General features: G+C 39.1%; 16 protein-coding genes, 1 long non-coding RNA gene and 4 gene segments (V, D, J or C); 12 read left to right on the top strand and 9 right to left on the bottom strand.

Annotated features, from left to right (window-relative positions):
* The first annotated feature begins 1,101 nt into the window (after positions 1-1,101).
* LOC144031171 (uncharacterized) lies at positions 1,102-11,421 on the top strand. Of its 7 annotated transcripts, none has more exons than XM_077537992.1 (10): positions 1,102-1,468; positions 2,058-2,219; positions 4,263-4,639; positions 6,452-6,522; positions 8,055-8,129; positions 8,222-8,381; positions 8,457-8,564; positions 9,951-10,001; positions 10,086-10,283; positions 11,102-11,421. In XM_077537992.1, exons 2-9 carry the CDS (start codon positions 2,084-2,086, stop codon positions 10,233-10,235), a joined length of 1,128 nt encoding a protein of 375 aa, XP_077394118.1. In that variant the 5' UTR covers positions 1,102-1,468; positions 2,058-2,083; the 3' UTR covers positions 10,236-10,283; positions 11,102-11,421. The 7 variants fall into 7 exon arrangements, with proteins under 7 accessions (XP_077394118.1, XP_077394115.1, XP_077394117.1 ...); XM_077537989.1 differs by having other exon boundaries at positions 1,103-1,468; positions 8,216-8,381; XM_077537991.1 differs by having other exon boundaries at positions 1,103-1,478; positions 8,216-8,381.
* Positions 11,422-12,417: 996 nt separating this feature from the next.
* LOC144031803 (uncharacterized) lies at positions 12,418-12,976 on the top strand. The gene is made up of 2 exons (XM_077539229.1): positions 12,418-12,527; positions 12,597-12,976. The coding sequence occupies exons 1-2, from the start codon at positions 12,476-12,478 to the stop codon at positions 12,974-12,976; spliced, it is 432 nt and encodes a 143-aa protein (XP_077395355.1). The 5' UTR covers positions 12,418-12,475.
* A 22,006-nt stretch (positions 12,977-34,982) lies between these two features.
* LOC144031175 (T-cell receptor beta chain V region C5-like) lies at positions 34,983-35,921 on the top strand. The segment is given in 2 exon segments: positions 34,983-35,044; positions 35,408-35,921. Coding segments are annotated over 2 exon segments (360 nt in total).
* A 733-nt stretch (positions 35,922-36,654) lies between these two features.
* Positions 36,655-37,783, top strand: LOC144031177 (Ig kappa chain V region 3381-like). The segment is given in 2 exon segments: positions 36,655-36,727; positions 37,276-37,783. Coding segments are annotated over 2 exon segments (357 nt in total).
* Positions 37,784-38,522: 739 nt separating this feature from the next.
* Positions 38,523-39,624, top strand: LOC144031176 (T cell receptor beta variable 6-6-like). The segment is given in 2 exon segments: positions 38,523-38,595; positions 39,144-39,624. Coding segments are annotated over 2 exon segments (357 nt in total).
* A 345-nt stretch (positions 39,625-39,969) lies between these two features.
* Positions 39,970-41,538, top strand: LOC144031174 (Ig kappa chain V region 3381-like). The segment is given in 3 exon segments: positions 39,970-40,043; positions 40,425-40,523; positions 41,071-41,538. Coding segments are annotated over 2 exon segments (372 nt in total).
* A 936-nt stretch (positions 41,539-42,474) lies between these two features.
* LOC144031802 (immunoglobulin lambda-1 light chain-like) lies at positions 42,475-53,280 on the top strand. The gene is made up of 7 exons (XM_077539228.1): positions 42,475-42,557; positions 43,080-43,395; positions 47,589-47,698; positions 51,042-51,389; positions 52,781-52,807; positions 52,899-53,005; positions 53,174-53,280. Exons 1-7 carry the CDS (start codon positions 42,509-42,511, stop codon positions 53,195-53,197), a joined length of 981 nt encoding a protein of 326 aa, XP_077395354.1. The 5' UTR covers positions 42,475-42,508; the 3' UTR covers positions 53,198-53,280.
* On the top strand, positions 43,467-44,565 carry LOC144031173 (uncharacterized). The gene is made up of 2 exons (XM_077537997.1): positions 43,467-43,806; positions 43,876-44,565. Exons 1-2 carry the CDS (start codon positions 43,752-43,754, stop codon positions 44,244-44,246), a joined length of 426 nt encoding a protein of 141 aa, XP_077394123.1. The 5' UTR covers positions 43,467-43,751; the 3' UTR covers positions 44,247-44,565.
* Positions 53,281-56,116: 2,836 nt separating the features above from the next.
* Positions 56,117-77,434, bottom strand: paplna (papilin a, proteoglycan-like sulfated glycoprotein). Of its 2 annotated transcripts, XM_077539366.1 has the most exons (23): positions 77,291-77,434; positions 72,798-72,888; positions 71,322-71,392; positions 71,146-71,249; positions 69,113-69,173; positions 68,912-69,014; positions 67,714-67,844; positions 67,476-67,599; positions 67,320-67,400; positions 66,186-66,358; positions 65,973-66,096; positions 65,763-65,889; positions 64,235-64,430; positions 62,972-63,098; positions 61,161-62,898; positions 59,911-60,087; positions 59,703-59,830; positions 59,571-59,625; positions 59,350-59,496; positions 58,095-58,222; positions 57,851-57,959; positions 56,738-56,913; positions 56,117-56,434 (listed from the first exon to the last, which is right to left on the bottom strand). In XM_077539366.1, the coding sequence occupies exons 3-23, from the start codon at positions 71,370-71,372 to the stop codon at positions 56,268-56,270; spliced, it is 4,227 nt and encodes a 1,408-aa protein (XP_077395492.1). In that variant the 5' UTR covers positions 71,373-71,392; positions 72,798-72,888; positions 77,291-77,434; the 3' UTR covers positions 56,117-56,267. The 2 variants fall into 2 exon arrangements, with proteins under 2 accessions (XP_077395492.1, XP_077395493.1); XM_077539367.1 differs by lacking the exon at positions 72,798-72,888 and having other exon boundaries at positions 77,291-77,407.
* Positions 77,435-80,774: 3,340 nt separating this feature from the next.
* psen1 (presenilin 1) lies at positions 80,775-91,723 on the bottom strand. The gene is made up of 11 exons (XM_077540053.1): positions 91,560-91,723; positions 90,170-90,267; positions 89,424-89,719; positions 88,419-88,560; positions 87,227-87,294; positions 86,917-87,137; positions 86,736-86,834; positions 84,039-84,134; positions 83,809-83,976; positions 82,330-82,448; positions 80,775-82,195 (listed from the first exon to the last, which is right to left on the bottom strand). Exons 2-11 carry the CDS (start codon positions 90,203-90,205, stop codon positions 82,040-82,042), a joined length of 1,401 nt encoding a protein of 466 aa, XP_077396179.1. The 5' UTR covers positions 90,206-90,267; positions 91,560-91,723; the 3' UTR covers positions 80,775-82,039.
* A 1,293-nt stretch (positions 91,724-93,016) lies between these two features.
* LOC144032295 (enhancer of rudimentary homolog) lies at positions 93,017-94,614 on the top strand. The gene is made up of 4 exons (XM_077540054.1): positions 93,017-93,140; positions 93,638-93,725; positions 93,929-94,049; positions 94,366-94,614. The coding sequence occupies exons 1-4, from the start codon at positions 93,138-93,140 to the stop codon at positions 94,466-94,468; spliced, it is 315 nt and encodes a 104-aa protein (XP_077396180.1). The 5' UTR covers positions 93,017-93,137; the 3' UTR covers positions 94,469-94,614.
* A 161-nt stretch (positions 94,615-94,775) lies between these two features.
* Positions 94,776-118,563, bottom strand: exd2 (exonuclease 3'-5' domain containing 2). 17 transcript variants are annotated; one of them, XR_013287748.1, is made up of 15 exons: positions 118,471-118,556; positions 117,751-117,827; positions 117,158-117,531; positions 115,655-115,905; positions 115,450-115,576; positions 114,581-114,918; positions 113,870-113,976; positions 113,369-113,504; positions 112,424-112,792; positions 111,046-111,298; positions 105,387-106,269; positions 99,044-103,179; positions 98,555-98,641; positions 97,985-98,081; positions 94,776-95,456 (listed from the first exon to the last, which is right to left on the bottom strand). XR_013287748.1 is itself a non-coding variant. In XM_077540052.1 (10 exons), exons 3-10 carry the CDS (start codon positions 117,509-117,511, stop codon positions 111,082-111,084), a joined length of 1,899 nt encoding a protein of 632 aa, XP_077396178.1. In that variant the 5' UTR covers positions 117,512-117,531; positions 117,751-117,827; positions 118,471-118,556; the 3' UTR covers positions 109,853-111,081. The 17 variants fall into 17 exon arrangements, 1 of the variants encoding a protein (XP_077396178.1); XR_013287750.1 differs by lacking the exon at positions 94,776-95,456 and having other exon boundaries at positions 97,199-98,081; positions 99,044-99,241; positions 99,922-103,179; XR_013287749.1 differs by lacking the exon at positions 94,776-95,456 and having other exon boundaries at positions 97,199-98,081; positions 99,044-100,911; positions 102,246-103,179.
* On the top strand, positions 96,035-108,837 carry LOC144032290 (BRD4-interacting chromatin-remodeling complex-associated protein). The gene is made up of 15 exons (XM_077540050.1): positions 96,035-96,182; positions 96,575-96,782; positions 98,024-98,069; positions 98,435-98,477; positions 98,561-98,626; positions 99,094-99,276; positions 99,807-100,952; positions 102,271-102,453; positions 102,801-103,203; positions 103,302-103,438; positions 103,515-103,573; positions 104,213-104,361; positions 105,461-105,555; positions 105,644-105,746; positions 105,854-108,837. Coding segments are annotated over exons 2-15 (3,174 nt in total). The 5' UTR covers positions 96,035-96,182; positions 96,575-96,781; the 3' UTR covers positions 106,414-108,837.
* A 594-nt stretch (positions 118,564-119,157) lies between the features above and the next one.
* On the bottom strand, positions 119,158-155,366 carry numb (NUMB endocytic adaptor protein). Of its 4 annotated transcripts, none has more exons than XM_077538714.1 (11): positions 155,185-155,366; positions 138,086-138,225; positions 132,592-132,666; positions 128,744-128,776; positions 128,233-128,307; positions 126,447-126,587; positions 126,170-126,374; positions 124,818-125,120; positions 124,583-124,726; positions 123,107-123,307; positions 119,158-121,128 (listed from the first exon to the last, which is right to left on the bottom strand). In XM_077538714.1, exons 2-11 carry the CDS (start codon positions 138,209-138,211, stop codon positions 120,467-120,469), a joined length of 1,965 nt encoding a protein of 654 aa, XP_077394840.1. In that variant the 5' UTR covers positions 138,212-138,225; positions 155,185-155,366; the 3' UTR covers positions 119,158-120,466. The 4 variants fall into 4 exon arrangements, with proteins under 4 accessions (XP_077394840.1, XP_077394841.1, XP_077394843.1 ...); XM_077538715.1 differs by having other exon boundaries at positions 138,086-138,222; XM_077538717.1 differs by lacking the exon at positions 123,107-123,307.
* A 1,118-nt stretch (positions 155,367-156,484) lies between these two features.
* Positions 156,485-182,786, bottom strand: galnt16 (UDP-N-acetyl-alpha-D-galactosamine:polypeptide N-acetylgalactosaminyltransferase 16). Its single transcript, XM_077538404.1, has 15 exons — positions 182,343-182,786; positions 177,508-177,689; positions 176,192-176,290; positions 176,043-176,110; positions 170,599-170,664; positions 168,463-168,584; positions 166,418-166,505; positions 166,177-166,261; positions 164,787-164,890; positions 164,226-164,352; positions 163,950-164,042; positions 162,304-162,387; positions 160,103-160,229; positions 159,812-159,928; positions 156,485-157,474 (listed from the first exon to the last, which is right to left on the bottom strand). Exons 1-15 carry the CDS (start codon positions 182,544-182,546, stop codon positions 157,331-157,333), a joined length of 1,710 nt encoding a protein of 569 aa, XP_077394530.1. The 5' UTR covers positions 182,547-182,786; the 3' UTR covers positions 156,485-157,330.
* A 6,281-nt stretch (positions 182,787-189,067) lies between these two features.
* Positions 189,068-203,345, bottom strand: vps39 (VPS39 subunit of HOPS complex). Of its 2 annotated transcripts, XM_077538402.1 has the most exons (25): positions 203,088-203,345; positions 202,612-202,780; positions 202,065-202,130; positions 201,608-201,672; positions 201,484-201,526; positions 201,289-201,383; positions 201,078-201,176; positions 200,898-200,990; positions 200,044-200,227; positions 199,637-199,757; positions 199,203-199,323; positions 198,338-198,467; positions 197,750-197,892; positions 196,608-196,748; positions 195,561-195,702; positions 195,029-195,115; positions 193,981-194,054; positions 193,679-193,895; positions 193,413-193,541; positions 192,358-192,460; positions 192,235-192,280; positions 191,997-192,146; positions 190,650-190,784; positions 190,300-190,391; positions 189,068-189,314 (listed from the first exon to the last, which is right to left on the bottom strand). In XM_077538402.1, exons 2-25 carry the CDS (start codon positions 202,682-202,684, stop codon positions 189,236-189,238), a joined length of 2,628 nt encoding a protein of 875 aa, XP_077394528.1. In that variant the 5' UTR covers positions 202,685-202,780; positions 203,088-203,345; the 3' UTR covers positions 189,068-189,235. The 2 variants fall into 2 exon arrangements, with proteins under 2 accessions (XP_077394528.1, XP_077394529.1); XM_077538403.1 differs by having other exon boundaries at positions 198,338-198,464; positions 202,612-203,345.
* A 546-nt stretch (positions 203,346-203,891) lies between these two features.
* On the bottom strand, positions 203,892-216,119 carry LOC144032274 (transmembrane protein 87A-like). The gene is made up of 20 exons (XM_077540020.1): positions 215,136-216,119; positions 214,533-214,590; positions 214,283-214,380; positions 214,102-214,218; positions 213,357-213,404; positions 213,236-213,277; positions 213,047-213,173; positions 212,915-212,976; positions 212,638-212,821; positions 211,203-211,302; positions 210,758-210,851; positions 209,691-209,762; positions 209,481-209,589; positions 209,122-209,180; positions 207,862-207,965; positions 207,693-207,772; positions 206,746-206,813; positions 206,606-206,658; positions 205,340-205,370; positions 203,892-205,258 (listed from the first exon to the last, which is right to left on the bottom strand). Exons 1-20 carry the CDS (start codon positions 215,328-215,330, stop codon positions 205,217-205,219), a joined length of 1,743 nt encoding a protein of 580 aa, XP_077396146.1. The 5' UTR covers positions 215,331-216,119; the 3' UTR covers positions 203,892-205,216.
* ganc (glucosidase, alpha; neutral C) lies at positions 215,721-236,402 on the top strand. 2 transcript variants are annotated; one of them, XM_077540018.1, is made up of 23 exons: positions 215,721-215,847; positions 216,011-216,073; positions 224,932-225,034; positions 226,077-226,204; positions 227,526-227,705; positions 227,788-227,806; positions 227,881-227,941; positions 228,180-228,276; positions 228,869-229,040; positions 229,553-229,670; positions 230,154-230,389; positions 230,687-230,893; positions 231,135-231,278; positions 232,159-232,255; positions 232,322-232,423; positions 232,505-232,679; positions 232,758-232,826; positions 233,901-233,965; positions 234,289-234,365; positions 234,428-234,502; positions 235,736-235,849; positions 235,944-236,056; positions 236,121-236,402. In XM_077540018.1, exons 1-23 carry the CDS (start codon positions 215,819-215,821, stop codon positions 236,335-236,337), a joined length of 2,661 nt encoding a protein of 886 aa, XP_077396144.1. In that variant the 5' UTR covers positions 215,721-215,818; the 3' UTR covers positions 236,338-236,402. The 2 variants fall into 2 exon arrangements, with proteins under 2 accessions (XP_077396144.1, XP_077396145.1); XM_077540019.1 differs by lacking the exons at positions 215,721-215,847; positions 216,011-216,073; positions 224,932-225,034; positions 226,077-226,204 and adding an exon at positions 227,333-227,379.
* Positions 236,403-237,630: 1,228 nt separating this feature from the next.
* Positions 237,631-248,189, top strand: capn3a (calpain 3a, (p94)). Of its 2 annotated transcripts, XM_077540022.1 has the most exons (21): positions 237,631-238,132; positions 239,245-239,314; positions 239,904-240,022; positions 240,117-240,250; positions 240,476-240,644; positions 240,940-241,023; positions 241,094-241,188; positions 241,269-241,346; positions 241,472-241,632; positions 242,422-242,591; positions 242,944-242,955; positions 243,055-243,263; positions 244,027-244,063; positions 244,349-244,426; positions 245,327-245,384; positions 245,708-245,772; positions 247,237-247,305; positions 247,384-247,462; positions 247,599-247,715; positions 247,819-247,877; positions 248,016-248,189. In XM_077540022.1, exons 1-21 carry the CDS (start codon positions 237,881-237,883, stop codon positions 248,040-248,042), a joined length of 2,142 nt encoding a protein of 713 aa, XP_077396148.1. In that variant the 5' UTR covers positions 237,631-237,880; the 3' UTR covers positions 248,043-248,189. The 2 variants fall into 2 exon arrangements, with proteins under 2 accessions (XP_077396148.1, XP_077396147.1); XM_077540021.1 differs by lacking the exons at positions 237,631-238,132; positions 239,245-239,314; positions 239,904-240,022 and having other exon boundaries at positions 240,172-240,250; positions 242,419-242,591.
* On the bottom strand, positions 243,981-248,196 carry LOC144032276 (uncharacterized). The gene is made up of 4 exons (XR_013287743.1): positions 247,361-248,196; positions 247,224-247,278; positions 244,511-244,590; positions 243,981-244,418 (listed from the first exon to the last, which is right to left on the bottom strand). It is a non-coding gene; the product is annotated as an uncharacterized LOC144032276 (long non-coding RNA).
* Positions 248,197-250,256: 2,060 nt separating this feature from the next.
* Positions 250,257-262,836, bottom strand: part of znf106a (zinc finger protein 106a) — a 17,811-nt gene continuing 5,231 nt past the window's right edge. The window contains exons 5-21 of one of the 2 annotated variants that reach the window (XM_077539328.1): positions 260,767-262,422; positions 259,464-259,866; positions 259,300-259,369; positions 258,281-258,438; positions 258,108-258,168; positions 256,379-257,279; positions 255,246-255,283; positions 255,032-255,147; positions 254,826-254,960; positions 254,279-254,395; positions 254,016-254,207; positions 253,868-253,930; positions 253,628-253,747; positions 253,461-253,532; positions 253,303-253,374; positions 251,780-251,923; positions 250,257-251,704 (exon numbers count right to left, since the gene is read on the bottom strand). In XM_077539328.1, coding sequence (XP_077395454.1) covers positions 251,651-251,704; positions 251,780-251,923; positions 253,303-253,374; positions 253,461-253,532; positions 253,628-253,747; positions 253,868-253,930; positions 254,016-254,207; positions 254,279-254,395; positions 254,826-254,960; positions 255,032-255,147; positions 255,246-255,283; positions 256,379-257,279; positions 258,108-258,168; positions 258,281-258,438; positions 259,300-259,369; positions 259,464-259,866; positions 260,767-262,422 — 4,372 coding nt within the window. In that variant the 3' untranslated portion in view covers positions 250,257-251,650. Of the gene's footprint in view, positions 251,924-253,302; positions 253,375-253,460; positions 253,533-253,627; positions 253,748-253,867; positions 253,931-254,015; positions 254,208-254,278; positions 254,396-254,825; positions 254,961-255,031; positions 255,148-255,245; positions 255,284-256,378; positions 257,280-258,107; positions 258,169-258,280; positions 258,439-259,299; positions 259,370-259,463; positions 259,867-260,766; positions 262,423-262,836 lie in introns of both variants that reach the window. The other variant, XM_077539327.1, reaches the window with a different exon arrangement.

The following is a 262,836-nucleotide window of genomic DNA, read 5'->3' as shown; positions in this document are numbered from 1 at the left end:
ATGTCACTATATCGATTATAAAATGATCTCATTCTCATCCGAAAAGGTTGGGGGGAAAAAAAACTTTGGTGAAATTATAGCTGTTATGCAAACTGGATGTATGTCCAATTGTCAGTTCAGTTCACACATGACTTCATTTGATTGACTACTTTAACAACGTCATGCTAAAGTTTTTCTTGATTTTTTTTTGTTTTTTTTTGTTTTTGTTTAAGCCTTCAATGCAGTAGAATATCAGTCTCTATTAAGGCGCTGCAAACTTTTGGTTTTGGCCATAACATCATGTGTTACGCTATCGAAACGTTTTATAAAGGTATGACAGTTGTGTTACATTGTATCCAAGAGTTTTTGTATGTTGAGAAAATGTGGCTTTGTTTAAAAAAAACAAAAAACAAAACACGGGATCAGAACTTCCAAAACCAATCGCACATCTGTGAAAGTACCAACACTGGGGCTAACCCACCTCCAGTCCAGTTACACCGACAGACAAACAAATGTTCAAATGCTTCTGGATTATAATTAAATTTAAAAATGTATAAACAGTATGATATTTTCATTTAATAAATGATATATTGGTGTCAAAGTCTGTAAGAAGGCCAAAGAACAATTTAACTTTTCCCCCAGATTGAGAGAGAAAAAAAAAATATTTTGAACCTATGACTTCAAAGTGATTTACCAGTTCTTAGGAGAGTTCTTTTGTTAAAGATTGATCATTTTCTTCATTTTCTAAACTTGGTTTGGCAAAATAAGCACCACCATCATTTGGGAAAAAAAAAAAAGGAGGGGAGCATTAATGGATACTTATTCAGAGGTTTTTAAACAATATTTGTCAAGGAAATTAACGCCCCCAAACAAACACATTTATTTATTTATTTTTAGTTTTATTTTCCTTTGTATTTTGAATAAACGAACTGGAATAACCATGACTTTTTATACAACATTTCAGCGTACAAATGACGGTCATTACAAATGACGGTCATTACGATACCGAGTACGAGACGTCAACAATTGTGCAGCTTTTTTACGCCTGGTTTACTGCACGTCATAAAAGAGCAACGAATAATCACAAACCGACCTTCATTTGTGCAAATTGACCAAGCGTGATGTAACATCAGCACTATAATCTAAAAAGAAACCATGATATTGAAATACTGTATGCAAAAGTGTGTTTGTTTTTTTTTTAAACCGAGTTACGGAATCGTCGCGTCACGTTTCTACGCAACACCGGACCAACGTATCCGCCATTACGGCTCATAGCGTAGCCGAGGGCAGAAGGTGAAACTGGACCACATTATGGCAGCTGTCAAACTGGACCAACATGGCCGCCATGACGGGTCATTTGTAAACGGGCAAGCAGTGAAACTGGATCATCGTGGGCTCCAGGTGGAGGAGTGGAACCGTCACTTGCCTTCGGCGCAGGTTGACGTGGGTTCACTTCTCCGACTGGGAGACCATGTGTGGCTTACCTGATGTAAGCTTGTGTGAGTGATTAGAAACTGTATCAACGTGTCTGCCATTATGGCTCATCAGTGTGGATCAGCAGCGGTGGTTGCCAACTATAATGATAGTAATACATTATTTGATTAAACACATTTGTTTAATGAACGGTACCACTTTAAAACTCAACTTTTTGTTTATTAAAAGATGTTTAGGAAATGACAGTACGAACTGGAGGCGAATATGCTAATTACTATATGGTGACATGTTTCCGGTGATTGACGAGACAGAATCAGTACGCAAATGTGATCATTACTATAATGTGACATGTTTCAGAAGAATGACGACATGAATATAGACGTTTAAGTTGAATATATTGTCACTTAAGTTGCTAAAAAGCCAAAGAGGCTAACGGTGCGTTAGCAGCTAGCACCCAAGCCACCAGCTAACTGTCGCTTCAAACTTATTAAAGTCGTTTCTAATTTTGCTTTCTGTCAACAAAATTAAGACAATGCCATCCTTTAACGGGGGCTTAATGGCGTGTTTTGGCGCACTGGCAGCCCAGTGTTTCGGTTGGAGCTATAATCCGACAAAATTCAAATGGGAAATCTTTACACCTAAAGGTTGGATGACATAACAAAGAGCTTTGATGGCTTTTAAGAAGTTTCTCGGGCGCTGCCTGTCCTACCACGTCTGTGGGTGGGCGTCCCACGCCTCGCAAGCAAGTCCAGCAGGAGATCCTAACACTCCACAGGGTCGAGGTGGAGGAACCTTGATGACAGCTGGTGAGTACCACAGCAGGTATGAGTCCACTGACATATTATAATTTGTACTACAAGTAGGGCCTACCCATTTATAATGCATGTACTGTACAATATTTTCCTACAGCTCGTGTTTTGGAACTTAGAAGTACTTTGAGTGGGAATTTATAATGTACGGGTTCATATTTCTGATTTTAATACAGCTGGCGTGGGATCAATTCTTGTTGACATATTGGATACAAATCTGTATTCTATGTGTGCCATTGGTAGTGAAGTAGGAAAATCAAATCCAGCTTTTCTTTTGGATCACATGATTAGTGATAATGTAGTAGTTCACATACCTGTGTGGGCTCAATCCCATTGGCATTACATTTATTTAGTTTTTAAATATAGCTAGTGTGTATATTACATGTGCATGGAATTGATAATGTAGTGGATCTCAGAATTTTCTGGAGTGTTAGGGCGTAGTGAAATTAATTGGCAAATTTCAACACACTATTGTTGATCTTATCATTTTTTTTGTCAAATAACTGGAACATTCAGCAACAAATAATAAAACTCACTTTATTCATCCCAAAATCAATGTTTAAAAAGTTAGTGAGGGATACTGATACTGTCTTAAGGCTGTTATGAACCTTTTATTCACTATATCCTATGATGTAATATATTTCATAAAAAATTAGGGATGGGCGAGTACCGATACCAGGTATCGGTATCGGACCGATACCAGCCTTTTTTCAAGTACTCGTGACGCGACTGATGGCAGAGGGGGAAGAGATTAAGTGAGTCCTCCTTGCGTGTAACTGGCGCTAGCTTGGCAGCAGTTTTTCACCAAAACTTCAGCGGTTTGGAAATACTTCAAAATTGTGAACCTTAAACTAAAAGAGCATTTTTGTGTTTTATTTTGAGTGTTAAGACTATTGAAGATTGACTGTGCTGTTTTTTTTTGTCAAAATTAAAGGAAATATATTTGTTTAAAAATATCTTTTGGTGATTTTTTTTTTTATTTGTCAAAATGTACTACTGGTATCGGTGAGTACTGAGGGTCTGAGTATCGGTATCGGTATCGGTCTGAAAAAAAAAGTGGTATCGAACATCCCTATAAAAAAAATCATTCAAATGCCCCTGTAAAAGTAAATTCAAACTGACATTGTAATGTAGCAGAATACAAATATTATAATAATCGCAATGGCTGCGACCTCTGCTTCATTTTAATCTGTTGGAAGGCTTGATTTTTTTTTTTTTTTTTTACATATTTAGTAAATGTATATTTTATTAGTGCCTGGATAAGTTGAGGGCTTAAATGCAGTCCACATAGTCACATAATCATTGCTTCATGAAACAAGAAAAGTTGAAGTGAAGTAGAAATATAGATTTCCTTTAAAAAGAGTTGTGACTTACTGATTTGATTTTTGTTTGGCAGAATTTGAAGTTGTCGAAGTGGATGATTAAGTTAAAAACTACATTTTCATGTCTTTCCTATTAAGTCACTTATAAGACTAAAACATTTCTATATAATAAATCGGTTAGTTTACTGTAATACTGATTTATTTATTTATTGCTTGTGTTAAAAAAAATACATGGGAAGAAGAACTTGGGAAACAACTTTGATATTGCCATCACAATATTGAAGGGTGGGGGGTGGGAGATTGCAATATGATTATTTTTTTCCTATAGCTGAGCCATAGTATAGTCTTTCATGTAACTACTAGAATGGACTCTATTCTGGTATAAAAAGTGGCATTTTCATGAATTGTATTAAATCTTATGAGTATATCCAAGGCTGGACTGGCCATCTGGCACACAGGGCAGATGCCCGGTGGGCCTCTTTTGGGGCCAAATATAGATAGGAATCTGAAACATCAATAAACATCAGTGGCAGAACTACATGTTAGGCAAAGGGCTGAGCGAAAATCCAAAAAAGCCAAGCCAAAAAAAAAAAAAGCCAGAAAAGCCAGGGAAGTTTTTTTTAGTTATATTTTGTGCCAGTCCAAAATATAAGTGAGTGTATCACAAGCATCGCGCCGTGTTTCATGGTTGTTTTTTTGCTGTGCGAGGAGATTTTAGGCGCCAGGCAGTCAGGAGTGCACAGCATGGCTCATCGTCAGACGCTGCCCAACGACGAGGAAGTCAAGTGGGACAAGTTGCTGGACAACATCATGAAGTCGGCCGACGCCATCCTGTGGGGCGCCACGCCTGCCAGCGCCCCCTTGGCGGCGGTGCCGCCGCTGTCCCCTAAAGAAGAACCCCAACCCGTGCCCGTTACATCCGCGGCCATCGAGCCCAACGGCCTGACAGACTTGGCAAGCGGTCAAGACCACCTGACGCTTGTGATGGAGGGGCAGCCCCCGATTGTAGACGATGAATTCTCCAACGTGCTGGATGACTTTTGGTTGCCCGACTACCTGGGCGGCCAACCGGGCCTTATCGGCATCCAAAGCCAGGTAACCAGATCCTTTTCACGCTGTTCTGCACTTTGTTATGGCTCTGATAATGCACAAAAAAAATGAGGGAAAAAAAACCCCGCCACAGTCTTCAGGTACCGATAATACACTAAAAACAGTGGAGTCAAAAATTAAATCAAATGGGTCAAAGAGGGACTGACAACTTTTTGGGGTTGTGGAGTTAAGTCACCCCAAAAACAACCTTTTGAATTATTCATTTAACCCCAAAAAGTTGGAGCAAATGAATAACCCACAAAATAACCCAAAAATTGGGGTTTCTTTAATGTAAAAAAAAAAGATTATTTTGTGGGTCTGCGATTGGTTGGCAACTGGTTCAGGGTGTCCCCCACCTACTGCCCAGAGCCAGCTGAGATAGGCTCCAGCACCCCTCGTGACCCTTGTGAGGAATAAGCGGTCAAGAAAATGGATAGATGGATGGATATTTTGTGGGTTATTCATTTGGGTTATTTAATGAACCAAAAAAGTTAAATAAATAACCCAAAACCACAACTTTTAGGGATTATAATAAATATAATTTTTTTTATTGGGTCAAATGAAAAACCCACTAAACAAAAAAAACAAAAACAAAAAAAATTGTGGGTTCTTAATTTGACCCAACTTTTTGGGTTATTTATGTAACCCAAAAAGTTAAATAAATCCAACTTTTGGGGTTTTAAATAAAAATCCCAAGTTATTGGGTTTTAATATACCAACTTTTTGGGTTCCAAAATGTTGAGGCAAGTAAAGAAAAAGAGAAATTGTAGTTTATACAAAAACTAAACTATATATCTCAAAAAGTTAAATAAACCTAACTCAGTAAATACATCAACCAAAAAGTTGTTGTTTTTTTAACCTGTTTTTTTTTAAAGAGTGTGATAGTGGAAAATATAAGTAATTGGAAAAAAACGCAATCGCTAAAACAAAAAAGCATTTCAAACTCATTTGACAACATTTTTAAACAAATAAAATGTCTTACATTTGATGTTTCTTATCCAAAACTTGTCTCTCAGTTGAAATGTGTCATGTCACTTCAACATAGTTCCTTGGAACCAAAGTCCTTTCCCATGAGACAGGACCTCGGTGTCATCTTGCGTAATCTTACATTGCATTTCAGAAGGGGTGCAAACAAAACGCACCATAAACGTTTTAAAAGTAGTTTTACCCCTCCCACGCCTATTAACTCATTCACTCCCAGCCATTTTCATGTTCTATTGCTATAAAAACATGGAACCTACCAAAATAAAGATTAGAGTCTCTTTTTTTTCATCAGGGGGAAAAAAAAAAAGAAAAAAAAAGTATATTTGTATGTTTTTATGTTTTGCAGCAATTAGCATTATAATTAATTAAGTTTCATCATTAATCACAAACCTGTTGAAAAACACTGGGAAAAAGAGCTTGTTGCAACATGGCCCTGGTTGTTCTCTTATACTCTGCTGCCACCTGCTGGCCTTTTCTTTTTTTTTTTGTAATAACTGCCATGGTTTAAGCAACCTCATTAGGTCAGAAATTGCATCAAAGCCTTCATACAAAAACTCTAGCATACAAAAAACCTTAAAAAAACGTATAAATATGTTTTTGGGAATGAATGAGTTAATAAACACATTTACATCAAATAATAAACATATTCAAACATACTCCAAGCATAAAATGTAGACTAGATGTGCCAGGGCCTGTGTGCTCATTGTCTTTTATTATGTTTCACCGTTGTACGGCGGATGGTTAATGTAGTGCAAAAGGGGCTTAGGCGCCATCTGCCTGGCATGGTTCCCTTGCAAAGTTTCTGGTGCGTGTGCGCGTGTGTTTTCTCCCCAGGATGACGACGACGACGACGACATGGTGATGCCGATGCACGACGGCGCGGACCAGCCTCTTCTCGGAAGAGCGTAAGTGACAAAGACACACTTGCGTTAAAGAGAAGTTTGAAAGGGTCGCAAGCGAGGTCACGAAGCACGTTGGTAGTGCAGCGCTTCACATAGCTGACTCTGATTCAGCTGGCACGAGCTTGATTTCCATTCGGCGGAGCAGGCGTATGTCGACTAGTTGGTGTAAGCTGCTAATAGTGTAGTGATTCACATAACTTATTTTCATGTAACTGGTGCGGGTTTGACTGACATTCCATTGGATACTTGTCGTATGGTGGACCACATTGCTATCGGTACTATATATATATATATATATATATATATATATATATATATATATATATATATATATATATATATATATATATATAACCGATAACAAAAGTAAAGATGTGAATTTTTAAAATGCATTTTCCTTTACTTACCATCAAAGAATTTTTTTTTTTTTTTTGGTGTGCTTGATTATGTGACTATGATCATTATCTTTGTTGTAGTGTGTTCCTGTGGGAGAGAAAATAATTTAATTTTCCTCTGTAAAGCTCACAAATTGTAAAAAAAAAAAAAAAAAAAAAATAGCAAGTATAAAAACAAGTCAAACGCTCTAATGGTGTATTTGCAGGCCTGCCAATTAATCAGTTGTTTTTCAAAATGGGATTTAACCCTATAAACCCTGAACCATGAAATATGTATATGATTTTTTTTTTTTTTGTAAATAGAGTATTTATTGGTCCTTTTGAATTTTAAAATGCATTTTCCTTTACTTACCATCAAAGAATTTTTTATTTTTTTTTGGTGTGCTTGATTATGTGACTATGATCATTATCTTTGTTGTAGTGTGTTCCTGTGGGGGAGAAAATAATTTACTTCTCCTCTGTAAAGCTCACAAATTGTAAAAAAAAAATAAAAAATAAAAAATAGCAAGTATAAAAACAAGTAAAACGCTCTAATGGTGTATTTGCAGGCCTGCCAATTAATCAGTTGTTTTTCAAAATGGGATTTAACCCTATAAACCCTGAACCATGAAATATGTATATGATTTTTTTTTTTTTTGTAAATAGAGTATTGGTCCTTTTGAGAGGGAAAAAAAAATAAACTTCCACATATGACTTTTGATTTGGTTCATATTTGATACATTTGGCCACAATGTTTTAAATTCGTACATTTCTAACTGTCCAAGATATAATAATTAATAAATAGACATATCCAACATATTAATGTTTCCAAAAATCAGAACATTTCCCACTATTTAGGTGTCTCTCCTTTCTCAATTGGGGTGATCTTGCAAGATGGCTGAAAAAGCCATTTAGCTGGGCGATACTGCCCTCTAATGGATTATCCCTGCAATGCATGTGTCAGATTATATATGTCATGGTTTTAATGAGGGGAAAAAAATACTCATGAAATAGAGGGCTCAAATTGTCTTGTGTTTAATATAACATGTTTAGCTTTATAGGATTAAGTCTTGATATTCCAATGAGCTAACTTGACTTTATTTGTGACGCAGTGTCTGTTTAAAGTATATAGCGTGTATGTGTGTGCGCGCGTGCGTTTAGTAATGGCGAGATGATGTGTGGGACGTCCTCGTCATCGGACTCCATGGAACCTCCCACTGATGACACTCAGCCCATGTAAGTATTAAAAAATAAATAAATTTAAAAAAAAAAGCAAAATAAAACTCAGCTCCTGCAGTTCTCGTAATCACGTTTGTGTGTAGTAACAGCGGCAAAAGCCAAAGTTACGGGCAGCCGGAAGGCGCGCGGCCGTACATCAAGAAGCCGCCCAACGCCTTCATGCTGTTCCGCAAGGAGCAGAGTCCCAACGTCGTCGCCCAGTTCAACATCACCAACTCCGCGGCGGTCAATAAAATCCTAGGAAGGATGGTAAAAATAAAAAAAGTAGTGCGTAAATGAGTTCTATTTTCATGTCATGGGGTTGACTTGTTTTGGCTCACGCAGTGGAAGTCGCTGCCAAAAAAGCTGCAAGCCAGGTACTACCAGCAAGCCGAAGAGCACAAAATCCTCCACAGCCTGCAGTATCCCGACTGGTCCTGCACAGAAAACTACGTAAGACTTCTTTCTCAGAATCTAAGATTGTTTTGTTGTTGAAAATACAGCACTAGTATTTTTTTCCCTACGAACTTGAATGTTGAGGAAAAGCAAATCCAATATTTAACCTTTGTTCGTGCGAGAGATGCATTTAACTTTTGTCTGAAGATGGCTGCGAGGAAGAATATGTGGCCAAGAATATTTGACCAAATTTGCGTTTGAACGTCAGCGCACGTCATTAGCTTGTAGTTATAGCGCACAACATAGAGCAGCACAATGTCCATTGAATTACTCTAACATTTTTTTATTTTTTTTTTACTGTATAGTATTATGCTATAGAGTGCTATGTTTCCTATTAAAAAAAGAATAAAAAAAATAAAAAAACTAGGAACTGATCAAAAGTTTCGCCATTGATTTTAATGGGGAAAGCTGATTTGGTTACAAAATTAAACTTCAACTTCAGGTAGCACTGTTATACTTGACAATATAATTAAAAAATGTTCTTGTAAGGTGATAATTCTAGGAAATACCTATATTTATTTTTAATAATTGAAAAAATATTCTAGGAACTGATTTAATTCTTTTCCATTCATTTTAATGGAGAAAGCTGATTTGGTTATGAAACAAAATCAACTTCAGGTAGTATTATGACTTTATAATTGACACTAAAATAAAAAAATGTTCTTGTAAGGTGATAATTCTAGGAATTATTTTTTTTTTTGATAAAAGGCTAACGATCAAAGGCTTTTCCATTCATTTTAATGGAGAAAGCTGTTTTGGTTACAAAACAAAATAAGCTCAACTTCAGGTAGTATTATGACTTTTTCTTAACACTATAATAATAATAATAAAAAACAAATCTTGTAAGGTGATAATTGTAGGAAATATTTTTATTTGAAAATATTTGACTTTCTGAAGAAAGAAGATTTGCCAGAAATGATACCATTTTTTAAATCATAAATATGACTGACTTTTATATACATTTTCTTGGTGTTAAACTTTTTAAAACAAAAATAATGCAACTTTTTCTCCTCAGACTGCAGCATTATTCAAGGTATCAAAAAAATTAACAATGCACATCTGTCCAGATTGCTCAGTATTATTATTGTGTGGCACATTTGCCTTTTTAAAGTTATGGATGATTACACATTTTATTGATGTCTTTACTATTAAATCCCACAAATAAATAAATATATAAAACATTGAGGTGGGGGGGCTTAATAGGAAAAGAAAAATGTTAATGTTTATATGAACAAGAGGTGGTAAGGTTTTTATTTTTATTTTTTGGGTATGGGGGAGTCATCACATATATGGGTGCGTATTACACAGGATTTTGACGGTACTCATTTAATGACAACTGTTTGAAACAAAATATGGCTCTAACGAGTCATATTTGTGCGTTAGGGCAAAAAGAGGAAGCGCAATCGCACCAGGCACAGCACCAGCGTCCCAAGTAAGTCATGTGATGCACATCCGCCGTAACATGTGAACAAGCAACAACGCTGGACAAACGTGTGTTGTCATCTGCACCCCCAATGTCCCCATGCGAAAGAGTCCGTAGAGGACGTGGCCCCGGTGGTGGAACACTGCTGCGTGGGCAGCGGCCCCGGCGACGACGCGCTGTGCCAACACTACCACAAGAGCATCGTGGGGGAGACTCACACGTACGCGTACATGCGTGGCTGCTGACAACCACCTCGGATCAAGTTCGCGCTCCACCCCCGGACGGATCAACAGGTACCCCTGCACACAGTAGATTTTTTTTTTTTCTTTTTTTTTTTTCTTTTTTATGTGAAGATTTCAGGAAATTAACAAGCCTTTAAATTTCCTTTAAAACTTAAAAAAATAAATAAAATAAATACATAATTTTTTTGCAAATTATTTTTTAAATCATCTCATGATGCAAATAGTTCAATTTTTTGTGTTTCCCGAAAAAATCTGAAAAAATAACATGCAATTGTACCTGTACTTTCAGGTTATGAATGGCGATAGTCAATAGAGGGCGCCAGTACACATTCTTGTCACCGTAATATATTCCTTGGAAACAAAAAAAATATAGCTGAACAAAAGTATTTCAAAATATAAGTACAGTAAACCACCTCCATCATGAGTTCACAGTCCAATTTCACTGTTAATGTGTAAGTGTAATACTACTGACGACCACTAGATGGTGTAACAGTTACACAATGACATTGCAAGTTTGAATGAAGAACCAAAAAAAAGGAAGTATTTCCACCAGCTTAGTTTTTATTGAAAGTAATTGAACGTTATTCACTGTAATCCTGCATTTTAGGCCTACAGAAAGCAACGGGTTTAGGTTAATTATATCTTGTACACAGACGTGATTACTCATGTATATTGTATGTTTAATGTGTTGGTTTGTTAAAAAAAAAAAAAGATTTATTGTCATCACAAACTGTTGCACTATTAACTAATCTGTTTGATCAAAAATAGTGATGACATTTATTCCAAAAACTTGCAAAGACTTTGTTTTGTTTAATTTTATGTTTGTCCACTTGATGGCGCTAATTTTCGCTCTCCATGTGTATGTGAAGGACGCGGTGGAGGTCAGGAGGAGGACACTTTAATCCGAGACACATTCACGTGTGGTGCTGGTGATGGACACTCACTGCTGTTCTCTGTCAGAAGATAAACATGGCGGCATCTGCGGGAACAAAAAGGAAGAAATGAATAAAAAAAATTCCATAGGACACTCATATTTGTTCGTTACATTAAGCACACTTAGTCATAGCAGTGTCATGACCCGAAGTTTCAAACCCACAACCTTTTGAATTGCAAGACAGATATTTTTGAGGGGGGCCAAAACAAAACATTTTTTGTCAAAAGAATATACTAATAAACTTTTTTTCCCTCATTCACATAACTTTTCTTTCTTCAGACAACTCTTACTCAGAATAAACGTTTTTGATAAAAAGCCTTGATATTGTCATTCCACCCCCCCCCCCCCCCCCCCAAACCCCCACCCCGTACTGTTCTCAACTTTTTTTTAAGTTGAGGAAAAAATCTTATTAATTTAAAGGTGCACTGTGCCGTTTAAAAAGGTAATGTTAAACTTTTTCTAGACCCCCCCCCCCCCCCCCCCCCACACTCCACAGTTTCTTTGGTGAGGGGAGGGGCGGAGTTTTTCTTACCTCATTCGAAGTCATGTCTTCATTTGTCAACCGTGGCTGTCACTTTAAGATGGTGCATGTACTCGCACAATAAACGAGCCTAACACATGCTGCAGTTACACTTTGGGCTCGAGGTGCCAGTCGTGTGTAAAAAAGTGACAAACTGCACAATGGTCATTTAATAAAATAAAAAATCCTCATTATATATTTTTACTCCCAAAATTTAGAACAACGTTTTGAGAACGTTCTTGTGATTTTCTATTTTAATTTTTTTAAAGTATGCATACATAAATTTACAATTTACTAGTCTATGTATTTGATGAAATCACCTTTCTGGAAAGTATAAAAAAAAATTCTCAAAAATAAACTATCAAAATTTTCTTGAAATTATGGCACTTTAAAAAAAAGTATTTTTAAAAAGTTATATTTGAGCTTAAAAAATACGACTTTCCTCAAAAAAGTAACTTTTTGATAGAAAATACTTGTATGAGAAGTATTTTTGTGAATTTTTTTTCTTCATAAATGCACAAATTTTGCACCAAAAGAACACTGAAAATACTACAAAATAAAAATAAAAAATCTAAATTGACGAAGTTGTTTCTCTGAAATATCAAGACGGTCAACTTTTTACTCATAAATATTTTAAACATGTTCTCTATTTTTTTTCTTTTTTCTCTAGAAAATATGAACCTTTTCACGTTATCGCACCGCATCATGCTTTCGCCGCCCACTTTTCAGATGCCACCTTTTCAGGATGTGGCAGAGGGTTTCACTTGTCACTCAACTCTCCCCTTAATAATGTCGCCAGTCGTCATCCTCTTTGTCGCCTGTCTGCTCCGCAGCGTTGCTGGTGAGAATCCGCATCATGTTTTACTGTCAAATACATAAGTACACATTCATTGGCTGGATTGCTTTCCAGGAGACGGCAAAGGGGTCCGCCAGATGTCGGACTTGCTGGTCCGGTTAGGCCATCCCGCCCGCCTGCACTGTAGCCACAACCTGGGCGGCGCCTTCTTGCTCATGTTCTGGTACCGCAAGACTGCGGCAGACGGCTTGAAACACGTCCTCAGCACGGCGCCCTTCAAGAGCCAACCAGAATTCGGAAACGCCGGCCCCGGCGACTTCTGGGCCGAGCAGGCGGAGGCCGAGAGGGGGTTCTTGGCGGTGAGGAAGGCGCGGGCGAATGATGCCGGAGTCTACTGGTGTGCCGTTGGCACGCTTCACGGTGATGTGCGGCTTTGTGAGGGCGCGCCAAAAATGAGTGACACACTTTTACATGATGCCAACCGCACATGCTGATAACACATCCGCAACCTGAGGGCAGCCCTACCTCAATGGTTTGAAATCCCCGACTTTGTTTTGTCATTAAACAGCTAATTTAAAAAAAAAAAAAAAAAGGGAATCCTTAAAAAAAAAAAATACATTAGGAAAAAGTCAAGCCCTGGCTAACGTGTGGTAAACTACACTACACTTTTTTTTTTTATTTTTTTATTTATATATATATATATATATATATATTTTTTTTTTAAGCCTTACTATACATGGTCGTTTAAAAAAAAAGCTTTACGATAGCTTGTGTTTTTTTTTTTTTTTTGTATTTTTAAACACGTCTTACTATACATGGTTGTTTTTTGAAAGAAAAAAAAACGCCTTACTATACATGGTCGTTGAAAAAAAAAACCTTAATGTAGCTTGTGTGGTTTTTTTTAACACGTCTTACTATACATGGTCATTTAAAAAAAAAAAGCCTTACTATAGCTTGTGTTGTTTTTGTTTTGTTTTTTGTTTTTTAAACATGTCCTACTACATGTTTTGTTTTTGTTTTTTTGTTTTTTTGTTTTTTTAAGCCTTACTATACATGGTCGTTTACAAATAAAAAGCCTTACTATAGCTTGTGTTTTTTTTTTTTTTAACACGTCTCACTATACATGGTTGTTTTTTGAAAGAAAAAAAAACGCCTTACTATACATGGTCATTTAAAAAAAAAAAAGCCTTACAATAGCTTGTGTTTATTTTGGGGGGGATTTTTGTATTTTTAAACACGTCTTACTATACATGGTTGTTTTTTGAAAGAAAAAAAAACGCCTTACGAAACATGGTCATTTAAAAAAAAAAAAAAAAAGCCTTACGAAAGCTTGTGGTTTTTTTTTGTTTTTGTTTTTTTAAACACGTCCTACTATACATGGTTGTTTTTTGAAATAAAAAAATAAAAACGTCTTACTATACATGGTCATTTAAAAAAAAAAAAAAGCCTTACTATAGCTTGTGTTTTTTTTTTTGTTTTGTTTTTTTTTTTAAACACGTCCTACTATACATGGTTGTTTTTTGAAATAAAAAAATAAAAACGTCTTACTATACATGGTCATTTAAAAAAAAAAAAAAGCCTTACTATAGCTTGTGTTTTTTTTTTGTGTGTTTTTTTTTTTAACACGTCCTACTATACATGGCTGTTTTTTGAAAGAAAAAAAAAAAACGCCTTACTATACATGGTCGTTTAAAAAAAAAACCTTAATGTAGCTTGTGTGTTTTTTTTTGTTTTTTTTGTGTTTTTTTTATTTATTTTTTTTAAACACGTCTTACTATACATGGTTGTTTTTTGAAAGAAAAAAAAAAACGCCTTACTATACATGGTCGTTTAAAAAAAAACCTTAATGTAGCTTGTGTGTTTTTTTTGTTTTTTTTTGTTTTTTTTATTTATTTTTTTTAAACACGTCTTACTATACATGGTTGTTTTTTGAAAGAAAAAAAAAACGCCTTACTATACATGGTCGTTTAAAAAAAAAAACCTTAATGTAGCTTGTGTTTTTTTTTTTAACACGTCTTACTATACATGGTTGTTTTTTGAAAGAAAAAAAATGCCTTACTATACATGGTCATTCAAAAAAAAATCCTTACTATAGCTTGTCTGTTTGTTTTTTGTTTTTTGTTTGTTTTGTTTTTTAAACACGTCCTACTCTATGTGGTTTTCTTTTTAAATAAAAAAAAAACTTCTTACGATACATGGTCATTTAAAAAAAAAGCCTTATGATAGCTTGTCTGTTTTTTTATTTTTTATTTTTTTTATTTATTTTTTTTTTTTTAAACACGTCCTACTATACATGGTTGTTTTTTGGAAAAAAAAAAAACAAAAACAAAAAAAACCGCCTTACTATACATGGTCATTTAAAAAAAAAAGCCTATAGCTTGTGTTTTGTTTTGTTTTTTTCTTTTTTTAAACACGTCCTACTATACATGGTTGTTTTTTGGAAAAAAAAAACAAAAACAAAAAAAAACGCCTTACTATACATGGTCATTTAAAAAAAAAAGCCTTACTATAGCTTGTGTGTTTTTTTGTGGGGTTTTTTAACACGTCCTACTATACATGGGTTTTTTTTTAAAGAAAAAAAAAACGCCTTACTATACATGGTCATTTAAAAAAAAAAAAAAGCCTTACTATAGCTTGTGTGTTTTTTGTTGTTGTTTTTTTTAAAACACGTCCTATGGTTGTTTTTTGAAATAAAAAAATAAAAACGTCTTACTATACATGGTCATTTAAAAAAAAAAAGCCTTACTATAGCTTGTGTGTTTTTTTTTGTTTTTTGTTTTTAACACGTCCTACTATACATGGTTGTTTTTTGAAAGGAAAAAAAAACGCCTTACTATACATGGTCGTTTAAAAAAAAAAGCCTTTCTATAGCTTGTGTTTTGGTTTTTTTTGTTTTGTTTTGTTTTTTAACACATCCTACTATACATGGTTGTTTTTTGAAAGAAAAAAAAAAACGCCTTACGATACATGGTCGTTTAAAAAAAAAAACCTTAATGTAGCTTGTGTGTTTTTTTTGTTTTTTTTTGTTTTTTTTATTTATTTTTTTTAAACACGTCTTACTATACATGGTTGTTTTTTGAAAGAAAAAAAAAACGCCTTACTATAGCTTGTGTTTTTTTGTTTTGTTTTTTGTTTCTTTTTTTTTTTTTTTAAAACACGTCCTACTATACATGGTTGTTTTTTGAAATAAAAAAACCACACCTTACTATACATGGTCGTTTAAAAAAAAACACCTTAATGTAGCTTGTGTTTTTTTTTTTAACACGTCTTACTATACATGGTTGTTTTTTGAAAGAAAAAAAATGCCTTACTATACATGGTCATTCAAAAAAAAATCCTTACTATAGCTTGTCTGTTTGTTTTTTAGTTTTTTTTTGTTTTGTTTTTTAAACACGTCCACTATGTGGTTTTCTTTTTAAATAAAAAAAAAACTTCTTACGATACATGGTCATTTAAAAAAAAGCCTTACGATAGCTTGTCTGTTTTTTTTAATTTTTTTTATTTATTTTTTATTTTTTAAACACGTCCATGGTTGTTTTTTGGAAGAAAAAAAACAAAAACAAAAAAAAACGCCTTACTATACATGGTCATTTAAAAAAAAAGCCTATAGCTTGTGTTTTGTTTTGTTTTTTTCTTTTTTTTAAACACATCCTACTATACATGGTTGTTTTTTGAAATAATAAAAAAAAACGTCTTACTATACATGGTCGTTTTAAAAAAAAAAGCCTTTCTATAGCTTGTGTTTTGTTTTTTTTGTTTTGTTTTGTTTTTTAACACATCCTACTATACATGGTTGTTTTTTGAAAGAAAAAAAAAACGCCTTACGATACATCCATCCATTTTCTTGACCGCTTATTCCTCACAAGAGTCGCGGGGGCTGCTGGCGCCTATCTCAGTGGTCTCTGGGCAGTAGGCGGGGGACACCCTCGACTGGTTGCCAACCAATCGCAGGGCACACAGAGACGAACAACCATCCACACTCACACGCACACCTAAGGACAATTCGGAGCGCCCAATTAGCCTGCCATGCATGTCTTTGGAATGTGGGAGGAGACCGGAGAAGACCCACACGGGCACGGGGAGAACATGCAAACTCCACCCAGGAAGGTCCGAGCCTGGACTCGAACCGGAGACCTCAGAACTGGGAAGCGGACGTGCTAACCACTCGACTACCGTGCCGCCCCTTACTATACATGGTCATTTAAAAAAAAAAAAAAAGCCTCACTATAGCTTGGTTTTTTGTTTTTTTTTAACATGTCCTACTATACATGGTTGTTTTTTGAAATAAAAAAAAAACCACGCCTTATTATACATGGTCATTTAAAAAAAAAAAAAAATAGCCTTACTATAGCCTTACTATATGTATGTTTTTTTTTTTTTTTTTTTTTTTTTTTACACGTCCTACTATAAATGGTTGTTTTTTGAAAGAAAAAACCCCCGCCTTACTATACATGGTCGTTTAAAAAAAAAAACCTTAATGTAGCTTGTGTTTTTTTTTAACACGTCTTACTATACATGGTTGTTTTTTGAAAGAAAAAAAATGCCTTACTATACATGGTCATTCAAAAAAAAAATCCTTACTATAGCTTGTCTGTTTTTTTTTTTTTGTTTTTTTTTTTTTTAAAACATGTCCTACTATACATGGTTGTTTTTAAAAACAAAACAAAACAAAAAACGCCTTACTATACATGGTCATTAAAAAAAAAAAAGCCTTACTATAGCTTGTGTTTTTTTTTTTGTTTTTTTTTAAACACGTCTTACTTACGTAGTTCTTTTGGGAAAAAAAAGCCTTACTATAACATGTTCTCTTTTTTTTTTAAGCCTTACTATACATGGTCATTTAAAAAAAAAAACCTTAATGTAGCTTGTGTTTTTTTTTAACACGTCTTACTATACATGGTTGTTTTTTGAAAGAAAAAAAATGCCTTACTATACATGGTCATTCAAAAAAAAAATCCTTACTATAGCTTGTCTGTTTTTTTTTTTTTGTTTTTGTTTTTTTTAAAACATGTCCTACTATACATGGTTGTTTTTAAAAACAAAACAAAACAAAAAACGCCTTACTATACATGGTCATTAAAAAAAAAAAAGCCTTACTATAGCTTGTGTTTTTTTTTTTTTTTTTTTTTAAACACGTCTTACTTACGTAGTTCTTTTGGGAAAAAAAAGCCTTACTATAACATGTTCTCTTTTTTTTTAAGCCTTACTATACATGGTCATTTAAAAAAAAAAGCTTTACGATAGCTTGTGTTTTTATTTTTTATTTATTTTTTTTTATTTTTAAACACGTCTTACTATACATGGTTGTTTTTTGAAAGAAAAAAAAACGCCTTACTATACATGGTCGTTGAAAAAAAAAACCTTAATGTAGCTTGTGTGTTTTTTTTAACACGTCTTACTATACGTGGTTGTTTTTTGAAAGAAAAAAAATGCCTTACTATACATGGTCATTTAAAAAAAAAAAAGCCTTACTATAGCTTGTGGGTTTTTTTTGTTTTTCTTTTTTTAAACATGTCCTACTACATGTTTTTTTTAGTTGTTTTTTTTAATTTATTTATTTTTAAGCCTTACTATACATGGTCGTTTACAAATAAAAAGCCTTACTATAGCTTGTGTGTGTTTTTTAACACGTCCTACTATACATGGTTGTTTTTTGAAAGGGGAAAAAAAACGCCTTACGAAACATGGTCGTTAAAAAAAAAAACAACCTTAATGTAGCTTGTGTTTTTTTTTTAACACGTCTTACGTGGTTGTTTTTTGAAAGAAAAAAAATGCCTTACTATACATGGTCATTCAAAAAAAAATCCTTACTATAGCTTGTCTGTTTTTTTTTGTTTGTTTTTCTTTAAACATGTCCTACTATACATGGTTGTTTTTTGAAAGAAAAAAAAACAAAAACGTCTTACTATACATGGTCGTTTTAAAAAAAAAGCCTTACTATAGCTTGTGTTTTTTTTTTTTTTTTTTTTTTAAACACGTCCTACTCTATGTGGTTTTCTTTTTAAATAAAAAAAAAAAAAACTTCTTACGATACATGGTCATTTAAAAAAAAAGCCTTACGATAGCTTGTCTGGTTTTTTTTGTTTTTTTTAAGCTATTTTTTTATTTTTTAAACACGTCCTACTATACATGGTTGTTGAAAAAAAAAAAACCTTAATGTAGCTTGTGTGTGTTTTTTTTAACACGTCTTACTATACATGGTTGTTTTTTGAAAGAAAAAAAATGCCTTACTATAGCTTGTCTGTTTGTTTTTTGTTTTTGTTTTTTTAAACATGTCCTACTATACATGGTTGTTTTTTGAAAAAAAACAACAACAAAAAACGCCTTACTATACATGGTCATTTAAAAAAAAAAAAGCCTTACTATAGCTTGTTTTTTTTTTAACACGTCCTACTATACATGGTTGTTGAAAAAAAAAAAACTTAATGTAGCTTGTGTGTGTTTTTTTTAACACGTCTTACTATACATGGTTGTTTTTTGAAAGAAAAAAAATGCCTTACTATACATGGTCATTAAAAAAACAACAACCTTACTATAGCTTGTGTTTTTTTTTTTTAACACGTCCTACTATACATGGTTGTTTTTTGAAAGAAAAAAAACCGGCTTACTATACATGGTCATTTAAAAAAAAATAGCCTTACAATAGCTTGTGTTTTTTTGGGGGGGGATTTTTGGATTTTTAAACACGTCTTACTATACATGGTTGTTTTTTGAAAGGGAAAGAAAATCGCCTTACGAAACATGGTCATTTAAAAAAAAAAAGCCTTACTATAGCTTCTGTTTTTTTGTTTTTTTTGTTTTTTTTAAACACGTCCTACTATACATGGTTGTTTTTTGAAATAAAAAAATAAAAATGCCTTACTATACATGGTCATTTAAAAAAAATGCCTATAGCTTGTGTTTTTTTTTTTTTTTTTTTTTTTAAACACATCCTACTATACATGGTTGTTTTTTGAAATAATAAAAAAAAACGTCTTACTATACATGGTTGTTTTTTGAAAGAAAAAAAAAACGCCTTAATATACATGGTCATTTAAAAAAAAGCCTTACTATAGCTTGTGTGTTTTTTTGTTTTTTTTTGTTTTTTTTTAACACGTCCTACTATACATGGTTGTTGAAAAAAAAATACCTTAATGTAGCTTGTGTTTTTTTTTTGTTTTTTGTTTTTTAAACACGTCCGACTATACATGGTTGTTTTTTGAAATAATAAAAAAAAAAACGTCTTACTATACACGGTCGTTTAAAAAAAAAAGCCTTACTATAGCTTGTGTTGTTTTTTTTTGGGGGGGGGGGGGTTAAACACGTCCTACTATACATGGTTGTTGAAAAAAAAAAAACCTTAATGTAGCTTGTGTTTTTTTTTTTAACACGTCTTACTATACATGATTGTTTTTTGAAAGAAAAAAAAAACGCCTTACTATACATGGTCATTTAAAAAAAAAAAGCCTTACTATAGCTTGTGGTTTTTTTGTTTTTTTGTTTTTTAAACACGTCCTACTATATGTGGTTTTCTTTTTAAATAAAAAAAAAACTTCTTACGATACATGGTCATTTAAAAAAAAAGCCTTACGATAGCTTGTCTGTTTTTTTGTTTTTTTTTAATGTATTTTTTATTTTTTAAACACGTCCTACTATACATGGTTGTTTTTTGGAAAAAAACAAAAAAACCAAAAAAAAACGCCTTACTATACATGGTCATTTAAAAAAAAAGCCTATAGCTTGTGTTTTTTTTTTTTTTCTTTTTTTAAACACATCCTACTATACATGGTTGTTTTTTGAAATAATTAAAAAGAACGTCTTACTATACATGGTCGTTTTAAAAAAAAAAAGCCTTACTATAGCTTGTGTTTTTTTTTGTTTTTTTTTTAACACGTCCTACTATACATGGTCGTTTTAAAAAAAAGCCTTACTATAGCTTGTGGTTTTTTTTTTTCGGTGTTTAAACACGTCTACTATACATGGTTGTAGAAAAAAAAACAACCTTAATGTAGCTTGTGTGTTCTTTTTTTTAACATGTCTTACTATACATGATTGTTTTTTGAAAGAAAAATAAAACGCCTTACTATATATGGTCATTTAAAAAAAAAAAAAAAGCCTTACTATAGCTTGTGTTTTTTTTTTTTTTAACACGTCCTACTATACATGGTTGTTTTTTTAAATAAAAAAAAACACGCCTTACTATACATGGTCATTTTTTAAAAAAAAAAGCCTCACTATAGCTTGTGTTGTTTTTTTTTTTTTAACACGTCCTACTATACATGGTTGTTTTTTGAAATAAAAAAAAAACACGCCTTACTATATATGGTCTTTTTTTTTTTTTAAAAAGCCTTTTTTTTATTTTATTTTATTTTTTTATTTATTTTTTTTACACGTCCTACTATACATGGTTGTTTTTTGAAAGAAAAAAAATGCCTTACTATACATGGTCATTCAAAAAAAAAAACCCTTACTATAGCTTGTCTGTTTGTTTGTTTGTTTGTTTGTTTTTAAACACGTCCTACTCTATGTGGTTTTCTTTTTAAATAAAAAAAACAAAACTTCTTATTATACGTGGTCATTTAAAAAAAAAGCCTTACGATAGCTTGTCTGTTTTTTTTTTTTTTAACACATCCTACTATACATGGTTGTTGAAAAAAAAAAACCTTAATGTAGCTTGTGTGTATTTTTTTTTTAACACGTCTTACTATACATGGTTGTTTCTTGAAAGAAAAAAAAACGCCTTACTATAGCTTGTGTGTTATTTTTTTATTTTTTAAACACGTCCTACTATACATGGTTGTTTTTTGGGAAAAAAAAAAAAAAAAACGCCTTACTATACATGGTCATTTAAAAAAAAAAGCCTATAGCTTGTTTTTTTTTCTTTTCTTTTTTTAAACACATCATACATGGTTGTTTTTTTAAATAAAAAAATAAAAAAACGTCTTACTATACATGGTCGTTTTAAAAAAAAGCCTTACTATAGCTTGTTTTTTTTTTTTTAACACGTCCTACTATACATGGTTGTTGAAAAAAAAAAACCTTAATGTAGCTTGTGTGTGTTTTTTTTAACACGTCTTACTATACATGGTTGTTTTTTGAAAGAAAAAACCCCCCGCCTTACTATACATGGTCGTTAAAAAAAAAAACAACCTTAATGTAGCTTGTGGTTTTTTTTTAACACGTCTTACGTGGTTGTTTTTTGAAAGAAAAAAAATGCCTTACTATACATGGTCATTCAAAAAAAAATCCTTACTATAGCTTGTCTGTTTTTTTGGGGTTTTTTTTTCTTTAAACATGTCCTACTATACATGGTTGTTTTTTGAAAGAAAAAAAAAAAAACGTCTTTACTATACATGGTCGTTTTAAAAAAAAGCCTTACTATAGCTTGTGGTTTTTTTTTTTTTGTTTTTTTTAACACGTCCTACTCTATGTGGTTTTCTTTTTAAATAAAAAAAAAAAAACTTCTTACGATACATGGTCATTTAAAAAAAAAGCCTTACGATAGCTTCTCTGTTTTTTTTTGTTTTTTGTAAGTTATTTTTTTATTTTTTAAACACGTCCTACTATACATGGTTGTTTTTTGGGGAAAAAAAAAAAAAAACGCCTTACTATACATGGTCATTTAAAAAAAAACAACCTTACTATAGCTTGTCTGTTTTTTTTTCTTTTCTTTTTTTAAACACATCATACATGGTTGTTTTTTGGAAAAAAAAAAAAAAAAACGTCTTACTATACATGGTCGTTTTAAAAAAAAGCCTTACTATAGCTTGTTTTTTTTTTAACACGTCCTACTATACATGGTTGTTGAAAAAAAAAAACCTTAATGTAGCTTGTGTGTGTTTTTTTTAACACGTCTTACTATACATGGTTGTTTTTTGAAAGAAAAAAAATGCCTTACTATACATGGTCATTCAAAAAAAAAACCACCTTACTATAGCTTGTGTTTTTTTTTTTAACACGTCCTACTATACATGGTCGTAAAAAAAAAAAAAACAACCTTAATGTAGCTTGTGTGTTTTTTTTGTTTTTTGTTTTTTAAACACGTCCGACTATACATGGTTGTTTTTTGAAATAAAAAAAAAAAAAACGTCTTACTATACATGGTCGTTTAAAAAAAAAAAGCCTTACTATAGCTTGTGTTTTTTTTTTTGGGGGGGGGGGGGGTTAAACACGTCCTACTATACATGGTTGTTGAAAAAAAAAACCCTTAATGTAGCTTGTGGTTTTTTTTTTAACACGTCTTACTATACATGATTGTTTTTTGAAAGAAAAAAAATGCCTTACTATACATGGTCATTCAAAAAAAAAATCCTTACTATAGCTTGTCTGTTTTTTTTTTGTTTTTTTTCCTTTAAACATGTCCTACTATACATGGTTGTTTTTTGAAAGAAAAAAAAAAAAAAACGTCTTACTATACATGGTCGTTTTAAAAAAAAGCCTTACTATAGCTTGTGGTTTTTTTTTGTTTTTTTTTTAAACACGTCCTACTCTATGTGGTTTTCTTTTTAAATAAATAAAAAAAAACTTCTTACGATACATGGTCATTTAAAAAAAAAGCCTTACGATAGCTTGTCTGTTTTTTTTTGTTTTTTTTAAGTTATTTTTTTATTTTTTAAACACGTCCTACTATACATGGTTGTTTTTTTGAAAAAAAACCAAAAAAAAACGTCTTACTATACATGGTCGTTTTAAAAAAAAGCCTTACTATAGCTTGTTTTTTTTTTAACACGTCCTACTATACATGGTTGTTGAAAAAAAAAAAACCTTAATGTAGCTTGTGTGTGTTTTTTTTAACACGTCTTACTATACATGGTTGTTTTTTGAAAGAAAAAAAATGCCTTACTATACATGGTCATTCAAAAAAAAAGCCTTACTATAGCTTGTGTGTTTTTTTGTTTGTTTTTTTAAACACGTCCTACTATATGTGGTTTTCTTTTTAAATTAAAAAAAAAACTTCTTACGATACATGGTCATTTAAAAAAAAAGCCTTACGATAGCTTGTCTGTTTTTTTTATTTATTTATTTATTTTTTCTTTTTTAAACACGTCCTACTATACATGGTTGTTTTTTGAAATAATAAAAAAAAAACGTTTTAGTATACATGGTCGTTTTAAAAAGAAGCCTTAGTATAGCTTGTTTTTTTTTAACACGTCCTACTATACATGGTTGTTGAAAAAAAAAAACTTAATGTAGCTTGTGTGTGTTTTTTTTTAACACGTCTTACTATACATGACTGTTTTTTGAAAGAAAAAAAATGCCTTACTATACATGGTCATTTAAAAAAAAACAACCTTACTATAGCTTGTCTGTTTTTTTTTGTTTTTTTGTTTTTTAAACATGTCTTACATAGCTTGTGTTTTTTGTTTTTTTTCTTTTTTTAAACACATCCTACTATACATGGTTGTTTTTTGAAAGAAAAAAAAAACGCCTTAATATACATGGTCATTTAAAAAAAAGCCTTACTATAGCTTGTGTGTTTTTTTGTTTGTTTTTTAAACACGTCCTACTATATGTGGTTTTCTTTTTAAAAAAAACAAAACTTCTTATTATACATGGTCATTTAAAAAAAAGCCTTACGATAGCTTGTCTGTTTTTTTGTTTTTTTTTAATGTATTTTTTATTTTTTAAACACGTCCTACTATACATGGTTGTTTTTTGAAAGAAAAAAAAAAACGCCTTACTATACATGGTCATTTAAAAAAAAAAAGCTTTACTATAGCTTGTGTGTTTTTTTTGTTTTTGTTTTTTTTTTAAACGCATCCTACTATACCTGGTTGTTTTTTGAAATAAAAAATACGATAGCTTGTCTGTTTTTTTTTGTTTTTTTTAAAAAAAGCCTCACTATACCTTGTGTTGTTGTTTTTTTTTTAACACGTCCTACTATACATGGTTGTTTTTTGAAAGAAAAAAAACCTCGCCTAACTATACATGGTCATTTAAAAAAAAAAAAAAAGCCTTTTTTTATTTTATTTTATTTATTTTTTACACGTCCTACTATACATGGTTGTTTTTTGAAAGAAAAAAAAAAAAACGCCTTACTATACATGGCCGTTTAAAAAAAACAACCTTAATGTAGCTTGTGGTTTTTTTTTAACACGTCTTACTATACATGGTTGTTTTTTGAAAGAAAAAAAATGCCTTACTATAGCTTGTCTGTTTGTTTTTTGTTTTTGTTTTTTTAAACATGTCCTACTATACATGGTTGTTTTTTGAAAAAAAACAACAACAAAAAACGCCTTACTATACATGGTCATTTAAAAAAAAAAAAGCCTTACTATAGCTTGTGGTTTTTTTGTTTTTTTGTTTTTTAAACACGTCCTACTATATGTGGTTTTCTTTTTAAATAAAAAAAAAACTTCTTACGATACATGGTCATTTAAAAAAAAAGCCTTACGATAGCTTGTCTGTTTTTTTGTTTTTTTTTAATGTATTTTTTATTTTTTAAACACGTCCTACTATACATGGTTGTTTTTTGGAAAAAAACAAAAAAAACAAAAAAAAACGCCTTACTATACATGGTCATTTAAAAAAAAAGCCTATAGCTTGTGTTTTTTTTTTTTTCTTTTTTTAAACACATCCTACTATACATGGTTGTTTTTTGAAATAATTAAAAAGAACGTCTTACTATACATGGTCGTTTTAAAAAAAAAAAGCCTTACTATAGCTTGTGTTTTTTTTTGTTTTTTTTTTAACACGTCCTACTATACATGGTTGTTGAAAAAAAAAAAAACTTAATGTAGCTTGTGTGTGTGTTTTTTTTTTAACACGTCTTACTATACATGGTCGTTTTAAAAAAAAGCCTTACTATAGCTTGTGTTTTTTTTTTTTCGGTGTTTAAACACGTCCTACTATACATGGTTGTAGAAAAAAAAAAAACCTTAATGTAGCTTGTGTGTTCTTTTTTTTAACACGTCTTACTATACATGATTGTTTTTTTAAAGAAAAAAAAAACGCCTTACTATATATGGTCATTTAAAAAAAAAAAAAAAGCCTTACTATAGCTTGTGTTTTTTTTTTTTTTAACACGTCCTACTATACATGGTTGTTTTTTTAAATAAAAAAAAACACGCCTTACTATACATGGTCTTTTTTTTTTTTTAAAAAGCCTTTTTTTTATTTTATTTTATTTTTTTATTTATTTTTTTACACGTCCTACTATACATGGTTGTTTTTTGAAAGAAAAAAAATGCCTTACTATACATGGTCATTCAAAAAAAAAAACCCTTACTATAGCTTGTCTGTTTGTTTGTTTGTTTGTTTGTTTTTAAACACGTCCTACTCTATGTGGTTTTCTTTTTAAATAAAAAAAACAAAACTTCTTATTATACATGGTCATTTAAAAAAAAAGCCTTACGATAGCTTGTCTGTTTTTTTTTTTTTTTTAACACATCCTACTATACATGGTTGTTGAAAAAAAAAAACCTTAATGTAGCTTGTGTGTATTTTTTTTTTTTAACACGTCTTACTATACATGGTTGTTTCTTGAAAGAAAAAAAAAACGCCTTACTATAGCTTGTGTGTTATTTTTTTATTTTTTAAACACGTCCTACTATACATGGTTGTTTTTTGGGAAAAAAAAAAAAAAAAAACGCCTTACTATACATGGCCATTTAAAAAAAAAAGCCTATAGCTTGTTTTTTTTTCTTTTCTTTTTTTAAACACATCATACATGGTTGTTTTTTTAAATAAAAAAATAAAAAAACGTCTTACTATACATGGTCGTTTTAAAAAAAAGCCTTACTATAGCTTGTTTTTTTTTTTTTAACACGTCCTACTATACATGGTTGTTGAAAAAAAAAAACCTTAATGTAGCTTGTGTGTGTTTTTTTTAACACGTCTTACTATACATGGTTGTTTTTTGAAAGAAAAAACCCCCCGCCTTACTATACGTGGTCGTTAAAAAAAAAAAAAACCTTAATGTAGCTTGTGGTTTTTTTTTAACACGTCTTACGTGGTTGTTTTTTGAAAGAAAAAAAATGCCTTACTATACATGGTCATTCAAAAAAAAATCCTTACTATAGCTTGTCTGTTTTTTTGGGGGTTTTTTTTCTTTAAACATGTCCTACTATACATGGTTGTTTTTTGAAAGAAAAAAAAAAAAACGTCTTTACTATACATGGTCGTTTTAAAAAAAAGCCTTACTATAGCTTGTGGTTTTTTTTTTTTGTTTTTTTTTAACACGTCCTACTCTATGTGGTTTTCTTTTTAAATAAAAAAAAAAAAACTTCTTACGATACATGGTCATTTAAAAAAAAAGCCTTACGATAGCTTCTCTGTTTTTTTTTGTTTTTTGTAAGTTATTTTTTTATTTTTTAAACACGTCCTACTATACATGGTTGTTTTTTGGGAAAAAAAAAAAAAAAACGCCTTACTATACATGGTCATTTAAAAAAAAACAACCTTACTATAGCTTGTCTGTTTTTTTTTCTTTTCTTTTTTTAAACACATCATACATGGTTGTTTTTTGAAAAAAAAAAAAAAAAACGTCTTACTATACATGGTCGTTTTAAAAAAAAGCCTTACTATAGCTTGTTTTTTTTTTAACACGTCCTACTATACATGGTCATTTTTTTAAAAAAAAAGCCTCACTATAGCTTGTGTTGTTTGTTTTTTTTTAACACGTCCTACTATACATGGTTGTTTTTTGAAATAAAAAAAAAACACGCCTTACTATATATGGTCTTTTTTTTTTTTAAAAAAGCCTTTTTTTTATTTTATTTTATTTTTTTATTTTTTTTTTTACACGTCCTACTATACATGGTTGTTTTTTGAAAGAAAAAAAATGCCTTACTATACATGGTCATTCAAAAAAAAAAACCCTTACTATAGCTTGTCTGTTTGTTTGTTTGTTTGTTTGTTTTTAAACACGTCCTACTCTATGTGGTTTTCTTTTTAAATAAAAAAAACAAAACTTCTTATTATACATGGTCATTTAAAAAAAAAGCCTTACGATAGCTTGTCTGTTTTTTGTTTTTTTTTTAACACATCCTACTATACATGGTTGTTGAAAAAAAAAAACCTTAATGTAGCTTGTGTGTATTTTTTTTTTTAACACGTCTTACTATACATGGTTGTTTCTTGAAAGAAAAAAAAACGCCTTACTATAGCTTGTGTGTTATTTTTTTATTTTTTAAACACGTCCTACTATACATGGTTGTTTTTTGGGAAAAAAAAAAAAAAAACGCCTTACTATACATGGTCATTTAAAAAAAAAAGCCTATAGCTTGTTTTTTTTTCTTTTCTTTTTTTAAACACATCATACATGGTTGTTTTTTTAAATAAAAAAATAAAAAAACGTCTTACTATACATGGTCGTTTTAAAAAAAAGCCTTACTATAGCTTGTTTTTTTTTTTTAACACGTCCTACTATACATGGTTGTTGAAAAAAAAAAACCTTAATGTAGCTTGTGTGTGTTTTTTTTAACACGTCTTACTATACATGGTTGTTTTTTGAAAGAAAAAAAATGCCTTACTATACATGGTCATTCAAAAAAAAACCCACCTTACTATAGCTTGTGTTTTTTTTTTTAACACGTCCTACTATACATGGTCGTAAAAAAAAAAAAAACAACCTTAATGTAGCTTGTGTGTTTTTTTTGTTTTTTGTTTTTTAAACACGTCCGACTATACATGGTTGTTTTTTGAAATAAAAAAAAAAAAAACGTCTTACTATACATGGTCGTTTTAAAAAAAAAAGCCTTACTATAGCTTGTGTTTTTTTTTGGGGGGGGGGGGGGGTTAAACACGTCCTACTATACATGGTTGTTGAAAAAAAAAAACCTTAATGTAGCTTGTGGTTTTTTTTTTAACACGTCTTACTATACATGATTGTTTTTTGAAAGAAAAAAAATGCCTTACTATACATGGTCATTCAAAAAAAAAATCCTTACTATAGCTTGTCTGTTTTTTTTTTTGTTTTTTTTCCTTTAAACATGTCCTACTATACATGGTTGTTTTTTGAAAGAAAAAAAAAAAAAAACGTCTTACTATACATGGTCGTTTTAAAAAAAAGCCTTACTATAGCTTGTGTTTTTTTTTTTGTTTTTTTTTTAAACACGTCCTACTCTATGTGGTTTTCTTTTTAAATAAATAAAAAAAAACTTCTTACGATACATGGTCATTTAAAAAAAAAGCCTTACGATAGCTTGTCTGTTTTTTTTTGTTTTTTTTAAGTTATTTTTTTATTTTTTAAACACGTCCTACTATACATGGTTGTTTTTTTGAAAAAAAAACAAAAAAAAACGTCTTACTATACATGGTCGTTTTAAAAAAAAGCCTTACTATAGCTTGTTTTTTTTTTAACACGTCCTACTATACATGGTTGTTGAAAAAAAAAAAACCTTAATGTAGCTTGTGTGTGTTTTTTTTAACACGTCTTACTATACATGGTTGTTTTTTGAAAGAAAAAAAATGCCTTACTATACATGGTCATTCAAAAAAAAAGCCTTACTATAGCTTGTGTGTTTTTTTGTTTGTTTTTTTAAACACGTCCTACTATATGTGGTTTTCTTTTTAAATTAAAAAAAAAACTTCTTACGATACATGGTCATTTAAAAAAAAAGCCTTACGATAGCTTGTCTGTTTTTTTTATTTATTTATTTATTTTTTCTTTTTTAAACACGTCCTACTATACATGGTTGTTTTTTGAAATAATAAAAAAAAAACGTTTTAGTATACATGGTCGTTTTAAAAAGAAGCCTTAGTATAGCTTGTTTTTTTTTAACACGTCCTACTATACATGGTTGTTGAAAAAAAAAAAACTTAATGTAGCTTGTGTGTGTTTTTTTTTAACACGTCTTACTATACATGATTGTTTTTTGAAAGAAAAAAAATGCCTTACTATACATGGTCATTTAAAAAAAAACAACCTTACTATAGCTTGTCTGTTTTTTTTTGTTTTTTTGTTTTTTAAACATGTCTTACATAGCTTGTGTTTTTTGTTTTTTTTCTTTTTTTAAACACATCCTACTATACATGGTTGTTTTTTGAAAGAAAAAAAAAACGCCTTAATATACATGGTCATTTAAAAAAAAGCCTTACTATAGCTTGTGTGTTTTTTTGTTTGTTTTTTAAACACGTCCTACTATATGTGGTTTTCTTTTTTAAAAAAACAAAACTTCTTATTATACATGGTCATTTAAAAAAAAGCCTTACGATAGCTTGTCTGTTTTTTTGTTTTTTTTTAATGTATTTTTTATTTTTTAAACACGTCCTACTATACATGGTTGTTTTTTGAAAGAAAAAAAAAAACGCCTTACTATACATGGTCGTTTAAAAAAAAAAGCCTTACTATAGCTTGTGTTTTTTATTTTATTATTATTATTTTTTTTTAAACACGTCCTACTATACATGGTTGTTTTTTGAAAAAAAAAAAAAAAAAACGTCTTACTATACATGGTCGTTTTTTGAAATAAAAAAAAACGCCTTTCTATACATGGTCATTTAAAAAAAAAAATCCTTACTATAGCTTGTCTGTTTGTTTGTTTGTTTGTTTGTTTGTTTATTTTTGTTGTGTTTTTTTTTTTTTTTAAACATGTCCTACTATATGTGGTTTTCTTTTTAAATAAAAAAAAAACTTCTTACGATACATGGTCATTTAAAAAAAAAAGCCTTACGATAGCTTGTCTGTTTTTTTTTTTTTTAATGTATTTTTTATTTTTTAAACACGTCCTACTATACATGGTTGTTTTTTGGAAAAAAAAACAACAACAACAAAAACGGCTTACTATACATGGTCATTTAAAAAAAAAGGCCTATAGCTTGTGTTTTTTGTTTTTTTTTTCTTTTTTTAAACACATCCTACTATACATGGTTGTTTTTTGAAATAATAAAAAAAAAAACGTCTTACTATACATGGTCGTTTTAAAAAAAAGCCTTACTATAGCTTGTGTTTTTTTTTTTTGTTTTTTTTTAACACATCCTACTATACATGGTTGTTGAAAAAAAAAACCTTAATGTAGCTTGTGTGTATTTTTTTTTTTAACACGTCTTACTATACATGGTTGTTTCTTGAAAGAAAAAAAAACGCCTTACTATAGCTTGTGTGGTTTTTTTTGTTTGTTTTTTGTTTCTTTTTTTTTTTTTTAAACACATCCTACTATATGTAGTTTTCTTTTTAAATAAAAAAAAACTTCTTACGATACATGGTCATTTTTAAAAAAAGCCTTACGATTGCTTGTCTGTTTTTTGTTTTTTTAATGTATTTTTTATTTTTTAAACACGTCCTACTATACATGGTTGTTTTTTTTTTGAAAAAAAAAACCACACAAAAAAAACGCCTTACTATACATGGTCATTTAAAAAAAAAAAAGCCTATAGCTTGTGTTTTGTTTTGTTTTTTTCTTTTTTTAAACACATCCTACTATCCATGGTTGTTTTTTGAAATAATAAAAAAAAAACGTCTTACTATACATGGTTGTTTCTTGAAAGAAAAAAAAACGCCTTACTATACATGGTCATTTAAAAAAAAAGCCTATAGCTTGTGTCTTTTGTTTTTTTTCTTTTTTTAAACACATCCTACTATACATGGTTGTTTTTTGAAATAATAAAAAAAAAACGTCTTACTATACATGGTTGTTTCTTGAAAAAAAAAAAAAAACGCCTTACTATACATCAATCAATCAATCAATCAACTTTATTTATATAGCACCTTTCATACATTTAAAATGCAACTCAAAGTGCTGGACATCCATAATGCAATAAAATAAAAGAAAGAAAAAGCCCCCCCATCCCCATGGTCGTACCCACAGACACACCCAAAACCCAACAAACACATGAAAACCACAACATGGCGGGGCACAGATGTACCCTGTAAGGAAAGGCACCCAGGAGGAGTTCATCCACAGTGAGATGGATGAAGACCAAGCATCCCTCTCACTGTGGAGGCTCCCCCATGAGAAAACACTGGAGCTAAAAATTTTATAACTACCAAATAAAAACATTTAAACACTAAAAGAAAACGGTTAAACACGATAGAAAAAATAAATAAATAAAAACAAAGCTACAAGACAATATAGATTACAAGTTAAATAAATAAAAGGGGATAAAAAAGTAAAAATAATAATAAGTAAAATAAAATAAAATAAAAATAAAAAAGGTCAATCAAATGCCAAACTAAAAAAGTAAGTCTTAAGCCTCCTCTTAAAAACATAAATATTCTCTGCAGACCTGATGCTCTCTGGCATGCCATTCCATAGGTGAGGACCATAGTGGCTAAAGGCAGCTTCACCATGTGTCTTGGTCCTCACCTTTGGAATAGTTAAAAGGCCGCTGCCAGAAGACCTCAGAGGCCGCGAGGGGTAATAGGGTAAAAGCAAGTCAGATAAATAAGATGGGCCAAGACCGTTAAGACATTTAAAAACTAATAAAAGCACCTTAAAATCATGGTCGTTTAAAAAAAAAAGCCTTACTATAGCTTGTGTGTTTTTTTTTGTTTCTTTTTTGTTTCTTTTTCTTTTTTTTAAACACGTCCTACTATACATGGTTGTTTTTTTGAGAAAAAAAAAAAAAACGCCTTACTATACATGGTCATTTAAAAAAAAAGCCTATAGCTTGTGTTTTGTTTTTTTCTTTTTTCTTTTTTTAAACACATCCTACTATACATGGTTGTTTTTTGAAATAATTAAAAAAAACGTCTTACTATACATGGTCGTTTAAAAAAAAAAAGCCTTACTATAGCTTGTGTTTTTTATTTTATTATTATTATTTTTGTTTGTTTTTTGTTTGTTTGTTTGTTTGTTTTATTAAACACGTCCTACTATACATGGTTGTTTTTTGAAATAATAAAAAAAAAAACGTCTTACTATACATGGTCGTTTAAAAAAAAAAACCTTACTATAGCTTGTGTGTTTTTTGTTGTTGTTTTTTTAACACGTCTTACTATACATGGTTGTTTTTTTGAAAGAAAAAAAAACGTTGTTTTTTTTGTTTTTTTTTAAACCTTACTATACATGGTCGTAAAAATAAAAAGCCTTATTATGGTCTTATTTTTTGAAAGAAAAAAAACAAAAACGCCTGACTACAGGTATACATGGTCATTTAAAAAAAAAGCCTTACTATAGCTTGTGTTTTTTTGTTTTTTGTTTTTTTTTTAAACACGTCCTACTATACATGGTTGTTTTTTTAAATAAAAAAATACGTCTTACTATACATGGTCATTTAAAAAAAAAAGCCTTACTATAGCTTGTTTTTTTTTTTGTTTTTTTGTTTTTATTAAACACGTCCTACTATACATGGTTGTTTTTTTAAATTAAAAAAAAAGACACCTAACTATACATGGTCGTTTAAAAAAAAACTTTAATATAGCTTGTGTGTTTTTTTTTTTTTTTTTAACACGTCTTACTATACATGGTTGTTTTTTGAAAGAAAAAAAAATGCCTTACTATACATGGTCATTTAAAAAAAAGCCTTACTATAGTGTGTTTTGTTTTGTTTTAAACACGCCTTACGGTCACAAATACAGGTGCATGAGCAGGAGTGTAACAAGAGAGAAAAGTGAGAATATGTTCATGCCTGCTGAGAAAAGGGTATATATAGTGTGGTGGGGTTTTTTACAGCCATAAAACATATTATAAAGGTAAAACATTAAGTTGGAGGCACGGTGGGAGAGTGGTTAGCACGTCCGCCTCCCAGTTCTGAACTCCGGTTCGAGTCCAGGCTCCGGCCTTCCTGGGTGGAGTTTGCATGTTCTCCCCGTGCCCGCGTGGGTCTTCTCCGGGTACTCCGGTCTCCTCCCACATTCCAAAGACATGCATGGCAGGTTAATTGGGCGCTCCGAATTGTCCCTAGGTGTGCTTGTGCGTATGGATGGTTGTTCGTCTCTGTGTGCCCTGCGATTGGCTGGCAACCAGTCCAGGGTGTCCCCTGCCTACTGCCCAGAGCCAGCTGAGATAGGTGCCAGCACCCCCCGCAACCCGGTCAAGAGAATGGATGGATGGATAAAACATTAAGTTAATGACCTCGTGGCTTTCACTTATTGCGCGTAATTGTTGAGTTGTAACCTCAGCAATAAAGGAGGGAACACTGTTTCACTGTAGGTTATCACCATGTCTGTTGCCCCCAGAGCTCGCTAGGAGGCAATAGAGGCATAAGTTTTCCCCCATTGCACAGATGTTAAACGCATGCTGATGATAAAGATATGTGTATGGTTTTAAAAAACTAATAATCATTTTGATCACTCATTTTAAACCCTTTTTAAATTAAACGATAAAGTAAATAAAAAAAACACACATTTAGAGGAAAGCTTTCATTTTAAAGATAAATAATCGATCAAGAAGGCATTATTTATTTATGTATTTATTTATCTATTTAGGTTTAAAAAAACAAAACAAAAACGACTGTACATATTCTTTTGCTTACCACCAAAAAATGACCATGTATAATCAGGCTTTCATTATGTAAAAAAAATAAAAGACCATGTACATAGTAAGGCTTTATTATAAAAAACAAACAAAACAAAAACATATATACCATGTAAAACATTTATTTTAAAAAATACATATAAATAAATAAATAAAAATGGAAAAATAAATAAAAAATAAATAAATACATTAATAAAATTTAAAATAAAAAAATAAAGGGATTTTTTTTTTTTAATTGACCATGTATATTAAGGCATTATGTGTTTATTTATTTAGGTTAAAAAAAAAACTAAAAAAAAACAAAAAAAAACGACCGTGCATATTCTTTTGCTTCCTGCCAAAAAATGACCATGTATAATCAGGGTTTTATTATGTAAAGAAAAATAAAAATAAAAGACCATGTATATATAGTAAGGCTTTATTATATATATATATATATATATATATATATATATATATATATATATATATATATATATATATATATATATATATATATATATATATATATAAATAACAACAAAAAAACATATATACCATGTAAGGCCTTTATATAAAAAAATACAAATAAATAAATAAATAAATAAATAAAATAGAAGAATAAATACCAAATAAATAAATATATAACATTTCAAATAAAAAAATCAAGAAAGAGATTTTTTTTTAAATGACCATGTATAGTAAGGCGTTTTTTTTTTAACTTTATTTATTTACTTATTTATTTATGTATTTATTTTGTTTTATTTATTTATTTTATTTTATTTTTGCAAAAAAAATGACCATGGCTGGTAAGTTATGGCTGATTTTTTTTCTTTTTTGGGTAAATAACCATGTAAGGCTTTTTTTTTTTTTTTTTTTTTTTTAAACGACAATGTGTAGTAAGTTAAAACTAGTTCAACAAAAAAGGTTGTTTGAAAGCGCTATATAAATAAATATGACTCGACTTGACTTGATTTGAATGAAGCAATTAATGGCGATTTTTTATTGAGGATGCAGATGTGTAATTTTAAAATGAAACATGTATAGTACGAATGGCCACTGGGGCACCCAATCCCTTCTTGTTTGGGGCCCATTGCTACGCCACTAGCAGCCAATCAGCTCATGTCAGCTGCTGCTCTTCATCTGATGAGTAGTAAGCGCACGCCATAGTAACCTAATGTGACCCAGGTGACATGATGTTCCTCTTGTTGCTGAGCGTTGCTGCCAGTTTTACTCTGCTCTCAGGTAACATTGAATGTCATTTACACTATGCTAAGCTAATGTTTTTCATTCCCTCCTTCAGGACTGAAAACTGCATGTTTTATCATCCGAAGATTAGAAATATTTTTTTGTTTTCTTTCGGAAACAGCTCCTTCAAAGAGAAAATCGTCTTTGATATTTACTACAATGTTGATATTCGGTTCACCGAAGACTTCAAATGGTCTTAGTAGAATACCAAAATGTATACATTAGGTCTGTCCAAGACTCAGTTCAGTAGTGTTTGATATTTACATAGCCGAAATTTTAAAAAGTGTTTGTTAGTTTCCTTGCCTTTGGAATTTATAAAAACATGCCCATTTAAGTGAATTTTCGTTTCTTTTCTTTCAGGGCAGGATGTCACGCAGACTCCCGCCGAAATTATCAAGGCAACGGACCGCTCGGTCACGATTCAGTGTTCTCACAACATACCGAACTATGACCAGATGCTGTGGTACCGGCAGCGCGGCATGGGCATGCAGCTCATCGGGTACATGTACTACAACGATGCCAAGATGGAGCCTGGCGAAGAGGACGTGAAGCTGGATGGGAGCGGCCAGTCGGGCGAAACGTGCAAAATGATCATCCCCAAGTTGCGCTTGAACAGCAGTGCCATTTATTACTGTGCAGCTAGCTACCACAGTGTAGTGTCATGCTAAATCATTAAGTCATAAACCTTATCGCTCACATGGAGCCCCCCCACCCCATCCCATCATTTTTTGATAAGCCCCCACATGTATCCGCGATACCACCGTGCACCTGGGTCCAACCCTTCCATGGACTCTTATTAGAGTGGGAGGTTCTTCTTTTGGTTGCTAGCATGCTGCTAGACATGTACCTGTTGTTGAGGTTGATAAAAAAAGAAATAAAAATCATCATTGTCTGCTTAAAAAAACAAAACAAAAAAAACCATTAGGTTTATTGGGGACTAAATTGTCTTTAACAAACCAAAACATTTGTGTTTTTGTTAGCGTCAAAGTCTTTGCAAAGTGAAATCACAGCTTGGTTTGTAAATACATCGTATGTATTTCAAGAAAATGCGGCAAGACTGAGAAAGCACTACAGTACGAAATTGAAGCGCAATAGCGTTAAACTGTTTATCAGTTTTCCTGATTTTGCTTGCAGTTAGCTCCCGCCTTTTCGTGCCAGCTAGCTAGCTAAATTCCTTAGCTATAGCAGGCTAGGTCTTGTCATCTTATTGACCAATCATTAGTTATCTTGGGTGTCACTGTTAACAACAAGAAGCATATCAGGTTCGACGAAGATTCAAAATCATCTTTTCAAAAATCAGTTTGCTTAATTTAAGACTTAAATAGTCTCTGATGTTTTACGGAATAACAAAAACATTAATTGAGGATAGCTAGCTAGCTAGCTAGCTAGCTAGCTAGCTAGATAGATAGGTAGATAAACAGACAGACAGATAGACACACACACAGACAGACAGATAGAATTAGATAGAAAGAGCTTTAAAAATAGTCAACATTGCAGCATTTCCCAGAGTGCGCGTTAAAGGGTTAAATGAGGTCGTGAGCTACTGGCCAATCAGCTTGCCTGTCTGCTGCTCTTTATCAGATACGTTGTAAGCACGGATCATAGCAATCTCAAGTGAACCAGACGACGCGATGTTCCTCTTGTTCTTGAGCATTGCTGCCAGCTTTACTCAACCCGCAGGTAACATAAGATGCTATCAATGCGGCAATACAATGCTAATATTTTTTTAATTCTCTCCTTCAAGGACTGGAAAGACATAATGTTTGATCAACTGAAGACTTACTGTTCTTTTTTTTTTTTGTTAGATTTTTTACGAAAATGTAAACGTTATGCCCGTCAAAATCCAAATTGTCTTTGATGTTTATGATTTTACTACATTAGGTCATTTGAAGGTTATAAATGGTTCTTCATCTTAAATGTGTACATTTATACATCAAAGACTAAATCCATGTTGAAGTTAAAAAAAATCACATATCAAGAGTTAGCAAAAATCATTTTGTTGTTTCGACAGACAATGTAAGCTTGACTGTAGACTAAATAGCCTTCAAAGTTGACCAATATATCAGTATTGTCATTAGATTCACATAAACCTCTAATTCATCATCAATGTTTCCCAAAAACGTACAAAAGATTCATCGTAGACTAAACGAAAAACGTTGGTTAGTTCCACTGACTTGGAAGTTTACAAAAAGCATACATTTGGTAATTCTTTTCTTTTGTCTTTTCAGCGTTGGATGTCACACAGACCCCCGCCGATATCATCGATTCAGTGGGCCGCTCAGCCACGGTTGACTGTACTCATGATATCAACGGCTCCAACTTGATACTGTGGTACCGGCAGCGCGGCATGGACATGCAGCTCATCGGGTACATGTACTACAACGATGCCAAGATGGAGCCTGGCGAAGAGGACGTGAAGCTGGATGGGAGCGGCCAGTCGGGCGAAACGTGCAAAATGATCATCCCCAAGTTGCGCTTGAACAGCAGTGCCATTTATTACTGTGCAGCTAGCTACCACAGTGTAGTGTCATGCTAAATCATTAAGTCATAAACCTTATCACTCACACGGAGCCCCCCCACCCCATCCCATCATTTTTTGATAAGCCCCCACATGTATCCGCGATACCACCGTGCACCTGGGTCCAACCCTTCCATGGACTCTTATTAGAGTGGGAGGTTCTTCTTTTGGTTGCTAGCATGCTGCTAGACATGTACCTGTTGTTGAGGTTGATAAAAAAAGAAATAAAAATCATCATTGTCTGCTTAAAAAAACAAAACAAAAAAAACCATTAGGTTTATTGGGGACTAAATTGTCTTTAACAAACCAAAACATTTGTGTTTTTGTTAGCGTCAAAGTCTTTGCAAAGTGAAATCACAGCTTGGTTTGTAAATACATCGTATGTATTTCAAGAAAATGCGGCAAGACTGAGAAAGCACTACAGTACGAAATTGAAGCGCAATAGCGTTAAACTGTTTATCAGTTTTCCTGATTTTGCTTGCAGTTAGCTCCCGCCTTTTCGTGCCAGCTAGCTAGCTAAATTCCTTAGCTATAGCAGGCTAGGTCTTGTCATCTTATTGACCAATCATTAGTTATCTTGGGTGTCACTGTTAACAACAAGAAGCATATCAGGTTCGACGAAGATTCAAAATCATCTTTTCAAAAATCAGTTTGCTTAATTTAAGACTTAAATAGTCTCTGATGTTTTACGGAATAACAAAAACATTAATTGAGGATAGCTAGCTAGCTAGCTAGCTAGCTAGCTAGCTAGATAGATAGGTAGATAAACAGACAGACAGATAGACACACACACAGACAGACAGATAGAATTAGATAGAAAGAGCTTTAAAAATAGTCAACATTGCAGCATTTCCCAGAGTGCGCGTTAAAGGGTTAAATGAGGTCGTGAGCTACTGGCCAATCAGCTTGCCTGTCTGCTGCTCTTTATCAGATACGTTGTAAGCACGGATCATAGCAATCTCAAGTGAACCAGACGACGCGATGTTCCTCTTGTTCTTGAGCATTGCTGCCAGCTTTACTCAACCCGCAGGTAACATAAGATGCTATCAATGCGGCAATACAATGCTAATATTTTTTTAATTCTCTCCTTCAAGGACTGGAAAGACATAATGTTTGATCAACTGAAGACTTACTGTTCTTTTTTTTTTTTGTTAGATTTTTTACGAAAATGTAAACGTTATGCCCGTCAAAATCCAAATTGTCTTTGATGTTTATGATTTTACTACATTAGGTCATTTGAAGGTTATAAATGGTTCTTCATCTTAAATGTGTACATTTATACATCAAAGACTAAATCCATGTTGAAGTTAAAAAAAATCACATATCAAGAGTTAGCAAAAATCATTTTGTTGTTTCGACAGACAATGTAAGCTTGACTGTAGACTAAATAGCCTTCAAAGTTGACCAATATATCAGTATTGTCATTAGATTCACATAAACCTCTAATTCATCATCAATGTTTCCCAAAAACGTACAAAAGATTCATCGTAGACTAAACGAAAAACGTTGGTTAGTTCCACTGACTTGGAAGTTTACAAAAAGCATACATTTGGTAATTCTTTTCTTTTGTCTTTTCAGCGTTGGATGTCACACAGACCCCCGCCGATATCATCGATTCAGTGGGCCGCTCAGCCACGGTTGACTGTACTCATGATATCAACGGCTCCAACTTGATACTGTGGTACCGGCAGCGCGGCATGGACATGCAGCTCATCGGGTACATGTACTACAACGATGCCAAGATGGAGCCTGGCGAAGAGGACGTGAAGCTGGATGGGAGCAGCCAGACGGGCGAAACGTGCAAAATGATCATCCCCAAGTTGCGCTTGAACAGCAGTGCCATTTATTACTGTGCAGCTAGCTACCACAGTGTAGTGTCATGCTAAATCATTAAGTCATAAACCTTATCACTCACACGGAGCCCCCCCACCCCATCCCATCATTTTTTGATAAGCCCCCACATGTATCCGCGATACCACCGTGCACCTGGGTCCAACCCTTCCATGGACTCTTATTAGAGTGGGAGGTTCTTCTTTTGGTTGCTAGCATGCTGCTAGACATGTACCTGTTGTTGAGGTTGATAAAAAAAGAAATAAAAATCATCATTGTCTCCTTAAAAAAAACCTATTAGGTTTATTGGGGACTAAATTGTCTTTAACAAATCGAAACATTTGTGTTTTTATTAGCGTCAAAGTCTTTGTAAAGTGAAATCACATCTTGGTTTCTAAATACATCATATGTATTTCAAGGTCATTGCTGAAAATGCGGCAAGACTGAGAAAGCACTACAGTACGAAATTGAAGCGCAATAGCGTTAAACTGTTTATCAGTTTTCCTGATTTTGCTTGCAGTTAGCTCCCGCCTTTTCGTGCCAGCTAGCTAGCTAAATTCCTTAGCTATAGCAGGCTAGGTCTTGTCATCTTATTGACCAATCATTAGTTATCTTGGGTGTCACTGTTAACAACAAGAAGCATATCAGGTTCGACGAAGATTCAAAATCATCTTTTCAAAAATCAGTTTGCTTAATTTAAGACTTAAATAGTCTCTGATGTTTTACGGAATAACAAAAACACGTTAGGTTAATTGAGGATAGCTAGCTAGCTAGCTAGCTAGCTAGCTAGCTAGATAGATAGATAGATAGATAGATAGATAGATAGATAGATAGATAGATAGATAGATAGATAGATAGATAGATAAACAGACAGACAGACAGATAGACAGACAGATAGAATTAGATAAAAAGAGTTTTAAAAATATTCAACATTGTAGCATTTCCCAGAGTGCCCGTTAAAGGGTTAAATGAGGTCGTGAGCTACTGGCTCGCAGCCAATCAGCTTGCCTGTCTGCTGCTCTTTATCAGATACCTTGCAAGCACGGATCATAGCAACCTCAAGTGAACCAGACGACGCGATGTTCCTCTTGTTCTTGAGCATTGCTGCCAGCTTTACTCAACCCGCAGGTAACATCAGATGCTATCAATGCGGCAATACAATGCTAATATTTTTTTAATTCTCTCCTTCAGGACTGGAAAGACATAATGTTTGATCAACTGAAGACTTACTGTTTTTTTTTTTTTTTTGGTTTGTTTTACGAAAATGTAAACGTTATGCCCGTCAAAATCCAAATTGTCTTTGATGTTTATGATTTTACTACATTAGGTCATTTGAAGGTTATAAATGGCTCTTCATCTGAAATGTGTACATTTATACATCGAAGACGAAATCCATGTTGAAGTTAAAAAAAAATCACATATCAAGAGTTAGCAAAAATCAATTTGTTGTTTCGACGGACAATGTAAGCTTGACTGTAGACTAAATAGCCTTCAAAGTCGACCAATATATCAGTATTGTCATTAGATTCACATAAGCCTCTAATTCATCTTCAATGTTTCCCAAAAACGTACAAAAGATTCATCGTAGACTAAACGAAAAACGTTTGTTAGTTCCATTGACTTGGAAGTTTACAAAAAGCATACATATGGTAATTCTTTTCTTTTGTCTTTTCAGCGTTGGACGTCACACAGACCCCCGCCGATATCATCGATTCAGTGGGCCGCTCAGTCACGGTTGACTGTTCTCATGATATCAACAGCTACAACCTGATACTGTGGTACCGGCAGCGCGGCATGGACATGCAGCTCATCGGGTACCTGTACTACAAAACTGTCACGATGGAGCTTGGCCAGGAGGACGTGGAGATCAAGGGCGGTGCCCAAGCCCACGAAACGTGCAAGATGATCATCCCCAAGCTGCGCCTGAACAGCAGTGCCATTTATTACTGTTTAGCTAGCGCCCACGGTGCGGCGTGGTATGAAATCATCAAGTCATAAACCTTATCACTCACACAGAGCCCCCCGCCCCATCCCATCATTTTTTGATAAGCCCCACATATATCCACGATACCACCGTGCACCTGGGTCCAACCATTCCATGCACTCTTATTAGAGTGGGAGGTTCATCCGTTGGTTGTTAGCATACCGCCAGGCATGTATGTGTCGTTGATAAAAAAAAATAAAAAAATAAATAAAAAAAAAATCATCTTGGTTGCTTGTTTTTAACAAAACAAAAAAATAAAACTATCAGGTTTATTGGGGACTAAATTGACTTTAATCAAACTTTAACAAACGCAAACATTCATGTTTTTGTTAACGTCAAAGTCTCTGCAAAGTGAAATCGCAGCTTGGTTTGTAAATATGTCATATGTATTTCAAGATCATTGCTGAAAATGTGGCTGAGACTGAGAACTATGTGTATGAAATTGTGTTAAACTGTTTATCAGTTTTCCTGATTTTGCTTACGGTTAGCTCCCGCCTTTTCGTGCCAGCTAGCTAGCTAAATTCCTTAGCTAGCAGGGTAGGTGTTGTCATCTTATTGACCAATCATTAACGCAAGACGTCATGTTATCTCTGCGTCGGCATGAGCATTTTGCTACGGCCAAGCAAAGCAATCCAGCACCCGGTGGTGAAAAGCCCAAAGTCCAAAGCCAAGAAAAAAATAAATCAATCAATAAAAATGGTTAAACGCTGTAGTCACGGCTTGTGTAAGAGTGATAATTGTTATCCCGATCAACTAGCCGGCATCCTGCTAATATACGTATGTACATGTAGATAGATTTATGGATGGATGGATGGATGGATGGATGGATGGATGGATGGATGGATGGATGGATGGATGGATGGATGGATAGATAGATAGATAGATAGATAGATAGATAGATAGACAGACAGACAGACAGACAGACAGACAGACAGACAGACAGATAGAATTAGATGAAAGGAGCTTTAAAAATATTAAACATCGCAGCATTTCCCAGAGTTCCTGTTAAAGGGTTAAAGGAGGTCGTGATCCACTGGCTCGCAGCCAATCAACTTGCTTCTTCTGTTGCTCTTTATCAGATACGTTGCAAGAACGGATCATAGCAACCTCGAGTGAACCAGACGACGCAATGTTCCTCTTGTTGTTGAGCATTGCTGCCAGCTTTACTCGACTCTCAGGTAACATCGGATGCTATCAACGCGGCAATACGATGTTAATATTTTTTTATTCTCTCCTTCAGGACTGAAAGGACAATGTTTGATCAATTGAAGACTTACTGTTTTGCTTTTTTGTTTTTTTATGAAATTGTAAACTTTAGGCCCGTAAAAGTCCAAATTGTCTTTGACGTATATGATTTTACTACATTAGGTCATTTGAAGGTTATAAATGGTTCTGCATCTTAAATGTGTACATTACATCAAAGACGAAATCCATGTTGTAGTTTGCAAAATCACGTATCATGAGTTAGGAAAAATAATTCTGTTGTTTCAATGTAAGCTTGACTGTCGACTAAATAGCCTTCAAAGCTGACCAATACATCAATATTGTCATTAGATTCACGTAAGCCTCTAATTCATTTTCAGTGTTTCCCAAAAACGATTCGTCGTAGACTAAACGAAAAATGTTTGTTAGTTCCGTTGATTGGGAAGTTTACAAAAGCATATGTTTGGTGATTCTTTTCTTTTTCTTTTGTCTTTCAGGGTTGGACGTCACACAGACCCCCGCCGATATCATCGATTCAGTGGGCCGCTCGGCCACGGTTGACTGTTCTCACAATATCGACGTCTACAACCTGATACTGTGGTACCGGCAGCGCGGCATGGACATGCAGCTCATCGGGTACCTGCACTACAAAACCGTCACGATGGAGCTTGGCCAGGAGGACGTGGAGATCAAGGGCGGTGCCCAAGCCCACGAAACGTGCAAGATGATCATCCCCAAGCTGCGCCTGAACAGCAGTGCCATTTACTACTGTGTAGCTAGCCCCCACGGTGCGGCGTGGTATGAAATCATCAAGTCATAAACCCTATCACACATAAAGCCCAATTTTTGCATCATTCTCTGATAATGCATCTCCGGTGCCACTGTGCACCTGGATTCAACCATTCTGAGGACTGTTATTAGAATGGGAGGTTGATTTGGCGGTTTGCTAACCTGCCGCCAGAAATGGAAGATAAGCTTGTTGAATCGTCTTGGCTGCGCTTTGGTTCATCAGTTGAACTGAGTCGTAACGTTTTGACCAAGTCATTACTGCCGCTTATGAAAATGTTGAGTCATAATTGTGGAATTGTTCCACCTTGCTGCATCGCAACCGTGTCACTTCCTGTTTGACTTCCTGCAAGACAGCGCCTCTGCTCTGTCACATATCGAGTATGAAGCCTCATCATCGCCTCATTGTCTTTGTGGCCAACGTGGTCTGGATGACAGGTAGCCTACGACTCCCCATCGCCATTTAACGAGCTTTCGTTTTAAGCATTCGAGCTCATTTCTTTTCAGGGGTACAGCTGAGTGAAGACGAGAGGGTCTCCCAGACCCCCCGCGACGTTTTAGGGAAAGCGGACGATAGCGACGTCACGTTGAGCTTCACGCACACGCTCGCCAACTACGACACCATCCAGTGGTACAGGCGGGGGTCCGGCGCTGCTCGATCCTTGGAACTGGTGGCCGTCGTCAATTACGAGAAGACTTTGGTGGAGACGACGTTCAGGGACCGCGTCAATGTGAGCGGCGACGGCAGGAAGGCGGCTCACCTCCGCATTCTGGTGCAGAGGCGGCCTGACGACGGCGGCCATTTTCTTGCTGCTGCAAGTACACACGGCAATGAAGGGGCCCGACGGTGCCCCACAAAAACCCTCCCCGAAAGATAGGAGAACAGACGACGAAAGGCACTTGACACACTTTCTTACGGATGTCACTTTAAAAAGTCAAAATGCACTACAAAAAAAAAAAAATTGCTATTTGCGGGGTTATCAATCATAGATTTTTATCATTGTCAATGACACAAGAAGGAATGTCACCAAAAATATTGATTAAAAATGACAAGGCATTGTTGGGAGGACCTGAAGGTAGGCAATTAGCTGATTGGCTGCCGTGCATAAGCGAGCACAATAGTGACGACAAAAGTGGGAGGGATTCCACGAGAGATGTAAATATGCTGACAAAGAACAATAAAGGAATATAAAACTATTGCTTTCTATGACTATTCTTAGCTATTATGTTATGTTATTGACAAAATATTTATTAGCATCTCGTTTGGACTGTGTCAGTGTCAATTTTTTTTACGTTATACTACATTTGACTTTATTGTAATGTATATTTGATTATTGGAATTAATACTATTTAGATTTTGCATGTTATATGTACATATGTATATATATATATATATATATATATATATATATATATATATATATATATATATATATATATTTTTTTTTTTTTTTCAGTTAAATATAAGGAAGATAAAATTTTGAGGAATAAGAAGTCCAGCTTTTGTAATACACAAAACTTTTATTTATTATGTTTAATTATTTGACAGCTTTGTGTTTTGGATAATACTAAAAATCAATGACGATAAAATGTATATTTGTTTGTTTTTTTTGTTTTTTTTCAAACATGCATTATTTTTCCAGAACAATATAAAAATAACTATTATGTTTTTATTATCATGCTTTAAATATTGTTGCTGGCTGCTCTACAAAAAGCATGTACCGCCAAATGTTTAAATTCACATGTATGCGTATGTGTGGTTTGATACATGTTTTTTTTTTTTTTTTTTTTTTAATGTGTTTTTAGGTTTAAATATTTAAAAAAAACTCATAGGACAGAAATGTGTGAGTTTTTTTTTTTTTTTTGTATTAATCTGAAAACAAACTATAAGCTTTTATGGATTAGCAACACTATTTAAATCCCATTATATATATATATATATATATATATATATATATATATATATATATATATATATATATATATATATACATATATATATATATATATATATATATATATATATATATATATATATATATATACATATATATATTGCCTTTTGATTGAGTGGGAGGGATTGAGTGCTTACGTGTGCATCTCCTCCTCAGCTACTTTTCTTGGCTACACACAAATAGCAACAGCAACCTTGGAGAGGAGAGATGCGGGTTGAGATATGAGCAGCAGGTGAGGACGGCGAGGGTGATGAGCGGAGTGGTTGTAGGGGGGGGGGGGGGGGGGGGGGTACCAAAAACCATGAAAAACTGCCATGCAGGTTTTTGAACAAAGCGTACACACTGTGTATACAGGGGGCCACGGTGATACAAGCCCATAGAAGGGCTGTACAAAAACCTCCCTCACAAACATTGGCGCCATTATAGATGATAACATGGAAAGTCTCGTCCTGCTTTAACCTTTCAAGGTCATTTGTGTCCACCTCCCCTTCGTTCTTTGTGTATATGCAAATTTCATGAATATTCCTTGGGGTGGTAATTTTGTCTGATTTTGTAATTTCCTATGTCAGCGCTTTGACTTTTATTTGGGTACATTATTTTGACCCAACGGATTAGGTTGAAGATTGGATTTGGGCGGACTGAAGAGCTGTCACCAATTTTGGGTGGGTTTTATGCCCTAAAGTTGAGGCCAATTTCATGTAACATTCATAGAAAAATGTTGGTAATAAAAGCTGTATTGGTAACCTGGTAACCCATTCATTGATAGCTTTAACTCAACAGTATGGGTAGTTTTTACTCGGGGGTGTGCGTGAATTGATGGTGACTTGAATTGAGTAGCGAATTTACTGTTAAAAACGAATGCCAAACTGTAATTTCGTTTTTGGGTTTTACTTTTATTTTTTGGGCATACACACTCATCTATGTGTGACGCATGTATGTGGGAGTAGCACATATGCGTCATGTGATGGCTAGCGAGCATTAAAGTCAACTTTTCAGCAGTCAAGAGCGGAAACAAAAATACCCAGGTTAGCTTAGTAGTGCTAGCAGCTAGCTAGCAGCAGGTACGACACAAGCGGATTGATTTCAAATGTATCCAAAAAGGATAAGTGGTTCATAAAATGGATGGATGAATGATTGGAAGATCACGCTGGGTTCTGCCGGAGTTGAAATGTTATTTTAAACTAAAAAAGAAAACTTGCTTATAGGCTGAGGCGGCTGCATTGGTTTTGCTGTTCTAGATCAGACCAAGTCAATAGCAGGAATACTGCAAAACTGGTTTTACATTTATGCAAAGTCGGGGTAAAGGTGTTCAACTGCTCTATGACTCTTGAATTACAATATGTTTGATGCTGGCTTTGGCGCAGGAACAAAGGTTAACCATTCTAGGCAATGTCAGCAATCCTGGTTTTATACAAACGTTACTACCGGTACATACCAGACGGATGCACTGTGACTCTTCTGCAGATAAGCCTTTCTTTGGCGCAGGAACATGATCGACAGTTCTAGGGTAAGACACAGGAACAATTCATTACTTGGAAATGAAAAGCTTGCTTAATTTCCCAGAAAAAAAAGATTTTATGTGGAACTATAGTAGAAGAAAATGAGTGTCTGCGGGTGGTTTCATGTACAAGACAGCTACAGTGTGTCACTTATGCGGCTCATGGAGCTGTCTTTGGCGCAGGAACAAGGTTGACAGTTCTAGGTAAGATGTGGGAACAATTCATCAAAGGAATTTAAAAGCTTTTTAGAATTTTCCCAGAAAAAAAAAAGGTTTTACATTAAATCATAATAGTCGTTACGGGTGGTTTTGTCATCGGCCAGCTGTACTGTGATACTTCTCCGGCTTTTTTTGGTGCAGGAACAAGGATGACTGTTCTAGGTAAGACAGAAGAAGAAAGCAATGCCAGGGTAGCACGTTTCATATAGAATGAAAGTCTGTGAAAATCTGTCGTTGCGGGTTGTTTTATGCATTGGACGGCTGCGCTGTGACAATGCTGACAAAGCTTTGTTTGGTGCAGGAACAAGGTTGACCGTTCTCGGTAAGACACAGGAACAACTCAATGTCCAACATTTTAAGTCTTCCCACGGACATTTAATGAAAATCGTGAAAATGCGTACAGTTGTTGCGGATTGCTTTTGTGTACTAGACCGCTACAATGTGACCTGGCTGAAGTGTATTTTGGCACAGGAACAAGGATAACAGTTCAAGGTAAAACAGCAGAAAAAGCCAATGTCGGGAATACTGCAATTTATATGAAACTAAAGTGGAGGTAAAATAATCATTGCTGGTGGCGTTCACGTACCAGACAGCTGCACTTGTGGCTCTACTTTTGATAAGGCTTTCTTTGGCGCAGGAACAAGGTTGACCGTTCTCGGTAAGACACAGGAACAGTAAAACGTGTTTTATATGAAAACGTAGAATACAATGCGTTGTTGCGGGTTGTTTCGCATACCGGGCAGCTGCATGGTGACATTTCTACTTTTAGCCTTTCTTTGTCGCAAGATCAAGGAACAATACAGTATAAGGAAATTAAAAGTTTTCAAAACCTCCCAGAAAGAAAAAAAAATGTTTTAGTTGAAACTTGAGTGGTGGAAAATTTGTCGCTACGGGTGGTTTGACGTACAAGACAGCTACAGTGTTCGCATCTTCTGACGTTTTCTTTGGCGCAGAAACAAGTTTGACAGTTCGAGGTAAGATGCTTGGAACAAGTCATCAAAGGAATTAAAAAGCTATTTTGAATTTCCTAGAAAGAAATTGTTTTATATGAAACCAAAGTGGCGGAAAATGCGTCGTTATGGGTGGTTTTGTGTACCGGCCAGCTGCACTGTGATACTTCTGTTTATAAGGCTCTTTTTGGCGCAGGAACAAGGTTAACAGTTCAAGGTAAGAAACCAGAACAAGACATTGTGAGGAAAACTGCTTTGATATAACCTAAAATGGCGGAAAAATGAGCAGTTGTGGTTTGTTTTGTTGAGAAAGAGTTGGATTTGATTGACACAAAGTAATGTAAATTCATCGTGAAAATCCTCATTATGCTTACACGTGCATGCTTGTTCAAAAAAAAAAAATGTTAACACCGACGTGAGTTCATGAAAGATAAAATATTTAACGAAAACACTACGATGAAGGACGAATGACTCAAACTTGTCAACAATGTTCATAAAAAACAAGTACATTAGGTGTGTTCAAGACTTGCCTGATGTTTACAAAAATTGTATGTTTACGTGTATCTGAAATCCTAAATTGTCTTTCCTTGACAAAAACCTGCATCTTAGACTTACTCTTGATTAAACGTTCCGAAAACGAGTACGTTAGGTTAGGTCAGCCAGCCTGTTTTCCATGCCTCCCAATTCCCAATGCAGCTGATTCCAATGACAGCTAATCAGCCAGCTCTGGAGAAGCCTGATAACGATCCTCACCTGCGTTGCAATTGGGAGACATGGAAAACAGGCTCGCTAGGGGGGCCTGAGGACCGGAATTGAGAAACACTGGGTTAGGTGAAGACTCGAAATGTACGTTAGGTTCGTTCAAAATGTTCACGTTTGCAAAAAAAAATAATGAAAATGTATGCTAAGTCAACAAAGGCTGGATCACATAATTCAAGACCGAATTGTCTGTTGACTAAGAAAAAGAAAAAAAAAATGCATGTACAGTTTGTTAAACACTAAATTATCTTTGGTATTTACAAAAAACATAGGCTAGTTTATTTATTTATTTTTCACTCTTTTATTGCTCTTCTTTTGAAGACTGTAGATTGACTGTTTATGAACATTGTCTTTGACGCTTCCGGAAAAAAAACAACAACAACATAAATTAGGCTTATCGACTTTGATTAAGGCTCAATTCTCATCCTGGTTCGAAAAAAATCGACTTTGGTTTCATGAAGATTAGATCATCTTCGATGTTTACGAACAAACATTAGGCTCGCTGAATGTTTATAAATTCCTGTGACGCATATCGAAGACTTTAACTCATCCCTGGTAGTCACGAAAACCCATAACCATCGTGTTCATTTGATAGCTAATTCGTCATTAAATGCACATTGACATACTTTGACGAACATCAAAGATGACTTCAAGGATGGTTGAGCACATTTACGTCAGTGTAGCTTTAAGGCCTCTTCAGACAAAAGGTGGCTGCTGCGTGCGTTAAGTGACGAGATAAGAGCTCGAGAGGTTTCTGTGGTAGCTCGGCGTCTCTGTGCTCGTACGATCGAGCTTTTTTCGGCGCAGGAACCAAACTCTCTGTTTTAGGTAAGTAAAACGCAGACTTACGGATCTTTTACTGATGTGTTGCGAGCCCTCCAGGGTTTTTGCTTGACCGAATGGTGACAAGTGTTGATTTAAATTAAATCGAGACATGTTGATTCGGGGAAAGTTAGTACTGAAGTAGTTAAATGGGTCTGACGTGGAGGTTTTTCCACTTTGTAGCTGCAAGAAAACACGTTTTTTCTTTAAGTAAATCATAAATTGATTTTTTGACTTCGAATGTGATGAAATTTTGAGAGGAAAAAAATGTAGAACATACTCGTGTATTTTACTGTATTCAACAAAAAAAACAAAACTCTTTATCAGTTTAGAGTTCATGTCTATGTCTAATTTTGGTTCATTGAGGTAAGTAAGTTTGTCTTTGTTGCTTATTAAAAATGTGCATTTGGTTTGATGAAAACTCAAATCATCTCCGATGGTCATGAAAAAAAAACATACGTTAGGTTCATTGAAGAATTTCAAATGTCTTTGATGGTAACAAAACTATAGTCAATACTCAACTTATTTTCAAAAGCACTTAAAAAAAGTTAGTGGAAATCACCTTTGCTGTTTACATGAAAATTTTTATGATCAAGGACTCCATAACAGCTTTGTTGTTTCCAGAATGTGTGCGTAACGAGTACTAAACCTGCAAATCCCCATTGATTAACTTTAAGCGTGTCTTTGATGTTCACAAAAGGTCAGTGATATTAGAAGAAAAGCACGTTAAAGATGAAATCATCATCCATGTTTACATAAACTTGTACGTAAGTTCACCAAAAACTAAGTCGTCTTTGATATTATCAAAAACACAGACTCAAAATCAGCTTTGCTGTTAACGGCAGACGTACGTTAGGGCATTTGGAGACTAAATCATCTTTGAAGTTAGCGTAAAACATAATTTCGTTCTTGAAGACTCTAGTGTCTTTGATGTTAGCAAAACATGTGCGTTACTTTAATTCTGGAAACATCCAAACTATGGCCCGGGGGCTATTTGCGGCCCACCATCCATTTTGTCACAGCCCGCTATATATGTACTAAATTTTAATTTTGACATAGCCAGCAATGCAATAAAAAAAAACACAAGGTGGTAATAATAATAATAATAATAATAATAATAATAATAATAATAAATTATATAATAAGTAATATATAATATGTATATAATATGTAATATAATAAAAAATTATGGTGAGCGGTGTTAGAAGTGAAGATGTCGAAAAAGTGGCGCGGCATGGAGTAATGGGGACAAACAATACTCGTGACAACTAAGTAGTCTTTGATGTTATCAAAAACACGGTGAATAAAATAAAGACTCTAAATCATCCTTGATATTAACATAAATATCCTGCTTATTTTGTTGAAGACTACAATACTCATATTGGATGTGCACAAAAACACACATTGCTGCTGAAGACTCGTGTCTTTGATGCTAATCATACTGATGATATGTTTGTCGGCTCCGCACAGAACCCGGCGCCAAAATCACGCCGCCCAAGGTGACGTTGTTCCCGCCTTCGGATCACGAGTGCACCAACGACAAGGACAAGACCAAGAAGAAGACGCTGGTCTGCGCCGCCACCGACTTCTACCCGGACCACGTCCGCGTGGCCTGGACGGTGGACGGCGAGAAGAGGGAAAGGGGCGTGGCAACGGACCCCGAGGCCCGGCGGCGAGGGGCCACCTACAGCATCACCAGCAGGCTCAGGGTCCCGGCGCGCGAATGGAGCAGCGGGAGCCGGAAGTTCACCTGCATCGTGACCTTTTTCGACGGGGAAACATATGGCGACTATCCGCATGACATCCACGGCCAAGATGGTGACTTAAGCAAGCATGTTTACTCAAAATTGTCTTTGATGTTTACAAAAACACGTACATTCGGATCATTGAAGACTGCATGGTCTTTGGTATTAACAAAATCATGTATGTTCGGTTTTCGAATGCCTAAATCGACTTTGATTGCTACAAAAACATAAGCTTGCTCAGTTTTTTCAAGAATAAAAAAACACATCCGAAAACCTACATCATGTTCATCAAAGACACTAAATTGTCGAAACTAACCAAAAAAAGCGCATTACTATAAATCATCTTAAATGGTTACAAAAATAAATTTAACTTAAAGATACTAAATTTCTCTTGGTGTTAAAAAATATGTAATTAGGTTAATCAAAGACTGCGATGTTTAAAAAAAAAAAGTTACAAAAATGCATACGCTAAGGTTCTTTGTAGGCTAAAGTGTCTTTGATATTTACAAAGCCCTGCACATGGTCAAAAATGTTCATAAAATATTTTGTAGTCTTTGATGTTAAAAATTGGTGTGTTGTTGATGAAATTGCTTTTGATATTGACGAAAACACGTGTTAGGCTTATTTTTTTTTTAATTGTCTGGTTGCTAAAAAAAACCCAACATACGCTTGGCTCAGTTTGTTCAAAATTGTTTTTACTGTTTACGAACACACACATCCAAAAACCTACATCATGTTCATCAAAGACACTAAATTGTCGAAACTAACCAAAAAAAGCGCACTACTATAAATCATCTTAAAGGGTTACAAAGATACATTCACTTAAAGATTCTAAATTTCTCTTGTATGTAATTAGGTTAAACAAAGACTGCGAATCATCTTTGATTGAATGTTTAAAAAAAGTTACAAAAATGTATAGTATGCTTGGGATTCATTGAAGGCTAAAGTGTCTTTGATATTCACAAAGACCTCATGGTAAAAAATGTTTGTAAAATACTAGTCTTTGATGTAAAAAATATGTGTTAGGTCCATTGTTGATGAAATTGCTTTTGATATTGACGAAAACATATGTTAGGCTTACTGTTTTTTAAATCGTCTTTGATGTTTGAAGCCTCACATTCATCAGATGCTAAATTTTCTTTGACCAACAAAAATCAGTTGACGTAAGATCAACATCGTCTTTGATGTTTAACATGCTGGACTTATTGAAAACTATATTATGATTGATGAGAACAAAAATGTTGCCTCATCAAAGACTGCAAATCATCTTTTATGTTTACACAGACTAAAATTGGTTTATTAGGAAAACACGTATTTGACAAAAACAAAATCCTAGATGTTGATGAACTTATTTTCCCGAAATCATTTGAATTGTCTTTGATGATAACAAAAAATGCCGACTGTTGTCTTTGATGATGATGATGACAATTTTGACTGACGACTGTACTCTGATCTTCTCTTTAGGCTCAGGTGAAGACGGACAAAGCCGAGGTGATTTTGTGTTTTTGACATTTCATGGAAGCGTCTTACCAGCAACCGTGGCGAGGTTGTCAACTGTGTCCCGTCTTTTGTCTTCCTGCAGAGAGCTTCCTGAGGTTGGCGCAGAGCGGCAAACTGTCATACGGCGTCCTCATCGTCAAGAGCTGCGTCTACGCCGCTTTCGTGGCCTTCCTGCTGTGGCGGCTCAGGGTTGGTTGTGCTCAGAGATGCCTTGAGAAAAAAAAAAAAACAGAATTGAACAAATTAGACTAAATTGTTTACAAAAATGCATTTTGTTAGGTTCAATAAAGGCTACAAATGTTTTCCAGATTTCCATAGACGCGATTTGCTGAATTTTTCCTCATTGTTTTATTGCAGGTGTCGCCTGGGAAAAACCACTAAAGGAGAGGAATGTCTGTCTTGTATTTTTCCTCATTTTTTGTTTCTTCACTTTGTTCAATAAAAGTTTTATTCAGTACGAATAATGGTGTGCTTTGTTTGCCTTTCATTTCAAGTCAACTGTTTAATTATGTACTCCTGTAGAGGAAATTTATTTTTACAATCATTCACTTGCCGTATTTTCTTCTTAGTTATAATGTGCATTATATTTCACATGCATACATACATATATGTATACACAGCACATACATATACACATGCATATACAACACATGGTTATATAAAAAAAATAAAAAAAAACTTTCAAAAAGATTCTGATATGTAACTTCATCTTTACTGTAAAATACATATATTATTTTTTATTAAGAATAAATTATAGTATTTAAAAATATGTATATTTATTTTATTTTACTTTTAATTATATACATCATGAGGGAAGTTATATATTTGTATTTATTCAATTTTTATGTATTTTTTTCCTTTCGGACATATAACAACAGATCATTTGCAACATCAACAACATCCTCTTGAAGCCATGATTTTTATTTTTATTTTTTTACTGCATTAATATTTATATATTATATATTATAAAAAACTTATTTAGACATAATATGGTTAAATAATTTTTTTTAAAGTAATTTTGCATCTTGCATCTCTCTCTCAAACATATTCCGACAAAGTATCCATGTTAAACATAAATTTTACTATTATATTATATACTGCATGAAGTAGTTTATATATTTCAATTTTCAAAACTTATTTTCTTGAATATTTTTTTTATGGGGATTGTTTCTCTCTATAAAAATAAAAACAAACAAACATATGTAAGTTTTTGTTAAAGTTAATTTCTGTGTAATAAAGTTAGCTTGTTTTTCTGAGTCACGAATGATTTAAAACAAATGTATTTTATTTTCTATTTTTAATATATGCAGTACGTCGAATTTGATTTGTGCTGTTCCTGACTTGTGCTTTTGTGTGCAAATATATTTTGTGTTGACACACTTTGCATAAAAAAATAAATAATAAATGCAAAGGAAATTGGTAAAACAAGTATGCAAAGTATTGATGCAAAAAAATGTATTGCCACCAATAACATTCGAAATGTGCTGTTGAGTGAAATGAGGTCACGCAGCAAGAGAGGATGTGGTCACGGTGCTCAGAAACTCGCCAACACATGCGCGCACAACTTTCCACATCGCCGCAACCGCCATCTTGCACCTGCACACATGCGGGATGTGAGACGTGCGTGGGCAGGAAGTCAGAAAGGTGCAGTAAAGCAATGACACTTTTCAAAAACAACATCCATGTTTGTCATTTGGAACTTAAGTACAGAAAAGAAAAGAGAACATGTACATCTGAATTGCACAGATGGTCTAATTCCAGATTTAATTGCAATTTCGACATTACAGGGGACAGCCCAACGACTTGATGAACTCCCGTTTCCAAGATGGCCGCACCCATTTCGTATAAAACGAAAATCAGGACAGTCGTTAAACTGACCGCACGCTCTGTCATTAGTTAAAGCGGCGTCACATGGTTTATGGACGCCATGTTGTCAACATCTGGCTCCATTACCGCAATCTTACAGTGCGAGGCCAAACATTTTGTATAGACTTGACTCATTCAGCCATTTTCAGCAGTGAAAATGTAATATTTTGTCCAGAATTCCTTTGATAAATTCGTTATTTTTCATGTACAATTAACACATTTAAAAAATCATGTTTCTACTTGCTGTCGACTGATGACATCACCTGTGCCGAGGAAGTAGGTAACGACCAATCACGTCTCACCTGTTTTCTGGGTTTGGTCAGCAAACTGAGCCATGATTGGTCGTTACCTACTTCCTCAGCACTTGTGATGTCATCTTCAGTTGACAGCAAGTGGAAAATTTTGTTTTTAAAGGTATTATGCCTTCTTTGCAGGTGGCGTGAGTTCGCTTTTCCACTCGGGAGACCATGTTTGTGCGCGTGCGTGTTTGCGTGAGTGAGTTTTAAAAAAAAAAAGAAAAGTTTTTAAAGGTATTTTTTAATTATAGACAAAATATCTTCTTACTGTTGAAAATGGCTCAGTGAGCCAACTATCCCTAAAAGTATTTAGGGCGTATTCACATCATTCAAACAAAATCTAGCACCATAATTTACTCCAAACAGATGAATAATTTATTTTGATTCAAAAGTGATTTTTACTACTGCTATTTAGTACACATACCACTTTATAGTTCATTTATATTTATTATTATTATTATTATCATCCATCCATTTTCTGAACCGCTTAATCCTCACAAGGGTTGCGGGGGGTGCTGGAGCCTATCTCAGCTGGCAATGGGCAGTAGGCAGGGTACACCCCGAACTGGTTGCCAGCCAATCGCAGGGCACAATTATTATTATTAATAATAATTTATATTTTCTTTTTTATGTACAAATGTAACGAAAGTTGTGTGTACTTTGCTTGACTGTCCCCTTTTTGAATATATTACTGTACTTATAGTTACCTCTTTTTTTTTTTTTTTTTTACTACAATATATACACCACAAAAGCCTCTTTAAAAAAAAAAAAAAGTCTCATTACATTTTTATATTTATTTTTATTTATTTAAAAATTCAAACACATTTACATGTAAAGTTGTTTGTATTATTTATTTAAACAATACATATTTTTAAAATGTTACCTTTTTTAATTTAATTGATGCACAAGTAAATTATAAAAATGATTGAAATAATCTAAGAAAACAAATAAATGTATTTAGGTGTATCATTACATAAATATACAGGTACTCTCAATAAATCTCTTTAATATTTTTAATATATATATTTTAAAATATTTAAACAAATTCATCTTTTACCAGTATATTTTTTTGTGTATTTTCATTTTCACTCATAACTCCTTCGAATGGCAAGCAGCACACTCACACTCGTGATATTGTGAACGTATAGTTTTTATTGTGATCATACAAAAATAAAACAATATGACAAAATGGCAATAAAGCATCTTCTACATGATGATACAACATTGAAGGGGCAGCACAGTGACATTTTTTTGGTACCCACCAAAACACGGAGCTCAGCACCATCGTGTCACCGAGCTAAGCTGCCACCGCTCCGCGCTTGGCGGGCACAGCTGGCACAGCAGAAGGCGGCGTAGTACGGGTTGCCGCACAGACGGGCGTAGACCACCAGCTCGCAGTTGGCCAGCTCGGGCTGATCCGAGCACGGTGATGATGACGATGATGTCATGACCGAGCCTGAAATGAACGTCCAGCTTTTTAAAAATCCAACAGTGACAAGCCAAAAGTCACAATAACTTTAAAATGTAACGGACACAACATTAAGTACGCCCTATCAGTTGTTCCTACTATGTTATAGAATGAGATGTATTGACACCATCATAATAAATACAGAAATAAATAATACAATATATCTAAAAATAATAATCTGTAGGGTTTTTTTTTAATAATTAAAATATTTACTTGACTTGACTTTGGAAGTTTTGATGGTGGGTGTACCTACTGTAATGAAGCGACCAGTCGTGCGTTGGGCTCGCATACCTGTTTGGGCGTCTTTGGCGATGTGCACGTCGGCCGAAGCGCTGGCCGAGTACACGCCGGCGTAGGCGTTGCATGTGTAGGTACCCTCATCGGTCGTCTGCACATTGTTCAGGATCAGGGTCCCGTCGGGTGACACCTGGACCTTTCGCCCATCCGGACGCACCGGGACGCCGTTCCTACACCCCGAGGAAAAGCCATGTTGATGATGATGATGATGATGTTGATGTAATGCGTTTTAGACATATAGTGATCGGCTGACATACGAGTTCCCACGTTTACAAAGTTTTCAAGTTATTTAGAGTCACCTAAACTCTTCCTTATTGTTTTATGGTGTCCCACAGGGTTCAATTTAAGGGCCCCTAATGTTTTTGTTGTCTCTATGGTTCAACATAATTGCAGTATTTTTTTTTTAAACTATGGTTTGTTTAACTGCTGCATACAGTCGTGGTTCATGTAAGCTGATGCTTTCTGACCCCTCTTTGATTTGCCGCCACCTTGTGGCATCTATAGAAATTACACTTTTTTGACGTGTAACAATTCCCACATAATACTTCCAATTTACATTGTTCAAATTTCAACTAGCTTAAAAAATTCACGCCTCCCGGGATACATATCATCTGATTGCACATTACTTACAGTATTTGCACAATTTAACACTTAATATAAACTTTTCCCCCCATTAATTTTCAATGGGAAAGTCATTGAACTTTTTCTAAGTATCACTTTCCACGCCCACTTCCATACATATAACTTGTCATCATTACCAGGTGTCTGATACTGCTTGGTGGCACAGTTGGTAAAGTGCATTGTCCAGTAACCAGGAGGTCTTAATTTCAAAATTTATCTTGCAATGTGCTTTCAGCATTCCCACGCAATTTCTCCAGAAATTGCACTTAGTCTAGTTGTGGGAATGCCGAAGCATTTTTTGTGCAGCTATTTTGACAGATGTGCTTTTACTAATTATGGTATTGAGAAAGAGATGAAAAGAAGTGGATGTTCACTGAATTAAATATATATTATGTTATTACTGTTTGCTTCTTTTGAAGTACAATACCATAAGGTGCCATTTTTCAGGATTTAAAAAAAAGGTTTTAAAGGTGAGAGTAAAATTACCTGGACCAGCCGATGCTTACGTTGTCTCCCGTCGCCACGCAGGGCAGCTGGGCCGTGCTGCCTGCAGGGACCTGGATGTTGTCGGGAGCTTTGGTGATCCGCAGGGCGGCTGAAGGCCAACAACAAAGAGAAAGAAAAAGATACAGTCAAAACACTTGCATCTGAAGTCATTTTTTCTAATTGAAATGAATGGAAATGTCCTTGCAGTGCTAAAGTAGTAGTTTTCAATACACAACGTGGTCACCTTGCACTCTAAGCTGTACGTTTCTCTGCTCCAGCTGACGCTGCGTGGAGGCGGAGCAAGTGTACACGCCGGCGTCCTCCGTCCGGAGCGACTCGATGAGCAGCGCGCCATCTGACTGCTGGACAAACCTTTTAGAAAACACCATTCATTTTTAGATTTATATTTCACATGCAATTTTACTCATTTTTAAGGCAATGCATCTAAAATATGTCAATATGAGGACTTTTTAAAGGCTTTTCATGGAGACTGCGTGTTTTCATGACTTTCTGGAGCAGTTTTAGGGATAAAATCTACATTTTCAAGAGACATTCTGTGTATATTAAATAAACTTGAATTGAGTTGAGTTTAATATGACTTTTTGACGCCACATTATACTGAATGTTTATTATTAAAAGGACTTTTGGAAGGAATTGTGTTTATAATAAATACATTGAAGGCGTATTTAAAGTCATTTTATATATAATAAATCAGTGAAAGTCCTAAAATTTAACATAATGTCCGTAAAATATCTTCCATGACCCTTGAAATTTTAGGCCTTTTATGCAAATCCTTTAACAAGTCTTGAAATCGACATATCCAACATGGCACACGTTAAGATAATGTTGAAAATTGACTACCTAAAATGCTTTTCAGAAAATCGACATTCTATATAAATACACTCCGAACGTATTTTACGGACTTATTCATGAAATGCCTCCAAATAGCTTGAAAATTGAGTTACTCAACAAAATAATCCTTTAGAAGTCTTGAAAAATGAAGCATTCTACATAAAAATACCTTCGAAAAGCCTTGAAAACTGACATAATTACTTAAAAAAAAATCTTAAAAATTGAATTGAGGTATTATATATTTAAGGCTTCAAGGAGCCTTGACAAAAACAAAAGCATTGAAAACTGATGAAAATCCTTCAGAAGTACTGAAAATTGAGGTATTCTAAGATTCTTCAAGTATGTTTAAAAGTTTATCACATAAAATGCCTTGAACAGGTTTAGAATATGTGTTCCTCATAAAATCACTTCCAGATGTCTTGAAAATTGACACATTCTACAAAAAATTGTCCTGTCTTTTTAAATTGATATACTGTATTCAACATAAAATTCCTTGAAAAAAAAAAAAAAGTCTTGAAAATTGACAGTCTACATGAAATCCCTTGAAAATTGCCTATAGCTTTGTAAAATACCTTCAAAAAGACCTGAAAATTAACATAAAACATTCTTCATTTTTAAAATCAAATCCATATAAATGTGGACAATACCTGGTGTCGCTAAGCGCCCGCCCGTCCCGCGTCCACTGTATGCTGACGTATCGTAGCGCTGCTGCGGGTACGACGGTGCACGGCAGTCGGGCCGCTTGCCCTGCTCTCATCTCCAGCAAAGACGAGGCCGAGCGCTCCAGGGTGAACCTGACAGGAAGTAGAACACGCCAATTCCTCCACTGCAAATCTTCAAAATAAAAGAGAAGGGATTTTGCTCTCACCCCAGCGTAGGTTCGTCCGTCGCCAAGAGGGTGGGCTGCAGCTGAGACGGTCCCTCTATATATGTATGTATATATATATATATATCATTAGGAACATATTATGGGATGGCAGACCTCCGCCAAGGCATCTACCTGAGACGGTCAGGTAAACGTAGCGATGGTCTCTCTCCTGCCCCCTGGTGGCCACGCACAAGAACCAGCCGGCGTCCGACTTGCTGACGGGACCGAGCAGCAGCGAACCGTTAGGCTGCTGCTGATGTCTGAAGCAAAGACACAAACAGAGCCAATACATTGGTAAAATTGATGGGTCAAATGTAATGTTAGTGATTCAAATTCTTACCTGCGCGACGTCAACGCGGTTCCGTCCTTCCTCCACTCGACCGCCACCGTGGCACTGGACGACCACGACGACGGCAGCGGGCTGACTCTGCAGGGCAGCACCACCGTCTGGCCCGCCAGGGCCTCCACAGAGGACGGGTCCGATTGGTCGATCCTCACCTGGGCTGGCAAAGTCAAACTGGAGCGAGCAAGGAAAAATCACTTTACGCTGCACTTAGACGCAGGTCGAAGTCGGCATAAAGAGCGCCACACAAGCGGGTGACGAAAGATGCATGCAGACGCAAGACGACAACACAAAAAAAATACAGTGCAACCTTGACTTATGATTTCAGTTCGTTTCTTGTAACTTGAATCGCTTGTTTCTGAAGTCAACTTTTCCCATTTAAATGAATGTAAATGCCGTTAATCTGTTCCTTAAAAAAATAAAACCCATTTTTACAATGGGTTTTTAATAAGTTTTACTTCTTTCTGTCCCTTTTCCTTTCTCTTTTTTTTAAGGAATGAAATAAAGATTGAATTAAGTTGAATAAGAAAAATGTCACTGTATTGTACTGTAAAAAAAAAGTGTAATAACATTTAAAAAGAATGTAGACTAAGCGGCAATGTTTTTTTTGTTTTGTTTTGCAGAACAGAAAGAATATATGTGTATAATATTCCTATATTGTCTGTATGTCTAGAATATTTTTTTACGGCGTTTATAAATACCGAGATATTAATGCTACGTTCGTTAGCTAGCTACGACATTGACATTATGTGTTAGCATTAAGCTAGCAGACCTTTGCAAGACAAATGTATGTGGTTTCATGTTACTGTTTAGTTAGTTGTATTTACAGTCAATTTCAACGGGTAGTGGCATTAAACAGCTTGAAGAAACTGCATACTTGTTACTTGTACAACTCAAATCGGGTCACTCGTAAGTCAAGGTAGCACTGTACTGATTCCCTTGAGGTTTTTAGTGACCACACTTGGACGAGGACGTGTGAGCATCACAGCGCGTTTTTATTAGTTTGATGGTGACAATGAACATAGAGTGAGACGACACACAAACAAGTGTAGGCGGGGCTGGTGAGCTCATGTCGGTGGATTATGGGAACACAAAGCGGGGTAGGAAAGGGCATTTATTCAATCTGGTTTTCATTTCAGGGGGGTTCGAAAGGGTTCGTTAAAAGTGGTGACTGATGGGGGGCGTTGGTTGTGGTACGGGGGAATTGGGTTAATTTAGGGGCGCACCCCCCCTCTCAAGGTCCTTACCTGGCCGCGGGGATGAGGTGCTTTTTCACGGTGACAAAGTAAGGCTTGCGGGCCTTCATGTAGACTCGGGCCTTGTGGGCAGTTTGGGCCACGCTGGAGGCTACCTTGCCTTTGTAGCCTTTGTAGCCATTTCCGTTTCCGTTCTCACCGTTTCCATTCTCACCGTTGCCGTTACCATTTCCGTTTCCGTTGTGGCCATTGCCGTTTTCGGCGCCGTTTCCGTTGCCGTTGGAGCGCTGTCCATATCCGTTTCCGTTACCGTTTCCATTTGAGTAACCGTTTCCGTTGGAGCGGCCGTTTCCGTTACCGTTTGAGTGGCCATTTCCGTTTCCATTGGAGCGGCCATTTCCGTTACCGTTGGAGTAACCATTTCCGTTTCCGTTACCATTTCCATTGTCATGCTCCCCGTTTCCATTTCCGTTGCCGTTTCCATTCCCATTTGAGTAACCATTTCCGTTGGAGCGGCCGTTTCCGTTACCGTTACCGTTTGAGTAACCATTTCCATTACCATTTCCATTGTCGTGCTCCCCGTTTCCATTTCCATTGGCGTGACCGTTACCGTTTCCATTGGTATAGCCGTTACCATTTCCATTTCCATTTCCGTTTGAGTAACCGTTTCCATTACGGCCATTACCGTTTCCGTTTGAGTAACCGTTACCGTTGGTGCGGCCGTTACCATTACCGTTTCCATTTCCGTTTGAGTAACCATTACCGTTTTCATGGCCGTTACCATTTCCATTTCCGTTTCCATTGGTGCGGCCGTTACCGTTTCCATTTCCATTGGCGTTACCGTTTCCGTGGCCGTTACCATTTCCGTTTCCGTTGCGGCCGTTACCATTACCGTTGCCATTGGTGTGGCCGTTACCGTTTCCATTTCCGTTGGTGTGGCCGTTACCGTTTCCATTTCCGTTGGTGTGGCCGTTACCGTTACCGTTGCCGTTTCCGTTGGTGCGGCCGTTACCGTTTCCATTTCCGTTGGAGTAACCGTTACCGTTGCCGTTTCCGTTGGTGCGGCCGTTACCGTTTCCATTTCCGTTGGAGTAACCGTTACCATTTCCATTGGTGCGGCCATTACCGTTGCCGTTTCCATTAGTGCGGCCGTTACCATTTCCATTTCCGTTTGAGTGACCATTACCATTACCGTTGCCATTACCATTTCCATTGGTGCGGCCGTTACCATTTCCATTTCCGTTTGAGTAACCATTGCCATTACCATTGCCATTGCCATTTCCATTGGTGCGGCCGTTACCATTTCCATTTCCGTTTGCGTAACCATTACCATTACCATTACCGTTGCCATTACCATTTCCATTGGCACGGCCATTACCGTTTCCATTGGTGCGTCCGTTACCATTACCGTTTCCATAACCGTTACCGTTTCCATTGCTGCGGCCGTTACCATTTCCATTTCCGTTTCCGTAGCCGTTGCCATTTCCGTTTCCATTGGCACGGCCGTTACCATTTCCGTTTCCGTTGGCGCGGCCATTACCGTTTCCATTACCATTTCCGTTTCCGTTTCCATTTCCGTTTCCATTGTTGCCATTTCCGTTTGCTCTGCCATTGGGCTCGTGGCAGACATAGTCGCACTCCTCCTGCGTTGCAAAGTGGTTGCTGTTGCCGTGGCATCCTCCGTACCAGAACTCGGCACACTTGCCAGTTAGAATGTTAAAGAAGTAGCGCGGTGTCCAGCTGGCGCAGGATCCGGCAGCCTTAGGCAGTGAGCAGATGGAGCGCTCGTCTGGAGAAAACAAAGACATTTTTCCTCAAATCACTATCGCGTGTGTGGTCGGGTTTTCGTTGTTGACACTCACAAGGTGCAGCTGGGTCGCGGCAGCCCTCTCCGTTGGGTCCGGCTGCGGGGGTGGTACGGTCGTAGCAACACCCGTAGGTGGTGGTGCGGCACTGGACGGCGTTCTCAGAGGGGATGTAGGAAATGATCTGAGTACACACATGCGTGCCATAGCAGTCATCAATATCAATAATTAACACAATATCTACCAATATTGTCGCCGATGACATATCACATCATTGATATCTGATACAGCTGTGTCAATACAGTAGCCTATCATACAGCACTGTATTGATATTCAATGTAGAGGATCTATGAAAAAATTTTATTAATAAAAAAAATGAAATTTATTCATGAAAAACTAATTGTTTTTTCATACTGAAGTTCTCGTTTTCATTTTTTTATAAGTGTACTTTTATTTTGGTGATGATATTTGCCTTTTTTTTAATTAACAAAAAAAATTAAATATGTATAAACAAAAACCTTAATAGCAGCAATAGGGATTGGTCGGATCACAAATAAAATAAAATAAAATAAAATAAAATAAAATAAAATAAAATAAAATAAAAATAAAATTAACAATTTAGTATAAAATCCAAAAATATGTAAAAGCAACAATAACTATTTTAAAATATAGATTTAAGTAATCATGGAGTTTTCAAAATTAAAATACTCCATGATATCCAACTAATTATTATCATGTTGCTACATTTATTTATTTTTAACTTTTGTATTATTATTTTTTTAAACAATGGAAAAAGTACAAACGATTCTAGGAGAGTCAGCGATTATAATTGTTATAATCAGTTATTATGAATTAAAGTAAAATGCAATTCATTTAATTCTGCAGTGGGTGATTATTACTCTTTTGTTGGTCCTCCAATTAAGCCCTACCTGGACCATCATTGGCTGACGTTTTTCAAGGATTGTCACTGTATCGTTGGATCAAGACAGTAATACTAATATTACTTGTAATTTATAAAAGCACTTTACATAAAAAAAATAAATACATGGTTGGAAAAATTCAGCTATTTTCACCAATAGTGGTTTGATTTAGTTGAAAGAAAAAAATACAGAGATCAAAGAAAAGTTAGCCTATAAGTATTATTAAGCTTTGCGAAAGTCATACTTCAAATGGCAGTAACTGTAAACCCATAATACAGTATAGTACAGTAAATACAATAAAGTAGTAGAGTAAATTCCGCCTAGCAACAATTGACTGTGCAAAACATTTTTTTTTTTTTAAATGAGCAATTTCATAATACATGAAACATGCTTCTCTCACCGCTCTTCCGGGGTAGTCGGTACAGGTCTGCATGTTGCATTTCTGCTGGTCGGTGGGTGCCTGATGGTACTGGGCGCAGTAAGCGTCCTCGACCACACGGGGGCCTGACTCGTCATTGTAGAGACAGTCCACGCCGCGATACTGGAGGCCACCTCCACATGGGACGTTGCAGTCATTCCACTCGCCGGTTCTCCAGCTGTGGGACAAGGGCAGGGAAAAGGAAATGTACCGTAAAGCAAAAGGCTTATTTATGGATTCATGAGCGAAAATGGCAATTTCAAACCAAAATTGCTGATTTGTTTTGTTTTGTTTTTTTCAGGCATGGCTGCTATTTTGGATGTCTGCCCATGATAGCAACATGACATTTTATAGATCGGAAAAAGTAATACTGGCTTTGGTGACTGAATGCTTTCAAATATTTAGTTAAAATATTTAGAAAGACAAAGGCAGCCTCAAACCAAAATGGCCGACTTCCTGTGCAGTTTTGGACACTTTTCAGTGAGTCTACTTATGATAGACATGCCTACTAAATGTAACATTTCCAAGTGAAACTGGCTTTGGAAACTGAATTTTAAAAAGAATTCCAGAGCAGTGGTTCCCCAACTGTGGCACCCGCATTTTCTTTTTTGTTTCATTTTCGCAACCCTCTTTTATAGATGTCACAAACAATCAATAACATGCAGCTTTATTTAAAAACAGCTTCTGAAAACACGTGTAGTATCATACATAAAATGTGTTTAACATACCGGTGCTAACAGTAGCTACATCATGCTAGCTAGAGTAAATTAGCGGCTAAAGCGCTAGGCGGCTACACTTCCTGTCGCTTACCAACTTGGTACCCCTCAGCAGTGTAACAGAAAAATCAAAGTACGACTACATATTTTTTACTAGCTGTCCACAATACACCCAAAATGGGCCCGAGACCCACCAGTTGAGAAATTCTATTCTGGAAGGCATTAACGAGCCAATATGGCTGCTTCATAGCGAAATAGCAGACTTCAGGTGTTTTTTTGTTTTTTTTTGGCCACGGCTCCTTCTTGACACTTTTTTTGGTATGTCTACCAGTACTTAGACAACATGTATACCACATAACACATTGCTGAAACTGGCTTTGTGGGTCGATTTAAGGGTACTAGCCAAAATGGCCACGTCAAACCAAAATGGCCGACTTCCTGTGTGTTCTCAGAATAGGGTTTTATCGACTTTTTTTTTTTTTTGTCAGTCTGCTCATGATAAACTTTCATGCTGTTTAATTAGACTATCACAAGGGGCAGAATTTTTTTTTAAATAAAAAATTATTATTATTATTATTATTATTATTATTATTATTATTTAGGTATTTATTTTTTTCCTACTGTAAAAGTGTCAACAAGCCAAAATGGCCACTTCAAATCAAGATGGCTGATTTCTTCTTTTGAGGCATGACTTTTTGAGCCTACTAAATGTCATGTTAGTAAGTGAAACTATCTCAAGGGGCTTAATTCTAAAATAAAACATTGTGGAGGAAGTTTGTTGGGTTTTCACTCACGCATAGGTGACAGGGCAGGCCTGAGTGTTGCAGGCTCTGTTGCTCTCGGGACGGGTGTAGTACGCACACAGGTAGTCGGGCACAGCCTCGTTGTCGATGGAGCAGTAGACGGTTCTGGACTGGGAGCCTGGCGGCAAACAAAGCAGCGGATATTTTCTAACACAAGAACAAAATGAATGCCAAGGAGAAATCTGTCCCTGGATTTCCCACCTGATCCGCACTCTTGGCTGCAGGCGGACCAAGAACCGAAGCTCCAGGTGTATCCCTCTCTGGGGTGCCCCACGGGAAGGTAGTACTCGTAGTCAACACCCTGGTTGGGCTCCTGGCTGATCAGCTGCGGCGATCACATTCAACAAATTCAACGTTTTGCACTTTTTTGCAGACAACGGGCAGCGTGTTCCCCCATTGGAGAAGCGTTCTCACCTCCACGACAAGGGGCTCGGTGGTGGGTCCGCGGCCGATGATGGACTCGGGAGTGTTGTCGCCCTCGATGCCTCGCTGGTAATAAAGCTTGGTGCCGGCGATGTGGGTGGCGCGGGTGGACTCGAGTGCCCAGTGGCCGTTCAGGTAGTAATCTCCTTGAAGGTTCTTGACGGCTAATCACGCAGACACACAACGGGACTTTGCTAGGACCATTAATTAGTTTTTTTTTTTTTTATTATTATTAAAAAAGAAAGTTTATTAATTAATTAATTTATTTATTTGTATTTATTTTAGTGGTGTCAAAATTATTTTTATTATTACTATTATTATTATTATTATATAATTGTCATAATTTTGAGTTAAATTAAAGTTCCTTTAATGCCATTAATTTTTTTAACGCATGGGAACCCTGTACTGCGGAGATTCCAGTCGCAATGCAGCACGTCCATGTCAAAATTCTGCAGTAATAAATTGAATAATAATGCATATATTTGAGGAGACTGGGGCCAAGTTGTAGTTTACAATTATTAAAATGTGCAGAATCTCACAAGTTACTTCATGTTAAAGATTAGATAGCTCTTAATATGAAAGAAATGCACTGAGCTGTCACGAACATCTTACACATGCAATCATGCCATCTAGTGGCAGAAAAATGACCTCAACACAAATCAATATCACACTCGTTTTTTGCAGTACATCTTTTTAAATTTCAACTCAGTTTTCTGAATTATTAGGAAATTACTAAATTAATGACTAAAAGATGCAGCCATATTTCAATTAGATTAACATTTTCTCCCCTTTTATGTTAACTAGATTAGGGAAACAAAAAAAAAAAATGCACATTTTATTGTACATTTAGAACAGATATAAAAATTTGCGATTAATAGTGAGTTAACTATTGAACTCATGCAATTATGATTAAAAATGTAATAGCCTGGTTTATTTATATTTATTTATTTATTCAGTTAGTTTTAATTTATTTTTATTTATTCAGCTAGTGTGAATTTGTTTTATTCAGTTAGTTTTAATTTATTTTTAAAGCAAGTTTATTATCATTTATTTATTTAGCCCGAAAATGCCGATAACTTATGAGGGCCAAAAGCAGGCATTCAAGACATCCATGAAGAGTTTTACCGAGGTAATTGCGTGAGGGTTGTTTCTCTCTGATGCTGATGGAGGTGGCTCCAGCGGGGATGGTGAAAATCTGGTGGTAACCTGCAGATGTGGAAAGGGGGCTTCAGACTTTGCACGTGTTATTCTGGAGTGGGGTGGTTGTCACGACTAACGTACCGTGGTCTAGACGCTGCGCGGTGAAGGTGTTCCTGACCAGTGAGCAGGTCTGTCCGTGGCCCCCGCACTGCAGGCAAGGGTCCTCCTGCATGTGGGAGTCCAGGTTGTTGTCGCAGCCCATGCGCTGGAAGACACAAAACGTACCACCATGTCAAATCAATGTCAATATGCAAATGGGGTTTGCTTGGCTTTTATTTCCTGATGTAATAACAACAATCTGGCTTGTTTGCTGTCCTACCCTGCAGACTCCCTCCACACAAATGTCAGAGCGTCCAGGGTGGCAAGGAGTTCCATCCTTAACGGTGGCACTGTGGCGGTAGACGAAGTTCTCTCCCTTGGGCACGCAGTTCAGCTCACAGGGGTTCTCGGCTGTCACGAGGAAAATAGCATCACTTCTTCTAAAACGTCCACATTTCTCAAACTAACGTCACAATATTCAACTCATTCGCACATTTTTTTTTTTTTTTTACATCCCCCAAAATTCCTACCTTTCCCAAAATTCAATTTTTTTCATGACAATCATCAAATTGAAAGGAATGGAAACATTGACACATGCAACTACTCTTGACTACTTTGTCAATTGTTATTCCAACTATTCACAAGTATTTTCCTCCTCGTTCCACATTTCCCAAATAATTTGATTGACCATTCCAACCTCAAAATTGTTCTAGTTTGGGACAATTGCTTTGCATTTTCTGTTTTGCTCATGTTAAAATCAGTGTTGCCAACTCCCCAGTAAGGAAAGTAGCTAGTGGCTGTCCTAAAAGTCACTAAAATGATGTCATTGCCTCATTTGCATAATCTCCAATTTGCATGTAATTGTGGGAGAGGCAAAAAGTGGGTTAAAAAAAAACCATACGCATGTTTAGAAGTACAGTACCAATTAACTTCTTTTTTTTATTTATTTTTTTTTTTTATTTTGCCTTTGAGATAGGCCATCACTTCTCAAAAATAATTTCATGATTTAAATGCATTGTCAAGACCCACATTGTATAAATCAAGCTTGTCTGGTATTGTAAAATGCTGGAATATCAAATGTAATCAAAAGAATGTTATGTGCAGTCTCCAGAACATCAGAAAAAGTAAACAGATTTGTTGCTAGTCGCCTTTAAGAAGGAAAAAAAAAAGTTGCCGAGAGGCTTTGAAAAGTCGCTAGATTTAGCGAGAAAGTTGCCAAGTTGGCATCACTGGTTAAAATGCTTAATTAGCATGCTAGCGTTTTAGCAATTGTCATCAGAAAAAGCACATAAATACAGAGTAAGATATAAAATAGTTAGCAATCACTCTGCTTAGAGCAATTCTCAAATTAGAAGTACAATTGAGTATTTTTTTTAAACTAATTTAACTTGTTTCTATGCATTCACACGTGATTTCGACAGAAATTACCCTGTTCTTATTATTTGTGTTATTAATAAAATGATTGATGGTAAACTTACCTCCGTAATAGGGCACCCATGTGTGACGGGACCCCTTGAAGTCAGTGCCATCGAACTGGGAGCACTGCTCCTCGCGGTAATCCTTGGTTCCCGCGGGACATTCCTGGATGCGCAAGTTAATATTGTTAATGTATCAGTAATATTAGACGCACCATTATTTTATTGGGTATGGCTGTGTTGGTTAAATATGCATTTGTTTACCTGAGTGTTACAGGCCAGGTAAGACTTGTCAGGTCCAACACAGTTGTAGCCTCCATCGTTCCTGTTTCAAGTGGGGGAAAAAAGGCAATTAGCATGCTAGTTAGCGCACTAGCTGCTAGTAGCTGTTCCACACATATGCTTAAAAAATGATTATTTAAGAATACAATTGAGATTTTTTTTCTCCAAATATATATATATATATATATATATATATATATATATATATATATATATATATATATATATATATAAAAGCAGTATTGTTAGAAATTAAAGTAAAGAAAATATATATTTTTTTTAAACTGAAAAAGAAATGTCCTCAAAATTAGAGATGATTATTGGATGTATAGGGCATATGAGTTCATGAGCCATAAATAAAGTAATTTAAGAGCACAAACCAAAATGATGACGTGCGACTTTTTAATATACCCCTCTCTGAGGTTTTTATCCCAGCCAAAATTGAAGAGATAGAAATAAAATGTACGCACACATTTCATCTACTCACAGACGACGCCCCAAAAAAGATGTATCTTGTTTGACTTGGACATTTTTCCTGCCAAGTGCGCGGCCGACGCCCGTGCCAACTCTACACGTACATACAGTGTGTGAGTGTAGGTGCAGCAAACTATTAATAACAAGAAAACTAAATGCATCAATTTAGGCATGGGTTCTTGAGACTTTTTTTGTGGGTTTACTCGTCTACCAAATTTCATGATGCTAAGTGAACCTGACTTTGCGGGCTGAATGGAAAAAGAAAAGAAAAAAATCTGTGCGCTACCGAGTTAAAAAGGCTGCTTTAAACCAAAATGGCAGGCTTCCTGTTTCTTTTCGGCCGTGACGTCATTCGACTTTTTTGTGTGTCTAGTCATGATAGACAAGCCTACTAAATTTCATGTTGCCAAATTCATCTGACTTAAGGGACAGATTTTTTTTTTTTTTTTAATCTAGTGTGCGTTTCAGAGTCAAACCAAAATGGCAGACTTCCTGTGTCTTTTTGGGCATGATTTCTTGAGACTTTTTGTGTATCTCATGATAAATATGCCTACCAAATTTTGCATTGCTAAGTGAAATTCGTTTTGGGGGCTTTTTATTTTTGTGTATATATATATATATTTTATTCAGAGTATCCTACCAACTTCTTCAAAGCAAAATGTCAGACTTCATGTATCTTTTTGGTCATGCCTTCTTAAGACTTTTTGGTTGGCTTCTTCATAATTAACATGCCTACAAAATTTTATGTAGATAAGTGAAATGACTTTGGGTGCCGACTTTTTAAAATGTTTTCATTAACTCATTCAATCCCAAAAACATGTAAACATGTTTTTTAATATTTTGTCCTTCCCTCCCAAAACGTGTTTACATATTTGTTTGTTTTTTTGTATGCAAGAGCACATCGAAGGCTTCGATGCAGCTTCTGACATGAAGAAGTGACTTACAGCAATGCTAGTTATCTTAGAAAACAGTCAGCAGGGGGCAGCAGAGTATAAGAAATCAGCCAGGGCCATGTTGCAACAAGCTCTTTTTGTCAATGTTTTTACCAGGAATGTGAATTTTGATGAAACCTATCTATATTCTAATGCTAATTGCTGCAAAACGGAAACAGATACATATTTTTTGATGATGAAAGAAGAGATACTAGTCTTTCTTTTGGTAGGTTCCATGTTTTATATTATTTATATATATGTTTTAATATTCTGTGGGCCTTGCAAAATCAGTCAAAATCCAGTAAAACAGCTGGGATCAAAGGAGGCTGCTTCAGTAAAAATGGCTGGGAGTGAATGAGTTACGTAAGCAAGCTACCTACTAAATAGCAGCTTCAAACAAAAACAAAAAATGCTCATTTTTCTGTGTATTTTTGGGCACGGCATATTGACACTTATTTTGTGGGTCTACTCATGATCCACAAAAGGTTCTACAGAAAGTTCACATGGCAAAGTGAAGCTGAATGTCCGATTCATTATTTATTTTAACCCAGAATGCGCTCTATAGAACCCAAACGACCACTTGAAACCAACGTGCCAGACTTGCCGTACCTGTGGGTGACGCAGCGTCTGCTCCTGATCATCACGCCACCGCCGCATGTCCGACTGCATGGTCCGTATGCACCCCATCCCTCCCAGTAGTCCTCAGCGGACACCTACGCACATACACACACACTTTTAAGACACTAGTCTCACACTTGATATGGGAGTTGTCGTATAAGTGTTACCAAAAGGGCTGGAGCCAAGACCAGCTGGAGGAGTAACAGAGGCAGCATCATCGTCGTAAATTAAGTCTTCCCTGGATGAGGTAAAAGTATGCACAGTATATATATGAAGGTCAATTCAACAGCCACAGTTTGAACATTAAAGAGTGTGATTCAAATGTAAGGGCGAAAAAAACTGTGGGCTACTTAGATAATGATTCACTTCACATGTATTTCACCTAAAAATGTAATCAAAATTGTACCAAAATAAAAACTGTAAAGCAAATAGTTCTACACGACAAAATGCAAAAGCAATGCACTAACAATTTAAATACAACTGAACTGTACTTCACAAATGAACGGTGCTGGAAAAAAAAAAAAAAGTTCAAGTTACTGCAACATTATGCACAATTCAGTGATTCTTTCATGTACTACTAGAGGTAAACATACCACACTTGGAAAACAATTCAATTTCTAGAGCATCAACAACCAAAGCTCTAAGACTTGGAACGTTGAATGTTTTACCAAAATAAAATTCACTTACATTAAAATATTTGTCATTTTTCACAGTCATGTCATACATGAAATATAAGATGACAGGAGGAAAAAGAACCTTTTCTTAGTTTTTTATTTTATTTATTTATTTTTTTATTAATGTTTCTGATTTAGTTTTAAACATATTTTACTTCCTTGACTGTTTTTATTTTTTCAAAGTTACATAAATCTTATTTTTGATCCTTAAATATCTCTTTTAAACTTCTTTTACTAACTATAAATTTCTTTTAAACCTTCACTTTATTTTACTAAATAATGTTTTAACCTTAAAACTTACATTTTGACTTAAACCTTCTCTCTATTTCATTCGGAACCCTTGAATTTATTCATTTTTAACCTTAAACATTTATTTAACCTCTTTTACTTTAATATATTCATATTATTTTACTTTCTTTCACTTCTATTGTATTTTTTTTTACCTGAATTTCTTTTTGCTATTTAATCTCAAATTTCTTTTATATGATCCTTTTTAACTTTCATATTTATTAAATTTGTTTCACTTTGCACTTTTGAAACTTTAAATTCTTTTACCTCCACAATATTTTATTTTTTCAACCTTGATTTGTCTTTTTAAACTTAAGTTTATTTTATTTACCTTAAATGTCTTATTTAACCTCTTTTACAGCATCAAATGTTACACTTTGAACGAGTTATTTGATCTTCTACTCACCCTCGCCTTTTTTTTTTTTTTAATCATGACTTTGAAATTTCTTTTACGTCTTCAAACATTTCGATGACTATTTTATTTTTGCAAATTTTAACGACCTAACACACACTTCCGGTTAACGTTGGTTCTTTTACTTTGTTTACATGTTTTACTTCCGTTCGTTTTCGTCGCTTCTACTTGACGTTAAATTCCTCCTCCTCCTCCTCCTCCTCCTCCCTTTTGCAACTTTCCGAAAAAGCGTTCCACGAACAGAACGTGTAGACTCGGTCAGTACTCACCGGGCTCGGTGCAGTCGAACTCTGTCTGGTTCCGAAGGTTTCTCGCTGCTGGACTCAGTCCGACAGATGAGTCCAAAAAGAGCCGCGGTGCCTTCATATATGCGGGGGGGGGTGGGATGAAGAGGTGTTGAGGAGGGAGTGGGGGGTTCGGGTGGGAGGACGAGGAGGGGTTTGATTTAGATTCGGGGCGGCGGGGGGCAGAGTTCGCACATGCGCATTGGATGCGCATTTAATTCCGCGGCCTTTTTTTTTTTTTTTTTTGGCAGAGGTGGCAAAAGTAATAAAGAGTGTTGATGCACACGATACAACTGAGTACAAATACTTCATTATTGTGAAATTTCAGCTATCTGTACTTGGCTTGCGTATCCTTTTGCTTTTACTCCCTATATTTATTAGCGATAACTGGACTTTCTACACATTTCGTCAAACAATATGTGAGTTGTGGCAATTATTAGCATATATATTGTATATAACTCGGGCCAAAAAACACACACTAAAAAGTCAGTATTTGAACACGAGTGAGTACACTCTTTATAGCATAAAAACATGAGGGGGAAAATAAAAATACAGTTACAAATAGTGTATATATAAACTCTACACACCATTATTCATTCAATTGTGACATGAAAAAAAAATGAGACCAATATATAAGTTCCCAAGAAATGTAACCATGAACCTGTACAACACAATTGACAAAAATATTTTTGGGGGTTGTGTAAAACCAAACAACTGTGATGTGGTTGCAGAAGTGCACACCCCCTCTTATAAGTGGGGATGTGGCTGTGTTCGGATTTAACCAGCCACGTTCAAACTCATGTAAAATACACCCGCCACCATTTAAACTATATGCCATATAAAACATATGCATGCATTTTAACCCGAAATAAAGCTCAGTTGTTCTAGTATGCTTTTCCTGATGTTTTTTTAAATCACATAAAAAACATCATTTGAAATTGTATTGGTCAATGACATCTTAAATGTGTGTATTATTTAAAACGAAAAGTGCTGGTCACCTCTGATTAACCGTAAATAAATATGTGCATTATTAAAAAAATAATAATTGCTGGTCACCTCCGATTAACCATAAATAAAGTTCAGATGTTATTGACTTTTTCTTGATTTTTTTTTTTTTCCACAAAAATGTTGGAATTTTTTTTGGAAGTAATTTTACTTGGTTTCATTTTTTTTTTTAAATCACCAAAACGTGATTTGAGCAGGGGTGTGTACACTTTTTATATGCACAACACGTAACAGCCCTCTGAGGGAAATCAGAACGCCGATGCGGTTACACTGGCTACTCAACTTAAGTATTTTGTACTTAGTTGCCACCGCTGTTCTTGGGTGCTTATTATGGCGCACGCGTAATAGCAGGCTGACACGCCAGCCCCACGACAACTTGGGACTGAGCCGGGATGATGAGCACATCTTCATCATCATATACAAGTACTGCATGTACTGTACTATCATTTATTCACGCCCACTTTGTCATTTGATTACAAGTTGACCAAAAGCCTCACTTTATATTTAAACGCCTCGCTTTTTATATTTCAAATAGCCGGCTTCTTTATGTTTAAACGGAGCGCAAACTACTAATTGGGTCGAGGCTCTCAAGGCCCAGGGGAGAATTTATTTTCAGACGCGAGGCGAACAAAAAGAGAACTTTTGAAATTGATATGTATCCATTTTCATGAGAGCCTGTTATGTAAAATAGATGGGATGCTGCTTTCTTTATATATAGTGTATTGACTAACTTAAATATTTTTTTTACCTTATTCATGGCTGACCTGGCCCATCTGGGTTTATTAAAAAAAATAAAAAAATTCAAAGCGCATCATGTTTGCGCTAAATGGTAGCCGATGCGTTGATTTACAACGGGAAAAGTCTAACTATGTCGAGGGCAAACTTTTATTTATGATGCTTCGATGGTGAGAAAATGCGCCATAACATAAAAAAGTCACAAAAATGCCTTTGTAAATTAATGACATGAAACAAACAAGTTCATAAATAAAACGCCAAACGTCCACTTTCAACGACGTAATGCACTCATATAATAACGGCATCGTTAATGAGGATGATTTCTAATATTGTGATGAGCTCATTTAGCAACATGAGAGGCTCGTAAGTGTTGCTAGACTACCAAAAACGCATCCCACCCAAAATATCGCAGACAATATTAATTTCTGTGTACTGTCTTACTGATTCAACATTCTTAAAACTCTTTAAAAAAAAAAAAATTCTGTGGACTGTTTTTGGTACCTTTTTCAGTGTAGATAAATTCTACAGTTATTAACTGCATCTTGACACTTAAAATTTCAATTTAAAAAAACATAAGAACTGTACGGTTCCAATTTCTCCTGAGACCAAGATGAACCTCTACCAAAGTGATGGAAAGTATGGACAGAAAAAAAGGACCTACTGATGATCCAAAACACGCAAAATCATGAGTGGCTGCTTCTGGAACGGGCTCACTATAGTCTTGATTGATGATGCAACTCATCCAAACTAATTGAGATCTTCATAATGCAATAAGACAATGATTACCCAAAACATATGCATGCATTTTACCTCCTGAAGAGAAGACTGAAAGGAGAAACATCAGAAACAAAGAACAACTGAAAGAGGCTGCAGTAAAGGCCTGGAAAAAAAAAACTTTCCAAAATGAAGAATGCAACAGTCTGGTGAAGTCAACAGGTGGCAGGCTTGAGCAGTTATTGCAATTATTCACTTTAAAATTAAGTTTATTTAATAATTTACATTTCAATACTTTTGCTCACTTTAAATATGTTCAAACAAAATGTGTTTCTATTTATTATTATTATTTATTTATTTATTTATTCATTTAGCTTGCCGTTCCAATACTTTTGGAGGGGACTGTACATATTCATCCATCTATTCATTCTATGTACCGCTTATCCTCATGTAAACTTATAAATATATAGCCTACAGTATATTTTCCCAGTTATGAATTTTCTCATGTCCCAATTTGTAACAACGAAGTGTTTGTGCGTGTCTCGATGAAAAGCTTAGAATGTATTTTATGGGCTTGTTGGTGTTTTTAAAAGGGCTTCCCAAAGTGACAATTTGGCTTTGCTTTTCACGATTAAGCAACATTAAACCTTCAACCAAGCCCTTTAATTAGCAGTTTTCCATCAAAATCAAAAGGGGCGGCACATCGAAGAGATTTTCGCTGTCGACTTTTGGTCCAAACGCGCACAAAAATAACGAAACGGGATTATTTGAGAATTTTAAAGAGGAAACGGCGAGTGTACACCCATTACTCTTAAAAAGAAGTCACCGAAAAAGAGACGCAATGAGCTGTTGTGTATAAATAAACATTGGCTGTAAAGCATAATTGTCACATTTTGTTGTGGATGCCGTTCAGAGAGGAGGAATGAGACCTCTCTTGACAGGATCATTACCAGTGTACCAGTCCAAACCACGTGTGTGTGCGCGTTTGTGTGTTTACGCCATGCACTTCTCAGCAGAATGGTTGAAAACCACGTTCCCCTCAAAAAAAATAAAAAAATAAAAAATCTTTTTCTCAAGGGCGGTGACTTGGAGCCAACATTTGCGAGTGTTAAAGCCTCCCACGCAGCAGCCAGTGGTGACGCGTGATTATAGCACACAATGTCAAGCAGGCTTTTTATAACACCGCTGATTGTATAGCGCAATATTCCCCCATCAGCGACTTTGGTTACGTTGCATTCGTGTGGAATTTTTTTTTGGAAAGAGTTGACCTTGGATCCTTCGAAAGAGAGAGAGAGAAAAAAAAAAGATTTCCATCCGTGCGTTGAACAGTGGCGATGCAAAACACGATCCAGTCACGGCTTGGAGTTGGCAGTTTACTGATTTATCACAAAATTCAGAAGATGTGAAAACGGCCAAGTTGTCGGCCATGTTTGACGGTTTGTACCGGCTGCTCAACACTCAAGACTCGGATGACAATTTAATCGCAGGTTGAATGATATTTTTGAGGCACTTTGCATTTTGGGATTCCAACGTGGAGAAGTTGACAACCCTGTCTCGAAGACGTGATCGCTAATTCGGCCAGTTGACAATTCCGAAATGGCGTCACAAGTTCACAACTCAAAATGGCGGTCTTACGATACATTCGAGGAGGGTTTGAAAGTCGGATTAATACTGCACTCGAGCATGGACGGAAGTCGGATATACTTTAGTTGTTTTTTCCCCCAGTTCCGACCTGAAAGCGTTGGAGGCGAAAGTATACAACCAAAATGGCGGATAGTGATAAATAGTTTTTTATTTTGGTCCTCAAAACTCATTTTGGCCTCCAGCAAACTTACCTTCTTGCAATTTTGCTTCATTTTTTTTTTACATCTTTTTTCCTAACCATACAGTTCAGTAGTTCAGTTTAATTTCATGCAAGGAGAAAGCGGCATACTGTCACCTACGTTGTGTCACGTGAAGTTATGTCGCATATTTATGAATGAAGAAAGCTATCTCGTTTTATACTCGAGTAAATCGTGTTTTACCATTCATGGTCCGTGGTCGCCATTGTAAAGTGACGTCGCTTGTAGTTCTTCGGTGAAGTCGGGGTCTTTCCCCCCCGACTACCCAAGTGGAATTTTCGAGTTCAAGGGAGCGTTGCAGTACACACTTCCTGGTTTGAACTCTCGACTTCCGACTATTCTCGAATGCAGCATTATTCCTCTCGGAGTGAACCAGTTTCGCCCAGTACAGCGTTTGAGGCAAATGTAAACATCAAAGATGAATTATTATTATTATTATCGACAAATTATTTTTTCTTCTGGTTAAAGCATCCATGATTCCAAATCACATTATGTCACGTGAACATATGCATTTGCCTCGAGCCTTGAGCTCGGAACTGACACAATCCGAGTGGGATAACTCTGATTTCCCATTTCCCTCGAATACAGCATTTTTTCTAGGTGAAACGCCGCTCTCCGCTTATTAAAAAGCATTGGATTTTGAATCGTTGTAATTTCATTTGTGAGGATTATTTTAATTTGAAAATGTGATAAAACATTTGACTACTGCAGTGTTTCTCAATTCTGGCCCTCAGGCCCCCCTAGCCAGCCTGTTTTCCATGTCTCCCAATTCCCAATGCAGCTGATTCCAATGACAGCTAATCAGCCAGCTCTGGAGAAGCCTGATAATGATCCTCACCTGCGTTGCAATTGGGAGACATGGAAAACAGGCTGGCTAGGGGGGCCTGAGGACCGGAATTGAAAAACACTGGACTACTGTAACAATTTGTATGCAAATTCTCAACCTCCAAGATGCAGTGACATTATGCTGTACCATGTCACAATCTTGCGCTATTTTTGGTGTAAAATGTCATTCAAGATGTTGTATTTTTGTGTCAAATCTCATGGGTACAGTGTGTAACGTATCATGATACCGCCATATTTTGGTGTGGAGTTTCACCATTTGGGAGGTAACGCGATAATCTACCGCACTACGATGAAATATTTTTTTATTGTAAAAAAAACAAAACAGTAATTGTGTGTTGCAAACACCAAAGAGGAAAAACAACCTTTGAAATTCAACAAGTTTATTGTGTTTTGCTTTCTTAAAGATTCTACACATTTTCCTTCAGTCCAATCCGCTCAGTTTGTGTGTGCGCTGCGATGGTGGTGCGGGATCACAGAGTATTTTTAGTTCTGTGCCCCAAAATAGCTGACCATCCACTTCCTTCGCCGGACGGCTACAAATAAAACCTTTCACAAGGCCTGGCGCAGCTTCTGCCATGTTGTTATATTCTCTCGAGTTTCCGCACCTTCTCTTTCCGTTCTCAGACGAGCGTCACGGACGTCCGCCTGGCTCGTCTGCGTTCAGAGCTGTCGCCTGAGCTTGTGGGCCTGGCGCTCCTTGGCATTGAAGGCGTACTTGGTGTCCTGGAGCTGTTCGATGAGTTCGCGGGCCTCGCGCATGTCTGCGGCCAGCTGTCCATACTTTTCCACCAGCTCCTGGTTCTCCCGCCGGAGTTCCACCACCAGCTGGCTCAGCTCGTCGTTCTGCCGGCCGCAGTGTGCCTTCAGTTGCTCCATCTCGGAGAGAGTGTCCTCCATGCGGCGAACCAGACCCTCCAGTTTGTCCTGGGACATCTTCGTATAGGCGACGTCCGCTCCGTTTTTTTTCCGGCTTCTGTCTCTTGAGACTGCGGTCGCCCACACAGGCGATTATTCTCACCTAATATCCTCTTCGTTCTTCCCAACACGCTAATCCCATTAGTGGATCTATCCTGGGTGATGTCGAGGCCTTAAGATGCCGCTTGCGATTATCCCCGACAGCTTGGGACATAGTCTACGTAAATTGCCTTGAAAGTCCCAAAAACTGACCAATTCTTGAAGAAATGCTGATATTACGCATTAATTGACACGATACACAAAATGATGAACTTTAACCCTATAATACCAAACATATATTAAATAGACGAACCCTGACATATATGAGCTGACACATGCATTGTACGAATAATCCATTAGAGGGCAGTATCACCCAGCAACCGTGCAAGATCGCCCAAATAAGAAAGGAGAGAACATGTACTTAATATTCGGAAATGTTCTTTCTGATTTTTAGAAATACTAATATGTTTGATATGTCTGTTTATTATTATTATATTTTTGACAGTTATAAATGTACAAATTTAAAGCATTATGACCCGGTGTATCAAATATGACACAAATAAAGTTATAAGTGGAAGTTGACTTTCAAAAAAATAAAAATATAAATTGTTTGTTCAAAAGGACCAATAAATACTCTCATTTATAAAGAATCAGAATTTTCTCTCAGATATTTCATGGATCAAGCTTTATAGGGTTAAAGCAACGGAAATTTAGCCATAAATGTCCTAAAAATTTATCTTTTTACAAAAAAAAAAAAGGGTTAACGATATTAAAAACGGACATAATAAATTTAAGACGGCTTCCAAAAGTCATAAAAATAGAGGTTCTTCAAAAGAAAAGGAAAAAAGTGTCTTCAAAACTGACTTGATGCCTTCCAAAACTCCTGAAAATGGATGCATTTTTGGAGGGCTTGAAATAGTGCTGAAAATTAAGGCTCCTACTGAACTTCTGCAAAAAAACAAGTCCCCAAAATGGATTTATCAACAAAACGCTTTTAAAGTGTCCTAAAAATTATCCTCCAAAAAACATGAACATTGAGCGTTCGACAAAAATATCTTCAAAGTTTTGAAAATTGACTGCCTCCAAAAAGTCCCAATAAAGGGCATATTTGAATAAAATGCCTTAAAAAAAATACTGAAAAATCAACATATTCAATTTAAAATGACTTCCAAAAGACCAGAGAATTCGGGTTTTTACAAAATAGACATATGACATTTTACTAAAATTTCCAAAAGTCCTCAAAATGGACATGTACGACAAAATGCATTAAGGAACACCTAAAAATGTACTTAAAATAAATAAATAAATAATATACTTACATATTAAAACTTCAAAAGCTCCTGAAAATTAATACATTTTCAATTGGTTTCCCAAAAGTCCTGATAATTCCGCTTGTTTGACATAAAAAGCCTTCCAAAAGTCTCAAAAATTGACTGATTAGACAAAAAAAAAAATAATAATTTAAAAAAAGCCATTAAAAGCATTTTATTTTATTTTTTTTAAACTAAGAGTGGCTTACAAATCCTAAACATTGAGGTGTCTACAGAATACCTTGAACGTTATGGAAATTAAAATATTCTACACAAAACGCCTTCAAAACCTCCTGAAAATAGACTTATTTAACAGCCAAAAGTTTCTACAAAAATGACTTAAGTTCTATATTCATGGACAGATTGTACTTTAAATGCCACCAATCAGTCTTGTCTTTTAAAAAGTCCCCCCCCCCCAAAAAGCTGTTGCCTTTAAATGCCTTCAAAAAGTCCAGAACAAGGAGATATTGTACAAATAATGCCTCAAAGTTTTCTTAAATTGCGGTATTCAACTAAAATGCTGTTTCGTAAAGTCCCATATTGATTGGAAGGTGAAAACAAAATAATTTCATTGATTTCAGTGATTGTTTATTAAAAAAACAAAAAACAAAAAAAAAACAAGTGAACACATTTGAACTTGCAAAAAGACATAACACGTTAAACGACACAAAATAAAGCCAAGTCAGCCCAAACTGTCCATCAAACAAAAACACATGTATGAGAAGAAAAAAGATGACATGGCGTCGTACGCATCACTAGTTATTATTATTCATATTCAAGCTGTTCAAAACTTCTGCGGCTCTTGGACTGGATGTGTGATGTAGTGCGTAAGGGGACTACTGTCCCAGCACTGTCACATTCACTGATACAAGCTGCCAAAAAAAAATCCGTCTCGGCATCACCTGTCAGACTTTTCACATCCAAATCCCGCAAAATTGCCGCAAGAGAAAACGCGGAATTTATTCGCCTTAGATTTTTACATCAAGCACACATTTTTACCCCCCAAACCTCCATTCCATGTTGGTTGACACAAACACAGAAAAGCTGCGGAAAACTTGGTTGCACAGTGGCACCCTTTACACCGCGATACCCTTACACGCAGATATTCCCTGGTCGACTGCGATATACCCTTTCATGCAGTACGGCTCTGGTACTACCAACAAAGTTGGAATATTCCCGTGCCAACTGGAGCTGGCAGTGACAAACTTTACATGTTGCTTCTGACATTGCAGAATACCCTTACATGCCGTTACGGCTCTCTGAAGCTGGGTTGATTTTGTTCACCCCCATTCTTTTTACACTGTAATGTGGAAAGAAAAGGTGACATTTTACACCCCTTTTCCAATGCGGGATACTGCCTCAGTTGACAGAAAAAAAAGGGGAAAAAAAAGAAAGAAAAAAAAAGACAGCTTTTGTGTGAAAGGGGCCATGAGATTTGGACTCTTCTCTCGAAGACCCTGTCGTTTGCTGGGAGGGAGCGAGTTGGACAGCTTGGCAGTCGCGGTGCTGAAAAGCGACTTCCTGGTGTCCCTGAGCAAGGCACCTGCTGCCCCGGCACCAGAAGAACCGGGAAGGCTCCGTCTCGGCATCAATTTTTAAAAAAAAGCTGGAAAAACAAACAAACATTCTCGCTGGGAGTCAATGAGAGTTTTGTGTTGCTAGCCTGAGACAGGAGTTGGATTAAAAATAATAATAATAATGTTTAAAAACCAAAACAAAAAAACAAAAAACAAAAAAAAAAACAGCGAGGAATGCCTTCCCTTCCTCTCAGCTGGAACAAACTAGTCATGTTATTTCCATCAGGAAAAAGTTTTTTTCCCTGCTAAATGTAGAACTGGTGAAGCGCCAGCTCGTCCATGAAGGGGCGCACCAGGTTGTCGGTGGCAAAGTAGAAGACCAAGCCGAAGAAGATGGAGATGGGCAGCGCCGGCAGCGCTTTCTTGAAGATGGCCAGCAGCAGCAGCGTCAGACACAAGCCCTGCGGGGAGGGAGAAAACCACACGCCACACGAGGGCGGGGGTGGGAGTGAGGGGGGGGCAGTTACGTCAAAAGCGGCGGCTTATTTACGACGGCGCCGCCGGGGGTGGAGCGCGGCTTTTGCGGCCCACTCACAATGAGGATGGCGACGAAGCAGGCCAGCGTGGTGTTCCAGTCGCCGCTGGCGGCGGCCGAGGCTTTTCCCACCAGCATGCTGTAGAAGATGAAGTCTCCCAGGCCCAGCTTGACGCCCCCTGGGGACGCAGCGGGGGCGTAGACATGACCGTGTGCGGGATATGATGACGGGACCCGCGTTCGCGCCACCCCGAGTCATTAAGCGTCCCTAGTTGCCCTCATCACGACTGCCCTTCATCCTGAATGTTGCCCCCCCCTCCATTTCGCCAACGCACATTTTTCACCGGACTAAAACTTGACTAGACTTAAACTCTCATTAAAGCAATACTTTAACTTACCGTACCTAGCCATTTTTGGCAGTCAAACATTAATATTTTGCCTATAATAAATTTGATATTTTCATTATTTTTCATATACAGTTAGTACCTTTAAATACACATTTTTCAACTTGCTGTCGACTGAAAATGACATCACAAGGGCTCAGGCAACCAATCACAGCTCAGCTTGTGAATGTCACATGACCAAACCTAGAAAACAGGTGAGGCTGTGATTTGTTACCTGAGCCCTTGTGATGTCATTCTCAGTCGACAGCAAGTTGCAAAATGTGTTTTTAAAGGTACTAATTGTACGTAAAAAATAATGATAGTATCAAATTAATTATAGACAAAATAGCCCACTATAATGGGCTAAATAAGTGAAGTATACCTTTAATAAACAATAACTGGAACTAAATCAGTATGCATTTTCGGCAAGATGAAAATGCTTAATAAAAACTGGACTGAAATTTTTGGGCATTTTAGTTCATGAACAAAAATGAGACGGAAATTACAATATATGATTTTGTAAAATGTGTCACTGTCACATGACCAGATTACAGTTTTGGAATTTTTCATTTTAGTTAGTTTTTATTTTGTTTTGAGTTTTCTTTTTTTAATTTAGTTAGTTTTAATTAGTTTTCATGGTGGTTCTGTTAGTTTTTATTAGTTTTAGTTGTTTAATAAATGCTTAGTTTTAGTTAGTTTCAGTATTAGTTTTAATTTTTTTTTTAAAACAAAATGTGCATTACTTGTGTGCAATATTTAATGGGATACTTCACTTATTTATAGCCCATTATAACAATAAAAAGTTATTATTTTGTCTAGAATTAATTTGATACTTTCATTATTTTTCAAGTACAATTAGTACATTTAAAAACACATTTTGTAACTTGCTGTTGACTGAAAAAAGCTCAGCTTGTGAATGTCACATGACCAATCCTAGAAAACAGGTGAGCTGTGAAATTATTATTTTTGATCATGATTAATCGTTTACATACCTGTTTTAAAATTTCAAATTGCCCCAAATCAGGAATTTCAGCTTCTCAACAAGACATTTCTGTAGCAGCCCGATTATTTGCGTTGTTCACTTTGGACAACAATGACCAATACTTTTGACCAAAGCCAATTCCTATGTTTGCAGTATTAAACGGTTTCCACTCACGCTCTTCGTCGTCATCGTCGACGGGCGGCCGGTCCGAGGGCATCTGCTGGATCTCCTGCCGGGTGTCCTCGGTGGACTGTATGTGCCCCAGCTGGTGCTCCTGGTGGCTCACCCAGGACGGCGTGAAGCCTCCGTTGTCACCCGACGGACTGGCTGGCGCCGCCAAGGCTGCGCACGGGCGTTTCGTTAGAGACGACGACGCGTGCAATCGGACGGGAGGCGGCGCTCACCTGCTTGCGGCTCGGGCTGAGGCGCCATCGTGTCGTCGGGGGTCCCCTTGGGCCACGCGTCCGTGTCGGCCATGTTGACGAGCCACACCATGGTTGCTGCGGGGAGGAGGAAAAAGTTCACATTCTTCCTGCGTTATTTCTATAAGACGCCAGCCTGGCTGCCGGCGTGAAATGTTCTAATCTGGGCTTTTGCGTGTTCTTCCTGTGTTGATGTGGCTTCCACCCACATGCCAAAAACACGCATGATATGTACCCCGAGGTTACTACACTGAAACATATGTCCACATGTGTTATCATGAACCCTAAATGGTTGTTAACTACGTGAACACGTCTGAGGTTATGGCTCGAAAGCAAGTGTGGGGAAAATGCGGCATGTGGGTCACGTATGACCCCCACGACTCCTTATTCAATGTGGAAAAAGGAAACGTGCAACATTGTCATAGTTTTTCATACATTTAGCATGGCCATCAGAGAATGGAGTCCAATTAGAACAAAACACAACATCATCATCATCATCATCATCATCGTGCCGTTTTACTCCAGACCAGATCCAGATTGCACATTTTTTTTTGTAAACGCAACAAGGAAGATCTGGTTACTGATGTTCACATGCTTCTATTTCTGTCTAATCTTACCCAATTTGAACAAAAGCTGCTAAGTGAAGTCACAACGTGGTTAATCTGGATCTGAACCGGATTGGCCATTTTGCAGCAGTGTAAACGCAACATATCAAAAACCATTTAACATGTTCAGTATCTTATTGTTCTGCCACATTACAGTGACATGTTTTTTTGTTTTTTTGTTAATCCAGATTTGATCCAGATTGCACTTTTTGTACCGGTGTAAATCCCGTTTACTGTAACTTGTTTGCCATCCATCAGATCATGTGATTTTTGCACTTGTGAATGAGTTATAGTTATCCCTCATTTCTACAAAGGTGACAAATGATGTGAAGTAATTTCCAAATTTGTATTGTATTATTTATTAAAACTTTCATACTTATACTGTAATACCGTATACAATGTACACATGTGAAGTGCAAATATCCTTTTTGTACACTTGGGCTCATCATTATCACATTCTCCACTACGGTCATGTGACACTGGAGATGTCCCTGCCTTTCAAAAGCAAGCCTGGCCTGCTGAATAACATTGAAGTGACCATATGAGGAGGTACTGATAGTCGTCTGTTTACGGGCTTTAGCTTTAGCCATGACGTCATCTGTCGAGGCCGTCTGCAGGTTGGCAAAATTGTGTGTTGTGTTTACTGTATTTTTGTTAGCTTTAGCTCAAGGAGAAGATTGAAAGAGCACCAGCAGCTGTTTCCGTTCTCCATCTTAACCTTAACCACATGTTATGGATTACAATTTTTTTTCTCACTAGTGGTGGCTAAAATGAAGATTATATAGATATTTGTATCTTTTTCCGTTCTGCAGCAATTAGCTACGCTGTATGTAGCTTCGCTTCATCATTATTCACAAATCTATTTAGTAAGGGTGTCACGATTTCGATTTTTTATCGAAATCGATCGAAATTACGTCACGATTTCGAGCATCGAAATAGAAGAGAGGACACACGATTCAATGCCCCGTACCCCCCCCGTAACTATTTCATCCTCATTTACAGTGAAACTTCCACACACTTCAGCTCGCGCGAAACGCCAGATCCATAGGTCTATTTATAGCAGCAGACCTGCAGCCTTGGAAAACGCTGGATTCAAACATTTAATTAGTGTACTTGAACCACGCTACAGTATGCCCAGCAACTGTAAATGTTGGGATATAGTTTGTTCAGGCTGTATTTGTTCCATGACTTTGGATACAATATATTTTTTGTTGTTGTTGCACATTATTTTAAGAGGAACGCACAGCACACTGTTGTAACCAAAAACAGTCAATAGATGGCAGGCACCCACTGTGACTTTTTGTTTTTGTTTTTTTATTTTTTATTTTACACTTCAGTAAGAACAAGACGGTTAACTTTATATTGTAAATAAATTCTTTGAATTTGATCATTCCTGCCTAATGTCAATTATCATATATTACATAAATTTACACAAAAATAATATGGAAATTGCATCACCTATATGTAGCCGATCTTTTGAAATAAGATTTACTGTACAATGAATAGAACCAATGATCATAGACTAGCCTTAGCCTACAGAAGCATATGCCTCTGTGTTATAAAGTGGGGGAGCGGAAAAAAAAAAAAAAAAAAAAAAAAAAATCGAAAAAAAAAATCGAATCGTGACCCCAAAATCGAAATTTAAATCGAATCGTGGAGTTGGCGAATCGTGACACCCCTACTATTTAGAATTCTAAGCAATTGAGCTTTTTTTTCAACATGTCCCTGGTTGATATCCTTTGCTCTGCTGCCACCTGCTGGCCGTTTGTGTAATGACTACTATTTCTTCAACCGTTCTTTACAGTTGAGACTTCATCAAAGACTTCTGTATGCTATAGCATAAAAAAAAATGTATAAATCTTTGTGACACTTAAAACATTTAAAATACAATGTATTTATATGTTTTTTGGGAACAAATTAGTTAATTATGATTTCAATATCAATAAAAACAGCTATGGTTATTTTTTTTCCGTAATCACCCAGCCATAGTGTCATGATATGTACTTTAGGTGTATAAAAAAAATAAAAATAAAAAGTAAAAAAAAATAAAAATAAAAATAAAAAAAGGCCTTACATGAGTAGATGAGGGCAGGAAAAATGGGCTCATTCCTCTCCTGAGCCGTCTCCACCAAGATCCTCAGAGGGCCTTTGGGACACAGCACCGCCAACAGATCTGAAAACAGAAATGGTCATGAAACGGATGGTGGGTAAAAATTTCATGCCAGGTGGGTTGACTCAAGGTAGGTCATACACACCGTAGACGGATATAACGGCGAGTATGAGCCAGGCGGTCCATTCGGGCAGGTACTTGATGAAGACCAGCGCCATGAGAGCACTGATCATGATGAGGTAGGCCTGCTGGAGGCGCAGCGGCCCCTTCCAGTGGATGCACATCATGCCCACCACGCCGAAGTTCCACACGATGACCGCCAGCGTCATGTAGTCCATGGCCACGTTGTAGGTTTTGAACACCTCCCTGGCGGCGGCGTGCAGAGGGCAGGGACGTAAGATGATGTTGGATAGAGGAAGAGTGAAATGAGAGGGGGGAGAGGGGAGGGGGCTTACTTGAGGTAGATGTAGGAGAAGAAGAAGAGCAGGAGCAAGGAGGAGATGAAGAGCCAGCCTTGGATCACCTAAGGAAAAACAAGTCAAGTTTTAATATTGCCAGCCGAAAAGTTTTTTCTGCTTCTGCTGTTTTGAAGTTAAAAGCCCCTTTCACACTGCCTGGAATCGATACGGGATAATTTTGAGATCATTTCACAAATTCTTAATTTAAGGAGACTATAGCTGGAATTTCATGATTTAAAAAAAAAAATACTTTCATGGCAGAAAAGGTTCATTAGTATTACTTTACAATATTCTTTTTTTTTTTTTTTTGTAGGAGAATAAAATTGTACTATTACAAGAAAGTCATAATTTGACAAGGAAAAAAGTTCCAATTTAAAGGAGAAACAAGACACTATTTTATGGGGGGGGAAATATTGTAGAACAATAAAATTGCACTATTATGGGGAAAAGGCATGACTTTAGCCAAATAGGAATGAAGTTTTACTTTAAATTTTATTTTAGGTGCAGAAAAAAAAACTGTTTTATGACAGAGGAAAATGTACCCGTCGAGGAATACAATTTTATTATTATTATTACTAAAACATTTTTTTGGGGCTGAAAAAAGTAAACACTTTACTAGAACAGAAAAGTTGTACATTTACAAGGGACTTTTTTTAATGAGTTAAAAAAGAAGAAGTCAGCTTTACTCAGAAATTCTAATTTTACATAAACTTGTGGTTTTACAAGAATTCTACAGAAGCCATTTTACGAGATTTTTAATTTTAAGACTACAATTGTACTATTAATACAACACAAGTCTAATTTCAGCTAAAAAAAAAAATCAATTTTTAGTAATTTTAAGAGACTAAAATCACTGTTGTTACAAGAGAGAAATAGCCATAATTTCAGACAAAAAGGGGAAAAAAAGCCCATATCATACATTTATGAGAAAAATATAGTCCAAATGAAGCAGAAAAAATATATATTGATGAAAGAAATATGATTTTAGGAAAAGAAGCTGTACTTTTACAACGAGACAATTTAAAAAAAATATTTTTTGTTGAAATGGTCTTAATTTTACAAGAATGGTTGGTTTATATTACAAGGTGTATTTTTTTAATCAAAACCACATTTTAGTAGGTATAAAGAAACCAATGCTTTTTTTTTTTTTTTGCTGCGTCTCAGCGTGAATGTGTCGGGCGTGACGTACCCTGTAGCAACGGTACTTGTAGAGCAGCACCAGCACCAGCGTCATGACGATGATGACGGTGATCATGATGGTGGCGTTGAGGATGGAGTTCAGCGCCCGCTGGCCCACCGTGTCCGTATCCTCCGGGAACGGCGTGTAGATCCTGGCGGGTAGTTTATTTTAGTTTAGTTTATTCATTTTTTCCTTTCGGACACATTACAGTTTACATCAATCACATCACATCATTTGCAACATTGACATCCGAAAGAAGGGCTGACGGGTGGAAGCCGAAGCTTATTCGAGACCCGTCCCCATCGACCCATTACTATAACACATCAATCATATACATTAAACATCATCGTGATAATATAGTCACTAAAAAATGGCCAAATTGAGCTGAAAATGTTTGGTGAGTGCAGTGGTTCTCAAACTGTGAGGGTCAGCAAAATAATAGTAACATAACATTCTTTAACAAGAAAACACCTCATAAATCAATTACTCTTCCCCACTTTAAGTTTAGGCCAATTAAAACTCTGATATGATTGTGGCGAATTACATAAATACGACATCATCATGAATTAAGCATTCTTTTACAAGTATTATTACAAAATTAGAGTAATATATATTTCTAGAACTAAGAGCGTATTATTACAGGAGGAAAATATTTTTTTCCCAGAAAAAAAAAAAGATAATATATTATTGCCTTTGTTCTTGAACATTCGTTTTTGTTCTTGAACACAAAACCATTGATAATCAAATATAAGTTTGTTATTGGAGCATTTTTACTTCTTCTGGTCAACAGGTACGTTTTTAATGGCTATTTTTTTAATTATTTAATGCTATTTAATTGCTTTTTATTGCTATTTGGGGGTACAAATAATAATTATGTTTACTTAGCATTAGGATTATGAGGGGGTCCTTATTTTTTTCCCCCCTACACTGGAAAAGTTTGAGAACCCATGGGATAGAGCATGAAATGTTGCAATGGCGCCACCAAGTGGCCGCACCAGTTCTGTGTCCACTCACAGCCTCTGCCCGTCGTTCTGCGTGTAGAAGCTGACCGACTTGATGGTCGCCACGACGACTACCATGCATAGCGTCACGGGGACGAAGAGCATGATGACGTGCTTGGCGCCGTACTTGAGCGTCAACTCCTCGTCATCCTCCTCATCGGCCTCCGCCACGCGGGGCGGCCTGGCGGAGGGGGGCTGGCCGTTCTGCTCCGGACCCCCAGACCCTCCCCCTGAGCCCCCCCTGGACCGAACTCTGGTGGTCCCGTCGTCTTGGTGCTGCTCGGTGCTACCGTTGTGCTCTTGTTGGTCCTGGAAACGATGCAATAAATCCATGGAAAGCAAGTCACAAGTTTGCCAGGTTTATTACCAAATCTGGCCACATGCAAAAGAAGCGCAAGAGTAACGGTTACAAGAGCAACTATTGCTAAAATGGGTGTCTTGTTGTGCGAGGGACGTAACATTTGCTGAAGTACAAGACAGACGTGTCTGAACTCGACGATGCCTACAAATAAACATGAAGCGAGCGTTTATGTCTAACTGTGTTTGTGAGAGAGAGAGAGAGCAAGTGATTATGTTCAAGCATTGCTACTGTAAATCAAATTACTCCAGAACGGTGCTTATAAAATTGGACTTTGACTGTGCATGCACGGCCACACCTTTATATGTACGAGATACACAAACATTGTGACATACACACACCCGGTCGCACATGTTGCAAGTCTGTATGAAGCAATCCTTTTCCTTCCGTTTGACACTCACCACGTTGTTTTCCACGTCTTGAGTATCGCTGGCCATGTTGAGACGCGCCGCCGCTGGTCCTCACATGCACGGCTAATGATGACGAAGTCGTCGTTGCCCTGATGGGAGACGAAAAGGCGCAGGATTGTGTCAACAGTGACGACAGTTTCACGGATCATTAACAGCGAACACATCCATTAAATAGTGGCAAGCATGAGGAAGTGAATAAAAGGAAGTATTTGGGTCACATAAGACTAAATAATAACAATTCAAGGAAAACACAGTCACAGCTAAAACAAGTAACAAGATGACAATAAAGTCATAATTTTACCTTGAACAGTCACAATTTTAGTATGAAGAGACTTTTTTTTAAACAGAAAAAATACCTACAATTACATATAACATTTGGAAGATTAAATTAGATTTTTTTTTTTTTTTTTTTTGGTGACTACTAAACAGTTTTTGACAATGAAACCATGGAAGTGTACTATTTTTACAAGGTCATGTCAAAATTTCTGTCTTAAATATTGCCTAGTTTGATGGCTCATGCTACGTTGTAAAATTCTTATTTTAAGGATTGTGATTTAACTGACCTGATCAGGCCTATCGCGTCACTATATGGGGCCCACATAAGCAAATAATGTGCGTCATCGTCTACTGGCTAATATCTGTGACTTTGAGTGTGTGTGGCTTTAAATTGAGGGTCATGCCCTGGTGAGTTATGTGGGAGTCAACAAATAAAAGTTGGCTGTTGTGAGCTAAGATTAGTGGTTGGCTATTAGGCCTAGCTGACTAAACGTTAGCCAGTCTTTGTGTTGTTGAGTGCCCGCCTGGGCATCAGTTGTGGATGTAGCAGCTCAATGCATGAATGTGTTATTACGTGTTTATTTTGCCATTTGTTCAATGAAATGTTACTAATGAGCAGTGGTAAGCTATATAAAAAAAATTGTTGACATATAATGCTATGAAACTATACAGTAACTTTTTTTCTGTGTTTATACTCTATAGTGCCATTTTACTTGATTGAAAATACACCAAATATATTTTTTATATTGCAAATCGAAGGAGAAAAAAAAAAAATCTATTGTATTTTATGTCCAGACCAGTTTGGCTACAATAACAAATGTTCAGTTAGCGTATGTAAATATTTGGTCCCTTCTGAGCACCACATCACCATGGGGACGAAATGCTTGCCACAAACAACAAACATTGGACAAGTTAGGACGTCTGCAAGCATCTACTATGTTGTTATCGTTTAGCCGAGCCGCTAATGCCAGTCAGTTAGCAACAATGACATAGCGGCACTACAAGCAGCAGCGGCCGCCCGCGCCAGCTAGTGAATATTTACACGTATAACGTCTCAGTGTGAATGCCGTTCCCCAAGAAAAGGCTTCAAATAATTGAAACTTACCGTCAACAAACGGAGAAGGACGAATTGGGCGTTGTGGACAAACTGAGTAGGTAAATAAATATGGGCACTGAACCGGGGTACTTTCCCTTCTTTGTTCTTCCTGTTCTCTGTCAGCCTACTTCCGGGATGTGCTGTCGAAATCCGCCTCCCCTGCATTTTGGCTTACGGGTTTAGTTCCGCCTTAAAACAAACGATCAATAAACAATTACTTAAAAAAAAAAACTATTCAATATAAATATAGTAAAAATTCAAACGTTGTATCGGACTTCTGTATAAAAGGTCGATTCGTCGGTTCTGACTACTGTACTCACACCCCCCAAAAACAAAAGACATGCTAATAATGCTATGCATATTTTCACGTTATATCAGAATTAAATATGTTATTATACAAATATTGTTAGAAACTTGGTTTTACGAAAAGAAAAACTGTTTTTTTGTTTTTTTTTAAATTGTATTTATTTATGCGTGAGTTCAGAGGACAACTTTTCATTGATGGCTACTTCCGAAAAATAAAATAAAATAAAATAAAATAAAATAAAATAAAATAAAATAAAATAAAATAAAATAAAATAAAATAAAATAAAATAAAATAAAATAAAGACTACTTCCTGGGTCCTGCACATACCCCCAGCAACCGTCTTAATAATCTTGACAGGATAAAGACGTGGGGTTTACCTGCAAACTATTTGATTCAGAATGGGGTATATAACACGGAAGAAGCGGGACTGTTTTTTGGACAACAGTTTGTTTCCGGTTCGTTTTGCGACGTGAGGCTGCGTCAAAAATACTTGTGCTTCTGACTTTGTGCCCTGGGTTGCGCGTTCGCAACGCGGACTGGAAATAAACTGATATGCAAAAATCACGTCCCGCCTCTTCCTTGGCATATACCCCATAAAGGGTCATTTAAAATTATTCACGTGAGTGCAAAGTTGTGGCTATTGCCAGATTAAAGATCTTCTGCAGCGGTTTAAAAAAAAAAAAGACATCGATACTGATTGTTGTTTTTGTTCAAGTTTTGATTTCGAATTGCCCATTTTATGCAAAATTACATATTGACAGTTTTATTTTCATTTTTACAGGACCACACCTTTCCCTTTTATGGAAGCGTGCTCTGAAAATGTATTGTCTCATTTGTTTGGCTTCACCAACTATAGCACTAATTTAAAAAAATAAAATAAAAAATAAAAAACAACTTTTGCATATTTGAAAATGAAGACAAACAATATATTGGGACTACGGAACACTCCACAAATTTGAACGCACATAAACTGTAAATTTGCGCCCCCTGGCGATTGTATTTGTTCGAAATACAATTTAAAACGCCCATGAAACGTTAACAACTTAACAATTCTGAACACATTCATTGATGATTAAACATAAAAAAAATCTAATTTACATAAAGTTACATTTAAAACAGAGCTGGGTTCTTCAAACAGTTGTGTCGGTTTTTTTTTTTTTTTTTTCCTTCTTAAACATTGTGCTTCCGGTTCAGAGGTCAACTCGTCCGAGCAACTGCGGCAGAGACGCGACGCGGATCGACAAACCTTTACAAAACCGACCCCAAACCACATTCAAAGCATGGTATGTGGGATGCTCAATAAATGAATTTTCGTTTCAAGTGGTAGCCGTGAACGTTTTACCCGGTCCTATATTTTTATTGCGTATTTTTAAATCAGTATAATGGGCGCCGCTTGCTAGCTTTTGGCTAAAAGTTAGCATCAACATGGGCATGTGAATCATGTGAAACCTTTGATGAATTAACAGCAGGCGACTGCACTTTCATGTTTTGGAATAAATAAATAACCATTCTCACAAAAAGTCATTTTATCACTGAAGTTGAGAATGTTTGCCAAGTTATTCATTTTCTCCATTGTGTACTTAAGGTTAATCTCAACTTGTACCATTTTCTTGGAATTTATAAGCATCACGCGTCCATTTCTGATTTAATTTCAGTATTACTGTACCAAGACACCGAATTGCACTCAGCCGAACATTATTGTAGCTGCAACTTTGTTTCCCTTTTTTAAAAAAATTATTATCATCAAATGTGTATGACACTTGGTTACTGCTTTCTATAGTCTCACACCATCCTGCTGGTGCAACCTACCAAGCGGCCCGAGGGAAGAACGTATGCCGACTACGAGTCTGTCAACGAGTGCATGGAAGGTAAAGTGATCATTGTTATACTATGGTGAAACAAGTTGCGGTCACATTTCTGTAATTGTATACAGTGTTGGTGTTTTTTGCGCGAACATGTTTAAAGGGACGCTTTTAATAAGCGTAAATGTGTAAAAGTATGCAGCTGTAGTAATAGTAGTAGAAAAAAAATGTGCCAATTGCAGTAAAACCCCTCTGTCTTGTATAAAAAGGTGTGTGCAAGATGTACGAGGAGCATCTGAAGAGGATGAACCCCAACAGTCCGTCCATCACGTATGACATCAGCCAGCTTTTTGACTTCATCGATGACCTGGCGGATCTCAGCTGTCTGGTGTAAGCATGGCAAAAAGGCTCACAATTCATGAATTCACATTTGTTTGTCAGTGCTAAAGTGTTCGTCTCATGAGACGACAAAAAGTTTCTATTTTAGGAGAATTCAGTCGCAATTTAAGAGTACTAAAGGAATGAAAATGAAGTTAGAAAGAGTGGTAATTATGGTACAGTTTGTTCAAATATGACCTAACCCAATTCGATTGGACATTCAAATACTCAAAGCGCACTACTTACTTTACATTTTAAGGTTTATGTCTAAAATTTTGTGTTACTGACTCCCATATAACATGAGAGCCCACTGAACTTTGTTGGTCAGGTACCGCGCCGACACGCAGACGTACCAGCCCAACAACAAGGACTGGATCAAGGAGAAGATCTACGTGCTACTGCGACGTCAGGCCCAGCAGGCCGCCAACTGAAAGGGGCGGGGGCTGGCCACGCGTCCTCTTGTCGCTTCTTTTCATATACCCCAGTGTTCGTTGTTGACTTTTGTTTCCCCACTTGAACGAAGGCATATTTTGTATTTTAAAGGTTTGCGTTACAAATAAAGATTTCAATTACATTATGAACAAAACTGTCATACATTCACATTGGTTTGTTTAGTGTGAGAAATTATGCAAAAAGAAGTCATTAGTTCCACAAAAGAATCAGAGAAATACTGCAGTGCTACAAGAGAAAATATATTTTTTTTTACGACGTTACAATTTGTCAATTTTTATTTATTTATGGAGCTGTAGCTTTTGAGCAGATTGGGTTACTATTATGCAAGAATCTGTTTTCTGGATCCAGCAGATTGGGTTGAAGATTCGATTTAGGTGGCTGAAGCCAAAAATCTCATCCAAATGACTTGCTGTTAGGAAAGTTGCTTCTTCTGACAAAATTGTGATTTTCAACAATACTAATCGCCCAGTAAACTATTTCCTAGTAGCATTAACTCATCAATATGGGACATTTTTTTACCTCCTGTTGGATCAAAATCTTGACCCAAGATGCTGGGTCAAATTCTCAACCCAATGGTCATGCGTAAAAATAACCCAGCTTTGACTCTGTCCCTTTTGGGCTATATTTTCATCCAATTTGTGTTACTTGGCAGTGGATGACGAGTTAGAATGTCCGCCTCCCAGTTCTGAGGACTCTGGTTCGAGTCCAGGCTCCGGCCTTCCTGGGTGGAGTTTGCATATTCTCCCCGTGCCTGCGTGGGTTTTCTCCGGGTACTCTGGTCTCCTCCCACATGCCAAAGAATGCATGGCAGGTTAATTGGGCTCTCCGAATTGTCCCTCGGTGTGCTTGTGAGCGTGAGTGGTTGTTCGTCTCTGTGTGCCCTGCAATTGGCTGGCAACCGGTTCAGGGTGTACCCCGCCTACTGCCCGAAGACGGCTAGGATAGGCTCCAGCACCCCACTCGACCCTTGTGAGGAATAAGCGATTAAGAAAATGGATGGATGACACCTGGCAATTTTAAATAGTGTGCATGCAACAAAACAAAAAAAAAAAGGTTTTTGGACCCAGTGCTACTTTTCACCTGGCAGTTGGTGTACATGACAATAACTTAAAAAAAAAAGTATTCTAATTTATGACAATCGCTGCAATTTAAGAAGTAATTCGCAAGTTGTAATTTTACGGGAATAAAGTTGGAATTTTACTGAAAAAATAACAGCAGTCATTTATGAGAGTAAAGTCAAAGTGTCTAAAGTGATTTCTGGAAATTTTTTGGGAGAATAAAGTTGAAAAGTACTAGTTGTAAATACGTTTTTACGTGTTTTTTAAGTAGTTGTTGCGGTCGAACAATATTTGAAATCTGTGGTTATGGAATGGAGCCCGTCGGTGAAGAGCGGGGCTCGCCTCCAGCGCTCATCCGACTGAAGGTGCTCAGGAAACGGCCGCCCTTCGCCTTGCCATCCGCTAATACTCACGGCGGATCCGTGTTTTTTTTTTTTTTCCTCCCCTCTCTCTCCCTGCACCTTTGTGTCGTGCGATCGACTCTTGCCGTCTGTTTCTCACACCCACCCCTCACACGCACGCACACACCACGTCCCCCCCCCCCCCCTCCTGCGTTTAGCATCTGAAAGGAGCCCTGAGTGAGAATCGATGGCGCAGAGGCCCGCTTGACAGGACAATAAAGCACAAAGAAGGGGTGAGTCTTCTCCTTTTGCCCTTTTTTTCCCCTCCCCATCTTCACTCACTTCTTCGTCAGAAGACGACGAGCGAGGGAGCGCGCGTGTCTCGCTGCTCCGCGGGGGCCGCGACGCTTCCACGCGCCGCATCTTTTGTCAGCATCAGCCCCTTTTTCTCACATCACAACATCCTCATCACCACCCCGCCCCCTCCCCACGAAAATTATTTGATAACATTTTTACTGTAAACATTATTTGAGGGGTGGTTTGCGAAGGGGGTTGGGGGCGTGATGTAGCTACTAATGCGGTTGTCGGTGGGGTAAACAACCCCTCGTATGCGCCCCCATTTTATTTTTTCATTTTATTTTTTTTTTGGAATGAGGGGGTACACTGAACTATGTTGTATTTCCAGAGCCTCCGCAGCAGCCATGCTCCAGCAGCCGCCGTCTCCCCGCATCCCTCACATCCTCCTCGACCAGGAGTGCCCCACCTCCTCCTCCACCACCACCACCTCCAGCAGCCACAGACTCCTTCAGATGACCGAACCCGGCCGACACTCCCCATGAGGCGGCCACCAGCGCTCACACCGACCGCTCTGTATGGAGCCTCTCGCCAGTGAAGTAGGTGCAGTTATGCTAAGGGAGCTCCCTAAACCCATTGAGCGGTGGGGGGCGGCGACTTTAATAATGAATATTACTATAATGCCTTAACTTTTAAGCGATGTTGGTCGATGACGTCACTGGCAGGAGTTCTCATATCAAATGAAACGATAATCGATTTTTTTTAACTTCATTTTTTTGGTACAATTTTTACATAATTAAAACAAAAATGTTTAAAAAAAAAGTATAAACAAAATAACTGAATTTGGAACATTTTGATCATAAATACTAATTATATTTTTTAAGTTAATTTTTACATAATTAAAAAATATTAAGGTACATTAAACAAAGATTTTTTTTTTTCAAAAAACAGTTACTACTTTTTCTTTCACATCATTGAAGTAAGACAATCAAAACATTTCAATCATAAGAACAAGTCATATTGTGAAATTTAATTGAAATAAATGTTTTAATATACTTAAAACAGTTTTTAAAAATGGTCACAATATAAAGAAGCTACTGACCTGTGTGCATTTTTTTTTAATCACACAATATAAATGCAACCATTTAAGTTAAATGTTATGGAAAATAATTATTTAGCACGTATTAACATATGTTTACACCTTATTGTACACACCTGTATTTTCTTTAACAATGGGCTTTTCATTTCTTGTTACATGAAGCAATAGCAAAGTGACCTTGACTGATAAGCCTGCTCGGAACAAACTTAAGCTTGCCTTTCTGCCTATAGCTGACCCTCCATTTCTCCTCCAAAAACCTAACCAGGCATCATAAAGAATTTTCGCATGATTCTTACTGTGTTAGACTTGTGTATTGGTATATTTGAAGCTTCAAATATAAAGAAACCCAAAAGACAAATTGTTTTCCAGACCATTTCATTCATCTCACCTAACTGCGGAAAATTTCACAACAATAACTCAATACACATTTAGAATTTCTTATATATAAGCATTTATGTAAGTAAATAAAGCATTTTTAAAATATACATAATTTAAAAAGCACATTTTTACTGACCTTTTGTTTTTCAATCAGAAAATTTAAAGTCGTTGGTTGTGACATTTTAAATCTGAACTTTTAAGTTTAAAAAATGTGCAAAAACATAAAAAATATCTGATTAAAAATATACAATTGACTGACATTTTGTTCTTGTTAGATCTTAATTTACACACGTATACATAATGACAGAAGACATTTTCACAGACCTGTTTATTTGTTTAATATGCGGCATCTTCCTCCCGCAGTGGACATGGAGGATGAAGACGGGACTTGTCTTCTTGATGTTTTGTGGTGAGTTTTGTCCTGAAATGGGCCAGAAAAAATAGCACAGCACTGTATAAAGGCATAATTGCTCCAGATAAAAAATAAAATAATTACTCTTAGTATGAAATACAGTTGTAACTTGATGTATGAGTTAATTTGTGCCATGCATGATCGTGCTTTGAACTCAAAACAGTCACACAATAAAGGAAAATAGAACTCTTAAAATGTTGTTCTTTATACAATCAGCATGCAGAACAATTAAATTGAAGGTAAAGCACTTGTGCCACATGGAATCAACTTAGATGTATTTGTGATGACAAACAGAAAAGATGTGATGATGCCGATGAAAAGTTCGTTTTCTCAGATGGAATTGTGACTCCTTTGTGTTTTAGTGACCCCCAAGCCCTGAATGACTTCCTTCATGGGACGGCTGAGGTGACTAAAGAACGAAAATCTTCCGCCACTAGTTGATTGCTTCCATTTTAGCTCTCAAATGTTTCCTCATTTCCTACCGCCAGCTGCAGACCGAAGACCTGCTTATTAGCGCCTCCTCTGGGGAGACGTCCCTCTTCGCAGATGCCCCGGTGAGTGTCGACCAGCTGGCAAGTGACAAAGTACAAATAATTGGTTTCTACTTAAGAAGATTTTTCAGGCATCTGTGCTTTATTTGGGTGTTTATTTTACTATAGCAATGTATTGTATTTATAGTTTTTTCTTTCTTACGGTGAAAAAAATCTGTCAAAAATTAACCTTAAATTCAAGTTGAAACTCTGAGAATTTAAATTTAAGCAATTTTTTTGATACTGAGAGTATCATTTTAGAAATTTGTTGGGTTAAAAAAAAAAAAGAAGTGATAAATTCAAACTCAGATGGCACAGATACATAAAGCTTGTGGTATTTTTGTGCCATACAAGTTTGAACTTCTAACAATGATTTGGCACTGAATTTGATGGTTTAAAAAAAAAAAAAAAAAAAAAAAAAACAACAACAAAAAATGCTACCTTATGTACAACAGTGTGAATGCGTCTTCCTGTCTCTGTGCGGCCTCTAGAGTCCCGTCTCACTGCTGGGGGATGACGGATGCTCCCCGAGTACGCCGCCAACAGGCTGCGTGGATCTCTCCTTCCTGGAGGAGGCCCTCCTCTCCTCACCGGAGGGCGCAGACGACCCCGAGCGGGGGGAGGTGTCGCAAGGGGAGTCTCCATTTGCACCCGGATGCCAGTCGAAGGAGGAGGTAAGAATTAGTCAAGGAATATTTTACACTAGCAAGACTTCCAGAGAAATTGTGTGTGAATGCTGAAATACTGAATGAAAAAAAATATTGATGCATTTGGAATTATCCTGAATGCTATTAAATAACGTGGATGGGGAATTTTTTGTGGGCTGTGCAAATTTTAGGCATGTTGAAAATCGTTACCGAGGTGAGCAAAAATGTGTTGAATGTTTTGAATTTCAAATGGGAACAATGTGATTCTGTTGTGTTGATTGTCCCATTGGGAATGAATGAGGAATTTATGGCGGAAAATTGTGAATCTGGGGGAAACTGAATTTTTGGAATGGGTACGATAATAGCCTGCAAGGTGTGAATTTTGGGAATATGTTGAAATTGGAATGATGTGAATAGAAAGAATTATGTGGAAGTAGATGCATGTCAAAATAAGTGCCAGAAGAAAAATTCTTTCAGCATTCACACAGTGCATTAAAACAATGAAAAATGAAGGCAAAAACACAAATAAATAAATGTTAACGGTGTTGGTTTTCCAGGTGGCGGCGAAGGAGGAAGAGGAAGTGGCTTGCTGCGACATCCTGCAGCAGAGCCTGAAGGAGGCCGACATTACGGAGCAGACAGTCACCCAAACGGGGGACTCACTTTACCCACCTGTCCTAATGCCTCCCACGGTGCCGTTTGTAGCAAAGACTGGGGCGACGGCCTTGCCCAGAGACACTCAGGCGGCCGTGGAGCCGCCGCAGCCCTCCTTGCTGGCCGTGGGGCCGGGGTGCCCTTCTCTAAAACCCGTCCCACCTCCTCAGCTGATGGGGCTCCTACCTGGGAACGTTTTCCCCGCCCCCTCGCCGGAGACTTCCTTGGTTCAGAGTTCTGGTATGATTGTCAATAAAGCCGTGAGCACCCGACCTCTCATCACCGCGGCCCCGGGGATCGTCCTGCAGCGTGCCCCTCACCCCATCCAACCCAAGCTGCCCATCAGCATCCAGCCCAGACTGGTCCAGATTAGCCCAAAGCCTTTAGGGCAAAAACCGGCTCCGGGTCTCACGCTCGTTCCTGGGACCGCCTCTCCAAATATTCTCCTTTCCCAGAAGCCTCCCGCCGCGGCGCCCTCCGAGCCCCTCCCCAAACCCGTCAGCCTGCAGCTGCTCAACCAGGGCGGCTCCTTCATGCTCCAGCCTCAGGGACTCTTCCAAGGCCAAAACCAGTTCCTTCTCCCAGCCCAGCCTGCTGCCGGACCTCTACTGACCGCCGCCCCTCCGGGCCCGCGGGGGACTCCCTTCAGCGGGCAGATCGTGGACGGCTCGCAGATCCTAACCGTGCCCCAGAGACAGCTCAACTTCAGCCCCGTGTTCACCACCACGGGGCAGCTCACCCTCGGCCAGGCCGCCATCTTCTCCCCTACCGTCTTCCAGATGCCGGCGCAGCTCGCCGGGAGCTACGTGAACGGCGGCGGGCAGGGGCAGAGGGCCGCCCTGGTGCACGGACCGGCTCTGGGAAACCACATCACTTTGATCAATGTCAACACCCCCTCGGTGGTGCAGGGTTTGCCTTTCGCGGCTCCGCCCACGCAGGCGGCCGTCACCGACGCCCAGCTGGGCCTCCAGACGGCCTCGGTGGTGCTTCTACCTGAGGGAGGTATCCCTGAGGAGAGGAGTGGCACGGAGGAAAGTTTCCATCAACAGGTGACGTACCCAATCACAATGGAGGTTTACAACTTGAGCATTTTGGTCATGTTGGAATTTGGTGTGAGTAAAGTCGTTATTGTAGTTTGAGAAGAAGAAAAAAAAAAAAGTTACCTTTTATTACTAATTATGTTACAATGACTTAACATTAATCTATAGGTTATAGGGTGTAATGGTAATTTAACTCTTTGACTGCCAAAAACGTTTAATGACGTATTTTAAAATCCTAATGAATGCTGCCATAAACGTAAATTTACGTTTATTACATTTTTTTTTTCTCTCAATGGGCAGCGCAACGTCTTGTGCAGCGCTGCCTTGTCACTAAACAAAAAATATTAGTGTCAAAGTCCCTGTTGTACAAAAAAATTTATCATTTTACAAAAAGCTTGTTTTCTCGTTATATTATTGTATTTTCGCTTATGTCACAAATGACCTAATTTCAAATGGTGATTACTAGAAAATGTAATAAGGTAGAAAGTACATACTTTTTCTTTTCTCCTGAAAGAATGGAATCCAATCTTTCATATGGTATCCACCATGTTTATGTCGTCATACCGAACAATATTCTGTTTGCTTTGAAATATGCAGTGGAAATACTCGAAATCGGCTGCCACTGTCAGGGTTGGTGTTGGGATAACGTTTGGCAGTCAAAGAGTTAAGGTGAAGAAATAATTTACCACTTGCGAATTTTTTATGAGTAACGCTGCAGTACAAAATTTTACATGAAAACAAACGTAAGTTACTGTACAATAACATTAAAATATGAGTCATTTTGCAAAAGAAAATTGGGGAGATTTATGAAAATTATGTAATTTATATATCCATATTCATATGTAATATGTATTTGTAATATTTATGTGAAAAAGGCCATAATTTTAGGATAACAAATAATTTTTAAACAAGAATTTTTTTTTGAACAAAGATGTAATATTACCGGTAGATTAAAAAAATACAAATTAACAAGTTGTAATCTTACATGGTAAAAATCATCATTTAAGATGAGTAATTTACAAGTTATAATTTTACAATAAAAAAATATGGGAATTTGGGGGGAATTACAAGGATAAAATATCAATTTATGAGAATTAATATCTATTTTTTATTTTAGCAGAATAAAGTAGTAAGTTTAGGTGGAAAAAGCAGTATTTTACAAAAAATATTTTTACAAAAAAAAAGGTGTAATTCAGAAAAATTAAATACAAAATTTGCAAAGAAAAAAAATGTAATTGTATGAGGAAAAAAAACAAAAAGTAACCAATGAGAAGTTGTAATTTTCCACTCAAGAAATATTACAAGTTGTAATTTTCCACCCATGCAGCGCGTGGGTCAGGTGACCCAGCAGCAGGTGCCGGTGCAACCCATTGCCCCCTCGCCGCCACCCGTGGAGACCGTCCTGCCGACCCCAACGGAACCTTGTCCCGCCCCCGATGTGGTCCAAGTGGTGGATGATGTGGCCCAGTCCCTGAGTCAGAACCATGACTTTATGCAACAACTAAAACAGGTCACAACCTAAGGACAAAACTATATTTATAATTACATTTGTAATATTTAAGGTTAATAAAAGTCATTTACAAGCTGTAATTGGTTTAGTTTTAATTTTACGATAATACATTTTCGGTTGTTTTATGAGAGTAAGTCATAATTATGCCATTTTTTGGTTCAGAAAAAATGGTTTTGTCTGAAAATATTACTTTTTTTGCGAAAACAGTCACAAAAGTCATAATAAGAAAGAAAATACAGAAAGAACTCAGTAATAAAGTCGTAATTTTAGAAGAATTTTAGTTATGGGAGCTGCTTCAACTAAACTAACTAAAAACTGCCGTTTTTCATCGAATGTTTGTACCTCAGCAAGCACTTGGCTCTCCCATCCCATCTGACCTGTTGGTTGGGGCAGCACCGGTGGACTCTCCCACCCCGCCGGCGACCACTACATCGGACCCTTCCGACTCTGATGACACGTCCCCGCTGGGCTCGTCCGCTTCGCTCCAGGACTCGGCCACGTTCCCCGATCCGAACCCCCTTCCCGGACTAGAGGGCTCTTCCCCACGGCAGCAAGTCCCGTACCGGGTTTCGCATCAGTTCCGGGGCTCGCAGGCTTTGTTTGTCCACAGCGGGGGGACGCTTTCTTCACCTTCCCAGGCGACGTCCTCTGAGCCTTCTTTGCCCCCCAGCATCCCAGTGCCTCAACAGCAGCCGGACCCCTCAGCTGGAGGGTGGGTGGGCACCCCTGTCCGACAGCACATACAAAACAGTGAGTTACTCTTCTCAACATATCAATCCATTTTCCAGACTTAAAACAACAGCAGTAAATAACACAAATGAAAACAACGCTTGTGTCTTTTGCGTCAGCACCGACAGCTGCCTTGGTCGTCGAGAGCGACGTACAAACTCCTGACGTCCGGTCGCCCTCTCCCATCGCCCAGGAGCGCCACCGGGGCGGGCTCCCGGCTCCCAGGGAGGGTGGGTCCGTGCCAGGAAACCAGCAGGTGGGAAAATGGAAACCGCGTGACATTTTAACTTTGCTCCAGTAATCAATCATCTTTTGTCATCGGTGCGACACAGCTGGCAGGCGTGGAGCTGCAGCAGGAGGAAATCCTAACACCAGCAACCCGACATCACAGGTGGGATTGTTTTGATGGGTAGGTCCAAAGAGACCTCCTCACAAGTACATTACAAGTACTGCAATTACAATATGTACAAAAACTAACACACAAATTTAAAGCGGAAGTAAACCTTAAACTTTTCTGACAATAATATGTGACCTCACTAGTCTATACATGACATTCTGATTAATATTACATTTGTGGAATATGAAGCAAAAACCAACTGGAGGCAGCCATTTTACCACTTGCTGTCGATTGAAGATGACATCACAGTTGCTCAGGCAACAACCAATCAGAGCTCACCTGTTTTCTGAAGCTGTGCTGTGATTGGTTGTTACCTGAGCAACAATGATGTCATCTTCAGTCGACAGCAAGTGGCAAAATGGCTGCTTCCCGAGATGGATAATAACACCTGGACTTTGCCACGTAACTCATATTCCATTAAGCCAATATTAACCAGAATACCATATTTAGACTAGTGGGGCTACATAGAACAAAGTAAAAAACAAAATGGGGTTGACTTCCCCTTTACAAAATAAAAACAAAAATGCTTTTATAAAAATAAAGGCTAACTGAAACTACATCATACTGAACTTAAATATTCCCGACCCGCCTCTGATGTTGTATTTTGAGACAAAAATGTCTACTGTTGGTCAGGTTCCAGCAACTGCTTTGTTCAGACCACCTGGCGGTCCAGCACCCGCGCACCGGTCCGGCCTTCTGCACCCTGACGGATGCCGCCCGCCGCCTGTTGCCGTACCACGTCTGCGCCGGACACCCGCCCTCTCAGGAGGATTTAGCTTTAGGTTGGTTGACAACTCTCTTTTGTGCATGTTGATGCATTAGCTGCTTTTCCACCAACAAGCCAAGGATCTTTAAGTTCTGGGTTAAGGGAATTCTTGGTTGTAAAAGTTCAGCAGGAAATTTATAATTGTGTTTCCACAGCATCTTAAGAGTTCTCGGTAATTCATTCAAATGAGTTTGATGACGTACGAGTTTGATGAGCCCACTCCCCCTTCAAAGTTCCTGCCTGACTCAGCAAGACTCTGCTCCTGAAATAGTACTTGGATGACCCCTGGGGAATTTAATTACCCTGGAAATTGTTGGTGGAAAAACGTGCAAACTGAATTTGACCACGGTAAACTGAAAAGTCCTCCAAAAGTTCCGGCGGTGAAAAACAGACCCTAATTGGGAGGAATCTCTTGCCGATTTGCAAATTGATCTTAATTTGTAATTTTTATTTGTCATTGATTGTTCGCTGTAATCTCAACTAATTTGATTTTGTACTCTAGCACTTTCTAAGATACCACAAGATGGCACCAAAGCCCTCCGTTTATAGTGATTCTACATTTACAGTATGCTTTTAAAGAAAATAGGGGAAGTCAGCCCCCCCAAAAAATTATAGACAATATGTTTATGCAGCCCCACTAGTCTGAATAAGGCTTCTGGTTAATATTACGTTAGTGGAATACGCAGCAAAAATCGCTGGATTTTGCAGCCATTTTGTCACTTGCTGTTAAGTGAAAATGACGACATAGTTTCTCAGATCTCAGGTAACAACCAATCACAGCTCAGCTTCAGAAAACAGGTGAGCTGTGATTGGTCGTTGCCTGAGCCAACTGTGATGTCATCTTCAGTCGACAGCAAGTGGCAAAATGGCCGCCCCAGATGGATTAAAAACGACTGGATTTTGTTGCATCATTCATATTCCACAAATGTAATATTAATAAAAATGTCATGTTTAGATTAGTGTGTCATATATAACATACTATTATCATGAAAAGTTTAAGGTGGACTTTCCCCTTTAAGTCGATTAGGTCAAATTACTTACCTTTAATTTTGTGTCTAGCAGTATGATTCGGTTTGTATCACCCACAAATGTCACTGATGTGGTTCCTCCTATAGTGGACCAGGAGTTTGACACGGTATCACGGTTCCTGCTGCAGCGCACCAAGGACATGGTGAACAAATACAGGCAGCTACTGGTCAGGGAAGCATGGGTAAACAAAAAAAAAAAAAAAAAAAGATTATTTGTTAGTGTGTCCTGATGGAAGGAAAAAAACAAACAAATTGAACCCTTTCCTGCAGCAGGAGAGTCCGTCCGCTGAGATGGTGATGCTGGAGCGTCTCTTCCTACAGGCGGAGCGTTTTTCCCTGGGAGAGGACAGGCGACAGGCACACAGAGACCCAGGTTAGCCACTCGTAAACATGACCGGTGTACGGCATTTTCACTTCAGTTTGTCTTCAAGTGAATCGCTTTCACATTGTGTTGCCAAACATCTCAAATTCCTATTTCAGAGTCTTTCCTGATGTCCTTGACCTCATCATCAGCATCTTCCTCGGGGACCTCGCAGCCTCCACCATCATCCCAGGCCCCGCTCGCAGCCTGGACCAGACAGTCAGACCGCCCGCCCGGACTGAAGACGTACCGCTCCAGCTCGCGGGGGGCTCTCAGGCTCACCATCAAGCAGGAGTGCGGCTCTCGCAAAGTGGTGCACAGTTCCATCGACGACTCGGCGGCGGAGAGGAAGGAAGGCGCGGGGCGGTTGTCCAACGGAGCGTCGCGGCATACCCGGCGCGATGACAAGATCCCCAATGGAGCGGAATCCAAAAAGAAAAACCTTCAAGCGCCAGATCCACAGGACACCCCCAGGGTGAAATGCCTCAGGCTGGACGTGCCGCCACCGCCGCCCTGTAGCCCGCCAATCGGCTCTCTGCAGGAAGACAGCATGCTTAGTGAACATCTACAAAGCGCCATTGACAGCATCCTGGAGCTACAGCGGCTGCAGGGACAGTCGGCGGGCCCCCTTAGGGCCCCAGACCAACCCGTCACCAGCGCCTTAGGGGGTCACCTGTGAGGCTCCGCTAGAACTCCCAGCTGAGCCAACCCAAAGCTTGACTTTTGTCTGTTGCAAGGAAGATTTTCATTTATTCTTTTCATTTTTAAATGGCAAATGAAAACGTGACTATTTTTTTTGTTTTTGACTTTAAGTCAAACATAAAATTGAAAATTTCCAAATTTTTCAGTGTAAAATTTTGGCTTGGATCAAAAATACAAAGGGGAAAATCAAGTGTATTTATATCTAAATACGTCGTGTTTATGTGACCTGGAAGTTGGAAAGGCGCATTGGTTCACTTTGTTCAGAGCATTTTTGTAAACGTGGTTCAACATTCGCAGATCATTTTGGGAACCAATTTTCTTATTTACCATTTTTGGGCTCATGCACGCACTTAAATAGTATTTTGAAACGAATTGAGATGCACATATTTCGGCATATGCATGGCTTTGCCGCCATCTGTTGGCTTCTTGCGGCAATTACAACAACCTGGCTCTGGTTAATTTAAAATTAAATTTAAAAACAGTGCAAGGAAGGAATGAAACTGAAAGGGCTTGTACAAAATTCCACTCCTTCAGAAAATCATGTCAAATGCACATTTCTGGATGCACAGTTAAAAAACAGAACAAAACAAAAAAAAACATTGACAGAAAGAGACAAATACATGAAGGCAGAATTGAGATTTCATTACAGTGATGAAGGGAGCTAAATATGAAGACAGGAGATTAAATGTTCACTGTATTTATTATTTCAGCTCAATGGTTAAAATGAAAAACGTCGATGCATCTGTTTATTGTGTGGATATTAGGTGAAAACGCTTCGATTGGACATAAACAGCAGTGAAAGCAATTTTCATGTGTTTGTTAAGAGTCCCACGTTTTGCTTCTCTGTAATTTGGAGAAGCAAAACATCTTTAAACTCTAAAACAACACATAACTGTCCATTTTGACTTTTTGCTTTGTGCCAAAAATTGAAATATAAAGTGGGAGGGTTCAATCAGACATTTTAATTTTTTTTTTTGTTCTTCGATTCAAAAACAAAAATGCAATAAAATGAGTCACGTTTTCAGGGTTTTTCTTTGGATTGCCAATTGAAAATGGAAGGCATTATGATACACGGCTTGGTTTTGATTGCTTGTTTGGAAAAAATTGAGGAAATATGACAAAGAAAAAGCACTAAATAGTTCCTATGTGTTAGATACGACATTTTGGTGTACCTTTGTGCTGAAAAAAAAAAAAAAAAAAAAAAAAAAAGTCTATTTGAATAGGAGCGCTATGGTTTCCGTAGTATTTGATTTTTTTTCTTTTTTTACAAATTATTTTCCAGCAGTGCCAAGTTTCCAGGGTATTTATTTTGATAACATGTGCCAATGTTTCAAGTCCAAACTAACTCCAAAGAACTGGTTACCCCGGCCCCCCCACAAACACACCAGCAACTTTTGGGTCCTTTTGGGAAACCCGCACCACTGCTAGACACACCGTAGCTCAAGCTGTGAAAAACAAAAGTTCCCCGTCTTTTGTCCCAGAGAGAGAGAGAGAGAGACGAGAACAATGTTGGATGTTTTTGTAAAGCAATAATGTCTCCAGAACGAAGGAGAAGGCAGAGAGGTTGGGAGATGATGTCACTTCAGTTTTGAACAAGTAACCTGGGAATTATAAACTTGGACCAGAAGGACTTCACACTTGCATGAGAGTTCGATCAAACGAGTTAACTGGCTTAAAAAAACAAAACAAAACAAAAACTACAGGTAGGTCTCTCGAGACTTAATGACTTTGGTGTTACTAGCAACTTTGTGACTAATTTGGTACTTTGGTTAAGTTGTGTGGTCCAAGTGACTAAAGACACAGAACTGAAATGACACTCCAATCAAAACAATTTGCGACCTGCATAGAACTTGCATAAGATCAAATAGCTAAAACTATTTACAACTTGATTAAGGCCAGGACTAAATCAAAAAGGACTACTTCATCTAAGACTTGGACCAAATGAAGTGAAATATTCATGAAACGTCCATTTTACAAACTTGTGGAAGAGTTGAACCAAGAGACTTTTGAGACAAAGACTATTTGCTTGATATTTGGACCACGTTTCACATCATTTAGTAGCTTGGAACTTGTGGTGGTGACTCATCGTCCCTATGCTAGAACTGAACTAAACCCTTCAGAACTCCCCAGGACTTGGACCAAAAGATTCACATGAGACTCGATCTAAATGACTTAAGACTTTTGAGCGACTGCACTGGACTTGGGTTAAGACGCCAGCATTTGCTTTGAGACCTGGACCAAGTTTCATGCAAGCTTTACGTGGTTCATAACTCGGAACTGCAATTAGACTCGACCAATAAAGGGGAAGTCGACCCAAAAATATTTGTTGACAATAATATGCTCCAAGGAACAAAATCCAGCAGTTTTTATCCAGTATCAGAAGGTGGCCATTTTGCCACTTGCTGTCAAGTGAAAATGACATCACAGTTGCTCAAGAAACAACCAATTACAGCTCAGCTTCAGAAAAGGTGAGCTGCGATTGGTCGTTACCTGAGCAACTGTGATGTCATCTTCAGTCGACAGCAAGTGGCAAAATGGCCGCCCCCTGAGATGTATAAAAATGGCTGGATTTTGCTGCTTAACTCGATCATATTCCACAAATGTAATATTAATCAGAATGCCATATTTAGACTAGTGAGGTCACATATAACATATTATTGTCCAGAAATGTTGAAGGTTGACTTCCCCTTTAGGGCCAGGAACCAAATGACTCCACGCACCTGTTGGTCACTAGTGAGCGTTTGTTAACGTGACAATCTTTTTTTTCCCTTCCATAAAACTTCACCCAAATTTGTGTTTTATTGGAGAGGGGAAAAAAAAAAAAAAAGTGATGGTGAAACTTTAAAGACTAAGAAAAAAAAAGTGACTGAAGAACTTTCTCAAGTTGTCTCTGTTTAAGACTTGGACTAAAAACCTTTCAGGACTCCCTGTGACTTCCCACATGTTCACTTTTTGAAATGGTCGCAGTAAGGATATGCAGTACTTTAGCACGCAAAACCTTGGGCAGAAACATTTCTACTGGAGGCTTTCATGGACATGCAGTTTAAAAAAAAAAAAAAAAAAAGGATGTCGGAGTGACTTTTCACTCCTTGCCACCGCCACTTTTTAAAAAGAAAATGGCACCAGTGGAGTGCAAGCCCTTCTGGAATGAGCAGACTCGTGTGCCACCGTTGCCGTTGTCCGTAGTGTCTGACACTGACCGTTGAGAAACGATCTGTTCAGTCCTCTTTGGGACTGATTGTTCTCATGCCAAAATCTAGAGGCCTTAACCCAGCATAGCTTGGATTGTAAACGATGAAAAATGTGATCGTTCAAGCGATTCATACCACTTTTCTTTTTTTACCGCTTTTACAGACTATTTATGAAAACTGTGATTTTGTATGAAAGAATAAAAAAGTGAATGTGGCAGCTTGTCATTTTGTCTCTCAATTTCATTACAAACTTTATTAACAGTATTTCATTCACATTTACAAAGACAACATTTTCTGTCCGCTTCGGAGGGTCGTCTTAAATCACGCTCAACGGGCTAGTGGTGCGTTTGGGCTATATCGGGACTAGGAGACCCACTAGAACATGGACCTCAGAAGGCGTCCCGCTCCTGGGAAAGAGAGCATTTTACGCACGAGCTAGCTGTTAGCGTCACTTCCCCCACCCCTGAGTAAGATGCTCAAAATCTCATCTTGAAATTGATCAAAGGAACCAAAAAAAAAAATTACGTTTTTAAAGCGCACTACTTGATCTATTGACTGAAAAGGACAATATTCCGGACTAAGGACTTAGCATTACCGTTGCTACATCCCCAATGCGAGCGCTTGCCAAAACCTCGGCTTGAAAATAAATTAAAGGGGATCAAATAGCTCACATAAATCAAGAGTGGAACTTCATCTATTGATTGAATAAGACAATCGTCAGGAAAATAAGTGGATGGGAGAGACGAGAAATATTAAGTAGCATTAGTGGCAACTCCCACACAAACATACTTCACGAGCTGGTCAAAATTTCATCTTGGAAGAAGTTGAAAGGGATTTGGAAAAAAGCTGATATTTAAAAGTGCAACGTGATCTATTGACTGAAAGGACAATAGTTGAGAGAAGTAGGCAGAAGGCACAAAAAAATTACTACATCTTCAATTAAATTAAAGGGGGGATCCAAAAAGATGAAATGCTCACAAGCACAACCGAATCTATTGACTGAAAAGGTCAATAGTCCAGCGGGAAAAAAAGCAGGCAGGAGCAATAAGAAACGTAAGCATTTAGCATTAGCGTCACTCCCGTCACTGTGAACGCTGGTCAAAATCTCATCTTCAAATAAATTCAAGGGGATCAAAAAAGATGACATTTTCAAAAGAGCACAACATGATCTATTGAGCGAGGCTGACAATAGAAAAAAAGTGGGCGAGAGCGACAAGAAACAAAAGGAAGAGCCTCGTTAGCATTAGCCGCTAACCTGCAATGTGTAAAGATTAAGAGCAGGAAGCTGCATGTCTAGTTTAAAAAAAAAAAAAAAAAATCTCTAAATTTCACAAAGTTTGTCGCTTCTATCTTTTTTTTCCATTTCTTTCTCTTTTTTTTTTTTTTTTTTTTTTTTTTTTTAAAAAGCAAAATCCTACCACGGCGTGGTGATTGCAAAGCTCGGTGGCCACCATTTAGTTGTCTTTGACGGGCACGTCGTCACTGTACTTGCGGAGCAGCTTGTTGTGCTTGTGCTGGACGCACCAGAGCGGCGGCAGGTGTTTGGGGCGCATGGTGGACAGGAAGTGCTGCCTCCAGCGCCGCTCCAGCTCCATCAGACCATGCGGGCCTCGCTCGGCGTAGGCGCGCACCACCTTCTGGCCGTGGCACACGTACGCCTCGTTTGAAATCCTGGGGACAGAGTCACAACTTTAATTTGTTAAAAAAAAATTCAAAACCTGGCATAAAAGTTACCCTACATTGAAATCTTCAAAACTAAACATTTTACATAAAACCCGGTCTTAAACTTTAACCCTAGACTTGATTGATGATTAGGATATTTATGTCCAAAAGCTTCAATTGAAACAATTTTTAAACCCCACATGGAAACAAATCCAGGCTTAGAATCCTAATTTGAATCCTTAACCCAGTCTTTAAACAACTTCAAATAGTAAACCAGGTTTGGAAACCTACGTAAAAATAGCCAAACTATTTTGAAACCCTAACTGTCGCTTGAAACTATCCTTTGCTTCAAGCCCTAAATTGAAACTCTGGCTTTAAACTCCAAATTTAAACTAATCCAGCATCATGGATTCCCAATTTGAAACCTTAACCATGTCTTCAAACAAAATTTGGAACCTTAATCTTTTGCTAAAAATCATAAACTCAGGCTTGGAATCTTAATTCAATAATGTAGTCGTGTTGAAACCCTCACACCTAAGATTAGGATCCTAATTTAAAACCATAATCATGTCTTGAAAGCCAAACTATTTTGAAACCTTATCCTTGGCTTCAATCTCTAAATTGAAACCTTATCCATGTCTTCGAACCCAAAATTTGGAACAGTACCCCATGCTTGAAACCTTAATCTTTGCTTTAATTAAGAAAAAAAAAAACAAAAAAAAACAAAAAAAAAACATAAAATCAGGTTTGGAATCCTAATTCAATAATAGTCGTGTTGAAATCCTCATACCTAAGACTGGGATCCTAATTTGAAACCTTAAACGTGTTTTGAAGCCCAAATTAAAACTAAAATCTTAGTTTGAAAATCCAACCCAGGATTGGGTTAAGTTAGGTTATGTGAACCCTGAGTTAAAATATAAATTTCAAAACCTAACCTGGGCTGTCCCAAAACCCAAACCTTGGCTGGAAACTCAAATGTTTGAAACCCTAATCATTGCTTTGAACTTGCAGCCTTAATTGGGTCTTGAAGTGAAATTGGAAACCCAAACCATCACTTGAAACCCTAACTCGAAATGGTAACGCCAGCTTTAAACCAAGGACACCAATACACAGCGAGTGTGAAAGCGTGTTCACCTGGTCTCCAAGGAAGCGGCCTGGCGAAGCTCGTCCTCAGTTAGCTCTCGCTCGTCGGCCACGTCCAGGAAGTTCCTGATGAGCGCCTGCAGCTCGACCCGTCGCCACCAGGGCAGCCCCCCGCCGGCGGTGAGGAGGGCGCGGGCCGCCGAGCGCACCCGACGCCTGTCCGGGTCCTCCATGGGTCGCATGCTCTCCTCGCAGCCCTGCGGAGCAGCAAAGTCATCGGCCAGCTGCTGCTTGAGGGAGGCGTCGTGCACGTTGGAGGCGGCGTGGCAGCTGGTGCACAGCAGCAGGATGTCGTGAGAGTTGTGATCCTTCATCTCGCTGGGGAAGTGCCGCCGGTACTCGTGAGGGACGATGTTCTTCCTGAGAAGCGTGGGGGAATCCAAAGTCATTCTTTCAAACTAATGTTACTCAACATCTACAAAAAAACAAAACAAACTTTTTTTTAAACCCTAATACTTGCTCGAAACCCCAACTCTGTCTTAAAGCCTGGTTTGAAACAGCCATTTAAAACCCTAACGCTGGGATGAAACACCCCTTGTAAACCCTAACACTGGAATGAAAACCTAATGTTGCGTAACTTCAACCCGAACACCGTCTTAAAGCCCTAGCTTGAAAACGTCAACTCTGGCTTTAAAACACCATTTTTAAAAACACCAACAATGGTTTGGAAGCCTAATTTTAAAAAGTCACTTAAACCCAGAACACCCACTTGAAACCCTATTTTTTTTCCCCCAATACTAAAACTTGCTTGTAGCCCTAACTCTGTCTTAAAGTCTTATTTTAAACCCCAACACTGGCTTGACAGTCAATTGAAATCCTAATTCCAATCCATTCGCATTTTACCATAATGGGTCAGCCAAATTGGCTGCTAGAATTTATTTATTTTTTTTTGTGTGTTTTTTTTAAATGGAAAAGATTTAAAGGTGAAAATCAAACCTAATGTAGGAGTCTTCTCTCCCGCAGACCACGCAGCGGTTCTGCTTAGCGGTGAGGTAATAATCCTGCTGGGAATCCGGACGTCCCGATGGCTCGAACAGAAGCCTCACCACAAATGGATCCTCACTGTGGAGCACTGGAACCCAAGCATCACAAGGTGTAAAAAAAATTAAATAAATATAATTTTCCCTGGCATTTCGGGACAAATCGCTTGCACGCAGGAGTTGTCCCGCATCTATACCACACTTAGACAGTCAATCAACTTAAGGCTACTACCCGAGATGCTAAGTTTATCTCAGGCAAGTTGTATCACGTCAACGTACTTCCTTGAGGACAATTACCATTATTAAGACAGGGCTTGGGTGCCATTTGTCACATCTTTGAGTAGTGTTGAAAGAGCATAAAAACTTAAAAAAAATAAAATAAATACTGGATAGGGTCTTTAAAAACAAAAACAAAAAACAAATAGCAAACTGCAAATATACAGTATGAACAGCGTACCTCCGATTCCTTTGTCCAGGTACCATTTGGCTTTTTTCTTGTCGCACGTGCAAAGCGGCTGACCGTCGGGGGCATGCAGGTAGCAGTTGTCATACAGCGGAGACTTCCTGACACACAACAGGAAAACTTTTCGTTTACTATAATAGACCTCTTCATAATGTTAGTAAAAACTAAACACACTGGGGTACTTCCAAGATTATTTTAGTTAACGAAAAAAACTAAAACTAAAACTCAAAAAAACAATTTTGTTAACAAAATAAAAAAAACGAAAATGCTTTTTAAAAAAAACAAAAACTAACTGAAACTACATTTTATGTTCACAAAACTAAAATTATAATTACAGCAAAAATGTCAGTTTTAGACTGTGGTAATTTAAGGCATGAGCCTTTGGGCGGGCGGTCTGACTGTCTGGTCCAGGCTGTGAGCGGGGCCTGGGATGATGGTGGAGGCGGCAAAACAAAATAAAAACTAACTCAAATGGAAAAATCCAAAACTATAATAACCCTGGGTACTTGAGATGGCAGAATGAAAATGATCACCGCTGACTTCAAGTGAATCAGTTCTTCCAACAGAAACTGTCGGTGAGGATAATAAATCAAGCGGATGTTGGAATTGTGCAGAGAAGATGGAAAGGCTGCCTTGGTTGGCAACACGGCGAAAAAATTCATTTGCACAACATCTGAAAACGGGCCTGACTGGAATCCAGCTCACCTTGCCGAGTAGCCCACGCCCAGTGGCTTCCTTTTGTTGTTCTTCCTGGGGTCTGGGACTCGCTGATCTCCAGACTCGGGGCTCTCGGGGCTGGAGGACATGGCCTTCAGGGGCCCGCGCGCTCGCCTTGTCCTCTCTGTGCCGGCGCAGCCCCGGCGCTCGTCCGCCTTGTTGGCCCGCCGTCCCTTGAAGGGCACGTCCACAAACCCCTCACAGCGGGCAGCCAACGTGGCGTAGGAAAGCCCGTTGGCAGAAGCGGGGAGGGCTTCGGGGCCCAGGCCGAGCAGGTGGAAAAAGATGGCGACGGACACTTGGGCGTCCTTGGCGGCGTATGCCATCTACAAAACAAATATTTATTGGCATTAACAAATTTGTGAATTTTCTTGCGGATCAGTAAAGTATCATTGGACACCAGTGATAAAAATTGTGGCGAAAAATTTGTCACAATTTTCTTTTTTCCCCCGCCTCCCGTTTCCTGTCTCAACAATGACTAAAACGAAAATGAATACAAAACAGCGACTAAAATTGACCCAATCCAATCAGGAACAAAATGCAGGTGGGAGAAAATAACCACTCAAACTGTTCAGTGTTCACTGTACTTTAACTCATTTGCTCCCAAAAACGTAAAAATACGTTCTATTTGAAATGTTTTAGGTTTCCCAAAGACGTATTGATACGTTTTGGGTTTTTTTTATGCTAGAGCATACATAAGGCTTTGATGCAGCCTCTCAAATCCAAAGATGGGTTGACACTATGCAATTATGAATCTAAATTCGAAACAATTTTTTAAAATAGAGTCATGAATAAAACATTTTCGACCCAAAAAAAGCCAGATTCCTTGGTGGAGGTAAAAATGAGTATGCAAGAACCTGCTCCGGCGTCAGCTCATCCGCCTCCCAGTCGCTACAGCGCACTTCCAGTGACTTATCCAGCGAAACGTTCAAAACATCCGCTGCCAGCGACTTCAGGCCGAGCCCGTTACTCACCGGCGCCTCTCTGAGGAAAAAAATAAAAAGCCACAAATTGCTTGAGCGGAAAAAGCAAAACTGCGACAAACGGTAGGGGAAAACTCACTTTTGTCTCAGAGCGAGGTGGCGCAGGTCCACCGTGCAGTTGAGCGACAGACCGTAGTCGCGCACCAGCCGTTTGGCATCGTCGTGGCAACCGACGCCCGCCTTCAGGATGTGCGGGTCACGCAGGACTTCCACCAGCTCCGGTGGGAGCTGCGCGCCGCAGAACGCCGAAAGCCGTACCAACACGCACCGCCCCGAATAGGATGCCAGCTGGAGCAGGGAGACCACCTGGGGGCAGTCATTCACTGATACCTGCGCAAAGAACGACTGGTCGGCGTTTCTAGTCTAAACTTGCGTTTGTGGAATGAGTTGCAGCAAAACTCATTTGGTTATCTCTATCTCAGGGGGCGGCCATTTTGCTACTTGCTGTCGACTGAAAATGACATCACAGTTGCTCAGGTAACGACCAATCACAGCTCACCTGATGCTGAAGCTGAGCCATGTTTGGTCATTCTGAGGAAAGTGATGTCATTTTTACAGTCAACAAGTGACAAAATGGATGCCTTCTGAGATGGATGGACGGATGCTGCTTAACTCATATTCCACAAACACAAAATTAATCAGGATACTGTGTTTAGGCTGCAGAGAACAGAGTATTGTAAAGAAAAATCTGGCGTTAACTTCCTCTTTAAAATAAAAGTTCTCACTTTTCTTCCCTTCGTTTATAGGAAAAGCAACTAGTATTGGCATTTTTCTTGTGAAACATTGCAAAATTGTGACTTTTTCTTCAATAGTTGGTGCCAAACCAACATGGAGATATAAATTTTTTCAACTAAGCTGCAACATTTCTTTCTCATTTTTGAAAATTGTGCTTATCCTCCCTAAGTTTTTATTTTTATTAACTAATATTTTGACATTTTTTTTGTAAAATGCCATTGTAAAATTACAATTTCATTCCAAAAACTGACTTTATTCAACTAAGAGACCCCCAAAGTTTTGGCTAAAATTTCAACATTTTCCTAAAAAAAATTAATAAAATTGATTTTTCTCTCATGGAATGATGAATTTTTCCACTTAAAGTTGCAACTTTTTTCAGTAAAAAATCTCAAAACTAATCTCCTTAAATTGTAACATTTTTCAAAATAGCATAATTGCTGTAACATTAAGAATAGACTGCACTTAGAATTACAGAGGCAGTTATACATTAGGGTTGCAACTTGCAATTATGAATTCATCGATTATCTGACAAAAAAATAAAAAATAAAATAAACTCCTTTAATTTCCACCCCAAACAGGCCATTATTTCAAATTAATAGCGGGGAAAATCAGAGGTGGACAATTCAAGTCCAAAAAGTAAAAACCCTGTCACAGATTGGCTTTAGTTGTAGGTTTTTCCCCTCAACCAGGTAACGAGCTCATTTACCTCCATTTGCTTCAACACAAAGATAAGTCTGCTTTCATTGAGAATTCCAGAAATCTATGAGTTAATTAGCTAATTGAGCCAACTGATTAATCCCCTAGTCCTAGTCCGATGTGACCTTTCCTAAAATTCTTTGATGTTTACCCATTCGCAGTCGAGTCCCAGTACCGGGACCGCCGCCAGGTCCTCCTGCATCGAGGGCCACAGCTGCTGCCATTCCTCCTGGGAGCTCACCATCACCGGCGTCACCGCCAGTAGCTTCTCAGAGGACGGGAGGCAGACAGGAGGGGCCGCCTGGGTCCTATCATACTCCGCCACCTCCATTTCCTCGTGTGGGGCGCGCCGATCGGCTTCTGAGGCGACAGGAAGCGTCGTTTCCCTCTGGACGGAAGGTGGCCGCTTCTTTCTGGTGCTAAACGCTCGCCACACGAGAAGACCGCCGAAGGTGGCACCAAGGAGCGTTGTGATGATGGCGATGAGTGGCCTTTGGTGAGCCATCACCAACTGATGAGTCTCAACTTAAAAACACAAAATGGCTTTCTTGAGCATGACATCTATTTCTATGAAAAGTTTAATCAAGTAAATCTAACTTTTTAGTTGCAATGTACAGTAAGCACAGTCACAAATTCAGCTATTTATGTCAATTCTGCCAAGTCCTGGCTGCGTCCTAACACGTGACAATCTGCCGTTATCATAACATGTCTCAATTATAGTCCTACTAAATTTACTGAACATACCATACACGGTGCCTGCCCTTTGTCAGTGGACTTTCAGCTGGATACGCTTTGAGAATGTGGAGCCACACTGCATCTCCCTGCAAACATTACAGGCGATAAAATTTAAAGAGTGACAAGAAAAGTTTCATGCTGTAGCTAATGGGAAAAAAAAAAAAAAAAACATTTCCAAATTCAAGAGTTGTGTTTCCTCTGTAAATGTGAACATTGCTGATTTAAAAAGAAAATCGGTAAGGAAAGAAATTGATAATTGATGAAAAACTGTCGACTTGTGTTTGAGTGTAAAAACTGGACAGACCAGCCATTTGAGCACATAATTACACTTAATTGTGATTTGTACGTTGTTCTAAATGTGGCTCAACAAAAGGTATTGTTTTATTAATCAAACAAACTGTGTGCTGTACTGACTTTTGCACCCCTCGGTATATTTGAGAAAAATCACACAAAACATCTGACGAGATAAGATTATTAAAGGCAAAAAACAATTGAAACAGGAGCACAATTTAGTCATTTTTATATTACGATACAAACGCAGTTTTAAAGGTTAAATGTACTTGGAAAAACATGTTTGGTGAGCTATGTTAGCGGCTAGCTAATCAGGTAGCCTCGTATTCGCTGGCATTTTTCGACATAGCAGCTCGGTGTCACAACAAACTAACATGGCGTCATTTCTAAATGTAAACAACCTTACCTCGGTGAGTTCTGTTTAAAAAAATACTCTACCTGCTCAAGACACACGTACATTTATCTTCTTTTTTTTTTTTACATTTCTTTAAATGAACTTGTCGGTTCGCATCCGGGAACTATTTATATCGGTGCTAGTGGTGCAGCACCGCGGCACCGGGGGTCACTTGGCGCCACCACGAGGACAGGAGGACTACAAACAACAGCAGACAGACGAGTACAGTACTTTTTTTTTTTTTTTTTTTGGTATTACTATAAAAAGAAAAAAAAAAACTTTTCAGACCGACACCAGTTAGAGTACTCAACTCTTAAGTGCTCACCAATCCCAGAGTATTAGTAAATAACCCCCGCCCCAAACAATAACAGATCATTTTAAATAAATACATATTTCCAGTATCCATTAGTCGCGTTTTCCCTTAAAATTACTTGAAATTAATGGTAGTTTTTCTATACTTCTCATTTATAATATCTAGTTCCTGATTTAAACATGGCCTCAAGAGGGCGGTTTATAATTGGCCACCATCGATATCTGAAAAATAAGGCTGGTCTTCGCGCATCCCTTTAAAAAAAAATAAAAAAAATAAATAATAATAATAATAATAACAATTCTGTCATATCCATCCAAATTCTACCGTGAGGTTGATGTGGTAAAGATTCGCGTTACCCATTATTGATCACAATTAGACATTTAACACAGATGCAAATCCATGGAGACACCTTACACAGTTTTTCCTTTTACCACCATCATTTATTCAACCTTTTAACTTCAATTTCCCCAAACGAGTGGAATAAAGTCGTGAAATAATTACAAAATGGGAAAATAGATCAGAGAAAAGATTATATTCACAGGTTTTGATTTCAAAATAATAAGAAACACAACAGACAGCAAGGAACAAACCAACAGAAGACAGCGAGAAATGGAAAGCATTTGTTTCAGTTTGTCGTCATCTCCCTGTCACTCTAGCAGCGAGCTGATGGAGGAGGTCAAATCATCTCATGTCATAAGTGCTTGTGCAAAAACAAAACATGAGGAATCCACTTTTTTTTTATTATTATTATTTAAAGGTAGATACGTGGGAGACACCTCCCAAAATTATAAAAAAAAAAAAAAAAAAAGTGAACAAAATCATTAAAAAGTAAGCTCGTTGTTGCTAGGTCCTGGTTGATTGTTGCGGCAACAAATTAGGTCTTATTTACAGTCGAACACCAAGACTTAAAAAAACAAAAACAAAAAAAACAAAAAACAAAAAAAACACCAAAAAGTAAAGCATCTGTCCCTTCACAAAATCTCTTTACATTAAAAATTAGCACTGCTGTGTGAGATTCTTTATAGATATATTTATATATTTAGGTAAAATATACATATTTATAATATAACATATGCAATATATGTAAAATATATTACATATATATTAGGGGTGCGACAAAAAACAATGCTTTTAATTTAAAAGATGTGAGTACATGGAATCAAACTGAATTGTTCCAGTAGAATATCTAGCGCGAACAGAATCTGCCTAAAAATGAGCGATACACCTCTGAAGGAAATGCCACATATATAATAATCTACAGACAAGTTCATTCATATTATAAAATGATAAGACACTCATTGCATCATACCTTCTCAAGCTCAGCAGTACCATATCAAATCAGTATGTTATTGGAGTTGCACACACCCCTAATATATATATGGTGATCCTGTGCCTTTGGCAAGATGGAATCCGTAGCTATTTAAAATATACTAAATGCATAAAAATAAACATTTTGGCATTGTCTTGCTTTATTCTTCCAGTTAGGTGAGGCTGGTGGGCATAATGGGGGTTGAAAGTTGAGCGGGTAAGAGGAGGCTTACAAGGAGGGTGGTGGGAGTAATCGTGGAGTTCCACAGGACGATCAAACGAGCACAGAGAACGCTGATGAGACTCATGAAGAACAGCAGCATGGGTTCTTTTGGGGTGTCCTCTGACACCACCCGTTTTTCCACCACCCCCCTCAAAATGGAGACCGCCCCTTCCTCCACCTTCCTCAGGCACAGTCATCAGAGCTGGATCTCAAAAGTCTTGTGCAGCTCTGTGGAGAAGGGGTTGGTGGGCGACGGTGTGGTGCGCTGGTGCGAGCGCCCCTCCAGCGCCGCCCACTGGGCCTCGAAGGCATCTTCCTGTGGCTGCTGTGCGGCGGAGGCGACGGAAGCGGGTGAAGAGGTGGCGGGCGGGTGGGGCGGAGCAGCCCAACTGTTCGCCCCGTTGAAGCTCCCGCCGCCGTTGGGAGGGTGCGCGCGGGCGGGGCTGGCGGCGGCGGCGGCGGGCGACGGGGGAGGCTTGATGAAGGGGGCCGGGGCGACGACGCCCGAGGCCGGGACGGGAAAGGGCTGGGGCTGCGCGGCCGAGCCGAAGACGTTGGCCACCATCTGCGAGGGGGTGATGCCCACCACGGGCACGCTGGGCTGCGGGAAGGACAAGCCGTTGGACATGGGGTGGAAAGCAGTCTGGCGCGGGGGAAGCAGGGGTGCGTACGCCGCGGGGGCGGCGAACGGCGGGGCGACCGCCGCCAGGATGGGTTTGGGCGGAGGGGCCCGGACAGACTTGGAAACCTCCTCGAGCCATTTTTCCGCTTCGGATGGGGTACGCTTGTGCGAGGGCAACACCGGAGATGACGTCGGCGGGACGATAATGACGGGCGTGGGCGACGACCAATCACCTCCTGTTTGGATTAAAAAATAATAAATACACATTTGCGACTTTTATACTGTCACAGTTCTGTGTTAAAAGGTACAATGTGGAATGGGGGTGGCTGCATGAAAGGGGATAGATAGTTCAAGAGTGATCGATGGAATAATCAATAGTAAATGACAGCTGTACTGTACACTAGCGCTAATTTTGTCTACCATTTTGAAATTTAGTTTCATTCTTAGTCCAATTTCAGTTACGCTTGTTAGTTTTTATCATAATTAGTAGGGGTGTTAAAAAAAATCGATTCGGCGATATATCGCGATACTACATCGCGCGATTCTCGAATCGATTCAAGAAAAAAAAAATCGATTTTTTTTTGTTTGTTTGTTTATTTTTTTTTAAGAACTCAGAATTGTTCATTCGGTAGTCTTACCGATTCAACGTCTTATCATTGCCTTTTTTTTTTTTTTTTTTTTTGTGTGTGTGTGAATCGATTTTTAAACTTCCATTTTTAATCGAAAAATATTCAACAAAACGTCTGACTTCGGGTTAGGATTCACACCTTGAGCATGGAAGAATGTTATATGAACGGAACATTAAGCCTTAATATTTTATTTTAATGCTGTTCAAACATGAAACAGGTTACAACCTGTTTGAAATATATATATATATATATATATATATATATATATATATATATATATATATGTACGTATATATGTACGTATATATATGTATGTATATATATGTATATGAAAAAAAATCGCAACAATCGACTTATAAATTCGTATCGGGATTAATCGGTATCGAATCGAATCGTGACCTGTGAATCGTGATACGAATCGAATCGTCAGGTACTAGGCAATTCACACCCCTAATAATTAGTCAACCTCATCTCATTTTTATTTCGGCCATTTTTAGTCAACTTTTAAATCTAGCATTTTAGTCCAAGAAAACGTAATTTTGCTTTGAGTGAGTGAGTGGAAAAAAAAAATAATCCGTGCGTGCTGTCAAGTTGCCGCGGGAGTGACGTCACGGCTCCGTCTGCGACACGCCCCCTGCCACCCCCCGCTCTCCTGAGTGAAGACCGTGCCTTTAACTAGCAGTCGCATTAACATTATCGTTGGATCGTTATAGCCGTTTGATTAATGTTACGTTATAACTATAATTTACTTTTTTTTTTTATTCTGTGTGTCACATGACAGTGTCACAATGACAGATTAGCACTGACAAGATCTTACAAAATCATGTCATTTTCATCTCGATTTTGTTCATGAAGTAAAATGTCCATAGATTTTCGGCCAGTTATTAAGTGAAGTACATTTTCGTCTCTTCCTCATTAGTTGGCGAAAATGCATACTGATTTAGTCTCACTTATGCTTATTAATGAGGCTTTTTAGTCTAGTCTAGTCTGGTGAAAAATGTATGTTGATGAAATTATTTTTGTTTAGATTGTGTTGATGAAATTAACACTACTGTACACCCAATTACCCCCATTGTTTACTGGGGATGTAACGATAACTGCAATATCGTGATATTGTGATATTAAAACAATATTGTCGTCGGCATGTCACGATATTAGAGGCAGCACATCTGTTAAAAAAAAAAAAAGTCTGGTTGATTTCCATTTGTACAGTTCTAGCACCTTCTGGTGGCTATTTTTTTTAGTGCAGTTTAATTTTCTTAAGGCATGTTTTGGCCTTTGTTTAAAATCCACGCAAATGGTCAGATGAAGGGGAACGTAATATGCTTGTGAAGCGAGTCAAGTATGTGCAGGAACTCAGTGTGTTGCGTGCATTAGCAAGTGCCTCAATATTAAGTCTTATTAGAGATTGTAGGTTGTTTATATGCATTGTTGTTATGTACAAAAGCACAATGTTTTTTTTTTTTTTTTTTTTTTTTTTTAAATATATCGCCAAACTCCCCACAATACCATGATAATAACGTATCCTGATGTTTGGATATCATTACATCCCCATTGTTTACCACATTTTTTTTGGTCCTCTTACCCGCCGCCGCAGGGGCTGGCACCCCAGCGGGGGTCTTGGCCCAGGGGTTAGTGTCTCGAGCAGGCAGAGCGGGGGCCAACGATGCTGAGCTTGTAGCTGGAGGATTAACAGCAGCAGCGGCGGTAGGAAGGGGTGGATGAGGAAGATGATGAGGATGATGAGCGGAAAAGGAAGTGGTAGCAGCGGCAGAAGAGCCGTTAACTACAGCCGAGGAGCAAGAGGACGAAGAGGAGGAAGAGAAGGATGGTTCGTTGTTAGACATGCAAGGTGGCACATTTCAATGAAGTGTAGAAGAAACAAGCACATACACTAAATGTCCAAACTGTTTGTGTAACAGATCAGGAGCAAACGCTTTAACAATAAGAGACGTCAGATGCGTGTTACGACACTACGAAATAGAGCGGAAGGAAAGCACAGCTCATGCAGATATTTTATCTGACTTTTTTTTTTTTTTTTTGCATTTTACTTCTATAGTTCTGTATTTGTACGATTTATAAGTTTGAAAGGAGCCAATTTATATTTTTTATGTAATGTTTGTCTAATATTTGTGTATTTTCGTCTAATATTTTTGTATCACTTTAAAAATATTTTTTGTCCAATATTTTGAAACATGTTCTTATACTTGTTATATTGTCTATTTTTCTAACTTATTTCCCATCTACATTTGGGTATTTTTAATAATATTAGGGTGTATTTAATATTTAGTTTTCATATTTGGCATAATTTTTTGAATAATTTCGTCATTTCCATCTAAATGTGTATTTTTCATCTAATATCTTGGTATTTTACATCTTTATATTTACGTATTTTTTTTATTTAATAGTTTTGGTATAATTTGTATTTTTTAATAGCATATTATTTGTGTATTTTTCATTTATACTATTTAATAATTTCTCTAAATATTTAATTTGTGTCTAATCTATCTTTTTGAAATCTGTTGTATTTTTTTCAACTATGTTGGTATTTTTATTCTAATATCTTTCCACCAATGTTTTCATTTTTATATTCATATTTAAGAGGAGTGCAGGTCCTTTATTTGCATATTTGAATGTTAAAATATTTTGCTTTCTTTTCTTTTCTTTTGCAGTAATATTTTGGAGATTTTTTTTCCCCCAATGTCCTACTTTTTGTAACATTATGTTCATAATTTTTCTCATATTTATGTATTTTTCTTCTAATGTATTAGTTTAATATATGTGTCGACTTACTTTTTTTGTAAGATTTAAAGTATTCATTTGATTCTCCTTAGACGCCTTTAAATCCTGATCTGCGCTTTGTTTCCCAATAACTTTGATTATGGTCTTCTATTAATTTTAAAAATCTATTTGACTGTACAGTCTTTTTGTAATTTTAGAAAGCATTTTTTTTTTTATTTCTTTGCTTTTGTCTTTAAATCTGCCTTGCCCAGACTGTGCAAATTGATGCATTTCTTTGAGCACTATGAGGGACAATGCTGGTAGGTTTGCCGATGGTTACCTGGTACTACAGGCGACTGCGGCGAGGCGAGCGCTTTGGGCATGGGTGCCGAGGAGAAGGGATCCTCAGGTGGTCCGCTGAACGCCGTGGTAATCTGACTGCAGAGCGAGCTTATGCTGTCGTTCTCTCCTTCCACTTCAGGCACTGCACGTGGGTGTGGAGAAGAAACACCGATTAGATTAACAGTCAAGTGTGTGTACGTGTCAATGTGTGTAGCCTTAGCTCCCCGTCTTACCTGCATTCCTGATGGGAAAGTCCGACTTGCGCTGCACAGTGGAGGGGAGCTCGTTCATACGCAGCGACAGCTGGCGCTTGAAGGGCGACGTCTTCTGGCTGAGGGCCGGGAAGCCGCGGAAGGAGCCCTGCCTGGCCAGTGCCTCGGCGGGGGCGTGCCGGCGGGGTATGGCCTGCGGGCCCAGGGTGCCCAGTGAGAGGGGCGGTGAAGACGAGGGCGACGGCGAGCTCCCCGACTGAATGGCCGAGACGTTGATCACGCCGCCGCCGGACGAGTTCCCAGCCTCCTTTGCGTCGTTCTCGGCTGTCGGGGAACAACACGGATGACTAGATTTTTGACATTTCATTTCATGACTTGACAGTAATGACAGCCTCAAGTTTTTTTTTGTTTTTTGTTTTGCTTGTGATACCACAAGCTAGTCAGACCTCTCTTTCGACAGTTTCACCCATTCAATTTTTCATTTTCTCTTTCCGGGTGGGGTGTTATTTAGAAGCGTGCTGTGAATACTTTCTGGATGCTTAATATAATCATTTTTTGGCTTATTTTGTCATTATGGTATAATGGTGGCAGTATTTGGACAATGACACCGTGTTTCACAAAAATATGTATTTTACCATTCAACTTTTTCAGCCATGATTTGCAGGTATTTACAGAACGATTGCATTTGCTGATAGTAAGAAAAAAAAAATCAAAAATAAATTTACGGACTATATAAGTACTAATATAGAAAATAAATAAATAAATGTTTCAAATGTAAACGTAAAAGTCAAAATACAACATAAACATTAAAAATAAGGCATCAAATTAAAAAGTATACAAAATATATAATATAAACTATAATCAACAGCAATAAAAAAATAAACACAAAGTAAGACTAAAATAGAAAAAAAATAAAATAAAAAACTCATTTTATTTAATTATAAATGAAAACCAGCAAATAAATAAATGAATAAAATGGTAAAAAAAAAACAAAAAAAAAACGTATATGTATACTGGTAATGTTTTATATTATTCTAAACACGTACAATTAAAGCCTCCCTCTAATAGACACTTCCATATTACTACAGTTGACTAAAATCTCACGGCTGCCATCAATATGGTAAATTTTTAAATGTTTCCCTTCCAGCAAACGCTACCACCATCTGCGTAAACAGAAAAGGCCCTCCAGTTGCATTTAAAAGGAAAAAAAAAAACAAAAAAACGTGTGTTCTGGAAAATCATCACCAAGTTAGCTATGTGATCACGTGAGAGCTTAAAATGGAATATTCCCTTAGAAGAACGACTTCCGTAGCCAAACACAAGTAACAAGCCAAAAACAATCCCGGGAAGTGTGCGAGTTTCTAGACAGGCACCTTTTTTAGCATCCTGCAGCTGCCTCATGACTTCCTCCCGCTCGGCCGCCTCCGTGGCCGTGGTGACCCGGAAGGACCCCTCGCGGGTGAAGGTGGTCCGGTTGGCGTCAAATGTGGCCGTGACGCCGCACTCCTTCTCCCGCTTCTGCTTGCGCTCCAGACAGGCGGCGAAGGCGCAGCCCACGGCGTGACTGAGCCGCTCTCCCTACAGGCACGGCATTGCGTGGTCACGTTTGCATCCATTGCTCAGTTTTTCTTCCTCGTGCGGCATTCTCACCGAGTCTTTGACGGCCATGAAGCAATGGCAGATCCAGCGGCGTGTCGTCCCGTCCCGGCAGATGTACGAAAATGCTCTCTCGAAGTTCCGGTCCGGCGCGCAGAATGACACCTTTTCGATCGTCTGGTCAAGGATCAGGTCCTGTGGAAGAGAACAGTCAGCTCTATCATCACGATAAAAAGATTTCATAATAATAATTGCTGTTTTTTTTTTCAGTTATACTTAAAACCCCTTCAGAACTGGAGACGGAAATGACATAAAACGCATAATTTCTGGTTCATGATTGGATCCTAGCTCACCAACCACAATCGAAAGTTGATTTGCATGATATTCATGTTAAAAATGTTGCATAAAAGTTTGGCAAGTTCACAACACGTTCTGGTCATATTATCCTGGCGTCCACTATAACAACTATACACATGAGATAGCGCCCACCCTAAAAAAATAAAATAAAAATAAAAATAAAAATAAAAATAAAAATAAAAAATAAAAAATAAAAAATAAAAAAAAGTCCATGTTGATCTTAGATGGGAAAAGAGACAAAATCAGCAGAAAAAAAAAATTTGGACAGAAGAAAAAATGCGGGTATGAAGGGGCTTTAAAAAAAAAAAAAGAAAAAAAAAATTCTATCATACATCTTCTCCCTGACTAAACTCAACTCAAAATGAACTCAAAACACTTTTTGGTAAATATCTTTGTCAGTACAAATCTCAACAAGTTCATAAATCTCTGTAATTTGCACGCGTTATGTAATTAATTACAACTGAAATAAATAAACATTGACTGTTGCTATATGATATTTTATATTTCACATATGCAGTATTGATATTTTTCTTTAGCATCAGTTGACAAAAGATAAGAATATATTATTGTAATTTTCATAGTATGCCATCGACTTATTTAGGTTTTTGTTTTTTTGTTTTTTATTAGCTTTTCATTAGTTACCTTCATAGCTGAAAAATCATTCATCATCAGGTAGTAGGAAGTAGTTCCACCATTTTCCAGCAGATGTCAGCCTAACCTTATGTGAATAATATGATCCTGTTCCTGCATGCACACTGACTATAGTGCAGAGCCTATTTCCATAAGTAATGGCGCCTGGACATTTATTTACTCAACTGCAGATTACGCGAGGCCTTTATGTGTACAATAAGAAAGCAAATACAGTGGTGCCTTGTGCTCCAAGTTTCACTTGCTGTGTGACCAAGCTCGTAACTCAAATCAATTGCATCTCAAATCATCTTTCTGCATTTAAATGAATGGAAATGCTAAAGACAATTATTTGTAATGCATTAAAAACAGCACTCTACAATATTGCACAGTAGTGACATAAATAGAATGTAAAGAAATAGTTTGTCTTTTTTTTTTTTTTGCTCCAATTGAATGGACATTGTTACAGCTCCTTATGGTCCGTTCTTAACCTACTTGGGGGCAATATATTTCAGACATAAGGACATACTGTTCATGTAAAGGATGACAGCTCAGTAAGCCACATTATTATTCGTAATTTTTCACACAGGACAATAATATAAGCCTCGATATGTGTGTGTGCTGCGCTACGATTTGTGTTTAAATATCGTTACCTGCCAGCATTTGCAATGTTTGTTAGCATTAAGCTAAATAGTAATTCCTAGAGTAAAGTTATGTGATTGATATACACGCTTATGTCTTATTTTATTTTTTTGGTTAAAAGTGTAATATGCAACTGTTTTTGCATTAGTTGTTAAAGATTAATCGCTAAAATCAATTCAATGGGTTAGGCCCATCATCCAGTGAGTTTTCTCACCTTAGTTTTGTCGTCGACCACGCGGAGACCATCCGCTGACACCCACAACACGGCACGCACTGCCTTCTTGCCTGCCTGTGTACAGTAAAAAAAAAAAAAAAGAGAAAAAAAAAAAAAAACAACAACAAGATAATTCAGTCAACAGTAAAAACAGCTACTGATCCAAAAAGTTGCTGTGCCATTCAAGCCAAACGGAAGGAGAGGAACGAGAAGGTCGGTGCTCAGGTGACGCCTGTTGGTTAGGACTGCGTGACTGTGCACGTGTGTAGTCGACGCTCATTCAAGCAATTATTCCACTTTTGTCTTACTGACGAGTAAAGAGCTGTTAACACCATTCGCACTCAAACAATAAAGTGCCCCACCCGGATCTAAATCCCTATCCACTCAGACACATGCATCTGTGTGTTTAGTGTGCGCGTGTGCATGATCTGGACTTCAAAAAGGGTGACTTGTTATGTGAGAGAAAGGAAAAGTGAAAGGCACTCGAACTGGGTACAAATCTGCAACTTACTTTGGAAAAGAATCCTTTGAAGAATTTCCTGTCCTGGATGGTTGTTTAAAAAACAAAACAAAACAAAACAAAAACGGGGCAGGTGAGAGGGATGGGGGTGGACAAAGTATGACAGTGTTCATTGGAAGAAACCTATGACGAGGAATGGGGTTGATTTGGTTGTTTTATTCTTGATTGACTGTTTATGAGTGCCACTGATTGTACACTAATTGTGGTCAGAGTTAGTATCACCACACACACCACAAACACACACAGAAGATACACATGTTAACGCCCAAAAAAAAAAAAAAAAAACGAGCAAGAAGTGTCACAACCTCGACAGACCGTTCAAAAGAATGAAACCAACCCAACCAGTTCTGATAACGTATTCCATGTCATTGTATTTGAGAGAAAAAAAATACACAGTGGAACCCCAGGCTCGACGATACGGCCTTTAAGTTAAATCACCCTTTTCCCCCCATAAAAATCTGATTTTTAATCTTTCCGTGATTGGTCAGTAAATGAACTCTGAGCAGCTGCGATGACACTTTCAGTTGACAACCAAGTGCCAAAATGGCCGCCCTCCAAGATGGAGATATGCGGGTGGATTTAGTTGCTTCAAGAGGAAGTCACCCCCCCCCCCCAAAAAAAGACAAAAATATGTTGTATGCAGCCAACTAGTCTAAATATGATATTCTGGTTAATATTGCGTTTGCGTAAGAATATGAGTTAAGCAGTAAAATCAAGCAGTTATGCTCCATTTCAGAAGGCGGCCATTTTGCCACTTGCTGACGAGTGAAAATGACATCCATGTTGCCCAGGCAACAACCAAATCACAACACAGCTTCAGAAAACAGGTGCGCTGTGATTGGTTGTTGCCTGAGCAACTCTGATGTCATCATCAGTCGACAGCAAGTAGCAAAATGGCCACTCCCTGAGATGGACAAAAACGGCTGGATTAGCATCATAACTCTTATTTCACAAATGTAATATGAATCAGATTGTCATGTTTAGACTAGTGAGGTCACATATAACACATACTTTATAGTTTTTTACTGACACCCCCTCCCCCTCCCCCCACCACCACTAAAACACACACACACACACAAAAATAATTTTGAAAACTCAACGTTATTGTAGTGGGAAGTCTTTAAATAGAACGACTATTGCTTAGTTTTGCTGCTTCTGTAAACTTAAGAGGTTCCACTGTGTTCCCCGAGTCACGCTTTCACATGTGACAAAAGTAGTGTGAATCTGATGTCTGCGTGTTGAACAGTCAGGTGGGGGGGAGGTCAAGTTGAGGCCGCTAAAAAGAAACCAGATGCAGGCTAGTCTTTACTCTTAATCCCCTCCTCCCTCCCTCCTTGTGCCGCACCGGTAAGCCGTGGAAAGGCGTGCCACTCTGCTCCTGTTACATGCCGGCCGGGTTGGAGACGTTTGAATGCATGATCTCTAGCATGTTAACCAGTAAGTCATGTTAGTGGCACATGCAGATGATGACGGTGGCGGCTATTGGTTAGCTGTAGTTAGCCAAGGTGAGGGTCGGGGTGGGAAAAAGATTAAAAGGCTGGGAATTGGATGGGGTGGCTTTGGGGGGTTGAATTGAAGCATTTCTGGGCAACAGCACAATTTAAACCTGCTTAAAAAGACAAAAAAATATAACACCAACAACAAGTAATACAATTTCTGTGCTTTCTTTAAGATATGAGAGTGGGAAGGATCACTGGGTCAGAAAAAAAGTGGATGTTTGAGAGTTAAAGTAAGTAAAAGGACTTTATTATATTATACCACTTACTGTATAAAACAGGGGTGTCAAACTCATATTAGCTCAGGGGCCACATGGAGGAAAATATATTCGCAATTGGGCCGGATCGGTAAAATTGTAAAATAATTTGTAAAACATTGCCGTCAATTACATGCAGATTTTCGGTATTTGTGGGCCAGCCCTAAATTGTGGGGCGCATCTGTACAAATATTGTCCTAAATTTTTTTTTGCATAAACCTGTATAATGTTCACTGATTGTGTGCCGGGTGCCGTTAATGAAGTTATAAGGACGTTAATCCTTGTCATATGTGTAGTTGAATGTGTCTTATTCAGCATGTTTGTGTTTGATTCATGTTTTTATTTTTTAAACAAACTAACTTTAAATTGTGTTTAAAATAACGACATTCAGAGCAATTCCATGTACAAGATGCATTGCTCAACTGAGACTTACTTGTGTAATTATGAATTTATAAGCTTTGATTGTGGCCGGCTGATTAATTGGGCCGACAGTCTTTTTTTTTCTTTTTTTTTTAACTTTACAAAACCATCTCGCGGGCCGGATTAAACCCCATTGCGGGCCTGATCCGGCCCCCGGGCCTTATGTTTGACACCCCTGGTATAAAATGTAGTGATTGTGTGAATTATTCAATTAACTGTTTCAGCACTAGATTTTTTTTGCAATATTTGCTATGTATATAAAAACAACGTAAAAGGAGCTTTGGTGCCAGAGAATTCCAGATGCGACAATTTTCTGCCTTTGCTGGGTTCTGTGTAAATGGCATATATACAGTGGATCTTTTGTGTTTAGAAGATTCTGTCGAACCCACTACAAGAGAAAGCTAATCTGTTAAAACTAAACTGGGAATTTTATGAGCTTTGTTGGCATCAAATCCCAATTGCAGCAACATGCGGCCTTCACTGGGTTCTGTGTAAAATGTGTTAAAACAGCAGTGGCTTTTACCAAACTTAGAGCCAAGTACAGGAAGTGACATCACAGCAGGGGCAGCGTGGAGGTTGATTAGTCACAGAACGAGTCGTGAGAACAAAAAATAAAAAAAGCGCGACTCCCAGGAATACAATGGACTCATTGGAAGGCCAGCAAGCATAAGTAACAACGTAATGACAACTGTTAGCATATTAAAGCATCAATGAGGATGAGCCAGAATTATATAACCTCGCATTAGCCACTTGAAAACACCGCCTTCAACGAGACCTCTTATTTTTAAACTCGGGTGGGGGGCAAAAAAAAAAGGTAATAACTGTAAACAGTTACAAACACACTCATGCGCGCGCACATAATACAATTGTCATGTACTGCCCATCCACCAACGGGCTTCCGGGCCTCAGCGCAGGCCAGAGAAATGTCATTAGGTTGAGGGCAAAGAGACGGTCAGTGCCCGCCGGAGGATGGCAGCAGGCTCCATGTTGTCCGACGATGGCCAAAGCCGTAAAAGAGTGCGTGGCCTCGGGCTCCACGTGACCTTATCAAGCGCCGTGTCGTGTGTATGCTCGCGGGGGATATTTGTGTAGGAATCATACATATGAGAGTGTGTGTCTAATTTATTTTTTATTTTTTGTTCATCAGATGCATTGTGAATGTGTGGACGTTCCATCTCTCTTGAACGCTCCCTTCAGGCCACACGACTGCGTCTGTGTTCTGATTGATACGGACGTTTATGTCCACCGCTGTCCTTTTCAATACATGCAAAGAGTTGCCAACGTTCCGCCGTTGGAGGCAGTATCAGAACCGTAACTGAGGCAGGACGATGCAACATACAAGCCTATTTCATGCTAACCGGATATTTCCACTTTGACTAAGTTCTGCGTGAAAGGTGAATAAATGGCAAGTCTTCTACGTTCCAATCACAGTGAGAAAGACCCCGAAGCTGCGCCTTGGCCTTCACTCCTGGGTGAGTTCACGACCGGGTCGGGGATCTCGACCGACAACAATCCCCCGCCCTTCCCCCGTATCGAACTTAGTAGAATTAATGCAGCGGACAGAGTGAGAGGGAGGGATGGGAATGTTGGAGCGGGAAACACCAGGAAAGAAAACCTGAAGCGCGCAGACAAGATGGAGGAGGGGCTTCTTCCAGGGAAAACTTACCATCTTCAGCCGCTTGACCGCGTCCTCGCAGATGTGCATGCCCCGCGACTCTTCCACCTCCACGTGTCCCAAGTACTGCAGGAAGAGAGACACACATACACGTACACAAACCAAAGTGAGTAATGGCGCGTAAAAGGCTTCCCAAGGCATGCGGAGTGAAATTAAATAAGGTCGTGATAATAAAAGTGCACACTGAGGTTGGTTATTTCAGTGAGACTTGTACGCCCCTGGCATCTTAGCACCACTGATTTATACACATAATTAAATACAATCACGAGGTCAGTGGTAGTTCAGGCGATCCCTTGCCATTTCTGGAGGACAAAGCTGAATAGCTACATCTCGCGAGAGCGCATGCGAGTGTGCTTACGTGAAATATGAAAAGAGTGAGGGCTTGTAATGAGAGCGTCTGAATTAAGCAGACTGGCCTTAGCACAATAAGCAAAGAACACGGTGTCTTCATCTTGTGTCCTCTACCAAAGATATGATTAATCCTAATCCCAGATTAAAACACAACAGTCTCTTTCACGCAGCACTTGGGAAGCAGACGCATCATGGCGAGGAAATCTCCACAGTGCACGTCAGAGGAAAAACGTAACGTTTCAAACTAGAACGGCAGTCGGCAGACAACCCTAATCCGTCATGACGTGCACTGTCTGTTTCACTCCAGTCGTAAAAGTTGCAGTAGTGCATGGTACAGTTTTTTTCACTGCAGCTCCATCTGCGTGATCTTGGGTCACTGCCCCACTTTGTCCCAATGCAAGCAGATTCTGACAACCAAAAGTGAAAATATATTCCTACATAGGCACAAATGTGTGTGAAAATTCTGAACACCGTGTCACCCTTCTACAATGTTTATGCTGGATTATTATATATATTTTTTTTTATTTTACCTTCAAAACTTCTGCATAACCACCAAACTAACAAACTAAATGACTAAAATTGACAACCTACCAACTAACAACAAAATAGCCACTTTACCAAACCAACAACTTACCAATGGACTTTGTAAATTGCCAACAAAAAAAACAAACAAACACTAAACTGTCAAAATAACAAATTCTAAACTAAACAACCAAATAACCTACTAACATAGTAACCAACAAAATAACCAACCAGCCAACCACCTAAGAAACTCATTTTAAAAACTACTTTGCAAACAAACTAATCAGACTATCTAACCACTTGCTAACCAACTAGCTAACATACAAATTAACTAACCAACCAACAAACTACCTATCCCAAAAAATAAGAGCACGTAATAACTGACATACTAACTAAAGACCAAAATAACCAACTAATATCTAACAAACTGACTTAAATATAGCCAGCAACCAATTTACCACGCACCAAACAACTAACTAACCAATGACACACTTACCAACCAACAAGCCAGCTAACAATCCTGACTGAAGAATCAACCAAAACCAAACCAAATGTCTTAGTTAGTAACCAACAAACTAACATGAAACTAACTAAACCTTACTAACCAACCCACTAGCATACCGTACAATTAGCTGATAATCCAACAATTTATATAGGCAACTAACAAACTGACAAGGTGAAAATGAATCTACAAATGGAGAGACGTCAACAGGCTGTTGTAATTTTTTTCCCCCCTGTAAAATTAGCATTCATGTCATCCACTAACACAGAGGATGTGAAAACGAAATTCCACTTTTCAGGATGTGACTCATTAATTCATCCTTATCTAAAGGTGACCTGACTCTGCTCTTTTGCACTAAACACGAGACGGAGTCAACCCCTCAAGACTGTTCCTGCCTCGTTTCCTCTGGCTGTGCTGCACCGCAGGCACGGAGCACCAAGAACGAGCTCTCCCCTCTGCCGGCCTTTCGGCAGCATCCCATCCTTGTGCGTGCGACTCGGGAACGCCAGAAGCCATTGTGCGGACCGAGAGGAAGTCCTTACCCTTTCCTCGTAGATACACGGCGAATGACGCCAACCCTCGCCAGGCCACCCTGCCCTCGGAGGGCCGGCCGCGTTATTTCCAGAGCGTGACGCCGCGGCCGTGAGTCACCATGTATTTCAATGCTCACAATCTGCACGTGTGCACATAAGGATGCACAGTCGCTGTGGCAAAGGTGTTCGAATGCCGGTCTGGCATGTCGGCCTGGTGGACTTGTGACAGACGTTACGCTCCAATGTCTCTCATGGGCCAACGCGCTCATATTGAACACATGCATGAATTTCTGGAAAGTACAAACAAAGTACAAACGAACCAACAAAACAATAACCATACATATTCACTGACGACTAACCAACTGACTATAATGCGCTGAATATATTGAACAATCCAACTGACCGACTAACCAAAGACAACAAATCAATGAATTATCTTACTAAAAAAGAGCTACTAAACTAACCAAAAGCCAACAAAATCAACCAACAAATGGCGTAGGATTGCATGACGTATCAAAACGCTTTCCAAACCTTGAAAAGTAAGTATTACAAGTTAACATGTTTTCACATTTTCAAGAATGTTAAGCAGTCATAGAAAGCCTGATAAAAACAACACAAATGTGGACTGTGTCCAGTATCGGTTCCACTTGGCAGTCATCCTAGGGCAGGTAGTTATCCAATTTAGATCAGATTTGTACAAAGCTGCTGTGCAGTATGAAATCATCAAGAATGGAATCATGTTTCTTTCTGTCTGACGAACACCAGTTGATTTTACCAGATAAGAGATTAAAAGGAATTAATTTTGAAAGAATAATTAAAAGAGGCTAGAGCTCGTATATAATGACAATTCCTTGCCTGACTATCCCACCTCCACAACGCCCCCCCAAAAAAGCAGTAGAACAATTTAATCAAACATTGTGTTATTTATTGTTCTACATTTTTAAGATTTTTTTTACAACCATTTCTCAGGTCATGATGTTTTTCGTTTCGTTTTAAAAAGCAACTCCATATATTGAACTAGTAATCTCTAGTTAGCGGTACCTTTATTTTCAATACAGATGATTTAAAACTACCTAGTGGGCAACCAACAAACTAACCAACTCAGAATAAAAACGTCGTTACGAGCTCACTTCCTTTTTCTGATCCTATCCTGCACTGCAGCATGATTAATAAACTCTGCGAGCACGTTACCCTGCGATTCCCACTGCATCTGTCTCCATCACTTGGCAGCCTGGCAACGCATTTTTAATAAAACCACCATTTCTAAATGGCCTCGAACAATTGAGTAAGATGTCTACGAAATGTCACGGTGACTCTGACGCACAAACTGCGGCTCATTGAAACACAGCGGACCGTACGCCGAGCTCCCACTTGAACCGCAAGCAGCCAAGATCAGACCTCATCCCTCCTCCCTGCCGAGCGGTCAACCCTCGGTGCAGCAGTCGGGAGATAATTCCATTGCAACTATTGCGATCCCACACACCACTCCGCTCACTGGAGGCACCTAGAGGAGGCGCGTGGGGAGGGGTCGGGTTGGCGGAGGGGGGGTTAGCATGCTAGTTTGAAGGGAACAACAACGAGGCAGCAGTAGAAAAAAACGAGAAGGATGAGGAGAAAGAGAAGGAGAAGGAGGAGAAAGAGAAGGAAAAGGAGAAGGAGGAGAAGGAGAAGAAGACAAAGAGGAGGAGGAGAAGGAGAAGAAGAAGAAGAAGAAGAAAAGAAGGACGAAGAAAAGAAGAGGAAGACGAAGAAGATGAAGACGAAGAAGTAAGTGTCAAAATGTGACCGCAAAAGCACAAATCATTTGCACCACATTCAGACATGTTGATTTATGTTAGGTGTGGTAAGTGTGGGGAAAAAAATTATAATCACAGCACGTTGTCCCAATGTGCTATGTAAAAACAAAAATTGGTACATTTTTACAAATATTTGTATTTATCTGTGTGTATCTTTTCAATTGTTAGTTGTATATAATTATTACAATTATTTGCAATTTTATTTTTATTTGTCATTTTACTGTTAATATTTGCAATTGCATATATATGTAAATATTATGCATATGACTATAAATTATGTAGATAGTATTTTGCTTGATTTTGTATATCCTTTTCATTTGCTATGTTTTATCATTATTTTGGTTATATTAATAAAATTACTTTTTTTATTTAAAAAAAACAAAAACTTGTAACACATAAGCTCATCATACAACATGGGTAAGTGTGCACTGCATACAATTTGGCTGATTGGAAACTTGACATTTTCATTCAACCTGCTCACTTCCATATTGTGTGTCACGAATTTTATTATCTGTTTTGTCATTCTTGACATTCCAGTTTTCATTTCTATAGAAATGAGAGGAAGCGAGTTGTTGCGCTTCTGTTTGCATAAGACAACTTTTGTTGCCAAAATAGTCGACTCTTGCCACCCAAGCCCGTCCGTTCACCTGCAGAGGCTACGAGACTAATGAGGCGTGCTTGTAGGGGGATTTTTTTTTTTTTAATGTTATAAATGAAGGGTTTTATATTCTATCTTAAGTTGCCATGTGCAAAAGGGATCATCAAGAATAAATTAAACACAAACATTCAAAAACAAAACTACAAATTAATTCTAATTTAAAGAGATTACAATAAAAGAATAGGTAGAAAGAAAAATGACTGTTACAAAGTTTTACATATAGACTGTCAGCAGTTAATCACTGTATTAAAAAATAAACTAAACGTAAAAATAAAATAATAATGAATAATAAAGTTAATATTGCCATGTCAGCAAGGCTCAGTGATGAAATAAGTTGATTTTACCGCCAAAAAATAAATAAAAATTACAATTAAAAAAAAAAAAAAAAAAGTGTCAGAATTTTATATTAAATCTTATATTGCCGTGTCAGCAAGGGGACAGTTAAGTTTACCGCCCAAAAAATACATAAATAAATACAATTCAAATTGCTAATGTTGTAAATTTTGATATTTTATGTATATTATATATTTTATGTCATATCCGCAACACGGCTAGTTCATGGAAATAAGTCAAGCTTTCTTGAAAACTACATACAATTAAAATAAAATGTAAAAATAAACACAATAATAATACAAATTAAATAAAAAAAAATACTAAAGATTAAAATAAAATATTTCCGCAAATAGCCTGACCTAAGGAAATATTTTTTTATTTTATTATTATTATTTTTTTATAGTAGAATACCAACAAGCACCAAAATAACAGGTGAAATCCTCATCCACTGAGGCAACGGCAGCAACACCACCACCACCACCACCACCACCACCACAAGATATGCATGGCCAGAGACAACCCCACAGCATCCTCCGTTACTATATAAAACAAAATTAATAAAAAAAAAATCCTCCCCAGGGTTGCCGGCCTGTATTCAAAAAGTAAAACGAGAGCAGGACAATCACAATATTGTTGTGCACTTAGACAACACAATATTTTAGCTAGACTGCAAAGACTTTGTGAATGCTTGTGATTAATCACACGTTACGTCCTAGAGTTACAAAGCGTCGCTCTCTAAGTGACACAATAAGGTTGGCGCTGTAGGAATTTGTATGAGAGCGAGTGTCACCTTGACAGCAAAGCTGCATTTCCCACTGCGGACCGCCTCCTCATCCGTCTGCCACTGGTGCGGCCGGCTGGACTCGGGCACGTAGATGTCCTTCTTCCGCCGGAAGCTCTGCCGTAGCTTGTTCATCGCGGAGCTCCCTGCTGGAGGTCATAGCAGGCGCAACGTCAGTGGGGTAAATATGAAATTGTACGGTGAGCATAGAAATGAGTCTGCTCGGTGTGTTTGTGCTAGGGTTGGACGTTGCCATTTTATTGTATTATTTTAATAATTTAAATTAATTATTAATTTATCTGTATTAAAATAAAATATAAGATTTATTACACACAAATGTTTTAGTCATACTTTAGGCTTACGGGTAAAAAAAAAAAAAACAAGCAACTGTGAAGCTGAGAGTTGAGAGAAAATCAATCAGAGCCACAGCACATTATGTCCAGATGTGGAGCTAAACAACGACAACATGTTTACAAAAAGCAACTGTGTTTCAAACAACAACATGGTGTACACATTTTGAGAATCGTTTGTTTCGGTATGACACACAGGACAGCGATGTGACGCACTATTGTGTCATTTATTACCCCTGATCAATCGATAATGATATTGGAGCAGCCAAGTCAAACTTTAGACTCACTGAATGAGCGGCAGACGTGATCAATAATAGCTTCTCGCAGTTAATGATCAAACGTGAGCATTGATGTGGGACTTGAGTGTTATTCTCGTGCAGTATACAACAGTAATTCGCAGCCTCTCATCAGTTGTACTGCCGGAAATTATCAAATTTTGCCGAATTGGTCGGAAATTAATCAAATCACGACATAATGGATCTTTGTTCATCTATCTGTGCCAGCGACATTTGCCTGAGTATCGTTTTATTATCTGTTTACATGTGTTGCAATCGAAATGAAAACTAAAATTAAAAAAAACATTTTCGGTAACTATATAATAAAAATGAAAATGCTTTTTAAAAAAAAAAAAAACAGAAACTACATTTTATGTTTACAAAACTAACAATAACTAATTATAGCAAAAATGTCCTTTGTTTTAGTCTTTGGAAATTAATTTAATGCATGAGCCTTTGGGGATGATTTTAAATGTGATTTTAACTAATGAAAGTGTGTCACACGGAAGTGATGTCATCTCGCAGCAGCCAATAGAAAAGTACCTTCAGATGATGTCGCTCCCATGATATTTTTTAAATATTGCGCACAAGTAATACACAAAAAAAAAAACTAAAACTAAAACTAAGCACTTATTAAATAACTAAAACTAATAAAAACTAACAAAACCACCTTGAAAACTAATTAAAACTAACTCAATTCAAAAAACAAAACTCAAAACAAAATCAAAACTAACTAAAATGAAAAAATCCAAAACTATAATAACCCTGGTTGCGATACACTGATGTACAATCAAATTATACATTTTATTTTATAATCACAAATTATTTTTTGATGAACACTTGTACCACAGTAATGCTACTGTATTTTATAATTGAACATGGTGGAACTTGTAGAGCTTTGTACTTTTTAGGCGGTTTTTGGTGCAAACGTTTGAGAACCGCCGCTCTCCTAAACGATTGTCTTCTCGACTTTGCAGGGAGATTAGTAGGCCCCAAAGAGACCCAATTAAAAAGCCGCTGATCCAAACGAGAAGTGAGAGGTGCGGCCATCTTTGAAGGACCGGCTCACGTCTGGCTCGGCGACTCGTAACCGGAGGAGCAGAAGTCAGTGAGCCGTAGCATTCCGGCGTCTTGAGGCCGCGAACTTTTTTGAGCGGACGGGGATCCGATGGGATTAAGAGATCTTTTAATCCAGGAGATCTGACTGTCTGCACACACACTCACCTAGTAGTAAACTACACACACCTAAAGAGTGTCTTGTGTATAATAAAACCCGTTCTACAAGATGGGGCTGTGGTCGTCGGGGGTTGGAGAGCGCTTGAGGTGAGGCGCTCGCGCTTATCTGCCCTGGCCAGATTGGAGCTCTGCACAATGGAGCATTCGGCCCTGACACACAAACACATCAAACGTTATACTCAGGGTGGGGCGAGTGCGACCAAGAGTTGACTGTGGTCTAACCGGATGTTTCAAGAGCCTCGACATGGCATAGTCACTAATTTTTCATTGGTGTCTTCTGCTATTTTTGGAGCCTTTAAAAAAGAAAAAAGAAATAAATAAAATACTCTGCCCCGCCCCCCAATTCATATCTATTATCTATTATCTGTGGAATTTCGTTGTTTGCCAGCCCGGTCCCTCTCCACCACTGTACAACTATTAAAAACAGGCTACCTAAAAAAATAAATAAATAAATAAATAAATAAAATAAAATAAAACTGCAGCGAGTTCATCAGCAAGGTAGCGGCTACAACACATCAGCTAGCAGGCGCCAATGCTTGGCCTGAGGCCTCTATAAACAAAAAGTTTATCCGTGCATTTTTCACGGCAATCATGGTTGATTTTCTCATGTTGAGAACTCACAACATTCACAAAGCAAAATTTTGATTCGCTAAAAAGCATAGGCCATTCTGTTAGTTTCTTGACATTCCATTTTTTAAAATTATGGATTTCTACAAAAAACGGTAACAACTTTTTTAATTAACACCAGAAAGGAATATCTATTAAAACATTCAAACCCAAAAACATATAAATACGTTTAATACTTTTTCCTTCACTTCCAAAAACATTTATTCGGTTTTTCTCTTTTTAATGCTAGAGCACAGAGAAGGCTTTGATGCAGCTTCTGACCTGAAGAGGTCGCTAAGTTACAGCAATGGATGTTTTTACATAAAAACGGCCAGCAGATGGCAGCAGAGTATAAGAGATCAGCCAGGGCCATGTTGCAACAAGCTCTTTTGCCCCAGTGTTTTTAACAGATTTATGGATATAATGATTAAACGTAGCTATATTCTCATGCTAATTGCTACAAAACGGAAATAGATAAATATGCTTTTTTTTCCTGATGAAAGAAGAGAGAATCTAATTATTATAATTTTTTTATTTTGAGGTTCCATGTTTTTATAGCAATAAAACCCAATATTCTGTGGGCCTTGCAAAATCAGTCAAAATTCAGTAAAACAGCCGGGAGCGAAGGTGTTTGCTTCAGTGAAAATGGCTGGGAGGGAATGAGTTAACAGTCCTCACTGTATGCTCTACTTTCAACAGCGAGTGTCCGAGTATCTGCTTGTCTACGAAACACAAGCACCCACTCCTCCCTCCCACAGACACAGACATTATTAGGGATGCACGGATAACAATACCAGTATCAGCACTGGCACCAATTGATACTGATACTGATACTGTCTCATACTCAGACACATGAAAATGCTATGCTAATGCATTAATCTAACATAGTGTCCCATCATCCCTGAGGGAGAAGTGCAGAGCAGAGCTGAACAATTTATCATTTTTGGATCTAAATCATGACCTCAGACAAAACACAGTTTTGTGCCTATTAAATTTGTTTTTGTTTTTTAACACTCTTATCCACCCCTAAGCCCACCAGTCAGAAGTGCATGCTACGCAAACCAATCAGCTAAAAGCTGATCAAAAAAGAAAAAAAGTGTCACATCAATGTCACACATCCTCCCTGAGTTCCCACTTTACCGGCTGGCCAAGAATGCTAGGCGCTACGCTAACTTGCCCTGCATAATACTTATGGGGCAGATAGGCAAGATGCCTCTCCTCAAAGTAACATGGTGACAAATAATCCACACTTCTAACAAGTTGCACTACCACGAAAGGTGGACGAGGAGTCGCTAAGCCTGCAACGAGCAAGAAGAAAAAAACATAAGCTGGAAAAGCAAGTGCTTATCACTAATGTGAAATGAGATAAGTCAGAGAAGTCTAGCAAGAACTCTGTTGGAGAGAGCAACTAGCTCGTACAATAATTGACCATTTTTGCATCACAGTTTGATCCCTAACCCCAACGAATAGCCAGGGTTCAAGACTGTACAGGGCTTTCAAAAAGGCGAGCAATTGTAAGTCATGCGGCGGCGGCAAGAGCACATTTTACAGTCCAGTGTTTGCAAACAAGACATTCACATGTCGCCTTGCACCTCCCTCGTAACACGTTTATTTAGGTCACATTATATTAGAGCTCAGCACAGAGTTGCTGACAAACTGCCAACATGCGGAGCGCGTTTGTACGGCGTCGGAGTTATATATACACTACACTACACGGCGACACTGCCCTGGTGGCGTCATAGTGCTTATAAGTACATCTGCTACTGACAGGATGATGGTGCGCACCGCGTGCGCTTCCTTCCTGTGCAAAAATGAAGATTCACAGCGAGACAAAAAACAAACCAAACAGATCTAGCCGCAGGGGTGGGGGGGTGAACGTCGGGCTTGGCAGGTGGATCGGAATGAATCATGTGAGGCGCTTTGGCCGTCGGCCATGTAGCGAGAGGACCTGTTTAGTCACACCTGGTAAAAAACAAAAAAACAAAAAAAAAGAAGCAAAGAAGTGAGATAAGGCGTGATAAAAGGTTTCAGCTAAGGCTGTTTTTCAGTTTATTTTGCCCTTTTGTTTACACCACAAGTGTCAAATGAAAAGCCGGGATGAAGATCTTGCAGAGCACAATCGTTTTACAGTAATAGAGTGCTTCTCAAATAGTGGGGCGGGACCCCCAGGGGGGCGCGAGGGTCCATCAAGTTTGACCTCGGGGAACATGCTTTTTTATTTTTTATTTTTTTATTTTATTTTATTTCTTTTACCATCCTAGAATAAAGTGCAATTGCACCTCCACTACATTAGGGGGCAGTGGCGCTCTCATTATTGGCAGAGTGTGCGCAGGGAGCATTCGCTCGGTGGTGTAGGGGTTTTGTTTGCACTGAGCATGCGCGTTTTGCACACAGCAAAAAAAATCAGCACAAATTATTTTATATATTTTTGTTTTGCAGGTTAAAGTTTTTTTTTTTTAAATATTGTGCTCCTGAATTAATGTTGGTGATCAGTTTGAATGCATTATTATTTATTGATTTTATGTAATTTTATTTTTCCGTGTCATATGGTTTGACATGGTCAGTCAAAAAATATTTATATTTTAATTAAGGATTTTATTTTTGAATTTCAGATGCACTTTAAATCTTTTCTGTTACAGTTAACAAAACTATTCTTTGTTGTAAGTTGGTCCATATTTCTTTATTCTCTTATACGTTAATACGGATACAGTGTTATGCAGAGGTGTGCTTATAACAATTTTATAGACAAATGATACTATTTATAGTCGCGGGGGCGTGGGGGGTATGACAGAAAATAATTGAGAAGCACTGCAGTAATATAAGGTGAGCATTTTTTTTTTTTTTTTTTTACTGCATAACAGCATTCCTTTTCGCACCAAATCCCTTTAACAAATTGGACAATATTTGTATACTAAAATATTTGTTTGCCACTACTTTCCAGCAATTCGTTATTAGAAATACTGAATACTGTACAACATACTGTACCAACCAACCACACAAGACTGATTAGAAGAATTCAATAAAATGAGAAAAACAAAGGATATTTCCCTGCGTTCTGTAGAACGTGGCAAGTAGGCTGGGATGACATTTCCGATTCTAGATGCAACACTATTTGAATAATCTCTCCAGGAATGGAAGGCTGATTAATCCTTGCGTAAGAATGCTGGGGATGAGTAGTGTGGCGCTTGGCTTATGAGCGGCTAGATGGATCGAGATCAGGAGGTTACAGTCGCTGTTTGCGGCTGGCTGACTTGTTTATTTTTTACACCCAATAAAGGGCATGCGACAGACAGACAATCCATATATTGACATCAGTCCTCTTGTCAACCAATGTTGTTGTGCCTTTATTAGCTCTATGTTCTGCATTGGCGCACTTAAGTTAATTTCGGTTTCACGCAGCGACAATCAAGGCAAGGGCCAGTCGGGTATTTGGACAAATGCTGACAGTCCGGAAAAAAAAAAAGCACATACAGTATAACTAAGGAATGCGGTTTCTGGACGTTTTTGAACGGCCACTTGAACTGTCAGCTAAAATAATCCTTACATCGTGTGTTTTTTGTCATTTGCCAGCAATAAAAATTCCCTCACTGTCATTGTTGCACCTTGGAATTTGATGACTTAACCCAAAATACACACACAAAAAAATGAAAATATTTTAAATATCATCCTTTAGTACAAGTACCACAAAATGTGTGTCGACTGAAGATGATCCAGGTCAAATCTGAGCCGTGTCTACTAAAATGACTTTAGATTTGCTGCCAGTGTGCTTAATAGTGCTGTCAAAGGTTAAGCGTTAACTCATTAATCCCAAAACAACAATTATCGTATTAATCATGTATTAACGCTGATTAATCACACTATTAAATTGGACCGCAGATGATCCTTTAGCTGACAGCGGATGGTTACGTTAAAAGTAGCACAGGTTGTATATGAGCAATAAACGTACCTACATGCGTTAAAGTAAAGCATTTAATAAATGTTTGTGTATGACATTTCAGAATATTTGTTTAAGTCAAAAGATTGGGGTAATTTTTTCCCCCCATTTTAAATTATGCAATTAAAAGAGGAAGATGAGTGTATGCAGCAAAAAAAAAAAAAAAAATGTTGAAGACGTCCTCATAACATTAAATGTTGAAATACAACAGGTACTCGTCAAATTTGGCGGGGGAAAAAAGTTGATAAAAAGGCCTTTTTAATTATCGATTAATCAACATTGTAAAATGTGATTGAAAAATATAATCTTTTGACAGATCTAGTGCTAAATCAAGGTAATAGTGTTAATCTTGGAAATGTGGAACTGTACATACCACAAACATACGGATTTTTTTAATGGGACTGTTGTAAAACGTTCAACAGGGACCTCGAAAAGGTTCGAGAATGGTCTGTTATTTCCCCCCAGACTTTTGCACAGCTTAAGTCTTTAAAGTGCCCCGTGAGTATCGAAACAGTGAAAGAGTCCAAGTCATGTACAGTATTTTTAGGAGATGGTATCCACGGGGGAAGTTTGAAACAGTCCTGAGAAATGACTGTTTGAGCCACATATGCAAAGGTTACCACAAAAAGAAAAAAAAATTATATTGAGTCATGTTCAAATCTTGAAAGTGTAAAACTGCACAGGGACGATCACACATACAAAATATAAGGACTATGAGAAGGTACCGTTAGACAGTGCCTTGACACTTGTGCAAAATCTGCAAAACTAGTACCTGCAGTCTAGCAAGTAAAAACACACTTGACCTTTTCTCACAAAAATTAAGGGTAAGTCATCCGTTTATCAATGCGGTATATTTTGACCCCGAACATACTTATGTGTGCACGTACAATGAACAGGATTGTAGGACTGAATATGGTTCCAAAGTGGGTGGGTGGTAGGCGGAGGAAGGAAGCGATGCAAGCTACTGTTTGGAAGACTCCCCAGTCACCCCTGAACCTTTCAAAATGGTTGCATGGTCCACAGAGAGAACAGGTGACCCCCACCTTCCTGAACAGGACATGACTGACTGCGATAACGGCTGACACAAAAAAAAAAAACAAAAAAAAAAGCCCCTTTTACATGGCCCAGAAAACCCTAATTTTTTAAAAAGGTGCTGCTGACCTGGGATTGAAGCTTTCCAAATTTTGAAGTACAGTGAACCATCTCAAATATTCACATCTCCTTGATTTGATTACATTTTTGACTTTGTGAGCAATCGATACTGTTTATTTTCTATGCTCACATCAAAACTTACACAGCTCATAAGGTAATAATTTTCTAGGTCATAGAAAAAGCACTTATTTTTAAAGCGTATTAACAGCCTGACTGACATTGATAAATGGATGATCAATGTTTCAAAGAGAAGGCAAAATGTGACCCTTTAAAGACCAACAGGTGAATATTAGTAGTTAATATACAGCCACTATAACAGCTCCATTGTTCATTACTTCTTGAGCAAATACTTGGTGGCCCGCTAGGGGGAGCACCTCAAAAGAGTGGCGGGGAAATGTACAGAATTCTTCAGGCGTAGAAGACTCATACTTATGTTTATCTGTCCAGCAAATGACTCAGTTTTGCACACATTTCTATGAAAAATGTTTATTATATCTTCAATTTTAAAGTTTGAAAACATATTTTGTTTCAACTTTTTGAGGCACACAATATCTGAGGAATATTAATTGAATTGGATTTAATTGTTAAGTCATTTTATTTATTTACTTTTGCAATGTTACACAAAAAAAATTGTCAGTTTATAAAATGAAACAATTGACTATGTAACTGACATGATGCATGACAATAAAGACGCAAATGAATTCAAAGAAAGCGGTCTCTGTTAAGAAGACATTTGTATTTGTTAAAAAAATATACACTTAAGTACTCTCTGTGAAGAAGACACCAGTTTTAATATTATCTTTCAGTGATGGTACAAAAAGAAACTATTTCCTCATTGAAAAACATCAGTTTATATCTCGAGTAGTTTTATCGTTGATTATTGTGGATTTATTACCTGGCCAATATATCGATAATTGCGGTATTGTCATATCGTGATTTAATCGTTATCGTGAGCCTTGTATCGCATATCGTAAGGTACCCAGAGGTTCCCACCCCTATTTATAAATGTAATATAATATAATCCATTTTACTCGGCTAGGCTAGATTTAAACTCGAGAAGAAAGAGATTCAGTGAACCAAAATTTTGCATTTCAAAAGATTTTTATTCGTATTTATTTTGGGGCACTTTAGGAATTAACTTTCAAGAATTTCAGGATTTTTTTATTTTTTTTGCTGTCAAATGTCAAAACAGACCAAATTCAACGCAAACAACGGCATGTAATGTATGCAGTACATAAAGTCTTCTTTGTCATTAAACTCCTACTGTCGATCCAATCACCAACTGGAGGAACAGTCCAACTGGTAATATCAGATAGGCGTAACAGATCAATGGGACAGATATGCGGGAGTCGGTTTATTGTGCAATACGGGGACTTAGGTGTAAAGTTTTGGCATGACGATCGCATTTCCTGTCCCGCCCCGTCCTGTTTAAAGCCACTTTGCTGTCATACCCTTGAAACCGATGTCGTCACAACTCGTGCAGGTGTGTAAAAAATGCATGCAATTATCCTACCTTTGTCGGGTTCTGTTATTAAAAAGTAAATAAACGATTAATGGTGTCTTCTGTATGGGTGACAATTTTGCAGGATCTCTGCGTCAAAGAGGCAATTTAGGGAAAATAAATTGAGATCTAGACGGTCAGTTTAGGTAAACAGCTGAGGTTCAAATAAAATGTGGAGGGTGCGTGTGGGTGTGGCCGCCACATCATCATCAACATCATCATCATCACCATTTGTATTATCAACCCCCCCAAGGCCGTGACGTACGTACTCAGCCAACTCAGCCAATGCTTCTCGCCAGGGACAGGGATTCAAGGTCTCCAAAATTTATGTTCCGAATGACCCAAATGATCTGCCTCAAGGTAAGAGAGTGGTACCTTGACTGTAGACTTACAAGCACCCCAACTTACACAAGTTTTTCAAGTTACAAGCCATCACTTGGTCAATATTTTTGCCTTCGATGTGTCCCCGTTCGCAGATTCACTTTCAGCCGTTTATTGAAAAGGGACAAACAGTCAGATGCACAAATACAAAATGAAAGCACTCGCAAGGAGCATGGAGCAGCCACTCACAGTCACACTCAACTAACCGCATGCAAATTGTCAACCGGTGCTCAAGTCACATCTTGCGTCACTTGCTTGGCCACACACACATCAACACACAAATACTATAGTACAAGTACACTTTTTAAGGCCAGTCTTTTTATTATGTTTATTTGACAATATAGTCAAGTCTATTCTTCTTTATTCTGAACATCATTGGAATTTATTTCAATGGGGAAAAGTGAATTGATTTTGGGTAAATTGATTTACGACAGAACAAGTGATTCTTTGTGAGCAAAGAAAAGGCCACTGTGCTTTATTCTCACGTAGGGTGATAAGGCCTCAAAAAATATTTTTTTTTTCCCCATTATTTCCCCCCTTCACCTATGGAAAACGCAAATAAAGATTTTGTTTTATGTTTTTTTTTTTCTGGTATTTGCTCAATTTCTATGTCTGCTGCTTAAAAAAAAAATCCTGATAAATAACATCTAATTAATCAATACAATCAATCGTTCAGCACTACTATGTTAACTAAAAGCCAGCTCCAACTGATAACCTTGAAAAACATCCCCCTTTTTATTACTCCAGAAATCCACTTTAGCTTCTACAAAAGACAAAGCACTCATGCTTCTCAAGGCCTCCAGCCAAAAAACTCTCCCCGTCATTAAAACTTCGAGCGAAAGCAGCACACCGGCTATGCTCCGTTAGCGTAGCATTGACCCAGAGGAAGCGCAGCCACCGTTACATATTGACCAGGCCAGCGTGGTAAAGTGCGGTTAATACGTGATCTATTACACCCACACAAGCGTGAGCGCGTTTTATGGAATCTCCCGGAACCGACGCTGACGCGAGACAAAAGGTTTACAATCCGGGTTAGCTCGCTGGCTTGCACCGGGGGCTAATAAAATGTCAAAGTAACTCATGACGCTGACACAATATGGTTCAAATTCCATGTGCCAACTAGCACTGTCACTATCGAATCATCGAATATTTTTAGAATAAATTAATACATAGATTATTCAATCAATTAATCGACTAATCTGATTCAATTTAATTTTGCATTAAAGTGTATTACAAAAAGCATTTTTTCCCTGATTACTGTTTAACCAAAAAAATCGATTTGGCAATATATCGCAATATTAGAGTGCACAATTCTCGTATCGATTCAATATGTGGCCGAATCGATATATGATGGAAATTTTTGTGCCCTACAGGCGATCTTGTCGATCTTTCAGCTTTATGAGATCGTCAACACTTAATGATCCTTAACGATCTAATATCGTCATATGGCACACCCCTACTCAGGAATGACAAATGCTAGAGAGAAACGTTTTGGAGTTTTTTTCCTGATGAAAGATGAGGGTTTAATTCTGTTGGCCGTCAAAAATGGGTTAAAATCTTGTAAAATGGCCGGCATTCAATGAGTTAATGGAACATTAAGCCTTGAGATTTTATTTCAATGCTGTTCAAACATGAAACAGATTGCAACCTGTTAAATACAGTGGCTCACAGTTATAAGCCTAAAGTCTAAGATAAATAAATACATTTCATTCAAATCTTACAGTGCACATGTACATGTTTACTGATTAGTATTTTCTAAATTTGATGCTGTACTGAATGATGTATTGATGTTACCGGCTCGGTCATTGTTTTCCAAAGTTAAAAACATGTCTTACTTTGATTTAACAGAAGATAAATCAGTCTTCTTTCATGAAAGACTACAGAAACCAGTCAACAATTATTGTTGATATGCTGACATCAGAGGATTCGGACAATTTTAAATTAAAAAATGACTACAAACGAACACTCGATTATTAAAATAGTTGTTGATTAATTTGATAAATCGATTACTTGACTAATTTTGACAGCTCTAGCGCCAACATGGTGAAAGACTACCTTACTCTTCTGTTTCAGCTCTGATAAAGCAATTTTGCGGGATCTCTGTATGGAAGACGCTATTGGAGAGAGTGTCAAAGTCCGACGTGACGAGGCGGAAAACAAGGCCTGTGTGTGTGCGCTCGCGTGTGTGTATTATCTATCTAAGCAGCAGGAGTGATGAGAGGATGGTAGAAGAGGAAATTCACGCTGAGCGAACATACTTGCAATCTTGCCGTCGTCATGACCTGGCCAAGAAGATGAATACACACATTTGACCATCACCGCACAACCATTTAAGAAAAAAAAAATAAAAATACAACAAAACAGAAACATCAAGACGTGGAAAATTTTAAGTGTGGTACGGACTGCAGCTGTTGTGCCGCTCATGTATGTGAGGAATGCCGTTCACGTACTTGTGCTCTGCTCTCATCATCCCACCCGGCCGGGCTATTTGTCAAGAGGTGGACGTCTGTGGAATTTAAATACTTCCAGCAGATTTACGCCAGGCCGCCGGCGCTACCTGGCCGAGCGACGTTTGTTGTATATACATTAAAAAAAAAAATAAAATGTGATTTTAACCCATCTTACAGGAGCTATTAAAATATCTGTTGATTAAATCAGATGGATAATTGTCCAGGTTAAAAAAAAAAAAAATAAAAAAGATAAGTAAACTGTTTTGGCATCATAATTTGCAGTGCTAAAACATATGCATGCAATTATAAAACGTGCTTTTTGGCAGAGCGGTCAATTACTTGCACGTTTTTATTTATTTATTTATTTTTTAATCTCCCAGTGCATCGCTGCAGACTGATCATTTATACTTTTCGTTAGATTTCCCAACACGTCCAAACATGGAGGAATTACCCTGAGCACAAATCTGCCTTATCTTCCCTCATAAGCACAATCAAAAAAAATAAAATAAAATAAAATAAAAAATACGGCCCACATCTTAGGATCGGACAGTTTGGAAAACTACCAGGGCGGCACAATCTGTCAGGGCACCTTTGATCTACCGCAGCCTGGCTGGCCAATTAATGGGGAATAATGGCCGCCCCCGGGGACCCGGTACTGTGGGCAGGAACGGGTCCGGAGACCGGCAGGCACCGACCCGGTCATCGACACGCCTCGCCGAGCAAAAAAAAGCTGCCGATGCCCCTTGCTGAAATGTGGCACGAAGGCGGCCAATTGGACAGTGGGCACAAGCGGGGCCATTGTTCAACACTCTCACGGGCCAGACGGGCCTCTTCTCTGCTCTGCTGGAATGTAAAGTACCTGCTGGTGAACATCTTCCACACGGGCCTTGCTTGTACGCCGGCCGATTCATCCATTTGATCGATTCATTTGAGCTCACGGATGAAACTGCGCGCTTATTGCCATGTATACGTTCCAGACTCACCAACAACTGGTCAGCGAGAAATGTTATTCATTACTTTGGGATTTTTCAATATATGTCTTTTGGTTATGACTTCTGTTTTTCAAATTAAGTCACTTTTAATTAGTTTTTTGTTTTTTTTTAACTCATTCACTGCCAGTCATTATAGAAAATGTTTACATTTCCAATACTCACGTGATATTACATTCAATAATTATATATAAACCGAATCTACCAAATAACAGAATAGACTCCCTACTTTTTGTCCCGTCCCGTTCTTTTATAATTGACAGCAGAAAAATGTAGGTTTGCCAAAATACAGCCATTTCTCCCATGGACTCTGAAACTGTGTTTATTTCCTATAAAATGGGGCAATGATGTCATCTACCGGTGGTTGGGCATCAGTAAAGTTGTTTCCAAGTTTGATATTTACAGTGGAGCATGCTCAGATTCGCCCCCATTTAGCACCGCTCTAAAAAATACAATTGACAAGTATACTTGTCAAAGGCAGTGAATGAGTTTTAAGGGTACGTTTGTGTTTATTTTTTTTTAAAAATGCTTTGATTTAGTTTAGATTTTATTAGTTTTAGTGTTAGCTTTATTTTGTTTATTTAATGTATGGAGCGTTTATTGAGTCCAAGATTTAAAATAATAATAATAATAATAAAATAATAATAATAAAAAATAAAAAAAAGTCACCGTAAGTATTTTTGTAAGAACGTAAATTGAAATTCCCAAATGACCTTCCTTTTTCCGTACATTTGTGAAGTAATAAGTTGAACTAAGTATGTGAACACAGACCCTTGAAGGGAGGGAGAAAAAAAACGGAAAGGAAAAACAGCCATTAATCCACTAATTGAACAGCCATTTGACTAACGAAACCGACGTCCCCTTGTGAGATGACGGAGTGGTCATCATGCGCACGCCGCCTCGCCAAGTCGTCTTAATTACAGATGGGCGGGTATGAATAAAGCATGAGGGGGGGCTCAGGTATCACTCAATAGGGCCTGCCCAGGGGGGAAAAAAAGGAGATGCCTCAGCCTCCTTCTGCACACACCCTGAAAAAGCGTACGTACACCCCCCCCCCCCCCCCCCCCCCCCCCCCCCCCCACACACACACACACACAGGCCTCACAGATTTAACAGGCGGCGACATAAGAAGAGCTCAAAGCCCCTTGGACCTAATTAGGAGCTAAAGATAAAAGTCCCAAACGGGCGCATTCAGAAAAAAGATGCACCCGCTTCTGTTGATTCGCTTTCTTGTAACAAGCACGGCCAAACAAAAAACAAGAACAGCCCCCCCCCCCCCCACGCAAACAAGTTTTGCCGATCAAGTTAGAATATGACGTAATATGGCGGGATGGGGCCCCTTTTCGACTTGGACCTGCTTGATGAACTCGTATTTGAAAGCTCATCGGAAAGAAGAGAAGTCTTCCTGGTGACCTTTTCTGAGCTGGTCAGGAGCGCCGCCAACACAGTTTTACAATCAAGATGACCCTGATTGGATGCCGCTGGACCAAAATAGGCTCCCGCTCAGCTGCAGTTTCAATGCGCTTGTGTTTGTGTGCAACAGATGGAATGCTGTGTAAATTCAACATGGCAGCTAGAGTGACCACAACAACACTATGGATGTAACGATAATGGCAATATCGTGATATTGCTATATTAAAACTGCCACAATATATCGTCGTCGTCATGTCACGATAAAGCAGCACATCTGCAGCAAAAGTTCAGGTTGATTTCCATTTGTGCAGTTCTAGCACCCTCTGGTCGCTAGTTCTTTAGTGCAGTTTAATTTTCACAAGCCATGTTTTGGCCCTTCAATGCTTAAAATCCAGGATAATGGTCAGATGAAGGGGAACCTAATGTGATTGTGAACATTGTCAATATGTGTAGGAACTCAATGTGCGCTTGAAACTCACCAGCAGCTATTATCAAAAAATTACGCAAGAGGACAGAAAAGTCATAAAATGACGACTAGTGTGCAAGACTTAAATAAATAATGGCAAACCTCTGGAGGAGATTGTCGCTGTGCATCCTACTATTGTCTGCAGGACTTTTGTCGCCGCATGATTCATTTATCTGACTTTCTGAGACAATAGACGTCGAAAATGGGACTCGAGTCGAATTCATGGCCAGAAATAACTTGATTACAAGTCTCTTTCATGCAGAGATCCAAGAAAAATTGCCCGGCATTTATCAGCCTTTGACTTATTATACATAAGCCAGTGGAGGCGGGATTTTGCTGCAATGTCTGTGTGAGTTTTCCATTAAGGTTGTAGCTATTAATGCATATAGCTTAATACAAAGACATGCAATAAGTTTGATATGGAATTTTATGCTTTTATCTGAATTTGACCAGTCAGACTGTCAGGTTTACTTGTTTGACATTTATTAAACATGACAAAAAAAGGAGAGAAGACAGTTCAAAGCTTGTGAGGAGAGAGAAGAGGAACTGACTGATACAATTCACTACTGCACTATCTGAAAAAAAATCCCCTCCTCACCCTCTCTTTTTATTTGGTTTCCACGCCCCTAGTTACATGGGTGTTCTAACCCTGATATTGTAAATGCAAAAACATAGTTGGAACACAGTGTACTTAACGAAAATGTGCACGGTCACCGAATAGTTGAACATTAACGATAGGTAAGTACAATTAATTAAGAATACATTGAGTTTGATTATTTTGCCGCATAATTTTTTTTTTTTATTCTTTCATTAGATAATAAAAATTTCATTTCTTTAGGTACATGTTAAATATCACAAAATATCGATAGCTATATTCGGCGACTATACCACGTTTTTCCAATATCGTGCAACCCTAGTAGCTATCCACTTTTAAAATTTGATTATGCCACCATTACCGCGCTACCAACTAATCGAGCAATCAGTTAGTCTAACTTTGAGTGTGTGTGGCTTTGAAAGTTGGAATCCGACCTGGTGAGTGACATGGGTGAATGAAAGCGCTGAGTTGGCTGTTGTGAGTTCAAACTAAATTTCAATTTTATACATTTGTAACCTGTGTATTAAACCCTCCCCTGGTAGATTTAGAAAATCTAGGGGGAAAAAAAACCCAAATAGATTGCATTTTGTCTGCTGAACTTTTTTTCCCATTTTCATTTCTTCTAATATTAAAACAAAAAAAGTGCTTTTGCAGTGGGCTATTTTTCGATGATTAAACATTCTAGCGGGTCACCGTGACATATGAACATTGCAGAAAGGCACAGAAAAGAGTTCATTTTACTTTGCTGCGCAGGGATGACTAAAGCATAAAAATAAAGTATTGAGAGTATTGAGAGTCGATGACATTTTGAACACTGTTGATCACCACACCACTTCATGCTAAAATTGTGAACAGATCGCTGATCAGTTTATTTAAAGTCACTGATTAGTCTCAAAATTGCTGATATATGTAACTGTTAAACTTTTTTTTTTTAGGGGATGAGAGTGTACGTTCGTCGCAAATTTAATTTTTACTATTCACGTTAGAGTTTGGTCCCTAACTCATGCGAGTAAAGTCAGTTCGCTGTATCTTGCTGCTATCAGTAATTCAAAAAAAAAAAAAAAGTGAGGCCCTCTGATTGCTTCACCGGTTGCACAGCGAGTTTATCAACCTGTGTTGCATCACGTCACGGGCAGCATTCAACATGTGCTACCAACCAGTCAGCCTCTCCCTTTTATGCTGCTTTAGTTCGCCAATTCATGTGACACTGGCTCACTATCAACCACATAAATAGATGTCGTATTTCGAAACGTCACCATCCACACACAGTACAGTTTACATTTTTTGGCACGCACACACAAGGATATTTATATACACATACAGACATTCATACACATACACACTTATACACACGAAAACATAAAGTTTATATACACACTAGTAACACATTAGCATTACTTGTGCACACACTAGTAATGACGTCACGCAACCCGGAAATCAGGTGATAAGTGAAGCATTTATACCCCATTGAAAGCTCACCTCATCCAGGTAGACGACTTGAGGCAACTGCGCGGCACGACAGTATCGCCCCTCTTCTTTGGTCGTTTAAAACGAACTCCTTAGGCATTTTTAAAAAGCAAAAGCAGCTGGACATATGTGTCGACAGTGCGCCAGTCTGTCATATGGACGTGTTTTAAAGCGTTTAATGGAGGTCCCGAGTGGAGGTAACGTAGCCACATCGGGAAAACACAAGCTTAGCTCGACATGCTAGCGAGCTAATTGAAGAGGCAAGAGAGAGAGAGCGTATCAATACACCTTACCTGTGACCACCAGGCCGAGCCAGACGGTATGCCGTCACGTATTCCGCCCCCCTCCCCGCCGCGGAGCCGCGCGCGTCGGCCCCCTCCGAGGAAAAAATAATTCAAATTCCACAGAAGGCGCTGCGAAAGACTCACGCAGTCCAATCGCTTCGGCCACCGCCGCTGAATGGCTGCGAGCGAGCGACTCAACCAAACTTCCGTCCTTGTGACGGACCGCCCCCTCGCCATCTCATTGGTCGACGGCGGAGGTTGGCAGGGTGATGGACAGGTGAGGGAGCAAACCTGGAGCAGACGTTGATGTTCCTCTAAAAACAGCACACGCACGTGTATGAAAACTTATAGCGCCCCCTGGTGCATTTGACGCGCAACTCCAACGCCGCATGGCGCAGTCATGGCAAGGGACCAAAGTTCACTCAGGAACCACCTGATTTATCCGAACCAATCAGCAATGAGGGATAATGACTATGGAGAAGAAAAAAAAAAGTATGTCCTTTGTGTCGCGATTATTCACCAAACTATCTTACGTAAATAACGTAATCACAACAAATTACATAACATTTCACTACAATTAAACGTAATTAAAATAAAATGAAATGATAATATACTACGGTAGTATTTTTGATTTTTCACACTTTAAAATCTTAAAGTGGTAAAGTTAAAAGTAATTTAGAACGAAATATGTGAAATAAATATTTAATGAAATGGTGTGTTATAAATGTAAATTATGCTGTGGCAGATTTTTTTTAAATTAAAAAATAAATCAAAAACATGTTATGTAATCATTTTAATATTCAAAAGTATTATTTTGTTTCTAATTTTAAATTATCTTTCTGTTTAATTCCATTACATATTTTTGTATGTGTTCATCTTACACATTTTAGGTATGCTGTATAGAAAATCTACAAATGTAAATAAAAAAGTATATGAAAGATAAATATATGAAATAAATATGTAACATACTGGAATAATATTATTTTAAAGTGATTGTTTTACATATTTATTATGTTATTATTATTACTTTTTTATTATTGCTTGTTTTTTTGTTTTTTGTTTTTTTTACATTTTTTTAAGTGGTAAAAGGTAAAAATTCATAATGAAAAAAAAAATTACTTGGAAAAATAAATAAACTGTTCAAATGGAATGTAGTAGAAAATGTAATATACTGATCAAGGACACGATTATTATCTGAATAAAATCAATAATATAAAAAAAATACTTGGAAATAAGTCAAATGAAAAGGTCACAATTAAAAGGTGAAAAGGAAAAGGTGCAAAAAGTATTAAAAATAAACGAGACAACCTTTGTTGTTACTATATTTTATTTGTCAAGTGTACTTTATACACACGCACCCCCGCGCACACACGCACACACACACAGACACTCACACAGACGCGCACACACCAAGAAAATATCAAGCAAATATAAGCTTTAAGTATTTCCATGACATGTTTATGACAGAACAGGAAGAAGGAAACAACATTCTTTGGGTGGGTGCAACCATGCAGAACAATAAATAAAAAACATCACCTGACCACAGCTTTATGCCCATCAGTCCTTTTACATTTTTTTAAAGGAGACATATTATCTTTTTCTTTTTTTTTTCACAATTGAGCCATTGAGTTAGTGTGGCCCAACACGATTTTTGTCATTTTACAGGAGAATGATTTGAAGTCTTATGGTTGCAATGAAATCTGGCGGCTTTAGATCTTGCTGAATATGACTTTTTAGTTGCCTATAAATGCCACAAGATGGCACCAAAGTGCTTTTCCGAACAAACAAGGCGACGGACTGACGAAATTAAGCACCTCCCCTCAGTTCAACGGTTACTTGGCTCCAAGATGCCACCAGATGGCGCCAAAGCCATATTTCTATATCAGACATGGCTTTGGCCTGTACACAAAAACATTGGGTAACTGGATTCCCGCCAAAATACACAAATATGCAGGGGTTCACTGTACAAACATTAAAAAGTCAAATTTCTATAATATGTCCCCTTTAAGGAATGAACACATAGATGTAAAAAAAAAAAAAAAACAAATTTAGTTTAGAAGAGCTGCAGCCTCCTTTAAAGATGGAGCATCCTACACTGCTCTAGAAGCAAGGCCAAGGCAATCCTTTTATTTCCGGAAACCTTTCTTTGGGTCCTTCAACTGATGATCTGAGGCTCCCAGGACTGGCTCGCCACCAGGGGGCGACACTGGGCGATGACAGGTGGGCCTGGCGGGCTCTGACTGTCCAGACATAGACCGCTGACCGTGTGCTGCAGGGCCGAGCCTTTGGGCTTCCATTTCTGCACAGAAAAACATGAAATGCCATGAATTTGTTCCAGCACCCCGAAAAACTTTATTAAAAACAGACAGTAGAACATAATTTAACTCATCTGCTCCCAATAACGTATAAATACGTTCTATTTTAAATGTTTTGTCTCCCAAAGACGTTTTTACACGTTTTTTTATTTATTGTTTTATTTTTTTTTATGCTAGAGCTTACAAAAGGCTCTGATGCAGCCTCTCAACTGCAAAGAACGGTTGAAGAAATGGTAGTTATTACACAAACGGCCAGCAGGTGGCAGCAGAGTATAAGAGATCAACCAGGGTCATGTTGCAAAAACGCTCTTTCCCTCACTGTTTTAAACGGATTTGTGAATAATGATGAAACTTAGCTATATTCCAATGCCAATTGCTGCAAAACGGAAACAGATAGAAATGTACTTTTTTACCCAATGAAAGAAGAGACTTTAATCTTTCTTTTTTAATGTTTTTATAGCAATAGAACACAATATTCTGTGGGCCTTGCAAAATCCGTCAAAATCCAGGAAAACAGCCAAAAATGGCTGGGAGTGAACATTTGCAAACCCTGAACAAAAAAAAACAAAAAAACAAAAAAAGAAGTGTTTTCCAGATAGTTACACATGAGAAACTGTTATTGAAATACAAAAACAAGTCAATGAAATCCAATATTGTTCATTCCCCTGTGGGACAAACATCCCGAGCGGAGCCAAAATGGCCTCCAGCGGATAAAAGGAGGACGTGCGCGGCGGCTCATGTACATGTGCTTCCACTTAATCGTGACTCGTTCCCCGACGTCGTAAATCACCGGGAGGACACGGGTCCGCAGTGGAAAAACGAGGCCGAGGAGGGTGGCGCGAGGTCACGGCCGGCGTCGACAGATCGCCGATGACCGAGCTGCTCTGATGGCCGCCATTTTGTGTTCATTCCGCATTGACGTGAGAGGCCCATTAAGATGATCGACAGGATGAGATGAAAGCCAGCGTTCCTTTCGAAGTCTTTGAAATCTTGTCCTCAGCGCATTTTCTTTTCAAAGGGAATCCAACTTTGATTGTGTGTTATTTTCCATTTAACATCCTTGTCACTTTCAAGTGAACGCATATGTGTGATGAGAGCGTTAGGTGCCAGGCATCGACATCGGTCTGATACCGGCCTTATTTTAAGGTATCGGGTACTCATGGAGGCTGCCGATACCAGTCGTCGATACTTAAGGCAAAAACAAAAAAGTCTGACATTGAGTAAATCCTCCCTGGCATTAGTTGGTGCCATATGTGGCACACACTGGTGAATCACAATCTGTGCAAGAAAGATCGGTGTTTGTCCACAATTTTTTAAACTAAATTTTTAGAGCAGGCTTGAAACCCTACAATAGCTAAAAACCCCTAACCTCCAGTTTAAAACCCTGAATTTGAATCCCTACAACTGTCTTCAAATCTGAGTTAAAAACCCTAACTTTGGCATGAAACAGCATGAAACCCTCATTTTAAAACGTTAATGTTGTCTTGAGATTCTAATTTGGAACCCTAATCTTGTCATCAACTCATTCATTCCCAGCCATTTTCACAGAAGCAATCCCCTTCGCACACGGCTGTTTTACTGGATTTTCACTCATTTATGAAGGCCCCCAGAATAATGTGTTCTATTGCTATAAAAACATGGAACCTACCAAAAGAAAGATTAAAGTCTCTTATTTCATCAGGACAAAAAAAAAGCACATTTCTATCTGTTTCTGTTTAGCATTAGCATTAGAATATAGCTAAGTTTCATCATTATTTACAAATCTATTTAGAATTGTGAGTAATTGAGCTTTTTATCAACATGGCCCTGGTTGATCTTCTTTGCTCTGCTGCCACCTGCTGACAGTTTGTGTAAAAACTACCATTTATTCAACTATTCTTTGCAGTTGAGAGGCTGCGTCAAAGCCTTATGTATGCTCTAGCATAAAAATAAATAAATAAATAAAATAAAAAAAACATAAAAAGGCGAATAAATACGTCTTTGGGACACTTAAAACAGTTACAATAGAACGTATTTATACGTTTTTGGGAGTAAAAGAGTTAAACGCTAACCCTATTTTAAAAGAAACTTTAAACATAGGCTTGAAACATTCATTTGGAACCCTAACCTTGGCTTGAAACTCCAATTTCAAATTGTGATCATATCTTAAAGCCATAAATCGGAACCTTAACTCTGTTGTCAAAGAAACCCTGAACCTTTAGACCGAAAAAAATACTCTAACCCTGGCTTAAAAGAAAACTCAATTTGTGCTTGAAATCCTAAATCGAACTTGAAACCTTAATGCTTTGTTCTAAACCCTAACCTCGGGTTGATCCACTGACCTGTCGAGGCTCTTTGGCGTTGCAGGGCTCCATGGTGACCTTAGACCCCGCGGTGAAGAGCGTGATGGCCAAGCAGAGGTCGCGCTGCCGGATCAGTGGCTCAATTAACTCCCACCTCTGAAAAATAAAAACAAACGTCAACCGGAAGCAACTGTGGTTGTGGATTTGAACAAATCCTTTTTTGACCCTCAAAAGCCCAACCTGGGCTTAAAACCCTAATTTAAAACCCTCAACCCTACCTAAATTTAGGCTGAAAAAGTACCAATGGCCACTCAGCGCCCGAGCCCTGACCTGCGCCTGCGGCCTGCTGCCTCTGACCACCTTGCACTCCGCCAGGCCGAGTCCGTCCGTCCCGCGGGTCTCCAGGCACAGCGTTCCCTGTCGCAGGACGCTGGCCACGGCCTCTTGCTCGGGAACCCTTGAAGGAGGAATTGAGGCCATTCAGCATTCGTATTTAAAGCGCTAATCGAGCGCCATCGCGTCAACTGATCATTGAATGTCGGATTTAATTGAATTCACAATTTAATTTAGGATTGTATTTATTATTCATACATAACATATTGTTCAGTCAACCGGCACTGTGTTCTATTTATGTTATTTATCATTTTATTCATAATTATCCATCTAGCGCTCCATTTTCTGAACAGCTTATTGTATTTCATTTACCTGACTTAAAAGGTATAATTGCAGTATTATTTTATTTTTAGGATATTTCTAATTTTACTCAAATTTATTTAAAATTCAACTTAAAAATTAAAGTAATTCAGAATTTTATAGTTAATGCATAATATGTGTAATTTCATTTAGAATGCCATTTACACAATTCATATATTTTTTAATTGAACGTACAATTTAATGTACAATTTATTTGCATCATTGCATTAAGCAAATTGCATGCGGTTTAATGTAGAATTTCATGTATGATTAGATTAATTTAATTTACTCTTTTATTTATAATCATATTTAACTTACTGGTATTCAAAATGCATATCTATGGTATTATTCGATTTATAATCATATTCATAACTTTAGTACTCTTTTTCAAGGAATACTTGGCTCATTGAGCAATTTTCAGCAGTAAAAAGTTAATATTTTCTCTATAATTAACGTGGTAACTTCATTATTTTTCATGTATAATTAGTACCGTTAAAAAGTAATTTTTCTACTTGCTGTCGACTGATGATGACATCACCTGTCCTGATGAAGTGTTATGCTCTGAGGTTGGATCCCAAAAGCGCAGACACTAATAAGAGACGCCAAGCCCCCTTGGGCTGTGGAGATGCACAGAGGAACCGAAGTAATAATCTGACAAACACACACTTCTCGGTTTGGCTTGAATAGACAGTGAATTGATCGGATTGGCTGTGGCTAGACATGTGGGTAGCAGGACTGACATGGAACTATCTGATTGGCTATTGACCAGATAAAGAGATTAAAGATTCTTGACATCACATAGCTTCTGACATCATATAGCGTGTTACCAGTTAAAACTAGATGCCGGTTACATCAGTTCAAAACAGACACTTGACCTCACGGTCATGACCCAAACATGACCCTTGCAAGACCTAAACTTAACCCTGGCGTGACCCAGTCATGACAGGAAGTAGGTAACGACCGATCATGGCTCACCTGATTTCTGGGCTTGGTCAAGTAGAAAAAGTACTTTTTAAAGGTATTCATTGTGCATGAAAAATAATGAAGTTATCAAATTCATTCTGGAGAAAATATTAACTTTTCACTGCTGAAAATTGTTCAACGAGTCAAGTATCCCTTTACTGTAGTGCATGATTTTTTTTATAATGTCGTGTATAATGCAATGCACATACTGTAATTGAATTTATAACTGTGTATTTTTTAACTGCCCTGCGATTGGCTGGCAACCAGTCCAGGGTGTCCCCCGCCTACTGCCCAGAGCCAGCTGAGAAAGGCTCCAGTGCCCCCCGCGACCCTTGTGAGGAATAAGCGGTCATGAAAATGGATGGATGGATGGATATTTTTTAACTGTGCATGTTAAGAAAATGGATAGCTGGATATAATTTACCCTTAATAAAATTTGCGAAATTAATTCAATTTGTGAATAAAAGCTGAGCTGCTGAAAGAATCCAGCATGAATCATTGACTTAATTTGTGATTCAGGGTGTCATGACACCGAGTGTGTGTTTACTCTGGCTTGACATGCCAGGGGGGGGAAAAAAAAAAAAAAAAAAGAAACAAAGGGAAACCTAAATTTATAACCCGGCGCCCCCTAAGTTTATCTTTCGGTGATTCACCATTTTGGCCCGTGGACTTAATTGATCCAATGTGTGAGTACGCGAGAGACTTGCGCGACCGGGATTTAATGCAGCGTAATGGTGGTGCGTCCCAGCATGTGGTACAGCTAAATGCACTCATAAAAAGCAACTCGCATCTATTTGTCACACGGTTGGATGAAGCTAACAATGTGGCAAGGATTTGGTATCGAGGAAATATGAATTAATGGCATATAAGGGCACCTGAGCTCAGGGTAAACATTCTCCATGTACCAGCGGAAAGGTTTGCAGTTCAGCTTCCGTCGCAGCGTCACACGATCGGTTATGCTGCACAGAGACAATAAAACATTATTCATAACATAAATAAATGTATAGCACAAAGTAAGACATTGAAATATGAAGTGAAAAAAAATAATCTTTTTTTAATTTTGTAAGATTTGCCCTTAAAGGTGCATTGTGCCGTTTAAAATGGTAATGTTAAAGCTTTTTCTACATCATACATGCTCCACCAATGCCCCGATGAGTACGAAGAGCGCTGACTTGTTTTACTCTGACTGCATCGATCAGCTTTTATCTTCCCTTTATAGTAGATTGTGCGGACCCCCGCACATTCCACAGTTTCTTTGGTGAGGGGAGGGGCGGAGTTTTTCTCACCTCATTTGAAGTCACGTCTTCGTTTGACAACTGTGGCTGTCACTTTAAGACCGTGCACGTACTCGCATGCGCACAATGAACGAACTTAACAGGGATCTGCAGTTACACTTTGGACCAGAGGTGGCAGTCGTGAGTAAAAAAAAAGTGACAAATTGCACAATGATCCTTTAAGAATTGTTTTAGGGTTGTTACCAAAATATTAATGCATTTTTTTAATCATAGATATAAACACATTTTGAAGGATAAGCATTTTGCTTTGGAAAAAAAAAGTATTTTGTCTCTAACAAAGTGGATATCGTGTTTTCTTGAGAACAAATTTTCTTCCAAAATCAGTTACATTTTTTTTTTTTTTTACTTTAAATAAAGAAAAGCATTTTTTTCTGACATAGTGAGCTTTATGCTTCCTGAAGTTACCATTTTCCTACTTTGTTTTTATTTCTTAAAGAAAATTAGCATTTTTTTGAGTCTGCCGTTCTCTTGTAAACTAATTTTTTAATGATAGTTAGTATTTATTTCTGACAACCAACAACGTGCAGACTTTATTTCCTTGTGATCTAATAGTTTCTGACAAGGAAAACATTTTTATTACAGAAAAGTTTGCGTTTTGTTAAAACAAAACAAAAAAACAACAAAAGAAACATTTTGTTTCCAGCAAAGGTAAATATTTTGTTTCTGAGAAAGCTAGCATTTTCTTCCCTTGTGATCAAATTTTGAAGAACTGAGTTAACATTTTTACGACAAATTCAGCAAAATTTTATTTATTTATATTTTCCTCCAAAAGCATTCTGTTGTCAATAATATTTCGTTTTTGATCAACAATTGTATTTTTTCCCCAAAAAAGAAAATTTCCTGAATTTATAAAAAAAAACAACAACTTCTGAAATAGTTAGTTTTTTTATTTTAAATTTTCATTATTTATAAATAAGAAATAATAATTTAATTATTTTAAATATAATTTATTTGTATGTTTTTTGTTTCAGACAAATGCCATTTAAAAATTTTTTAACTTAATTTCTGCAAAAGTAAGCATTTTTGTTTCTGACAAATTAAGTTTCAACAGGTTTAAAATGGCACGTTGTCAATGCTGTCTAAAAAAAACAAAAAAAACATGCAAGCTTGCTTGACAGAATCTTTTTTCCAACCAATTTCAAACAAATCAGATAAAACTATTGCAAAATAAAGTCAAGGTTCTTGTTTTGTGAGATGACAAAAGTCGACCTAATGTACATACAAACCTGCCGAAAGCTTTGCCTTGTGCTGAAGGTCTGGCCGAGTAGTAGTATTGCTTGTACTCGTCCATCCACACCTCGGCGGCTCGCCGTGTGTTCCTACGCACATACATGTCACAGTAATCTCACATGTGAAGCGCATCTGGAAAGTATTCACAAGCGCTTCATTTTATTTCCCAAAGTTTATGTTAAAACCATTCACGCTTGGTTTGCGCTCTGACAGCCTGTGAAAACGTTTCATTTCAAACAATGACAGCAATGGGGATTCTGACACGGACTCACTTGATGTAGGTGAGAGCGTTGCCTTCTGGGAAGTCGTACGGGTGTCGCTTGCGGAACACGTGCCCCACGCGACTGCACGGCAAGATCTCCAGACTGCCGCCGCACATCCATACGCGGAACGACAGCTCTGGAAAATGATGATAATAAGAATGTTCATCCTCGTCTTCATCATCATCATCATACATTTGAGATTTGAGTGTGAAACGTGTCACTGAGCATCGTTGAATGCTTCAGTGCTGCACAAATGGCAAAGACAGGATTTTTTTTTTCTTTTTTTTTATAGCTTGGGATGCCGACGCATCCAAGAGTGTCGGGAACGCGTCCAGCATGCATCACCCGATTACATCATTTGTAAAATTTGTCATGTTGGTCATGTTACGCTTTCAAATGTCAGCTTGTTGGCGGGAAATCAAGAACTTGGCTGCAAAGCTAATGGGAACAAATTAACTCCTTGGTGAATTCATTTTTTATTATACATTCCAATAAAAAATGTGAAAGCAAATAATAATTAGAGAAAGAATTAATCTCTTGATGAATTAAGTTTTTTTTTAAGCCTCTCACCAAAGTTCTCCCCACCCCAGATGTCCATGTGGGTGTCGTACTGTCCAAGATGGTTGAACCAACTCTTGTCCATAGCAAAGATACCACCCGCAATCACCGGGGTTCTAAAAAAACAAACAAACAAAAAAACACATATTTACAATTACCATCATTACCATGACAGCCACTGCATGAAAGCTGGAAGCCATTTCTTAGCATTTTGTTTCAGTGAAAGATAGCATTCTGTTTCCTTGTGAATGATTGATGAATGACACACTGTATCTTACTGACAAAATTAGCATATTCCGACAAAAACTTCAGATTTTTACTTCATACAAAATTAGCATTTTGTTTCCAGCAAAGTTAGCATTTAGCATTTTGTGAATGAATTTTGAAGTAGACGTTTCATTTTTGACAGTCGCTTTTTTTTTTAATCAAATTTGAACAACAGCGTTAGCATTTTGATTCTGACAAAGTTAGCATTTTGTTTCCGATAATGTTAACATTTAGTTTCCTGGCGAATTAATTTTGAACTGAAGAATTAACAAGTTTCACATTTTGTTGACTTGTGAACACATTTTAGAAAAGAAGAGTTGGCATTTTGTTTTTGACAAAATTAGCAAGTTAGCATTTTGTTTCTCGCAAAGTTAACATTTAGTTTTCTGCCAAATTAATTTTGAAAAGGAGAGTTGGCATTTTGTGTTGAACAAGTTAGGATTTTGTTTACTTATGAATGAATTTTAGGGGAAAAAAATGTTGGCATTTTGTTTTGACAAAGTTAGCAAGTTAATATTTGGCATTTTGTTTCTGACAAAGTTAGCATTTTGTTTCCGATAATGTTAACATTTAGTTTCCTGGCGAATTAATTTTGAACTGAAGAGTTAACATTTTGTGTCTTAACAAATTTCACATTTTATTGACTTGTGAACACATTTTAGAAAAGAAGAGTTGGAATTTTGTTTTTGACAAAATTAGCAAGTTAGTATTTTGTTTCCCGCAAAATAAACATTTAGTTTCCGAGTGAATGAATTTTGAAAAGGAGAGTTGTCATTTTGCATTGAACAAAGTTAGCAATTTGTTTACTTATGAATGAAAAAAAAAGTGTTGACATTTTGTTTAGACAAAGTTAGCAAGTTAGCATTTGCCATTTTGTTTCTAACAATGTTAGCATTTTAGCATTATATTTAGGAATGAGTTAAAATTTGTGACAAAGTTTAGCATTTTCTTTGAGCAACATAGCTATTTCCCCAACAGTTAGCATTCTGTTTCCAAGTGAAGAACGTTTGAATGTTAGCATTTGCTTCCGACTGTATCATCATTAATTGTTTCCTCGTGGAAAAAATTACATATGATAGTTAACAAATGAGCATTTTTTGTTTCCACCCCCGACTCAGCCCACCGTCATTCGAACCTGATTGGCTGCGTGGGGTCACTCCTGGCCATTTTCTGCTCAATGGGAATCTGCTCCCATTTAAAGTGGAGACTCCAGTCAAATCCTTGTGAGAACCAACAAGAGACATCCGTCACGCAAACGTTATGTTATCGTTTTGGCTGATCATTTCAGTGTAACGAGGGGGAACTTCCTCCTCCTCGCCAGCTGTGCTCGCAGCTGTTGTGTTACCACGCTGGGGGATTTCAGCGTATCCCCTCACCTCCTCTCAAGTCGGCCGAGGCGGCCAAGTAAGCGAAGTTGTCCAGGCTGATGACATCGATGATGGGGCTCACCACTCGCGTATGGTCCTGCAACAACGTGGGCATCAACACTTAGTAGCTGTTCCTAATATTTTGAAACTGCGGTAAGGGTTGCTTGGCTGTGGTTCCGTGCCCAGCTGTCCCCACTTACGCCTGTTGTTGTATTGTTTGTATGAAACCACAATCCGATTGCTCTCAAGGCAAGCGCACTCAGGACACTCATAAACACGATGCGGATGACATGTTGCACTCTGCTTCTCGTTAACATTCAAAAGCGTGATAGATTTCGAGTCAAGGGGAATATATTGACATGGGAAAGTACTGCATCTACGCCATCATGATTTGGTACCTGGCCCGGGAGAAAGCATTTCTAAATCATTATTCACAGTTAAATCATCATTTCATTCTGAGGGTTTTTCATGACACAAGATAAGCAGCACCGATAGTGGACCCCAAAAAAAATAAAATAAATAATAATAATAATAATAATAATAAAAAAATCTCAAGAAGCCATACAAGGAAAGAAACATGGTGGTTGCCATTTTGGATCCAAGTACCTTGGAACATTTTATTTTTTTATTTTTTTTAATTCAGCCTCCTACGCTAATTTCACTTTGAAACGTTAAATTTGTCCAACTTATCTAGATCCACAAAAAAGTGTGGAGAAGCCATCACTGAAAGGACACAGGAAGGCTGCCATTTTAGTTCCGTTCGGCCATTTTAGAGTAATTTCGACCAGTTTGACGGGTCGTAGCCTATCCTGCCTTCACGTGCTATCGGAAACTCCTAATTACGACCGAGTTCAGTTAATGTGATTTTGTTGTTATAGCAAATTTATGTATGCTACATAATTGTGTAGATTCTAAAACAGCCTGTTGTGCTAGCGGACGTTAATGCCTTTATAAGTGTTAATATTTCTTGCCATTCACAAATCATTGTGCTCTCTCCGCCATGTTGAAACTTGAAAAGTTCAATCAACTCGGAAACTCGGGGATCAAAATAAATTCCCAGTTGTCTAGTAGAAAATACAACATGAGAGGGCGTTCACGTGCAATTTTCTACTCGAAATGTGGTATTTACCATAATTACGATATCACATGAAGACAGCATTAATGCTGCATTCAAGGATGGTCGGAAGTTGGATATATCGGAGTTGGTTTTTTCCAGTTCCGACCTAAAAGAGGCGAAAGTAAACAACCAAAATGGCGGATAGTGGTAAATTGTTTTTTATTTTGGTTCTTAAACTCGTTTTTTGACCTCCAGCAAATTTACCTTCTTGTAATTTTGCTCCATTTATTGTTTGTATCTTATTTCATGAGCATTCCATACAGTTCAGTAGTTTACCGTATAATTTCATGCCGGGAGATAACGTGAAGTTATGTCGAATATTTATGAATGAAGAAAGCGATCTAGTTTTATACTCGAGTAAATTGTGTTTTATCATTCACGGTCTGTGTTTTCAAAGGGGAAACCATTGTAGAGTCTGTCTGTGAAGTCGGGGTCCTTCTTTTTTTCCGACTTCGCAAGTGGAATTTCCGAGTTCAAAGGGGCGACCCTGTACACACTTCCTGGTTTGAACTCGGAAAAGTCCGACTTTTGACCATCCTCGAATGCAGCATAAGAATCGATGAATTTGTCCCTGGGATTTCCAGCCAGTGGAATGTGCTGTACAGTCACACGTGAACTACACAAAAATTCTCCCCCAGGAAGTTTTCTACCAACAATCCATTCAAGAACCAACTTAAGCTGCTTCTCCATTTGTTTTGTGTGCATGGTGGACTGTATGTGTGCATTTGTGCATGCGTGTGTGAACGTGCTGGGGGGAAATGCCGTTCCCTGGCAGTTTGCCTAATCCTATTGGTGGGAATCTTTCTGCTGCATTACAGAAAGACGGAAAATTAAAATAACATGCAGCCTGCAGGGATGTGAACTCTACATCACTACGGAACACAAATCACGACAACGGAAGACACTGTAGCCTACGTGTGTGCGTGCGTGCGTGTACCTCTTTGACGCGCTGGATCATTGGCTGCAGCCAATCAGTGTTCACCTCACAGTGGCTGTCCAAGAAAGTCAAGATGGGCGCCGAGGCGGAGTTGGCACCTCGAACTCGGGACCGGATAAGCCCTAAGCGGGATGGAGATGTAAGTGTTTTATTTAGAAAATTTTGTATTGTTTCTGATAAAGTTAGCATTTTGCTTTAGAAAATGAAATGTCACTTCTTTTACGTGCTTATATCACTTGTCCAAACAAGTTAGCAATTTGTTTGTCTATTGAACATATAAACAAGCTGGAATCGAACACTGATCTTCCACGTGCCAGGCCATTGCTTTAACCACTTGAAGATCAGCTGTGGGTTGTGACCGAAGGAACAAGATCCCGGATACAAGCAGCCGAAATGAGTTTCCTCCGCAGGGTGTCCGGGCTCTCCCTTAGAGATAGGGTGAGAAGCTCGGTCATCCGGGAGGGACTCAGAGTCGAGCCGCTGCTCCTCCGCGTTGAGAGGAGCCAGCTGAGGTGGCTCGAGCATCTGGTTCGGATGCCTCCTGGACGCCTCCCTGGGGATGTGTTCTGGGCATGTCCCAACGGCAGGTGGCCCCGGGGACGACCCAGGACACGCTGGAGAGACTACGTCTCTCGGCTGGCCTGGGAACGCCTTGGGATCCCGCCGGTGGAGCTGGTTGAAGTGGCTGGGGAGAGGGAAGTCTGGGTTTCCCTTCTAAAGCTGCTGCTCCCGCGACCCGACCTCGGATAAGCGGTAGAAGATGGATGGATGGATGGATGGATGGATGGATGGATGGATGGATGGATGGATGGATGGATGGATGGACGGACGGACGAGCGGATGGATGGATGGATGGATGGATGGATGGATGGATGGATGGATGGATGGATGGATGGATGGATGGACGGACAGACGGACGGATGAGCGGATGGATGGATGGATGGATGGACGGACGGACGGACGGATGAGCGGATGGATGGATGGATGGATGGACGGACAGACGGGCGGATGAGCGGATGGATGGATGGATGGATGGATGGATGGACGGACGGACAGACGGACGGATGAGCGGATGGATGGATGGATGGATGGATGGACGGACAGACGGACGGATGAGCGGATGGATGGCTGGATGGATGGATGGATGGATGGACGGACGGACAGACGGACGGATGAGCGGATGGATGGATGGATGGATGGATGGATGGATGGACGGACAGACGGACAGATGAGCAGATGGATGGATGGATGGATGGATGGATGGATGGATGGATGGACAGACAGACGAACGGATGAGCGGATGGATGGATGGATGGATGGATGGATGGATGGATGGACGGACGGACAGACGGACGGATGAGCGGATAGATGGATGGATGGATGGATGGATGGATGGATGGATGGATGGATGGATGGATGGATGGATGGATGGATGGATGGACATATAAACAAGCAACAGTAGATATTTTTGCTCGAGTGTCTGGTTGGTGCTGGATTTCACTTTGTTTCATCATTCTTACTTTTGATCCTTCCTCTGGTCTCCTAACAACTTCACAACCATGGCAAGACTCTGAAGTGTCCGGTTAAGGTGAAGGTTTTGGAATTTTTAATAGGTTTCAGGTGAATTAATGAGCACAAACTCACACACATCCATGCAAAAAAAAAAAAAAAAGATATTTTGCTCAATAAGTAAAAAGAAAGATTTACAGTTATTGTTTTTCCTGAAAGAATTTTGGATCTCAAATGATGAAATGCCTTTTGGGGAAAAAAAGTAAGAGAACAAAAACGGTGTCTCTTACTCCACATTCCGCTCACGAGCGCCTTGAGAGGTTTGGGGTGGGGGTGTGACAACTCTGTGGAGATGTCGAAGGGGCTTGCGTGTCTTAAAAAGCTCAGGGAAAATTTGCTGTCTAGTTGCGAATATTTGGTCCATGATGTGCTTGTGTGCGTGTGTGTGTGTGTGTGTGTGAGCGTACAGCACCGAGGCCTCCGGCAGCGCTAACACGTGCTGACATGCCGTCGCCTCTTGTTTGTTCTGCGTTACAGCAGGACAAATTTTGCCACCTTTTTCGCATCATCAGTGACACAGCGTTGCCAAAGCTGCTTTCCATTAATTACGCACACACATTCACTTACCCTCTCTCCTGCCATTCCTCAAGCAGCGCACTTTGGGGATCTGAGCAAGCAGCTGGCAGTCGTCGGCTGAGGAAGACAAACAGATTGTGTCAAGGCGGAAGATAAACACACGCACCCGCACACAGAAAACTGGATTGAATAGAACAACACTTAAATGTATACAAAAAGTCTGCCATTTTGGTTTGAAGCGGACATTTTTGCACTCTAGAACAGGGGCTTGCAGAGGGCGGGGCCAATGGGGAGCATCCACATCCCACACCAACACCCCCATATCCACCATCGGTTGACGAAAATGTTCAATGATGTTCAGCCAACGGGGAGGGGCGTAAAGCTAAAAAAATAAATAAATAAATAAATAAATAAAATCTTCCGTTCGCACAGTCAGCATTTTGTGCACATTAGACTTTTGTTCATTCCAAAATTAGCATTTTGCTTCCTTGTGTACACATTTTGAATGACAAAGTTAGCATTTGTTTCCCGGCAAAGTTAAAGGGATACTTCACTTATTTAGCCCATTATAGTGATTAAAAAGTTAATAGTTTGTCTATAATTAATTTGATACTTTCATTATTTTCCATGTACAATTAGTACATTTAAAAACACATTTTGCAACTTGCTGTCGACTGAAAATGACATCACAAGGGCTCGGGTAACCAATCACAGCTCTCCTGTTTTCTAGGTTTGGTCATGTGACATTCACAAGCTGAGCTGTGATTGGTTACATGAGCCCTTGTGATGTCATTTTCAGTCGACAGCAAGTTGCAAAATGTGTTTTTAAAGGTACTAATTGTACATGAAAAATAATTAAAATATCAAATTTATAATGGGCAAAATATTAATGTTTGATGGCCAAAAATGGCAAAATAAGTAACGTATCCCTTTCACAATTTTCTCCCAACAAAGTCAGCTTTTTGTTTTGGCAGCAGTTAGCATTTTGCTAAGAGTGAGACTTTTGTTCATACAAAGTTGGCATATTGTTTCTTTGTGCACGCATTTCGAAAGACAAAGTTAGCATTTTGTTTTTGACAAAATTAGCATTAGTTAACATTTTTCTCCCGACAAAGTCACCTTTTTGCTTGGGCAATAGTTAGCATTTTGTTAAAAACTAGGTTAGACCTTTGTTTTTGACAAAATTAGCATTTTTGATTCCTTGTGTACACATTTTGAATGGCAATGTTAGCATTTCGTTTCCTTGTGAACCTTGTGTGTTTTGATTGACAAAGTTAGCATTTTGTTTTTCACAAAGTTAACAATTTTCTCTCGACAAAGTAAACTTTTTGTTTGGGCAGCAGTTAGCATATTGCTAACGACAAAGTTGGACTTTTGTTCATACAAATTGTTTCTTTGTGTCACATTTCAAAAGACAAAGTTAACATTTTGTTTTTGACAAAGTTAGCATTTTGTTTCCCGACAAAGTTAACAATTTCATCCCGATAAAGTAAGCTTTTTGTTTGAGCAGCAGCATTTAGCTAACAACAAAGTTAGACCTTTTTTTCATACAAATGTTTTCTTTGTGTACACATTTCGAAAAAAAAAAGTTAGCATTTTGTTTTTGACAAATTTAGCATTTTGTTTCCCGAAAAAGTTAACAATTTTCTCCCGACAAAGTCAGCTTTATATTTGGGTTAGCATTTTGAACCATGAACACATTTTTATCAGTAGCATTAGGCTATTTTGTTTACAGTAAATTTAGCATTTTGTTTCCTTGTGAACACAGTCTGAACAGCACCGTTAGCATTTTGTTTACAACAAAGTTAGCTTTTTCTTTTTGGACCAAGTTAGCATTTTGTTTCCTCGTGAACATATTAAAAACGACAAATTTAGCATTTTGTTTATGACCAGTGTTTCGTGAAACTTTGTTGCGGCAATTCCCGGAATACGTAAAAAGAAAGAAAGAAAAAAAAAAAGGTTCACTTTCTTCATGAGACTTTTGTTCAGGCATAAGAACAGTCACGCACACACACGGATGAGCAGCTTATCTTAAAGAGGGAACCGTCTGATGCATTGTGGGTATGTCCTCGCCTCCTCGTCCTCCCTGCTAGCGATACATCCTTCCACACTTGTAATCCTCGCTGATTGAATGAGATGTACGCACACTACTGTTTTTTTCAAATGCGGCTTATATCACGCAGTGTGCACCGGCGCACGTGTGTGCGCGCATGAGACAGGAATGGAAGCGTGCTCGCGTTGCAGCGATACTCATAAGTTTGTGTGACAGCTGGTGCCGTGTGTGTCTGTTCTTGTACACTGCTTCTACACACAGCCTCATCACATTCTTACTCTATCGTGTCACTTCATAAATAGTACATAGCTTGCAAATACTGAAAAACCACAAGTAATTGACAATGTGCTTTTAAAAAAAGTTATAATTGACTATATTAATAAATTAAAACTGTAACACACCACAAATTCAGATCTGTAATGAAAACGGTTCTATCCCCAGCTTAATAGCATTTCAAACTCATCTTGCAACATTATCCTGAACAATAAAATTGTTGTAGATGATTTTGGAAAAAAATACATACCATATGCACGCATTCAAACCCAAAAAGGTGTCAATATGTTTTTAAAACGTTGTCCTTCACTCCCAAAAACGTATTTACACGTTTTTTGAATGAGTTAACAAACCAGGCTAGACTTAACTCCTCGAATTTAGTTATCTGTCCCTTCAATTGAATGGAATTCCCATTAATCCATTTCACTCCCACATAAACACCAAAAAAGTAGTGTTTTTTTAAGACGAAAATTAGCACTCATTGTATAAAAGAATACAGACATAACCTAACTAAACAGAATGTGGAAAATTGGCCATTGACATTGTGCTCCTTCAGGTGTATGGACCTTGGCCACCAGGGGGCAGTATAAAACAGACATACATAATACACAAAGAAGAGTTTCACAACTACGGGACTCAGTAAGCTGAAGCAGTACTAGTCATTTTTCACAGAGGATTGCCTTTGAGTATTATGTTGTCTATCTACCAAAACACAAAAACTATTCTAAAATATTTCGCAAATGCCAACGGGTGAAGCATTACGGCAACAACATTAAAAAGTGCATTTTTCATGAACTGTCTCCTTAAATACGAGAATTCTAAGAATTGGATGATAAAAAGTTGTGATCGTTTTTACACTAGCATTAAATTGTTAAAGTGTTGCTGGTGTTAATCATCATCAGCTAACGGCGTGAGGAGCCCGCGGCGTGCCAATCTCGTTGCCGGTGGACGGATCACGACGCTGCGCTAATTAGTCCTCTCTGCATTAGTTGAACATGAGCTAATGGTTCACACGCCCTGTAATGGCCTCTGCACGCATGCTGAGTGCGCAGCTGAGTTACAAGCACACACGCTGAGAGGTAACAGCCAAACACACGTTTAAGCACAATTGTGTATTTGGAGCTCCGATTACTGCCGGGTTTAAATGGCAGTAACAACCTCGCCAAAATACCAGGAGGCTAGCAATACAATACTCACTACTGTTACTACTGTTGTTGTTTTTGTTTTGTTTTTTACTTCCAATTTGCATACCAAGGAATATTACAGCCAACCTTTTTCAAGAAGAAACACTCAATAGTACAACAATGAAGTCGTAATTCAGGGACCAAAAACTAACTTTCTGCATTTTTGTTAATTTTTTAAGTTAAGTGCAGAAATCAATATATATTTTTTTAATGCATCGGTCTTAGATGAATGTTGCTCTGAATCAAAGTTTAGTTCCAATTTAAACATAAGGGGGACAGTCGAAAATCGATTCGATATCGATTATTCGATTTTTAAACACAGCACTAGTTTTGACAAATGTTTGGACTTGGACCACTATTGCACGAAATAACTTTTGCAACCTACTGTACATGATGCCGACTGAAATCCAAAAATCTGAAGCATACAAAATTAGTAATTATTGCCAGATAAATCACTAAGATATAAATGCCCCAGATTTGAATTTACAAGAATAAAGTTGTCATTTTAATGTGAAGTGTTGCACCATATGGCGTATATAATGTGCACTCCAATTTACCATATCAAACAAGTCTAAATTTACAACAACAATAATATTATATATTAATACTTTATCATAAACATGAAAATAAATTCGTTTTTTATATAAACTACACCAACTGCAATTTCTGGAGAAATTGTGTGGGAATGCTGGAAGATGAATGCTAATAGCTGTTCAGTGAAATTATAATCCATTTCCTGATCTGATAGTCAGTTGCTATACATTTATATCACTAAGCATAATTGCCATGGATATATTTGGAATGTACAGTTGGAAGTGGGATTTGAACCCGAGACTTCCTGGTTACTGGACAACGCACTGAACCAAGTGCGCCACTGAGCAGTATCAGAGAGCCGGTAATGATAATCAGTTGTATGTATGGAAGTGGGCGTGGAAAGTGGGACTTAGAAAAAGTTCAATGTCAGTCCCATTGAAAATGAATGGGGAAAGGGAATTTTCATCCCATATTTAACAGCCTTAAGAGTCCACAGTGCCTTTAGCCTTTGCGTGTCTTGCCTCAGGGGTGGCCGGCCTTCCTTTATATCGAAAAGACAGGGAGAGTTGGTCGCTGAGCTGATGTTGATGAGATGTGAGCAGTGGAAGGAAAAAAAGATGAGGCAATTGGGGAGAGCGCGTAATCCTGTTAAGTCTCCACTTAATCACCAGGCCTCCATCCAGGACGCACGCCTTGCCCTCACGGTGCACACATGAAGCACTACATGCTAACTTTCTTAAATAGTGCCGGAGTACAAATTGAACAAGTGCTATATGTTTCTGTTTTTCACAAATAAATAAAGACAATAAAATATCAAACATAATCCATAACTAGACTGAGTGCAATTTCTTGGAGAAATTGCGTGGGAATGCTGAAAGCTGAATGCTAATAGATGAATGCTAAGATTTGAATGCATGTGGAATGCTTATGAAGTAAATTGAGAGATAGATTATGAAATTATGACCTCCTGGTTACTGGACAATGCACTTTACCAACTGTGCCACCGAGCAGTATCAGACACCTGGTAATGATGATAAGTTATACATATGGAAGTGGGTGTGGAAAGTGATAATTAGAAAAAATTCAATGACGGTCCCATTGAAAATGAATGGGGAAAAGTTTATATTAAACTTTAAATTGTGCAAATACTGGAAGTAATGTGGAATCAGACGATATATACCCCAGGAGGTGTCAATGTTTTAAGCTAGTTGAATTTTGATCAATGTAAATTGGAAGTATTATGTGGGAGTTGTTACGCGGCAAAATGTGTGGAGAATAAAAATCACAATAACATGTGGGAATGCTTCAGCATTCCCACAATTATGCCACTCCAGGCTTGCACTTTGCATGAATAACGAGCCTTTTCTTTTCTACGGTTATCAGACACGACCCCCCCCCTTTGCCCCCATGCTCACTGAGCTGAAGTCTGACGGGATTTGCTTCAAACTCACCGTCGGCGCTGAAGTCGTCGATCAGGATGATTTCGTGAATGAGCTGCGAGGGACTCCGCATGAGGACGCTGCCGGAAAACGAGGAGTAAACGTTGGCTATGCAAACGGATGAGGTGGCTAACGCTAAATGCTAACTGAGGCGCTATTACCTCTTGACGGTGCGCAGCAGAGTGGAGCGGGCCTCGTTGTGGAAGGTGATGATGACGCTGGTGGCCGGCAGGTCGACGTCATAGTTTAGAGAAGCGCACCTGAGGACGAGAAATTAATTAATCATTCTCAATGTCTATTGTACATCAAACCTAACTTGCAATATGAGGAGTTTCATCTATAATAGATTGTCCTGCGATTGTTGTCATCTAATTGGAGTCTTGAATTAGCATCACTGTTGCCTGGGCTTCTGTCGCCATGGCGATGAGAAAATGTCTGCAAGGGCAGCGGACGACAAAATGTCACCTGCTTCCATAAAAATATGGAAAAACCTTCTACTATCATGCAAATGTACATAAAGAATAGAACTATTGCGTCATTGCGTCAGTTTTACACATTATACAAGTGTTTATTTTATTCTTTACAACTGTTATTTAATAACATAATTATTATAATAATAATAATTAGACTATAAAAATAAATAAATAACTAAATAATATAAAGTAATAATTATTTAATAACAATTAAATAAGTACAAATTGTTAAATGTACCATATTTATATGAAATGTTTGTGTTTACAACAAATTAATTAATCAAATGGTAAATGAGATAAATTAATATAAAATAAAAACATAAATAAATACATTTTATTTTATTTAAATCATTTTAGGAGAAAAAACATTTAATAAATTACATTATTGCATTTTTTAAATATATGAATACGATTATTTATTTTAATAAATCTGTTATTTTTTTTAAAAATGAAATAAAAGAAAATGCAATTAATTTAATTTCAACTTTTTCTCCAATTACTTAATAATTGTTCAATATATGTGTAAAATTGCTTACTTTACTAATTCCATGCACTATTTAATATAAATCAGACCAATTAATAAATGAGCTAAATGGATTAACAATTAATTTTAAAAAATTATAAATTTGAATGTTGTCAAACCAATTGTAGGGAAAATATAAAGCAATTGATTTAATTTCAATTATTTACCCCTTGTACTGTCCATCTTTCATTTGACTAATTACATGCTATCATTTACAATAAATTCGCTAACCAATCAAATGATGGATGAATAAAATACATATTAATCATAATAAATATCCATGTAAGCAACAACAAAAAACAAATACGACAGCACTCCTGCAAATGAAAATGCTCGGTGGCCAGATTACAACAATGCAGCGGGCCATGCTTGTGCTTCCCCCCCACAACGGCACAACCCTCCCATGCAACCACCCTGTTCTTTTGACACCGATTGAGCTGAAGCGTGATGAGCAGGTGCAGCGCGGCGTGTGGCGAACGACCTGTAGTGTCTGGTGTCCCGGAGCGGTCGCTGCGCGCCCAGCCGGTGGCTCTCGATGAGGTTGAAGGCGTGCTCCCTGTACGGGTCGTCTCCGGGCTTCAGCTGCTTGGCGTCCAGGTATTTGTTCTCGTCCAGGCCCCCCAGCAGAAGGTCCTGATGTTCGCCACGTGGGGGTTGGCTCACCTGACCGCAGCACGTACGCAGACACACGCATGGAAATAAAAGCTTTTAATAAACTGACCACAGCCTGAATGGAAAGTAGAAACGTGTGCAAGGCAGGCAGACGGCCGCAGTGGATCCTAGCGGGAATCCGCCGACTGTTTACAAGCTAAACTAAAAAAAAATGAAGACATTTGATACAAGTGCATGTGTCATTAATGGAACCTTATGCGTGGACCACCTGACACATTTTTCCTCCTTGATTGATGGAATTCAGCTTCCAGAATAAACCAACGCTAACTAAAGAACTAACACATTAACTACTAAACTAATAAATGTATAAACATACTCACTAAATAATAAATTATGTAAATCCAAATTTACTGACATAACTAGCAGCTGACAAACCAACTTAACAAGCAAGAAACTCACAAATTAAACAAAATAATTATCTAACTAACAAATTCACAAATCATTTACAAACAGCTTAATGAACCAACTAATTAGTTATTTTACAGATCAATTGATCCAAAAACTCCCTATGTAATGAAATAAATCAGAAATGGATTAACAAACAAACAAATGCACGTATTAATTATTTAACTCACAAGGTATCACAAATATCTAATTCATGCACATCTATTAACAAATTAAGTAACCAACTAAACTAACATGATTTAGCTAACTATCTGACTGACTGACTGACTGACTAATAAATAGAAAATTAACGGATATACAAACGAACAACTCACTAACTAGCTGGCTGGCTATTCAAGTCATAAATGGACAAACAGGCAAAGAAATTGATACACTAGCTAACTAACTGGCTGGCTGGCTAGCTGACCTATTAACTGGCTAATTATTCTGGCTAATTATCTAATATCTAATAGATGAACGGACAAAGTGATGAATACACTAACTAACAAAGTAACTAACTAACTAACTGGATGGCTGACTGACTGACTAATTGGCTAAATCAATAACAAATGGATGAACAGGCAATGTAATGGATACACTAACTAACTAACTAACTAACTAGAGAAGTGTATGTGATAATAATTGGCATCTTTCACGATATCACAATAAAAATAAAAGAATACTATGTGGACAGATACAACTTCCTACCTACCTAAACTAACTAACTAACTAACTAACTAACTAACTAACTAACTAACTAACTAACTAACTAACTAACTAACTAGAGAAGTATCTGTGATAGTGATTGTCATCTTTCACAATATTACAGCAAAAATAAAAGAATACTGGATGGACAGATACAACTACCTACCTACCTAAATTAACTAAGTAACTAACTAACGAACTAGAGAAGTATCTGTGATAGTGATTGTCATCTTTCACAATATTACAACAAAAATAAAAGAATACTGTATGGACAGATACAACTACCTACCTATCTAAACTAACTAACTAACTAACTAACTAACTAACTAACTAACTAGAGAAGTATCTGTGATAACGATTGTCATCTTTCACGATATTACAACAAAAATAAAAGAATACTGTATGGACAGATACAACTACCTACCTACCTACCTAGTTACCTACCGAACTAACCAACTAACCAACTAACTAACTAGCTAACTAGAGAAGTATCCGTGATAATGATTGTTATCTTTCACGATATTACAACAAAAATAAAAGAATACTGTATGGACAGATACAACTACCTACCTACCTACCTACCTAACTAGCTAACTAGTCAACCAACAAAATAACTCATAATACAACAAACTCAGTAGCTAATTAGCCAGTTAAATAACTCACTCGACTGTCTAACAAGGTACATGTAATGAATTAACGAATAGACGGACAAATAAACTGAACTAGTAACTCACAAATTAACCAACCAACTGCCTGCTTAACTCACCCACTCACAGGCAAACTAATGTAAAACAAACTAAATAGGTAGAGGTGGAGGTGGAAAATGTATGGCTGGATTTTATTCATACTGCCTACATTTCTGAATTTTTGATTGATTTTCACATGATTTGCATGGAGATGGTTTGTGATAATGACTTTTTTGCAGCAAAAATAGAATAAAAGAATCAAAGTTGTAGCATAAAGAGAATACCAATGTCACAACTTCAACGACATCAAATTACCCGAAAACCGTTGAAATCTTCTTTTGCACCAAAATGTGTGAACTGTGTCGTGTAACGACTCGGTGCACCAAATAAAAGAACATTGTGTGCATTACGTGACTTTACCCGCCAGTTTATGAGTTCAGCGAAGACACAAAGTGATAGACTTTCAGTGTGAATCCCAACTGACTGAACGCCATTTGTCTTTTTTAGCCCACTTGAAAGCAGACAGCGTCTTCATGTTTCATTCATGCCAACTGAAAAGTGCCCGACAGCCTCGCCTAGATGTTGTTTTTTTTTTGGAGGATGAGTGACGGTTTTCTCGGGGTAGCGACAAAGGTGAAGGACCTTGCGGTGGAGAGTAAAGCGAGCGCTCGCCTTCCAAAGGGCAGCTGTGGTTGCATAAGGTTTTGCACACATTCCAAGCAACATTGTGAACGGGAATATTTTTGGAGGTGGTTCGGTTTTTGTGGGATTTTTTTTCCCTCTCCATTTCCGTCCCGTCTTTCATGGCAAACGTAAATTGGGTGTCAATTATATGCAGATTTTCGATATTCGTAGGCCGGCTCGGTCTCTTGCCCTCGCGAATAATGAGAGTTGACTCTATCCAACCAGCCATCCATTTTCTGTAGTCTTATCCACATTAGGGAAGCAAAAAGTGCCGATTAGAATTCAATTTCACAGTAAAATGGTGCCTTAAGATAAACCAGACAATGAAACATTGTTTTATTTTTAAACAAGCAAACTATATTGATTAAAAAAACAGATCTTGCTGGCTTAATGCTAACATAAATACAAAATGCCATTGATATGCTAACGGTAAACACATACCGGTACTTACAGTTTTACCATCTTATATTTGAAAATAAATAGTATAAGGACACATGTAAGCAGATAATTTACCAGTACTAACAGGCATATATTCCTTATCTGAAAAAATGAATAATATTACAGCAAGTTACTGAGTATAGTCTTCTTCTATTACTGATAGCATGACTGTATTAAACACTACTGCCTCCCAGTGGCCACGGTGATCCCACACTGAATTGGATCACAGAATTAAATTGTGATGCACAAACGTTTTAATGTTATACAGTCAATTAAATTATAATACTATTCTTTTTCTTTATTTTTTATTTTTTAATAAGGTACAAAATTATAGAGAATCGTGGCGAGGCTGGAACGGATTAAAAGCATTTCTATTCATTTCAATGGGGAAAGATGATTTGAGATTTGCGCTTCATAGAGTTTTTACCAATTAAAATCACATCTTAAGGTACCACTGGAGTGCTGCCTAAATGTTAGGGCCCGAGTGATTAATCAGCCGATATTAGCGCTTTGAAAATCTGCAAAAATTGGCCAATTTTTTTTCAAATGCTTGCCAATTTATTTATTTTTTCTCGGGATGTCCCAATCACATTTTTTTTGCACTCGAGTCCGAGTCACCTGATTTTGAGGATCTGCCGATACCGAGTCCCGACCCCATTCTTCGGCAAAGTATTAAGGAGGGAGCAAAAAGTACTTCCATTTTTATTTTATTTTTTTTTAAACAAAACCATCGCAATAATTTCGGGGGGGGGGCATCAGAAGTGCAAAAAAGTTAAAAATACAAATAAATAAAACGTTTTGTTTGGCAATATGTTTGTTTACCTCTGATTTTGTTGCTTTGTAGCCCCTATAATAATAATAATAATAATAATAATAATAATAATAATAATAATAATAACAAAATTACCAAAAATGAAAATGCTAATTTTCTCCCGATACCGATCAGCTGAAAATGATGTGATCGGACCCGGTTTCCGATCACGTGATCGGGACATATGTAATATGTAATTTACATATTACAGCATATAAGACAATATTCAAACATTCCCCTGCAACCCCCCCAAAAAATGACAAAAAAGGCCGATTTTTGACGATTTTTCTCTCTCTGTTGTAAAGTTAAAGGACAAACTACTGTAAAACAGTCAAATATTATGCCGTGCAATTCATATTTTTATTTATTGCAATAATTCCATCCATCCATTTTCTTCACCGCTTATTCCTCACAAGGGTCGCGGGGGTGCTGGAGCCTATCTCAGCTGGCTTTGGGCAGTAGGCAGGGTATACATTGGTTGCCAGACAATCGCAGTATTGCAATATTTTTTTTTTTTTATAAATTAATCTGCAGTTTAATTGGTTATGGGAATTGTGTTCCGCCAAATATCTTTTCTTTTTTTTTTAAATCCAGCCCTTAAATATGATGTGATCTGTGCATTTTTGGGCGTGCACTACGTCCCCCCGCTACAGCGCTTTGGCTTGTTTTACCGGGGCCGAAGGTGCGTTCACGGACACCTGACTGCAACGCGACACGGGGCCAAACAATCCACCAGCTGGCCCTGCGTGCAACCCGAGAAGCGCCCACCAACAACAGCACCATGCAGGCAGGTAAAGGTGCTCCAAGACTTAAGGGAAAGCCTCTTATACAGGTGCCATGCGGGCGCCGCAAAAAAAAAATAAAAAAACATCATCACCATCATGCATGCAGCACACACCTTCCCCGCAGCACAACCCCGACAACGCACTGACTCACTATTAGCGGGATGGTCCTGTCGTCCCGGTGGATCTCCAGACGCCCACCTCCCTGGTGGTGGTGGTTCCCCGCTGACGAGGGCGCAGACGCCGCCGCCGCCGCCGCCGCCGCCGCCGGCTTGCTGTCCTGCCACAGGTAGTAGAAGGTGCCCAGGATCCAGGCGACGGTCAGGATCGCGATGGCGTTGGCCCGAATCCTGCGCATGGTGAGCCCATAAAGGCAGCCAGGAGCGGACCTGGGCGAAGGGGGCGCGGCGGGGAGGGTGGGGAGGGCGCTCCGGAGCCCTGGCGGGCGTACCTCGAGCTACTATTTAGTCCAACTCGACAAAAGAGGGAAGGAGAGAGGAGCGTCGATGGCGATGAAGAGGAAGAATGGAGAAGGAGAAGAAGAAGAGGAGGAGGAGGAGGTAGGACGCTCGCTGCCTCCCTGCCTGGATGGAAGGCGGCTGGATGGAGGTTACGCGGTCCTAGCGCCGACCCGTCATCATAGTAGTCTGAGCGACTATGACGTAAGTAGAAAGCCTCCACATCCTTGTTCAAACGCCAGATTTTTGCGGTGCTAAAAAACAATTCAAGATTGACTTTCAAGGCAAGGCAAGTTAGCTTTTCCAAATTTTACAATAAGTTTACAAAACTGTTCACATGCCAAGTTATTATGACGTGAAAAAATAGACCACGATAAAGCATGTGAATGTGACTACATTAGTGTCAAGACGTGAGCTTTATTTGGGGTTAAACACAACCACTTCGGGATTGTTTTTCCTCAGCTTGTGAGACTCAATGTGGAGGGAATTATGAACAGTTCCAAATACCAGTCAGTATAGTAGCGAGTCACAATATCATTTGATCCAGCAGTATTGGTATCTATAATGCATAGCAAGATATAACTATCAATATCGCTCCAGTTGAATCTCTGTAATGTATTGCAAGAAATAGCGATTGAATTACAACATCAACATTTGATCGAAATGTATTGCAGGCGAACCTTTCCTTTTGCGCAACTAATGAAGTGTCTGGTGACTGTATTACATCTTTCCACACAACAGATGAACTCATGTCAGAAGAACACTTTATCTACTGACTTATCACTTGCATTTATTTAAAAAGAAAAAAAAAACTGTTGATTTATCTGTGACTTGGCAGCCAACTGCAGAGCTCGCAAAGGTCCTCAGTGCACGTGCAGCTTAAAATCGCATATTTTAGACGGACAGATTTAAGCTCTGCGAGGAATTGAGCCACTGAGAACTACAGCAGAGTTGGCGAACTCCATTTTGTGTCATTTTGCAGGAGATTATTTTAAATGGAGAGTCATTTGAATAGCAATGATGACTTGTTTGGGATGTTTATTTTACATTTTTTTGCGGTTTTCCTCAGATTTGGGCATTTTGAGTTAATTTAAAGTTCCTTTAACGCCACTATTTTTTTATTTTTTTTTAAATGCACAATTAATGACCGCCCCTTACTTGGAAAGCCTGTACTGTGGGACATAAAGTTGCAACGCAGCACTTCATGTTCAAAATTAGCTCTTAATATGAAAAGAAAAATGCACTGAGCTGTCCCCAACATCTTACAAATGCAATTATGCCATCTAGTGGCAGAAAAATGCCCTCAACACAAATAAATATCACACTTGTCCTTCACAGTAATTTTAACTCAATTTTATGAATTTTTAGGAAATTACTGTATAAATGATTAAAAGGTGCAGCCATATTTCTATTTGTTATAACAAGTTAATATGTTATGTTAATAACAAGACTATGAAAACATTAAAAAAAATTGTAGTACATTTCGAACATATAAAATTTGCGATTAATCATGACTTAACTATTGAATACGAGTGTGACAATATATCGATATCACAATAAATCGTGATACTTTGTCTCCCAATAGATTATCGATACATTTACGCAAGTATCGCGATATTTATAGTTAATATGCAGCCACTATAACGGCTCCATTGTTCATGACTTATTGAGCAATTATTTGGCAGGCCACTAGGGGGAGCACCTCATAAGAGTGGCGGGGAAATGGACACAAGTGTTCAGGCGAAGATGTATGAGCTTAGTTTTTTTTTTAATTATATGATTTATTTTTATTTATTATTATTATTTTATTTATAGTTTCATATATGTTATAAATATTTATATTATATTATGTATTTATATTATATTTTAAAATTCTTAATTTTAATTTTTGAATTTGTATTATTTATTTATAGTTATTATTATCATTATTTTATGATTAGTTTTATCGTAGATCATCGTGAATTTATTACCTGAGCAATATATCGATAACCGTAGTATCGCAATATCGGGAGATAATCGTTATCGTGAGCCTTGTATCGTATATCGTATCGTATCGTGAGGTAGCCGTTCCCACCCCTACTATTGAAGTAATGCAATTAATTACGATTATAAAATTTTAATCGCCTGACAGCCCTAATAACCTATATAGATCAGGAGTGTTAAAAAAAACAACCAAAAAAAAACAAACAATCGAACCGTCCTTGAATCACATCACAGCCCATGAATCGAGATACTTATCAGGAAATTCATATATAAACACATTACATTTTGTTTTTTTGTTTTTGTTTTAAGCTAAATGAAGTTTTCAAAACAGTCCGTCAAGAAAACACGTACAACAGGGTTGCATGTAGCATTTCGACACGTCGCATGTGTCAGTGTTGCGGCGCTGCTCGAAATCTCCCAATTCAAACTCTGAAAGAAGAAGAAGAAAAAAACGAGAAAAGACAATAAAATCAGCAGCAGGCAGCGAGGGCGGGACAGGAAGGAAAACCCAAGACGTCCCGCCGCTGAAGATTACTGGGTGCACACTTGTGCGGTTTGCGGCGAGGTCAAAGATATAACCCCAGTCCACCGTCAACGTCTCACAACATTCTCGTCTCCACTCTGCCGACGATGCATCGGTGCGCAAGAAAAAAGAAAATATGTATTTGAAAAGAATGCTGGCGAAAGAGTGGCTCGGATGCTTACCACACTTCCTCCAATTTGTCGCTGGGCAGAACTTTTGTTTGCTAGCAAAAACGTAACCGCTAACAACAAAAAGCTGATTTAAAAAGTGACCATTAACAACGACAGCAGCAGTGAAAAATTGGCACAGGCTGACATGGAATTCCTGCTTGATAAAAGTGCAAAGACAGCTTAGCAATATTTACAAGTTCAGTCTTGTGTTTATGTGTGTTACGCTAACAACAGTGTTGTCAAAGAGCTAGCACTGAATATTTGCACACACAGGATTGTGTTTTTGTTTTGGGGGATACCATGCTGTGATGATTTCACAGGGTCGGCACAGAGAAGAAATTTCTTTAGCGAGTCCACTTGAACTGACAACAAAGTGTGACATTTGAAGGCACACTACAAACAAAAAACACACGCACGCTCTTTTCTCCATTGGAAACAATGGAAATGGAAATCATTTGTACTGACAAGCAATAAAAACAACAAAGAAAAAAATGTGGCCAATTCAAAACTAAAATATGGGCAACAAAAAAAAATGAAAGAAAAAAGAAACATGGCCAAATTAATCCAAAACAAAAATGTGGACTATTAAAAAAAAAAAACGTTTAAACAATTTAATGACTGCACACACACCCTCCTGGAAAATAAATAAATAAATAAATAATCTTATTAAAAATACTTCAATACTTCACACACAAGGACGCTGTTAAAAGCCTGCTGGGACACATCAGATGTTAAAATTGCAAGACCTGGATTAGTGGATATAAAAACACGACACTCCCCTGATCAAATGCCAACTTTTTGTGATTTGAAAAGAAAAAAAAATAGGCCACGATAAAGCACGTGAATACAGGAAAAGTCTACTGAACTTTATTTGGGGTTTAACAGAGCCACTTTGGGGCTGTTTTTCTTAGCTGGAACTTGGGCTTGCTCTTTGTGACAATTTGGACAAAAAAATATCTTTACAATAGCGTTTATCCCTGAAACATCTTCGAATTAGTAGATTAACGCCAAATTCGCCATTAGGAGGACCCAGCCAAATTTGGACAAGGCATTGTGTACGTGAAGAAATGTTTGTGCAGTTTCATTTTTCGGCCACAGGTGGCAGTAGCGATTCAAAAATTGAATTTTCTGCGTTCAGTAGCTTTAAAGGGATACTTGTTTCATTGAGCCATTTTAAACAGTAAGAAGATAATATTTTGTCTATAATTATGTGTTAATGTCGTTATTTTTCATAAACAATACCTTAAAAAAAACTAATTTTGCTACTTCTTGTCGACTGAAGATGACATCACCTGCGCTGAGGAAGTAGGTAACGACCAATCATGGCTCAGTTTGGTGACCAACCCAGAAAACAGGTGAGCCACGATTGGTTGTTAACTATTTCCTCAGGATAGGTGATGTCATCTTCAGTCGACAGCAAGTGGGAAAATTTGTTTTTCAAGTTATTAATTGTACATGAAATATAATGAAGTTATTAAATTACGTCTGGACAAAAATATTAACTTTTTACTGCTGAAAATGACTCAATGAGTTAAGTATCCCTTGAATGAGGAGCAGTTCAAAATAGCAGTAAAAAAAATATTGAAGCTTGCTCGAAAACTAAATATCAGGAAAGGCCTACTAAAACAGATTAAATTCATTTTTTCGACCATTATCCCATTTGGAAACCATTCACATTCAAAAAGTTTTTTTTTTCTTCTACCTGCCACACTTTCGCTCATTTTGTTCTTATTCCAAATTTATGGCAAGCTCGAAAGCAGACATGGCCGTGTCAAAATCTTGCTTCTTTGCTGGGCTGTATGTGAAAAACACAGGCGGAAAAATCCTGGTATGGAAAGTGTGTGAACACATTTGTTGAGGGAACGACTATCAAGGCAATCCGGTGAAAGACGGGCCGGTTTTAACACGCGTGGAAACAAAATTCCTGTCTAGACACGCACACTTTTTCCCCCCACTAGTGAAGCATCTGAAGGGCACCTGCTGCTTTTTACAGGACAGACGGCAAGACGTCAGATTCCACACGGAGGCACCAGTCGGCAGGAAGTGACATCATCGGTTGCCGGGGAGCACAGTGGTGTTGTTGCGAGTGCGGTCCAGCTAGGCCGCCTCGGTGACAGCTGCGTGTTTTCCTTTGAAACCGCCACACCAAGATGATGATGATGATAGCAGACTGTTTGAGGAAGGTGCTGAGTCATGGGAACCACGTTGCTTTTGAAGGGTCGCGTATGGATTTAAAAAAAAGAAAAAAAAGAAAAAAGAAAAAGATGTTTTAGTAGTTGGTAAATTGAGCAGGAAGGAACAAAAACAGATTAGTGGGGGAAAAAACACTGAATTATTTAAAGTTTAATAAAAGTGATAAAAATGTTTAAGTTTTCAGTCTAAATGTTTTATTCAAAATAAATTAGCATTAATAACATACACAAATTTGCATATAAAAACATGCTGTAGCTAGCTAGCGGGAACGCTAGCTAGCTGCCAGATTTTATCGGGGTTGCCTGCAAATAACGTCACGCACAGGATTGTCCGGAAACTGTTTGTTTACAATTGTTCAAAATGAAAAGTATGGAATAAAATTGTGAAAACATGAATAAACCTAAAAATATAAAAGCATGATACTTTAAGAGTGGGGAAAAAAAAAATAGATTGAAGCGCCTTGCTGGTGACGTCAGTACAGCAGCGCTAACAACATTAGCTTCGGTTTGGTTTCTTTTTTTAGCTGTTAACAAATCATAATAAAATAACAGTCTTAATGATAATAGGAACACATTAACAATCTAAACTGACAATATTTGTCACATCTGAGAGAATTATTTTGTGTATTTATCATTTATTCAATCTATTTGATCATTTATTCAATATATTTAGCGTTTATATTCTTAGGTTTATTTACGTTGTTACAATTTCAGTCCGTACATTTTGTTACTTAAATTACATCTAATATTTTCTTTCCGGACATGTTAGTTTGGCGACCCCGATACGATCTGGCAGCCCGATCACATCTTACACCGACACAGGACAATTTCCTTCTAAAATCGTCCACATATCACTCGAGCGAAACTCAAATTTTTTTTTAGGTATATTTGTACATGAACAACATGCTGTATTTGCAATCGATTTGCTCTGTTACTTTATTGAGTCTGGAGGATAACAGTCAAACATCCTGCATCCTGCTGCAAAATGTTTATTAGAAATTAAAGGCAGACAAACACGCTTGAAAAGAAGTTACAAAAGTAGAGCCGGACGTGTGCAAACATTTACCGTAGGCGTGTCGAATGCGGTTCAAAACAATTCAGAGACATTCAGTGCTTGTAACAGTGTTTTTTTGTTTTAAATAATCACACATAAATGCTCAAATTAAACAGTCAGTCATTCAAATTCCGAGTACCTCTCTCCAAGCAATAAATAAACCTTGTAAAGTGCTGGACTTGAATGACCCCGCCGTTGAGTTTTCCTTTGCTGACGTTCCAGGGGAGAAATGTACAATTGTCTTGAGGGTGGAACATGATGAGCGAAAACTGTTCATTAAAATTAAAACGCGTCAAAGGTGATTCTTCATGCTAGCAGAAAACAAACTGCTTTGCATACGATCTCGAGTTAGAAAAAGGCGTTAACAGTCGAGCGTCCTTGTTCATGTCCGTGGCGTCCATTTTAAGTCACCATCCTTCCTTCCTTCCTTCCTTCCTCTTGTTGTACCGTTACAAATATCCACTTTAAAAAAAAAAAAAAAAAAAAAAAAAAAAAAAAAAAGGGGGCAACACTTTCTAAAAAAAAAAAAAAAATTCTTGTTCTGACGTATTCTGAGCATTTGTAACGTTCTCGTGTAATTCCAGGAGTGTTGCCAGATGGGTGGGTGTTGGCAACTGAATTTTTATTCCATTTCTAAGTTGTTGTGTAATGGGAGAGTGTTTGGATGTTACTCGGTGGGACATGCGTTGCGGTCTTTACAGCAGAAGTAGTGCACCACCACGCCGTTGGGATATCTGGCAAATGCACTACGAGACACAAAGGCAGTCGTTGGGCAATGTTGGTTGCAGAGAAATTGATGCGTCGTTACATTGGACGCTGATGAAAAATTTACTTTTTCATGTTTGCATACAAATAGTTGGCGCAAAGGAGTGACCGCCCACCCATCAAGTGTGAAATTAAAATATCAAGTAAACCTTTATGTGCTTCCTGGGTTAGAATAGTTTTGGACTTTTCATTATAGTTTTTTTTTTTCTCATTTTTGACTTTTGTTTTTTAAATTTAGTTTTGGACTTTTCATTATAGTTTTTTTTTTTCTTCATTTTTGACTTTTTTGAAATTTACTTTTCATTCTAGTTTTTTTTTTTTTTTCCTCCCATTTTTGACTTAAGTTTTTTAAATTTAGTTTTGGACTTTTCATTATAGTTTTATTTCCCCCCATAATTGAATTTTGTTTTTTTAAATTTAGTTAGTTTTAATTACTTTTTAGAATCGGTTTGCTTGTTTTGTTTTGTTTTTCCAAAAATATTTATTTAGATTTTAGTTTTCAGAGAAGCAAGATAGAAAAAAGGTCACAAAATATTGCGCAATTAAGTAAACTGCAATTTTGACACGACCGACCTTCCTTCTACTATATGACAATTCACTAATACCAAAATTTTAAATTAACAATAAAAGCTTACATATGGAAAGAATTAACAAAACTAAAACAAAGTACATTTTTGCTATAATTACAGTTTTAGTTTTATGTACAACGTAACTTCAGTTCGTTTTTTTTTTTTTTTTTTAACAGCACTCGTTTTTATTTTAATTCATGAAAATGATTTTTCAAATTTTAATTTTAGCATTTTTTAGTTAACTATGAACATGTTAACTATGAACATGTTAACTATGAAGCACATTTAGCTAACTTGGTTGTTTATCGTAATTTAAACTTGATAGGTAGGCAAGCACTCTAGCGACAAAAAAAAGTCACAATTACTAGTCCCTAAAGATCTGATTTGAAAAGTTTACCTATTTCCTATCTTCTTTTTGCACACTCTGCACGTCTTTTCCTCCGTGATGACACATTTGACCTGCTGGTGGAAGATGCGCTCCTCCTGCACCTGAAAAACACAAAAACCAAAATTGTCACGATCAGTTCTTAGTTGAAAGGCAGTGACAAGAACTGTCAGGTAAACATAAAGGTCATATATAATATTACAAAAGCAAAATAAAAAAATACGTAATGGAGAGAAAACAATATATTAACTTTGATATTAAGTTTGTCAGCGTAAAAAAAATATTAAGTAATTTGATTTTAAGGCCGTAACGCACAAAAGACTTGAGAAGATCGTCAACGCTAGAAGCTGGTGCACGTTTACCCTGAGGAACTCCGCCTGCAGGAGACTCTTGAGCACCTGGTTGCAGCGTTTCCTCTGAGCCTTCTCCTCAAGGACACTCTCCAGGAAGCTTCGGATCTCGAGGATCTGTGTGTTGGCTGGCAGCAGGTTGATGGCCTGGACAAGAACAAATCAAATGGGAATCTGGAATCTGGGAAAATGTACATTTATATCTATTTCTGTTTTGCAGTAGTTAGCATTAGAATACAGTATATAGCTAAGTTTAATCATTATTCACAAATAGGTTGAAAACACTGGCAGAAAGAGCTTGCTGCAACATGGACTTGGCTGATCTCTCATCCGCTGCCACCTGTTGGCCATATTTTGTAATAACTACCATTGTTTTAATCGACCTCTTCAGGTCAGAAGTTGCATCAAAGCCTTCAGTATGCACGAGCATAAAAAAAAAGCCATACTTTAATGTTTTATGTATTTTTATTAGTTATTTTGTGTTTTTATGAAATTCTTTTCATATTTTGTAGCATTTCAATGAAATAACTGAAAATAACATGAAAATAAATTAACTCAAACTTTGTCCTGCAGGACAAAGTTTTAAAAAGTTTTTATATGTTTTTGGGATTGAATGAATTAATTTATTTTCAGCTAATTCTTTCATTTAAATTGAAATGATACAAAATATGAAAAGAATTTCATAAAAACACAAAATAACTAAAATACACAAGTGTAACTTAAAGTACATTTGAATTTTAAAAAATATAGAAACAAAAACAATTGTTTAAATGGAATCAAAATAAAATTACATTTAAACCTAATAAACAAAAATATATACAATGGAATAAATGAAAAAATATTATAAAACAAACAATACAGGACAAAACTAAAAAGAAAAAACAGTATTGAAAAATAATTTGGGAAAAAATCTAAACAATTACTTCTTCCACAAAAAGACTCAATTCAGCGTGAAAGATGAACAAATTTCATTGTATTATTATTATTATTTTTTTAAACTCAAAATGGCTTCTGTACCCTGAGCAACACTGCTAAACACGAATGAATTTTTCGGGCAGTGTGTGGGGTTCGGCAACTACTTTTCCTAAGATTGCTCTCTGTCGCTGAACTACAGAAGGAAGTCAGTAAATGGTGATCAGTCATTGCCAACAGCCTCTCAAAATATCCACAATCATTCTCCGCCCTTTCCGCTTCTTTGTTGCCATCTGTTTATTACTTGACAACTGCACCATGTTTTTGCGGTTCAATCAAAACAAATCCAGCGCCGTATATCCTATACAGAGCCTCAAAAAGCAAAGTCCGATGTCGACACCCGAATTAAATCAACAAAAGTTTAACATAGGTTTCCACATGTTGTACCTTGGTGGTGTTGAGCTTGCTGTGGTGCAGTTCCAGGACCTGCAAGGCGGCCTGGAGGTTGGCCTGTGGCTCCGACAGCTCCATCTTGATGGGCCCCAGGCAGTGCGCGTCCGGAGGGGACAGATACATCCTCAGCAGGGACAGATACACCTGCAAGGCGCCAAGTGCACCAACTCTCTTTTGTCATAACGGATCTTTTTTTTTCGTACAACCCAGTAGTACTCATTAAACAACTCACGTCTTTATCGGCTTCCACTGAGCTGTTGTAATGGCTGTGACAGTATCTGTGGAGAAGAGAGCAAAGTCTCTCATTATTTTCGACAATATCAGCATGTGTGTGTGTGTGTGTGTGTGCACTGACTCCTCAGCCATGCGCGTGTCCTTCAGGATGTGCACGTAGATGAAGAGCGCCTGCTCGTGCTTTCCCATGCGGCCCAGCAGCAGGGCGCGTTCCTCCAGAAGGCCTTGGGAGAAATCATACCTATTGTCGAGGTCGGGCGGAATCCTTGCATCTTCAAAATGACTACTCTTCAAATAATAATTAAAAACAAACGCTGCATTGTTCAAGTTGGTATTATATCTTACTGTATATAGCTCTCATATCCAGTTGTGCATCAACATCAACAAAGCCACCCCAATCGCTAATTTAACTCTATGACCACCAAAAACGTTTAATAATGATTAGTAAAATCACAATGTATGCCGCCATAAATGTTAAATGACGTCAACTATGTTTCTTTCTTCTTAATGGGCAGTGCAACGTCTAAGTGCAGCGCTGCCTGGTCAATGGGTTGTGGAATCAAAAGCACACATTATGGACAGCAGATGGCAGCATTGTATCTCCTTTCAATTGGCTGCCAGTGTATGGAATTACAATGAAACATGATGGAAATAAAACGTTTTCAAGGATGATGTGAATGGTCAAAGCCTTTGTCACATTAAACCTAATTCACAGAGCGTCACTCAACAAAAAATATTAGTGTCAAAGTCACTGTTGTGGAGAAAATGTATCTTTTCATTAAAAGCTTGTTTTCTCCTTATCTTTGCAATTTTCTCTCAATGTCACTCAAATTACCTATTTTCAAAAGGTGATTACTGAAGAATGGAATAAGGTAGAAACATACTTTTTCTTTTTTCCTAATGAAAGAATGGAATGTGATCTTTCATTTGGTACCCAACTTGTATATGTAGTAAAAGAACACAATAGTCTGTTTGCCTTGAAAGATGAGTTAAAATGCTTCAAATCGACTTTACATTTGTTAATTATGTGTAAAAATTACAGGCAACGTGGATAATTTTGATTTGTGGAAAAATATGAACCATATTTGGGCATATGTTTCTGACCAACAGTTTTCCAATACTTTTGTCCATGTTTCTTACTGTGACACAAACTCCTGTTTTGTTCCTTTTGCTTACCATCAAAGGGGAAGTCACTGATGAGTTGCGCCGGCTCGTAACTGCTGGAAATATCCAGAAAGGACAGCAGCTTGTTCCGGAACTCTCCTAGCTCACCTTTCTCCATCCCGGCCGCGACAGCTGCAACTCCTGACATTCAATTATATTCAAATAAAAAAAAAGTTTAAACTTATTGACTGTGTATCAAGTACATTATCCTATTTTAAGTATGAGCTGTTGCCTAAATTTATTATGATAATTTATGAAGTCGCGATTTCAACAGAGACCTTCCGGCAACGAGTTGAGGTACTGCTTCATCAGGCCTTGAACCCTCTCCAGGTAGAGCTGGATGAGGGTGTTGTGAAACTCGGGGCCCTTATCGTCCCACATGTAGATGATGTGCTCCAAGTACGGGATGGCCAGCTCCTTGAAGCCCTCCTTCAGGAATTTAAGCACCTTATCCCGGGGCAGCGTCTCCACCTCGGTCAGGTCCTCCGTGAAGATCTGGGGCAGAGAAAATGCTTGTTTGTTTACAATAGCAGGGCTTAACACATGGCAATAAAAGTCACTGTGGGGTTACGAATGGTACCTTCAGCCCGTCTTCAGGACAGATCTTCAGCACCCAGGGAGCAAACTCAAAGATCATGGTCAGATTCTCAACTCCTGTGTGACAGGAATCACAGGGAAAAAAAAATATTCCGGCTGTCTTTCAAACACAAATTTGTCTCATAGATTTTAATCCTTTCAAAATTACATTTGATCCACGTCTTCAAAAACGACAGACAGACTAGGTTAAATTGCAAAAATATTGACATCTTGTATTTGTGTATTTTGCATGGCAGCAAAATTTGATGACTCAGCACAAGTTGAACTTGTGTAGCTATAGGAAAGTGATCCAAGTCAAAAACATGCCAGCTGAATTATGTACCATGACAGCATGCAACATATTAGGGAATTAAACAGTTCCAACCCATTGAAGTGCTCTTGCCAAACTGCAAGAAAAAAAAAAAAATCCCCACTCAATGACTGCTAACGCTTTCAATTCTGCCAATAACTTGAACGCATGCAGCAGAAATAACAAGCTGGACATGATGGAAACCAATGGAATGGAAAATGTTACATTTATTAATGGTAAAACTGTGAGATTACCACACTTGCGTTAATTCAATCATTAAAAGTAAGACGGAACATTTACTATTAAATATAAACCTCAAAAGGTAAGTTTAAGAATGTACACCATTTGTGCAAAACGCTAGTGCACATATTTGTTTAAGGCTGGGAAAAAACATTCGCTAACTTGGCTAAGTCGACCACAAAAATTAGTAGGTACAAAATTCTTTCCTTGAAACTGGAAGGTGAAGATGGTTTGTTTTGTTGTGTCATTTATTTAACATACATGCTGGACGCATCATGTTGATGCTTTGCAGATTATTCTGATTTTTTTTTTCTATGGACAAGATGAAATAAATCAATTCAAACGGAACACCAATCTGCATTTTTATGGGGGATTTATTTATTGGTCTGAGTCATTTTCATATTAAAAATCGATCTTCAAAATCTCCGTATGTTGATTGCTGCCTGTCACCATATTGATTTCTTTGCGAGTCAAGTCTTTTATTATTTTTTTTTACACTTACCCAATCTCTGGAGGTACTGCACGGTGCGCTCGTGCCCCTTCAGAGGCGAGTTGGCCTTGGTGGACTGGTCCAACAGAACCTGCAGAGCTGAAGAAGAAGAGGACGATGAGAAGTGACATTTGTCCAAAGGGAAGCGATGCGTCATCTGCTCCCATTACACGACTAACTGTGTAATTGGTGCAGATGGTTCGAATCAGTGGGCAGGGTGTGGAGAAGCGGGTCTCCAGGGGAATGACGTCACATGACTACAGGCAGGACAACAAAAAAAAGAAACCGAGGAGAGTAAACGGATCCTGATGGCTTCCTTTCTAAACAAAACTGTGTCTATTAAATGTAGTTAACTGAAATTTCAGATTAAGGGTCACTGTGCTCAGTTTAAAAAAAAAAAAAGAAAAAAGTTTGGAGTCCTGGCAACCACTGTTACCTTTAAACAGAGACTTTGGTTACACTTCTGTACCATAGCGAAAAATGACAATCCAAATCCACATACCATTACACACTTAATGTGTTGTCGCGTGCTGGAGTTTGGTACCTTTCTGGTGCAGGCCTTTCTTCTCGTAGAGAATAATGAGCTCGCTGTACTTGTGCGCCTTCTTCAGGACATACTCGCTCTCTTCGATGTGGCAGTGGTTGTTCTCCAAGCGCAGGAGGGGCGAAACCAAGGCTACGTTGGTCTAAAACACAAAAACAAAAACGTCTTTTTCTGAACTTTTTTTTTTTTTTATCCTAGATGAGCAGAGTGCAAAATAAAAAAAATCGTACACGAGGCACATTGGCATCCTTCACCTTTGACTTAACTAGAAATAGACGTAGATTAGATTATCATATTATTAGTAGTCAAGGAGAACGATAACAGATACTTGGCGCCAGTATTTATTTGCAGTAGAACATAAAATAGTGTCATAAAAAATTTAATTGTACAAATTCCAAGACTTAACATGGTTTAAATAGCTGTAAAGTTCCAGGTTTATTTCTGCCCATTACACTCCTTGCTCAGCTCATTATTTTATTTTTTTGCATCACTCATGACTAAGACCTTTCGGGTGTTGTAAAGATAATGAACCACAGTTGTAGTCTAGGAAATGAAAACAGCCGGCGGGCCAGCGGTTCGGACACCCTCGCCTTCGAGTGCTCCACCTCCCAGAGTGGAAGCAGGTGACTTCTATGATTGCCTCACACAGTGTGCTGCTTGTTGTCGACATAATCAGATACAGACTCCTGATGTAAGACTCCAGTAGCCTCCGGCCCGTCCCCTCTGATTAGATCAGACTTTGTGAGTATTTTAATGGGAATCAACTGGGCCATCTTAACAAAAGACACTGGGAGGGCGCTCATTCAACTTGGATTCCATTGCGTATCGACCTCCAGCAGAACGCCGCATTTGCTTGCTTAATAACTAACACGCAAACGTAAGCCCCCCCCCGAAGAAAATATTGACCTTGGTCAACAACTGGTTAAAGTTCACTGTATCCAATGTCCTACCACAATACAGATGATTGGAAATCAACGGAAATAGATCAGCCGTTCAGGGAAACTCCCGCAAATCCCGATGGCCAACGCGTACCCCCGGTATACTTACGTGCAGGTAGCACTTGAGCAGCGTGGTGTCGATGATCTGCAGCAGTTTCTTGCGGCTCTTGATGGTGGGCGTGCCCTCCATGAGCGGCGACGTGGTGGACGGGTCCGAGTCGTTGAGCTGTTTCACCAGGTGGCTACGTTTCTAGTGGGGGGATGACGCCACCAGATTGGATGACAACTCGTTAGAACTGGCAGATTTTTTTCTTCATCTAATTTTAAGAAAATCCCCCCCCCCCCCACCTTTACTTATTGAAAAAAATGATACTACAGTGAACCCCTGCATACTTTCACATTTTTTTTTCAATATTCTATTTATTTTTTTGCCATTTCCCCACAATTTTAATGGAAAACACATATTGACTGAATATATTGAAGTTTTGCCTCCCCAATACATTTCAATGGTCATTAATTATACAAAGATTTCTGCTATTCTCAGGCCCTCTCCCACAACTAGCGGGGCTCCAATATACTCTAGGAGTGAGACGATATATAGATATCACAATAAATCGTGATACTTTTTCTCCCGATAAATTATCGATACATCTACGCAAGTATCACGATATTTGTAGTTAATAGACAGCCACTATAACTGCTCCATTGTTCATGACTTATTGAGCAATTATTTGGTGGGCCACTAGGGGGAGCGCCTCATAAGGGTGGCCGGGAAATGGACACAAGTCTTGAGGCGAAGAAGACGCATGAAATTATTATTATTAATATTATTATTATTACTATTATTATTACTATTATTATTATTATTATTATTATATATATTTTTATTTATTATTATTTATACATTTAGATATATTTATATTATATTTTGTATTTATATTTATTTACATTATTTAATTATATGAATTACTTTATTTTTTAAATTTGTATTTATTTATTATTTATTTTTTATTGTTATTGATTGATATGTATTTTTTATTATTATTGTTGTTGTTGTTATTATACGATAAGTTTTAGGATAGATTATCGTGGATTTATTACCTGAGCAATATATCGATAATCACGGTATCGTCCTATCGTAGATAATTGTTATCGTGAGCCTTGTATCGCATATCGTATCATGACGTAGCCAGAGGTTCCTACCCCTAACATACTCAAGTTTTGCTTTCTGTTTTCGTCCCCCGTTCACACCTGGGTGAGGTAATCGATGAGCGCCAGGTGAGCCTTCTCCAGCTCCGCCCCAGACAGCGCCGGCAGAGGGTTGGGGTAGTGCAGCTGCCTGCGGTAATCGGACGGCAGCAAGTCCGGGTAGAGGCCGATGACGTGAGTGGGATCTACACAACAAAGATGGAAGAGAAAACATTTGGAGTGGTTTGCCCTTCGGCAAGCTTTAAATGAAACCAACATTGTCCAAAGTAAGGCCTGGAGGACATGCAGCCCTGTTTTTATAATGATCTGCCATATACTGTATTGTTATGATGAAATTTAAATAGGGCTCTCATCGAAAGGCTAAAAATAAATAAATAAAATCAACCTATATATTAAATTGTAAACACAATTTAATATCACAAGATCATGCCATTCTTAAATTAAATAATGTAGATATTGCATCAATACTTTGGGGCCTCAAATACAGCAAAAACACAAGTGCTATGCGTGATCATCTGAAAAGATAAGCTTTTTTTTCCCACCTTAAAAACTAGTTAGCTCTCTTTTCCTTCTATTTTTCTGCATGTGACCCTCAGTCGGAAATTGAGTTCAATAGCAAGTCCCACCCACCTGTGCCCAGTTTGGCAAAAACCTGCATGGAGTCGTCAAATCGCTTCTGGCAAAATAGATTGAAGGCGTACAAGTTTTGGATGTGATGGATCTGCTGCTTCTTGTCACCGTCCGAGTCGTCTTTCATCTTCTGGCGGGAAGGAAAAGGATCGAACTGAATTCAAGCTGGTAGCGGCGATCAACGGGCCATAGCACCCCCTTTTAACTCATTCAAGCCAAAAAAATGTGTAAAAACGTTTAGAATACTTTGTCATTCACTCCCAAAAACATGTTTTTTTTAATGCAAGCGCATACAGGCGGCTTTGATGCAGCTTCTGGCATGAAGAGGTGGCTTAAAGCAATGGTAGCTATTAAAAACATGGCCAGCAGGTGGCAGCAGAGTATGGGACCAGCCAGGGCCACGTGGCAACAAGCTCTGTCGGTGTTTTCACCAGGAATGTGAATATTGATTTAACTTAGCTATATTCTAATGCTAATGGCTGCAAAATGGAAACAGATACAAATACTTGTTTTTTTTTAGGTTCCATGTTTTTACAGCAATATAACACAATATTGAAAAGAAAATGAAAATGAAAATGGCTGGAAGTCAATGAGTTAATGGCCAATCCTCTTCTTTCTAGGATATTTGCTTGCTTTGTTTGGGGCATACATACATCCTTGAGAATTTTCCGTGCTTCCTATTATGACAGACATGTTTGCCTAATTTTGACTCAATCAACTTTCTAGTGGCCCTCAGAACTCCTTGTAAGATATTTCTTAAATTTCAGTCACAGGATGACTTTTCTGTCTAGCAATATACGTAAACCTACATCATCAGATTGGATCCGATGAATGAGTTTGAAGACAAATGGATTTGTTCACTCACCGCCAGCTGAAGAGCCAGTTCAAACTGCTTGTCCTCCAGCAGCTGCCGGATCTGCGTGGCGATGGACACAGGCACCAGGCGCCACACAAAATGGTTGCTGGCCACGTACACAACGTTTGGACTAAGAAAGGAGCAAGAAACAATTAGGGCAGAATGATAAGGTCCTCTTTCCCGTGTTTTTTTTTTTTTTTTTTACAAACACAAGCAATATATGATTCTGTATTATAATAAACAATATCAGACTTATTGTACATAAATGATCTTATGGGTTACTAGAACGTCACAAAATACCACCAGGTTTTCTCCCAGCATTGTATTAGCCTGGCAGCCCGTCAGCCTATGCCCCACCCACTCCAACTGACCTGGAAAGTTAACTTGAAGCTTGAATTTCTTTTTTCTTTTTTTCGAATGTTATTTTCTGAGATGCAACTTACCCGGCGGACGTGATGAAACGAGGCCTCTGCAGCTCCACGCTCTGCACCAGCAGCCGGGGCTCCAAGGTCCGGATCTCCACGTAGCGGGGCAGCACCGCGATGATGTACGGAGGCTGGTGCTCTGGAGTCGTGGGTGTGTGAATACATATTTAGTCAGCCACTAACAGACACTAGTCCAACATGATAGCGTGGACTGTATATTATTGATCCTCTGCGAATATGACGACTGTATTACCACGTGGTCACAGAGTAAATTAAGCTCATCTCAAGGCACTCCTGTACATGAAAGTGATACTTGAACTTCACTCATTGCGCTTTTAACGTTTCGCATAAGCTCATTTGCATGATCCATTTGGCAGAACCCCACACTGAGTCTATGGGCTGCAAGTGTACTGATGTCTTCTTACCCATAGCTATGGGGATATCGGTCCAATTCAGGGCGCACTTCTGGGTGCAAATGCCCTCCTCGTTCAGCACCACGGTGAGGTGGTCTTGCCCAACGGCGACCTTGCCGTCGGCTAGTGGGGTGACCAGCGGCTCCAGTTGCTTGCCGGTAGGAAAGAGCTCCTTGATGGTCCCGCGCCCGTCCATCTGGAGAGCAACCACAGCACTGAATTACAAGAATGACCACGAGGGCTCGGCAAGTCGATTAATTGGAGTTTAATTTGTTAAAATTATTTTTGAAAATCAATTGTTTAGCGCCTTCTGTATGTTGCTAACAACATTCAGTGACTTTTATAACATAGGCATTTTTTTTTAATGCTGAATGTTATTATGTTTATATTGAAATGTGTAAAAGCAAATAAATAAAAGAGCTAATAGGTCGGGACTCGGGCCCTAATATTAAACAGTCAAGCAATACATTTTGAACTAATTTTAAGATAAGACTTTAAAAGTTAATTTATTAAGTTTTAATGAATAAATGTCTTGATAAAGGGGACAATTTTCCAAGATGAACAACTTCACATTGGAAAAAAAACCAAACACCTTTTTCTGTGGAAGTCAATGCTGATGTTAAAGAAAAAAGAAAAAAAAAATTGAAAGCATTTTGGCATCAGAATTTATTATAATAATAATTATTATTATTATCTATTTTATTTTTATTTTTTTAAGAGGCTAAAATTGTTTTTGAATAATATGATTGCTTTTAATTAAGCAAAGGGGATTTTTTTTTTTTAAATAAAAAAAATATAAAATGAGGTTTTATTGGATTTTGCCCAGCCCCAATGTACACAATTGAAGCAACTCTATATATGCATACCCGGATGAGGTAATAGTCTCTTTTGAAGCCAACGCAGATCGAGTTCTCACACCAGGCCATAGATTTTGGAATATCTGGAGCACCAAAGTCACCCTGATGACCAAAAAAGAAAGAAAAAAGAGAGAGCTGTTTAGTCGGAAAAGAATCTTAAAACAACCACTAACATGTTTAACTTTCTACCTGCAGCTCGTGGAACTCTCGATCCTTCCAGTAGTACATTTGCAGCCTCTTCTTCACGGCAACACACATTCTCAGCGTCTCCTCTCCAGAGCTACTTTGCTGGAAACAAACAAAAAAACAAAACAAAACAACAACAAAAAAAAACACATTGTGAAGTGAGGTTTCATAATTGCACCCACCCCCCCCTTTTTTTATTGATAATGTAACTAACCTGCAGGTCACATACAAACAGCGTGGCTCCCTTTGCTTTGGACACCACGGTTATCTGCTGGAAAGTCAAAAGGTCGTGGACGTGGATGTTGTTCTCTGCGGGAAAACATCGACAGAGAAATACAAAGAGGCATCTATCAATAATCAAACCTACACAACAATAAATTCAAAATGGAAGGTGGGGTTAGTGTCTTACCCAGAAGACTGACAAGTATTTTATACTGTGACACGACGTAGAGCTACGAAATGCAAAATAGCAAAATGCCAAATGAAGATCAGATAAAACCGGGCTACAATATTGAGGCTTCAATATCACTCACCTGTTGGATCTTCTTGGAAAAGTTTTTGTTGGATTTCTCAAGTGTGACTTCGAAGAGGTTGGTTGCTAAGAAGAGACATTTTTACAATTGGTTAAGCATTAGTTGAAGGAGAAATTGACTTTTTTTTTTGTCTTGTATAAGAGTAGTCCCTAACCGCCATTTTGGTCTGTGAACGGTAGGCCCACAAAAAGCATGTACTTGCATTCATGTAAAAAAAAAAAAAAAAAAAAGGTTAGGCACCACTGTTCCATACAAACAGTTGGGTCTCAGAAGTTTTAAAATTAAACAACAAAGTACATCTTTTGTTAGGACACAATGGAAGTGACTTAAGTTAGAAAGATAACGATGCTCCATGACAACCAGAGGTAATGAAGATACTTGGGAACAGTTCCCAATATGGAAAAGAAAAAAAAAATCCCAAGATTATACATATTTAATAAAACGCTTGTATTCCTACCTGGATCCTTTTTAATCCGGTACAAAAGGAGATGCCCTGGTTTGGTACCGACTAACAGCCAGTCTTCTGTGAAAAGAAAGCAATACCACTTTGGTCATTTCACTTGCGTTGTACACCACTTTGCAGGAAAATTCAAGCAATTTTTGAGCAAAATTTCCAAACTTTAACACACAGTGTTATTAGACATTTTAAACTCTCGTGGTGTCTTCAGATATGAGTGGCTGACTTTTACACAAGTTTTTATAAACAAAAGGATCTGGAATTTGCATGTTCTCTCTTGCTTGTGTGGGTTTTCTCCATGGTTGCTTGTCTTGAAGTGCCTGTGACTGACAACCAGTCCAGGGTCGCCTGGAGTCTGTTGGGATAGGTTCCTGCTCACTCAAGAGTCAAAACCCCGGATAAGGGATAATACGCACTTTAAAACACTGAATCTCAAAAGGTACAATATATATATATATATATATATATATATATATATATATATATATATATATATATCCCAGCACCATTCGACTTTACAAGCGTGTTTATGTAGTTGAAAACTCACCCCAGGCCGCCATACAGTCGATCTGGAGAGGAAGCTTCTCCAAAATCGGCACCGCCTCATAAGCGTCGTGCATCTTGACTGACAGCGGGGCACCCCGACGACTCCAAGCCGGGAGTAAGGCGAGGCTCGACGGGCGAGTGCACCACTGAGTGGCCGCTGGTCACGGTGCCTTCATGAAACAACCGGAGTAGTTTAGCGTTCACTAACACACCGGAATAGTTTGAACGTTCACAAAAGCACGCAAAAAAAAAAAAAAAAAAAAAAAAAAAAGACAAGAAAGGAAGACAGGATTCTTGGCTGTCAATGTAGGACCAAAACAACTGTTAGCTCCCAAGCTAAGAAGTTGCAAAAATACTAGCGCTTTGTTCCAACACCTGCAACAACATTAACTATTTAACTCCGTCCACGAACGTATGTCCAAAACTACGACCACGAGTGAAAAACATAACTTGTTAATAAAAACGAGCAAGACTAACGTTGGTATTAGCTGGCTACTTAGCCATGTTAGCTCGGAGCTACTTCCTCCTGGCTTCAGCTGGCTGGAAGCTGCACGTGACTCGCGTCACATCTCGCTCACGAGGAGGGAATTAAAGGCGCAGATTATGCACACGAACTGGTTTTGACGTTAGTATGTCAGTTTTACAATTACATTGTTTTACGAAACACCGATAAAGCAGAAAATATGTTCATTCCTTGTTTAACATATCTTCTTTAGTTGTGTCTCAAAGCAAGCCTGTTTTTTAAATCTCGCGATATAAGCGACGGAAACACATTTAATACAGTGGCCCTGAAGTGCAGAACGCCAATAATAAAAACAAACAAACAAACTAATAACTACAGCAAACTAAAACAACAACAACAACAAAACGCCACTACAGCGAATCAAAATTTCAGAAAAACAAATACGGTAACTACTTTAAAATAAAATAAATAAATAAATTAAAAAAAAAAATGTAATACCAAACACAATTCAATTGACAAAAACAAAAAATGAAGAGCAAATAAAAAATATATCATTGTGCATTGTCGTCTGAGCATTATATTCAGTGATGTATTTTAATCAAAAAAATAATAATTTAATTAAAAGAAAAGAAGAAAAAAAAACAACTATCTACCCAGACAGACATCTCTCAAATGTTGTAATAGGTTATGGATAGCCATTTAGTCCAAAAATACTGGATTCTTCTTTTTTTTTTCTTCTATTCTTTTTAAAGATTCCCAGTTTGCTAGCACTACAATTCGGTCTTGGAAGTGCAGACTACAAAAAATAGAAAACACTATTTAAGTCTTTCAATAAAAACTTTATTTGCTGGATATTTACTGCTTGACATTACACATTGCAGACCGGCATCCAGAAAGTTAGATTTTAGACAAAAATAAATGATTGGAACAAGATAAATAGGCATAAATTAAGTCATTTGTGACACCTACGCATACTCACGTCAGTAGATTGCACAGGAGTGTGATTGGTTCAGACACAGAACAGAAAACCCCAATGTCATACCTTATGACAATGCTGATGTGAGAAATTTAAAAATGTAACAACATGTGCAGTACATCTGTATTTGAGTAACCAAAAATAAATAAATCCTTTAGTAAGATATATTAACATGTGAAACACATTTGACTTCCGTTTCAGTTCATTTTATGGGGGGGGTTGTGAGACAGTGAGTACGGGGAGTGTAGAGGGTGGAGCTTATCGGTACTATGTTACGGAAAGCCATTAGAGCCGTTCATTCAGTATCCTTGACATCAATTTTAAGGTCCATGTACTAGTATGCTTTTTTATTTATTTATTTTTGCTTGTAGGATATTGGGGGGGGGGATTATGCTATATCCTACTAGAGCATTGTGAATGAATGTATCCGTTAGATTTGATATCCAACACCTATGAAAACAACTCTGTTACTAATAAGGCAAAACTGTGCACTAGTCAACAACTGCATGCTACTAGTTTTAGAAGGGATGCCAAAAAAATTCTACTAGTTAACATCCAGTGTTTCAATATTAGCACGTAGCTGTCAACTAGTGCAGTTTTTCCTCACTAGAAACATTTAAGATGGATAGCAAGAATATCGAATACTCTTACAAGTAACATTTTTTCCCCACACTTGCCTTACACTGTTGTATGATATTTCTGCACACTAGTAGGGCAACTTTGGGTGACTATCAAGGATATGGATTAAATATTCAAATGGCTTTCCATACCATGTTAACATTCCCTGGAGGGAACATTAAGTAGCAAGATCCGTCACTCATTTCAGTGATATGCTTCAAGTATGGAAATACAGTAGCTGATAACTTGTGGGTAATGTAGTGCATTTATTTACTTATTTAAACATGGCTTCCTTCAGTTTGACCATCTGAAATATCTATAAAATGGTTGGAAACACTGGCTCATTTGTACTGGATGATACATAATCTAATCTTGAGTGTTTCCCCTCCACCTGATTTTTGTATTTTTTTGGGGGGGTAGGGGGTGAAGGTGGAAGAGTTGGAACGTGGCTGACGACTGTAGAGCAAAGTCATGTACGCACGGACACATTCCAGATGGCTTTCCAACCACTTTGGGTCACTTTGGAGAGTTTGTCATATCCTCCTGTAGTCACTCCATTTTGGATCGCTCCATTTTAGTTTTCAGGATTTCCTGCAAAAGCAACTCGGGTTGGTAAGGGATGTCAATGAAGGGAAACATTATAGAGGGAACACTGGGGTGTGCGTGCATTACCTCCTCTTCATCCAGCATGGCAGGGAGAGCTCTGCCGAAAGAACAAGCGGCGATAAATCAAAGGTAGAAAGGTAACACTATTTAGACACTGACTTCTATCAAAAATAAAAGCGATATTGTACTACAGTGTTCCTCGTTTTCCGCTGGGGTTAGGTTCCAAAAAATACCCGCAATAAGTGAAATCCGCGTAGTACTTAGCTTTATGTTTTATAGTGCAATGAACAGCGCCATATTGGCTCTATACCTAAATCGCTTTGTGCTGAAAAAGACTTGTTATCCCCTCAGGAGACATTTCCGACACAAAAGCGAGTGGCCCCATACTTCCTACTTCATGTAACCCCAGAATGTTGTTGTTGTTCCCGGAGGCTGGGTAAAAGGCGGGTTACAAATTACTTTCTGATGTTTTCTGGCGTCTTCCTTGCTAAATTTACCAGACATGGCAGGACAGGATTTCAAGCTCCTCTGCTTTTATTTAACTCCCTGAACAAGGCTCACTCGGTTACACCTCTTTCTCTTTTCATGTAAAACTAAAATACAATGCAGAAATTAATAATTCTCAAAACAAATATTAGTCAATTACAAGTAAATAAAAATACACATTGGCAACATGTTACATTCCTTTCCTCCGTGACCGGGCGGTTGTCACATGACTACAGGGAATGTGCAAACAGTGTTTACATTATACTTTTGCGAAATGTTTCTATTTCAACAACCTCATGAGAGTGTAAATTTTTTTTTTGGGTGATATTTGAGCGATTTTTTTTGGGGGGAAAATCCAGTGTTTCCATTACCAGCTTGCTTTTGTGCAACTTGTCTTTTGCACAAAACTGAGGTTAATGGAAACACACCCACTGACTCTCTTGCCTTGCTGAAATTTTCACGTTTTTTGAGGTGTGTTCACAGAACACACCTCTACTGCATGGCCAACGGCGCACGGTAGGACTTCTCACTATGAGGTTGTGACGACTAGCCCATGAGTGTGGGAAATAAGCAACTCAGTCAAAGCCGGGGTTGTATTTTCCCTTGTGTATGCAGCACTTCATCACCAACTAGACACTTGAAGTCAGTTATTGTCATGAATCCAAAGAGGACACGTTGCCAGAGATGTCATTTTCGTTACAGAAGTGTCTTTTGATAGTGAGGGCCCCGGCAAATATGATACATGCTAATAGGAAAGTAGTAATTGTTAAGTTGACAAACAAGCCGCCAAGGCCTTGCACTTTCGGTATATGTTTTTTAAGTACTTGCATGATGCAGTTAACTTACACATCAGCAACTGTTGTTGGAATGTTCTCCTCGACCCATTTCAGGTCTTCATCCTAGTAATGTTAAAAACAAACAAAAGTTAAAAAAAAATAAAAAATAAAAAAAAAAACATCTAAATGAAACACGAGCTATGACAGTACCTCTTTACTCAAGAGCTTCTGAGAGCCGTTCGTATCTGGTGGCTTGGCTCCTCTCATCTTCATCCCCTCTTTGAACAGTCAGAAAAAAAAAGCAGAGTGAGATCTAAAGCATGGTATATTTAACATCATCTGGTGGCCACGTTTCAACGTTGTCGGTAGCGTTGAGATACGCAACGTGACAAAACTGTTGCGGTCCAGAATGTCTGATTGCTCTCAGGCGGGAACATCATTTTCAATTCGCGACTCCAGTCTCTGGAGGACACCGTTGGCGCTGTTGCAAAGCAAAACGGCGACAGCGAGGACTGCGGGATTAACTTGACGAATCCTAGGTACAGTTAATCCATAAATGATTCATAACTTGGCAATATGTTGATATTATAGAGACTTATTATGTGTCTTCTAGCTCGAAATGACACATTAAAGAAGGGGGAAAAGGGCAAGATGATGAAAAGTTCCACTTCCGAAATGATTCTCAATACAGGGATATCCATATTGGCAAAACGTGATTAGCTTTACTATTTTATTCAGTTTTCTTTAGAAGGGGAAGTCAAGCCCCCAAAATATGTGACCTCATGAGTCTAAAAATGACCTTCTGATTAATATTACATTTGTGGAATATGAGTTAAGCAGCAAGATCCAGCAGTTTTGAATCAATATCAAAAGGCGGCCATTTTGCCACTTGCTGTTGACTGAAAATGACATCACAGTTGCTCAGGGCTCAGGTAACAACCGATCACAGCACAGCTCCAGAAAACACTTGAGCTGTGATTGGTTGTTGCCTGAGCCTTGAGCAACTGTGATGTCATCTTTAGCCGACAGCAAGTGGCAAAATGGACGCCCTCTGAGATGGACAAAAACGGCTGAATTTTGCTTCATAACTCATATTCCACAAACTATTAAGAGCTTCTACATGGTGCAGTATTAAAAACAAACATCATAAGTCTTACCAAAAGCTTCATTCAACATGGGCTCTTTGGCTTCCTCCTCCTCTTCATCCTCTTCATCGATCAGAGGCGAGTGGGAGAACCTGCGAGGACAGAAGAGGAAAAAAGAGACACGATTATGAAATTTCATCCAACTACGAGGAATAAAGATTTCGACCGTGCCGACTCGGACCTCTGGTTGTTGGCGGAGGGCCGCAGCAGCACCATGATGACTAGCAGGATAGTGGAGAAGAGCAGCCGCCAGAAGGCGTCGTCTACCCATAAATCCCTCCAGCTCTGGAAGGCGACAGATTATTACCAATACTCGGTTACTTATTAAAACAAAAACAATAAAACAGTTGTGGTAACTACTAGGGCCCGGTTGTTCAGTTCTCGATTATTTTAACCACTGTTTAACCCCTAACCGCCGGTTAAATTCTTAACCTGCTGTTAACTAACCGGCCGTTAAATATGCCTTGTTCAAAACATGGTTAGTCACGCTGTTTGTTAACGGCACCGTCAAATGTCACTGGTTAGCACCGATATATCCCACAATTTCTCTTTTTGTTTACTTCCGGGTCAGAGAAAGAAAGTGGAATGGATACTATCCAAACGACCCCTGGCACTGGCTGGGAAAAAAAACAACAACAAAAAAAACAGGAAGTTTTCTGCTGATGAAGAAAACGTTATTCAAACAGTGGTTGAAGCAATTTAGGAGTTTTTGTGAAATAATTTATTTTTATTATTTTTTTAATTCATTATAATGTATTTTTTTTCTACTGTGTTTATTTTCAGTGAATATTTTGTGTAATATTTTTGTCAATATTTGTGTAGCATATATTGTATGCTTGTCTGATTTTATCATATTTTTGTCTAACATATTTGTATTTTTGACTGATTTGTATTTTTTGTGTAATATTTTGATAGAATAGCTTTGAAATATGTGTCTTGTTTTTGTATTTACACTTTGTATTAATCTATTTTTAATTATTATTAACATTTGTAATTAGTTTTAAATTAAAATTAATTAAAAAAATATTACCGTATTATATTTAAATTAAATTAAGATTAATTAAAATTAAATAATTAGCAGCAATTTCGTGTTGTTTGATTATTGACGTGAACGCAAAAAAGAAACATCACAGGTAACCTCTCTTTGAAATCACCTCCCACTAAATGTTGGGCAAGCAGCGTCTCTGTCCATTTTTAAAACTAATCTTTAAAAAACACATTTTTATTATTTCTCTTTAGACTCAGTATGAGGCTTAGCATTGTATTACTGCTAATCGGTACAGCGTGTGCGTAACTTTTCATCAGAATAATCACCAATGTCAAAGTCAAGCCCTCAAGACTTTTTTTGTTTTGTTTTTTTTCTTGCACTCAACGGGCATCATTAGCCAAGAATGCAGAGTCAACCACCGAGTTTTGAACAAACTGGTCCAGTAATACAAACCTTCTGGCAGTCCACCAGCTTGAAGACTTTGGTGGTCCAGATGATGAAAATAATGGAAGCTGGGGACACATTTGGACAAGTAACAGTTCAACAACTTTAATTTTTAAATACTGTGCATTTTCCATGGACACATACATATTCTGGACCAATTTACCCAAGCCAAGAATAAACCTCCTAATTTGTCTCTAAGAAATTATGAACTACAGATGTTTTCAGACTATATTAATTAACTGAATTGTTGAATGGATTATTAATCCTCGCACAATTACAGACGATTTAGTGTATTTTTATTGCTAGCAAATGTCAAAACAGGTTAAATATGACCCGAACAGTATGTAAGTGTTAAAGGTGTGCCTCACCCAGCATTGAGAAGATGAGCGTGTTGGTGAAGTGCTGGTACAAGGAGAGCTTGACCACATTCCGGCGCAGCTTCAGCAGACGAGTGGTCTGCGACAGGCTGATGAAGATGTGGATGGACGCAAGTTATGGAGAACATAACAAAAAAATGAAACAGCATAAATATTCATCTAGAGCGAGGACCCGCTCTTGGGGCTTGTCTGAGAGGATATCCACCACATGACACAGGAGTCAATGAGGGAGAGACTGAGGTTGGCCACCAGAGCCACCGTGCCATAGAAACCCTGGAGAGAAAAGATAAGATTGTGACAATAACTTAAAATATACATGAAAGGAGACATATAATTAGGGATGTAACGATAATGGCAATACCGTGATATCATAATATTAAAACCACCATAACATCATCATCGTCATGTCACGAGATTAAAAGCAGCACATCTGTTAATAAAAAAGGCAGGTTGATTTGCATTTCTGCAGTTCTCGCACCCTCTGGTGGCTAGTTTTTTTAGTGTATTTAATTTTCAGAAGGGATGTTTTGGCCTTTCTAAGTTTAAAATCCACGCTAATGATCATGTGAAGGGGAACGTAATATGCAAGTGTTATTATGTAGGTCATTAGATATGTATTGCTGTTATGTATAAAAGCACAGTATGTGTGTGTTTTTTTTTGACAATATTGGGACTTTTTTTTTTTTTTTTTTTTAAATATTGCCAGCCTCCCCACAATATCATAATGATCATCGTATCGTGAGCTTCATATCGTGATGTTTGAATATCATTACATCCCTACATATATAATACATTCAAGTAATTTAAAAAGTCACATTACCATATTATCTTCATTAAATACATTTAAAAAATATATAACAAAACAAACACAAAAAAATCCCGACAGAGAAAACTAAATGGACCTTAAACGTTACCCTGAGGAACTCCACCAAAATGATGTACCCAGAAGCAAAGCGGGAAATTACACAAATGACGCATACTATACTAAATGTACATAGTATATTGCATTACGTGGACCAAAAAACAAACAAACAAGGACTAAAAAAAGCCGAAGCAAAATCTCTGATTCTTGAAACTTTTTTTTGGTGGTTCTCTGATGATAGACAAGCCTACCAAGATTTCATGCATTTCAAATAAAACTGGCTATGAAGGCCAAATTTTCAAGAAAGGGCACCAAACATCGATTTTCGACAAAGAAATAAGACAATTTGAAAACAGTGAAGTCAATTATTAACTATTATGTACACAAATGGAGTTTGGACACTTACACCAGTCACCCTGAGCACACCTTCCACTGATGAGAAGAGCAGGTAAAGTAACCCGACGGCAGCCAGCCGGTGCACCGTGGTACCCAACCTGGGCCTGACCGAGAGACAAATATGCAAATTATGAGACATGCTTGTTAGATGCATTCAAACTGAAAATGAAAATGGCAATTTGCTTCATGCCTGTGTAGATTTTCAGTCCTCCAACATAATGAGAATAAGCTTGGATAATAATCCTTCATCAAGTCTAAAGAAATTATCTAATCCACAATTGTTTATTATGACTGGAAATAAGCGTTAAAATTTGGGTAATGAGCTTTCTGCTTCACTATGTCCGAAAACACCATCATCAGTTTTGGTAGTTTTCCATTACATAGATAAATTTTTTTTGTGCCACAAATAAGCAAATTAGTGTGCGTTTGTTACATTATTTTTGTTCGCCTCTTACTTGACGATGCCGTAACCCAGGCTGACGATGAGGACCAGAATGCGAGCCAGAGATCGCTTCAGCGCAGACAGCAGCTCGGCAAAAATCACGGCACCCTCAACTGGAAGAGGAACAAAAAAAAACATTACAACACCAGGCAGGAGTGAATGGAGCTTTGCACCCCTTTGTTTCCAAGATAAATTCTCCAAATGATGATCAAACTCTAATGCCATCTTCATTTGGGTAAATTACTAAATTCCCTAGCACAGAGGTTAGCAACCTTTGCTGTAAATCAAATACTGTCATCTTCTACCTTTCCTCTTCCCTTTTGGATTTTTGTTTTTGGTAATTTTTCATGTTTTCTTACACTTTTAGACTTGTATGCCTTTCTGTCAAATTTCTAACTTTTTGGGGCAATTTAATGGACATATTGTGGTCACTTTCTGCATTTCTTCCTTTTTTTGGACATTATATGGCTATTTTTTTTATTAATTTTTTTACTTTTTTTCCTTACGTTTTTTGCTATCAATTTTCAAACATTTTTGGCAATTTTGTGAATATTTTATGGTAATTTTGTGGATTTGTTCTTTTGTTTTTGGACATTTTATTGTTATTTTTTGAATGTTTTCTTTTCTGCCTTTTTTAAAGTCAATTTTCTGACATTTTGGCAATTTGGTGGATATTTTATGGTAATTTTGGGGGTTTCTTCTTTTGTTTTTGGACATTTTATTGTTATTTTTTTTAATGTTTTCTTTTCTGCCTTTTTCTAATGTTACGTTTGGCAATTGCAAAAACATTTTATGGTCATTTTCTACCTTTATTGTTTTGTTTTTGGACATTTTTTTTTTTTTGCAATTTCATGGAAATTTCATGTCAAATTTCTACTTTTGTCTTCATTTTTAAATCTTTTTCATCTACATTTCATCTCTCATTTTCTGACAACTTAAAAATTTGGATGACATTTTTTGAACATTCTTTTTTTATCTAAATAATTTAAATATTTTATCTAAAAAAAATACAAATATGTAAAAAAGTTAATACAATCTACAATTATTTATTTATTTATTTATTTATTTTTAGAAATCCACAGCAAGCCACGAGCCCAAGCAGGAGGAGACCTCGAATTTGCCCCAAAATGGCTGTTTCAAACCAAAATGACCGACTTCCTGTTCAAATTCAGGCATGGGTCCTTGAGACGTTTTCGTATGTAATGTTATGTTCGCACAATTTTATGGTGTGGTCGGGCAAAACTGGTGTCGGTGCTGATGTATTTATTTATTTTCTAAATTGTCCCTGAGGCCCTACAGAGTGAGATTTGAGGGCCTTGTTTTGGGGACTCCTCATGCGGTGATTCCCAACCACTGCGTTTCACTTAATTTGTCCAAACCAGGCATGTTGAAGTCCCTTCAAAACAATAAAATGCTGAATTTAAATAAAAACAAACAAACAAACAAACCATAGTCTCCTCTGTAGCGTATGTTCTGGTACTCTGAGTAGAAAACAGCCTTCTCCAGCATGCCCAGAATAATGACGCCGCCGATCCAGAACTGGACCCTGAGAAGGTCCCGCCAGTAGCAAGCGCACCAGAAGAACCAGAGGGCGCCGAAGAACACGTAGACGATGCACATGACCATAAAGAACTGCCAAATACATCAAATATGTTTTAAATACACAAACATTGGCATAGCATTTCGACATTATTGCTGATCCTGAGAAACGTTTCAAGTACATACCATCATCTGGGGCCAGTCGGCCGGGGAGGAGTAGTCATGTGGTCCCTTCATCTCCACTTTCACTGCATAAAAGTAAGCAAAAATCAGAATATGTATTTTTTTTTATCTTAATTTCAACGTAATCCTCCTCACTGGTGAAGGCAAAGTTGAGCTGCTCGGCCGCATAGTCGTCGTTCTCCATGCCACGGGAGAGTGGCCGCACATTGACGATGAACAAGTACGGGCTGTCCTCCCACGCCTTGGCGACGACACCCAAGGCCTGCCACGACCGCCATGGTGAGGACGTTGTTAACGTGAACTGACGGGAGAAATGTTTCTTACCGGCTTGTCGGGCCAAACAAAGCTCTGATTTGAAGCTTCGCTCTGCATTTAGAAAATAAAAAGATTGAGTATAAAAAACAGACTTTTGTTGTTTTTGGAATAATGAATGGATGGGATTTACCTTTTGGCTGGACAGAGGTTGATATGGATAAAAATCTGCGTAGTACACCTTGATGGGAGGGACATGAGACATGGTTATATTACCTCCAAGGACAGTCATTGATGTTTTTGTTTTGTTTTGCATATTTTTTTTTTTATATTGTGACAGTCACTGGTTTTTCTTCACTTGTAAGATAAATTATTGCTTATTTAACTCATTCCATGACGCTCAAAACTCAAAACACTTGCTGTTTCTGCACCCCGCCCCCCCAAAAAAACAATTATGTAATGTGCTTTTTAAAAAAGAAAATGGTAGTCTACAATATTTAATTTGAATAATATAATTAAAAAGAACTCATCACATTGAACAGTTTGCGCATCCTGATTAATTCATTGCACCTCCTTTCAAGTTGGTCAGTATAATGCAGTCAGTCAATCAGACAAAAAAAAAAAAAAAAGAGGAGTTTCATAACTACTGTAAAGATATTCAATAAATTGCTTGTTTTTCCACAAGAGGATAAAGAATCCATTCCTGTGCAAATTGCTGTATTTGCGACAAAACATTCATAATGTTATGTTAATAATCTATGGTGTTTCATAGTTCATGTTAGCATTAAGCTAGCATCTCTGCCAAACTACTCACTACCGCCATACAATGTCCGTATGTCAAATTTTTGCTTGTGCGTTGAAAAAAAAATACTAAAATCAATCACGTGACAACCACTGTTAGAAACTGAAATGCAGCTTGGCATATTCATGACACCGACCTTGGGCAAGAAGAGAGCCGAGCAGTTTTCAAAGTAGACGGAGCCGCGACTATAGTAGCCGCTCCAGCCCTCCTTAAGCATGTGGTCTATGCCGAACATGTTGGTGGCCTTGCTGTCCTGCGTGGGAAGACGTACTGTGAGCCGCCTGGCTTGGACGCTTCCAACATGGCAGGGTACTTACAGGCGTGTTGAAGATCTCGTTGTAGCACACCGAGGAACGCAAGTACCAGCTGATGTTGAAGGCCAAGTTTCGATCGCATGCGCTGATGTTACCCTGGACTGTCGGCGAGACGGCAAAAAACAATAGTGATACGTTGAATTCTTTTTACAGATAGTTTAAGAATCGCGTATTCAGTAGTTTATCACAACAATTAATCGAATGATAACTAATTTTGGTGCTAGTAAAACTTCAAATCCTTGTCACTACTCACACTTCATGAAGACAGTGGTGTTGGCGTACAACGTCTTGCGGAAGACGGCGTACTGTGTCTGAAATACAAACAAGTCAGGTAAATCTTATCCTTCTACTCAGTGTTGTCAACGTTTACGCTGTATTTAGCAACTATTTTTTAAGAAAGGATATCAAATCTGACGTTTTGTTGTGTTATTGGAGAGTTTGAAGACTGTGACACTCCCTCTATAGAAGGAAAAACTGTGCACTAGTAGACATTCACGCAATACTTGTTAAGTAGTACTCAATGTACTATTAGTGCGCTGATGTCAACTAGTGCACAGGTATTCCTCACTGTCAAGTTGTCAACTATGTTCTAATATGCTAAAGTTGTACTACTAGTGTGCAAAAATGTCACTCTACTAGTGCTTGTTTTCTTACTGAGAACAGAGCACGTACTAGTACACGGACATCGAGGATCTCGGAAAAAAATATTCCAACTGCTCTAATCGCACGTCATTGTTTGTTTGACAGCTAGCCTGGCTAACTAGCTGGCGAGAGAGCTAACCAGCTAGCGGGGCTTTTACAACAAGCACTCCTCAAAAAAAAAAAAAGCGAGGCGTATAAAAACGGTGACACTGACCGAGTTGACGTCCACGTTCCACACGGACACCTCGGCAGTTCTGCCGGCAGGTAAAGCCGCTGCGAGGAACAAGAAAAGGCGAAACAACCGCGCTGCGTAACTTGGCATCTCGGTGGCTTCGGGGTTCTGGATGGAGCATCCGCCTCCTTTCGTCATCATGGATCCCGCTGGCTGACTTGTTAGTGTAGTGCACATTCTAAACACTAGATGTCGACAGATGATGTCTAATGTACCCTCAATTAATTAGTTTGTCCTTATTTAAAAATAAACAAACAAACAAACAAATAAACAAATAAAAGATTTTTGGGTGGGGGAGGGGTTCGTGGTTGGAGCTGGTTATTGTTTCAATTAATTCCAATGGGAAAAGGTTATTTGAGACAAAAGTATTTTTAGCCCGTTCAATTAAACTCGTACCACTACACAATTATAGTCATGATATGCCCTCTTCTAAATGATTTTAAAAATTAAATAGAAATGCTTTTGTTTTGAAATACGACACCGGAAATATAAGTGCCGTCGCACTTCCAGAAAGACGAGTTATAGTAGTTGCAACTTGGCGCTGTCAAAACTTCCAGTATAAAACACACACACGTGAAGTTGTTTCTTTATCCAGAAGGTGTTGATCTGACTGTCTGACAAGAAGCTGTGTCACCTTCCTCCTTTGCTCTTCTTCTTTGCTCGACATGGTGGACGTGAAACAGCCAATTCCCGGGTATCATTTGGAACAATTACTATTAATAACACATTAGATTTAACAACAGAGTCTCACAATGACCTGTTCTGCATACTATTCTTTTGAGCACTGCAAATATATATATAACCAATATTTTTCTTTTAAATTTATTGTTGTACTCTGTGTTTTTCTTGTTCGACAGCGGTGTGCCTGGCGGTGATGGAAAGGACAAGTTTATGAAAAGTCATCAGGTTGCCTTTTACAGGTGTGTCACTTCATCATGATTCCAAACTTTATGTCATTTGTGTCCTTATTTTTGTCGAATTAACATTTTATTATATTATTATATAAAAAAATCAATAAATTAAAAATGTATTTTTTTACTGTTTGATTAGAAAAATGTATACAGCATGAAATGATGTTTAAATAATGTTAACATAATTTAATAGTTGATTTCTACATTACTAACATGTATTTTAGTTTGCTAAAATGTAATTTTCAAAAAAGTATTTAGTGTTGAACTAACATGGATTTAATAATAATAATTCATAAATTTTGATAAATATTATTAAATACATATAGAATTTATGTGTATTTTTTTCTTATATTTTTATAATTTATTAACTTCTTTTTTTTTTTTTTTTCTTCTTAAGAGCTCAGAATTGTTCATTCGGTAGTCTTACCGATTCAACGTCTTGTCATCATTGCTCTTTTTTTTTTTTTTTTTTTTTTTGTGTGTATGTGTGCGTGCGTGCGTTTGCGTGCGTGCGTTTGCGTGTGTTTGCGTGCGTGCGCGTGCGTGCGTGCAAATACGTATAAATTTATACTCATTCATTCACCTAAAACCTTATAAATATCCCATTACCCTTCGCCTTAACCAGGTACTTCAGAATCTTGCCAGAGTCGTGAGGTTTAAATGGTCAGGAGACCAGAGAAAAGGTCAGAAAAAAAAAGAAATAAAGAGAAAAGAAAGGTAAATCAAAGTGAAATCCAGCACCGACCAAACACTTCCTGCCTTCCCCATGATTACAAAATCAAAGTCTTACGCCAACCCCGGAAGCCTCTAAATTCCAGCAAATTTAGCGAGATCTCAAGAGACCAGAGGAAAAACTAAAGAGAGGAAGGAGGGAAGGATCGATAAGGCAGAGTGAGATCCATAGAAGCCAGTACATCCAATCCATCAAAGTGAAGTCCAGCACCAACAAGACCCCTCCTGCGTGGTTACAAAACCAGAGTCTTATGCCAACCCCAGAAACCTCATACTTCTAATAAATTAAGATCTCAAGTGACCAGAGGAAAAACTAAAGAGAGGAAGGAGGGAAGGATAGATAAAGCAAAGTGAGAACCACAGACACCAGCACCAACTGATTCAAGGGGCTGTGGGAGGGAGAGGCTACTTCTGTTGAGTTTCAGTAGATGCTGGTGCGACGGATCTGGCATGCATAAGGACCACCACCAAAGAAAGAAGCCGTCAACCGCGGTCCAGCAAAGCGAGCCCCCCCCCCCTCCCCAGGCCGCGGCAGCACCAAGGCCACCCCCAAGCCAAGCCGACCCAGACACCCGGAACACCCCCGCCCCAGCCCCGGCCCACACCCCCGAGCCCAAGGCCGCAGAACGAGGCCCAGCGGGCCCCCACAGCGCCCCACCGGTCCCCAGCCCCCATCCCCCCACGACCCCCCCGCACCCCACCCAAACCCGCCATCCACCACGACCCAGGCCCCACCACCCCCGACCCCCAAACCCCCGAACACACCCCGACCCCCAGCACCCCACCCCCCACCCACCCATACCTCCACCCCCCCCCAAACAAGCCACCCCCCCCCCGCGAACCCGGCCCCCCGCGAGAACCCCCCCCCGGAAACCGGCACCGGGCAGCAGCGCAGAGAGGGAAGATGTGCCCACCCCACCTCCAGCCGCGTGAGAGTAGCACAGCGGCGGGAGGGGGGAAGCAGAGGAGGAAGCACCAGGGGAGAAGGCGGAACACCAGAACACCGAGCCCGGTGGGGAGAGGCCCCGGTCGTCACGCCAGAGTACTAGTGACACCTAACCCTGTTACTGAGTCCGCCAGCTCGCCGACTGGCGAGCTCTACCCTTACACCGTGAATGTGGCCCCACCCAGTGTATATACAAGTGTGTGCGTGTGGTGCATTAAAATTGGGAGCAGGTGAGTCGGAGCAGAGGGAAAAAATTTCCCCTACTCCGACACACCCGTATCCCCCCCAAAAAAATGAATATGTATATGTGTGGTGCATTAAAAAAGGGAATGGAGGGACAAAGTGGTGGGGCAGGGACACAAATGGGGGGGACCACAGCGCTGCCAGGCACTGCAGTCCATCCCCTCTGATGGCTCCCCGCCCCAACTCACCCCTCCCCTTGGACGTGAGGTGCATTAAAATTGGAGGGGAGTTGAAGGGTGAAGACGGTGTTTCCACCCTTCCCCACCCCACCAAGAAATGTGTTGTGTGCCCTATGTGTATATTTACAAAGTGTATAGTGCAAGCTAGTGAAGTGAGTAAGAGGAGCGACCAGCGGGGTCTCACCCAACCCGGCGGGTGTAGGTGGCACGCCCGCCCCCCAGCACCCCCACCCCCACCCGCCCCCCACCTCATCCACCCGGCACCACAATGGGCGGACAGCCAGCGCAGCAGGGCTACCGGACAGCCCACCGGCCACCGGAGCCCGCCCGGGGCGCCAGGAGTTCTACCGGAGTGGGGCAGGCCCCAAACCCTCGCCCGGCCCCCGGGCCGGGGAGGGAGCCCCAGGCCCAGGGAGAGGGAGGGGGAGGGGCCGCAGGGCAGACAGGGAAGGGGGGGGGGGGGGGGGGAGCGGGGAGAAGACGACAAGAAGGCGAAAGGGCGGCTGCAGGGCAGGAGGGGGGGGGGGGGGGCGGAGGGAGGGCGACAAGGGAAAAGGGACCGGGAGGCAGAGGAGGATGGGCGGGAGGAGGCGAGGAGGGAGAGGCGACGGGGGGGAGGAAGGGGGAGGGGAGAGGGAACCACAGGGCACACCGGAGGCCCACCCACCCCGAACCGCGCCGCCGGGCACGGAGCAGCGGACCGCGCCGGGACGGCACCGCCCCGGGCACCAGGGGAAGCACCCCAACACCGCACCCCACAGGGGGCCTGACAAGGCGAGGTCAAGTAGGACTCAGACGCAGGCGTAAGGTAGGCCACCAAGGCAGCAGGTTTATTTCCGGCCAACAAAGGTCTCCTCTCAAACTGAGAGGAGAACAGGGAGGGGAAAAAGTGGAGAACAAAAAACGCTCCACTAGGGAGGAAAAAACAGGCAAAAGGTACTGGGGACAACAGAAAGCGCTCCGCTAGGGAGGAAAAAGGGCACAAGGCAAAAGGGGTAACTAAAGGCGCTCCAAAAGGGAGGAAAAGGCACAAAAACAAGGCAACATGAACAAGGACATAAGGACTGTGGGACGCTTCCATGCACTGACGGTGACACTTCGGCAACGGAGGGGAGAATGCAGGTGGCTTTTATTGTGTGGGTTGATTGGTGGCAGGTGGTGATAATCATGGGCGGGGACCGGTAATGAGTGAGCGGCAGGAAGGGCAAGTGACCTGGGGTGAGAGGAGAGTTAGGATTTCAGAGTAAAACGGGAAACAGAGACACAAAAATAAAAGCATGAGCCGCCACGCCTGGTGGCGGCGTGACAGTACCCCCCCCTCAACGGCCGGCTCTTGACGGCCCAGGAATGTCAGGGTGATCTTCATAAAATTCATCAATTAACGAGGGATCCACGATGAACCGGGAGGGGACCCATTGCCTTTCCTCCGGGCCGTATCCCTCCCAGTCCACCAGGTATTGTCTTCCGCGGCCCCGATTACGAACATCCAAAAGTTTTCTAACCTTGTAAACGGGGCCGCCTTCAATCATCTCCGGGGGGGGTGGGTCGGGTTCGGAGGGCACCAGTGTGCTTTCATGAACAGGCTTGACTTGGCTGACGTGGAATGTAGGATGAACTCTGAGGGATCGTGGCAGACGGAGTCGAACGGCGGCAGGTCCTATGGACTTGGTTACTGGGAAAGGCCCCACAAATCGCGGGGCCAGCTTTGGACACGGTACCTTGAGTCGGAGGTGTTTGGCCGATAGCCACACCCGCTGGCCTGGGCGGTATTCAGGTGCCGGTCTCCTTTTTCGGTCGGCGGCCCTCTTCACCCGGTCTCCCTGGCGTTGAAGCGCCGTCCGGGCCGCCGACCAGACTTTGTGGCACCGACGGATCATGGCCTGGACCGAGGGGACCGTTGCCTCCTCCTCCAGTTCAGCGAAAAATGGTGGATCGTAGCCGTGGACGCATTTAAACGGGGTGAGACCTGTGGCAGATGTGGGCAATGAGTTGTGCGCAAGTTCGACCCATACCAGATACTTGCTCCAGGCGGTCGGGTTCTGGGAGACAAGGCATCGGAGACCGGTTTCAAGCTGTTGGTTCAGTCGTTCTGCCTGTCCATTGGCCTCAGGGTGGTATCCAGAAGTAAGATTGGCTTTGGCTCCTAGGGCTTTGCAGAACTGTGTCCAGAATCGGGAGACGAACTGTGGTCCACGGTCGGAGACGATGTGCAAGGGAAAACCATAAAATCTGAATATGTGGTGGATCATAACGTCGGCGGTTGCTTTGGCGGTCGGGAGCTTGGACAGTGGAATGAAGTGAACCATCTTGGAGAATCTGTCGACAACTGTGAGAATTGTGGTTTTACCATGGGATGAGGGTAGTCCGGTTACGAAGTCCAATGAGATTTCTGCCCATGGTCTGGATGGGATCGGCAGTGGTTGAAGAAGGCCCATCCGGGACTGAGTTGAGGACTTGTTGCGGGCACAAGTTGGACAGGCAGCGACGTACTCTTTTACGGTGGTTTCCATTGCCGGCCACCAGAATCTCCTGGCAACAGCATACACGGTCCTGCGGACTCCAGGATGACAAAACAGCTGTGAAGTGTGAGCCCAGTGTATCACCTGAGATCGTAGTTCCTCAGGCACGAAGAGTCGACGTGGTGGACAAGACGTGGGGGGAGTGACGTTGCGCAATGCCTCCTTGACATCGTCCTCAATTTGCCATCTCATGGCTCCAACAATGCAATCCCGGGGCAGGATGGTCTCAGGCTCGGCCTCCAATAGCTCGGATTCGTGGATTCTTGACAATGCGTCCGCCTTGACGTTTTTGCTGCCTGGTCTGTAAGTTAACGAGAATACAAAGCGGTTAAAAAACAAGGACCACCTGGCCTGTCGGGGATTGAGTCTTTTGGCCTGGCGTAGGTACTCCAAATTTCGGTGATCGGTCCAGATCACAAAAGGCATTTCAGCGCCTTCCAGCCAGTGTCTCCATTCTTCTAGGGCCACTTTTACAGCGAGAAGCTCCCGATCTCCGACTGAGTAATTGCACTCAGCCTTGGATAATTTTCGTGAAAGAAATGCGCAGGGATGTGTCTTGCCGTCCTCTTGACAACGCTGGGACAGCACCGCCCCAATTCCAACACTGGAGGCGTCTACTTCCACCACGAACTGGCGTTTGGGGTCTGGGACTCTGAGAATTGGGGCATTGGTGAAGCGTGCTTTTAAGTCTTTGAATGCCTTTTCGGCTTCCGGGTTCCATGAAAAACGGACTTGTGGGGAGGTCAAGGCGTGTAGGGGGGCGGCAATGGTGCTGAAGCTTCTTATGAATCTGCGGTAGAAGTTGGCGAATCCGAGGAACTGTTGAACTTTCTTCCGGGAGTCTGGCGTGGGCCACTCTCGTACGGCGCTGACCTTGTCCGCGTCCATTTTCACCTTCCCTGGTGACACGATGAATCCCAGGAAGGAGATGGTGTTAACATGAAATAGGCTCTTCTCAGCTTTCACGTACAGATGGTGATCCAAAAGACGTTGGCGTACTCGGTTTACGTGGTCTCGATGGCTCATTAGGTCAGGTGAGTAGATCAGAATGTCATCCAAGTAAACATACACGAAGTGATCTATGAAGTCCTTGAGTACCTCATTTATCATTGCCTGGAAGACGGCGGGAGCATTCGTGAGGCCAAATGGCATGACCAGGTATTCATAATGTCCCCGAGGAGTGTTGAAGCCTGTCTTCCATTCGTCTCCCTCACGGATCCGAATGAGGTGATAGGCATTCCGCAGATCGAGCTTCGTGAAGATCTTGGCTTGTTGCAGCTGATCGAACACAGAGGACATCAAGGGCAATGGGTACCGGTTCTTGACAGTGATGTCATTCAAAGGACTGTAATCAATGCAGGGGCGTAGGGATCCATCCTTTTTACTCACAAAGAAAAAGCCTGCTCCTGCAGGCGAGGAAGACGGTCGGATGAGGCCGGCTTTCAAGGAGTCATCAATGTAGTTGTTCATGGCCTGGCGTTCGGGTCCTGAGACTGAGTACAGTCTCCCCTTGGGAATGGTTGAACCGGGAATCAGATCGATCGGGCAGTCATATGGGCGGTGTGGAGGGAGAGTCATGGCTTTGGTCTTGCTGAAGACCTCCCGCAGATGGTGGTAGCAGGAGGGAACAGTGTGCAAGTTCGGGTACTCTTCTTGAGCCGGTGGGACGAGAGTCACCTGGTGAACCTGGGCTGTGGAGTTTCGGAGTGCGGGTTGTTCCGACCCGTGAGAGCTGCAGTCCTTTCCCCACTCCAGAACAACGCCAGTGTTCCAGTCGATTCTGGGGCTATGTAGACACAGCCAAGGGTGTCCCAGCACCAAAGTGGGGGAAGCAGCGTGGAAAACGTGGAAACGGAGAGTCTCGAAGTGAGGTCCGATTCGGACTTCCAGAGGTTCAGTAATATGGGTGATTTTGAAGAGCTCCTTGCCATTCAGCGCTTTAGCCAGGATGGTCGCGGAAAGGGGTTCGGTGGAGCATCGTATTTGCCTTACGAGCTCCCAGTCCATGAGACTTTCGTCGGATCCGGAGTCGATAAGGGCTGACAGAACTGTGGTGACATTGTGGTGAGTTATCTGAATTTGCGTGAGTCTGTGGTTCTTGGCTGGTCGGGGTGACGGAGAACTCACTGGAGGATTGCCCTTCGTGGTGCAGGCTTCCACCAAGTGTCCAAGACCACCACAATAATAGCAACGGCCCTCTCGGCGTCGGCGCTGTCTCTCCTCCGGCGAAAGCCGAGCCCTTCCCAGTTGCATGGGTTCGTCGCTGGCGAGGTCCACCTCTCCTGGTTCCGGTCGGGAAGGAAAGATGGGTCGCAGCCTTCTGGCCTCCGGTGGCCGCGTCCAGGGGGTGGGTTCCTCCCTCCTTCGCGGTCCGCCGATCTTGGCCAGCTCCTGACGACGATGATCGGTCCGGATGGCGAGGGAAATCAAGGCGTCCAAGTCCGCGGGGAGATCTACGGGAACCAGAAGCTCTTGAATGGCAGGTGAGAGTCCTTTCAAAAAATGGTCGTGAAGTGCGATGGCGTTCCAGCCACTGTTTGTTGCCAACGTTCGAAAGCGAACTGCATAGTCGCTGACAGATTCTTTGCCTTGCTGAAGTCGGCTCAGTGCTCGTGCCTTCTCTCGGTCATTGTTTTCTGGATCAAAAACTTGGCGCAAAGCGATTTGAAAGTCCTGTACGCTTTGGCAGACCGAGGAACCCCTGGCCCATTCCGCAGTCGCCCAGGTTTTGGCCCGACCCGTCAGGTGAGACACCATGAAGGCCACTCGGGATCGGGCTGTGGGAAATGCCTGTGGTAACTGTTCATAATGAATGTCGCATTCCGTGAGGAAAGTCTGACAGCGTCCGGGTTCACCGGAGTATCGTTCTGGGGAGGCCAGTCTCAATCCTACCCCGGTGAATGGCGTGGTCGATACAGAGAACTCAGGGTGAGGAATCTGTCCAGTGGGAGCTGGCGCTCGACGCCGTGAAAGGCTTACCAGCTCGTGGACCTGGCTGGTCAATTCCTCCATCCGGAACAGCATGGTCTGTTGGATCCGGTCCTGGTTGTTGAGCCGGGCCTCCTGGCTCTGCAGTGCGGCCTCGACCGTGCCTGCTGGGTCCATGCTGGCCGAAGTGTACTGACAAGGCGAGGTCAAGTAGGACTCAGACGCAGGCGTAAGGTAGGCCACCAAGGCAGCAGGTTTATTTCCGGCCAACAAAGGTCTCCTCTCAAACTGAGAGGAGAACAGGGAGGGGAAAAAGTGGAGAACAAAAAACGCTCCACTAGGGAGGAAAAAACAGGCAAAAGGTACTGGGGACAACAGAAAGCGCTCCGCTAGGGAGGAAAAAGGGCACAAGGCAAAAGGGGTAACTAAAGGCGCTCCAAAAGGGAGGAAAAGGCACAAAAACAAGGCAACAACGCTAGGCAACATGAACAAGGACATAAGGACTGTGGGACGCTTCCATGCACTGACGGTGACACTTCGGCAACGGAGGGGAGAATGCAGGTGGCTTTTATTGTGTGGGTTGATTGGTGGCAGGTGGTGATAATCATGGGCGGGGACCGGTAATGAGTGAGCGGCAGGAAGGGCAAGTGACCTGGGGTGAGAGGAGAGTTAGGATTTCAGAGTAAAACGGGAAACAGAGACACAAAAATAAAAGCATGAGCCGCCACGCCTGGTGGCGGCGTGACAGGGCCCAGGGAGCGGCCAAGACGCAACCGCCACCGAGCAGACAACGGGGGGGCAGAACCACCCCCGCCCGACCACAGGGGACGGCGTCAAGAAAATTGACTAATTAGCATGCAGTAACACCAAGTGTTGATGCTTAGTGCCCACTAGAAATAGATCTTAAGGAGTTAATGAGTATAGTGTCGTATAGTGTGGTATGCTAATTTATTAACTTTTTAACATTTATTTCCTAAGACATTGTTAATGGATTTTTTCCTACCTTAAAAAGAAATGTAAGATTTTTTTAACATAAACGATTTTACTTTACCTTTTACTTTACTTAATTGAAAAAAATATATATATATACATTTAATTTCCTCACTGACATTTTTAAATGTGATTAGATAACAAAATACTGCTGAGTGTTAATACAGAAAAGCAAGTAATTTTAAAAATCAAATTAATCATAATATTACATAATATTAATTACAATAAACATTTATTTTATTTCAGTTTTTGATTTTCAATTGTTTTTAATTTATAAAGCATACATTAAAAGTCATGTCACTTTTACATTTTATTTTTATTTTTTGCAAGACGGCAGATGCAGGGACCCAAAATGCAGTACCAAGCCCTTTTGGATACACTTGTGCTCAACGAACAGGGAGCTCGCTTTGAGTTGCTGGAACCAGACATACAGGTATGAACGTAGGTATGCATGTTATTTAAAACAGTGATTCCCTACCAGTGTGCCATGGCACACTGGTGTACCATGAGAGGTTGTCAGGTGTGCCACAAGAAAATATCCAGTGTTAGTTATTTGGAAGGATGAAAAACGACTTATTTTCTATTGAAAAAATGTTTTTTGTTAAGCTATCTATATATGCCAACCCCTTCTGATAACAGGCAGTACTATTAATTAGGGATAGGCGAGTATCGACACCAGGTATCGGTATCGGGCCGATACCAGCCTTTTTTCAAGTACTCGAGTACTCGTGACACAGACGAGTACAAGCGACCGATGGCAGAGGGGGAAGACGTTAAGTGAGTCCTCCTTGCCTGTAACTGGCGCTAGCTTGCAGCAGTTTTTCACCAAAACTTCACCGGTTTGGAAATACTTCAAAAATGTGAATGTTAAACTAAAAGAGCATTTTTGTGTTTTATTTTTAGCGTTAAGACTATTGAAGAGTGACTGTGCTGTTTTTTTGTAAAAATTAAAGGAAATATAATGTTTAAAAATATCTTTTAGTGATTTTTTTTATTTGTCAAAATGTACTACTGGTATCGGCAGTTGGTATTGGTATCGGTGAGTACTGAGGGTCTGAGTATTGGTATCGGTCTGAAAAAAAGTGGTATCGAACATCCCTACTATTAACCCGTAATTAAAGTACACTCGATGAAGGTACATAACCTGTGTATCCACTTTTTGTGAACCGTTTTGCTAAGTGTGCCATGAGATGTTTTTTTTTCTTGGCTCGGTAAAAGTTGTGAAACACTGATACAAAAGAACTAACATGAAAAAATATATATTCAAAAAATAATAAGAAGGAATCGACCAACAGTCAGAAATGCTTAATATGTTTCTAAAGTTGCACCTGGAGTGTGTGCGTTCAACAAATGCTCCTTCATTTGCCAACGGATTACATTCAAGGCACGTCGCCGCTCTATTTACTTTTCCTATATGTGTACTGGGAACCAAACACAGTTGACAGTTTTTCCTTGTTTGTTTATTCTTTCTGCAGAGCAAGCTGCTTGTGTGCGTGTCGCCTTGCAAGAACGACACGGTCAGGATCGTCATTGACGAACTGATTCCCATCAAAGCACGCTACAGGGTCCAGGATGTGCTCACCCAGGAGCCGCAGTGTGAAAAGTGAGTGCGGTCACACATAGCGCGGGTCGAATTGAGCCGGTTTAAGGGTTAAAAAATCCAAAACTGTTTCATCAAAGCTCATTTTGTATATGGAATCAAAAAAACAACATGAGTTTGACTATACTTCTTGGTGATGTCACTCTATACCTCTTTGTTGTTGTGATGTCATTATCCAACTCTTTGATGTCACCATGCACCTCTTTGACTTTATATATGTACCTTTACATCACACATCACCTTTACTATTTGATGTCAATGCAAACCTCATTAAAAAAAAAAATCTTTCATCTCTTTGATGTCAACCTACCCTTCGGACTCAAGCCTACACCTTTTGCCATCATCCTACACCACCACTTTGGAACATTATACACCTCTTCGATGTCATCCTACATCTCATTGATGTGATTGCAAACCTCATTGAAGTAATCATGAACCTCTTTGACATCAGCGTACACCTCTCCGACACAACCCTATACCCATTTTATCATCATCCTACAACTCTTTGCACCATCATGCACCTCTTTGATGTCATCCTACACCTTTGATGTCTGACGTCATTCTGCTTTTTGATGTCATCATGCACCTCTTTGGCATCATAGACATCTCTTGGCTGATATGCATTTTACATCACTCTACTGTTATTATGCACCTCTTTGATCTCATTGTAAACCTCATTGAAGTCATCATCAAATCTCTTTGAGATCCACCTACACCTCTGAAATAACTACACCTTTTACTGTCCTCCGACACTTCTTTGTATCATGCACCTCTTTACACATCTCTTCAGTTATATCCACCTCATTACTGTCATAATATACCTCTTTGACATCACACTTGTTTTTTCTCTTTTCCTATACCTCTTTGACATCATCCTACACTTATGACACTGCCCTACACTTTTTAATTGTCATCCTGCACCTCCTTGTAGTCCTCATACACCTCTTTGATGTCATCCTACACCTCTTTGTATCCATCATGAACTGTCTTGGTGTCATCCTACATTGTTTTGTAGTCATACACCTCTTTGATGGCATACTACAACTCTGTCATCTTACCTCTTACATAGATATCACCATGCGCCTCTTTGACCTTTACCTTGTGTCACACTGCACTTCTTTAATATCACCATGCTTTACTGTCGCCATGTCATCAGAGACACCATACATCTCTTTGAGGTCATCACTCACCTGTTTGACCTTATAATAAACTTCCTTAACGTCCTTATATGCCTCTTTGACATTGCAATACTTGATATTTTTCACACACCTGTGACGACCTTGCTTGACATTGTCCCACCTCTTTGACATCATCATGTGGGCAGGGTGAGACTGGAGGAGCAGCAGGCAGACTCTGTGATGCTCTCCTGGGCCTCGGGGCTCTACAGGTGCCGCGTGTGGCGCCAACCTTTCCGCGTGGAGCTCCTGTGCGAGGAACAAGCGGTGGTGACGTTCAACTCGCAAAGCAAGCTGTGGTTTGAGAATATGCGAGAATGTCCCCAGGAGTGAGCATCTCATTTATCGGTACATGGCAATTAACAGTATTCAACATAACAGACATGTTTGTTTTTGGTGTGTTTCTCTCAGGGCCAATGTGAAAAGTGAGGTAGGACACCACAAAATGGCCAAAGCGTTTTGTTTCATGATTCTTTGATCATTATTGTCTCCTCTTTCTAACAGCAGGAAGACGACAACCTGTGGAGAGAGACATTCAGGAACTTTGTGGACATCAAAGCGAATGGTTTGGGTTCACCTCTCTAATGATATTGCCAGCTTGCTAGCTTAGCTGTGATAGCAGCTATGCTAATTAGCCAAGGACAAGCTTTGATATCAAAATATATAATGTCATTTTTACTGAGTCATATTTGCAGAGTCATAAGGAAGACATATAAACAAATCATCCCCCCCAAAAAAATTAATATAGTTGATATGCAATGAATGTTTTCTTGAAGTGTGCCGCTGTGTGTTTCACCGCATAGGACCCACTAGCATTGGCGCTGACTTGCGTCTCCACGGATTCCAGGATGTGTTTGGCGTGCCAGAGCATTCCGACACTCTCCGCCTGGCAGACACCAGGTCAGTCAATAAATAAATCCTTTACTTGTACATATTGTCCTGTTTTTGCCAAATGTGTTTGTTGTGACATTAGTTATTCTTTCACTCTTACATTTGAGTCCTTTTCCTAGAGTGATCCAAAATACACAAAAATGAAAATATTATATTTTAAAAAGTCATTTGTTGTACATTGAGACTATTCCGTGTCAAAGTTGACCTGGGTCTCTTAAAAGATGTGTATAAAATATGTCTGAGACTAGAGCTGAACGGAGACCGGTCTGCCACATTAGAAAAACAAGAGCAGCAGGCCTTGGGCTCGCACGAAAATTAAGACCCATCAGCATTTGCGCCCAGTCAGAAATGCGCTGTCTACAAAAACTGAGCCCTAAGAGTCCAAGTCATACATGTGGATTTTTATGGGACGTTGGAGATAGAGTCCACAAGGAGTTTGAATCACTCCAGATAACTGTTTGCGTCTCCACCACATTTGCACAGATTCGTTTATCTGTGAACGGGCATGAGGGAATCTCAAAACAGTGAAAGAGTAAAAGCAGCATCAGGACTCAGAGAGGTCAAAATTGACTGCCAAGTACCTGCTCCAATGTTCCCCCAGAGATGACGAACCTTACCGGCTGTACAACTTGGACGTCTTTGCGTATGAGATGAACAGCCATCTGGGCGTGTACGGCAGCGTCCCGCTTGTTGTGGCTCACAAGCAGGACCGAACTTTGGGAGTCTTTTGGCTCAACGCCTCGGACTCGTTTGTACACATCAACTATAGCCAGGTACTGGTGATCCAGTTCAAGTTTTTACTCAGAAGACTGTATTCCTAGTCCTTGGTCTTGTCTCAGTCTTTAGTCCTAAATCCTGGTTAAAGTCCACTTTCAGGCTTTTGTCTTGAGTCCTGTCTTTAAATCTAAGTCTAAAGTCCTTAGTCTTATATCTTCTGAGTCCTAAATCCTATTCTAATTCTTAGTCCTTAATACTGTTTTGATCTTTAATGTGTCTTAGTTTTTCACTCTGCCTTGTACTAGGTACCAGTTTGTAGTTCAAATTCTTGTTCCTTAGTCCTGCTTTGGTCTTTATTCCTGCAGGAGTCATTTGCTGTGACTTAATATTTAGTACTAAATCCAAGTCTTTTGTCCTATCCTCTAATCTCTAGTCTTTAATGATGTTAGTCTTTAGTCCTTTCTCAGTCTTTAGTCTTAGTGATAGTCCTTAGTCCCGTTTTATTTCTTAGACCTGATTCAGTCTAGCTCTAATAGATAATTATCTAATTTTATTGAACTTCCTGCAGGAAGACAATCTGCCCCACACCGACGTCCACTGGATGTCCGAGATCGGAGTGATAGACTGCATGGTCCTGCTGGGCCCAACTCCGGCGCAGATGTACCGACAGTACGCTGAGCTGACGGGTATGTGGGTGACAGATCACAAGCACCAATTTCCCAGACGTAAACGTAATGGTCACAATGTAGACGATTTGGAATCCTTCATTCACTCACTCCCTAATCACGACATATGGATTTTTAACAGACGTCTTTGTCAACTACAATCTGTCTGCTGCATCTCCTTTCTAACACCAACTGTCCTCTTCCTCTCTTTCCTGGTAGCTTCATACTCATCAAACATCTGCCGCTATACTCTCTCCCCACCACTGGACCTATCCAAACCATCTAAGTTGGTTCTCTAACTTTCCCCCCCCAAAACTAACCTTGGCTGTTCGCCATTTCCAGCTCTGCTTCCCATCGTTTCTTCAGAGCCACTGTCTCTAATCCGTACATCATGGATAGCCTCACCACTTTCTTTCCACTTCATCCTAGCACTCTTATCTATCACGCAACACCCCTGACACATTCCTCAACCCTTTCCAACCTTCTTGGATCTCCCTGCTCCAGGTTACCAGGTCCTCCCACCTCTGTTCACCCTGGGTTACCACCATTCGCGCTGGGATGACGACACCCAAGATGCCGTGGCAGAAGTGGATGACAAGTTTGACCACCATCACATCCCGTACGATGTCATGTGGCTGGATATTGAACACACGGACGGGAAGCGCTTCTTCACCTGGAACCCCAAGCTGTTTCCTGACCCGGCCCGCCTGCAGCGCCACCTGGAGGAAAAGAACAGGAAGGTCCGTCACCTGTTTTCTAGCCTTAATCCTGTGCTATTATAGCGATCTGTCTTAATTTTAAGTACCAAGTCCCAGTCTTTAGTCCTATGTCCTAGTCTTTGGTACTAATTCTTACTCTTCGTCTTTAGTATTAAGTCCTAGTATGTAGTCCCAGTTAAGAGACATTAGTACTATATACTAATCTTTAGGCATAAGTCTTTAGTCCTAATCCTGAGTCTTAGTACTACCGATCTTTAGTCCTAAATCTTATTTCTTTATTCAGTTGTTCCAAAGTCTGAGTCTGTTTTCTGATTTCAGCTGGTGGTCATCATTGATCCACCTATCATGGTTGATCCTGATTGGTCGCTGTACCGTGAAGGGCTGGACGGAGGTCATTTCGTCCTGGACAGAGAGGGGCAAATATACAAGGGCACTTCCTGGGCAGGCGACTCTCATTATCCCGATTTCAGCAGCCCTCACACGCGGGCCTGGTATGCCAAGTGTTTTTCCCTGGCTCGATATAAGGTTAGTGTGAAAATGATGTTTCGGCCCACTTCATTTACCACTCTGGTCACACATCGGAGTCTTTTGTTCCACCTTTGACATTATGGTCTTTTGTCTCTTGACACCAATAGTAGTAGTAGTAAGAATTCCTATCAACCATGTCAAGCCAAAGAACCTCATAAGTGACCTAAAAAAATGACCTAATATGGTTACTCGTTTGAGACCCCTTGGAATTGCTTTTGTGATGTGTTTCTCGACGCAGGGCTCGACACCATCGTTGCACGCGTGGGCTGACATGAACGAACCGACTGTGTTCTCCGGGCCTGAGTTGACATTGCCTAAGGATGCGTTGCAATATGGGGGCTGGGAACACCGCAACTTGCACAACCTGTACGGCTTTTACCAGGTGAAGGGAATAGCAAAAACAGTAAAAGATACTCAAACAAATATTGACTTGACTGGCATATTTGAACAAAAAATTTTATTCAGTAAAAGCGGAAAGCTGGTGGAATCCGCTTGAGGCTCTGAGCTAACATTCAAATTGAGTCAGTTGGATGTATCAAATAAGATTATGTAGTGGAGAAAACGATATAATCCATTGCTTAATGACATAGCCTAAAACCAGCTGTGTATCATTTATGTTTCCATTTTGAATTGTTAATTAAAAATGAAAAGATATGGAACACTGATTTTTTTTTTTTTTTGTAATTTAACAAAAAAATAATTTAACATTGGTCTTTCTAGCTCTAACTATAACAGTAATTTAAGAAACTAACTTCGAGATTCAACACTGTAAGCTAATGTCTGAAGCCAACTTTGGCAGCTAACTTCAGAAGCTAACATGGAAAGCTATCGTTAGAGGTAATATTGAAGCTAATAACGAGAGCTAACTATATGAAATAATGTTGACACTAATGGTAAAGCAACATTTGAAAACATAATGCTGGAGAAAAAATCAGAAGACAACGCTGAGCTAATGTTATAGGTAAATTTTGAAGCTAACATTGACGCAAACATCGGAAGCTAACATTGGTCTTCCATTGTTTCTAACTTTGGAGCTAAGCTGTGGCCAACAGAATCTACTGCGTGAGTGTGCTCATTGTGTTTTAATGTTCTCCCGACATTTAGTAAATCGGTGAGTGTGGCTCGCCTTTCCTACGTTTAGTATACATCTCTGAAAAGTGTGTTTTGTATACTTTACTACTTTCAAAAAGTGTTTTAAGCGTGTCGGAGCTTTTGGCTGATGCCAATCTGTAAAGTATCTCCTGCACTTTCTTCTCTCCTAGCAAATGGCGGCAGTGGACGGCCTGTTGACTCGCTCCGGTGGCACCGAGAGACCTTTCGTCCTGTCTCGCGCCTTCTTCGCCGGGACTCAGAGACTAGGTTTGCGACACAACTTTGGATTCTAGTACAAAATGAAACCATGAGCACCAAGTGTTTGTCACGAAGGAGCGGTGTGGACTGGCGACAACCTCGCTACTTGGGAGTATCTGAAGATGTCCATTCCTATGTGTCTGTCTATGTGCGTAACCGGCCTCTCGTTTTGCGGAGGTGAGTCCCACAAAATATAGTTCCTCCAGTCTGGATCCCATAAGAAGACAATCTGTTGTATGTACATTTGTGCCATTTCAGCCGACATTGGCGGCTTCATTCCGGAGCCGAGCACTGAGTTGCTGGTCCGTTGGTACCAAGCCTCCTATCTGCAGCCCTTCTTCCGAGGCCACTCGTCGATGAACACGACGCGCCGGGAGCCCTGGCTGTTCAACAAGGAGGTGACGGACATGATCCGAAGTGTCATTGAAGAGCGGTACAGGACCACGGCCCTTTGCCTACAATTGCATTCGCCTCATTTGAAACGAATAATAACAAGCATCTGGATTCTCAGCTACCGCTTGCTGCCATACTGGTACACTCTCTTCTACCGTGCTCACACCGACGGCCTGCCAGTGCTCAGGTCAGTGCTGCTGTTCGCTAGATAAGATTGGATAACACTAATTGGTTATAAAAATGCAAGTAAACTACATCTGTCATGTTCTGAGTTTTATGTTAGTAACTGTACTTGTGATGTATTGAGTAGGGATTGAATAAATCATTTACTAACTGTACTTGAGTTGCATTGTGGGGAGGTGGGTTGGTTGATTAGTTTACTGGTTAGTGGGTTAGGCAATTTTCACCCTCATAAAACCATTTACCTAAACCTCTGTTTTCAGTGACATTTGGTTAGTTAGTTAGTTAGTTAGTTAGTTAGTCAGTTAGTTGCCATCATAACCTTTAGGAACTGTATTTGTGATTTGAGTAGCATTTAGGTAGGTGGGTTAGTTTATTTGGTAAGTGGGTTTGCCCATTTTGACCAACATTTCAGTAACATTTTTGGGTTAGTTACTTCAAAAAATCTTTATGTGATGTTTGAGTAGCATTTTGGGTGGGTTAGTTAGTTAGTTAGTTAGTTAGTTAGTTAGTTAGTTAGTTATTAGGTTTTAACCATTATAAATCCTTTACTAGCTGTATGTGAATTGCATTGTGGGTATTTGGGTTAGTTTCTTTGGTTAGTGGGGTTGGTGAATTTTCACCCTCATAAAACCATTTATTTAAATCGTTGATGTTTTCAGTGACATTTAGTTAGTTAGTTAGTTGGTTAGTTAGTTGGTTAGTTAGTTGCCATCATAACCTTTACTATCTGTATTTGTGATGTTTGAGTAGCATTTTGGGTGGGTTGGCCACTGGCTTGTTTAGTTGGTTAAATGGTTAGTTAATTTTTATAAAGTTGTGCTTGAAAGTTTACAAACCCTAGGGGTTGTGACCCCCAATCAAGATTGAGCAGATTAAACCAACAAACAAAAACAAAAAAGTCTTGCCGATTAAACTAACAAACAAAAACAAAAAAAAGTCTTGCCGTGTATAGTGGTTGTTGGACTGGACAGGACTACAGGACTGAACTAGAAAAAGTTGTCTTTTTAGATGTAGAGCTCTTGTATGAGGTCTCATTTGATTTTGTGGGTGTCCCTAAAGTATGCTACTTTATGTTCAGGCCTCTGTGGATAGAGTTCCCTCAAGAGAAGAGCATCTTCAGCGTGGAACACCAGTACATGCTTGGTGATGTAACTTTTTGTACTTTTTCAACCACCACAAACGTTCTTTGCTCCGTTAATTAATATTGGGATTAATATGGGAGGCGGCATGGCTCACTGGTATGGTGGTCGTCTCCCAACCCAGAGGTTGTGGGTTCGATCCCAGGCCATTGTGACCACGTCGAAGTATCCTTGAGCAAGATACTGAACCCCCAATTGCTCCTGATGCTGCGTCATCAGTAGGTGAATGGGTAGTCAAAAATGTAAAGCGCTTTGAGGGCCTTGAAGGTGGAAAAGCGCTATATAAATGAAGTGCCATTTGCCATTTGCCATTCATGTTGAACACAGGAGATGCGCTGATGGCGTGTCCCGTCACGCAATCCGGCATTGCGGAACTTCAAGTCATACTTCCTGGAGCGGAGCAGGTAGCTTCAATATTGATTCAAGACTTTAACTGTAAAATATATTGATTTTTCTTGTATTTTAGCTTTGGTATGACATCAAATCGGCGGAGGTTCACCAAGGAGGCGGGACGCTGAGTTTTTCAGTAACCTTGGATACGGTAAATGTTTTGCTTGGATCTTGCCTCAATTATGACGCCTCAGTCAACATGACGCTTTCCTGGAGAAATATCATCCAATATTTGCTTAAGAAAAGAAGCAATGTAGACAGAAGCCAGCAGAACCCACAAACTGTCAACTAAACTAACTAAATAATGGACTAACTATTGTAAAGAATCAACTAACGATCCAGCATGACTGGCTGACCAACCAACCGGCTGAATACTAACTAACAAGCCACCTAACTATCTAACTGAAACAATCTACCTAATGACCCAACCTGATTGACTGAATAGCTAACTAATAAACCAACCACCACGCTAGCTAACTGGCCAACCTTCCTGACTGATGGCCCAATAAACTAACAAACTCACCAACACCATCAAACCGACTAACATGATGGCAACAATTGACTAATCTAACTAACTAACTAACTAACTAACTAACTAACTATTGTAAAGAATTAACTACGACCCAACATGACTGGCTGACCAATCAACCGGCTGAATACTAACTAACGAGCCACCTAACCATCTAACTGAAACAATCTAACTAATGACCCAATCTGATAAACCAACCAACCCACTAGCTAACGGCCCAATCAACTAACAAACCCACCAACACCATCAAACCGAATAACATGATGGCAACAATTGACTAATGTAACAACTAACTAACTAACCAACCACCTACTTACCTATCTACCTACCTACCTACCTACCTACCTACCTAACTAACTAACTAACTAACTAACTAACTAACTAACCAACCAACCAACCATCTCAAAATACCACCCAAAACATCACACACGGTTAATAAAAGTTTTATGATGGGAACAACTGGCTAAATAGCTGAACAACCAACTAACTAACCAATCAAGCAACTGTGTTAAAAATGTTACTCAAAACATTACAAGTACAGTTTATACTGTAAATGTTTTATTACTAACTAACCAACTCACCAACCGTCTGTCTGTTATTCCATAGTGGCAAAACAGTGAAAGAGTTTTTGTATTTTTTGACAACTAACCAACTAGCTAGCTAGTTGGCTAAGAAGTTGAGACACATCACGGAAGGAAACAGTTCCTTCTCAAAAGCAAAATACCAAAGACCACAAGGAGCCAACTTAACAGCTGGTATAACTGTTAGAGGAGTACATCATCTTCCTTTAACTAGTTCAGGGACTAGCTAACCACTGCTGTGAACAAACGTATCCATTTTGTGCAATGTCATCAGATTCCGGTGTTCCAGCGAGGCGGTACGATGGTATGCCGCGCCACAGAGGTCGGGACTTGTACCACCAACCTCCAGAAGACGCCCCTTGCCATCACGGTGGCTCTGGACTCTCAGGTGAGAGGAGGAAAGTGGATTGTCGCAGGTGCAGCATAGCGGGACTAAAGTACAGGCCCCTACATTCCGTTTCATCATTCCAAATCTCCTGCAGGATTCCGCCAATGGTGAGGTGTACCTGGACGACGGTCGCACCTTCTCCTACCGCGACAAGCGGGAGTTCTGCCTGCGCTCCTTCCGCATGCTGGCGGGACGCCTGCGGTGCCGGTGAGTTCTCCCTCCTCCTCACCAGATTTTCATAACATGACATGACAACCCCGTCGCCCGGCAGCGCCGTCGGCGAAGCGGGAAGCTACAAGTGCGGCATAGCGGTGCGCTCGGTGGACATCTTGGGGGTGCGGGACAAGCCGTCAGCGGTGCTGGTCTACGAGGCAGGGGCGGCCGAGGGCGTCTCGGTGGAGTACCAGTACGAGCCAGAGCGGCGCTTGCTCAGCATCGGTAACTTGGAGCTCAGCGTGGACGACGACTGGGACATAGAGATATGTTGACTTTGTGTCATAGTAGTTGAATTATGGGCTGCTCAAAAAAATAAATCACGCATTTAAGATTAAGATGACTGATTTCCTGTCTTTATTGCATTTATATTAGGGGTATGCGTATCTCCAATAAAATAATTTCAACATGCATTTTATTGCCACTTTCAGAATAGAGGTTGGTAGGTTAACAGGTTGGTCACTTGGTTGATTGGTTAGTTAGTTGGTTGTTCAACTAGTTAGCCAGTTGTTCCCATCATAAAACTTGTATTATTTTATTGTTTTGGGTAGTATTTTGTACGGCTCGGTATCGATTTCAATTTCTTCAATCGATCCGCTTTCAATTCACAAGAATTCAGTTAGATTCAATTGCGATTTTTCCCGATCCGATATTGACTAATTATGGAACATCAATTCTTTTGACATAAAGATGATTTGCATCAACAAGAATAAGATGAAAATAATTTCATAATTGAAATTCAACAACTGTAAATACTGTATAAATTAAAAAAAGAAGATTCTGCCTTGTCTTAAAGTGCAACAAATCAGGTCTTTCATAAATGTAAGAAAATACTTTTAAATTCATGTACAATTTCAAAATTTCAAGAAAACAGTTAAGATACAAAAAAATGCCTTTAAAATTAAATTTTCATAAGAATTTATGAAAAAATGAGATATTAAAATAATAATAATAATAATTTGATATTGATTATTTATTTTTTTTTTTTGCCATTTTGGTTGGTTGGTTCAATCATTGGTGAGTTGGTCAGTCAGGTCGGTTCCTTAGTTAATCAGATTGAATAATTTAGCACATATGTACATATATACTACGATTGGTTCAGGGTGTACCCCGACTACTGCCCGAGGTCAGCTGGGATAGGCTCCAGCACCTCCGCGACCCTTGTGAGTAGCAAGCGGTTAAGAAAACGAATGGATGGATGATGGATGGATGGATGGATGGATGGATGGATGGATATACATATATGTACACATATAAATATACATATACATGGGAGTCTCCTCTAACTGCTGTGCCAACATTTTTTGGGTACTTTTCCGTTTTTTTGTCCCTTTCGAAGACAATCTGGCGCAGAGGTGGAAGGACTGGCGTGCTCCAAATGGGTTCTTGCTGAGACTGCTCGACGCTGAGTTCCATTGAGAGGCGCTTGAATGCCTTCTGCTGAGGCAGGGCATCCAGTGGCCATGCTTTGGATGGCCTCCGGCGTGGCCCGTTGGCCTTTGTGTCACCCAACAATGACCAACGCGCCATTGTGCGTCGGCCCAATGGTCACACACACACACAATGTATGCGTACGTGTGTGTTATGTGCCATTCTGTGCATGTATGTTGGCTGAATTTACTTTTTCTGAGCGTTCAGAGGCGGAGGCTGCGTCACCGCCGCGGGGGAACCAATCAGCCACTTGTTCTTTGGATTTATGCCAGCGTGTCCAGCTTGGAGACTTTAGTCCAAGTGGCAACATTGGGGCAAAAAACAAGCACAAACTCACGCACGCCGCACCATAGAAGGTGAGCGAGAGAGAGCGAGGGGGGGGACGAGATGCCCTACACACCGTCTGGTTTTTTTTGCGACCGGCTCATCCGGGAGCGGGAGCGGCGCGACGGCGAAGGCACCCTCAACAAGCCGCTGCGCTTCAACGGCCAGGACTTTGGCGCCCTGCGGCGGGAGTACGTCCAGCGCGGGACCATCTTTGACGACGACTCCTTCCCGGCCAGCATCGAGTCGCTGGGCTTCAGAGACCTTGGACACAAGTCCAACAAGGTCAAGAACATTGTTTGGAGGAGGCCCAAGGTAGGAGGGAGGGAGGATGGATGGATGGATGGATGGATGGATGGATGGATGGATGATTGACTGGGGGAATTAATCACGTGGGGTGGATGGGGTTCTATGCAAAGCAGTTTGAGTGTGCATTTACAGTATTCCATATTTTTGAGGTTCATGTACAATTTGGAACGAGTTTTACTGGTAAGGTTTTTTCAACGACTATATACATATATATATACTAGGGATGTAATGATATCCAAACATCATGATACGATGTCACGATATGAAGGTCAGGATACGATAATTATCACGATATTGTGGGGTGGTTGGCGATACAATAAGAGGAAACAATATTGAAAAAAAAATGAGGTCATACTAAAAAATAAACACACACGATATTGTGCTTTTGTAAATTACAGCTATGAAAAATATAAAAATTATATACAAAAAATATATAAATATATATATTTAGGCACTTATTTGCTAATAATAATAAAAATAATAAATAATAATAATAAAATAAAACTAATAATAAAACTAATAAAATTACTTGCTAATGCAAGCACACATTGAGTTCTTCCACATACTGACTCGGTTCACAAGCGAATTACGTGCCCCTTCATTGGCCCATTAGCGTGGATTTTAAACATATAAGGGCCAAAACATGCCTTATGAAAATTAAACTGCACTAAAATATAGCCACCAGAGGCTGCTAGAACTGCAGAAATGGAAATCAACCTGACTTATTTTTAACAGATGTGCTGCTTTGAATATTGTGATTGACGACGACGATATATTGTGGCAGTTTTAATATCGCGATATCACAATATTGCTGTTATCGTTACATCCCTAATACATACACAGATGGATGTATGGATGTACATAAGGAAGTCTTATCAATTATGACAAGTTCCATATTTATCTTAATTACCAAATGTGTAGTATTGTATAATCTAAAAAAAATTATACTGAAGCGTAAAGTGCGGACTCACATAGCAGAGATAAACGCATGCTCGCTATTCGGCGAAGGGGTGTCTCTCTTGCTCTAATGACTTATTGCAGTCGATGAGGTTCGAACTAAGAGGTTTTTATTTTTTAATAAGGATAAATGTACCTTTGTTTGTTGTATTTTTGTGCAGGAAATTAGCGAGAACCCACAGTTCATTGTGGGCGGGGCCAGTCGTACTGATATCTGCCAGGGAGATCTCGGTGAGTTCAACTATTTTGTGGGTATACTTGAAAATGACAAGTTAATTTACTAAAAGATGTAACTTGTGAAATTATTCTTTTTTTATTATTTAATTTTAGCAGCATGTGTGTAGGGTGTTTCTGGAGCACTTTTTGTGTCAAAACACCATATTTTCAGCAGGCCATGTCCACCAAGTCTGTGGAATGTTTATAAATACTTCTATTCCAAAAAAAACAACAACATTATTCTCGCAAGATTAGGATTTGTTAGATTTTCCAGTAAATTTTGAGGGGGAAACTGAGGTCATCGCCTGAATCAGCCCACGTACCCAAACTCTATATGCCCTCCCAGAGACAGGCTGTGGCCTCCCCGCTACATTGTTGTTACTCTTTTGGAAGGGAATCCAGCCAGCAGCGCTTCTCATTGTTGAGCTCAAAAGGCACAAAAAAAAACAAAAAACCTCTGTAATGTTGCGTCAGTGGACAACTAACACGTGTTGCATTTGGTACCTTGGCCCTCAGTTAAGACCACAACTTTCACAATTATTACAAATGATCAATACTGTACAAAACATACTTTAGCAGGACGTACCTACCTTCTTGTGCGCAGGTGACTGCTGGCTGCTGGCCGCCATCGCCTGCCTGACCCTCAACGAAAAGCTTCTCTACCGGGTCGTCCCTTCAGATCAGAGTTTCACGCAGGACTACGCCGGAATCTTCCACTTCCAAGTTGGCCAAGGAGCTTCCGTTAACCTCGTTCTCCATCTCGTCTCTGCTTAAATGACCAATCTTTACTGATCTCGGCCTTTGAACTCTTCCACAGTTCTGGCGCTATGGCGACTGGGTGGACGTGGTCATCGACGACCGCATCCCCACCTTCAACAACCAGCTGGTGTTCACAAAGTCAGCGGAGAGAAACGAGTTCTGGAGTGCCCTGTTAGAAAAGGCCTATGCAAAGTGAGGCGTCTTTTAATGGAGAGAGTCTTTGAAGAAAAATCGACAGTTACAGATTCCTATATTGTAAAATGGCAACTAATAAACCCATCAGTATCTCTCAAACTTAGCCGTACCATATTGAATTAAATCGTAATCCGACTGAATCGAACCAAGTCGTTCCACTTAGAAATATAAACTGCCCTTGAATTGTACCTGACTGATGCCCCTTGTCCCGGCTGCGTCAAGACTGCACGGGTCCTACGAGGCCCTGAAGGGCGGCAACACCACCGAGGCCATGGAGGACTTCACAGGCGGGGTGACCGAGTTCTACGAGATGAAGGAGGCTCCAAAAGACCTCTACAAGATCATGAAGAAGGCTCTGGAGAGAGGCTCCCTCATGGGCTGTTCTATTGATGTGAGTTTCACACACACTGTGATGAGTTTGTTTGTTTCCCCCATCATGCACTCGCTGGGTAGCTTTGGACTTTGAGCAGATTGTGTTACTTTTACCCAAAGGCGGGTTAATGATTTTGACCCGAGCAGATTGGGTTGAAGATTGATATTGGCAGATTGAAGAGAATAAAAATGACAACGAGTGAAATGGATTGAGTAGAAGGAAGCGGGCCATTGTGTTAGACCTTTGGAATTCATTTTGAGAACAACATTGATGTAGCTATAGTTTTTGTGCGACTACATTTTGCATTCTGCAGTCCCTCGTCCCTGCTCGCTTCGAGACCCGTACGGCCACGGGCCTGGTGAAGGGCCACGCTTACTCCGTGACGGGGGTGGAGGAGGTAAAAGACCGGCCGGTTTGCTTGCAAAATTTGATCAGGAGGATTGACACTTTGTTTTGTCTTTGGCAAGTGTCGGCCCTCGCAGCACAGAGAGACTAAAGTGCGCCTGGTGCGTCTCAGGAATCCTTGGGGCCAAGTGGAGTGGAACGGACCCTGGAGTGACAAGTTAGCATCCCTACTGGAGAAATTGTAGCCCAGAGTGTGGAATATTGGCTACTTTTATAGTTTGGTCTTTTCCCTTTTAGCTCAAGGGAGTGGGCCGCGCTATCCAAGGCTGAGAAGGAGAAGCTACAACACCAAAGTGCAGAGGATGGAGAGTTCTGGTAAAGTGGTTTGAGACAAGACCAATTCTCAATACACGCATGATTTTAATCAAATATATTTGTTCTAGAGAAACATGACATATTTTCAAGTTTTTCTGAGGAATACTAATGTTCCCCCTCTCCAGGATGTCCTTTGAGGACTTCAAGAAAAATTACACAAAGATTGAGATCTGCAATCTCACGCCTGACGCCCTCGAGGACGACAAGATCCACAAGTGGACAGTGTCTGTGAACGAGGGCCGTTGGGTGCGAGGCTGCTCAGCCGGAGGGTGCAGAAACTACCCTGGTATGAGATGCAGTCGCCGAGCCGAAATCCTAAGGTGCTCAGGGCATGTCCAACTGGGATGAGGCCATGGGGCAGACCTAGGACATGCTGAAGGAACTAAGGTCCTGATTTACTTAGGTCCCAAATAGCAGCCACTAAATTGCACATCCTGTGCATCATCGCTTTTAAAACTCACGACAGCACGCCTGAAAAACTGCTCTGGGAGAAGCCAGCACCAGTTGTCACAGTGTGCTGTGTACCCAGATGCAAGGAAAAGCGGAGTTGAGGAGTTTCATCAAAAATGATATGGCATGACTCCTTCTTGTGACTGTCATGTAACTGTCAGCTGATGATCATTCAGACATATATGCTCCACTATCTATATCTGTGGCCCGTTAACAAATGGCCCGCGGACCACTGCTCTAGTGAATGACTAGCTTTGCTTTGATTGGCCAAGATTGAATTTAACTGTGACTACTCCCACAGTGGTTTAATCCTACCTCTTGCAGATTATTCCAGCCTATCTATCTATAATGTGACCATCATCAGGTCTAACCTACCTCCACACAGAGATAAACCAGGTGTCGCGTAGGATTTACACCAGTCACAAAAAGAGCCTCAAGACTCACAGCGTGTCTAGGAACCCCTCAGTGTCTTTGACCCGGTGCTACTCGGGGAGGGACCAGTCTAGAAATCCTGCTTAGACACTTCCCCCCAAAAAAACAGACCAGAAAAAGTGGCACAAACTGCTTTAAACCACACCAGTAATCTTTTTACCGCCTGACACAGCTCTCGTTTCGATCCCAGCAGACACTTTCTGGACCAACCCTCAATACCGACTTCGATTGCTGGAGGAGGACGACGACTCGGAGGACAACGAAGTTGGCTGCACCTTCGTGGTGGCTCTGATGCAGAAGAACAGGCGGAAAGAGCGCAGGATTGGCGCTAACCTGTTCACCATTGGCTTTGCCATCTATGAGGTTCGTTAAGACGGCTTCTGCTTTGGATATTTGATGCGGAAATGAGCGGTAGATCTTACTCATGGTAGACTGCACTCGGTCAGTTGGTTCATGTGGTCTGGAAATCTGGGTTTCTGAGTTAGGAGCTCAGTCCTTTGCAGAAGGATTCAGAGTAGACCCAAGAATAGCTGTTCTACAGCCTTTTAAGTACCACCTCAAAAATTTGAATGACGAGGCTTCAAAATCGTTTTTGACGTACCACTAGAGGTACCACACTTTCAGAATTACTGCCCAAGAAACCTGTGGAGCTCCCATTTCCAAGAGGAAGGAGGCCAGGTCCTGATTGCTAATCATCTCCTCTGTCTGTCCACAGGTGCCAAAGGAGGTAAGTACATCCCCGCCCAGGATCCGAGATCTGAGGTGAATTTTTCTTCTTAGTCTCGGGAAGGGTTTTCCCACCAGAATGTTCTCCGTCCTCTTCCAGATGCACGGCAACAAGCAGCACATGCCCAAGGACTTCTTCCTGGTTAGTTCGTCCAAGGCGCGCTGCAAGTCGTACATCAACCTGCGCGAGGTCACCCAGCGCTTCCGGCTGAGCCCCGGCGAATACGTCATCGTGCCGTCCACATACGAGCCGCACCAGGAGGGCGAGTTCATCCTGCGCGTCTTCTCCGAAAAGAGGAACACCTCAGAGTGAGTGGCTGCTGGATTACAGGTTCCTTTTGGGGATTGACTATGCACTAATTGGTAGTTTTAAGTGTCTTCAATAAATGAATGGCAGCTAACAGCATTGGAATTAAGAGTGAACCCCCGGAGGCTTGTGGTTCAAATATGAAAGTACGCTTGTGGGTGGGTTGTCATGGTTTGTGGGGTGGGAGTGGGTTTTTTGAGGTGCACCGCCAAGAACGAAGCATTTTAACGGAGATTTGATTTGTAGAGCTGGAAGAAAGCGGCCCCAGTTCGAGGCTGTTATGGAATCTTTTTTAGGACGAGCCACTCCCGTCTGGGGCAATCTGCGGTAAACATTCAAAAATGTCTTCACTGAACCAACGCTGACCATCACTGGCTGCCCTCCAGCACGAGGACCAGACATCGGCTTGCACAGGAGTCCGCAGTCAACGTTCTCCAATTGGGATACTCACACGTTACATGCTATTACTGATGATTATAAATAGGGATGGGCCTGATAATTGATGAATGGATCATAAGGAATTATCTATTAATCAGGTCTGCTACGGGAAGTTGATCATTCGAGTGCAATATATCAATCTCATTGATTGTTAATTACCCCACAAATGCCCATCCCTAATTATACTGTAACCGCGGTACGGTTCACATAGTTTTTCTTAGCATATGCCGTCCAGTGAGTGAGCTTACTGGCTCGGAGGTCTACACGTGATATGTTATTGTTGTTGTCAGTAACCATGGTGACCTCTTTTTGTTGGTCTTCTCTCAGGGAAATAGAGAACAGAATCGAGGCCGACCATCCCGTGGTGAGTCGCGAAATTTTTTTTTACTTTCACTTTCGCGCCTTTACCAAAATAATGCTCTCTTTTGATTTACACTGTTAGAGGCATGCCCGCCGGGGCTGTCATCCCCTTGACCCACCTTTTGTACGACCCTTTTTTTGGTCATCTTTTTGTTTTATTTCACAAAAACCTTTGCACAGGACAGTGTAGACTTGTATATCACATGTGAAATTTCTCACCGACTCCACTGATCCCCATGTTTGGTGGTCCGGGCGTCCCTTACCGCAACCTCCACCTCTACGTCACCAGCCAGTGCCGGCCTCAGCAGGGGAGGAGAGCGAGGAGGACCAGCAGTTCCGGATCATTTTTCAAGAGATTGCTGGCGACGTGAGTACAAACATACAGGGGTGGCATAAGGAATCACAATTTATACTCCAAATGAGTTGACAGTTTAAAAACTCTTAGCCTCACTTCACTGATCTCTTCTACCCCCTCGAGTCTCTGACCAAAGTCCATAGTTGTGATAGATAGCCACAGAGAATGCTGTCCAGCTTAAAAAAAAAGAGCAGCGATAGTAAGCTACAAAATGGCAGCAATAGTAAGCTAGCATTAGCATTGCAAACAAGCAGCTGTTAGCCACAGCTGCTACGTTTGTAGCATGACTTCTTTGTAATGGAGTGTACTACAACACTAAATGTTACCAGTTTGAAGTTGTACTTTTTTTTTTACTAGCAATTAAGAAATAAATAGATGTGATAAACTTGCATTTCGAGCAGAAATGTTTCTAAATCAACATTGCTTCTAAATTCTCAGCACCTGCCTGACATCCCTTGCTATGCTTCTTTTTGCTAGTCTTTGCAAAGCTCATGAAACACAAGCTACCAAGTCAAACGTTTTTTGTTTTTTTTTAAGTATATTACTTTTCCCCCCCACATTAAAACTGTGATTTTATTTATTTTTTAAATCTGCAAACCGTCCCTTTAAGTAGCTGTAGAAAGTCAACAACCTGCAAGCTGACGCCCACCCCAAAAAAGTGAATAATTGCCTACAGATGCCACAAGATGGTGGCAAAACACTTTTTCACAAAAGAGTAGAACGTACACAAAAAAATGACGCAAGAGACGACATGTTCAAGTTAAGTACGTATATATAGGCCTAAATATATTTTTAAAAGGAAAAATATACTTATATATACTTTGTTACGTCCCATCTGCAAACGACGATTAAAAAAAAACAACAGGCCGACTGGCGTCATTAAAATCACAGAGGTGACTTTCTCTCGTGCAGGACATGGAGCTCACGGCCAACGAGCTGAGAAAACTTCTCAACAGAGTCATCGTCAAACGTGAGTATCCGATAAATCCTTTCGCTGTGGCGTCACGCGTACTTCCAGATGGCAAAGGTTCAGCACGATCAACAGGTAAACTGATTAAAAATAATAAAAAATAGATGTTTTGGAAAATGGTCGTTAACATGATCATCGAGGGACTAGCTAATGAACGGCCTTCTCTGTTTGCTCGAATTAAAGGTGATCTTGGCACTAAAACAGCTCGTTGTGCTGGTGCTAGCTAGTATGCTACCAAGTGCCAATTGGAAGTACCCTGGAGCCTTATGTTTACACAATGTGTGAATGAAGATGATGATGATGGTTCTTATGATGTGCTACAGACAAGAGCTTGAATACGGAGGGCTTCAGCTTGGAGAGCTGCAGGAGCATGATAGCTCTGATGGACGTATCCTTCGTATCGAATGCACAACAGGCCAACACCTGGGCCACATTATTATCATTATATTATTATTATTATTATTATTAGGGGTGTCAAAATTAGTGTGTTAATTTTTAGTTAATTTAAAGTTCCTTTAATGCCACTAACTATTTTTTTATTTTTTATTTTTTTTTTAACGTGCAATTAATGACCGCCCCTTATTTGGAAAGTATGTACTGGGGGAATTCCAATTGCAATACAGCAGACACGTCCAAGTCAATATTTAGCAGTAATAAATGTAATAATGCATACATTTGTGGAAACTGGGGCCAAGTTGTATTTTACAATTTTAAAAATATTCAGAATTTCACAAGCTATTTCATATTTAAAGAATGGATAGCTCTTAGTATGAAAAGAAAAATGCACTGAGCTGTCACTAAATGTCTTACAAATGCAATTATGCCATCTAGTGGCAGAAAAATCACCTCAACACAAATCAATATCACACTCGTTTTATACAGTAGAGTACATCTTTTTAATTAAAAAAAAAGAATTATTATGAAATTACTCTATCAGTGACTAAAATATGCAGCCATATTTCTATTACCAGTAGTTCATTTTTTCCCCCACTTTTATGTTAAGAGTATGAAAATTTATTAAAAAAACAAATATTTCATTGTACATTTAGAACAGATACAAATGAAAACCTAGAAAAAAATATATTGTACATTTTATTGTACATATAGAACAGATATAAAATTTGCAATTAATCGTGAGTTTTCATGTGATTAATTATGATTCAAAATTTTAATCGCCTGACACCCCTAATTATTATTGAGCTTCTACTGACATCTGCTCTCTTATTCAAGGAACTACAAACAAAATGTATATAAACTAAAATTATTAAATACATATATCAAATTAAATAAAACTATGTCTATAGTAGGGATGTAATGATAACGGCAATATCGTGATATCGTGATATTAAAACTGCCACAATATCATCGTCGTCATGTTCACGTAATTTAAATGCAACACATCTGTTGATTTCCATTTGTGCAGTTCTAGCACCCTCTCGTGGGTAGTTTTTTTTAATTTAATTTTCATTAAGGATGTTTTGACCCTTCTATGTTTAAAGTCTATACTAATTGTCAGATGAAGGGGAACATAATATGCCTGTGAAGAAAGTCAATATGTGGAGGAAGTCAATGTGTGCGTGCATTAACGACGTAACATAATAATAATAACATAATAATAATAAAACATAATAATAACATAATAATAATACAATATTGTGCTTGTTTTTTAGTATGAGCTCTTTTTTTTTTTTTTTTTTTTTTTTACAATATCATGACCTTTTTCAAATGTCGCCAACCTCCCCACAATATCGTGATAATTATCGTATCGTGACATTTGGATATCGTTGCATCCCTAGTATATAGTGTATAATCATATTTTAAGAAAGGTTATGTCTTAACTGGGTGGGCTAAGATGGACGGGACGAGTCGCCTCAACTTTCAGGAGTTTCGCCACCTGTGGAACAAAATCAAACAATGGCAGGTCAGCACGTATGGAGACGTCCTTGACATTAAAAAAAAAATTCTCCCACGCTCACTTTGTCCACACTCTCTCTTCCAGGGAATCTTTCAGCACTACAACCCGGACCAGTCGGGCAGCATCAACAGCTACGAGATGAGGAACGCCGTCAACGACGCAGGTACACGGGCAGCCAATTCCTTCGCCGCCTTTCCGGCCTTCGTTGCCGTCGCCCTCGCTCGTGCCGACGTTCATCAACTCATCCTGTTGTGAATGTTCGTGTCACTGTGCAGTCACGTGTCTTATGTCCCGCTCAGGCTTCCGCCTCAACAACCAGCTGTACGACACCATCACCATGCGCTACGCCAACGAGAGCATGAACGTCGACTTCGACAGCTTCATCAGTTGCCTGGTCCGCCTCGAGGCCATGTTCAGTAAGTTTTCAGGAAGTTGGATAAGGTCAAGAAGTTAACCGTGTTGGGCAAGTAAGATGGAGGTAGATGAACTTGACATTTATTTAATGCCTCCTACCTGTAGGAGCGTTTCAGGCCTTCGATCGGGATGGAGATGGTACGATCCGACTCAGCGTACTGGAGGTAAGAACACACGACTTATCCAATTAAAAAAAAAAAAAAATGTACAAAACAGATTTTCTCACCATGCTGCCATCTGTTGGACACTGTGGGAGCTGCATGACACACCTGAGTCAAACTAAATGGATGTCATCCCTGCAGTGGCTCCAGTTGACCATGTACGCCTAAAGGAAGAGGGCCGCACGAGGACCAGACCTGCCAAGACTTTACCTCATGACTTCCTGTGCCGCTTCTCGTCTTCCGCCTCAATTTGGGCCATTTGCATCTACTATGTGCTTTTGTTCTACTCTCATCCCCAACCTGCCCAAAGAAATCACTATCACTCGTCTTTTTCCATGCATGGAGATATCTTTCCTCCCATTCCGCCAACACCTCCTCCTCAGTTCCGGCCATTTGCATCTATTCCGTACTCTTCGTTGTTTGCCTCAACCCGCCCAAAGAAATCACTCTCTATCTCTTTTGTCATTTTCATGCATGGGGACGTCTTTCCTCCAAGCCCTTTCCTCTCATTTTTTAAGTGCAGTCCTTTTTGCCTCTATTATGTGACTTTGTCCTAACACCACCCCAACCCGGTCAAAGAAATCATTTTTTTAATGCATATAGACATCTTTCATCCTATCCAACCAACACTCCCTTCTCCCCAATTAGCATCTATTCTGTGCTTTTGCCCTACCACCTCCAACTTGCCCAAAAAAATCTCACTCCCCCTCCCATATCTTTTTCATATGCACTCATTCTTACCATTCCACCATCATTTCCCTCTTCATCTCTTCCTCCATACAGATCATTTGCATCAACTCTATGCTTTTGTCCTACTATCCCATACCCAACCCGACTAAAGAAATCATTCTATCATCCATCTTTCTCATGTATTGCGATACCGCCAACACTTCCTTCTCAGTTCTGGCCACTTGCACCTATTCTGTCGTTTTTCCTCAGCCTGCCCAAAGAAATCACTATCTCTTTTTTGTAATTTTCATTCATGGGGACACCTTTTCTCCCATTTTTAAGTAAAGTCCTTTGGCCTCTATTCTGTGCTTTTGTCCTACCACCTCCAACCTGCCCAAAGAAATCTCTCTCCCACTCCCTTATATTTTTCATGCATGGAGACACTCATTCCTACCATTCCCACTCCATCTCTTCCTTCTCCGCACAGGCCATTTGAATCTATTTTGTCCTTTTGTCCTTCAAGCCTACTCCAACCCGCCTAAAGAAATGACTCACTCATCAATCATTCTATCACCAATCTTTTTCATGCACTGAAAGCCCGCCAACACTTCCTCCTCAGTTCCATTTGCATATATTCTGTACTTGAGTCTTTTTTTTCCCCTCAACCTGCCCAAAGAAGTCACTCTCCATCTCTTTGACATTATTATTCATGAGGGTATCTTTCCTCCCACTACTTTCCTCAAATTTTTGAGTACAGTCCTTTATCCTCGATTCGGTGCTTTTGTCCTACCACCCCAATACGCCCAAAGAAATCATTTTTTAAAATGCATGTAAACACCTTTCCTCGCATCAAAGCACCACTTCTACTTCCTCCTCCCCCATTAGCATCCATTTTGTACTTCTGTCTTACCACCTCCAACCTGCCCAAAGAAATCGCTCTTCCCTTTCCTTGTCTTTTTGTCATGCATGGAGACACTCATTCCTACCATTCCACCATCGTTTCCCACTCCATCTCTTCCTCCTGCGTACAGGCCATTTGCATGTTTTTTGTGCTTTTTGTCCTTCAACCCTATGCCAACCTGCCCAAAGAAATGACGGAGACACCCCTTCCTGCCACCTGTGTACTTTATTCACTCAGGCATCACATGCACACAACGACCTCTTTTGACGTCTGTCACCATACCTCACAGAGCCTCACCCTCACACATACACAAACACACACCTGTAGGTGTAGGTGAGGACTCACAGTGGACTTGTCAATCTTTTTTTGTTTTTTTTCGTGTTCACATCAACGTTTGAGGTTCCAATAAGGAATTGAAGAAGAGAATAATGGCTATAAAAGGTTGGACTGCTGCTTTTTTGTTGTTGTGATTTTCCATTTTTGGTATTTAAAGCTTTGGTCACGAGTGTAGTTTTTTTTTTTTTTTTAAGGATTTTATCTCCACCAATAAATCAATACATGTTATAAGTTACACGCTTGACGTTGTTCACCAAGAGCTTTGAGCAGTAGACCTCTGCAAAGGCCATCTTAATGTTTAAAAAAATGTAATAAAATCAAGCTTACCACTTACAAGTTCTGATGTTTTACATGGATGTTAAGACATTTTTTAAATGGTATTTTCCATGTTGCATTTAGTTTGTTGCTATGCACACATATATACTAAAAGTGAAAAAGAAATCAGACATTGCCTATAGTGTTGCATATTCTTTTATTATAATTAAATGTCTTTCATTGCATGGTAAAAAAAAAAAAAAAAAAAAAAAATTAATATTGAATAAGTTGAAAGTCAGTGTTGCCAGACTGGAGGTGAACGCCGTGTTTTGCTTCCTTCCAACGGCAGCTGAAAACGTCGTAAAAAACTTACGCCGGCGAAGACGACTGATGTTAAAATTAATTGTGACATTTTCTCTCATTATAAAACCTGGATTTTTATTAGTAAGGGATGTGTGGGTGTGGGGGGGTATGGCATGGGCGATAATCTCTAAATTCTTCCTCCTGCTCCATCAAACACCTCCTCCTACACGTGCAGTCACATCCGCGCGTTGCCACACCGCAAATATATTAATAAGTTGGAAGTATGAAAAATGCAGTGCTACAATGCATCCCATCCTCCGGTGTTGATAACAAAACAGCTAGAATCCAATTATAAAATCAGCTAAAAAATGTCACTTCAACTTGGCCAGTGTTGATGACTCGAGACGTTCACACGGATAATTTCCTGCCAAAACCTTTCATTTTCACTGCAAAAATTGACAAACTGCCACACGACACAGCACCAAAATCCCTCAAATGTCTTCAGAAAACAAACAAACAAAGAAAAAAACGCTGAGCGACAAAAAAAAACAAAAAAAACAAAAACAAAAAACAAAAACAAAAAAAACACGTAAATAAATAATGGCACCACTTTGCAATAAAGATTTCCAAACAGGCAAATAATCATGCCATAAACCAATTCTAAACACTTAATACCTACCGCCATTCATTCATTGTCACTTATTGGCAAGATGGATGTCACTCCTTTTCCAAGGATTTATATGATGTTCTTTATTATAAACAAAACTCAATATAATGAGATAATGGGCTCAATATTTGGCAAGACGGACGCCACTCTCTCAAAGGATTTACACTTTACAACAGCTTTTTAAGCTATTGTCAAGTGGTACCAAAAATAAACAAACAAATAACTCCGTCATGCTAACAAGACGCAATCCGTCCAGTAGTCCACTTCAAAGGAATAACAACCTTTTTTTTTTTTTATTCAAATGTTAAAAAAAGGACGATGGGATTGCTCACAAAGACACATCACAACAATTAAAAACAAAAAAACAAAAAAAAAAACAAAACAAAAAAAACTCCCATGCCATACAGCGCGGCCGCCAGAATCAGAAACACGGCGTTCTCACTCTCAGCGGCGCTGACGTTTCCTTGTAAAAAAAAATAAAGTTGTCTTCGTTTTGGTCAGTGCAAAAAGACGTAGGGCGGCAGCACGAGAGGTTGTCGCATCCGCCGCCGTAGAAAAAAAAATGGACACGGAGACACTTGAACATTGGATTCCAACATGGAACGCAAAGGTCCCAAACTTCCGCCCAATATGGGAGATGGGAACTCAAGGTTCCGGTTGGGCCTCGTCGGCGTGCTTCTGCACGTGTGCGAGCTTCGCCTGAACAGACAAGAAGAGACCTGCGCGCTCGCCACATGTCGCGAGGTCTAATTCTGAAAAATGAGAAACGTTTACCTGCTTGGAGCCGTTGCGAGCGCAGAAAATCTCCTCGCAGTCATTCCAGCGACATCGGAGCGTCTGCTGGTTGGCGGCGTGGTCGGCGACCACGTGCTGCTGCAGGTGCGCCATCACGCCGAAAACCAGTGAGCAGCCGTGCCACTGTGAGCACAACACAAAAAAAAGACAGCAGCTTTAAAGTGGAAGTCAACCTGAAATATTTATTGACAATAATATGTTATATGTGACCTCACTAGTCTAAACATGACATTCTGATTAATATTACATTTGTGGAATAAGAGTTATAATGCAAAATCCAACTGTTTTTATCCATCTCAGGGGGGGCAGCCATTTTGCCACTTGCTGTCGACTAAAGATGACATCACACTTGCTCAGGTAACAATCACAGCTCACCTGTTTTCTGAAGCTGAGCTGTGATTGGTTGTTACCTGAAACCTGAGCAACACTGATGATGTCATCTTCAGTGGGCAGTGTTAAAATGGCCGCCCCCTGAGATGGAGAAAAACAGCTGGATTTTGCTGCTTAAATCATATTCTACTAACGCAATATTAACCAGAATGCCATATTTGGACTAGTGGGGTTGCATAGAATATATTGCCATTAACAAAACAAAAAAAACAAAAAATGGGGTTGACTTCCCTTTTAACTCATTCACTCCCAGCCATTTTCACAGAAGCAATCCCGTTCCCATTTTGACTGATTTTGCAAGGCCCACAAAATATTGTGTTCTATGTTTCTATCTGTTTCCGTTTTATAGCAATTAGCATTAGACGAGAGCTAAGTTTAATCAGTTTTCACAAATCTATTTAAAAATTGTAAGTAATTGAGCTTTTTTTCTACATGGCCCTGGTTGATCTCCTTTGCTCTGGTGCCACCTCTGGCCGTTTGTGTAATAACTACCATTTCTGCAACCGTTCTTTGCAGTTGAGAGGCTGCATCAAAGCCTTCTGTATGCTCTAGCGTAAAAAAACAAAAAACAAAAAAAACAACATATAAATACGTCTTTGGGACACGTAGAACATTTAAAAAAAAACGTATTTACACGTTATTGAGAGCAAATGAGTTAAGATCAACCTCACAGTGCTCACAATGTCTATGTTGTCCAAAATTACACACATAAAACATACATAAAACCGCTAATCTGGCAAAAGCCAGATGGTTACCGCTCCACAGTAATTTCGTCGGGAAAAGGCGGCACATTCTCTACAGTAATTCCAGCTGATTGGACGATGCAACATTCTATACGTTTGTTTTAACCAATCACAGCCACGGGTGAAATTTTCATGTTCGTTCTTGTCGAAAGGTGGAAAAGCACAAACATCTTACCAGCTAGAAACGCACAAAGCGTCTCTCGCTGTTCAACATTCAACAAGGAAACGGTGAGTCATTCTGCGAGAACAGAATTAATTGTAGCGTACATTCGTCCATGTTGGGCTTGTTTGTTATCCCCGGCGTCGGTGCTTAGGTGGCCAATTAGCTGGAAATTTCCACCCTGAAATAAATAAATAAATAGAAAATACCCTGCAGCGGTAGTTCTGCGTCAGGTTGAGGTCGATGGCCTGCACGCTGCCGTCGTAGCAGCCTGTGTAGATCTGAAAATAAAAAAATAAAAAATAATAAATAGATGACATACCAATTTAAAACAGTCTTGCATCAAACAACAAAGTGTGCGACTCACCTTCTTCTGGTGCACCGCCATACTCGTCACCATGTCTGAATATCCGGTGTACACCTGCAGCTGTTCTCGTGACTGTGGAGGATGAAGAAAGAAAAAAAAAAAAAGAAAAATCAGTCTAAAGAAACTTCAGGGATTTATGATCGCTGACGGTCAAAATGAGGGCACACCTGTAGGTCGTAGACGCGGACCTGCTTGTCCAGGCAGGCGGTCACCATCGCCTTCCCCACGACCGTCACCACGGTGACGGCGTGACTGTGGCCCTTGTAGACGCGCAGCAGCTCACCGCTCTGAACGAGAAATGTTGACGATAAGACTACTTTATAGTCAAGCTTTTGTTGGATGATAAATGGACCCATAAAATATATACATTCACCAGGACGGTGTAAATCATTTGAAAATGGACTCACGTGTATGTTGTGTGCATAGACACACTGGTCACTGGAGCCGCTGAACACCAGGTCGTTCACAACCTGAAATCACAAACGTTCATGTCGATTTTTATACATCATCCGCCGTAATATCGTTGCTTTTTGCGCGAAGACGGCGATGGCGCACCTTCATGCAGAGGACGGTCTTGGCGTGTCCCTCCAGCGTGCGCAGCAATAGCCCGGTCTTGGCGTCACGCACGCTGATGGTGCTGTCATAGGAGCCCACCAGCAGAATGCGCCGGGAACCCTCCTGTGACGAAGCCAGACAGCTGATGGCCCGCGGGGCGTGGCACTCGAACACGTCCCTCTGCTTGTTGACCTGGGATCAAGGTGGAAACAAGTACAATTAAAAGTAGTACTTTGGTACTTCCAGAAACTGACGCTACTCACCGTTAGATCAAAGGTAACCACAGTGCCGTTTGCCAGACCGGCATACAGAAACTTCCATCGGTTGTGCAGGCACAGGACCCGATCTGCCAGATTGAACTGCTGCTCTAATTTCTGCTTCTGCAAGCAAGCACACAAGCCCGAAAAATAAATAAATAAATAATATATATATATATATATATATATATATATATATATATATATATATATATATATATATATATATATATATGTATAAAGTGTAAATATCAGTCTAATAAAAATAATAAAAAAAGATGAATGAAACTTAGTAAAATAGATAAATAAAAAAAAAAAAAATGATTTTTTTTTTTTTTAAATAATAAAATATTTGGTGGAACCAAAGTGTTTTATTTCTGGATTAATGTTTGCTATTTAAATTTAAAATGCAGTTATTTTGCTCAGGCATCTGTATGTGCACCTATTACCACTTGTTACAAGACAAGTTCTACACAAGTCATTAAATCGTTAACATTCTTCAGTCAGTATAATAAAATAGCCCCGTCAACTAGGTGGCCTTCAATGACCTTACCTTAAGACTGTAGCAACGTATGGTCTGGTCACTGGAGCCCGAGTACAGGCGGTGTGGCAGGCAGGCCCCGGACGACACCAGCAAACAGCTGACTTTGGACGTGTGGCCGGAAAAGACGGCAACGCATTTGCGGGTCTGCGAAAGGCGGAAGACAGAAGGTCATTTGCATTAAGAAACATGGGGTGAAATATTTTGTTGGCACCCACCAGCAGATCGAAGGCTTTGACGGTGCGGTCTCCTGAGCACGTGAAGAGCAGCCCGTTGTGGATCTGCATGCCGTTCACAGCCTCCTGGTGGCCTTCGAAGATACCGGATGACGCGGCTGTCAAAAAGACATACATAAATGTTTCTTTTTCCAATAGGGAAAAAAAAAAAGATACATGTGATTAAAAAAAAAAAATCATTTGAGTGTAAACTTACAGCGAGGGCTCCATGTCATCGTTGGAAAAGACATTTCACTGCAGAAAGAAAGAGAACAGTGTTAAATAGGTGAAATGGTGATGAAAGGGCCCTTTTCACATCAAGTGCTTATATCATAAGGACTTGATCATTATAGATCATTATAGATCATTATAAGGCTTATAATGATCAAAGTTCCACCACTTTACACGGCATAGGCAAAAAAGCTTTAATATTTGTGTTGCTTATTAAAAGAAAGCCCAAAAGGATTTAAATGACCATAAATTGGCCACCGCAAATCAAAATGGCAGACCTTTTGAGACTTTTTTTTTTTCTTTTAAGTGGATCTACTAATGATAGATAACTCTCCCAAAAAATTCATGCTGTTATGTTAAACTGGATTTGGGCAGAATTTTTTTTTTTTTTTTTTTTTTTATGTTAAGTGTTCTTCTTACAAAAATGGCTGACTTCCTGTGTTTTTTAAGGTATCCTATGAGATACAGACTTTTTTTGTGGTTCTACTCATCATCTGTGTTGACATGTTGACGAAATTTAAATTTTCTTTTATTCTAAAATTATGCCATTGAACCTAAATGGCCGTTTAAAACAAAAAATATAGATTTCCTGTGTGTTTTCAGGTATAGCTTCTTAGGACTTTTTTGGGGGGCATCTACCCATAAGATGTGCCTAACAAATTTCATCTTGCTAAGGCTTTTAGGACTGAATTATTGTTTTCATTCTAAACACACTACTCAAAAAAATATAATGGGTGACCTTCTGTGCCTTTTCAGGCATGTGCTCTTGATCTTTTTGTGTCGCTAATTATGTAATACATATTTACCAAATTTAATGTTGTGAACGTAAAATGACTTTAAGGGCAGGATTTTCTATTCATCTTGAACCAAAATGGCTGACTTCCTATGTCTTTTCAGGCATGGCTTCCGCCGACGATTTTGTGGGTCTTCTAATGATAAACATGGCAACAAAATTTCAGGTTGCTAATGACAACTGGCTTTGGAAGCTGAATTTTTGGCATTCTAAAGGGCCCTACGCTACTAAAAGCAAAAACGAGTCTTTCAAAATGCTAAGTCTGATTGTAAGGGCTAAGTTGAAGAGGGACGTTTAAATTTTTATTTTTAATGTAATAGCGTCACCTCTCTGAAGATTTACAGACGTCCATATCGCTGGTGGAAGTGACCTCATTGCAGGCCAGGCTCGGCTGCTCACATCTGGACAACTCCGGGATGTGAGCTGCAGGAAACAATGAGGTGGTCCCAAGGGGCTGCTTGTAGGTTGCGGCCGTCTCCATCTTTACCTCCACTTCCTGTTTGAGAGGCTCGGTGTCCTCCTCCTCCATCTTCACGTCGCCCCCTCCTGGTAGCGAGGAAGTGCTGACATGAGTGCTAGCGCTGCCGCTGCTGGCCCTCCTCTGCGGTCGGGACCACCTGGGCCTGGAGGCCCCCGCATCCATCTCGGTGTCGCTGCTCTCTGGCAGCGCGTTGCCGTGAGCCTTTTCCAGTACCTTCCTCTTCTTCAGCTTCCTGACACGCTTGCAGCTGCGCGACTCCGAAGGCGAAGCGGGAGAGGCGTTGGGCGCTCGGGGCGTCTCGAATGCCGGGGAGTGCGAGCGATCGGCGAGGCTTCCCGTCTCGGAGTTCTTCCTGATGGCCAACAGCGGCTTTACGTCGTCTTTGGAGTCAGGGAAGGAAGTGGCCTGAACGGCTTTGTCAGTGGACTCCAGCGATGCCGGCAGATTGTAGGTCTCGTCTTCAGCTTTACACAATGGCTCAGGCTTTATTTGCACAGTTGCTATTGGCTCGGGACATGTTACGTTCTCCAAAAGGTCCGAATCGGAGCTGACTCGCACGGGGGATACGGGCTCCTGCTTGATGGAGTACGACGCTGATGGCGAGGCATTCCTAGCAGGAGGTGCATTGCTCTCAAAAGAGCACAATGGAGCCACAGAGCCCAGTTCTTTTTCTTCATTTTCCACATGGTCCATCTTCTCCTGTTTCAGTCGGATCGGAGGTAATTCTGCCACTTCCGTGTTGCTTGCTTTGAAACACACACAATGAGCTACTGTTAAATTGCACAAAAAGCTCCGATATAGGTTAGGTGGTAAAGTGCTACTCTGTTGTAACGTCAGAGTTTTAAAGGGGAAATCAACCCCCGCCAAAAATATTCATGTAGCCCCACTAGTCTAAATACGATATTCTGGTTAATGTTGCTTTACATGAAAATGAGTTAAGCAGGAAAATCCAGCAGTTTTTATCATTATCAGAAGGTGCCCATTTTGCCACTTGCTGTCACGTGAAAATGACATCACAGTCCCTCAGGTCACAGGTAACAACCAATCACAGCTCAGCTTCAGAAAACAGGTGAGCTGTGATTGGTTATTGCCTGAGCCCTGAGCAACTGTGATGTCATCTTCAGTCGACAGCAAGTGAGAAAATCCATTTTTTAAAAGGTATTGATTGTACATGAAAAATAGTGATGTTATCAACTTTATTCTGGATAAATTATTAACTTTTTATTGCAGAAAATGGCCCAATTAGTCAAGTATCCCTCTCATAACTCATATTCCACAAATGTAATATTAATCAGAATGTCATGTTTAGACTAGTGAGGTCACATATATAACATTATTGTCAAGAAATGTTTAAGGTTGACTAACCACTTTAATCAATCATTTTTTAATGTGTATTTAAGGTAAACAAATTTAGAGTTGCACCCCTTTTTGTTTTACCTTTGTGCCGGGATGGATTCGTGACAGTCATTTACTTCAACGGGGAATCATTATTTGAGTTATGAGTGTTTTGTATTATGAGCATGGTCATGAAACAAATTACATTTCTACTTCTAATTCAGTAAGTCTAGGCATACCTTGCATCCCTTTTAATAACTCAATGCGTTTTTCTCTGAGTGTGCTCATCTCTGTGGCAATCTGGGGAAAAAAAAAAAAAACATTCAAACATTTGCAAAACAATCTACACACCTCGGACATGACAAAATACAAGATTGGATTGAAATATTTAGATTATCCTAATCATGTATACCTGCTGTTTGACTATAATGGCTCTCTGCACCTCCATGTAAGCGGCCTCCAGTGCCGTCCGCGCTTGGACCAGTTGGGTTTCCGCCGTCTGCAGCGAGCGACTCAGCTCCTCCTCCCGCAACGACACGGCCAGAAGCTGGTCGATCTGTAAGCGATCCGCTTCACCACCAAAACAAACACTAAATTATGCAGTGCAAATGGCGGTGAGGCACTCATGTTGTGTGAAGAAGGCAAGGGATGATAACCAGTTTGACGGTTTATAGTCAAGTGCTTTTAAAAAGTCAAAATTTCAATAACCGCTAATGCTGGCTGTCACAATAATGAGCTCTTCATTCTTTTTTTTTTTAGGAGACTTCTAAGGAGGGAATAATACGATTGGTTGCTTGCAGACTTGAATGAATGAGGCACCTCTTTGAATTTAATTGCCTCCAATTAACTTTTTCGGGGGTGAGCATTTAAGGAGGAATAGGGCGGGAGCAAGACGAAAGAGACACTGTGCAAACAGATGCATTTTTGCTCTGTTGATTAATGTGCATTGCCATGTTTTTTTTTGTTTTTTTTTTAAATAGTGCCAGTAGGTACTAGTTAGCCAAAAGGACCACATAAGTAGCCCATGGGTCTGTTCTAAAAATAGCTCACTCGTGATGGAGACTGACTTACTATGAAGAATTAAGAAGAATGTTAATATCTATGTGTTCATTTCAATTGGCCATGGGACACTTTTCTGTACCAAATGCATGGGCCTGTTTGTTTAAAAATTATAACAAAAATTGCAGGGAGCTTCCATGAGCCTCAACATATTAAGCTAAATAAAAAAACTGTACAACTCTAATGTGCAAAAAAAGTGCAACTCTAACGCATGCATATTACATTCTGCTGTTATGATAACCGTGAGCAAAAATATTGCGGTATCACAGTTTCACAATATTTTCACAGTATTAAAATGATTATTTGTTATGATTATTCGGGAGTGTTTAATCAAGCAATTATTCTAGATGAAGTTCCATAAAAGAGACAAACCTGTTTTGGATTTGGTCTTTCTTCTTTTGGTGTCATGTTGCACACCTGAGGCCTCCGGGCCCTGAACATCCTAAAGAACGAAAACAGGAAGACAATCTTCTAATTTAAAACAGAAAATGGCACATTTTTTTGTGTCGTATCCCACTAAAATACCCTGAACTCACCTCTGGTGTTCTTCGCCTCTTCACTGTTCCCTGTACGTCCATCTGCTCGACGTCGGAGCTGTCCTCTACTAGCAGGCATTCGGACTTCTGGAGAGCCTTGGCCTTCTCCGACATCAGCTTATCAGCCCGCTTTTGCACTTCCTCTACAGCGAGGTTCAGAATCTGATCCACGTCGGGACGGCCGCTGCTCGCCTTGGTAACAGAGGACCTCCGCGGTGTCTCCTTGGATTGGAGGAGCGAGCACTCAGACGCCGGAGCCAGGCTGCTCTCGGAGAGGGAGCGCTTGCGGGATGTGGCAGGAGGAGAGGTCTCCACGAGTGACTCCCAGGGGAAGTTCTCCAGCATTGCCATGTCTTCATCCTCCTGGTTTTGGTCTTCGTTGGGTACCATTTCAATACCGAACCTGGAGGTAGATACCGAGAAGGTGTGAGACTCCATTCATAAATTTTGGATCTAACAGTCATTTGTGTTGTGTAGTGAGCAAAAGAGAGAGTGAAGGCGGTGCAGTTCTAGATAAGAAGTGGATGAAAACTAGGGAGAGACCGATGGTCGGCCTTTTTATGAATCTGAAGACCGAGAAACCTGGTATCTCACTGAGCGGTGAATGCGTGCGAACGTAGCAAATTTAGAGTTTTCAACAGGATTTGTAAAATGTTCACAGACAGTTTTTACTTGTTGCAAAGACACTTCAAACATATTCAATTTTTCACTCTTCGAAGATCTTTTGAAACCTTTTAAGAAGCCTGACGAAAACCCCAAATTAGCTACATTCGCATGCATTTGTCGCTCAGTGACATTAAGGGAACTTTTCATTTATGGATTTATTTAAATTCGCACTTTATAAAAAAATGATGGGAACTCCCTACACTTTAAAACATTTATATATGATTTATTTTATTTTTTTAATTTAAAAAAAAAAGAAGAAAAAAAAGAAAAAAAAAAGGGGAAAAAACATGGAAAAAAAAACATGTTTACATTTTGGGTAAAAAAAAAAAATTACAGTAGAAAACATTAGGGAACTATTTACTTGCTTAGTTTTTTTATTTAGCTTAACACATGCTTGATGCCCATGATGCTCCCTGAAATTTTTCTTATAATTTTTCAACAAAGCTGTCAATTCTTTATTTGTTTATAATTAAAAGAAAAAGTATCATTTTTAAATGTTGACACTAATATTTTCTCTTTTACTAGAAATTAATATATCGGCTTGAAACATCAGTTATCGGTCTCTTTGACAACTAACAACTGGTATCAGCCTTGAAAAAAAACAACATATCGGACTATCACTAATGATCGATTTTACCTGGGCATTCCTTTCCCCTTGTCCTGCTTCTTGCGCACCTCCTGGTACACCTGGTCCCAATTGACTTTCCGCCGAGATCCGGAGGAGCTGATGAGCTGCTGCACAGTTGGCTTGAGACCGGAGTCCTTTTCGCTGTCGGACCGCCGCGTCTCGCTCAGGTTGCGGACACGCCTGGCGTTGTGGAGGTTGGGTTCGTGGCTGCCCGTCTTGGTGCTGATGCGCTTGGTCAGGTCGCGCTTCAGGACGGGGGGCAGTTCGAGTTTGGTCAAGCCGGACTCCTTGGGGCATGTTTTGTCCGACCTGGTAGCCTCTCCCTTGGAAGTATGAGCTTTTTCCGCTTCTGGCGCTGGTTCGTTGAGTGGTGGCGAGGTGAGAGCGTCCTTCGCATTTTCCGGGTCGTCGCGTTTTGAGGCTACAGGAGACGGTTTCTTGGTGGTGGAGGTGCTGACCTGCAGAGACTGGAGGGAGTGGATGCTCTCAGAAGAGGACGCTGCGAGATTTTCTTTGGCCACAGATGGAGAACTCCGGGCTGGGTCGCTTGATTTCGATTTAGCTGCGAGATTTTCTTTGGCCACAGATGGAGAACTCCAGGCTGGGTCGCTTGCGTTCTGCTGGCAGTTGTTTTCCTTGTTCTCTGTAATTAAACCCTGCACCAGATCCTTGGGTGACTCCCCCTCGTTGCTGTGCCGAGGTGTTTCAAGCCGGGGGCTCTCCAAAGAGCTCTTGCTTTCAAACTTGACGAAGGAGTTCTTGGAGGTTTCTGGTAGCTTTGGTGCTTGTCGCGATGGGGTCCTGATTCCTTGTGGTTTTGGATGCACTTCGGCTTGACTGTTGGAAGGACCATCTTTGCTCCTTTCTAAGTGTTTACTTTTAAGCGTCTCCTTCACTTCCTGCCCAGTGGAGGTGAATGCTTCTCCTGCTTTTTCCTGGTTTTTGGGCCCTTTTGGGTGGTGTTCTGCTAGGGTTGACAGGGCGTCCTTGCTGGGTAGCGAGTCCGCTGTTTTGCTGACGGGATAAGGAGACCACCGGCCGGTCTTGTCCGGCTTTGGGTTGCTGCCAAAGTTCTGCTTGCCAGGAGGTTCCCATTTAGCTGTTGGCATCCCCTTGCACTCGTCGGCCCTCGTTTGAAGGTTGCTCACAGGACTTGCATACAACTGCGGTGGCGGAGGGTACATTTGATAGGACTCATTGTACCTGGGCGGACGGTTATTTGGTGGGAACTGGGAAATGTTATTTCTGCCGTACATACCATAACTGCTGCCTTGGTTACTGAGCCAGGGCAGTCGACTGGGGCCGCAAAATGAACCCCCGTAGGAGCCCAGAGCACCGTCCTGCGAGTAACAGCGACCGCCTTGCAAGTCGCCCGGCGTCCACCTTTGGTAGTTGGGGGGGCCCTGAGCATGCCAGGTGGCGCTCTTTCCTTGATTGTTGTTCCTGTTGTAGTTCAAGGGGGGAGAAGCTGCTCGGAAACCTCTCTGCTGGTCGTTTGTCCAAGCGTATTTGTTATAGTTCCAAGCGTAGCCATGTGGGAAAGTCTGGCCACTTCTGTCCAGCTGGTAGCGTTCCTTGCTTTCTTTTATTCTCTGCTGGATCTCCCTTTTCTTTGCTTCCTCCGCCTCCAGAGCCACCTTAGCAGCCGCAGCCTCTTTTTCTTTGCTGTGGATGCAGATCAGATGGGATAATGCAGTCACTACATCTGTGGTTTTTAACGTTGTTGGAGGTACTGACCCCCACCAGTTTCCTACGTGTATTCACCGAACCCTTCTTTATTTAAAAACATGTATATATATTTTTTAAATCAAAACAACACTGTCCCATCTAAGATGTCTTTTTTTTTTTTAAATTTTTATGGTAAACGGGATTTCATTTATATAGCGCTTTTCCACCTGACAAAGCCCTCAAATAGCTTTACATTTTGACTACTCATTTACAGGAGCAATTGGGGTTTCAGTATCTTGCTCAAGGATACTAAGTTCGACATGGTCACAATGGCGTGGGATGCAACCCTCAACCTTAGGGTTTGGAGATGTCCACTCTACCGTTAGGTACTGATCAAGGAATAGTCGGCCT

Source organism: Festucalex cinctus, chromosome 12 (genome assembly GCF_051991245.1).
Source record: "Festucalex cinctus isolate MCC-2025b chromosome 12, RoL_Fcin_1.0, whole genome shotgun sequence".
Classification (NCBI taxonomy): Eukaryota; Metazoa; Chordata; class Actinopteri; order Syngnathiformes; family Syngnathidae; genus Festucalex; species Festucalex cinctus.
The sequence above is the reverse complement of the archived record's forward strand: the minus strand, read 5'-3'. Positions and strand labels throughout refer to the sequence as shown.

Excerpts from the sequence above, each read along its gene's own strand:
- exd2 (XM_077540052.1), bottom strand. The coding sequence starts at position 117,511 with ATGGCTCACCAAAGGCCACTCATCGCCATCATCACAACGCTCCTTGGT. Across the intron at positions 114,919-115,449 it reads ATGAGCTGACGCCGGAGCAG|ATGGCATACGCCGCCAAGGA; the intron begins GTTCTTGCATAC and ends TTTGTTTTGTAG. Across the intron at positions 112,793-113,368 it reads AGAGAAGACTCCTACATTAG|GAAGAACATCGTCCCTCACG; the intron begins GTTTGATTTTCA and ends CACGCTTCTCAG.
- numb (XM_077538714.1), bottom strand. The coding sequence starts at position 138,211 with ATGAACAAGCTACGGCAGAGCTTCCGGCGGAAGAAGGACATCTACGTG. Across the intron at positions 126,588-128,232 it reads TGGTCGACGACAAAACTAAG|GACCTGATCCTTGACCAGAC; the intron begins GTGAGAAAACTC and ends TCTCTTCCACAG. Across the intron at positions 125,121-126,169 it reads GCTGCAGGATGCTAAAAAAG|CCGAGAACGACGCAAAGGAG; the intron begins GTGCCTGTCTAG and ends GTTCCCCGACAG.
- capn3a (XM_077540022.1), top strand. The coding sequence starts at position 237,881 with ATGCCCTACACACCGTCTGGTTTTTTTTGCGACCGGCTCATCCGGGAG. Across the intron at positions 244,064-244,348 it reads TCGAGGCCGACCATCCCGTG|CCAGTGCCGGCCTCAGCAGG; the intron begins GTGAGTCGCGAA and ends CTACGTCACCAG. Across the intron at positions 245,385-245,707 it reads CAACAGAGTCATCGTCAAAC|ACAAGAGCTTGAATACGGAG; the intron begins GTGAGTATCCGA and ends GATGTGCTACAG.
- galnt16 (XM_077538404.1), bottom strand. The coding sequence starts at position 182,546 with ATGCGCAGGATTCGGGCCAACGCCATCGCGATCCTGACCGTCGCCTGG. Across the intron at positions 176,291-177,507 it reads CGGGACACCAGACACTACAG|GTGCGCTTCTCTAAACTATG; the intron begins GTCGTTCGCCAC and ends TCTCGTCCTCAG. Across the intron at positions 166,506-168,462 it reads TGATCCAGCGCGTCAAAGAG|GACCATACGCGAGTGGTGAG; the intron begins GTACACGCACGC and ends ACGTTGTTGCAG.
- LOC144031802 (XM_077539228.1), top strand. The coding sequence starts at position 42,509 with ATGTTCCTCTTGTTGTTGAGCATTGCTGCCAGCTTTACTCGACTCTCA. Across the intron at positions 52,808-52,898 it reads TGAAGACGGACAAAGCCGAG|AGAGCTTCCTGAGGTTGGCG; the intron begins GTGATTTTGTGT and ends GTCTTCCTGCAG. Across the intron at positions 53,006-53,173 it reads TCCTGCTGTGGCGGCTCAGG|GTGTCGCCTGGGAAAAACCA; the intron begins GTTGGTTGTGCT and ends GTTTTATTGCAG.
- LOC144031173 (XM_077537997.1), top strand. The coding sequence starts at position 43,752 with ATGAAGCCTCATCATCGCCTCATTGTCTTTGTGGCCAACGTGGTCTGG. Across the intron at positions 43,807-43,875 it reads CAACGTGGTCTGGATGACAG|GGGTACAGCTGAGTGAAGAC; the intron begins GTAGCCTACGAC and ends ATTTCTTTTCAG.
- ganc (XM_077540018.1), top strand. The coding sequence starts at position 215,819 with ATGGTGGACGTGAAACAGCCAATTCCCGG. Across the intron at positions 229,671-230,153 it reads ACAGTACGCTGAGCTGACGG|GTTACCAGGTCCTCCCACCT; the intron begins GTATGTGGGTGA and ends TCCCTGCTCCAG. Across the intron at positions 230,390-230,686 it reads TGGAGGAAAAGAACAGGAAG|CTGGTGGTCATCATTGATCC; the intron begins GTCCGTCACCTG and ends TTCTGATTTCAG.
- LOC144032290 (XM_077540050.1), top strand. Across the intron at positions 99,277-99,806 it reads GATGCCAGTCGAAGGAGGAG|GTGGCGGCGAAGGAGGAAGA; the intron begins GTAAGAATTAGT and ends TTGGTTTTCCAG. Across the intron at positions 104,362-105,460 it reads TCAGGAGGATTTAGCTTTAG|TGGACCAGGAGTTTGACACG; the intron begins GTTGGTTGACAA and ends TTCCTCCTATAG.
- LOC144032274 (XM_077540020.1), bottom strand. The coding sequence starts at position 215,330 with ATGTGCACTACACTAACAAGTCAGCCAGCGGGATCCATGATGACGAAA. Across the intron at positions 214,219-214,282 it reads ACGAGATCTTCAACACGCCT|GACAGCAAGGCCACCAACAT; the intron begins GTAAGTACCCTG and ends CTTCCCACGCAG. Across the intron at positions 206,659-206,745 it reads AGAAGCTCTTGAGTAAAGAG|GATGAAGACCTGAAATGGGT; the intron begins GTACTGTCATAG and ends TAACATTACTAG.
- LOC144031171 (XM_077537989.1), top strand. The coding sequence starts at position 2,084 with ATGGCTTTTAAGAAGTTTCTCGGGCGCTGCCTGTCCTACCACGTCTGT. Across the intron at positions 8,130-8,215 it reads ACTGATGACACTCAGCCCAT|TAACAGCGGCAAAAGCCAAA; the intron begins GTAAGTATTAAA and ends GTTTGTGTGTAG. Across the intron at positions 8,565-9,950 it reads GGTCCTGCACAGAAAACTAC|GGCAAAAAGAGGAAGCGCAA; the intron begins GTAAGACTTCTT and ends TTTGTGCGTTAG.
- psen1 (XM_077540053.1), bottom strand. The coding sequence starts at position 90,205 with ATGGCCAGCGATACTCAAGACGTGGAAAACAACGTG. Across the intron at positions 89,720-90,169 it reads AAGACGTGGAAAACAACGTG|GACCAACAAGAGCACAACGG; the intron begins GTGAGTGTCAAA and ends CATCGTTTCCAG. Across the intron at positions 87,138-87,226 it reads TTCTCCTACATCTACCTCAA|GGAGGTGTTCAAAACCTACA; the intron begins GTAAGCCCCCTC and ends CGCCGCCGCCAG.
- LOC144032295 (XM_077540054.1), top strand. Across the intron at positions 93,726-93,928 it reads TGTCAACGAGTGCATGGAAG|GTGTGTGCAAGATGTACGAG; the intron begins GTAAAGTGATCA and ends TTGTATAAAAAG. Across the intron at positions 94,050-94,365 it reads GCGGATCTCAGCTGTCTGGT|GTACCGCGCCGACACGCAGA; the intron begins GTAAGCATGGCA and ends TTTGTTGGTCAG.
- vps39 (XM_077538402.1), bottom strand. The coding sequence starts at position 202,684 with ATGCACGACGCTTATGAGGCGGTGCCGATTTTGGAGAAGCTTCCTCTC. Across the intron at positions 194,055-195,028 it reads GCAGTACCTCCAGAGATTGG|GAGTTGAGAATCTGACCATG; the intron begins GTAAGTGTAAAA and ends CCTGTCACACAG. Across the intron at positions 193,542-193,678 it reads CCTCAACTCGTTGCCGGAAG|GAGTTGCAGCTGTCGCGGCC; the intron begins GTCTCTGTTGAA and ends ATTGAATGTCAG.
- paplna (XM_077539366.1), bottom strand. The coding sequence starts at position 71,372 with ATGATGCTGCCTCTGTTACTCCTCCAGCTGGTCTTGGCTCCAGCCCTT. Across the intron at positions 71,250-71,321 it reads TCTTGGCTCCAGCCCTTTTG|GTGTCCGCTGAGGACTACTG; the intron begins GTAACACTTATA and ends GTATGTGCGTAG. Across the intron at positions 60,088-61,160 it reads CACCTCATCCCCGCGGCCAG|TTTGACTTTGCCAGCCCAGG; the intron begins GTAAGGACCTTG and ends TGCTCGCTCCAG.
- LOC144031803 (XM_077539229.1), top strand. The coding sequence starts at position 12,476 with ATGTCGCCAGTCGTCATCCTCTTTGTCGCCTGTCTGCTCCGCAGCGTT. Across the intron at positions 12,528-12,596 it reads TCTGCTCCGCAGCGTTGCTG|GAGACGGCAAAGGGGTCCGC; the intron begins GTGAGAATCCGC and ends ATTGCTTTCCAG.